The following is a 288358-nucleotide window of genomic DNA, read 5'->3' as shown; positions in this document are numbered from 1 at the left end:
CATGTTGCATGTGAACATGCGTTTATATGTGTTTGCACAAAATGGAACTCTCTGTGAGGACCAGCAAAGAAAATACACAGATGTGATGGCACTCCTCATAGGCACCCATAATTTTAAAACAAGACAGTGATTATCCATCTCTCAGTCAAGGTTACAACTCTGGACGAATGCAAGATGGAAAGCAATGAATTGGCATTGACTATTGACTATTAAAATGTTGAGCAGCTGGGCTGACTGGGCAATTTGGATGCACATATTTCAAAAAATAATTAGTGTCAAAGTCCAAATGGTATTTTACATTTGAAATGAATTAAAGGAAACCTGATGGAGCTGATAACATTAATATCCAGCAAGTATTATGTTATCTATAATTTGCAGGGGCTATGCTTAAAGTCTATTCATCCAGCGCTGGATTTTACTTAACCTAAAGACAAGTCTACAAGAGGTTTCCATTCAGGCTTATTACATAGACAGACTGTTAAATAAGGGAGGATTGTAGTAAGAACGCTGGGGTGTCAGGTGTAAATGTGCAGCAATGGCAAATTGTTTACATGGCTCACGAGTAAGGTAGGAGGTCCCCATAGCAGAATTTGAGTTGAGTTTGCAGACGCTTTGCTGCTTGCTCTTGCCTTCTTCTTTTTCTGATATTCTATTTTTTTCCTGCTAGAAATTAGGAGCAGTGGGACTGTAATTTATTCAGATAAAGTAAGCTATTTTCATATTTTTAACACTTTTATGATCTCAATACTACATAAGTACAGCCTACCAACAACATACTGCAGTGACTGGAAACGTTGTAGCCAACGCTAATTAGCAGCAAGATGCCCCCCTTCTCCACGAATGTCTTCCACAAACATCTACAGAAGATTGTAGAGCTGGAAACCGAAATCCACCATTTAGTAGTAGTGAATGTGGAATTGAACGGACTATGTGGGTACAACACTACTTTACCATGGACCCAAAAAAACAGGCCACAGTGAAAACTAATGTCTGGGCCTCAAACTCTGACTGTGGGTGACCTTGTTGTAAAAGATGTAAGAAGCATGTGCATTATATTGATCTGTTGAACACAATCAGCTCTCTGAATGCTGAGGTGTTATCAGAGGCCCTCTACCACCAGTCAGAAGAGTTGAGAGATTCAGCAGATTGTTGTCACTGAACACATGGCTCAACTGCATGTTTGTCCATTCAGTCCACTTTATTGACAACTTCAACTTTGTCTTGTACAACAGACATCTTTCTAAGGCAGATGGACTTAACAAGTCAGGAGTAAATATTTTTTAGCTCAAACTCCTATGTTACTCATCTGTTCCCCATGCCAAGGACAAGAGACAAGAGGAAACAAAACAACACCTTGAAGGAGAACCACCTCAGCCCCCACCTGAAGAGAGTTTAGATCATGTGAGACATCAGAGCCAAGAGGAAGAGTCTCCACCACCCTCACTAACAACTACCTGTGCGGATTCACCGGGTCTATTTACCTGGTCTGTACTTCTGATCCACATCTCCTACAGTCATACCGATTTATACTTTTCTGATCACTGTTGGTTTAAGTAACTGCATCTCTAGACAGGACACCACGGTTGAATTTCAGCATTATGTAATGTAACAAGAAGTCGTTAATTTAAATAGTTTACCTGTCACCTACTCTGATCCACTCAGTGTATACACACACACACACACACACACACACACACACACACACACACACACACACATAAAGAGCACTACGTTGCTGTCATTTTCTAGATGCTGTTTAAAGTTATAATGTTTGATCACTATTTCTATTCTATTTTTCCATTTTTATGGGCTATTTAGGATCTTGGGGTAATGCATTTATAATAATTTTAATAATACTTTTTAAAAAGTGTAAGCAAGTTCAATAAAAATATGTCAAAAATAAGTCAACGAGTAATCGTGTTAAATAAATAATGGTGATCTCAATATTAATCAAACTAATCGCAGCTTTCTAAATTGCAGTCTTTAAAGGTAACAGAAAAAGAATGGTGGTTCTGCTAAGAAACAGGAAGCACTCAACATATTTAGCAAATTTCAATTCAATTCCTCGTCAGACACAGCCTGTTGCAGGCCGATAATGCTTTTCACACTCTAAGTATAGCTTTATTAAACATCAGGTCTTTGGAAGGAAAATCATTTTTCATCACTGATTTTCTCATCCAGCACAATCTTAATTTTATGTTTTTAACTGAAACTCGGTTAGACCAAGATAACAGTGCAGCTGTTCTTATCGAATCTAACCCTCCCAATTTTAGTTTTATGAGCGAAGCAAGAAGATGTCTTATGGAAATATTTTCTTTTGAATATATGGCTCTTCAGTTGAATTCCTCTTATCAAGCTATATTTGTAAATATCTGCATGCCAACTAAATACTGTGCAACCTTTTTTGATGACTTTGCTAAACTGCTGTCTTTAATCTGTATTGTTTTTGACTGTAACATGCATGCTGACAACCCCCAGAACAGAAGGATTAAAGAACTGTGTAGTATTCTGCATGTGACGGAGCCCACACACAATAAGGGGCACACTCTTGATCTAATTATCTCCAAGGGACTTAACATTTTAAAGGCTGTGGTGACTGATGTTGCTCTTTCTGATTATTCCTGTGTTTTCTTTAAGAGCGCTATCTCAATACACACAAATGTTAAAACAAAGGTAATCACAAAATGGAATTTTACTGAAAACACCAGTGAAATATTTTTTCAGGCATTCTCTTCCTCAACCACCCTCTAATGGGTCTCAGTCATTGAGCTTGTAGATAATTAAAATTTAAAAATGATATTTATTCCATTGCACCCACTAAGTTGAAAGTGGTCTTTGAAATTTGCCTCCTTCTTCAACTACAATTTTCAAGAAATTAGACGAGCAATCAGTGCCTCCATATGAGGTACAGGATATGTGTTGTCCACTTCAATTAAATCAATTCAACTAGCATGACACAATTTGATCCTAACACACATAAAAACCTGGAGGCCACAAAACATCAGAAATCTGTCAAAAGCTTTTTGCATGGCCTCAGATCTTTTAAGAATTGTCAGAGAGAGAGAGAGAGAGAGAGAGAGAGAGAGAGAGAGAGAGAGAGAGAGAGAGAGAGAGAGAGAGAGAATTCACACTGGCAAATTACCTGAGCACAATAAAATGTCCTGAACTAAGAAAAATGTTGACAACATGCAGACTGAGTGAACACAGCCTGACCATAGAAAAGGGTCGCCACAGACAGAGCTGGCTACCACAAGAGGAGAGACTCTGCTCCCAGTGTGACACAGGACAGGTAGAAACAGAGCTGCACTTTCTAACCTCATGCCCTAAATATAAAAAACTAAGACCAAAACACAAACATTTCCCAAATATACCCTGAATTCAAATTTCTATCAGACACACAGAAACTCCCCTATATACTGGGAGAAATGCCCAAATGTCAAATAACTGCTGCAAAATATGTCTCCTCATGCCATGAAGTGGGGACAACCTGTTTTATTTATTTATTTTATTTTATTTTAATTTTTAATATTTTAATTTTTTTAACACACACACACACACACACACACTGTTTTATTTATTTATTTTATTTTTATATATATATATATATTTTTTTTTAACACACATACACTTTAATTACTTGTTTAATGAAATGTATGGGGTTGATTGTTCTTATGTAGTTTGTATGATGCTTTGGCAACATTGTTGTTACACATTCATGCCAATAAAGCTAATTTGAATTGAAATTGAATAGAGAGAGAGAGAGAGAGAGAGAGAGTCTCTGTCAATCATATTTTCTATACATGTGTATCAGACTTTAGACACTGTTTTGCAAATGTTAGGGATGATTTGAGAAATCTACCAAAGCGACTAAGAAAAACTGTAAACTGTTTTGAATCCTACTTTAAGGACAGGGAGTACTTTGTGTCTATATGTAATTACACATCTGAGCTTACAAAAATGACCTGTGGAGTTCCCCAAGGCTCCATTCTGGGGCCTGTTCTGTTTAACATGTACATGCTTCCACTGGATCAGATTTACATAACTACATCACTAGGGGACTATGATCCATACAAGCAATGAGTAAGTCCACTGAGAAAATCAATACTTGGATGTGCCAACATTTTGTTGAATTAAACAAAGCTGAAGTAATTGTTTTTGGAGCCAAGGAACAACAATTAAAATTCAGCGCTCTGCTTCAATCTGCAATGTTAAAAACCACAGATCAAGCCACAAATATTCGTGTACTCATGGACTCACGCCTGAATTTCAACAGCTACATTAAGACAATTACAAAGTCAGCCTACTATCACCTGAAGAAAATATCAAGAATTAAAGGACTTATGTCTCAGCAGGACCTGGAAAAACTTGCCCACACATTTACAAGTATAAATGGATCACATCATTCCTGTTCTGAGGTCATCACACTGGCTTCCTGTCTGTCAAAGAATTGATTTTAAAATACTGTTGTTGGTTTATAAATCACTGAATGGAACAAACTCCCAGAAAACTGCAGGTCTGCTGAAACTCTTAGTTCTTTTAACTAAAGGCTGAAGACTTTTCTTTTTGCCACTGCCTTTGATTAAATCAAATGTATCTTACACTGCACTGTAACTTTTACTGTCCTGATTTATCTCGTTATTTTTTGTTTATTTTCAATGATGGTGCACTTCTAAACCGCCATCATTGAGTCCATCCTCACCTCCTCCATCACCATCTGGTACACTGCTGCCACTGCCAGGGACAGACTGCAGCGTATCAATCGCTCTGCAGAGAAGGTGATTGGCTGCAATCTTCCATCACTTCAGGACCTGTACGTCTCCAGAATTCTGAGGCTAGCAGGAAAGAGCTGACCCCTCCCACCCTGGACACAAACTGTTTCAGACTCTCCCCTCTGGCAAGAGGCTGCAGTCCATCAGGACCAAAACCACAAAACCAGCTTCTTCCGGTCTGCAGCTAGCCTCATTAACAAGACCCGGGTCCCCCACTGACACGCCCCCCTTTCAAATAATACGTCTCTGCACATGTAAATACAATTTCATTTCATATCATGGAAAAACCTGGCACATTGCACATACTTGTTGTTAATTGTTAATCTTTGTTGTTGTATATTTTTATATTGTCAATTTATATATTTTGTTGCAATACGTGTGCAATGTCTGTGTAAAACACTTGACAATAAAGCTCCTTCTGATTCTGATTTATTTTGTATTTACCTTTTCATTAAATTTAAATTACTTTTTATATTTTCCTATGAGCTTTGCTTTTATATTTTATGTAAAGAACTTTGAATGTTCTTGTTGTTGAAATGTGTTATACAAATAAACTTGCCTCGGCTAGTGATAGATGCATCATAGTAGAAGAGAATTGTGTCTGCTAAAAGTACTGTTATCTCATTCCTAATACAGTGTCCTTTAACAGTTGAAGAGTCTTTGCATACAACATGCAAAATACCAAAGACTTTGTCCTACCTTTCCTGTGGACTTTACTCCTCTCCACACACAAAAGTAACAGATGATCCAGGACAACAGAAGACACAGAGCCAACTCCCATCGTATGCTGCCTAACTCGTGGACACTTCCTGTGACATTCAAAATTCTTCTCCTGCAAATCACATTTCAAGTTATAATTCATAACTGTCAACTAATTTTCAGAGCTTATTGTCATGCGTGAATTACTCCATACTCACTCCCAAAACTCTCTCACTGGTGAAGTTGAATTTGTGGCTACAGTCCAATTCAAATGATCAGCCCTCCGATCAAACTCCACACAGGTCTCTGTTGTGGAGGAACACAGGATGTTTTAAACAAGACAATCAAGGATGTATACACACATTATCAAAGTCCTCCTTTGTAAAAAACCTTCAACCTTTAGCATAATTCTCATGTTGAATAAAAATGTAATATCTTGGACCCCTAGCATATCCACATCTCTTTTTATTCCTGCGGGTAAATTGTGATCGTATTTTATTTAATGTATTTAATTAGGGCCTGAGCATGAAGTGTGCCAGGGGGGCTAAACATACTTGAAAACTCACCAAACTTTGCACATAATTCATGCGGGTGCGAGCGAGCGCCCCCTACAGAGCAGCACCTGGACAAAGTTTGACCTACGTGTACAACATTTCTGTGGTATGTGTATCATGTCCAGACTTACAAAAAAGTCTCTTGGGGTGATGCCCGACACCCAACAGGAAGTTAGCCATTTTGGATTAATTTTTGGCGATTTACACGCTTTGCACTTTGTACAAACTCCTCCTGGGGATTTAGTCCAATCAACTTCAAATCTTTGCTTTGCAGTCTAAACCCAGTGACAATTAAAAGTTGTACAAACGGTGAGTTTTCATTCATGAGCATGCCCATGGCGTGGCCTTGAAAATCGACGATTCGCCAAGAAACAGGAAGTTATAATAACTTCAGTATACATGCTCACATCTGCACCAAATTTGATGTAGATAATAAGAGTCCCGACCAGAACACAGGAATTGACTATGTTTATGCTGTGAAAAACCACTTTTTGCAAGTTGGCTATATCTACTTAAAAACTATCTCCCACATCTATCTATCTCACATTGATGATGTCATGATGTAAAGCGCATGACTTTTTCTTCAACGGCATATCCTTGGCAGGGTGGCGAAGTTCCATGCTTTACCATGAAAGGAGAAGTCATCGTATCTTAATTGTACATGCTCAAATCTGTACCAAACTTTGCATGCTTGATAACTGCCCCCCCCCCCCCCAACACATCTACACTCCAATTTTTATTTGTAGTCGTAGTGCCAAGGGCTCTACAGCGCACCGAACAGGAAACTGAACGTGACGTATAACATCTGCGTGCAACATCCGAAGTGTGTAGCAAATTCACAGCGGCACCGGTAGAGCTCCAGAATCTGCAAAACGCCCGACTCACACCTCAGTGCACTACAAGTGCGAGGGCCCGTCCAACGCTGTTTGGAGCTTTAATTTAATGTTTATTTTTACTTATAAAGTGTATGGCCATTTCCTTATAGCCTATATTAAAGTAATGACAATAATACATGGATTCAAATAACATTTTATACTAATTTGTGGTATCTGAAGGAGGAAAGTTTCTCTGTGTTCATCTAAAATATCAGTTTAAGATTAAATTGATTATTAAACTGATCTTTAAGTACATTAAGTAACATGAAGTTAAACACCATGCCAGGCAGGGCAAACCTGGCACCTCAGGACTTTGCACTCCAGATCCCAAACCAGACCCTCAAATGTGTCCTAAATCTGATTAATACCTAAATCTCAAATGATACCTAACACAATAACAAAAGAAATATTGTAAATGCAATAAATCATTATTGCAGTAAAGATTAATATTAATCTAGTTATTTGTTTGTTTCCATGTGTGTTTATTCAGTCAGATCACATACTGGGACCTACCTGTGTTCCAGCTGTTTCTGCAACTTGCCCAGGGAAGTTCAGAGGTGAAAGAGAAGAAGAGATACAGGAAAGCCCAGGCCAATATAATGATGTAATAGATACTGGAGTATAAGACAACCACCTGACTACCATAACCCATCCCTGATAACAAAAAACAAAACAAAATAAGTATTTAAATAACATGCATAACACAACATCTAATTAAGGCTGTTATATAGTTTTAGAATTAAGTAACAAACTGAATCCAGAATGTCACTGCGATGTATTGTAAACCATCAAATTAAAAAGTGATTAAACAAAGAATAGGATAACATGAAATAATACTGATTATATAAAAATATCTCCATAAGATGTAATAACTAAAGGAAAAACAAACACAACAACCAACAAATTAGCTCAAATAAATACAATACAATCTAAAACAAATAAAATAATACTCATAAAACATTTGAAACAATATGAAATAATCGATATTAAATTATAAATATAAAAGTATATTAAGTTGTAAAGAAAATGTATGAAAAAAGCAATAAATGTTGCTTAACTTAGCCAATAATACAGTATTTACTGTAGTTTGGCACACAGGGAATGCAGTTCCTTGAAGACTTTATACACTAAATTAAACTGTATAAAATATTTTAATTATTTCAATTAAAGGCCATCCACATGAAACAATTTGATTTTGATGCTTTTGCAAAATACAGACCAGCAGATAAGTGAAGGATCCTGCTCAAGAACAGATTGTCATTGTTATTTCTACTGTTGTAGATTTACCAAGGTACAGTATGTGTGTTTCAATGTATGTGTAGGAAGATAAACATCAGTTTTTGTAACTTATTCAGCCACATGCGATAGCCCACAGGAGGCAATGTTTAACCAATGCGAACCATCTGTTAAACACGAATAACCTGTTAATTATAGGTGTAAAGGTTCACCACACCTGACACAGTTTGTTGGGTTTCTTAGAACAGATGGTGTAAAATGGAGTGAAAACTCTGTCTCTACATAAAAGAAGGCTGGTGTATAGATGTCACAGTGATATTTTTCATAAACTGTAAACCGTTTTATTCACTGTGGGAGTTTTCCTACAGCTATGCTGGAAAGCTAGAAACCTGCTTTGCAGCCAGCGACCCTGCGTCAGTGTGGAAAAGCCTACAGACACACACTAACCACAGGAGACCATCCCCAACACTGCTGGTAATCAACGACTGGCTGACAAGCTGAATGGCTTCTACTGTGGGTTTGAAAAGCCCACAGTCACACCCATAAGCGGAGGTAGCGTGGATGCTTGAGGGCGGCCAACCCAGGGCTACGGCTGGGTAAGGGCCCCGTTACGTGGGCCGCAAATGTTTTGTCAGTTGCTTGCAGACCCGACCAAACAAGAGAATTATATACAGGGTACAATCAACATGAACAACACCCAGTGCTGCCATCCTTGAAATGGTCTCATGGTTTCAATAGCAACCACCTCATGAAAGAAAATTACCGACCAAAAACACAATATTCTAAGGAGACACGTATAAAAAAACATAAATCACAAAGTAACTTTTGTATTTCAAAGAAACAGGAGACTTATTAGAAAATTTTAACAAAACTCCCTTCAGGAGTTTTATCACCGTGGACTCACACAGGCAGCGTGCGCGCTGCGGTTTGGTTCCGTCTTTAACTTACCCCTCTCTGACCCCTCACCATCACTCATGATCTGTGCAGATGATGTGCGCCAGCCTTTCCAGAGGCAGAAGATCAGGAAGGCCCCTGCCCCAGTGTGTCTCCATCCTGCCTGAAAATCTGTGCAGACCCCCATCTTCATACAGATCTTCAACAGATCATTGGAGCAATGTGAAGTTCCCTCCTGCTTCAAACGCTCCACAATCATCCCGTTCCCCAAAAAACCCTCCATCTCTGGACTAAATGAGTACAGGCCTGTCGCCCTGACATCTGTAGTCATGAAGTCCTTTGAAAGACTGGTGTTGGCCCACCTGAAGGACATTACAGGCCCCTTGCTGGACCACGTGCAGTTTGTCTACAGGGCTTACAGGTCCGTGGATGATGGAGTCAACTTGGGACTGCATTACATCCTGCAACACCTCGACCCTCCAGGGACATATGCAAGGATCCTGTTCGTGGACTTCAGCTCGGCATTCAACGTCATCATCCCGGATATCCTCAGCACCAAACTCACCCAGCTCACTGTGCCAGCCTCCACCTGTCAGAGGATCACAAACTTCCTGACTGACAGGAGTCAGCAGGTGAGGCTGGGGAACATCACATCCAGCACCCGGACTATCAGCACTGGTGCGCCCCAGGGGTGTGTGCTCTCCCCACTGCTCTTCTCCCTCTACACCAACGACTGCACCTCAGGAGACCCATCTGTCAAACTCCTGAAGTTTGCTGACGACGCAGCTGTCATCGGCCGCATTCGGGACGGTGATGAGTCGGCCTACAGAAGTGAGGTTGATCAGCTGGCTCTCTGGTGCGGTCAGAACAACCTGGAGCTTAACATGCTCAAAACTGTTGAGATGACCATGGACTTCAGGAGGAGCCCCCCTCACTCTGCACCCCCATCACCATACTCAACAGCCCTGTGTCTGCTGTGAATCCTTCAGGTTTGTGGGATCCACTATACCCCAGGACCTAAAGTGGGAGCCCAACACTGACTCTATCATCAAGAAGGCCCAGCAGTGGATGTACTTCCTGCACCAGCTCAGGAAGCTCAACCTGCCTAAGGAGCTGCTGATCCACTTTTACAAAGCCATCATCCAGTCTGTTCTCTGCACGTCCATCACTGTCTGGTTTGGCTCTGCCACCAAAAAGGACAAGGACAGACTACAACGGACAGTCAGGACTGCAGAAAAAAATCATCGGTGCCAACCTGCCCTCCATCCCAGGACAGGAAACGGGCAGGAAACATCACTGCAGATCCATTGCACCCCAGACACAATCTGTTCCAGCTTCTCCCCTCTTGTAGGTGCTACAGAGCACTGTACACCAAAACCAACAGACTCAGGAACAGTTTCTTCCCACAAACCATCACTCTGATGAACAGCTGATCTCTGACTCACAGTATCAGAACAATTCCTGTGCACCCACCTACCTCAAGTTCATAACACTTGCAAAAAATAGTTTATTCCATTACTTAATTTATTCCAGCATCCTTGCACTATGCTCCATCGCACTGTGTACATGTGTACATGTATGCATGCATGTGTATGTGTACCTGCAATGCACATCCACCTCCGAAATGTCCATAATTAATGATAATAATTTTACTCTTGCATCCTTTGCACTCTGCTCACTGCACTATTTGTCAATATGTCTATATTGTCATGCTCAGGCGTCACATATACAGACTTTGGAAAAACTGTGACTATTGTACGCAATGTGTATGATACCCATGGTTCTGTCACACTCTGCATGTCTGTCTCTGTTTTCCCCTACTCTCTCTCTCTCTCCCTACCTTTGCCTCGTTAGCCTCATGTCTTTCACCTGTGTTGCTCCCGCCCTGCTCATTAGTCCCTGTGTGTATGTACCTTGTGTTTCTGTCTTGTCTTTGTTGGGTCATTGTATGTTGTCACCCTGTGTTGCAGTTTGTTCTCGTGTCTTCAGCCTTACTCGCCGTGTCTCCCTGTTACCCTGCTCATTTTTGGATTCTGGTTTTCACCCTTTTGGATTTCTGTTGGAAAGCCTTTGTTTTTGGACTCAGTCAATCAGCCACTCTGTTGTAAGTGTGCTCGTCTTTTGTTTGCTTATTAAAACCCCTCTGTACTGTTCCTGCTGGCTTTCGTGTCCTGCATTTGGGTCCTCCAACCTACTGCCTGCTTCACCCATACCAAACCCTGACAGAATGACCCGACCAAACATGGACCCAGCGGACATAGTTAAGTTGCCCAGCACTTGGGAGGCATTAGGGGTGTCTAAAGAGGAGCTAGTAGAGGAGGAATCTCAGTTTTTTGAACTACTGTCAAAAATGTGGAGAACGGACCCAGAAATGGCCCTGCTCGTTGCCTCCTCCCGGTGGAGAAAGACTTTTGATTTAGAGACCGTGTCAAGGTTCTGTTCCACAACCCTCCAGCGGGTGAATGCTAGCACTGCTAGCCCTCGGCCTGTCCAGCCTGTTTCCTGGCCCGCTAGGGCTACTAGCTGCCAGCCTGAGCCGCAAGTCTTCAGCTCGGCTAGCGCTGCTAGCCCTCCTCCGGATCTGCCAGTCTCCAGCTTGGCTGCTAGCCCTCTGCCTGTCTTGCCTGAAACCAGTTCTGCTAGTGCTGCTAGCTCCAGGCTGTCTGTTCCCCAGCCTGCTAACCCCAAAAGGACTTGTTCCCGGCCTGCTAGCTGCAGGGTGGGAGGCTTCTTCCTCTCCCGGCCTGCTAGCACCCAGCCTGTTAGCCGCCCGCCTGATTCCCTGCCGGCTAGCGCTGTTAGCCGCCCGCCTGGTCATCTCCCTCCTGTGTTGGCTCCAGCATCCAGACTGGTGGGGGACTCTTGGACATCTAGCTCTCTGGTTTCTTTTTTGATGGACTTGACTTAGAGCCAGAGAACCCAAGGACTGTTTGTCCCCAACCAGTCAGCCAACCAGCTAGCTGTCAGCCAGCTAACCCCCTGCCTGCTCCGCCTGATTACCGGCCAGCTAGCGCAGCTAGCCTATGGCCTTATAGCCTGGAGGCTAGGCTTCCCCCGGATTTCTCCTTTGAAGGGAGTCGCCTGGCCATCTTTTCAGGTTCCCGTGGTGGTCAACGGAGGCGACCAGGTTACCAGCAGCGACCCGTCAGCAACCAGCCTGATCACCAGCTGACTCCCGTTGCTCGTGCTCCGTCCGACCGGCACCTGCTTCGCTGGTGGCCCAGCCGACTCCTGTTCCCTCGTCGGTGGTCCAACCGGCACCTGCTTCGCTGGTGGCCCAGCCGACCCCTGTTCCCTTGTCGGTGGTCCAACCAACACCAGCTTTGTTGGTGGCCCAGCCGACTCCTGTTCCCTTGTCGGTGGTCCGACCTACACCAGCTTCGTTGGTGGTCCGGCCGACTCCTGGTCCCTCGTCGGTGGTCCGGCCGACTCCTGGTCCCTCGTCGGTGGTCCGGCCGACTCCTGGTCCCTCGTCGGTGGTCCGGCCGACTCCTGGTCCCTCGTCGGTGGTCCGGCCGACTCCTGGTCCCTCGTCGGTGGTCCGGCCGACTCCTGGTCCCTCGTCGGTGGTCCGGCCGACTCCTGGTCCCTCGTCGGTGGTCCGACCAACACCAGCTTCGTCGGTGGCCCAGTCGACTCCTGTTCCTCATGCTCCGTCGGTGGTCCGACCGACTCCAGCACCTCGTGTCCGGTCCATGGTCCCCAGCCCAGCTGCTCAGTCGGTGTTCAGACCGACTCCAGCTCCTCGTGTCCGGTCTATGGTCCTCAGCCCAGCTGTCCAGTCGGTGGACCTCAGCCCAGCTGTCCAGTCGGTGGTCAGACCGACTCCAGCTCCTCGTGTCCGGTCCACGGTCCTCAGCCTAGCTCCTCAGTCCATGGACCTCAGCCCTGCTGCAGCTCCAGAGCACCAGAGCTTTGGGTGCCGACCTCCGGAGAGGTCTTTCCGTCGGCCTCCAGTGGGTTTTCAGCCTCTTTGTTGGCCTTCCTGCCGTCCCCCTGAACAGTACTCCGGGACGGCCACCTGAACTATGTGGCCCCCCTCTTCTGCCCAGCCTGTTGGGTCGTCCTCCGGGACGGCCTCCCGAACTCTGTTCTCCCCCTGATTTGCCCGGCCTCATGGGTCATCCTCCAGGACGACCCCCTGAACTTTTGTCCCCCACTGGATGCCTCGGTCAGCCTCCTGAACTGCCTTGCCCTGCCTGTTTGACCTCCCCCCTGTACTCTGGTCCCCTTCTGTCTGCTCCTTGGACTGTGGGTTTTTTGTTTTTTCTGGCCCTCCTCCTGTCCTCCCTCCGCCCACCCTGGTTTGGCTCTTGCCCTCCTGGTCTGCTGTGTCGACCTCCGGGTCTGCCCCCTGAACTTTTGTTCACCTCTGGCCGCCTTGGTTGGCCTCCTGAACTGCCTTGCCCTGCCGGTAGTTGGTCCTTTGGGACTTTTGGTTTTGTTTTTCTGGCCCTCCACCTGGCCTCCCTCCGCCCACCCTGGGCCGGCTTGACCTGTTTGTGTTTTTTTTGTTTGTGATATTTCGTTTTAGGACGTCAGGGGCCGTCCTTTTGAGGGAGGGGTACTGTCACACTCTGCATGTCTGTCTCTTTTTTCCCCTACTCTCTCTCTCTCTCCCTACCTTTGCCTCGTTGGCCTCATGTCTTTCACCTGTGTTGCTCCCGCCCTGCTCGTTAGTCCCTGTGTGTGTATATACCTTGTGTTTCTGTCTTGTCTTTGTCGGGTCATTGTATGTTGTCACCCTGTGTTGCAGTTTGTTCTCGTGTCTTCAGCCTTACTCGCCGTGTCTCCCTGTTACCCTGCTCATTTTTGGATTCTGGTTTTCACCCTTTTGGATTTCTGTTGGACAGCCTTTGTTTTTGGACTCAGTCAATCAGCCTCTCTGTTGTAAGTGTGCTCGTCTTTTGTTTGCTTATTAAAACCCCTCTGTACTGTTCCTGCTGGCTTTCGTGTCCTGCATTTGGGTCCTCCAACCTACTACCTGCTTCACCCATACCAAACCCTGACAGGTTCGTGTGTATATGACGCCCTGGGGTGATCGGAAATGCTAGTAGTGCTTCTGGTCGCTAAGTAGCTAGCTAGCTAGCTAGCGATGTTTGTGTTTAAGGAGTTGACAGGCCCCGAGACAATTTACCGAGTGGAGCAAAATCAAAAGAGCGTGAGGGCGGTCAGAGGAAGTTGCGTCACGAGAGACACGGCAGAGTTCGCGTGCTGAGAAGAGCCTGATAACTTACGGGATTGAATTGTTTGACACGCGGTGTTACCAAAGTAACTGCGAAACATCAGTCAGTATAATAAATTATACATTGCTCCTGCAGTGCAGTACATGGATGAGGGTGGGGGCGGGTGGGAAACAAGTAAGGGAAAGAACAGGAAAAATAAAACCAGTGATTTGCAAGAGGCAGATGGAGGGAGAGATCAGCAGGTAAAGGTAAAGAGAAGAAGCAGTAGCCAGTCTGACGAGTACAAAGTGATATTTAAGCTGAAGGAAGGGCAGTCAGGGTTTAGATCTCTCAATCCAATTAGGCTAGCTGGGGAATTGAAGGAAGAGTTGGGCGACATCCTGAGTGCAAGAATTTTGGCTGATGGGAAGCTGCTTGTATTTTGCAAGTCTGCGGCTCAGTTGAACAGGACTCTCTCACTGGAAGCGATATGAAAGAGGCGAATGGAAGGATTTGTTCCAGGGAGCAAGGCTGGTTTGAAAAGGGTGATTTATGGGGTTTCTCTGTAGATCTCCATGGCAGAGTTGGTAAGGGGCATAGAGGGGGCGAGGATTGATGAGGCCACACGAATTAAAGTCTTTCGCGATGGAGCTAAGCGGGATTCATCGATTGTGGTGTTAAACTTCCAGGAAAGAGTCCTCCCAGAATGAGTGTCATTGTCATTAAAAGTGCATCCTCACAGAAGGCCACCTTTGAGATGCTTTAAATGGTAGAGGTATGGACATATCGCAGCTGCTCATAGAGGAATAAGAAGATGTGGGAAATATGGAGGTAAACACAAAATCTCTGTGTGTAAGGAAAAGGTGGTAAAGTGTGGTTCATGCGGTGGAGGGCACATTGCTGTAAATCGCGAATGTGAGCAATATAAACAGGCTATGTGGTGCAGCAGTTTAGGGATATAAACAAAGGGGTGTTTTATGCTGAGGCTGTTAAAGAGGTTGCAACATGTGGTAAGGTGGGTGACATAAGGAGAGAAGGGGAAAGCCCCCCGCTGGTAGCCTTTGTAACAGAAGATTCAGTGGTGGTGAGCAAGATGAAATTCCTGGTTTTCATTATGGAAGTGTTGTGTGACATGAAGCAGAATAAGAATAACTCAGATGTGGTAAGAAGTGTGGCAAAGGCTGCTGAGAGGAGTCTTGGGGTTGTAGAGATTGAGCCAGCTACTCTCTATAGATATGTGTTCTCAAGAGATAGAAGGGAAAATAATAATGGAGAACAAATGGAAGATGATGATGAGATTGATAGTTAATCTATTAATGGTTTTTATCCTCCAGTGAAATGCCAGGAGTTTGATAGCAAATGGGCAAGAGTTAAAGAGATTTGTGGATGCTTTTAAAGAAAAAACAGAGTTTATATGTATACAAGAGACATGGCTAAAGCCAACTCTGAGTTTTGTGATACCAGGGTATGTTTGTTTAAGAAAAGCTCAAAATACTTCAGGAGGTGGCTGTGCAGGGTTTATAAGAAAATAAATCCAGGAGAGTAAATGTAGAAACTGATCTTGAGTGTGTCGTGGTAGAGGTATGGAGTAAAACAAGGAGATTTTCGATGATTAATTTTTACAACCCTTCTATTCAGTTGGAAATGGACAAATTAGAAGCGATAATGAAACAGGTACGGTATCCGGTGGTGTGGGTAGGAGATTTTAATGCACATAATCCTTTATAGGGCAGTAAAAACAGGGATTAAAATGGGGCATTAATAGAAGACTTCCTGGACAAATACTCACTTGTGATGCTGAATGATGGAAGGTCAACAAGATTTCAGGTTGGAAATGGAAAACTGTCTTGTATAGATTTAACTTTTGCATCAGCAGATTTAGCTAGATGTGGGAATTGGGATCTTATAGATCGATACACTATGGGGAGTAATCATTTCCCTTTACTAAGTAGGTTTGGAAAAGTCTTGCAGGTAGAGAAGGAGAACATTGGAAGACAATTTAATTTTCAGAAAGCAAATTGGGATAAATTTAGGCAACAGATGTCAGCAGGTTTAGGAGAAGTTTTAAATGAGGCCAGTGTTGACGAGTGGAGTGAGTCTTTCTGTAGTATTGTGAGAAGAGCAGTTGAAAAGTCAGTTCCTGTAAAGGGATATAGGGAAAGGAAGAAAATAGTACCTTGGTGGGATCAGGCTTGTAATGATGCAGTGAGGGCCCGTAAAAAGAGCATATAGGCAGCTTAGGAACAGTCCAATTGAGAGTCATGTCAACCAGTACAAGAAATTGCGAGCAGAGGCAAGGAAGTTATAAAAGGGGCTAAGAAAGAAAGTTGGTGCAGGTTCTGTGGGACAATAAGGACGGAAACAACTGTTAAGCGGGTGTGGGGCATGATACATTATGCCTGGGAATAACAGGAGGCCGAATATTCCGGTTTTGATGAGTGGAGATAAAGAAGCAGTGAGTAATAGGGAGAAGGCTGACCTTCTAGTTGAGACTTTTCAGGGAGTACACAGCAGTAGCAATGTGAGCAACGAGGGGTTGCTGAGGAGAGCAAAAAATATTAAGAATGAAGGTCACAAACTTGAGATGAATTTGGATAACAGTGATGGCGTTAACGTATTTTTTTACTATGCAGGAACTAAAGCGGGCAATAAGACTAGGGCATAACACCACACCTGGGAGAGATGGTCTGGGGTACGAGGTATTTAAGCATATGGAGGACATGGCATTAGAGGAAATTTAGGCGCTGATTAATACAGTATGGGAGGAAAGGCTAATCCCGGCTGAGTGGAAGCATACAGTGGTTATCCCCATTTTAAAACCTGGGAAGGAAGCTGAGAGTCCGGGATCTTATAGACCAATAGCCCTTACAGCAGTTATATGCAAAATAATGGAAAGAATGGTTATAGATAGACTGGTGCATAGGCTAGAGCAGAGAAAGTACTTTTCGGCCTTTCAAAACGGGTTTAGGCTAGGTAGGGCAACGATGGATTCAGTTTTATTATTAAACAAAGAAGTGGTGATTGGTGTGTTCTTGAATATAGAGAAAGCATAAGACATGCTGTGGAAAGATGGGCTAGTAATCAAGTTATATGAAGCAGGGATTCGAGGGAGGATGTTAAACTGGATCAAAGACTTTTTGAGATCCTGGACCATAAAGGTAAAAGTCGAGGGGAGTCTTTCGGGCACGGTTAGTGTTGACAATGGGACCCCACAGGGTAATGTTATTAGCCCCATTTTGTTTAACATAATGGTGAATGATATGTTTAATAAAGTGGATGATGGATTTGGTAGATCTCTTTTTGCAGATGACGGTGCAATGTGGAAGAGAGGCCGTAACATAGGGTATTAGATGAGGCAGATGCAGAGTGCCTTGGATAAGGTGCAGGGTTGGGCTGATAAGTGGGGATTTGGGTTGTCTATGTCAAAGACAAAATATGTGATTTTTGGAAGGAAAAAGAAAGCGGGTACCCAGGGCTATCAATGTATGGGCAACCTCTAGAAAGAGGTAAGGTTTTTAAGTTTTTAGGAGTTTGGTTGGATGAAAAACTGACATACAGAGTGCACATAGGGAAAATGATAAGTAAGTGTGAGAAGGTTATAAATATCATGAGGTGCTTATCTGGGTGTTCTTGGGGGGCAGATAGGAACTCGTTAATGATAATTTATAAGGCCATGATACGGGCAATCTTTGATTATGGGTGTTAGGCATTTGGCTCTGCAGCTTAGTCTGTACTGGCTAAGCTGGATGTTGTTCAGGCCAGGGCTCTGAGGATATGCACTGGGGCATTCCGGACAACGCCGATTCCAGCGTTGCTAATTGAGGCAGGTGAGGCTCCACTGAGACTGCGACGGACAAAATTAGCATTAAATTATTGAGCAAAATTAAAAGCATTTGGAACAGCTCTTCCATCATTTTCCCTGCTAGAGCAGTGCTGAGAGTTTGAAAAGGGGGGGAATAGGATCAATAGGGACACTTATATACAAATAGTAAATCTTCATTTAGAGAAGATGGGCTTAAGTGGGATAGAGGTAGGACCGTCAGTATGCTGGCTAGCTGTCCCTCGATGGTTATGGCCAGAAGCTGACATCGATTTGTCTATTAAAGAGGCCATACAGCCCCGGCTCCCCGGCCTCTGGAGAGGTTGCCACGCCCGGCTCCCCGGTCGCCACGCCGCCCGGCTCCACGCCCGGCTCCCCGGTTGCCACGCCCGGCTCCCTGCCCGGCTCCCCGGCCTCTGGAGAGGTCGTCTCGCCGCCTAGCCCGTCCCTCGGGCCGCCCGCCCGAACTCTCTGGCTTGTCTCGCCTTGCTCCCCGGTCTCTGGAGAGGTCGTCTCGTCCCTTAGCCCAGCCCTCGGGCCGCCCGCCGGACCCTCCTGGCTCCCCTGGTCCGCCCTCGGGCCGCCCGCCGGACCAACCTGGCTCCCCCTGCTCCGTCCTCAGCCTGCCCCCCCTGAACTTCCTGGCTCCCCCTGGTCCGCCTTCTGGCTTCCCTTGTCCGCCCTCGGGCCGCCCGCCAGACCCTCCGAACTTCCTGGCTCCCCCTGTCCGCCCTCGGGTGGCACAGCTCTGTCCTCAGTCAGCCCCCCCGAACTTCCTGGCTCCCCCTGTCCGCCCTCGGGCGGCACAGCTCTGTCCTCAGTCAGCCCCCCTGAACTCCATGGCTCCCCTGCTCCTCCCCGGGATGTCCGCCCGAACCCCTTGGTCCCTCTGCTCCTCCCTCGGGACGTCCGCCCGAACCCCTTGGTCCCTCTGCTCCTCCAGCTCTTCCCTCAGGCACCCCGTCCGTACTCTCTGCTCCCCCAGCTCTTCCCTCAGGCACCCCGTCTGAACTCTCTGGTCCCCCAGCTCTACCCTCAGGCACCCTGTCTAGCCCTGTGTTTTTAGTTCAGCCCTGCCCGTTCCCCTAACCCTTCCCTGTCCTGAAGCCCTCCCTGAATTCCCTGTTTGGTTTTGGACCCTGGACCCCCATCAGCTGGACCCCAATGCGACTTCCTCCTCTCTGTGTTCGTCTGCCAAGCCCCTTGTCCAATTGGAAGGCCTCCGGGAGGCATCCATTGAGGAGGGGGCCCTGTTGTGGTGGCAGCCCGGCTGACGGTGAGTGTCCTGGTTTTTTCTCCTTTTTTATCAGTTTTTCTGCTTTTTTCCTTGGTTTCCTGTTCTCTGCCTGCCTCCCTGTGTTTTCTCCCCTGTGTACTCTCTCTCTCCCTCTGCTCCTGAGCCCAGCCAACTACCTGCACCTGCATCTCCACACCATCCTCGCTTGATCGTTGCTCCATACCCGGTGCCACCCCCACGTTCAGGCTTTCATGTTTCTTGTTTTTTCACACTTACCCTGTGCCTTGTCGCTGTCTTCCCTAACCTTGTCTCTCTGTCTGTTTCCCTCCCAGGTACACTCACTCTCGTCCTCCGTTTGGCTGGGCTCATCCACTGGCCCACTCCTCCTCGGACTTCCCTCACGGCGTCCTCCCGGTTCCCCTGCCTCTCCTCGCTTCCTCGGCCCCTGTGTCCCCCGGCTCCCTGGCCCCCTGTCTCCTTGGTTCCCCGTGCCTGTGCTTCCCCGACGTCCTCCTCTCCCTCCCCTCCAGTCCCTCTCTCCCTTTTTCCCCTCAAACCTCCTTCCCTCAGAGTGCTGCATTTGGGTCCTCTCTGTCCACACACCACGCAATCCCATAACACACATGCTCACATGCTGAAAGTCATTGAGGTTAGACTTGAACTGAGGACCTGGAACTGTTTTATTGCTGACTACAATCATTACTCATATACGTATAAACAAAACTTCTGTAGGGGTGTGTGCTTCTATGCAGGCCTACAAGCTGGCCTTGCTCTTGAACGCACCTCTGTAGCATCAAATTAGGCACTCTCCCTGTTGGGTATGCTTGTATTTTAGATATAACCAACTGGTCTAGTGTATTTTATTTAACTTGTTGTTCAAATACATGTATTTTTTTATTTAATGTGGATACTCTGATAATAAATGTAGATCTTTACCTTCAAAAAGGGGACAGATTTTCCTCCAGCAGGTGATACTTCCCTGTTTAGTGTACTGGCCGAGAGATGTCTCCAGGAGAAACAAGGGGATGCCGCAGGTAAAGAGGAAGAGTACATAAGGGATGAAGAACACTCCTTGTGGAAAATGGAAAATTACATCACATAAGAAGTTTTTAGGTTGAACATGTGTGACATGTCTGTGTGCAAGTGTTTTCTGTATTTGCAGTGTTTCTTTATGACAACTGTGTTGTCAACTTGGTAAAACTTTCTTAATTTGTGTTTAGCTACTGCAGCAACTTCGTCTAAATGCAAAATATGTCTTAACATGGTAAACATGTTTTCTTGATTCACTTGGGTTTGGTGTATTTGCTTGTGGTTTACTAAATTGCATTGCTCGGAACTCTCTTGGCAACTGAACATCAACATCAGTTAGGTGTGAAGCTGTTGCACAGTGGCGAGGTGTGATTTGTTTAACTTAACCACACCCAACAATGTAATGTGGCACAACAGTGCATTGTGAATCGGTGAAAGTGAAATGCTTCCAGAAAAGAAAATTGAGATAACCCTTGTCATAATTACAAATCTTTTCTTTTAATTATGAGAGATGGAAGTCATGCTTATGAGATAAGGCCTAAAATGTTTTTTTCCTTTGTTGAATGTAATATGCTTCCATACAAATTAATGTTGACAGAGAAACAAGCAACTGCTAGATTACAGTACAAGCAGGATTAGTTTGGGTGTAGACTTTAGAAAAGATTTACAGTTTTTGGCAAATCTTGGGTTCCTCAAATGAAGGTAACATTTGCATGGTAGTCTGATTAATACATAAACTTAAAGCTTGCTGTTGGGGCTTTCAATCTTAACTCAATATTTATTTCTTGTTGCCATAAAGTGCTATCACAACTTGAGTTTTTTATACATTCTGGTGCACTTTTGAAGAAAGTAGTTACTTTTCCCAGTGGTGTTCCTGATTTATTTGAAAATAAAACTCACCACCTCCATTTTTGTAGCACAGGTAAGGGAACCTCCACACATTTCCTAGGCCTATGATTTGTCCTGCGACAGCCAAGAGGAACTCAATTTTGCTAGACCATTGTCCTCTGGTCAAGGGGCCGGGTGCAGGATGGTTTTTGCCCATGTCCAGCCTTAACTTGACCTCTGGATTATAAGGTTTATCCATCACACTGTAACGAGAGAAGGGTTAATAGAATTATCTTATTTTTAGATAAAAGACTTAATAGATCAGAGTAGATTATTTCAGAGGCAAAGACAATAATCCTGTGTCTCCAAAACCAAATAATTTTTTGTGGATTTTGAAGTAGCAAATGGTGAGTAAAGGGCACATTCTTAGCATTTACACTTTTCAGTACCAAGTATATGATGCATCAACATAATCACAAACTACAGCAGGAATATTTACATGATTTAATCACAACTTATTCACTTTCAAAATCCACACAATGCCAGCTGTCTTACTGCATTAGGTCAGCAGAGGGTCAGTGTTGCTTGGCATGAGAGTAATTCTTCCATCAATGTTGCTTTTGTGTTTCTGCGTTGGATTTAATGTGGGAGTGAAGCAAATAGACTGGAAAATATGTGTGCTACTACATTACTTTTAAAAAGCTTCAAATCCTGCGATGCACAACACAAGAAGAATTAGATAGTGTTCAAGGCTTCTGCACAGCAAGCTTGACTGGCTAGATTGACTCAATATTTAACATACGCATAACATGCACAAACAATCTTTACATTGATCCCTTAGATTTTTATTTTATTTTTTATTTTATTGTGACCAAGAGACACACTGACAGGACAATACGTGCTCTCTGAATTAGCTCAAACTTAGTTTGGCTTTCTATACTGAAATTTCTTGTTACTTATTGGCCATAACATATCCAATATATCTACAATAAGCTAATATCAGCGGATATTAACAGCCTGGTCGATTTATTTGTCTAGCTCTAGTGTATGCATTGTACAATTTGAGATCATCTGTATTACAGTTTTTCTTGATTGCTTAAACACAATTCTTTATACTATGCCTTGAAACTCTAAACACTACCTCCATAACTTCTCACCCAATTCCCCAAACATCTGCTTATTTTCAGATCAAAATGAAGCTCTCTGCCCAAAACCATTCAATCTTGCTGGAGAACCAAACTTTGCACTCAGATATGACACACAAGCCCTCAAAGACATACACATTGCTACACAGTCTTACACACTGGTAAAATAAATTCAAAACAATACTACAAAACTGGTTGTAAGTAATGTTGCTTGTTGTTCTCCCCTTAAGAAACCTTTTGACACGATGAACACAAAAAAAGAAATAAATGTACATTTGTACATTTTTTAGTCCTTAGTGTACTGTACAGTACAGCACACCAAACAACAAATTATTCTGCCCCAGCATCTTGTATTTGGTCTGGGACAGGCCAGAGATTCTTGTCCTCCACCTCCTACTGTTCCTCTTCCTCCACCTCTTCCTACTCTCCCTACTGCTCTTTCTCCTCCTCCTCCTCTCTGGTGTCCTCTACCTCTACCCTATTTCCTGATCCACTGTTCCAAAACTGAATGAACTGACTCAGGCCTTTTATGTATCTATTGAAGGTTCTGATAGGTGTGTTATAATTCTTTGTGTTTTCACCTGGGTAGTTGTGTACTAAGCTGTCGTGACTTGAGTGAACATTTTTGTGGTGAAGGCAGTGAGAAATTAAGGGATTTGTGTGTAGAGTTTAGGGAAATGGGTGTGCTTTTTGAAAAATTGACTTTGAAATTTTAGTTTCAAAGTCTGGTTATAGTGTTTAAGCAATTGAGAAAAACTGGGATGGCCATTTCATTAACAACCCTATCAAAGGTGGAATAGATTAGAAAAGCAGTAAATATTTATTGTTATGTTTGGAGTGCTAAGAATATATAAGGTCTGAATTTTTTTAATGCATAATTTGTAATTACTTTGTACAGAAAGTAAGTCGCCACATGGTCAGCTTTGATGAACAAAGCTGTGCCAATTAGTGCACTGAGCTTACTAGAATGTGAGAGACAGGCTTGGTTAATGGTTCATACCTACGAGAGTCTGGTACAAGTACATTTGCCCATCCCAACAGTATTAAAAGTAAACATAACTAGAAACTGGTACTAGAAAGTGTTTTGTGATGTTGATTGCTGTTGATTCCAGTAGTATTCCCTTGTTTATTCAAAACTTAACGCTAAACTTAGCAAACGTTATTGCTGATGTAGACTTTTATTAGATTTTGTTAGACTTCATTTTCTCCTGGTTTGTCTGTCTGAAAAATGTTCGGCAGGTGAAAAATTGGTCATATATTTACTTCAGTGACTATGGAATGAACAAGTCATAATCTGTGCTCACGTTCACTTCTCTGCAGACATGATTTTAATGAAGTGTAAAAAGCAGAATGGATGAGATTGAGGAAAGTTTGTACTGTGCTAGTTTAGATGATAATACAAAAGAAAGAAAGTCACACCGTATATTGTTTGTAATTTTTATGTTATGAAGAGGAGCGATTTTTTTAAATTGAAAGACGTGCCTGTCATGGAGGCAGTAGGTATAACACTACAGGGATAGTTCAGGATTTCTGAAGTGGGGCTGTATGAGGAACTTTTCCATAGTTACCTACAGTAGATGGCACAGATGAACTGTCCAAAATAGAATTTTCCATTTGTGATAAATAATTCTCTTCTATTCTATTCTTTTCACAGATTGTCAGAATCCTGTTGCCATGTAGGGGCAGTTATTTCCACTGAAACTGATATTAAGATGCGAGATACATCCTCCTGCACAACAGAAAAATGCAAGTGAATGATTGATTACATATAAAATGTTGTTTGAATGTACATATCATTATTGCTTTTGTTTTGTACCCTAGTCTGCTTAGGGAAATGACAGTAACTGTCCATTTCTAAAACACACTTATGCAGATAACTTAGTGAAAGCAAGATCAAACACAATAGTACAATTTGTGGTTGCAGTCATATCTAAAATTTCCATCTTATGGACCACAGAAGTATGTTAGAAATGGTCAGTTATTGTAGTTTCAGGCAGTACTTTATAATCTCTATGCTTTTTACATTTTTCAGATTTCTAGCACTTCTGTAGCTCTTATAGACTTCTCCTCTGCAAAATCAAGTTAACTGAACAACCTTAGGTTGTGAAACCAGTTCAAGGTCCTGGAGTGACGAGAGGGTCAGAAATGTATTTTAGGTGTAAAAGCAGAAACTGTCCAAAGATTGCTAAGCTGATGGCTACACACAAGGAATGTGTCTCCAAATCTTGTGTGCTGCCTAAAACTGTTTTTGAATATAAAACACCAGAAACTCTTCAGCTACCCCCAAAGAGCAAGGAGAGCTACCCCAGGATTTCCAGCTAGAAAAGCCAACCCCTTTTCAGGTCAAAGCTTGACAAAGCGCTGTATGAATAACTAGCCCCAAGCTTAAACATATTATTTAGACTAACCCTCTAAGATCATCTGAGAGCTTGGTTAAGGCCATATGTTATCATATGTTAACAAGTTCACCACAGTTGTACAAGGTATTTAGGGTTTGAATTAGGAGAAGACAAAGGTGAGGGTAGCGCAAGGGTCAACATCAGGTTTAGGCTTATAAGGCAATGGTTAGGCAGGGGTAGGGTATAGGTGGTAAGTATAGTATAGTGTATTAGTATAGGGGTTAGGGGTTATGATAATTGTCAGTACCTAAAACATTGAACTGTAATAATGTTGCCTACAATACCCACTCCAAAATTTCTAAATCCAGCACAAAATATTGATTACCATTTACATTTGCTCATTGTTTCTGTGTACTGTTTACAGCTACGGATGCAAACATGAGGCACAAACCAGAAGAGAGTATGAGAAGCTGAAGGGTTTAGAGGAGGAGGGTCTCTCCTGTATGGAAAGTGGTCATACATAGGAGGCTCACCTGATGGGATTGTCAATTGACATGGAACTGGGATTTGCAAAATAAAGGTAATATTAAGTTTGAAATAAATTCATAATTTCACTTTACTCTAAAGAAAAAAGCATTTAAACTGTGTAAAGATATTATAGGGCTTTTCCCTATCATTATTCAAGAGCGTGGTCTCAATTTGAGAGCATGAGTCACGTTCAGATTTTGTTTTTGTTTCTGCTCTTGCACTCAAATACCTCCTGCTTGCTTGTTGATTTAATACTTGCACACAGATAACTGTAATTAAACCGCTTCTGAAAAAGCCCAAACTTGATCTGGATGTTTTAGCCAACTATAGACCTATATCTAACCTTCCATTTCTCTCTAAGGTTCTGGAGAAAGCAGTTGCTAAACAGCTGTGTGACTTTCTACAGAGCAATAGTTTATTTGAAGATTTTCAGTCAGGATTTAGAGCTCATCATAGCACAGAGACAGCACTGGTGAAAATTACAAATGACCTCCTTATTGCATCAGACAAAGGACTTGTCTCTGTACTGGTTTTATTAGATCTTAGTGCTGCATTTGATACCATTGACCATCAGATCCTATTGCAGAAACTGGAACATTTCATTGGCATTAAAGGAACCGCTCTAAGCTGGTTTAAGTCCTATTTATCAGATCGATTTCAGTTTGTACATGTTAACGATGAGTCCTCCATGCACGCCAAAGTTAGTCATGGAGTTCCACAAGGATCTGTCCTCGGACCAATCCTCTTCACTTTATATATGCTTCCTTTAGGCAATATTATCAGGAATTATTCCATAAACTTTCATTGTTATGCAGATGATACTCAGTTATATCTATCGATCAAGCCAGATGAAACTCATCAGTTAGCTAAACTTCAAATGGGCCTTCAGGATGTTAAAACCTGGATGACCTGTAATTTTCTAATGTTAAACTCAGATAAAACTGAAGTTATTGTTCTGGGGCCTAAGCACCTCCGTGACGCATTATCTAAAGATATAGTTTCCCTTGATGGCATTGCCCTGGCCTCCAGCACCACTGTGAGGAATCTTGGCGTTATCTTTGATCAGGACATGTCGTTTAAGTCTCACATTAAGCAAATTTCAAGGACCGCCTTTTTTCACCTACGTAATATTACGAAAATCTAAAAATGATGCAGAAAAACTAGTCCATGCATTTGTTACTTCTAGGCTGGATTACTGCAATTCCTTATTATCAGGCTGCTCGAAAAAGTCCATTAAGACTCTTCAGCTGATCCAGAATGCTGCAGCACGTGTTCTGACAAGAACCAGGAAAAGAGATCATGTTTCTACTGTTTTAGCTTCTCTGCATTGGCTTCCAGTAAAATCCAGAATAGAATTTAAAATCATTCTTCTCACCTACAAAGCTCTTAATGGTCAGGCACCATCTTATCTTAAAGAGCTCATAGTACCTTACTACCCCACCAGAGCACTGCGCTCCCAGAATGCAGGGTTTCTTGTTGTTCCTAGAGTCTCCAAAAGTAGACTAGGAGCCAGAGCGTTCAGCTATCAAGCTCCTCTCCTGTGGAACCAGGTTCCAGTTTGGGTTCAGGAGGCAGACACCATCTCCACATTTAAGAGTAGGCTTAAGACTTTCCTCTTTGATAAAGCTTATAGTTAGGGCTGGCTCAGGTTAGTCCTGAACCATCCCTTAGTTATGCTGCTATAGGCCTAGACTGATTTCCTATGATGCACTGAGCTCCTCTCTCCTCTACTTTTTTCTCCCTCTGTATGCAACCTCATCCCATTATTGCATGTTACTAACACAACTTCTCCCCTTTCTGGTAGTCTTGTGCTTTCTCGTCCCTCTCCTCTCTCCTCCTATCACTTCCTGCAGGTTTTCTGGCTCTGGAGCTGTGGAGTCTGGATCTGTGGCTGCGGGTCACCTGCTGCCCCCGTGTTCCTGCTCGACACCTTCTGCTACAACAACTATTGTTACTAGTCCTATTATTATTATTGTTATTATAATCATTAACATTACGATTGTTATCATTAACACTACTATAAATATCTATACCATTTTTCATTTAGTCTATAGCAACATCACCTTTACTGTCTGTACCTCTGTGTGTGTATATTGTGTAGGCTGCCTCCCTCCACTCTCTCTCCTTCCATCCCTCTCTTTTTCTCTCTTTTCCTCTCTTGCCCTCTCCCTCTCTCTCTCTCTTACCTAGTCGCCTAGTGCTTGCTCTTGGTGGGAACTGTTGGGCTTCTGTAAATAGCATCATAGAATATGGTCTAGACCTGCTCTTTTATCAAAAGCCTGTGAGATAACTGTTTTTGTGATTTGGCGCTATATAAATAAAATTGAATTGAATATACTGATCCTTGCACAGATTTCCTGCACTCTAGCTTCAGCTCTTTTTCTGCCACTTAGGTTTTCTCTGTGCACTCCAGAGATGTCTAATCTCAGATTTTAGAAATAACCCAGTCAAAATTCCCCAACCAATAGAATGTATGGCATTTGTTGCAGGAGAAGTAGAATATATTTTGTCCAAGACTTCCATATGTCTTTCATAGGAAGCGACAGAAAACCTATTAAAAGAATAACACAATTGTTTGGAACTAAGTTGTGTCTTGTAGTCATAATAAGTCATAATCCCTTCCTGTGTAAAGCCTATGTATGGAGTATGGACTGCTGATTCCAATTTCTTAAATTTAGGGTCAATTGATATTTAAATGATGGTAACTTTACATACATTTTCTATGTGAGCTATACTAACTTAATAAATGACTTCCAGGGACTTCAATCTGCCCAATCTTTCACTTTCACTTTCTCTTCTCAGTTATAACAGTGTCAAATAAAAAGTTATGACAGACAAACTTAGACCTACTGTGAAAAGTAGATTCATTGTTATTGTCTATTGTCCATCTTCATGGAAAAGTTCTGCTTCAACTTCATTAACAATCAATAAGGCATACGCAATTTCTTCAGCCATAGCTATCAGAACATTGTCTGCAAACTACAGATAGCCTACAGTTGGATCTAACAGGATGTAAATATTTTTGTGAATGGTGTATATTTTTTGAAGGCTGCTGGAAACTGTACGACTTTACTGCAGCTTTTTGGCACCACCCCCTGTTGCTGCTGCACGATCCCGTCAACTTTCCAGGCGAAGCAATGACGCCACCGGATAGGTGACGGATAAAACTTAAATAAGTCAATGTTGACTTTTGGTTTCACATGGGACATGAACCCTGGTGTCTTGGGTGAAAGTCCTATGTTCCATCCATCCCAACACCTTCACAGGTAGACTTTCACCCTCTTTGCTGCTCTTTATACTATGTCACCTGACTTCCTAAAGGCTTTCTGGAAGCCCTGTGTGTTTCACACAGACACTAACTTGCGTCTGTATGAGGCCACATCCACACTAACGTAGTTTTTAGAACAAATACATTCTCTGTCCACACTAGCGTTTTAGCTGCGTATCAGAATTGATCTTTGTCTATATTAAAATGACTAAAAAAGGTACATCTAGTGGCCATTCACGTACACTGGGCATGTGTACGTGAATGGCCACGTATGGAAAGATTTGGCGAAAGACAAAAGTAATGCAGACAAAGTACAGTGGATATTTTTTTGCATGGACCAACAAAGAACTGGAATTGTTACTGAAAGGAACACGAGAGTCCAAAGTGACTGTGGCAGCGGAAAATAGACTGGGAGTCGTTGCAAAGTAAATTCGGCGACATGCACAGTAGAGGCTATCGACTAAGTGTTATTTGCAGGGTACAAGATATTTTAATAAAAATACCAAAACTAAAACACTGTCAGTAACGTTGTGTTTTTGCATTACATGACTGATAAGACCCAATCAGGAAGCCAAATGTGAGTGTCTGTTTTTGTCTGTCCGCACTAAAACACTAGTTTTAAAACTTTTCCATTTTAATGTCTTCATGTTCACTTTTCCATCTTCACACAATTACTTCTGTCACTTTTTGAATGTGCAAGGAAGTACAACACATTTAATGATATTCAAAAAGAAGCATTTTTTGAAGGTTTGCCCCATATTTAACAATAGTCGCGTATCGCTCCTCTCTATGCGGGGAGTCTTCCTTGCTCGAATGTGGCTTTTTGAAACAGCCTAAACACTGTTACCTTTAGGAGTGTTTGTATGACAAAAATTTGTTTGTTTCGACCATACCTCTACCTTCATTGTGTGGTGCTTCTGCGTCTCTCTGAAAATGTTCGTTCTACCAGTCCACTGCCATAGTAAGGTGAGACAAAAGACCAGCGCTAATAGAAGTTGTGGGAATACAATGTCTTTCTTGGATTTCAAACTGACTGTGCCTATCAATATTGGTGTCCCCACACATTAGATCCCTCCTGTTTCTGTTCACTAGAGAAATTCCACCCCTTGGTGTGAGGGTCAAACCAGGGAAAAGATGTTACCACTGCTCTAAATCTTATGGCTTATCATGAGGCAGCAAATCTGGTTATTTGACAAACCATTAACGTTACTTTAGCTCTAGCAACTTTATCATTGATTATAACAAGGTGATAATGCTTTAATGTCCAGTCCTTAACCCAAATATGAGCAAAAAAATCACAGAACTTGAGACAAAACGTTGCATTTGGCATTTTGTTGGCAGTTACCACGAAATCAGCAATGTCAGTGAGATTCCTCTACTGCACCAACCCTCAGGAGCATGGTGGAAACTTACCAGTTGAATATGCATGAACAATACTAACAAGTGGATAGATGTAAGGAGGCATGACTCAACAAGACTGATGAAGTTATGCTGCTGCTTTTTGTCAATAACTCAGATAATACTTTTGCTCTTCTTTACATGTGACCAAAACTTGGCAGAATAAGAAATAGTTGTCAGCCACTGCTTTTTTCTTTTTTTATCCCATTCAACCACCAAGAAGGCGTGGGTTAAGTGGTAAATTATTTTAAATTTTGATTTGACCATGCTTTTAAAACAGCTTAAGATAATATTCATTATCTACATTCTGTTGTTCTGCTGTAATAAAATCAATAGCTGATTTGCTTTTAGGATTTCAGATGCAAATAAATAATGAAAACTCTTTTAAGAATTTATGCATGCAGCATGTATTATTTGAAAACAGTCACAGCAAAAAAAAATAAATCTGTCAAAAATTGTCAAAGTAACTAACTAACTAACTAAATTTAGAGTTAAGATTTCGTTATTATGCATTTGTAAAAGAGAAATGTATTTGTTTACAACAATAAGAGCTCTTAGCAGCACTGATCATAACCTGAGGTTACATTAAACAAGGGAAATAGCTGATCTCACTGCAGCGTAGCTGGTAACCTTTGGCCTACATAACACAGCTACAAGCGCCAAGCATAAGTGCAACCACAAAAGCCCAGCTGTCACTGAACTGCAAGAATACAGTTTGTTTCCTGTTCAAGTAATTAAACCACAGTAGTATACATTCACAATTTCTACAAAGGACAAACATAAAGACATAAAAAACCTGCTTGTGACCATATGTGAAAGGAATTGATAAAGAGTACCTGAGAAAGGTTGTTTCACGTCAATAGTCTGTGTTTCTGTAGCCCAAGGTGGGATTCATTCGGTGCCTTTTGGGGAAAAAAGTCTAGATCCCCAAGCCTCCCCTGGACCAGTGTTCTTCTCAGCTCCGACCATGAGTGAGCCCATGAGTGAAAGTTTGAGAGAGCTGTGTTTGTGTGACAATGAGGGAGAGAGAAAGAGCAAGAGGGACAGAGTGAGAGGGGGGGGGGGGGGATGTTATGCATTTCTGAATGGGCAACTTAAGGCGGAGACTGTTGAACGAGGCCACATGGTCTCACAGTAAAGAGGAGGGGTTTTGTACTGTAGCAAGCCAGCAGCATGTGGGTGACAATAGGTTGTCAGTATGTTGTCCAGATCTGAACAACTATCATGATCCACAGAGAATGAAACTATTCATTACATCTAGCGCCACCAACAGGATGGATGTAGAATGTTTTTTTAGTGAAATGTCTCAACACTGAAATTAATAGATAGCCATGATTCCCAAATGGTGAATCCTAATAACTCGACCCCTTAACTTTTCATCAAGAGCGATCATCAGGTCATTTTTTTATTTTATTTGTCCAGTTCTGCAAAAACTGTGACATTCCCTTTAGGCCTGTCCCCGACTAAGGATTTACATAGTTGAATCAGAATCGTCAAGTCCTGCCTATTGTTGACTGATAGTCGAATCATGTGTGTTTTTGTGCGCGGCGACTGCGAGCAGGGGGGGGGTTACATGCGGTAGGGTTTAATCTTGACAAGCTGCAAAGCTGAAGTCTCTATTCATTCAACTTACACTGTAAATTTCCAGCTCAACTGAGGCTTTTTGAAGACCCTTTTCTCTCTCACTCTCTCGCCTGTCATTCACTGGTCTTGTGTGAGTTTTGCGTGCATGCCATTGTCGTAGCCGGCTATTTAAAAACGATATAATATTCTTTGTGTGGTTCATCAACAGTGATAAATTATCCGAAAGTCCCGCGAGGTGCTGACAACTCGGCACAACACCAGTGAAGTTGGGGCTTCGTCTCTTCAGCAAGTGTTCCTCTGCTCCCCTCCCACTACACACAAGCTACACCTACACATGCGGACTGGCCCAAAAGTCCTGCCTATAGTCGACTGATAGTCGAATCATGTGTGTTTTTGTGCACGGTGATTGCGAGCCGGGGGGAGGGGGGTGTTACACACGATAGCTCCGCTTTAATCTTGAGAAGCTGCAGAGCTGCAGTCTCTATTCATTCAACTTACACTGTAAATTTCCAGCTAAACTGAGGCTTTTTGAAGACCCTTTTCTCTCTCTCTCTCTCGCCTGCCATTCACCAGTCTTGTATGAGGCTTATTGTTGACCATTTTCTCTCTCTCTGTCTCTCTCTTGCTCGTCTGCCATTCACCGGTCTTGCGCAGAGTTTTACGTGCATGCCGTGCTGCCGACAACTGCATGCACGTCGCTGTTCCTCGCGGGTCTATTTCAAGTAGCCGGCTATTTAAAAACTATATAACAATCTTTGTGGGGTTCATCAACGGTAATACATTATCTGAAAGTCCGGCGAGGTGCGGACAACTCGGCACAACACCAGTGAAGCTAGAGCTTGGTCTCCTCAGCATGTTCCTCTGCTGCCACTGCACACATACACGCTACGCTTACACATGTGCACTGACGACCCAGGGTTAGGATTACAATTTTGGATTTACTCACGTACTTTAAAAACATTTGTTAACAGTTTTATTCTTTTTACATGTTTATTTATCATTAAACGTTGAAATGTATATTGTAATAGGCTGTATATTCATACAATATAATATCATCACAGAGTATGGTCTAGACCTGCTCTTTTATGAAAAGCGCTGTGAGATAACTGTTGTTGTGATTTGGCGCTATATAAATAAAATTGAATTGAATTGAATATTAACTTATTGGAAGAAAACTGGTACTTCTATGTAAAATCAGACATTGAGCACCCCCATATCGCCAAAATGGCATGATCCTTGTTTCACTGTGAAGCATAGACTGTGAGATTGACAGTCGAATCGGGCTCCACCCATCGAAGCATCAAATCTTATTATTGGGGGCCAGCCCTAATTCAAATTAGGATTGGGTGATGTACAAAATTGGCATTGGACGATGTCTACAATGAAACATCGGGATGAAAGATGCCGCGCACCTGCTGCTGTGAAAAAGACTCACGAGTGGAAAAATCCAGAAAAAAGACGACATCTTTTCGGCCACTTTATAAAACATAACCTACTGCTGATGGAGAAACTCAGGAGGAGCAGACAGGGAGAGAGAGACAGAGAGAAGGGATTAAAACCACCTCATACCTGGCACCTATTTCTAGGAAAAAACGCCTAACATATCCAAAATAAATCAGTAATCTCCTCAACCATTAGGCCTGGATGCATAATTCTGGTCTCCTTTGAAAGGTCAGAAGCTAAAAAATATAAATCCATTGTAGATTAACATATTTATTTTACCATTACAGACTACAAGGATATGAAATACAGAAAAGAAATATAATATTTTCATCCTCGCCTGGTAAAAAAGGTTTATTTTGATGCAATAAACCATCAAAACCATCCTAAGGTAGACTATAATGCACCTGAATATCTTCTAATACACCTACAATACAAATGTAACTGTAAATTTGATGAAAAGAAACTGATATACAGTTATTACACAATCTTTCAAAAATATACCAGGCGAATGTCCATGTTTTGGCCATATTTACTGTGGTCTCCATACAACCACGTTCCAAATAACATAAAGCTTCCAAAACATTGAAATATTGATAAAAACAGTCAATAAAAATGACCAGTCATACACTGAGCCTAAGTGCTCAAACAGAAACTAACATTCACACTCATTCATACACTGGCGGAACAGCCGCCAGGGGCAAATCGGGGTTCAGTATCTTGCCCAAGGACACTTTGACACACAACCAGGGGGAGCCTGGGATTGAATCGCCGACCTTCCGATTAACAGCCAACCCGCTCTATCTCCTGAGCCACAGCCGCCCCCGTACCGGGTCAATCCGTTCCCATTGCGTTAAAACATGGTATTTTTGTGGGGAATCCAATTAAGAAATATGAAATTCCACATAATTTCTGAACACTGTTATAACCACATTTGTGAATAATAAGTTGGAAAACCTGGAGCAGATTTTGAATAAACTGCACCAAAAAAGCTAAACTTGTTAAATAAGTCTACTGGGTTTGAATTATAACCATTAGATCTGGGAAAAGTCATTTGGTTAGTTTTGATGCTCTCCACAATGATTTTCCATTCATGGCGCAACACCAAGCTGTTTTGAGCCTCACCACCTTATAATGGCAGGAAAACACTGTTAATATGACCTCAGAACCATTACAGATAGGACTGTTCATGCCTTTTGTCTCTTAATTTACTGCTTTATACATTTTCAGAAATTAACAAATAATAGGTTATTTCTAACCTGTTCCACAGCGGCTGAAACATTTATTATTCCAAAAGGAGACTTAAGACTTCACTGTACTTTTACTCTTTACTAAAGTATTTTTTGGCCAGTAATCCACTTTTAACTTAGCTACATTTCCTATTCATACCTTTGTTACTGTAAAGGCAGCCAGGTTTTATTGTTTTTGAAATACTTACTTTTATTTTGACATGACAAAACCCGGAAGTAGGGCCTGTAGGTCAGTAAGCTTCATGAGAGAAAAAGACGTACCTGCAGTGGTGAGGTTACCTGCTAGTTTGTTTCTTTATTGTTACTCCATATGTTGTGGTGTTTGCTACAACTGTGTAAGTTGAAGAATCATATTCTTTGACTGTGAAGATTGCTTCTGGGAAATGACTCAGTTGTTGAGTTGGTTGAGAAGCAGGCTAAAGTGGTCAGTATTACTGTGTTCTTTATTAGCCCTGACTACAGTGCTAATGCTATTTATGCAATGATGTCAATATTGATGCTGTCTTTTATTTTGTTTACCTGAACTTTTAGTTCTACAGTGTTAATAAACATCTGTGAAGGAACCGGAGTCTCGCATTCAATCAATGGGCGGCACAACGGTCTGTTAGCTGCTATGCATTTTGCTACATTATAGGGGCCATGTATAATGTTTAGGGGCCTCTAGCTGTGAGGTTTCAGATTGCAACCACTTTGTTTCCACGTGTGTGCTTGAGCTAATGAACGACCACTTGGCATTGGCCAAAGCAGACATAACAAGACACAGCATCACACAAAATGCTGGAAACTCAGGTAAACTCTCACTGCAATATTACAGTAATATTTTTATCATCTTGACATTAAACTACTCCATGCTAGTTGCATGATAATGTTACTGGCGCCAGACCTAGGCAGCAAAGGTTACACAGGCTAGGAAGCACTGTGTAGCCACTGTGGATTAATAGAGAGATGACCAAAGTTAGCGTCTTGCTCAAGCCAGAGCTCGTTTATTTATGACTACAATCACATACTGTCTCAGTCACATTATCTTCAGCTTCCTTAAAGTGCATGTTACCAATACTAAACATTTCACAAATAAACAACAAAAGATGTAATCAAACTGACAATATACACTATATAAAGCATTCTACCTTACGGAAAATAACTACACATGACATCAAAATAATTTAACAGATATTCCACATAATCAAAATTGACTTAACTCAAAATACTAATATGTAACAAAATAATATATATCAAAACACACATTCACTTGTTAACACATTACATTATATTTCTGCTAACATTAATGGTAACACTAGCATGAAATACACATACATTTTTCTACACATTTCTTGAACGTCACACTCTTTCCTACACTTGGACTTAACTGCAGCGCGTAACAATATGGCGGTACCACGACACGCTCGTGTGTGAAAATCGAGGTGAACTTGTTTGAATATGGCATCTTTCCCCTGACCATTTACTCACTACTGGCTGGCTAAAACTCTTAACAACGTCCAGAACACATATTCATCTGTTACAGAATGTTAATGTTAGTTACTCACACTTACAAAACTACTGTGTGAGACTGAAGTTCATGAAAAAAACTACTTAACTGACAACGCTCGTTGAAGCAGTTAGCTACAAAACGAAGCTTACTACACTTTACACACATCTTGAAATCATCTTACAACCCTACAGAACATTTTATACAGCATTCACATTACATACTTATCCAAGCTAAACACAGAAAAACTAGTTTTACTGTACCTGTGGATTAATAGAAAGATGACCAAAGTTAGAGTCTTGCTCGAGCCAGAGCTCGTTTATTTCTGAGCTGCGCATGAGCGGGGCTTTTAGCCATAGACAGTAAATAACTGGATGAAGCCACCCTGCTGATTTCAATGGAGAGCAGTGAAGCCAGTTTTGGACCAATAAAATACTACTACAGGGTTACTTCCTGTTGGCCCCAGCATCTTCTAAGCATGATCGCGCAGCATAACCGTAGTTTAATGACGTAAAGCAACGGCAGAAACACCGTAATTCTGGTAGCTGCAGGGCTGCGCCAACAAAAACTTTCATGGCTCAGTGTGTTTGACTGACTGGGATTGTCACTGTTTATTCCGCCCACTTACGAGGCTCCCCTGACAAATACCAACATAGCGTCACTGATCGCCGAATAATAATAATAATAATAATAATAATCTTTATTTGTAGAGCACTTTTCAAAAACAAGTTACAAAGTGCTTTAACATGTGTAAAGAAAATAATACCCAAGAGACAATAATACAAAAACAATACAAGATAAAAGCATGAAAACATTGAAAGACTAAAATACAGATAAATATAAAATACAATAAAATAAAAGGGATAAAATAAAATCAAATAAGATCGGGAAAGGCTCTCCTATAAAAGTATGTTTTAAGAAGGGACTTAAGAGTTCACTGACTCAGCCGACCTGATTTCCTCGGGCAAGCTGTTCCAGAGCCTCCGGCCCTGACAGCAAACGCTCTGTCCCCTTTAGTTTTCAGTCGAGACTCTGGAACAGACAACAGACCTCTGCCCGAGGATCTCAAGGTACGTGCTGGTGTGTATGGGACTAAAAGTTCAGAAATATAACAAGGTGAGAGGCCATGAAGAGCTTTAAAAGTAATCAATAGAATTTTAAAGTCAATTCTAAAACATACTGGGAGCCAGTGTAATGAAGCTAAAATAGGAGTAATGTGGTCATATTTCTTTGTTCTGGTTAAAAGCCTGGCAGCTGAGTTCTGGACAGTCTGGAGTCGATCAATAGATTTTTGGGTTAAACAGGTGAAAAGGCGTGATGAGATGAAGGCGTGTAAAATGGTCTCGGTGTCCTTAAAAGTTAACATAGATCGAGTTTTTGCTATATTTCTAAGTTGATAAAAACATGATTGAACAAGCTTTGTGGTTTGCTGCTCGAAATTTAAATTAAAACCAAACACCAAGGTTCTTTGCCACAGGCTTAATGTGATTTACTAGGGAACCAGCAGATGGCAGTATTTGTTTACTAAATACTAAATACTGCCATCTGCTGGGACCCGATGACCAGGATTTCTGTTTTGTCTGAGTTCAGCTGGAGGAAATTATTTGACATCCATTTTTTAACTTCACAAAGGCAGTTGTTAAGTGAACTCAGCATTCCAGGGTCTGTGGATCTGATGGGCAAGTATATTTGTGTGTCGTCAGCATAAATATGAAATGAAATGCCATGTTTATGGATAATATGTCCAAGGGGAAGCAGATACAAGGAAAACAAAATGGGTCCTAAGACCGACCCCTGAGGTACACCATATTTAACTGGACAGAACGAGGAGACATAGTTGTTTACAGACACGTAAAACTTCCTATTTGACAGGTAGGATGAAAACCATTCTAGGGCAGTACCAGAGATCCCCACCCAGTGCCTCAGTCTGTCTAACATGATGTTGTGATCAATGGTGTCAAAAGCAGCGCTAAGGTCCAGGAGTGCCAGGACTGAGCACATGCCTTCATCAGCAGACATTAGTTAGTCAGTGACTTTAAGCAGGGCAGTCTCAGTGCTGTGGTACTTCCTAAAACCAGACTGAAACTTTTAAAATATTTTGTTATTTTCCAGTACAGTGAGCAGCTTTTTGGACACAATTCTTTCTAGAATCTTTGCAATAAAAGGCAGTTTTGAAATTGGTCTAAAATTATGTGGGAGGGAGGGATCTAAACCAGGTTTCTTTAAAAGTGGGTTCACGCAAGCCGTTTTAAAATAATCAGGGACACAACCAGTAGATAGGGAGCTGTTGAAAACAGAGATCAAATGGGGCCCAACAGAATCTATTACTTTCAGTAAAAACTTTGTAGGTATTACATCAAGTGGGCTGGAGGACACTCTCATTTGTGATACTGTTTTTAAAAGCTCAGACAAGTCGATGGGATAAAACTGGTTAAAACTCTCTTGTTGCTGGTGAGGAACCTCTGAGTAAGAGGCCGCAGGGTTAATAGAGGCTCTGATTGACACCACCTTATTGGTAAAATAAGATAAAAACAATTCACAGTCATCATTACTTCCAGCTGAGGCACAAGGAGGGGTTGGGTTTACCAGCTGATCCACAGTCTTAAACAGAAACCTGGGATTGTGTTTATGTGTAGTAATGAGTTCAGAAAAATAGTGTGTTCTCGCATCCTTAACCATGTTATTGTAGTTAATTAATAAATCCTTCAGACTGAGGTAATGGTCTTGGAGACTGGATTTTTTCCATCTGCGCTCTGCTTTCCTGCATTCCCTTTTTAGGCTGCGAATGCTGTCATTTATCCAGGGTTGCTTACTAGCTTTAGACGTAGGCCTAACCTTTAGAGGAGCAGTAATATTTAGTGACGACAAGCAGATATGATTGAAGTGATCGACCAGATTGTTGGTGTTGGAATCAGACAGGTGTTGGCTTTGGCTCTGAAAGAATGCGCAAAACTTTGAAACACTTTGTTCATTAAAGAAGCGAGAACACACGGAGCTTGGTGAGGCGGCATGAGTAACAGGCGAATCGCAGCTAGAAACAATACATCTGTGGTCAGATATGGTCATGTCCACTAATTCCACAGAGGAAATGCAGGATAAAAACCAAGTCCAGTGTATGACCACGGTTATGTGTTTGCCCTTTGACATGTTATTTGAAGTTAAAAGAAGTGGTTATATTTAAAAAGTCAGTTGCATTAACATTCTTGGGGTCATCAACATGAATATTAAAATCGCCACAAAGAACAATTCTGTCATAATTTAAAACCAGAGTAGATAAAAATTCAGGAAGTTCTGATAAAAATCCTCCAGGCGGTTTTGGGGGGCGATAAATTATAACAAATATGATAGGTTGCAGCCCTCTAACTTTAAGAGTGAGAACTTCAAAGGAGTTAAATTCATCACAGCGTATTTGATGTCATTTTAAATTTTTCCTATACACGCTCACTAGCCCACCACCTCGACCACTGACCCTCGGTTGACTAAAACAATCATATTGAGGTGGACACAGTTCAGATAGCTGGCTATAGTCATTCATTTGCAACCAGGATTCAGTTAAAAACATAAAATCTAGATTTGCAGACAAGATAAAATCATTTAAGATAAAAGTTTTACATGAAAGTGATCTCACATTGAAGAGAGCCATTTTAAATGAGTTTATTCTGGGTGCTGGAGTTGGTGCAGTTGTCCTAATCCTTAAGAGATTACTATTATTTCTGTGTGGGATGTGCACATTTCGGTTTACTGGTCTATGCGTGATGATGACAGGAATAGAAGTCTTTGGAACAGCGCTGGTAGCAGACGGCTTTACATGCCAGCAGGTGGAGACAGTTGTTTGTGGCAGTGAGGCAGAGATCTGTTCAGTGAGCGGTGGTGTGTCCAGGTGTGCTGCATGAATGAAATGTCATTCATGTAAGTCATGTGTGGACCGCACCACATGCTGCATGTGAGCAGCTAACATTTCTGAGCCCCGTTTGTTTGGGTGAAGTCTGTCTGTCTTAAAAAGAGGCATTCTTTGCCAGAAAATATTAAAATTATCCACATAACACACATGATGAGCCCCGCAGGCGGACTGGAGCCAGTCGTGGCGGCCAAGGAGTCTACTGAAGCTGACAGCACCGCGACCAACTGTTTAAAAAGCTTTAAAAAGTTAAGAAGACGGTTAAAATCTGATTTTGTCAGCTCAGACTGCTGAAGAGCTGTGTCATTTGTTCCGACATAGACTATCACTCTTGTGATGGAGGACGGGAGCGACGGCATTAGGTCCTGGAGTTTTTTTAAAATGTCAGCTGTGGTGGCAGTGAGTGGTAGCGTTAAAGAAACGGATGTTTCTGGTTATGGAGTCACCAATTATTAGTGTGGTTGGGGAGAAAAAGGACGAGGAGATGCCGGTTGTGGGGTTCCAGAGCAGGACTGAGCAGAATCTGCTTCAACACTGTGTGCGGACTGAGGATGGAGTGTGGGAGCTGCCGAGTGTTGTGTTGGAGTAGCAGTAACAGACCTGAGAGAAGGGCTACCCGACGGTGCAGGGTAGAGACGGTCTCCGTAGCGTCTGAGCACAGCCTCCTTCAGGATCCTATGTCGGGAAGCGGAGGTTTTTGACCCAGTGCAGGAGATGTAGCCGGTGGAGGAGATGCAACAGTGTCGGCAGGCACTGTGCCCCGAAAGAGATCCATATCAGGGAGACTCAAAGCCGCAGGTGCATCCGCTGGATGGACCGGAGTGTCGATAGACAAGGCTGCATAGCGGTTGGAGAGGCCGATGGACAGAGGAGAGGCAGCCCCATCCGAGCCTCTCTTGCAGCCACGGACCACCACTGATGGTTGACTGATGATTCAGAGTCGAGCAGGATGAAAGCCTAGGAAGAGTAGAGGGGTCCCAAAACACGGTGTCCTGGATGTTAGCGGTTGCGCTAAGAGAAACAATCTGTTTGGCTTGTACTGAAGCCACATCCAGAAAGCCAGTCAGCAGGGAATCTTTCTCTTTGAGTTCCTCTGAAAGTCGTCGGATGTCTTCCATAAGGTCAGCAATCTTCTTGTTCGCTTTCTTAAGGAGTGTGCAGTCCTCTTGGGGCAGAGTTATCTCGGCTAGAATAGTCACCGGAGCTTTGTTGTGATCAGAAGCGTTGATCGCGTTTTTACGATCATCTAGCTTAAAATCCATGTCGGATGACTAAAATCCTTAACCCACATAAAGCTTAAGTTAAGTTAAATAAAAAGGATATAAGAAATGTAACGAAAAAGAGTGGATTAAAACTGGATAAGAGTCCGGTTTAAGACGGAGCTTCCAACAGGTGGCAACAGACGCCAACGCATGCGCAGAGTGCAGATTACGTCAGCAATTACCAATTGTATAATAACTGTTTTAGACTCACTGAAAGTTTATAATCTAAGCAATACGGTTACATCTCTCGTGTGCAGCGGGATGTCACAGGGTTTTGATGTAATTTTTGGGCCTACATGGAACTGTCCGTGCAGGCTTTGGTCGGCTTCACTGTTTCAACTGTGGCTTACCCCCTTGCTTATAGCTGCAGTCTCCCTACTTGATCCACAGCAATACCACAGCACCATCTACTGACAAGTAAGTGCATTACCTTTATGTTATGACAGGTATAACAAAAAAATGGGGGGTGTCTGTTTATGTAAAACATGTAGCATTTCCAACCTACTACAATAACACTACATTGACAGCATTTAGCCAACATGATACATAGGAGTTATGTATGTTTCACCAGAGAAGCTCAACAATGTCAGCACAGCCAAAATTTATTGGATGATAATGAAAATGGTTAGAGAGCTAGACTAGGGTGACAGTATTTTGGTTTTCAAATAAAAAGAACAGTGCCAATTTGTTAATGCTAAGTGCTATCTTATCAACGCACACAATAATTGCAGCTGTAAAAAAACTTTGGGCGATTTAAAAATCCCGACCGGACGCGTTTTTTAGCTCCCAAAAAGAGGACATGTCCCGCAAAAAGGTCACCGTAAGCTGTTGTTACACTTTAGTGTCGTTTAGACATTGTTGCTACACTTTAGTATAAAAGGAAGACAGTTGTAAGTAACGTTACTGTAACTTATCCCACTGCATGGGTCTTTCAATGTGGTGTTGTCCTGTACCGTTATGTGGCATTACTGTAGATTATGTGGGTTGCACTAGTTACTTTGACTGCGATTGGTAAAATAACAATAAATCTAAATTGCACGTTATGAAACAAATGAAGTGAGATCTGTGCTAATGTAGCTGGCTGCCCCTGCCTTGTATCACTAAAGGCTAGTATAAAGAAAACGCTCCACATTTGCATTGTACTGTTACATAATTTCTTGCAGGCTAAAATCACACTTTGACATATACTGCTACCAGCATTATAAGTAATGTGGCAAGCCATAAATGGTACAACTATAACATCAGCATTTCGCAATGCATAACGTTAGTACCTGGTCGGTGTTAGATGAGTTGGTTTTGTTTTTGTTGGCCAACGTTATCTAACTTGAGCCAACTTAACCACGAAATCACATTCCTGTATATTGTTTAGTTATGTAGCTATGTGCAGTCGCAGGAAAAGTATGTCAAAAACAGAATGGCTTCCGCAAAATAAAATGTGCCTTCTGGAGTGGCCCAGTGAGAGTCCTGAGCTCAACCCATTTGAGATGCCGTGGCATGGCCTCAAGAGAGTGATTCACATCAGACATCCCAAGAATACTGCTGAACTGAAACAGTTTTGTAAAGAGAAATGGTCCCAGATTCCTCCAGACAGTTGTTAAAGTCTGATTTGAACTACAGGAAACGTTTGGTTGAGGTTATTGTTGCCAAAGGAGGGTCAACCAGTTATTCAAACAAAGGGTTCACATACTTTTTCTAATCTGCACTGTGAATGTTTACATGGTGCGTTTAATAAAAACATGATAACATATATTTGTTTGTGTAGTATTAGTTTAAGCAGTGAATTACATATAATTTATTTTATTTTATTAATTTCATCAGTGTGGTGCCTGTCACATCTGTGCAACTCGTATGTCAGATCTCTCCTCTGTGGCTGCATGCTGCCTGCAGCTACACTTCCAATGTCCATGCGACTGTGAGTTTCACTATCTTCATCTATACTAGAAAACAAAAAGAGGGAAAAGAGCATGCACACGTGCTACTTTGTGACTATAACAACGCTGTTGATAATATGTCCACCATACCCTGCAGTCCCTGCTGTAGCCAGGGAACACCACAACAATCAGTATTTCATGTTTTAAAACTCATGTTTAGTCTAATTTTCGGGACAAACATGACAAGCGTCTGGACAACTGCTCTGAATTCGGGACTGTCCGGAATTTTTCAGGCAGTCTGGTCACCCTATCAATCAAATGGTGCCGGTGAATCTGATCTTGGATTTCACTCAGTAGGCTAACCAGCTGTTATTTATTCAGGAAACAACCCTTTATGAGAAGCATAGGGACATAGTAAATATGGGTGGACATGCAGGTCTACGTTTATATAAAAGTTTACCCTACTTCATTCAACAATGGACTGCTCCCCTATTATTGCCACAATAATTATTTACATTGTAAAAATTATGTTCATACATGCTTTAGGAATAATCGTATTTTATCGGGTGCCTGGACTATTGGAGAAGACAAATCATATGCAGCGCCCTTCACATCAAAGCCAGTTTGGTTGGCTATATGCCATATCAAGATAGATGAAGGCAACAATAGTAGGCTTTAAGTATGATATTTTAATGTGATCTTATCTACACAATCATGCAAATTAAAAAAGAATAATAAGTAAAATAATTGTATTAAACCAAAATAACTAAATTATAGATAATCAACATTAAAAGTGAAGTGCATTCCCTAGAAATCACCATGTTGCACTGTGGTTATTTCTAACCTGTTCCACAGCGGCTGAAACTTTTATTATTCCAAAAGGAGACTTAAGACTTCACTCAGACTCTTAACCAAAGACTTGACTAGGACTTGCACACTCAATATTATCAACAATATTAAAAAACAACTATTACTATTACTATGAGTAGTTTATTGACCAAGTTATTTCATACTTTTCCTTGAGTAGGTTTGTCAAATGCAAATTTTTACTTTAGTAGTTTTTACTGGTAGTAATTGTACTTTTACTTGAGTAAAGATTTTCAGTAATCTAACTACCATTGCAACAAACAAACTTAAGTTAAGTTAATCCTTTAGATTTTGAATGTGTGGCCAATTTATCAAAATAATTCCTACTTGAAAGGGAATGAAAGTTAAACTTACTCTCTTATTACTCGGCCTTCATAGACTTTGCACAGGGATGATGTCATACACAAAAACCGGAAAATTTTACATATGAACCTTCGTATCTTTAAAATTCATAATAAAAAGACTAATAAATTACCCTGTTTGCAGTTCAAGGTGTCCTGTCAACATTTTACGTATGTCTGATAATGGCGATGTTAGGAATGTGGTTTTGTGTTCATGTTTCCTGTTTAAATCTGTTTTTGGGTCTGTGTATTCTGTGTAGCCTTGTTCATTATTATTCATCTGCATCCTTAAGTTACTTAGTATCTGTCGTGTCTCGTGTCTTAGTTCTTAGTCCTGTACATTAGTTCAGGTCTTTAGTGTTTACTCCTGGTCTTGTGTTCTGTTTAGCCTTGTGTGTTCCTGTGAACCTTACTTCCCGTTTTATTTTGGTAACCCTCTGTACCTGGTGTCCTTGTCTAGCTTTGTTTGATTACCTGATGTATCTCACCTGTGTTGCTCCCGCCCTGCTCGTTAGTCCCTGTGTATATCTATGCCTGCTTGTGTCTTTAGTCTTTGTCACGTCCTTGTGTGTGCGTCTTGTTGAGTGTTCCGCCTTGTGCTCTGTTTTCCCTGTTCTGGATTACCTTTGTTTGGGCCTTTGCCCTGAGCTGCACGTAAGCCTGTTTCAGTTGAGTTTGAGTTAATAAAGTCTTTTTGTTTGAACTGCATCCTCCTCTCGCCTTGCCATTGTCTGTGTTTGGGTCCTCACCCCAGTCTGCACTCAGCACCCCCACCCGTGACAGGCGATCTTTGGAGAACATATTTTTTGCTTTTTCTCTGAGGGGGGATGGAGGAGGGTAGGGTCATGAATTTCTATCTGTCGCTCACAGCATTTTTGACTACCACTGTGAGTCCCCTAAAATAGAAATTTTCTAATCTTACAAATGGGGGCTTTAGTTAAAACACCAGCCGAGGACAGAGCAGGTTTATAAAAACTTAAACCTTATTTAGTCCTTAAAATTCTAATGCAGCAATTGATCTCTGTTTCATGATAATAAAAAGGGGGGACACTCCAGAGACCAAATCAGGAATCATTAACAAATAAAAATACAAATGTGGAGTATAGAGTATTTATAAAAAGACAGTACTGAAGAAGAAAAAATTACTAATTGAAGATAGATATATATATATATATATATAGATAGATAGATAGATAGTATGATAACTTTATATATTTATAATAAAACTAAAAGGTTTGAGAAACATGTATAAAACTGCTTGTCCTGAAGTCACTTAATACTAGAGACGGGAACCATTCCCACAGCAACAAAATTCTTTTTACTGACTCAAAGGCACAGCTGGTGACCCAAATGATCCTTTCTCTCCCTCCCTCTGTGTCAGTCTCTGTCCCACACAGACACCCTGAGGTCCAACATCCACAACACAGCGGAATGTTACATTCAACGTTGGCGATTTCAACATGTGTGTGAAATACCACACATTTATGCAGTCAAAGTCACAATATCATCTGGTGCTCTGATGAGTGTATTCAGTTTAGCATATTGTTTTTTCTCACTTATTGTACTGATAGTAAGTACATTATTATTTTGTTAGCATTTGCTGTATTGGATGTACTGTATATTTCCTTCTATAGCTATAATCATTTGTTTATGAACAATTGTTTTCCTTGTTGACAGTGGAAACAAGTTGTGAACAAGTTATTATTATTATCACATAACACACAGATATTAGTATTATCAAGATGTATTTAATCTTTCTTCAAGAGTGTTCAGATATAGTAACACTTTCCCTCAAAATGCTGCCCTCTCACAGAAACAGCCTGAGCACAAGGAGAAGGACTGAAGCTGGAGGCAGGAAATCTGTGCAAGCAACAATACATCTGAGGGCAAGCAAACAGTTTGAGCAGAAGTAGAAAAATCTAATCTATCTAATCTAAGCACAAGCAGGATTTTGTGGGAAATTTGGCTGCTGAAGCTGCAGTGGAGGACAGTAGTGCCATAGAGGTTAGAAGAAAACAGAAAATACAGCTGAAATCATTTTCACTCTACTTCTGCCAGTTGACCCCAGTGATTTTTGACAGTAGCCCATTGTAATAAACATTTGGAAGCTTAAACTAATTAGCATAGAAACCAATTGTAATTTGTAAAGTGTTATCTAGCCCTTTACTGAATCTCATGACTGAAATATCAGCAGGTAAGGTGGGATTTAGGGTAAACAGACTGCCGTAGGCTACTTGCAATATAGTCTAACACATCAAAAACCTATAACAATAGCCATCTATTACATTTGTAGTGAACACATTGGCTGTATTAAAATAAAACACTGAAAACATGAGCAGCATGTATTTAATCCTTTGATAGGGTAGAACATAGGCTTCATTTACAGGCACTTTCCGAATCAAGTCCAATCAGTATAATCAAACACAGCTGGACTCAAATGAAGGTGTAGAACCATCTCAAGGATGATCAGAAGAAATAGACAGCACCTGAGTTAAATATGAGTGTCACGGCAAAGGGTCTGAATACTTACATGTGATATTTCAGTTTTTCTTTTTTAATAAATTTGCAAAAATTTCTACATTTCTGTTTTTTTCTGTCAAGATGGGGTGCTGAGTGTACATTACTGAGAAATAAAATGAACTTTTTTGATTTTTGGAAAATGGCTGCAATGAAACAAAGAGTGAAAAATTTAAAGGGGTCTGAATACTTTCCGTACCCACTGTACTTGCCTGCCACAGTGGCAGGCAGTGAAAAAACATGGCAGAACCAAAAAGACTGAAAATAGCGAGTGAATCCTGGAAATTTCAGAATTTGGCGTGTGACTTCTTATGTTTTTCTGTATATGGCCCACATTCAAAAAAACGTTTGGCCACCCCTGCTGTAAACCATTTGTCTTTTTTCTCTGAAATTACAATCTACATTGTAAACTTTGTATAATCTGTTTTACAAAAAAATTAACTCAAGGTCCACTTACTAGCTTTTCAACCACATCTCACGGTCTTCATTAAAGGTTGGAATTTGCTCAATTGATCACATAACATGTGACAATGACAATGCTCTGGACACAGCTAGTAAATTTACATATGTAAGCCAAGTGAGGTTGTTAGTGGTTTGAAAAAACACTTCTGCAGTAAGATCTAACTGCTAAGGGTAATCAGATATGTACTCACCATTTGTTTTCCTCTGAAGTAGATTGAAAATCTTGTGGGTTGCTCTCTGACTTTGTATCAGCCCTTTTCATTTCAAAATACCTGTCTTAAGTTCAGTGCTAATATCTGACAGAGGAACTTCATGGGGCGTAGTAGGTACAAGATGTTAGAGAAATCATTACGCTGGTTGTTAATGAATCATCTTTGACAACCTCTTACACAGTGAGGCCGACCTTGTTGACTCATCAAACTGAGTTCCACATAGGCCTACTTGTAATTGTTAAATTTAACTTAAGGCTGATGTGGTGTAGGGCTGCTTGATTATGGCAAAAATCACTGTAATTTTGGTCAATATTGGGATCACGATTATTTAACACGATTATTAATTGAATTAGGAAACATCATGCACTTATTGAACTTTCAATTCAAAATTTGTCCGTCCACTCTCTGGACAAAGCATTTGTTGGGAGTTTTGGGTCTTCAGAGACCATTATTCCTGCATTCTGCATACTGGCACAAGTTTGCTGGAACCATTCTAGACACTTGGAATAAATCAATACTGCCTATACAAAAATTGACCACTAGAAGGAATAAAAAAAACAAAACAATACAAAAAAACACACTTAATGGGCTCTTAAAAAATAAAAAAAAATAAAAAGATATTTGAAAAGATATGAACAACCATTTCTGTCTGCCATCACAAAGCTTTTAGACCCAATCCCAATCTCCACCTTAAACCCCAAGCCCTGAACCCTCACATAGCCTACTTACTGTAGTCACCTGGTAAATGCTTGAGTATGAGAGGCTGCAAGGGCCCAAAATGGTATAATTGGGCAGCAACACACTTTACAACATCACATTACCACGATGATGCCTAAAAAAAGTGGGTTTGGGACTTTACACCACGTGGATATGTTACACATGGAGAGAGTAGCAGCCCTTCCTAAAGTCCTTAAGGCCTGAGCGTGTCAGGTTTTCAGACAGAGAAGACCCCAAAGCAGATCTGAGTCAAGACAGTTTATTCAACAGAGAATGAGCAGGGGAAGTCAGAGGTTCGGGGCAGAGGCTCCTTTCCAGATCCACGATTGGGGGGAAATCCGAGGTTGTAGATGGCGGACTGGGAGCGGGGAAGTGTCCAGACTGCGGGCATAACCGATAGCTTACAGGCTGGCGGTTTGCTGAGGCGGGAGAGGTCTTCTGAGACAGAGAGAGACAAAGTTTAGACTGATGCAAACGATATTCACGAGGCAAGACATAGTCTAAGGTTGGCTGGGGCTGCCGCAACATACGCGTGGAGATTCAACGATCCTGGATGTCTGAGCCTCCTATTTAGGCAGTGACTGATTGTGGACTACAGGTCTTCTTCTTCTTGTAAGATTCCGGCAGTGTAGACGCTTATGAGCGTATTACTACCCTCCACAGGTCAAAGTTTGAACTAAATTCTTACATACAGTTCTGTGTCATGCAAGAATTGAAGGACTGCCTTGGAGATCAGTTTATGCTCGTCACTGTGCCCAAACAAACAGAAAACAGAAAAAGCCTCAACTCCAAGTCCTGACAGTTTATTAACGAGTACATTTCTTTCTGCCCTATACTTTCTGCATTCCAGGAAAACATGCCCTATTGTCTCAAGACTCCCACATTCACACAAGCCTGAAACATGCTTCCCTACAATGCACAAAGAATAATTTAATCCACAGTGCCCCAACCTCAATCTGCACATTTTAACTGAGTCCCTGCGGGACAAAATGTTACATAAACATCTCTTCCTAACTTTGGGTTGTATAGAAAAGTAGTGTCTGCCTCTAATTTCGTTTTCCCACCCTCTCTGCCATTCTTTTATTAAGCCCTCTTTAATTCTTTCTCTCAGTTCCACTCTCCCCAATGATACATGGACAGTGGACTACAGGTCAGGTGCGCTGATTGAGGATGAGTCTCAGGTGAGTGCAGAGCTCGCAGCAGACACTCCCCCAGCTCCCAGACTGGAGAGAGACAATTAGAGACAAACAAAATCAACACGCTCACCACACGCACTCCAGACAAACATCCACAACACTCACAAGCTCACAGCCGGGGCCTCGTGACAGAGCGGCCACCGGTCACGTTTAGGAACTTCATGGAAACACAGCCTCTACGGAATTATCCCATCAGTCGTATTTTTTTTTGTTTTTACATTGTGTTTAAGGGTTACTGTAACCCAGAGGCCCTAAGATTATCTACTTGCCATACTTATCAATTGTGATAAGAAGCCACACACACAGAGCTATTTGTTGTGTTTCTCCAATTTCTCCATTTTTTCTTTTAGTGAGTACTGAAAATGGGTCTTATTGACTCAAACACACACTAAGGTTAAACATCACCTGTCAACTAAAAACATTTTTGTGGTGCGCTGGTACTACAAATGGATGAATGCTTAGATGTGGATGTGTAATCAAGTATCATTTTACTAGATCAGTTTTTGTTAAATGAAGACAACAGATGAAAATAAAAGAATGACATAGAATCAAATGATAAAACTACCTAATAATTAATATTTATGTGTGTGTTTGTTTTTGACTGGACAAGATGAACTTGTTTCAGAAAAATAGATCATCTGATCATTGGCTCCCTCTAGTGCCTACAGACATGCAGTATTAGACTTGTTTGTTTGGACATACATGTATAACTAACAATGAATTGGGAATTGCCACTGAGATTTATTATTCTACATACATTTTATGCTTCACAAGATCAATATTTGGTATAAGAAATAATTAACATTGTGTATCAAAACATCAAGCGCAACACTTTGTGATGTCATATTAAGTGAAGCTGAACCCTAACAGAGAAAAACGAGTGCACATTTTATTTCATACAACTTTTCACATGGTTTTATTCAGTATATACTATAATCAATAAATTCTGCAGTGGTGTCTAAAACTCCTAAACCTTTTTGTCATTGTAATGAAATGTATCAAAGATAAGTAATTTCTCAGAACAAAATAATCTATATTGCCCCTTCTCAGTTACTTATATTATATATATTAATGTAAAGATGTAGTGTTGGTGTGTTTTGGTTGTATGGTAGGGTGATGGTTCAAACACTCAACTTAAGAGAATATTTTCTGTGGTTAAGTCTAAATAGATAATACTGAACATGTCTTCCAGTATTGTTCTTGGTTTCCTTTCATTTATTAAAATTGATTATCACTTGTAACTCCTTTCCTCCATTACTGATTATATTGTGAATATGTTCCTTTACAATGATACTACTGTGCATGAGAAAGGTGAGAAATCTTATCCTCTCATTAGAAGCTTTTTTTCCTCTTGTTTTGCATTGTGACAGGAATGCGAAGAGAGGAAACACCCATTTAAGGTCACCTTCAAACTCAGTTGAAAGTATAGCTTTAAACAGACATTTGTAAAAATAAACATATCTGACTTTACCAACAAGCATTTGATCAATTTAGTTTTGTAGCAGTTAAGCCCAAGCAGAAAACAGATATTACTACTGATTCATGAAAAACTAACTACAGCTACAACGATGGCTTTATATGACTCAGCAAGTTCAAATGTATTTTTCAGAGGGGAAACAAATGCACTGCACGTAAGCCTGTAGACCCAAGATAAAGAAGACCCCCCCCCAAGTGTCTCTTTTTATCTTGGTGCAGTGACAAAACCAACGTTGACACTGTGTGTGCGTGTGTGTACCCTGTTCTATTGGGTTATAGTAGTAGAAACAGGTTATGTTAATCTCAGTGGCCACACCTTTCAGAAACCCCTTTCACTCAGCTTATTCTGGCAAAGGGGCTGGTGTTTGTGAGAAAACAACTGTCAACTCCAATTGCTCAAGGTAAAGTGTGCATCTTTCAGGTTTGACTTTGCATTTTATAGTATGTTATCTTAAAGTTTTGCTAATGTTTTGCCTTTCCTGAAGGTATTAATGGAAATTTGTATTCATAAACCTAGAGTTTTCCCCCTTACTGTAGTATATACATACTATACACAGAAATATTAAAATTGAGGTCCACATTCATTGATTCATTTTCCAAAGGAAATATACATGATCCTAAAATTTGCTTTAGTATATGATGTTTATGCCTCAACTGATGTTTTATAAACTCCATCAGATCATGTGCAGACTATCAGATTGATCTTTTATATTTGAAAAAATATCTGGGTCCTTACAGTGTTACAGTACAGAAGTAGATGTGCATTTGGCTTAGAAAAACAAATCCAGCAGACACACCTTGTTGTAAGTTGCAGTCTGAACTTGTCAGCTGCTGCGGCTTCGAATCCTTTTCTCACAGAATCATTGTCCACAAAATGTGGTTTTGACATGTCCAAATCCTTAAAAAAAAAAAAGACATTTTAAATCGTACTGACTTTGGTACTTCTTACCATAGGACCAAAATCGAAATGGACCAAAGACTAAACTCACAGGTGAAAATCAATCTTATGAATGTTGGGACCAGACCGGGACATACTCAGGCCAAACCTCGGGAGAGGGACCAGTGGGGAAGTAAGATTGAGTTCATTCTGGCAGTGGCTGGACACATTGTTGGTTTGGGAAACGTCTGGAGGTTTCCATACCTTTGCTACAAAAATGGAGGAGGTAAAGCTTTGTTGTCGCCAGGTGTACATCAGCACAAAAAACTGTGTTGTAATCTGCCTTGCCAGGGATTAAGATTCAGTTAATAAGCAAGTTGTAGAGCAACATTTTGCTAATGCCAGCTGTGAAAAAATAAAATAAAATTTAAAGTGACTATGATTTCTCAATGTTAAACTGACCTCTATATAATGTTTAAGAGCAAGCTGACTATTAATTACCAGATATTCTGATTGCCAAATTAATTGTTAAAAATCATTATTTGTATTGTCTGTATAATATCTGTCTGTATATATACAATTATATAAATATTTTAACAAGATATTTTCTTTTTATTTTAAAGGGGTTTTCTTCATACCTTATGTTTTGTTTTTGTTCACCTGTGGCATCCCTCTCTTCTTCCTGGAGACATCTTTGGGCCAGTACACCAGTCAGGGTGGAATAACATGTTGGAGAACAATCTGCCCTCTTTTTGAAGGTAAGTCCTCATAGTGTTCATATTTTTTAAAAACAATTCTATATGAGTTTAAAAAAGCCACCAAAAATAAATGCTAATGAATATATTATTATCAAAGTCGTAGAGACTGATATAGTTAATTAAAGCCTATTTTAAGTCTGCTGTTATAACTAACTACAATGCTACAATTAATCTCTGTTTTTATACTTAAAGCTGCTCTGATTAATATTTTAATATAAACTTTTGGTCACAATTACTATGTGTACGTTAAAGGGGTCACTCAAACCAGTAGAGAATGATCTCCGACTCAGTACCTGCCCTCAGTTCTCTGTGGTATTTAACATGTCCCGGAATTTTTTCCTCCTTTGGTAGGCCAAAACTTTAATTTTCCTGGTTTCCAGTTGCATCAGGCAGCTGTTTACAGTGAAAAGACTTATAAACCCACTGCACACAACCTTCCAAGCACCAACTGGCAGACGGACAAAGTTAGTGACTAGCTGGTGAACAAATAGCCGCTAAAGAGTCAGTGAAGACCAAAACAGAGCTAGAAGTGAATATTGGACTTTCATTGGTCAGGTCTGCTGACAGTGCAAACATTAATGCTAATGTTGATCTGTGTCCCACCAGATGTTTGATATCCAAACTCCTAATTTCCTTTTCTTGACTGCTGTTTCTTTCATTCTTGATCTCCTTGATCTGGTCCAATTAGACTTTTTAAACAGCAAACATTTCATGTCTTGGCAGGAAAAGCACAGGTGTATTTAATAACATTAATCATGGCTGTAACCTTATAAAGGTATTTTTGTGTCTTTTTAATGCAAGCAAAAAAAAATGTTATGAGAGCATATTTATCGCACTGCAATCAAAAATTAAGTTTGTAATTATAAATAAAGGCACAGTCACAAAAAGTTATAATTGCTAATTTGTCCTGATTGATTGCAAGTTAAAAGGTTTTCCTTGCAAGTCAGAAAGTTTTGCAGGTTAAACCGTTTTGCAAGTGAGAGAGTTTTGCAAGTTGAAAAGTTTTGCGAGTCAAAAACATAGACTGTATATAGGTCAAAAAAGGTCTAAATAAGAGATTCTATTGGTGGTTATACTAACCAATCATGGGTATGCATCAAATGCATGGCCACGCCCACAATCCCCTTGCTCCGACGGCTCCGTCCACTTTCTGGAGACGGAGCTCTAGCATGTACAGGCTAGATGGTAGTGATTTTAAGCTTTTATGAAATTAAGCTTTTGTGAAGCACTGAACCACCTGAGCCAATTGTTTCGAAAATGGGTTCATTACTCGAAGCTTCAGTTACAGTGACCTCTCCTGGTGAAGCTCAAGGCTAGTTAGACAGGCTAGTTGGTGGACAGGAGGCTTTTAATTACATACACGCACTCCCCTCGATGAGCAGTGCTGGAGAAACTACTTTACTTTTGTAGAAAATACCATTAGTTATAAAGCATCTTTGCTTGAATCACCCTTGGATTTAAAGTATATTTACTTAGAAAATTCTTTGATGCACATACATTAAGACTGAACATCATGTTCAAATAAAGATTGATGAATGCATGTATTTTGTTATTGAGGAGAGAGTGCTGGGAAATATGGCATATGCTTGTGTAACTATGACAGGGAGTGAATGTGTTAGATGGGGTGCACAACACTCACTTTCGAGATGATCAAGGCAGTGCCAGTGAATCACGTGACTGGACCGCGAACCAGTCGGTGATTCATTCAGTAAGTGAAGCAGTTGCTGCTTCGGATGTCACATGTCACGTGATTTTTTTCACACCAAAGCAAGCTTTGAAGCAGTGGTTCAATAGGATTGTAGTCCAGGGGTTTGAAGCATGTATCGAAGCTTCAGTGTCGCAATGCCATCACTACTAGATGGAGGTAAGTTGATGTTATGTCGCTCATTTAATGATTTAATGATTATTTATATTGACTGTTGGCCAGGTCATGGAGTCTATCGCCGTCTTCTTTTTTAGAATGACATGTATAACGGTTAGCTAACGTTAGCCGTCTTAGCATGAAGCTTGACTGGCAGTGCATTTGTGCACTCAGACATGACGAGCTAGGCTAAGGTTAGCTACTCATGTTTTAAAACACATTGTAGATGATATCCAGCTAAACTAGTTTTCTGTGACTGTGGTAACTGAAGTTTATGGACACACAGCTTAGAGAGCCTAAGTCCCTCCCCTTACGGTGGACCGCCATGGGACCTTATTTTGGAAAAATAGTGTACGGTAATGTTAGTCAATGGCAGGAGACAACAAATATTTTGATTCTGTTTGAATTGTGCCTTGAATTACACATATGATCTTTGTCGATTTAAAAGAAATATAGTAGTATATAGTAGTAGTTTGATGTAAAACTGTTGAGATATAAGACTGTGAAAATACGTAATTACAAACACCACAAACCCAAAAGTCGCGTATGTGACATCGTAACTTTCTCTGTCAATGACTGAAGCTAATGTTACTGAAGCTAACATCAAAACACTTGAGAGGATGATGTGATGAAAGAGCCAGGAGTCGTTGGATTAAACACATCAGGTGAGATATATTTCTGCGTGGAACATAGCTATATTATCTAGCTAATAGCAAGAAAGCAATGAACGTTAGCTAGCTTTACCGTGCTAACATGTTGGTGACGTATGTTGTGTGAGACGAGAGATGTAGTTTTCGAAAACGACATGTAACTTTACTGTTTTACAACAAAATGCGACTTTCTTTACTTGCAAAATTCTATTTTAAATTGACCAACATCATATGTGTAATTCAGGGTTCAATTCTAATGGGATTAAAAGATAAGTTGTCTCTCGCCATTGACTACATAATTTTTCCAAAATAAGGTCCCATGAGCCGGAAGGACAACCAACATGGAGGACGACCTGCACCGGCTTTACCTCCAGCACCCTGGCATGAAGATCCTGTTTTCGTCTGTGACCCAAAGTGTTGGTGGAAGGCTGATGCCAATCAGTGAACAGTGTTACGGCTGTATTTGTTTGTAGCTTAAATGATGCCATGATTGAGACCCTCGCATCAGACATGGCAGTCCTGGGCTATATTTGAAAAATGGATTTTATTTCACAACTAGGGCAGATTATGTTTACAGTAGTTAATTGCCTCAAAGACCACCTCCAAATGCAGTAAACTGCTTTCAGTTGGCAGTGTCACTGCTTTTGAATTTGGCTTTTAGGACCCATTTGCTTGCGCCTAAACATAGCTAACAGTCATGGTTAATGTTATTTATGTTCATAATAGTTGTTAAAAAAATAACATTCCCACCTTTATCCCCCTTTCTCCCTACCACCCCATGGACTCCTAAGTACTCTGGACCTATGCCGGACATACAGTAGCTGTTACCACTTGCACAGGCCCAGTCTGTTTATTTGAATAAATGTGTTTACTACATGTCCACATTTGTTAACATTTAAAAAAAAACAACACATGGTTTACATTTCAATAAATTTTACATTTACATTTACTCATTTGGCAGACGCTTTTATCCAAAGCGACTTACAATACATACTAGTAAGAGCAGCAATAAATACTAGTAAGAGCTCATGGTACATATCACATCAATGGGGTAAATACCTAGGGAAGGAAGTAAGAGTTAACAAAAAAGTGCAATCAATACAAGATATTTGTAAGGGGATAGAAGAAGAAGAGCACAGGAAGTGCATGTTAGAGGTTAGGAGTTAGAGGTGTTATAAGAGGAAGTGTTCGCGGAAGAGATGAGTTTTCAAGAGCTTCTTGAAGTTAGAGAGGGACACCCCTGCTCTGATGGCATGTGGTAGCTCGTTCCACCATCATGGTGTCACAGATGAGAACAGCCGGGACTGGGATTGCTTTGTGTAAAGGGATGGCAGAGCCAGGTGGCGTTTGTAGGAAGAGCGTAGTGGCCGAGAAGGAACGTAAGTTTGTATTATGGAGTTTAGATAGATGAGTGCAGACCCAGTAGTCACTCTGTATGCAAGCATTAGTGACTTAAATTTTATTATGGAAGCTACGGGGAGCCAGTGGAGGTCACCGAGTAATGGAGTGACACGAGTCCTTTTGGGCTGATCAAAAACCAGGCGCGCTGCTGCGTTCTGAACCATTTGTAAGGGTTTCACCGCACAAGCTGGAAGACTTGCTAGGAGGGCATTGCAATAGTCGAGGCGAAAGATAACCATGGTCTGTAACAGAAGCTGGGTGGCGTACTGAGGGAGGTAGGGCCTGATTTTCCTTATGTTGTATAGAGCAAAGCGGCATGACCAAGAGACAGCAGCAACATGGTCTGAAAAGGACACCTAGTCATCAATCATGAAACCTGTTTCTCACCACCCTGGTTGGAGTGATGTTTGAGGAGTCAATTTGTAGTTTGATGTTATGGTGGATAGATTGCTTGGCTGAAATGACCAAGAGTTCAGTCTTAGAGAGGTTTAGTTGAAGGTGGCAAGCCTTCATCCATGCAGATATGTCCGAGAGACAGTCCGTCATCCAGAGACAGTGGGATCGTCTGGCGGGAAGGATAGGTAGAGTTGTGTATCGCCTGTGTAGCAGTGGTAAGAGAAGCCGTGCGAGTGAATGATTGGCCCCAGTGAGGTGGTGTAACTTGAGAAGAGAAGGGGCCCTAGCACTGAGCCTTGGGGCACCCCTGTGGAGAGGCAGTGGGAGGAGGATAATTGTCCTTGCCACAAAACATTGTAGGAATGCCACAAGAGGTAGGATTCGAACCACAGGAGTGCTTTACTCGAGATGCCCATTGCTGAGAGAGCGGATAGCATCCTGTGGTTGACTGTGTCAAAGGCAGCTGATAGGTCAAGCAGGATAAGAACCGAGGATTGGGCTGCAGCTTTAGCTGACCTTAGGAAGAGCCGTTTCAGTAGAGTGGGCACTCTTAAAACCAGACTGATATGGATCTAGGAGGTCATTCCGTGAGAGGAATTCTGAGACCTGTTTGAATACTCCCCGTTCAATAGTTTTGGATAAAAATGGTAGAAGAGACACTGGTCGACACTTTTTGAGCAAGGGTGCAACCCGAGCCCTTTTGAAAGTGGTCGGGAAGGTTCCTGAAGCCAGAGAAGTATTTATCACATGATGATGAGTGATTGCTGGGACCACGGTAGGAGATATGGCTTGGAGGAGATTCGTAGCAACCAGGTCCAGTGGGCATGTAGTGGGACAGGTATGGGTCAGGAGTTCTGATACTTCACTCTCTGTGAGAGGAATAAACGAGGAGAGCAAAGAACCATTGACCTGGTAGCGCAGAGGAAAAGATGTAGTAGGACTGCTACAATGGTTGAGTTTGAGTCTTTTAGAGAATTGACCAATTATAGCCGCCACTTTGCCTGTGAAGAAGGCAGCAAAGGTATCAGCAGACAAGTTTGTGGGTGGTGGAGGAGGATTCAGTAGCGCTTTAAAAGTGGAAAATAATTTCCTTGAGTCAGTGGCACTGCTAATTCTGCTAATGTTGAGAAGGAGGATAGGAGCAGTTGGTAGCCCTTTAAGGTTGGCGGGGTCTATGGTTTTTTGCCATTTTCTTTCAGCGGCTCCGAGATCAGTACAGAGCCCGCGGTTGTTATCAGTTAGCCATGGGAGGGACTGGTTCGGGTGAGCAGGCTTGGTGGATAGAGGACACAGGCAATCCAGGCACGAGCTTAGAGTAGAGTACAGAGATTGTGTGGCATCATTGACCTCAAGTGAGGAAAATGTGTTGAGGCTACCACTGAGGCCAAGTGAGTGGGAGACAGGTTGCGGAGTTTTCAGCGGTGTGAGACAAATGGTGTTGGAACAATGGGCTGTTCCTGTAGGCATACCATGAACTGAATGAAATAGTGGTCTGACACATGTAGAGGTATGACTGTTAGGCACTCGGTGGCACAGTTTTGGACAAGAACGTATTTGCACCCCTTTTGTCTTTAATACTGACTGGAAATGTTAGATTTCACATTTTGATATACTGTAAGTCTAGTTCAAACACACGAAAACATGTGCACATCCAACAAACTATGCTCACATAGTGCTGAATAAAAGGGCTTAGAGTGAAAAAATAAGAATGACCTGCACACTAAGTAATTATGAATCCCACTAGGCAGTATAATTTATTGCAATGTTTCAAACTGTTTTCTCAGGGAAATACACTGGTATTGTGAAGGTTATACAGTGAGGTAAAAAGAAACAGCCAGCTGATGTTATGCACCTCTGATTAATAAGTGTTTTCTATCAGCTGATTTAGCTTTTTTCCATTGCCTCACCTAAGAGTAAAAGCCTCACAATACCTACAAGACTTCTCAGAGGTCGCAATAAATGACACCTCCTAGGGAGCTTCAAAACTATTCATTGTGCAAATAATTCTTTGAGTATAACTTCTCAGTGAATTTCACACTGGTCTCTTGCTTTCCATTTTTTTTACTTTCTGCAAAAAGAGATTCAACATGTTAACCTATAAATACCATCTCATTATTTTCATTTACAACTATTAACCATCATAATTTGTGAAAGGTTTAGATCACTACTATGTTTCAAATTAACATAGGGAACTGATGATTAGTCCCGCGACCCTGTATGCAGGATAAGCGGTTGACGATGGATGGATGGAACTGATGATTAGTCTTGCCTGATTTTATTTAACAAATGATTACACTACACAAGAAACAGTTAAACAAATTAAAATCATATCCTGCATTCATGAAAACAGCAATATAAAGGGTAAAATTGTTGTTTTGTATGACTTGAAATAATGTACAGTTATTACACTTAAATAAATGAAAATGTGTAAAAGTTGTAACAGTAATTATGATAATGGATCCTCTGGGTAGTAACAGTGGTAAATAAGTAGTGTTCATATACTGTGGGATTAGGTGTGGAGTAAAAATCAAAACAATGGTTCAGCAAAGCAGTAAGGTGCAGGTGCTGTCAGGGAAAGAGCCAGCCACAATAGAAGGTGGGACTTTTATATCCTGTAGCACACTGGGCCCAGGTGCTCCATATCAGGTAGAAGTAGACTAAGCAAGGGCCGTCACACGTCCTACATGAGAGACAGACGACAGGTTAGAAATACGTGCAGCCAGAGAGCGTAGACACAAAATAAGAAGCACCTGTCACACACATATTGCTGGCTAATCTAGCTTTACATATTTCGCCCTACAGCCCAGCTTCATAAGGTATAGCCACTGATTCTGATAGTGTCCACAAATCCTTCCTCTCCCTGACCACCCTGTTATAGTACCTTGCACAGTAAAGTCAATAACTTGTCAAAAGTATTTTCACTCTAAATTATAACACTTCTGTATTACGCCCTGACTGCTGTGAATGCTGATTTAAAAACTACGGCTAGCATACACTCACATTAAGTTAGCATCGTTAGCACAGCTTGGTATTGCTTAATGCTGGCTAATTTGCTAGTTAATGAGCTAACGTTACATGCTGCTGCCGCCACAGTGGATGATGAGGACATCCAGTGCTGCACTTCTTCACAGGGAGGGGAAAAGAAGGGGAGAAGCCAGCCAGACCAAGAGACTTCCAGCAGGGTGAAGATGCTTCCTAAGCTCTCTGCAGCTCCCTCTAGATCTCTGGCCACCATGCTGGACATAGCTGTCACCAATGAATGATGTCCCATCTAAAGGAGAAAACGTAACAAGGCAGCAACACCTCAAAATATCTAGATAACAGTCTATATTTTCAATATAATAAAAGTCTAACGTTATTACAGTGTATGCTGTATGACCATAAATGTCAGTTACCACAGTCACAGAAAACTAGTTTAGCTGGATATCTACAATGTGATAAACATGAGTAGCTAACCTTAGCCTAGCTCGTCATGTCTGAGTGCACAAATGCACTGCCAGTCAAGCGTCATGCCAAGACCGCTAACGTTAGCTAACTGTTATACATGTCATTCTAAAAAAGGAGACGGCAATAGACTCCGTGACCTTGCCTACAGTAAATATAAATAATCATTAAATCATGCCATACTACATTTAAAAAGCATTTCTATTGAAATGAGCGACATAACATCAACTTACCTCCATCTAGCCTGTACATGCTAGAGCTCAGTCTCAGAAAGTGGATGGAGCCGTCGGAGCGAGGGGATTGTGGGAGTGGCCATGCATTCGATGCAAACCCATGATTGGTCAGTCAAACCACCAATAGAATCTCTTATTTAGACCTTTTTTGACTCGCAAAACTTTTCAACTTGCAAAACTCTCTCACTTGCAAAAGGTTTAACCTGCAAAACTTTGACTTACAAGGAAAACCTTTTGACTTGCAATCAAGGACAAATTAGCTAATAAAACTTTTTGTGACACAAAAAAAGGCCTGTTTATTTTTAATTACTAACTTAATTTTTGATTGCAGTGCGATAAATATGCTCTCATAACATTTTTTTTTTGCTTACATTAAAAAGACAAAAAAATACCTTCATATAACCTTTAGTGATGCTAGATAGTATTCTGCATTTGTTATTTTGCCAGTTTTCATTTATATATATCAGAGTATGAGTATAATAATTATTTTTTAACTTGTAAAGAATTTGATTGTCATTGTCATCAGAAGTATTGCAGTAGACATACGACACTTGTCCCCAGCTAAATACTTGAGATATAATGTCAATCACAATGTAACTAACTGTTACTCCATTACAAGTCCTTCATTCAAATACTTACTTGAGAAAAAGTAAAGAAATATTATCAGCAAATGTACTTAAAGTATCAAAAGTAAAAGTACTTACTCTTGATAACCTGCCCCTGAGAGTGATATTTTTATATTATATATATTATTAGATTGTTGATACATAAAAAGTTACATTTTACTGATCGAGGTATCTACTTTTAAATACTTTATGTACATCTAGGCAGATTAGTCCAGTGTTTACCAATCTAGGGGTCGCGTTTTATATAAAAGTCTTATTTTGAAAAGTAACCAGTAACTAAAATAACAAAAATAAATGTAGTGGGGTAAAAAGTGCAATATTTCACTTAGTATAAAATGGAAATACTGAACTAAAGCTCAAGTACCTTAGAACTGTGAGTAAATCTACTCAATGACTTTCCAGCACTAGCCACAATATTTCAAATGTGTGTGTGATCAGTGCACCCAAGCACTGCTTCAATATATTTAATGTATTTTACAGTATATACAGTGTCACGATCCTGTGCTGAGGTTGTCTGTGTTATATTATTTTGGCCATGCCTTCTCTGTGTTTTGATTTTGGTTTCTCTGTTTCTGGGTTTTGGTTCTTGATTCTGAGGTTTGAGTTTTGTATCTACTTTTTAGGTCTGTCATCTGTTGAGTTTAGTTCACTGTCTGTTTGCTTATTGATCTGTTTGGTATCTGTTATTTCGTCTAGGTTATAACAGTTGGTCCATGTTTTCTGTTTCCAAGTTTTGTTTCTTGTCTTGTGTTCTCTGTTTAGCCTTGTTCTGTGCCTTAGTTATGTCCTTGTACTTACTCATAGTTATGTGTTTGCGTTATTTTGGTTTTGTCTGCCCTTGGTTCTATTTTATCTTAGCCTGTTTTCCTTGTTGGTGTTAGTTTATTTGTGATCTGTCTGCTTGTGTCTGGATTAGTTTGTTATTTTTATTATTCTGTTCTGTTACTTCTTATTTTGACACGAGCTATGTTTAGTGTTCAGTACTTGTGTTATGTCTGTTCCCCCTCAGTAATCTGCCTGCCTGCCAGTCTCTCTGTTTTCCCCTGCTGTCTCTCTGCCTGCCTGTGTTTCGTTAGTCATGTCTCTCACCTGTGTATTCCCTCCCAGCTCGTTAACCCTGGTGTATATATGTTTGGTTTTTCTGTTCAGTCCCTGTCTGGTCATTGTTGTATAGTGTGTGTTCTGCTAGTTGCCACATTACCTGTTCTGCTTTTTGGACATTGCCAGTTTCCACTGCCTACGAGTTTTGTTTTTCCTGTTGGCTTGGATTAAAAATACTGGAACTAAACCTCAGCAACCTGTGTTGTGCATTTGGGCTCTCTCCTACTTTGTGAACCCTCGATCCTGACATACAGTGCAAGTTAGTTTCTGTAGCTTTAAGTCTACAGACATTAGGAGTTTATTCATGGTTCACTTTCAACCATACAACATCTGTATTTCTCTACAGGCTTAGGTTATGGAAGCCAAGTGGTAGTTTTGTACACTGGGGTGTATTACATCATCATACTGGCCTGGACATTTCTCTACCTGTTTTCATCCTTCAGGTCTGAGCTTCCATGGGCAAGCTGTCACAACAGCTGGAACACAGGTACTAAGACTTTTGTTTCCAGCTAGTACATAAAACTATGCAATTTGTTCACCTTTTAAATTGTTGTTTTCAACTTGTCTTCTTTCATGAAAGATGCCTGTTTTGAGCATGGTCACAATCAAACATCCCCTCTGCACCTGAATGGCACATCTTCAGTTGTAGAGTTTTGGGAGTAAGTAGCATGAATTAAATCATCATACGCTAAGGGCAATTTTTTAAAATTTTTTTCCTTAATAAACTTTGTTACAGGAGGAGGATTTTGGGCCTGTCAAGTGGAATTGAGAATATTGGCAATGTTCGCTGGGATCTGGCCCTTTGTCTACTACTTGCTTGGATATTGTGTTACTTCTGTGTCTGGAATGGAGTTAAGTCCACAGGAAAGGTAGTACAGTACAATCTTAATGTTAATTGTCAGTGTTTTATTTTAAAAAGTGACACACAATTAGCTGTTTGTTCTGTCTTAGGTGGTCTACTTCACTGCCACATTTCCATATGTAATGCTGGTGGTGCTGCTCGTTCGTGGTCTTACATTACCGGGGGCCAAAGATGGAATCATGTTCTACCTCTACCCAGACCCATCTCGCCTCACCGATCCAGAGGTACAATCTTTCCCTAACCTCAAAGTGCTGTGAGTGCTTAAATAAGACTGAAGCCAGCCTACAGCTAGGCTAGTAGCTCTGTGGGGCTGTATTTAAGCATAGTGGTGCTTTGAGCTAAATATTAAACATCAGCATGCTAACATGCTCATAGTCACAATGCTAACATGTTGATTTTAAGAGACTTGAAAATATACAAACCTAAACTGAAGTTCCTCCAAATTCCTCAGGTATGGATGGATGCTGGCAGCCAAATCTTTTACTCCTATGGAGTTTGCACAGGTGTTTTGACATCTTTAGGAAGTTACAACAAGTACAACAACAACTCCTACAGGTTTGTATTTTTTTTCCATCTGCACTCACTGTACTGTACAGTTTTGTTCCAGACTACTTACTGTACTTTGGATTAGACCAGAGCTTTACTAATTTTCAGTGTTTCACCTACAGAGACTGTGTGTACCTGTGCATGTTAAACAGTTTAACCAGCTTTGTAGCTGGCTTCGCCATCTTTTCTGTGCTTGGTTTTATGGCAAAGGAGCAAGGTGTGGATATATCGATGGTGGCTGAATCAGGTATGGAAGGTTAATAATGTTTGACCGAAACCCAGAGTAATACTGTTTGAATTAAGAATGTGACATTTTTCCCCATGTACCTTTGCAGGTCCAGGGTTGGCATTCATTGCTTATCCTCGGGCGGTGGCTCTAATGCCACTTCCCCAGCTGTGGGCTATTTTCTTCTTCATCATGATCATCTTCTTAGGATTAGATAGTGAGGTAGGATTATGTATCAAGCCTGTTTAGAATTTAATAATCAGACACCATAATACAATCAGATTGTATAAATACCAAATAATCTCTTTCATCACCATAGTTTGTATATCAAGAGGCATTGGTCACAACCATCTCTGACATGTTTCCTGACTTCTTTCAAAACAACTGCCGCCGTAAACTCCTTCTTCTTGCCATTTCTATTGGAAGTTTCTTTGTTGGTCTTCTGATGGTCACCGAGGTGAGGGGTGAAAACGTTTTGATATTGTATTCTTTATTTACTGTGTATTGTTTATAAATGCAGCTACTGTAAGAGTGCTTTGTAATTATAAAAACAATTAAATACATAAAAGGCAGGAACCTAAAGGAAACCTTTAAAAATATAATCATTTATACCTAAACAGAAGTGATTTACATGAACAATACACTTTTGAGGAATATTTGTATGCTGTGTATGTGGTACATACTTTTACAACAACATATTGGACCAACAGAGTGTGGATGATGCAACCTTGTTTTTCTTCCTTGTAGGGAGGCCTTTATATTTTCCAGCTGTTTGACTATTATGCTTGCAGTGGGATGACACTCCTGTTTATTGCTATTCTTCAGTCTGTCTGTATTGGATGGGTCTATGGTAAGAAAAACGTTTACCTTGATCAAATTTGCCACTGTTGGATCCCTCTATAAATTCATGTACAGTTAAGTCTTTCGTTCCCCACCTGAGGGGCCATGAGTCAGTTGAAAAGAAAGGAGGAAAAAACAAAAGAGCAATCACTCGTTGGGTTAACCCCATCATGTAACCTGTGATTGATCACAAGTAGCTTTTAAAGGGTCACAAGCAAGAGGTCGGGAACCTCTCATTTAAACCCATATTCTTGTATTATAGTTATTCAATAACTTTATAGTGAATGCAAGATGAGATCTGAAAGTTTCCTCACATCCTATGTGAGGCTGAATTTTGAGGAGCTGTCAACAAAATGGTTTCTAACACTGGAAACATTTAAATGATCTTATAATGCAAATGGGTTTTCTAAACCCCACAGTGTAAACCATAATGCTGACGCAACTAACACTATTTTCTTCAGGTGCTGATCGTCATTATGATAATATAAAGGACATGATTGGCTATCGACCGAGGCCTTTCATGAAATATTGTTGGCGGTACTTCACACCAGCTATCTGCACTGTAAGTATTGGAAATGTAGGCATGCCTGCTATAACTTTCTTCCTACTGTACTAACAAGCAGGTGTGTTTGACAGCTGACAAAACAATCAGTGTCTAGTGAATAGATTTGGTACACAAACTGTTTAAGTTTTGAAAGATTGTGTCCTTCCTCCTCAAATGCCTCACAGTGGTCTATTTTCATTGTTCCCTCCAACAGTGACATGAAATATCTGCCCTTGGGTACTGTATTGCAACTCAAGGTTGTTCAATGTAATTTTAAATTTAAGGATTCAGTGAAGGTTATTAGTGCATCACTGGCTTTTTTTTCTTAAATGTTTAATTATACAATGAATTTATGTGGTCTTTAATCTGTAGCTGCCACCACAATTAAACATTTACAAAACAAAATTCAGGACACAAGGGATGGCAATGCATGTTGTGTTGGAATTATTAATTTTTTTAAGACATTATTTTTTACATATCATTCAAGGGCAAGTAAAAAATGTACCTTTACTGAATTATAAATGGTTATTACGTTAAATTTAGCTAAACACAGATGAACTCAAAGAGGGACTTACATACATAGCAAAGTCAACAATATCACAAGCTTTAACATATAAGAAAGATGAGCATTTGGAAATGATGCAGCAGGAAAGTGTTGGCTTGAGGCTGTCAGCAATAGTGGAAACAAGTGTTTTATTGTATGTTTTTAAAAATACACTAGCCAATTGTGAATTTGCTTCTGTGTGTAATGCACACGTGATCATTTTGAGTTTGTTTTCATGCCTCTCCTTGTGTTTCTTTAGTGCACATTTCTCTTCTCCTTGGTCAAATATACCCCGCTCAAATTCAACAACACTTATGAATATCCCTGGTGGGGCTACACCATTGGAGTCTTATTTACTCTCTCTTCAACACTCATGGTTCCTCTATGGATGCTGTATGCTGTGAGTGTCACTCCAGGAACACTGAGACAGGTATAGCCACATGTTACTGCTTTTTATATTACTATTTCTGAATACCTAATTTTTTAGGGTATCTGTAACTGGCATACACAATCTTATACTGGCATTGACAAAGAAAGTGTGTGTGTGTGTGTGTGTGATGAAAAAAATGTTTATACACCACATGTTACCTTCTGTCAATGTTTTACAGTGCTTGCTGAGTCAAAAATCATAAAAGCAGAATTTGTATCTGTACTTCCATCAAAATCATTAGTAAATTCTGCAAAAGGTCTAAAAGTTTGTGGTGTTTGCTTCTGTTTCTGTCCCAGATTTGACTCTTTTCATGTAGCGCTCAGGCATAAAACAACTTGTGTTGGTAGGAAACGGGAAACAAACAGCATTTAACTTGATTAAAGACCCACCCCCAAACTCCAACCTCCGTCCCTATGCTGACTTTGTGGCTCTATGACAAATTTACGCTATTTCCTCTCTTGCTTATGAAGAGTCCTACTTCCTACAGCCACTCACTTAAATGTAAACATGTTTTTAAGGGCTTGCTGAAACAACAGATACTGTAATTTTTCATTGCCTCTGAGAACGGTGTCAGCCGTGCATTTAAACGGGGGAGGCTGGGGACATGTCCCCACCACATTTTGAAATGGCTGATTTTGTTCCCATCACTTTTTGAAAGCATTTGTTAATGTTCTGAAAATGCTTTGAGAGATTTATTTGCACAATAACATAACATGCAATTTAAATATAGAAGAAACACTGTCCACTTAACCTTAAAAAAAACAAGCTACTGAATTCTGATATATTTTTATATTTGGGTTGTCACCTGCCAGCTGAAATCTTTATATAAATAAAGACATTTCCACCATGAATTGAAGCAGGAAATGTCTCAATAATCCAGGAAATTAAGTGTTTAATGCTCAAATTCTTCTGGAGAGGACCACCTACTCATATTTCATATTTCGTCAAGTCTCATGACACTTGTATCATCACGTCCCTAATCTGAGCCTTTGTCCCCACCACTTTTCAACACAGTGACACACTTGGCGTCAGCACAAGCTCCTCATTGACTGGTAAAGCAAAGCAGCCAGTGACTGATAAGGAAAGCATGGACTGCTCTGTTTTGTAGTTTTTCATTATTAGCCTTGACAGTTTGTGTATTATGGGAAAGCATGATAAAGTTCAGCAGATTTGTCTTTAAACCACAGTTAGCATACTGTAGACAAATCATCCTTCTCTTTCTCCACACAGAGGCTGAAAGTTCTGTGCACTCCAGCAAAGGACCTTCCTACTGCGACATTAAAGAAGGCATCAAATAAAAAAGCTTTTCAGACTTTCACAGACTTAATCACACTGCGCACGACAGAAATTCCTGTTGACAGAGCTCAGAGATCATCCATTACTTAAACTGCAAGAAAGAATTTTACTTTTTATATATGGGCAACACTGACAAATACTTATACCAACTGTTTACAATAAGGTAATCTGACCTTCCTGGTTGTAAAAACCTTTTTATTGTGTGTTTCAGCCGGCAGCATATTTATGATAACTTCTGCATGTTACAGCTTTTGGAAATCGCACTGTAAGATGTGGTTTTTAAAGAGTGCCTAATATTGTTACTGGGGAGAAAGAAATGATTTTCTTTTTAAGGAAGGAAAAATGTTTTCCTTTCATTAGAAAGTGTTATAGACAGTGTCTTTCGCACATTAAATATTGTATTCCCAGAAGGTGTTATATTATTAATTACTTAAAATGAAATTAAATAGTTAAAGGGTATCATCTTTACTGAGTAACAAATGAGGTTTGATGTTGAGGTTTAGAGAAAACAAGGTTTTTAGGCAAGTACAGCACTTTACAATGCATCCAGTTTCACAAATATAACAGACCACACCTTTTGTGCCTTCAACACCTGAAACGGAGGGAATACTTTGTATGCAGGATGTAATTCAACACACTGCATGAGCTTAGCTAAATGCTTTTTTTTTCAATTTAATTACAGAGTAATATGAAGCGGCAGTGTAAAACCATTTCACACTTTATACCCAAGAATATAGGGCCTGCAATGTCAAACTTATTGTGTATTTCTATGTATGTGGATCGCTGTAATCAAGTACAAGCTTTCATCACAAAACATCTGTTACAGATAGGGTAACATGGGGTAATTCTAACAAAAAACACAAAATGTCAATTTTTTTGCCTTAACATTTGCTTTTATGGGGAGAATTAAAATAAGTTTTGCAATTGTTTACAGAGAAATATTTTATAGTTTTTTTGTTAAAGTAGTAAAATGCTAAATTATTATGTTTTGGGTTAGATGCCCCCCCTCCAGTGGGGTAAATTTTTATTTCAAAATATTGTGTTTTATTATGTAATTTTGTGCATATATGTTTTTTTTCCCACAGTTCAATTAATGTATGTTTGGTTTCTGTAAAGCGCTGGTAATTTTGACAAGTGCTCTAAAAAAACTTTATAAAATTTCATTATCTTATTATTTTGTGGAGTAAAACATGTGTATTGACTCCATTATTGTTTATGAATTATCTGTTGTGACAATCAGATGGATTATTTCTCAGAACTCCATTATTATACCCCAGTATTTTTAGTAAGTTGCCATCATTTTCTGCAGACTTCTTGTTCTTTCCGCCTATACCACAGGCACTCTTACCTAAATGTACCCTGCCGGTTTTTAAAAAGCATATTGTAATATTCAAATAAATTATATCACAACTACTTTGAGTTTTTGAGCATTTTTCTACAATTCCTTTGTCTTTTCTTTCTTTCTTTCTTTTTTTTTTTTACTGTACCTTGCAAGTAAGACAAGAAACACACATCTGACCCCTTGATAAGCACCTATTCCAAAGTTTGGCCTCTTGGAGACGCTGCATGTCTCTGTTCAAAAAGGCCTTCTTCAAAAACAATTTATTTCTTGCTGCATGTTGCATCTTGCTGTATGGTCTCTACCCATTAGTTGCAGGAAATATATCCATGCACCTACACAATGTGCCACATTTTCTTCATGTCTGTGAAAACATGCAGATATTACAAACAGCTGTGGGCTCAAAATATGCTTCTAAAAGCATAATTTACTGGTCATTCGATAGTATGGTTTGCAGGTGAATCAGGAGTAACACCAATAACAGAACGTATTAATGATATTCCTATTATCGGCAGCAATGTTGTGACCCCAACATCCACACAGCATTAAACAACCAGCAGCATTTATGTGCTGAGCAGTATATAATAGTACACCAGAGGGCGCTTCAGCTGCAAATGCAAACAATCTGTCATGGTCAGCTCATAACTACCAGATTGTATGTAGCCCTGTGATTTCACGTTTTTATAGTCGGGGATCAGTGTCTGATAGTAATGATTCTCAGAAACTGAGATGAAAGCAAGAAGATGAACGAGATGATGTTACTTACTGTTTAGTAACCGTAAAACTTATCCTCACCTTTATAGATATGTGTCCTTTTCTTCTTCTTCTTCTTCTTCTGTCTATATCTGTTAACCATTATATAAATTTTAAAAGATTTTAAAATTTTAAAAAGGGCCCTCTTAAAAAAGTCTGACAGCTATAGGCTAAATTTTGTATTCTTAGAAATGATAACCATGATCAAGTTGATTGCCCTATGAATGTTACAGATATGCCCATAACATAGTCAGGAGATCTGTATAATCAACACACAGTAATAAATATGATCTAACTGATGTGGATGCTAATGTGCTAAAGTTGGAGATAAAGGAAGTAGGAGTTCTGCTTCTTCAGTCCAGTGAAAGGTGACATCTGCTGGCTAAACTGTCACATTACACACTAATACAGAAGGTTGTGAAGCTTGTGCATTGGTTTAAAATGTTGTCCACAAATATTGATATAAATTGGATGGACAAAATATTAGAAAAACCTCTAATTGTGCAATAAAGTTGAATCAACACCCCTTGAAACAGTTTTAAGAAAAACTGAATTATAATTAGTAGGATTGATTGTAAAGCTGTTGAAATAGATTGCATTAATTTTAACTAGGTGTACACTCCACCAAGTGGGTATTTACCACTATTTGCTGAGATTTCACTGTACTGAGCAGCTTAAAATAGATCTCCAGAGGACCCCTCACACAAGCAAATGTGGTGTTGTTCATGCACTTGATCCACCTGTAACGTCCCACTTGATACTTGGTAACATGGTAACTACATGGTTATGAAACTATAAAAATTTATTATAATTAGATACACAATGTCTTTATGTAAAAATGCAAATATTTGGCCTTAAAATATTTATTTATAATAAAACATAATAATCATTTTTCATCATAAAATATATATTACTGCATGTGTGTTGTCATCACGTAAATGAATTGTTCTATGAATGTTGGAAACTTTTCTTGTAACTTATTATAGAATATAATTAGAACTTTGGTATGTGGGACATGTTATGAGATGTTATGTGAGTGATTTTAAATAATTTTGAATAATTATTATAATGTATTGGATGCAGTATCAATGGTGTGCATAGTTAACTGGGTGAGGAGAGGAGAGCATTACATCTTAATCCTCTGGTGTAAATGACTATCTGTGTGTCTGGGCCACTCTGGAAACAGAGCTTAGAAATAGTACAGATCTCGTCGGGCATCACAGGGAGTCTGTGACAGCTAGGCCTGAGAAAAAGAGTTCACCTATTTAATATTAAACCCACAGCAATACAGTGACCTAATAGGATACGTTAAGGGGAAGTTCATCATAATTTTAATATTCAAACATAGTTTTCAACAAGAACTCTATAGCACATCTTCATCTTGTAATGAATGACGCACTTGTAAGGATCACTTCACAACCAACCAATCCAGCCATGTTTAGCTTAAAAAGATATTAGAAAAAATATTAAAATAGCTGCCTATTAGTTTTCTATCAGCTAAGTTACAGCTCTACTCTGGACATTAACATGTGGCATATATATTATTGTTCAGATCAGTATTTTGACTATATTTTTAGAGGACTTAATAGTTTGTTATCATGGTGCCTACCCTCCAGGAGAGTTTTCATATTTAGCTGTATTAGCCTGCTATTGGACGTCCTTTGAACCCACTGTGCAAATACACAGTAAAATATAGTAAAATTACAACTCTGTCTCCTAGAAATGTATGTGCAGGCCTATATAAATGTTACAGACAATTGAGACAGGGTTTGGATTTTTGTATTCTGCACCTCGCTTCTTAACATCACTTATTGCTTGATTCCCCGTAAGGTCAATTACAAAACTGTGATGTGATGACACTTTTCACGATTTTCTTATTCAAATAAGCTGGACTTCAGAATTTGAATCTCCCTATGTGAGAACAAGTAAGGTGCAGGAGGCTGTTATTTAGAAGCTCTACAGTTAATGTTGCAGTATACTGAATATCATGCATATGCAATAGAGATACCGATGTATCAGTAGTAGTTTATTAAAGTGTTTGTTCCATGTTGTACAAAACCATAGTCAGTGTCCTCTGTGACATTTGTGTATTTTTGTTGTTGACACTGTCAACAACATTGTTGACACAATGTGTGTGTATGTCCTAGATCAATTGTATAATGTGTCTTTTCTGACCTGCTCACAGATTAGCTACAGTTCCTGTTTGTCTCAGGTACAGCACTTCCTGTTACACTAGACACCACAGGAATGTGTTAAGTACTCGCATAGCTGTAAAGCTAAGCTAATCCAAATGGACTGTTTACGTGTGACTTAAGACACTAAGCAGGCAACCTTTGGATCAAAAATTTTTCAGACCTGTCACCTGTATCACCAAGCTTCTATATCATCTCATTTAGAGGTCAGCTCTCACAGCCTTGTTGTATAAGATGCCCCACTAAGCAAATCACCATTCTGACCTTTTGACCACACTGAAACAGGATTTAATCTATCCATCGAGCGATCTATCTACATAATTAGTGTGGTGTATAGCATATGTGCATTTGACCATTACAGTTTCAAATAATACTCTGCAGCTGGAGAGAGGCACAGTGAACTCTTAAGGGGGAGTAATGATTGATGGGTGTGCAAAGAGTGAACCCTCCTATGGAATTTGACCTCTGACCCAGTGTTAGGGGGAGTAGAGATTAGTGTGTATGAAGGGACTGTGCCCTTATATGGTATTTAGCAGATACCTAAACATGTCCTATATAAGCTGTGTTCAATGTACAGAGAGACAGAGTGGTTATCGGGCTGGGTCACTCTCCAAGCTGCTGCAGAGCTTGTAATTGATGCTGAATTCTTTGATGTAATAAACTTTTATAATCAAGAACAGTGTCAAGCGGATTTCTTCTCAACACATCATCGCAGCATTATTGTTCGGACACCACATTAGACAAACATGTTTTAAATCACAAAGACAGAGCAGCTGTTTTAATTCTATAGTGTTATGAAATATCAGGTGTTAAATTGGCCAAGTATAGTCCCTCCTAAACAGAAAAAATTAGTGAGGAAGAAGATGATAAAATATGTTTTACCATCATTTTCTGCATTCAGAGACAACCTGGGGTCTTTGACCTCTATGTGTGGCTGCTGTAATCACTTTTAAGGACGACGTGCCGATGGTGACAGGTGTGACCTCTAATGTGCGCCCTGGTTTACAGACAGCTTGCTCAACACCTCTGAATTGAGTATTAGGTGTGAATCCAATTTGTGAGGATTAAAGATTAGAAAGAGCCATACAGCTCCCGTTTGTTAGTGACAAACAGCTTGCTGGTGACAATTTTTGGATGCTAAGCAGATGAACACAAGCTTCTTGGTCTGGAAATCCCACTTGAGGGAATTGGCATACTTGTGTGACAGATGGATTCCTGTTTGTACATCCAGGGCATTACCATTCATGACAATGCAGATCCAGCGGTGGACAGTAATTATGTACATTAACTCAAGTACTTAAAACTGAGGTACTTGTTTTATTTCATGCCACATTCTACTTTTACTCCACTACATCTTGTACTTGTATACTGCATTACGTTTATCTGACCGCTTCATTTACTTGTTACTTTACTGATTATGATTTTTATACACAAAACATGTGAAGTGTTTATAAAATGTGTTTTGTGTATAAACTAAACTACCCAACAGTTTATACAAGTACAGCTGAAACGATTAGTTGATTACAATAATGAAAATATCTGTTGTGATATGGGTAAGAATCTTTTCTGTAACACACTGACATGAGCTGTCAACAAATTACAATACAAACAGTAAATGCATAACTGAAGCCTGCCCAGTCTTAGCCATAGTTTACATCAGAAAATACTTACAGAGCACACTGTCATATTGACGACATGGCTAAACATTTTGACTATTTTGTTTAACAATGACACAATAACTTGTCAATCTGGTGGCACTGACATGTTCACTGACATAAATATTTAATTTTGAGATATAGACTAAGAACTTTGGGCAACTTATCGGCTTTTGCAGGTAATCCACTGTGTGATGCTGTTTGGACAACCTGTTTTGAGAAATGCACTTACTGCAAATGTTAAGAATGATTCAAGAAAAGTAACAATGGGACTGAGAAAAACTAGAATCAATGAGTCACTTGACAAGAATGAATTGGCAACTATTTTGATCATAAAGTTACTCTAGCCATCGTCAATCGCTTATCCTGCGTACAGGGTCGTGGGGGGCTGGAGCCAATCCCAGCTTATATCGGGCAAAAGGTGTAGCACACCCTGGACAGATGGCCAGTCCATCGCAGGGCCACACATAGACAAACAACCACTCACACTCACATCCACAACTAAGGACAATTTTGGAGACACCAATTAACCTAGCCCTCATGTCTTTGGATGGTGGGAGGAAGCCAGAGCACCCGGAGAGAACCTACGCAGACACGGGGAGAACAGGCAAACTCCACACAGAAAGGCCGGGGCAACCGGGGTTTGAACCCACGACCTTCTTGCTGTGAGGCAAGGCACCGTGCCATGAAAAAAATGTCATGGTTCCAGCAAATGTGAAGATTTGCTGCTTTTCCTTTTGATTGTTTAAATTATTGAAGTGTATTGTTAATAATGTTGAGGTTTCATCTGTTGGTTGGACAAAGCAAATCATTTTGAGGGTGCCACTTAGGGTTCTGGGTAATTTTGACGGCAGTTCTCACTGTTCAATCAATCAATTAATGGTCTACATATTAATCCATAATGAAAACACTCTGCAGTCTGACACATAGTTAAAAGAGTTCTACCTCAACCAGTTACAACAGTAAAATCCTGCTTTTACATTACATTACATGCATGAATAATAATAATAATAATAATCTAGTAGTAGCTGATAGTAGCTGCCAGTCAACAGTGCTTTTACTTTTAACGCTTTAAGTAAATCTTTCTGATTACACTTGAACTTACATTACATTTACTTAAGTAACAACTAGTTGCAATTTGCTTGTAAATTAGAATATGACACTGTATATTTCAATTAGTTAATCTGCCTGTTCATTGTGCTTATGTGTGTGGAGCCATCTTTGACTTATTGAAACTAAACAGAAACCATTGGCTTCCTCACACAGCAGGCTAATTCCAATTTAAATAACTAGATTACTGGTGGAGCATTCTGGTTTATGAATTACAAGGTTTTGGCAGTACGAATTAGGAAGGTGATCTTATTTCATTAGTGATTCAAATTATATCCGTTTTACGGAAACGTCATTATCTGATTAAACTGAGGATAAAGCCCTAATGCTGATTGAACCACTTTGCTTTCCCTTAAATCTATTACCTTAGTTTGGGCCCCTGGTATGCAGCAGCAACTAGTGGCCTATTTGTTAATGAAACCATTGTACTATTCAAATTTCTTCAGAAGCAGAAATGTATACATACATGCAGTGTTATAATGTGAGATAATTTAATAAAATATTTTATATGTATTTATATTTTGTCTATCGGTTTACCATGATTAAATATTTGAGTAAGCGGATTACTTACAGAACAGTTGTGTTTTTGGAGGATGAAAGGAGACTCAATTTTGAAAATTTATGAAGCTGTACATTTGTTTATTTGTTTGTTTAAATAAATATAGAGTGTTTTGAACTGTCCTAACTATTCGACAACATTGACATTTGTGTTATTATGGGTTGAAAAAGTGCCACGTGTTAGGGACTTCCTCGGGTGTAATAATTAAGTTATTATATCACTGTTCAGTATAACATACTGGGTATTTTGAGATTTGAATGGTGTTTGTGCCTTTGTCTCAAGAATTATAGAATATTACAGATTTCTCAGTCGCTTTGGTACATTTCTTAGATCAGAATTGAAATTCTCAAAAATACTTGTTCAACCTCCACATCATCAAGTCACTTGTGTACATCATAAAAGCAATTTCTCATTCTTTTGAACAAATTGCAAATGCTTTGACACATTGATCCAAATGATTATGTAAAATTGTCAGCTGTTTCCTAATAATCACTTGCTTATGCCATGTTGATCACAATGTATTGGCAAGTTACAGGCTTTTGCAGGTAATCCACTGTGTAGTGCTGTTTGTATGATATTATTAGAGATATACACTTACTGTTTTCAAATGTTAAGGATGATTCATTCATTATATTTAAATCTGATTAAAACTTAATACTTTTTTTTGTAGTTTTGTTTGGTTTAAACCTGGGATTAAAAATAACTGGAAAGCCTTTTTGTTGTGATTCTGAAAACGTTCCTGCCTCATTTTGAGATTTTCTTTTGTGGACAATGTCAGATATTATAGAGGGCTCTTTGTGGGAATGATATTGAGGAACAATAATTTAGCTAGGGCCTTGTTGCTGCAAACTAACTACCTCTCTCAGTATGATTACAATCCTCCTGTAAGTGAAAAGAAGAGAAAACACAGCAAACAAGTACTGTCTCCTGCATGCTTTCTCGCTTCTCTGCCTTTGTTTTATTTTTCTGAACATCGTGAGCTCCTGTCCCTATACTGTCACATGCTGTCTATCAATGTTTACAACTTTGATGAGAGGATGAAGCTGATGGAGCTGATCACATTAATATCTATTAAGTATTGTTATCTATAGTTTCATTTCTGGGGATATGTTGAAGTTTTGTAGAGTAGATGCTAGATCATCAGCCAGTAAGCCTCAGCCAGTTCTAGCACAGACCCCATACAGACATCTTTAGCAAGTCGCACAGACGGATGAAGCATCAGCCAGTACGAGCACAGCCAGAGATGTGCAGCCAGCATCAGATACAAACAGCTCATGGAACAGTTGCTGCAAATGATCCAGCAGATTGGCCCCCTGTCTTTAGAGACTTTATGAGGACTGAGTTAGTGCACAAAGGTCCACTCAAATCAGCATTGGATTTTTCTAGAAGAGGTTTCCATTGTGGCTTCCTACAGGGACAGACTGTTTTAAAAGAGATAGAATTGCAATGAGAGCACTGTGGCGTCTGTATGCCCATAGCAGAATTTTGCTTAGGTCGCCAGGGAGGACAGGACCAGCTCTAGTCATCATAACACACTTTCATGTGCCACTTTATATGAGGCTTGCAACACTCTTGCGTTTTTATCTCTGCTCTTCTTTGTGTTAACTGCATTAAAATGATTTAGCTTTACCACACTCCTTTTTGCCTAGGCACCATCATAATCAGGTAACCCTATAGACATGATCATAAGGTGTCTCCTGTGGGTGCCACAGGCTGCATGCAGAGGCAGGTATTAGGCCAGGCTAGGGAACATTTGGTCAGCCATTCTAGTGCTGAACAACATCAACAGCAGAAACACAAGCTTCAATGAATGTCTCATGAATAAACACCTTTTTAAGTCCCAACTGTGACATATTATGGCCTGTTGTTTGAAATGAAGTCAATTTGACAACACATTTTCATGCATGTATTTATTTATCTATGATGTTTTTTTAATATATATAATGTTTACAATTCATGATGACCAACTCAGTAAGTGACAAAAATGGTTTTACATTGTATATAGTTGCTCATTTTGAAAAAACAAAACAAAATGTGTTCCCACTGAAAGATTTCAGTGACAACTGGGCCTCTGACAGCAAGGAAAGTCAAAGTGAGCATCCACATACACATCAACACTTTTCTACATTCTTCAAATAAAAGAGGAGAAAATGCAGTTCATGAGTTTGTTCCAAGAGCCGTTCATCATTGGTAAAGTAGTTCAGACGTCCCTGAACTTTACTCATGGATGGAGGATTATTCCAGATTAAAGAGAGTAATAATAATAATAATATAATAATCTTTATTTGTAGAGCACTTTTCAAAAACAAGTTACAAAGTGCTTTAACAAGTGTAAAGACAATAATACCCAAAAGACAATAATACAAAAACAATACAAGATAAAAGCATGAAAACATTGAAAAGACTAAAATACACGTTTAAGATAAATATAAAATTAGTAAAATAGAATAAAATAAAAGGGATAAAATAAAGTCAAATAAGATCGGGAAAGGCTCTCCTATAAAAGTATGTTTTAAGAAGGGACTTAAAAGAGTTCACTGACTCAGCTGACCTGATTTCCTCAGGCAGGCTGTTCCAGAGCCTCGGGGCCCTGACAGCAAACGCTCTGTCCCCTTTAGTTTTCAGTCGAGACTCTGGAACAGACAACAGACCTCTGCCTGAGGATCTCAAGGTACGTGCTGGTGTGTATGGGACTAAAAGGTCAGAAATATAATAAGGCGAGGGGCCATGAAGAGCTTTAAAAGTGATCAATAGAATTTTAAAGTCAATTCTAAAACATACTGGGAGCCAGTGTAATGAAGCTAAAATAGGAGTAATGTGGTCATATTTCTTTGTTCTGGTTAAAAGCCTGGCAGCTGAGTTCTGGACAGTCTGGAGTCGATCAATAGATTTTTGGGTTAAACAGGTGAAAAGGCTGTTGCAGTAATCCAGGCGTGATGAAATAAAGGCGTGTAAGATGGTCTCGGTGTCCTTAAAAGTTAACATAGATAGAATTTTTGCTATATTTCTAAGTTGATAAAAACATAATAATAATACATTTTATTTATAATGCACTTTAAATTTCAATGAAATCTCAAAGTGCTACAGTAGCAGGGGGTTAAAAACAGTTCCCAGAATATAACAAAATCAAATAGCAATAAAACATGAGTGTTGAAAGTTCTTTTGAAATAGGAATGTCTTTAGGCCCTTCTTAAAAACCTCCACAGTTTGTGGGGCCCTTAGGGTCTCTGGGAGGGAATTCCAGAGCCGTGGGGCGACTGCCTGGAAGGCCCTGTCTCCCATTGTGGAGAGTTTAGTCCTTGGTTGGTGCAGGCAGTAGATAGTGGTGGAGGAGCGGAGGTTTCGTGAGGCGGTGTGTGGGGTGAGGAGTTCACTGAGGTAGGCAGGGGCAGTTCCATGTATGCACTGATGGGTGAGGATACAGATTTTGTACTGGATTCTGTGTTGAATGGGCAGCCAGTGGAGGGATTTCAGAACCGGAGTGATATGATCGTATTTGCGCCTCCTTGTCAGGACCCGGGCAGCGCAGTTCTGAATATGCTGGAGCTTTTGCAGGCTCCTGCCAGGGATCCCGACGAGGAGAGCATTACAGTTGTCCAACCTGGAGGAGATAAAGGCATGGATCAACTTCTCAGCATCCGGTTGGGAGAGGGAGGAGCAGAGACATGAACAAGCTTTGTGGTGTGCTGCTCGAAATTTAAATTACTATCAAACCAAACACCAAGGTACTTTGCCACAGGCTTAATGTGATTTACTAGGGAACCAGCAGATGGCAGTATTTGTTTTGCCATCTGCTGGGACCCAATGACCAGGATTTCTGTTTTGTCTGAGTTCAGCTGGAGGAAATTATTTGACATCCATTTTTTAACTTCACAAAGGCAGTTGTTACGTGAACTCAGCATTCCAGGGTCTGTGGATCTGACAGGCAAGTATATTTGTGTGTCATCAGCATAAATATGAAAAGAAATGCCATGTTTATGGATAATATGTCCAAGGGGAAGCAGATACAAGGAAAACAAAATGGGTCCTAAGACCGACCCCTGAGACACACCATATTTAACTGGACAGAACGAAGAGACATAGTTGTTTACACACACGCAAAACTTCCTATTTGACAGTGTAGCAGACCTAAATTTCATAGTTATGCATTTTAATAAATTTATGAGAATTGATACCCAATTATGAATTCATAATTGAAGATTCATAAAATAAAAATTTCCCTCGTTTCAGGGCACCACCGGAGTTGTTATAATCCTAGAGTCTCCGGACCTGTAGGTAGTTTTGAATAATTATACAATTATTACTAGTGATCAGTTAGTTAATAATCGCTCAATTATCTTAAATCAGTCAGTCTCATATCTAAAGGGTCAATTCTCTTGGCAGGAATTAGAAATAGACAACACACACAGCTCTTGATTATATTACAGTGAATTTATTCTCTAACTAAGGTGATAAAAAGATGGTTGGATACAGGGAACATAAACAATGAGCCTGGAGGTTCGATTGTGGGAAGCATTTGACTCATAAGGCATAGAAGAGCTAATGAAAATAAACTAATGCTGTGATTTTAGGAGTTAAGAGGGAAATATCTGATCACAGAACGTGTGTTAAGTCTTACTGCTTGTCGACAGCCTGCTTTTGGCCTGTTGCACGGGTCCCACGCTAGCTGCCTGATCCTGGCTTTTTGCTAGGGATTCTCCAGGGTTTTCCGTGTCTGATTGAAAACGCCTCCTCCGTCTGGCAATTCGGCTGTTTTCAGGATTCCTTGGAACTTGGTCGTTCCTGAATTAGTCCAGTGTAACTTAACGGACTGATAACTTTAACAAACAAAAGAAATAAAGAAAATAAAACAAACTGAAGGCAGATCGATGTCGCGGCACTTTAGGTGTGTAGCTTCAGGCGAACAAAAGGCCTGTTTCGCTGGGGCGAGTCTGGGCGTTGCCTGGCGAGGTACGCCACGCGCGTGCCGAAGCGTCCGGCGAGCAGAGCAGAGTGGAAGAGAGCCAACAGCGAAGAGAAGAGCGCGAGAGGTCGCGTGTCGCTCTTTTGTTGCCTGGGGCGTGGTTCCCCAGGGGGCGTCTCAGGTTTCCCAATGCCTTTCTAAACTTAGTGTTTAAAAAGAAATCTATTTGCACGTATTATAATCAAATATTTTCCACAATCGAACCTCAATGGTTGAACGGTTGTACTGTTCTAAGCATTTGGTAAAAGGAAACAATTGTCACATTATTGGTCAGGATATTTATACATTTAACGGCATTTCCGACGAGTAACTTTGTTTTCAGCACTAATAACAACAGATAGCAACAACAGTTGACATAACTACTCAAATAGAGGCAAACGTAATCAGGTAACTAAAGATTTAATCAAACTTAATTAAATGCTTTGAGTCTTTGGAGACTGCAGTCCTTTGTCATCCAAAATTCGGCTGTCCTGGATTGTGTCACACCTAGGTGAGACAAGGAGTATCCCTTTGATGTGGTAATAAAACAAAGAATAAGGTCAGTTGCCACGGAAACATGTGTGGGGGGGCCAGTTTTGATAGGCTGTTCAGGGAGAGGCCAATGGCTGGTTCGTGTCCCTTTGTCAGTTTAACAGTCAGGCCCCGCGTTATCAGCTTCGGAATCAAAAAGGTGCCAGTTTTATGGTCGGGCTAGCACTTAGAGAAAGCAACTCTGACACCTCCCCTTCTTCTCTGGGGAGGAGAAAGGAATTTAGAGTAGCTCCAAATTTATTCAATATAAAATGCACAAATCCACACCGTTGTTCACTACAACAGGTAGGATGAAAACCATTCTAGGGCAGTACCAAAGATCCCCACCCAGTGCCTCAGTCTGTCTAACATGATGTTGTGATCAATGGTGTCAAAAGCAGCGCTAAGGTCCAGGAATGCCAGGACTGAGCACATACCTTCATAAGCAGACATTAAAAGGTCATTGGTGACTTTAAGCAGGGCAGTCTCAGTGCTGTGGTACTTCCTAAAACCAGACTGAAACTTTTCAAATATTTTGTTATTTTCCAGTACAGTGAGCAGCTGTTTGGACACAATTCTTTCTAGAATCTTTGCAATAAAAAAGGCAGTTTTGAAATTGGTCTAAAATGACGTGGGAGGGAGGGATCTAAACCAGGTTTCTTTAAAAGTGGGTTCACGCAAGCCGTTTTAAAATAATCAGGGACACAACCAGTAGATAGGGAGCTGTTTGTTTCAGTAAAAACTTTGTAGGTATAACATCAAGTGGGCTGGAGGACACTCTCATTTGTGATACTGTTTTCAAAAGCTCAGACAAGTCGATGGGATAAAACTGGTTAAAACTCTCTTGTTGCTGGTGAGGAACCTCTGAGTAAGAGGCCGCGGGGGTAATAGAGGCTCTGATTGACACCACCTTATTGGTAAAATAAGATAAAAACAATTCACAGTCATCATTACTTCCAGCTGAGGCACAAGGAGGGGTTGGGTTTACCAGCTGATCCACAGTCTTAAACAGAAACCTGGGATTGTGTTTATGTGTAGTAATGAGTTCAGAAAAATAGTGTGTTCTCGCATCCTTAACCATGTTATTGTAGTTAATTAATAAATCCTTCAGACTGAGGTAATGGTCTTGGAGACTGGATTTTTTCCATCTGCGCTCAGCTTTCCTGCATTCCCTTTTTAGGCTGCGAATGCTGTCATTTATCCAGGGTTGCTTACTAGCTTTAGACGTAGGCCTAACACAGTAGAACACAGTAGAAAGGAAAATGTCCAGGTATATGAAAAGGTATCTATATTTAAGAGACAGAGGACACTTCTGTCTTGCTGGAAGAAACTGAAGTCTCATCCTCCACCATGCCGCCCATTCCAATAGTGCTCAGCATGCAGTTACGGAACTGAAAAAGAGCACAAAGAATGTTGAAATAGCAAGCATGTAATGTGCAGTGTGGTTGATTAAAGCCTGAAAAATAAAAGTAAGATAATTTTCATATAAACCAACCTGTTTGTTCATCAATACGTAGATAACAGGATTATACAGAGCTGAGCTCTTTGCAAAGAAAGCAGGGATAGCTGCTGTTAGGGCGGTGAAGGCAGCTCCTTTGTTCAAGAAGATCCAACCAGCGAAAGTGGCATATGGCGTCCAAGCTACCAGGAAGCCAAGGACCATCAAGAAGCACATACGTGTTACTTCCTTCTCGGCTTTCTGGGTGGAGACTGAGTCCTGCTGCTGGGCTGCAGCCTAAAGAGATTGTGACCATAATACCATGATCAGAATTCACAGCACACACAGTTTTGCAAAGCTTTAAATGAAAATAAACTATGGAATAATTCTACTTTTATTTAGGTTTCATGAACTTCACTTACAGATTTGACAGTCAGCACAAGGCTTCCGTAAGCGAAGAAGATGATGAAGACGGGAACGAAGAAGTGGACAACAAACATGTAGATGACGTATGATTCATTGTTGTAGCCTGGGGCCAGAGTGTAGTAGTCGGGTCCACAGGAGCACTGCATGCCCTCAGGAAGGTACCTGTGTGAAGTTTAAGAAAAAAATAATCAGTAAGACTTTATCCATACAACAAGCTCTGCATTTACAGTATGTACCATGACTATGCCCTGCCATTTTCTTTAGCCTGGATGATTGGTTTGAGCAGTTCTCAATTAATTTTAATAAATGCTGTCAGGGTGTAAAGATTTAAACTAATATTTATTGCAAATCAAATGACTAATACATATGAGAAATACCTGGACCAGCCAAAAAGTGGGGGTCCAGCGCATGCAAAGGCCATGATCCAGGTGAAAGCGACTCCTGCTCCCGCATGGGTTCCAGAGAACTTGAAGCTTCCCATGGGTTTGCAGACAACGATGTATCTTTCAATAGCCAGGACTACCAGTGACCAGAGGGCAACTTCACCTGCAGAGAGGAAAGGCATAGACAAGGGATGTTTTTAAGTAAGCTGAATGCCCAATTTATGTTCAGTATACGTCAGTAATTGTCATCTTTAACATATGGTGTTTCATGCTAACTGCTCTGTGGTAAATGTCAAAGTACTGAGGAAACTTTACAATTTTAAGAAGCTGTTCAAGTAGCATGAAAGAATAAAGTTTACTTAAACCTCCAAGTGTGGCCATGAATCCTTCAACAGCGCAGGCAGTGGGTCCGAGAATGAAGTAGCCATTAAGGGCAGATGTGATGGTAATGGTGAATCCGAAGCTGCACATGATCAGTCCTGCCACAGCCAGGTTGACCAGGATGTAGTTGAGAGGTTGCCGGAGCTTCTTGTTCTGAGCCGTTACAAACAATGTTAGACCGTTGATGGGAGTTCCGGTGCAGATCAGGAAGAACATGTAGAAAGCTAAAAGCTTGTACACGATGGGATCTACCAAATAATACTGTTGGTATTCAAAAGGACTTCTAACAATCCCAGTCCTGTTGGACATGGGGATGTAGAAGTTCTTGCCCTCTGTACCATTGGGCTCGTATCCTCCGTCCCAAGCCATCTTCACTAGTCTGATGATCTGTTGAGCTTCTTCGCCTGGAGAACCCAAAAGCACTGATGGACATGAGAGCCAGAGATGTGCAGTGTGATTTTTATACCTCACCACTAACACTGCTGTTACATTGCCAAAATTGGATTACAGGACTGTGAAGTGGTACAGGAGTTAAAGGTCAGTAATTAAACTTGCTGGCTAGAAAGATTAGAGCAAAGTAAACTGATCCAATTTCCAGGTCTGCGGGATTCTCTTAATCCTGATTAAAGAGTAGGAATTAAGTTTAGCCAATAGCCTTTAGGCAGTAAACGAATTGTAAACAAGAAAATCAAACCTGAAATCGTAAGGACTATATGTGATATGTCTTTAATTAAGTTTAAAACAAATATATTATTAGCCTCTTTGAGTACATGTGTGTATGTACTGATCTTTTTGTTGTAAATATGGACCTGCGAGAAAAGGTAATACATACAAAACATAATCAGTTTCAGAGTTGTTGTTCAAAGAGAGGTAAGAACACCAGCACATGTGCGTTCTTGTGTGACTTAAGCATATCTTGAGAGAAAGTGAAAATCCTCATCCATCCTGCTTCTTGTACTTTGTGAATGTTTAAGGTAGTTTTTTGCTTTTTTAATGTAGATTGTTGGCTTGCTCAATGTAGATTTTATGCCTAGTGATAGTCCATTTCAGCTTTTTATTTTCGTCACAATACAGTCTATAATTAAATTTACCTTATTGTAAATTTTGTGTAATTTTATACTACAACCACAGGTGGATAGGCAGGTATGTATAAAACTATCCTGCATTTACAATATAGTAACTTTAGCTATAGATTGAATTCTGACAAAGAGAAAATCCTGCGAGAAATGGGTGCAAATATGCAACATGCATCCATCCATCATTAACATGATTACATAGAAGAAATCTGTTTGCTTCTTTAATTTCTGTTTTATTTTTATCTATAAAGGCACATTTGTATCTGTATTTGTCAGTGGTACATGAATAAATCTGTGATTCAAATTAAATCAACTGAAATGTTTGATAATTGCAGATGACCTTACCACACCAAAGGTAGCCTCATTAACTGTCTTAACACCCAACACATTAAGCGGAGTACTTAGTACACTATCCGGTGAAAAGGTTTCAGTTTCTTCTCTAAAATAAGAAACTGTAATGAAGTTGATTTCAGCTGCGAGTGATTCCAGACATCGACAAACAAGCTTATTGTGTCTATCCACTTGCTGAAGATGACAGTGGCGAGGGACAGAACTTCTGCATTTCAGTTCAGTTCAGTTCAGTGTGCTTTATTGGCATGAATGTTTCATTAAACAATGTTACCTAAGCAGATTCAAAATCAAACGTTTACAATTGGACATTCTCATTTCCTATAGGACTGGGAGCCTGAGAAGTCTTTTTGAGTAACCACAGTTTTATCTGGTCGATTCACGGTAGATTTCTACACATCTGTCCTGATCTAAACCCAAACTGGCCTTCCATTGTGCCTAGACCACGAAGCTCCAACAACCTCTCACCTACATTCTGGTCAACTCAGTTGGTTGGACTACAGATGAGCAAAATTAAATGCTCTGACATCCACACACACACACACACACACACACACACACACACACACACACACACACAAAATAGCCCATCCACAATCTGTTGCTGTGAGGGATGAATGTAATCATTGGCTGGTCTACCTGCCTGCCTGTGTACACTCACTGTGCATGAAAATATGTTCAGTTGTATTTATATAATTGTATTCAGTTATCAGGTTTTTATTCATGTATATGTCAACATATGGCCGCATGTTTTTACATGAAAAATATACACACTACATGGTTTTACTTACATGAAAAATATACACAGCAACAAACACTAATACTATACTTCCACAATTTCTATTACTTCTACTACTGCTGCCACTATGATTAATAATTGTTAGGTAGTGTTTAAAAAAAAAGATGTTGTACTGGAAAAGAGATTTTACTGATTTTACTAGGGGTTAGTTCCTCACTCTAAATCTAGATTTTGGACCAAGACAAAGAGAAGCATCTTGAGGATTTTCGGAGAGATCACCGGCAGTCTGAGTTTCTAAACAGATATGTGCTTATATCTCCCCTTTTATCCAAGATGAAAATAATTGTTAGATTCACTGGAGATCATTGTTAATTGAAGTTCATTTAAAGGATCATTTATTGTGCTCATTTATTACGAGCATGTTTCAAGAGAATTTACACACAGTGTCTACCTAGATCAGTTTCAATAGTCAATCATACATTTTTGCAACAGTATAAAACATAAACACAGCTGTGAGAAGTGCAGGACAGCAAATGTGTGTTTAAGGACTTTATAATCATGACAAAACAAAAATCATAATAGTCATGTCTTTCCCTATAAATAAGATCTGGCAGAGGCATGAAAGGTGAAACTGGAAACAATAGCAAGGGACACTGATCAACAATGTTAATTTTTGAATTAAATATATTCAATGTTTATAAACATAAAAATATTTGTATTATTTTCTACTGTGTCAAAAGACAAAATGTTAGCCAACATGTAATTGATTTATTAATAAGGTAGAGAAAACTGTCATTGGGCATTTAAAAAATATTTAAAAAATAAATTACATTATTGTAATTTATTAATTTGATTTTTTAAAATAAATATCATTATTTGTACAGGTTTACAGCAATGTTCATCACATTTCTTTAACTGTACATCCTGTACTGTCCTAAGAATTAAAGGCATATATCTAGCTCTGGAGTTTCTTTTGTATGTGATTTTATAATGTGTGGGCTGATTTAAACTCTTTTACTCACTAACTTATTTCACTCACTGCATTCAATATGTAGATACTTTGAATAACCAAAGAGGTTCATGATTTTAAGCAGATGCATTTTTTTATTGCACCTGAGAACGTTTGAGTGTCATGTTTCGCATTTAGGGGTTCTCAAAAAATATTTATTTATGTATTTGTTTGTTAAAGTGTTGAAGTGATAATTGTTGGGGAATGAATGGTTAATGTTTCACAATTTAATATTGGTCTCTCTCTGCTCCACACTGAAAGTGTCTACATTTTATGCTGGTTTCCAATAACTGTTGGTGATGAAATTAAATCTCAAATTCTAAGGTTCTACTAAACAGTTCTTTCAGCCTGCTTGACATACTTTTATGTTGTTTTAATGTATTGTGCTTATTGTTGTTAAAAAGCAATCTTTGTTAGCTTAAATTAATATTGTCCATCACATTGCAAGCGAAAACTGTAAAATTGATTACAGCACGCTCTAATCCCTTGTTGTAATCCTTTGTAAATCCTCTAAAGAGCTCATGGAGCAGAGATTATTATAGCAAATGCAGTTAAACCAATTGGCCTTGTTTTACAGTTCATTTTTTGTCACTTGGGGTGACTATAAGATGGGAAAATGACAGAGACAGATAAACACTTTATTAGACACAAACCCAATAGTTATCATTGTGGTAGTCATAGTAAAGCAGATTATAGTTTATTTATAAATACTAGCACTAAAAACACAAATATGTTTCTTACATATTTCTTACATCTTTAACGGCCACAAATTAATCTCACAAGACTTAATTATCTGTGTGAATGAAATACATCTTCTCAAGTACAGTATTTTACTTAGGGGTTATACCTACACACATACGTAATTTTGCATATCCTTGGTAAAGGTATGATTTTACATTTCTTTCAGAATACAGCACCGATGGAAAAAGACATATTTAGATGTACAGAACTTCTAGATGTCCTGTGTCCTGGGTGACATACAGACAACATTTGTGGTTTACATCATAGATCACACGAGTCTGAGAGAGTAAGAGCATTTCCTCATACCTGCAAATGAATAACAGCATCTGAAGTCCTCTACAATGTAAATTCTACACGTCAAAATGATTTTCAATTTCATACAGCTTGATAGACAAACTCGTGTCTGCTGTATTTCGGTTGTGATGCTATACCTCTCTCTTGAGGCCTATTCCTGGCACTGCAGCATGTCATACCATATAATTTGTATAGAGCATACATACATTTTGAAAGTACAACATCATTTCTGATATAGTGGAATAAACTACAGCAGTTGTGTAAAGTAAATAGAACAAAATATTAGTGAATTAGAATTTTAAAAATCATATAAAACAAGCTTGAACCTCTGTTGGAGAGTTTTCAGATGATAAAACAGGGCAGATGATGCCCCCTGCAGGTGTCTACAATAAAGTGAAAATGTCTTTGCACCATTACACTGTAGAATGCTCCATACTGTGCTCTATTTGTAAAGTCATGGCTGCTTCATGTTCTGCTGGTGGGAAATACAGACATAACCAACCGTAAACGTTACACACCACTAACATGTCACAGTGGATTAATTATGTATAAATACACCCTTCTCCCATACCCTACAGGCTGTCTATCCCATGATGTAGCCCTTTATTTCCTGCTGATAACCTGACCCTAATTGTCATTCTGTGGGCACATACGCTGTAATTTTCTTCAAAGAGCCTGCTCTGGACACCTGCATGTGTTTAGTGTCTCTGTCAGGGGCCAGGCAGAGGCGAGCGTCGCCTCTCTTTGTTCTAATTGCTCAGATCAGATGCATACAGAGGTCTTAATAACCAACTTGGGGGATGCACCGGATTTATTTCCAGGCTCATGTTCACTGTGAGGAGGACTGGAAGAAGACTCTTAGCAGCTGGGGCAAGCAAAGGATGAACTTCCATGATATCATTTTTATCATTATGCTTGTCTTGGTTGTTGGGGACACAATAACTTTAAAAAAAGAAAGTCAGATTATTGCTTTTAGGAAATTTGCAAGTGTAATCTACTTTACATACTATTTAAAAAAACATCAAGGTCCACAAAAGAAATAAGGAAATAAACTTTATTGTGTTATCCTAGACTTTTTCTTAGATGTGTGCAATTTGATATCTTCCTTAACAACACTATGACACTATGTATTCAAAATGAAAACAAGTTTACACAACTGCCTGATATCAGAAATTCAGGTCAAGTTTTTAAGTGGCAGGTCAAGTTAAGAATAAAAGAAATTTGGCACATACTGTCATTTTTTTAAAGTCAAGTAAATGTTACTTATAAAGCCCAAATCACAAATGTGCCTCCCTCAGTAGGTTTTACATCTTCAGACCCTTGACAAGGAAAAAGAAGAGAAAAAAAATCGGTGGTGGAGAGGAACCTCAGAAGGAGCAAAAGAGGAGGGATACATCTTGCTACTGAGATACCAAAGCAAAATAGTAAAGCTTTGGCCTTTTTATAGAATGATAACTACTTGTCAAACATCTTGCAGGGAAGTGACACATAAAAACAAACACTTCCCTGCCACACTCAGATGACAACACACTGAGGACATCAGGGTTATTTTTTTTAAACATTGGGAAGCTCCTCCAGATTCACAGAAGACGATTATATAACTGTTTTCACAGCACTCTCCATGACGTGTGAACTGAACCTAATGTGTAAAGTTGGTGCCCCTTTATATCAATGACTAAAAGAAGGTTTATGGAATTAGAAATATTTACGTTGCCTGTTGGAACCTGCTGACTTTTAACTAAATACTTAAATAAAGCAACGACTTTTGTATGTGTAAACAGCCAGAATTTATTATTTATATACCTTTGAAACTCAACAGTTTGTAGGATGGTTGGAGTGGGAAGAGATTTAGGTAGTATTTTGTTAACTGTCTTAGTCAGGATGAAACAGACACCCTGAGGGATTATCCTCTTGGCCTTTGTAGTAGAGACACTCCTGGAACACAGTGTGAAACATGCTTTAATGTGTACACTGGTGTCTCCATCAGAGTCACTATTCATTATAAATTCCTTTTATTGGTTTCCATTTCTTTGTCAGTATTTTCTCACTTTCTGTCTCCTCTCCTCTGTTCCCTTTTCGATGGAAATGAAGAGGCCGACAGCTCTCACTAAACAAGAAAACCCATGGTAACAACTCCACAGTGGATAGGCTTGCTTTGATGTCAGTTACTGAAAACCACTGAAGAAGTCTGCAGAGCAGCACCTCAGACACACTTCAAGTTAAACAACTAAATTTAATGCCTGACTTGAACGCACAATCTTCATCAGCCCATAAAGCATTTCAAGTAGCTGTACTCATTTTATTTTATACATTTTATACAGACATTATCTTCCTTTGATAAATGTTTAATGATCAGTATAGTGCAAGAGGATTGTGACAATAGGTATAAGAGTGAGATGGTTTATATGCAACATGAGCACTTCAATTCTTCAGTTTTGACACATATATAACATATAATAAAACGTGAATATACACACTAATACACACAAAATAAGTGCCAATGAAACAACATTCATTATCCATTTAAAAATCAATATTCCATTAAAAAAATAAAGGACAAAGAAAGACACTGGAGTGTCACATTGATTATAATATCAGAAAATCCATCAGTAATGACAAAGGGAACAAATGATACCATCAAATATTAAATATTTATAGAGAGAACTCTAGCACATTGGTTAGATGTATATTTGAACTGATACTGCACATCTTTTCCATCCAACATACTGTATAGTATAGGGCAAAATGTGTACTGTAATTAATAACGCTTCTTTAAATAAATCTTTTGACAAAAAAAAGTAATAATAGTTTTACATGTACAGGTAAAAAATAAAAACATGTATGATATATCAAGTTCAATATCAACAGCATCTAAGTCCAACTCCTAACATCAAAACAACTTGTCATCTTGTCGTTATTAATTTTAATCACATTGGCCACCCAGTCTGTCAGCATAAAAACCCACAGCAGTGTCTGCTTATTGCCAAAGGTCAGTTTCCAAAATAAATACGAATAAACAAACAAACAAAACATTTGCAGATTAAATAATGACTTCAAACTCCTTCGTTTAAAGGTACAGCTTGTGTCATCTGGGAATTTCAAAACTCGAAGTACAATTTATCCAGAGGAAAATGAACAAAAATTAAATTATCTTACATTATGACCACCACATGTCAAATAGATCCATCAGTGTATTCTTTTTTATCTTAAGTTAATTATCATGTTTTGACCAATTGACTGTGTTTATGCCAATAACACATGTTCCCATCTAGTCCACCACGAACAGCATTAAACTGAGGGCAGAATCACATCTCATTGACAAATATCTTTGGCCCTTCAGAACCCACCATATTCTCCCTGTCATAAATTACCGGTTTGCCAAGATATGCATGCGGTAAGCTCAGGTTTACTTGTGACTGGTTGAAGCTAACCTGTCTGTGGACCTGCTGACCAAACCCCCCCTTTGACTGATTGAAACTGTCTTGTCGGGAGAGTTGTGGACCAAAGCTCTCCTCTGGCTGGTCGAAGCTGCTCTCATTGTAGAGCCGCTGTCGCATTTCACTGGCACGTTTCCCAGAAGCACTCCTGGTTGGATATCTCTGACCTGTCTTGTACCAACCTGTCTCTTTAAAGACAAACCAGATATTTCCAACCCAGAGGATGACATTTACAAAACCAAAAACCTGGAGATAGAAGAAGGGACAGGTGTAAATTGCTTGCTTTATCCAGTTTTGTGCGTCAGTGCTTCATTCCTCAGCTGAGTACCTACCACAGATGTGTTAAGACGTGACCAGAGAGGCTCCTGGGTAGCTGTACATTTGTTCTCCTGAGCTCTGCAAGCTGTGATCAGCAGAAGCACCTGTGTTGGGTTTGTAGCCTTCTTGATATCAGAAAGAGTTTTAGCCCAATAACAGCTGCTCACCAACCACATGAAGGAGAAGATGATTGTAACAACAAAATCCTGCGCGGGACAAAAGAATGGAAAGAGGACATGAAGAGAAGTCACACACACGGAAATAAAACAAATACAAACACTATCACACTGTACTGAATCTAATTCTTTCCAGGAATGTTTGTTAAAAGTATAAACTCACTGACCACAAGTGGGCCTCTGTTGTTCTTCAGGTACTTGTTCTGGTAGAAGACGTAGACAATGGTTGCCAGCAGAGAGTACAGGAAAGCAAAAACACCCACAGTCAGGAAAAACTGGGCGGCTGAGGAAAAGTCACCATCCAGGAAAAGAATCTCTTCTCTCTTAGTCTCACATGAGGGAGCCTTGAAATGCACTTCTTGTAATCTACAAGACAGAAACAGGAGGTTGACAGTGAATGGGGGGATAAAAGGTTGTCATAAAACTGACATGTGAGGAGATTCAGTCTGCAGGAAACATTAAGCCACCGGCACTTTGAGAGCACTTTCATTAGCACAACTTGTGGCTAAAAAAGGAAGGTGCAAGCTCAATAAGCGTAGATATACAGCTGAGAAACCTTGTGGTACTTTACTGAAAATAAGTCTGTGTGTTTCTGGGGGACATAGGGAAGCTATACTGTATCATCTGAAGTGTGAAACAGTTCCCAATCTCACTTTCAGACAGTAACAAAGGGACAAATGGGCGCTATTGAGTTTAACACACAATGATGATTAATGATGACATTCAATGGCAGGATTTTCCAGACAATTTATTTTGTTTTAAATATAAATCATAAACTCATTGGGCAGATGGTGGGTGGAATCTTATAATCTTATAAATATTTAGTTTCAGTCTTAGATCATTTCCAACTTGCTGTATCATGTAAGTGAGTACTGTGTCACTGTGGCAATATTTACTTAATTGTAGGTTTGCAGAGGGTTTGGTCAATGTGGGTTGAAGTGGGGCACAGTTTATATCTGCTTGTTATAAATGCAAACAATAAAAAATGACAATATAGTACTGGGGCAGTTTTGCTATTTGCTTGCTTGGCAGCTAATTCAGTGGTCGATGGCTGGTTGCACTTTGGAAATCAACTTTCTTCTGATGAAAATTAAGCAAAAATTGGACTATGCTGCTTTCATCATTGATATGAACTATGGAAAACTATATTTAGATGCAAATAGTTTTTATATACATCTAAAAATACACACACACACACACACACACACACACACACACACACACACACACACGTCTTTCTTGTATTGTCTTGGAAGTAATTACATTTCTTAAAACATGAAAGCTCCATTTAACATTTATACTTTATTACATTAGAGTATTACTTTAGAGTTAACATAACGTTTCAAAATAACTGAAAAATACTAACATTTTGTAGGAAGCCATTTGGGTAAATGTGCCATTTATCCATGACTACAGTGGGCACCAGTGACCTAACACACAGACACCAGCGTCAAGTCAGCTGAACTGTTAATTAGACACTTGGCCATCATTGACACAGACTAAAGGACAGCGTATGGCTAGTGGTTGACCACACTGCTGCACCACAATACCAGAGAGTTCACAACCAGACATTATTTAGACAAGTGAAAGTAATTCCGAACAAGGACGTTATTTACTTTTTCAACATCTGTAGAATTGAAAGGCAAATACCATACAGTCTATTATAATCTAATCTCAACATCCAAAGAAATGGAATATTAAGATAAATAGTAAAACTGCTGCACTCCTTGTTCATGTGTCTTTATATATTGATGGTCCTGAGTACATTCAGGTCTGCAGGAGTCAAAATGAAATAGGGACGAGACAGATACCATTTTTTGATACTCATCAGCTCATTAGTTACATCGAGTTGCAGGTACATGCTGCAAAGAAAGATGTGGTGCTGTAAGGAACCACCTGAGGTTAAGTCTCGACTGATTGGACTCCAGGTACAGTTTATCTGATGATGCAGTCAAACATTTTAGACTTGGAGATCTTAAATTTGGCTGGCTTCCTGCTCAGCTGTCTAGCTTCCTGTTCTTAAATTGGGCAAGCTTTAAGGGAGAACAGCTCCTCTCCGCTGAGCCTGACAAGATGATGAAGTAAAGCTGTGCAGCTTTTAAATCCTTTTTTTTCCACATGTGGGTGACCAGTTTCCTGAAATATGTAGTGAAGATCACTCTGGACACCTTTAGTAAGTGTGAAAGCATTGTTTTGGGTGTCCAGTCAAATCTTTCCTCTTCGTCAATTAGCCTGTTAATTCATGTTTAAAATTGGTATAAAATGATCTAAATCAAAACATGTAAATAGATTATGTGCTTATTAATTGTCACAGATTAAATGATTACATTAAATTAGATAAATTGAAAATGAATTGTGAATAAGAGAAATAAATATGTATCATGGGAGTTTTCGGTGAAATTGCTCTGTCTTAGATGTTTGGGCATTTGAAACAAGAGCCACTAAGTGGAAGAAAGCACAAACAACCACCTTACCTGAAAGGATAGCCAAAATCAATGTTGATGCTGAGGTTGCTCTGCCTCCTGTCTGCACAGTCCACTTTAACCTGGAGGTGTCCATAGTATCCTCCACATGTTGCGAAAGCACAGATGGCAAAAATCTGTATAAAAACAAGAAATAATCATAAAAGAATCAGCAGCTATTAATAATTCATACATTTGCTTCATCCAGTATCAGTTCCGTGTGTGCAACTTACTGCATGTAAACACATCAATAAATTACTGGACAGATTATTGAGATTTATAATTAGTTTGAAAACAAAACCTGAATAATTTAAAGGTCGGAAGACAACTAACAGAGCTGCTTACTGTGTGCTGGAGGGTGGCCGCAGCAGCACAGCAAGACTCAGTTTGAAGATGTAACACACAAGTCACAACTAATTTTATCTTCATAGTTCTTATGCAAAATATTCATATAAAGAATGAAAGATTTACTCTGTGTCATTTACTTTAAATAGATTTTTCTTTATTTCTAAATATGTGGTACACATTACATTAACTCCACTGCACTGATGTAAAACCAAACAGGCATTTCATCAAGTCATTGTTCAATCAGCAAATCATGAAATGGATCAAAAAGATCAAGATCATACTTGGTATTATAATTCATACAATGTAGCAGGCATTGTCAGTGAGCAGGTGCAGACATCGTTAGAACTAAAATGAATAAATAAAAGAAGAAATCACAAGACTAGATACATGAAACTTACCGGAGCAAATATAACCATACACATTTAAAAATCACAGCTCTCAAGTCAGACTCCACGCAGTATCGAACAGCTTTTGTCATCAGGATGAAGTGCCGCTGATGTAGATAGGAAGACGAGAGTGTTTTTTTCCAGCGGAGGGGAGGACTGACAGGAGATATCGTCCTCAGGGAGGAGTCTGAGATTTTCTGTATCTCTAAACATTTGTTCACAAACGTTGCAACAAACTGTAAATACTGTGAGTGAATGAGATTGTGCAAATAGATTGTTTGTTGTTTACTGTTATTGGACATGATATATTTTTTTTACCTAACTATGGTTTCATCAAAACAAATGGAAATATTGAAAAATTTGTTAAGAGTTATTTGGATAAACCGGAGGTTTCATTAAGTGTTCCTTTGGGGGATGAGAATATTTTCAAAATCTCTCACTTCTTAAGTTAAACCGACTGTTTAAAGACCCATTGGATTATCAAAAAGAAAGTCCAATCGAAACATTAAAAATAGACCTGTTTGTATAATGATTTGGAGAAACAGGGTTTCACTGGACAGCAATGACATCAGCATAGTAATTATTTTCCTGGACTTAAACTTCAGTGTAGGTGGCCTAATAGATCTTAATTCGTAAACCTTTCAATTTGAGTCAGATTACACAATATAAAAATGATGGGATTTTTACATTTTGATTTTTCACAGGGGCACTTCCCATCCCTATGCCAGTTATAATTGAAATACCTGATGGGTGTTTTTTGACTGCCATTGATCAGCTTTGTTGGGCTGTTTGTTTGTTGAAGGCTGGAAATGTCAGAAGTCAGGGAGAAAGTAATTTGGCACAAAATAAATTCCTCACCAAAATCCACGTTGTCATGGTAACTAAAGCATGACTTTCTTCACCATTGTAGTAACCTTCCCCATGCAGCACCCTTAAATGAATGTGTTTCTAAAAACATTGGTTCATTTAACATGATTTAACACACAAGGCCATATGATGACACCAAGAAAATTAGAGGAATACTGTTAACTCATTACTGGCTGCTCTCTAATTCAACTGTGCCTCACATGTTCATCAGCTCCATCTCCAAGAACAGACACAAAAAACATGCTGGAGAAATATTCATCACACCATGGTCTGAAGAATAATAGCACCAACCGTGTGTTAGTGTTTTGAACTTTGCACATCTTGTCTGAATAAGGTAATCAAGGACATGGTTTTGGGATCAGGGTCTATTACATCCTAGGGTTAGCCCAGCAGCAAGTATGTTCAGATGATTTCAAATAATATGGCTAATGTCTCTTTTACAAAGCAACATTTAATATTAGTGACTGAAATGGTGATTAACCAAAGTACATGTACTGAAGATTATGGGCGTCTGCATTGTTATTACCGCAGATGCTTCAGTTGCGTTTTAATTGCTAATGATCACTGATGATTAGGCCAATCGCATTGTTATGAAAAGGATTCTGCTGACCTCTTTTGGTGACAAATGTGTATTACAGATTTATTTTTAGGCAAGGATGAATGAGAGTTTTTCACAGGCTGAGTGAAATTAATAATGCACTGCACTGCAACCTGGATTTTAGCTGTGTTATGAAGTGATCATTTATCTTCACTGTGTTCAGTGATAGATATTCAGATTGGCCTTTTTGGATAGAGGGACACTCAGACACACTGATTTCTTACTTACAAAACAGCATCATTATCAAATCTGTTGGCATTTCCTAAAATGACACACACACCTTGACAACGCAGAGTAATGAATAATCGAGTGAGGACCTGATGGTTTGCTCTGGTGATAAGGTGCTATACACGTAGACAAACATGCAGTTGACATAAATAAATCTAGAAATATATAAATAGGGAATAAACAATGCAAGTTATAATACAACTATTTGCACAGAAAGAACAATGTTGCAGATATTTATATGTGGATTACTCTGGGTTTGTGTTGTTCAGACGTATTCCAACGGAAGAGACCATTAACAACCATTAACAATTAACAACAAATATGTGCAATGTGCCAGGTTTATGCATGGTATGAAATGAAATGAAATAAGATTTACATGTGCAGGGACATTTGTATTATTTGAAAGGAGGGAGTGTCAGCGGGGGACCCGGGTCTTGTTAATGAGGCTAGCTGCAGATGGGAAGAAGCTGCTTTTGTGGCGAGAGGTTTTGGTCCTGATGGGCCGTAGCCTCTTGCCAGAGGGGAGAGTCTGAAACAGTTTGTCTCCAGGGTGGGAGGGGTCAGCTGCGATCTTTCCTGCTCGCCTCAGAGTCTTGGAGGCGTACAGTACCTTAAGTGATGGAATATTGTAGCCAATCACCTTCTCTGCAGAGCGGATTATACGCTGCAGCCTGCCTTTATCCCTGGCAGTGGCAGCAGCGTACCAGATGGTGATGGAGGAGGTGAGGATGGACTCAATGATGGCAGTGTAGAAGTGCACCATCATTGTCTTTGGCAGGATGAACTTCTTCAGCTGCTGCAGGAAGTACATCCTCTGCTGGGCCTTCTTGGTGAGGGAGGTGATGTTCAGCTCCCACTTAGGGTCCTGGGAGATGATGGTGCCCAGGAAGCGGAAGGAGTCCACAGTGGCGATGGAGGAGTCACACAGGATGATGGGTGAAGGTGGGGCTGTGCTCTTTCTAAAATCCACGACCATCTAAACTGGCTTCAGAGCGTTGAGCTCCATATTGGTCTGGCTGCATCTCCCACCTCTAGGCGGACTCATCCCTACCAGAGATCAGCCCAATGAGTGGTGTCATCCGCAAACTTCAGGAGCTTGACGTACTGGTGACTGGAGGTGCAGCTGTTGGTGTACAGGGAGAAGAGCAGAGGGGAAAGAACACAGCCTTGAGGTGAACCGGTGCTGATGGTCCTGGAATCAGAGACATATTTTCCAAGCTTCACGTTGTCATGTAATGCCAACTTCTTTTTTGTCATCGTCAATGGATTTTTCACTGGGGTTTTGTTTCCTGTTTCTTTATAGAAAGGTGCTTGTTTTGTTCACACTATTCTAAAGTACTGCAATTACCATATTCACAGTTTTCACCAAACCTGTGAATCACACATAATGGCATTTTAAAATAATAAATATTTTTATAGAGTACAAAGTGCTTTAAGGGATAAAATAAAGCACATGCTCAAATATATAATGGATGTAGTAAAATAGGATACAAGAATGAATTAAAATAACAGAATAAATAGTAAAAAAGTAGGATGTAAACTAAAACAAATCCAGGATAAAATTATTATCACATAAATGCTAACCTGCAGTATGAAACACGGGTATTGAACTCATATGGCTAACAATTTGACAGCTGCTTTGGATGTCAACTTGTAATTGCGGTGTGTCATATGCTCTATATTTTACATGTGTTATGCTTCCCTGACTGCTAATCACCAGAAAACTACATGTGTAAAAACAAGTCTGCACTAAAGTATTATTTATCCATGTGGCTAAGACAGAGTTTAAGCTTGACAAGTATGCATGTTAGAAATACCTTAATATAATTTACAAATTACTGGGATATATATGTATATGTGAGTGAATGGGCGAGTGGAAACCTGAAAGTAATACAACTACAGCAGCCAACTTGAGATTTAAAACATGAATAACAATGACCAAAAATAAGTTGTTGGAAGTGTGTCTTGCAAAGTTATTTAAAAAAAAAAAACTAAAGTGATTTTGATTGATTAATTCCCTCAGGCTGCTTTTGATGCTAATGGCAAAATGACTCTGTGCCAAAGGATCACTGTCTACGATTTGGTTCATGTAAGGTGAAAGGATTTGAAAGGCAGCAAGATGCCAGACTTCACACAGCATTTAGTAATCTCTTGAAATCAACTCTGAAAGTGATGGATACCCAACGGTGGGAAGCAAAGACAGAAGTCATGAGGAGTATTTTAAAACCCATTTTGAACAAGCTGGAGGCTGACAGGAACATTAAACTGGGGTAAAAATAGAGGTTGATGCAGCGATCTAGATGAGAACAGACAGACACATGAAAACCCCTCTGTCCAATTTGGTCGAAGATAAGAATAGTTTGATTTGAAACGTTCTGTAATTTTCAGCTGAAAGAAACAAGACTGCCTCAGATCCATTTGCACCTATAATCAAACCGAAAGTTATTTTTGAAATAGCAAATTTCTTTTTTCTTTTTGAATGAGGCTAGTGGAGCTGTGGAGATGCAAGCATATAGACTCATTTTCAAATATTCAATAACCTTCTTTTTATTGTGAATAACTCAAAATTCAAAAAGAAGGGCAGAGATCTAATCACCGCGTTTATTCCTGAAACATGTTTTAAATTTCCATGAACCAAAAAAGTCTGTTTGAATCTTTCTATGTTCTTTTATGCTATATTATAGTCCACTTTATTATGTATACTCAGTGTCAGCTCATTCAGTATGTAAGTTGGTCATTTTAAATTTGGTGGAAATCTGCATCACTAATATCAAACATGAACCGAGGCTGGTCCTGCATTATTAGATAAGTTTGTGGCCATGACTTGAAGAGACTCAGTGCCAAAATCTAGTTTCAGGAGCTTTATTAATTTTGCTTTCAAAGTATTTCAGCAAAGGAGCACTAGTTGCACTGGCCTTGAGGGAACTTGGAGGTGACAGGAGCGGACAAAGCCCGCAACAGGTTAATGTTGTGTTTCTGTAACTAAATTAATCACTGAAAGAACTATGTAAAGTCGACAAAGGAAGTTCTTCATATTGACCTTACAATGATACTGTTTCTTTCTGGAACGAGAGAAGTTGTAACTAAATTGAAAGTTTATACCTTTGTGAATCAACTTTTAGTTTTACAGTACATCTGGTGGGCGGCACAGTGGTCCAGTGGATAGCACTGTGGCCTCACAACAAGTTCTCCCCATGTCTTTCCACCCACTGTCCAAAGACATGCGGACTAGGTTGACTGGTGACTCTAAATTGTCATTTGGTGTGAGTGTGGTTGTTTGTCTATGTGTGGCCCTGATTAGCAACCTGTCCAGGGTGTACCCTGCCTTTTGCCCGATGCAGGGGGTTGGCTGGGGTTGACTCCAGCCCCCCGTGTATGCAGGATAAGCAATTGACGATGGATAGATGGAATACATCTGGTGTTACTCCTATTTGTGGTATCTCATCTATTTCAGGTTTTTAATCACTAGCATTAAAATAAAAGCATCCAATAAAAGCATCCAATAAAACTTTACCTGTCCAATATCTCGGATTAATAAATAAGATAATGGAGATAAATGACACTGCAGCTTCCATACCTGCTTCCGGTAATGTAATGTGTATTCAGTATTACGGATGACTCTAAAACAGTGATTGACAATTGTTTCTGTGTTGTTTCTCTCTTCTGCTTCCAATTGAGAGTATAATCTTATTAGTAATGTAGTCAAACATTGACTTTGTTTGCAACCTTGGTTGTTTCAAAACAAAAAAACAAATGACTTTCCCTGCTCTTTGATTGTTCAGCCAACAGAGGGCAGTACTTACCTATGCTGACTGAGAGGAAAATCTGAAGCTGCAGTGATGAGCTCTTCTTACTTTCACACTGTATTTGATCTTTCTTCTCTCTCCAAAATCCAGTTGATGGTTGTGTCTCCTGTATGTACAACAAGTTAAACGCATCTCACCTAATCTACAGTTGTGTTCACTGATTGGATGAATTGCATGTTCTAGTTGAAGAGAAGATTGTGCTGGTCCAACAACAGTATATATATTTTTTTTCGTCATGTTAAAGTGGTGAGGCTCCAGCCTCACGCTGCATTATTAATGAATCTTTTTCTGGCATGATCTCCCCTCTCTGCCCTGAAAACTGTGGGAGGAATAGACAAGCATAAATCTAGTGGTTGAGGCCTCCACCTATATACTGAGAAAAACACACTAAAGAAACGTAGTTGATATCCTCTTTTATTTCTCTTTTCCTGCAGAGGGCCACCTTTGTGTCTGGGGCTAATCTAGAACATGCAAAGATACAAGCCCACATGAAATCATAATTAAAGCTGAGCGTATGTTTGTTTAAAAAAGAAAAGGAACTCTAAACTGTGCAAATAATCTGTAAAGGTGAACTGATATAGTTTATTGTATACTGTATGTCCATCTGCATTTCTTTTGTTATTAAATAAAAAACAGGGGCCGGCACAACATGAAATGTATGATTTCTACATAAATGTGAAACAGGTGAAACAAAAGACTAAATGTGTTCTTCTGGATCTGCTGTAATGCCACAGTATTAATGTCAAAGAGGGAACATGGAAATATCAGAATTCAGTTTTCTGTTTTTGGGAAAAAAGCACATGGGAAACTGTGTTATGTAAAAGGATTTGGACAGATTGGTAATTTCTTTAAATCTGGCTTTTCTTTACTCCTAAAAGCCAATTAGTACCCATCTCCATTTTAAACTGTGAAGTTTTTCACTCCTCTGCAATCTACATATCCAGTCAGCTTGACATAACCCCCCCTCCCCTAACGTCTGTTACAATGCATATCTTAAAAATGCCAGCTACCCAAGGATGTAAACATATTCTTGGAAAAAAAGTTGACCGTCATCATATAGTATTTGCTGGGCGTCGGCTATTGTAGCTGCAATGCTGACACTGACCCTATTCCATCAATCTCATATTAAAAACCCTCCCAGCATTTAAATATTTCAAAGAGCTCCTCAGCTAACTCCAGAGAAGCTCTGAGCCTCTGTCTCTGTGTGTGTGTGTGTGTGTGTGTGCGTCACTTTCACTCTGACAAACCCTTTTTTTAAATGCAGCTGAACCTCCAGCTTATGACTGGTGACTAAACACTAAGCTAATGTCTAAACTGATCTGAATGATACAAACTGCACAAGATAAATCTTTCACACACACATATGACTCTGTCACTCTTAAAGAACATATACTGAATAAAATAAACATGTACTGTATATACAAGTAATTTGCAGGAAGGACTTATAAATGACGAGAACCAAGGCAGGGAAATGATGAATATATTATCATGCCATTCTGCGAAGTCTGGTGCGTCACTGTGTGCTGTCTGTGTCACCTCTCCAAAGGCACCCACATGACAATGTGCAAAAAGACACATGCAGAAAAGACACACACATTAAAGCACAAAACAGGACCTCTGTGTGCTGTTATTGGTCCTATTCTTGTGTTTTTTTATGGTTCACATTTTTCTCTGACCTGGTTCTTGTAGTCAAGGTACAAGGTTGATTTATTTATCATTTTACAACACACGGTTGCATAACGAGATGGAGTTGTAGTTCCCTTTTTGCTACTCACAAAAAGTAAATGTTATACACAAAAATGATGTATGCTAGGTGGGTGTTTTTAATTGCTTTGAGTCAGAATGAATGTAAAAAAGGCATCAGGTGTGATGATAAAGTCAAGCAGTTCCCCATAGAGTATGACTACTATTAATAATGTACTTCTAGGATAGGGTCAAATGAAGTTCAAATGATTCATCTCATCTCTGTTGAGCCTTGTCGAATATCTAGAATAATATATCTCAACAAGCAGTCACTTTATTTTCTGCAAGTTTAACCTATTCAACAGGGAATTTATACCATAGCTTCTTTTTTCCTCCATTAACATCTATTTGAAAGATGTGTTGATATTTGTGAATATGCCTATAGTGAATAGGCTGTGTCTAAGTGGTCGTGACTAAATAACGACTAAATGTTGGAAACAGGTTTTGAGAAAAAAAATCTCACCACAAGGTCCATTTAGTAGCTGATCTGTGGGTGTCAATCATACTGTATCACGTACTCTCCATCAGCAGATGTAGTTAGATGTTAGAAGGACTTTAAATATAACGACTGAACACATGGCTACTTGAATATGAAAGGGGTCGCGTGTCGTGACAAACCCAGAAAGAATTATCACCAGACTCTCTCAGCTGTATGAAGTGTTTTAGTGTTTACTGTTCAGTTCACTCTCACCGCTCTAGTCTCTGCCCAGCACCAGACAGCAGACAGACAACGTAGTGGAGCATTTAGCAGCTAAAGAGCCAGATATTTCCCTCAGAAGTTGGAGGAGACCAAAACAGAGCTACAAGTAAAGCTAAGGTACGAAATTCATTCTAGGCCTTGGAAACTATCTCCCGAAAAGGTCTATTTGGCAGCTGTTCTGGAGCCTTCAAACATACATAATCTTCATCTTCATCTTCAGGATTGAACCTCAACTGGGGAGGAAGATTGTGTGATATGATCAAAAGCTCTCAAACAGATATGTTGTGGTTAGATTATTTAATACATTTCATGAACTGACAATGGAAATTCGCCATAAAATGAAGGCTTAAACTTTCATCTTAAAACAAAATAGAAAAAACTAAATTCCAGCTGTTGTTTTGTGACAAAATTTATAATGTAATTTTTTCCACTCTGGCCTTTGTGTTGCACCACACTGAAAACATCAACATTTAATGTGTACACACTCTAGCTGGAGTAGAGGAGCGGGGCAGAGAACATCAGTCAATTATTAATGTTTAAAAGGTTTGGAGAGTTCTGTTGCTGAGGTTGGTACGAAGGATCTCTGGAGAAGACTGAGGGGTGTCGCTCTTCTAGCTGGCTCACCCATTAGAAATTGGCAGTAGGCTGTTGAGAGCCTAACAAGCTAAGAACCACAGGGAACAAAGGCAAACCTCATGCTGAGAATCTGCAAGGCCAAGCTGTGTGAGGAAAAACTACAGAAGGGCTATTAAATGCCAAATCGGTGCAACAGGAAATCCACTAAAGCGAAACTGGAGATGAGGAGTCCTTGAAAGCATGGTTATCTGCGGGGAATTTGCTGGCCAGACAAGTACGGCACATCTGTAGTAGCAGCTAGTCAGTCCAGCTGTCAGATTCAATTTAATCTCAGAGGTGTAGTATAGGCAAGCCCGCTCATCCTCTTGGCATGCTGAGTTCACAGTATTAAGGCTTTCATGGGTGTGCAGGTACTGTAAGTACTATGATGGGGGGGCTGAACACAATGCAGGGTCAGACAGGTGACATGAGCAGCAGGGGAAGGGAAAATTACCCTACCCTTGCCGCAAAACCTGAAATAGAAAATCTGAAATTTTTTCCACCAGGATAACTGACCCTTCTTTAAGCCCCCCCCCCCCCCCCCCCCCCCCCAATATACAGCTGGCCAATCACAGCGCAGTATAGAACTCGCTCTAACTGAGGTCTGACACTTTCATGGCTGCGCTCCATTGACTCTAATGCAAAAAAAGTCGTTTTCTAGATTTTTTGGCTGTATTTTTCTAAGATGTGATCAAACGCTGTTCTAGAGGCACTTGCAATAATTACAGCAGCTACCCAGAGAGGTTGAAATGAGAAGTACGATTTATTCTCTTTCCAAACCCTAAAATAAATCCAGATAAATGTCAGCTGTGGATTGTTCCTAATGTAATGTTAATTAGCTAACGCTAGCTAACTTCCTACTGAATGTAACGTAATAAAGCTCTACTGTTCTGCTTTTTAATGATTGTAATAATGAAGAGAGGCCTATCCAGCTGTACATCCTGTGATCCTTCATATCGTTGTCTTTTTTCTCAATCGTCGGGGATGTGGAGGTTCACTTGTAACAGTACTGTGTGATTGGTAGGCTTTAGCTTCTATCTTTAATTTTTTTTCACGTCTGTTTGACAGCCTGAATACAACCTTCAAATGTATAGTGTAACTGCAAAACTGGCTGAGTGCAGTAATAGACAGTGGCAGCAAGGACAGTTTGTCGGACTTAGCAACACTAACTAAGGGGGGCAGGGCTTAGCAAAGGGTCAATTACGAAGGACAGCATTTTTAAAAGTTTGATCCAATCACTGATGGGCACTGTGTCAAAATCAACTTTTAAGATATGAGGTCAATAAGGGCCCAAAAACACATTTTTGCCCTGGGGCCCCCTAACAGGTTAATCCAGCCATGCAGTAAACCATGACATTGAGGGTTAGCCAGCAAACACAATACCATAAACCTGAAACCAAAGCAGCAAAATGGATTTAAATCATCATTCATTTTATTATTTACGCCTCTGCTTTTCTAACTCACAATGGATTTTGTTACCAAGTTGAGAAACCATTGCCAGTCAGTAGCAAATTGTTCTCCCCTGTATGTATAATTGCAGGCAGTTCAGTATGTAAAATGATAATAGAGCAAATGTCCCCAACCTGCAGGGACTCAAGATAAATCAATAATTAAAACTATAGAAAATAATTTAAAGAGCCTGTCTCTGTTACACAAATTATGTTAATTTCTTAATTACTGGATGTTTTTTATTTTAATTTTTTTTTACCTCTAGAACTTATTCAAATATAACAATATGAAAAGAGAACAGCACCTTTTGGTAGAACAGCTCCCAGCTCAAAGACATATGCAACCTGTGACAAAGAGTCACATGCAGACATTGCTAAATTCTGACAGGTCACAAGGGTTGAGAACCACAATAGAAGTAAATGGAAGGAGATACCAGTTAAGATAAATCAAGTCAGGGGACTAAGTGGTCAGACAAGCTCACACTCTCATCAGCAGGGGGAGATATAATGTGTGGTTTAGTTTTATTATGAGCAATGGATTACTAGGTGTAACAGTGGGGCATTATTAGATAGAGATGTTCTAAAATGTATCTCTGCCTACACAACAACAACAACAACAACAACAACAACAACAATAATAATAATAATAATAAGAAGAAGAAGAAGAAGAAGAAGAACATGTCCTCCTGATTCATGTGCTCCACATCAGTGAAAGTCTGTGGCACTGTCTCTCTTAATTCAAATAGTAATTAATTAGGTCAGTGTGGCCCCTGATTAAAAGTCAGAAAGTAGCTTTCACAGTCAAAAAGAGCTGCTGTCTTTGAATCAACAAATCAGAATCAAAGTAGTCTTTTCTTGCATTTCATGTTGTGTTATAGGCTACCATTTTAATCTGCCACCTCAATGTTTTTAGTCAGCAAATTTAGTATAATTCCATAACAAGACATCAGGACCTATAGCTTCATTTTAGATCTTGTTATTTATTGTGTTTTACATTTTGAAGATTTCAGGTTTGAGAGTGACAGTTATTGTCCTCACAAACAGATATCCAAACTGAGTACTGCAAACCACACATCCTGTAAATGAGGTTTTGCACTTTGTAGTATTGTAGCGTTTGGTTTTGAGGTACTTTCTTTTATATGCAGGCTGCACTTGAAGAATATAAAAGGTTGTGTGGGCATGTTATTACACGGTGGATAGCAAATCACACTTTGATATCATAAAGTATTACAACACTGTTATCCATCCATCCATCCATCGTCAACCGCTTATCCTGCATACAGGGTCGCGGGGCAACACTGTTATATAATCCATATTTTAATATACCATATCACATAGTCCAACCAAGTCACAGGCTTTGCTTTAAAATGGTATATCATATTAAAGATCAACACTGTATGTTGGACATTTGTATTTGGCAAGTAAGTTGCAGATTTCTATTAGGATGGAATAAAACATATCCATTTAGGAGATAAAAAGCTCGTGTGACTGCAGCATTATGCAGTTTCCTGACAAGAGAGATACCAGCACATGCTGCAACAATCAATTTCTCGACCAGGAGCCAACAGACAGAGAGCGAGCAGTAGGGTGTTTATGGCTACCCCACCCTTCAGCAACACACAGCTCAGGAGCCGTTCTCAACATTTTACACCACCTAATCTGCATCCCGCGCACAGCCCATAAACTGAATAATGTTCCCCATTTCAGTGACAATATCAGAGAAGTCCCGTGGCAGCCATCTTAGGTGTACCACTGCAGAACGTTGTGATGAGATAAAGGACGAGTAAAGGCGCATCCTTCACTCTGCTCTGATTCTCGGTTCAGGACCACGGCCAGCTCCCCACGCCTGCCGCCCCGCCTGGCAGGCAGGGAGAGGCCATCGCCCGCTTTCACCGAAAAAAAAGGAGCTCTCCTTCCCCTCATCCGTGCACTATACCCTCCCCCTGCCCCTCCCCTCCGCTCCCTTCTCACCTCCCCCTCTCACATCCGCAGCAGTGACTGGCCAATAAAACACAGAAAATACGTAAGCATCGACGAGTTCTCGGCGCAGGCGGAGAAAGCTCAGTGTGGGGCAGACTAAACCTCCTCCAGCACCACTCGTACTGCTGACATCTCTCAGCGAGCGAGTACAACCAGGGCCTATCCCTGTCTTGACTTCGGGCATATTCTACATGAAATCTAGGCACGGATAAGACAACGGCACAACCATCACCGGGGGATATAACCAAAAACCCCGTCCTTGAGTAGGTTAGGATATCTGTAGGGACGCATCACCTCTAGAGCAAGATGTTAGATCCGTCGTCCAGCGAGGAGGAATCTGATGGGATAGTGGAGGAGGAAAGCAAAGAGGCGATGGCACCTCAGGCCGGATCCCGTATCTCTCCAAGCAGGACCAGCGAGAGCTCGGGTGGACTAGCGCCCAGCAGCAGCCGCAGCAGTGCCCGTCCGACCAGCCCGAGTCCGTCAGCCGCCAGCGAGGAGAAAGAGGATCTAGAGAAGCTGCAGAGGGACGAGGAAGAGCGTAAAAAGAAGCTGCAGTTGTATGTTTTTGTGATGCGATGCGTCGCTTACCCATTCAACGCAAAACAGCCCACAGATATGGCAAGGCGACAGCAGAAGGTAAGGGGTGCTCGGTGCAAAGGCATAATTAATAACCACATGCTGACGAAATGCCTCCTTTCACATCGCAGATGTTGTCATTGATGACCTACATAAGGTGGAGCACAGAGGGGTTTTGGCCACTAGGCCTATCAGATAGCGCACGGATACAACACACTCCCAGTGAGACCCCTGTTTGTTTGTTTTTGACGCAAAATGTTGAAATCCTCGGAGCATGACAGGAGCACAAAAAAGCGCTTCGAGCTCCAGATAGTGAAAGGACACATGGCACTGCAGAGCTGCAGACAGAGTGCAGTCCATGTTCCTCCATACACACGCTCACAAGTGAGATCAGTCCCAGCAAGCCCATTAACTGAAAGGGCGTTCAAGAGATAGTAGATGGCAATTTAAAACAGACATTGTCCTTGGTGGCCTACATCATACCGAAGTCCTGCTTTTCCACTAGACATGCAGCTATATGTGGCTCTATGTGCTGACTTCCTGGCGGATACCCAATTCCAACCCGTTTGCGCCATCACTTATCCCATCAATTTGCCCCCCCAAGGTGACTTTTAGGCACAGACCTCTTGAGGAGGATTGCTTAATAGCCTTTCTCCTCTGCAGACGAGCTTGGCTCCTCTGGAGGGGTTACAGTAAATTAATTGCATTACATTTTTTTCTATGTCCACACATTTTCCACATGTTTTCCAATATTTTCTACAGGAGGTCGATTTAATGAGATTTATATAAGTTAGGCTATACTGTAAGGAATAAGGCCCTCATCCTGGTCTAATGTTGCTGCTGTGATGCTCCATTGATGTTGAAGCCAGTTTTGGGTCATGGTGTCCTTACTGTCAAAGTCACAGTGCACAGGCCCTGCTGTACTAAAGGAAGGTTGAATTGATTGTTAAGTCAGGCCAATAGCCCCAGTTTATTGCCCCTGATTTGTGCATGTATCTGTCCCACCAGAAATAGACCATCTGCCATTTGTACTCCAACGCTGTAACAATAATCATTTGTAAATGAAGGGGCAAATTATAGATGATACAGCGTGATCTGCACGTTTTGTGCAGGGCTACTTATATACTGTGAAAACATTGCTCATCACATGGTACAATGAGACTGTAGTAGCAGTTTCTTGTAGAGCAGAAGGTTCATTCAGTGTGGTCTGTGTACCTGCTGAAGATTCATTCAGCTCAGTTAATCTACGGCTGATCATGTATCACTCATGTGAGGAAACACTGTAAACAACACTATGGAAATTGCTCATGTGAGTTGTTTTTGTTTAACCTGCAGACAATTCGTCTTCCTTTTGGACACAGTTTGAGCCATATGGTCTGATTTTTTTTTTTATGCTGACTCATGTGCAAGTTCATGTGGGAGGCATTAAGCACAGTGTTTCCATGTATTTGTTTGTTTCAGAGTACAGATTGTCTAATGCATGCTTTGTGATGCACTTTCATATCTGGTAGCTTAGGCAGCCACAATCGTCTACTGTGGGTGAATATCTTGACAATCCAATGCCTGCTGTCAGACCAATGAAGTGTGTCTGTCTGCCCACAGTCTGCCTCTAGACTTTGATTTGGTCCAAATTTGCATCCTTTGGCTTAAACCAATCCCTTCAGAGAAATTATATACCCTGTGACAACATTATAGTCTTTTTTAAACACATGTAATTGGTTTGATTTGAATGACACTGACAGAAGATAATTAATTACGCAAACATTTAACAACACAGAGCACTGGAATGTTAAGTTTATTACTTTCTGGCTGTTATGTGCATTTATGGTGTCATGGCAGTGTACAGTAGTCATCATTTAACTATATGTCTTGTGTGTACACTTGATTGAAGAAAGAATATTCAGCATTGGCCCAATATGTCCTCGGAAGATGTCCTCTCCTCCATGAACCTCCCTTGAATGTTGGGCTCATCAGATGTCCACAAATTATCATTTGTTAAGGAAATTCCTAACAGTGTTGGCTAAAGAATCTAATATGTAGCACAATGTTGGCTATTATAGATTAGTCACAGAAATATGATGTAACAAATTTCTGTAATAAAAAAAGGCAAAACATGTGGAGCAGCTCCATGATAATCCGTTGTTAGAAGCTCTGGCACACAAACAGCAGTGATGGACTATCGCAGAGAAACAGGCCAGGCTGCAGAGCATGCAAGCTCCACTGCTGCTTCTTGAACTGTATTGCTGTAACCTTGTGAAAGGGTAACACAATACGGCAGTAGTTTCCCTTTGAGGGACGAGGGAAATATTTTCTAATTCAGTCTAAAAGATGTCTTCACATGGAGGCTGCTGCTGTTCAAATGTTGGTTGAGTGTATATGCATTTTTAGCTGGTGGTGTGTGTTTGCATGCAAGCCCAATTGTCTTGATACATACACTATTGATCAGCTCCCTAAATATGTTGTAATTAAATGAGTGAGGTTATTTACAGATACAAATTGTATTAGTGTAATTTATGGAATGATGGCATTATTGTCCCGGAGTAATTTTATGTTTCCTGGAATTTTTTAATTTAGATAGACATTATGTGACATTTTTCATCAGATCACAACATTAGTCCTGACTGAAATATATCAAAAACCTATTTGATGGATTTTCATTCAATTTTGTACAGATATTCGTGGTCCCCAGAGGATGAAGCCTACTGACTTTAGTGAATCCCTGACTTCTGTTGCGCCAGCAGCAGTTTAAAGTTTTCACTTACTCAGTGAAACATCTCGACATATAGCGGATGGATTGGCACAACATTTTGCACACATTCACTGTTTCCAGATGAATCCTAATGACTTTAGGGATCCTCTGATTTTTCCTCTAGTGCCATTATGAAGTTCACATTTGTGGTTTTGAATTAAATACAAATACAGTACAGACATTTATGTCAGGATGAATTGTAATCACTTTTGTGATCTCTGACTGGTCCAAAAAAGGTCCAATGGTTTAGCTTATGACCTGCAAAACTAATCAGCCTCAGCTGGACTTTTTGTTTAGAGCTAATTAGTAAATATTAGAATGCTAAACTAAGATTGTGTAGACACCTGCTAAACATCAGCATGTTAGCACTGTCACTCAGAGCACGCTGTCATAAACCATTAGCTCTCAAAGTCATTAGTGTGGCTGTAGACTTTTGGTCTTGTTATGTAAAGAACACAACTGAGAAAAAAATCTAAAAAAGATCAGAAATCTTTGAATGCAGATTTCAATCTTAAATGGGAGCTTTCATGCAGTCAAACAGAATCAAACATTAGCAGCCAACCTGCAAAAAAATTCAATCCGATTAATCAAACCCAAATGCTTTTTAAAGATCCCAATGAATGTGTATTTCAGGTCTTAATAATCCCCTGGGTTTAGGATTTTTTCAATTGGAAAGTGTGATGCCCCGGAGATAATCTGACCCAATCAACTCATCCGCCAGAAGTCTAACTTAATAGAGTGCCTCTTGGCTCAGCTTTTTAATACTAGACAGTATGCCGTTGATAGGCTGTGGGAGAGGAGCTGTGAATTGTGCAGAAGGGTTTGTGATATGAATGTGAATAGACTGAAATGCAAATCAGTGAAGTTTGGTGTTTAGTGCTGAGCCTGGCAAAGAATTTTTGGTGTCCCATTGTGAATTGGATTTAGGTGGACTAGGTTTTCTGTAATGTTCTTACTTTTGAACCATAATAATTGCCTTGTAATGAATGCAAAACAAGTCTGTATTTTGAACACACTTGTCTATACCTAATAAGGATAGCGTTTATGGGGATGTACGCATCAACTCCTCCAATTTGCCATTTCTGTAGGTAAAGGCAAGAAGAACTAGTAACAGTGTTTCGCCAAGAAAATGGTATAAGAGTAGCATATAAATACAATATACATTTATTAAATAAAACTTACTGTTTAAGTTATCATTAGGCCACTGGAGTGTTATTGTGCATCAATTTAGGGAAACATTTAAAAAGATCTTTGGCATAGCTGAAAAAGATGTTTACATACTGGGGCTGAATGATAGGCAAGAAAAACAGTATGGCACAATACTCATACATGAACATAATTATTTAATCTTTCATGACCTGATGACTCTCTATACATTTGTTTGTTCAGTAGATGACAATATATTATATGACAATAATTTCAGTAGCTATTGCATTTGAACTTATCGATATAGGACAGATAATGCTAGCCCCTTACCTAATTGGAGAGCAGATTTTGGGTTGCCCCTTCTAACAATCGTGGGAATGTTCAAATTTCGAGGATGGTCTGAAAAGATTATCTCCCCAAATAATCCTGTAGTGTGAGGGGTTTACAGACAGATAATCTAAAGATAATCTTAATGATATTGACTGGATCGGAGTATCCCCAATTTCAAATATCAAATATCAAAGGAACAGCGATGGAATACTGAGCAGAAACCCGCAATAGCAAATGAGAGCAAGCTGACTGGAAGGGTCACCAACTGGATGTTGTGGTGCTGACTCTGTCTTCTCAGCTACAACTTTGTCCACAGTCTTTATTTTAGTTTTTCAGTGCAAAACATAGCACACACAAGTGCGACGACAGTCACATTTGATCACTCAAGTTTCTGTGAGATTTCAAGTTCCTGGAATTGCCACTCTGAAATGATTCAGTAAACAGCAAGTGTGTGGTCCTGCGTCTTGACAGGTGTGTGTTCTAACAATTAAAATATTAGACATAGGCTATAGCTGTCGTTATGTCTGTGGTAACCCATGTCAGGATTTAAAAATCCTAGTGTGCACCAGACTTTACACAGTGATATGGAGGATGTAAGCCAGAAGAAGGAGCTGAGGAGGAGAGGCAGATTAAATTGACATCATTGGAAGAGACATGAGTAAAATTAGTAACATAAAAAATGTATTAAGAATACATTAACTGCTGTATGTGCAGCAAGGATTTTCATCAATTGTAAACATTTTTGTGCACTTTAGGGTTTTGAAAATTGTAATGTGTATAGACTATGTCTTATATCATTGCCCCCCATTTATCTTCCTTGGACAAAATTGGAAGTCATTTTGCAAGATTATAGTGAGCAATGGACATGTAGATGATAACTGAGATGAAACTGACTGAGCTCATTATGTGTCATGAGACACACGGTCATGTGCACAAAAGAGAACGGCAGTAAATGGAGAGTTCATGTATGAAATTGAAATCATTTGCATTATTATGTAAGATCTTTAAATGGTGTTATGCCTGAAAAAAGGCATCCTTCGACTATAAAGGAAGCTTTGCAGTCAGCGTCAAAGTCAGGCTTTGAGTTAACAATAAAGCATGTCAATCAGCATTTGAATGCTGATGCTGAAGAGCGTTAGTCTCTCCCAGCAGACATTTAAGCATGTTTTAGCAACACTAGTACTGAAAAATAAAGGTGTTCACCAATGGTAAAGATATGAAAGTGGATTCCAAAGGAGTGACAGCTGAAAAGCAGCAGGCTAAATACCCCCTCACCTACAATCTGTGCAGCCGCGTGTAACAAATCACAGCTTCAAAAATTAAACATCTCCTCTGCCTGCATACAAGGAGGGAAGACTAAGACCCTATTCTCTAGAAAACTAACATGGTCTTTACTGAAAGATTTGACTACTTTGAAGGCAGCAATCACAGTCAGGATCAAATTGACTCGTATTTGCCTTTTGCATTCAAGTAACCCAGTCATGTGACCAGCTATTTGTACACACTGCAGTCATGTACTCACAAACATATGCAAATGTTACCTGCTTGCATGTGAATGTACAGTATTTTATGTTTCAAGGTGGCATCCTATAAGGTGCTATTGCTCATAAAAGACAAAGATGTATCTGTGTTGATTGAAAGCAACATGTCACATAGGGATGTTTCTCCAACTGCTTACTCTCTCAGAATACAGTACTTGTTTATTAACATACAACCTATGCGTAACGACAGAGTCTAATCCTGCCGTCCGTCCAAAGCCACATCTTAATCTGGGTCGACCTCAACTATAATCGTGGTGGCACAACAAAAAAAATCCCTGTTTTCTCAAGGACATGGTCAACCACTGCACATAAGTCATAATCAGAAAAAAGTGGAACGGGACATTAGACGTCAGCAGCCCTGGTTGGCAATGCAACTGGAAGACACACCAGATTATTTGTTTACAGCACACATTGAGTCTTTCTTTAATGAGTTGAATTTATGACCCAACCTTAAAGCAACAATGTAAGGACTTACATTACATGTATTATCACTTTTATTATGATTATACAATTTTCACTTACATTACCAACAATCAAACTAGGGCTGCATTATTTTCATTTGCAATTAATCTGCGGATAATTTTCACAATTAATCATTTTTTTCTACAAAATGTCAAAACATGGGGAAAATATCCCCATCACATAGTCCAAGGTTATGTATTAAAGAAGCTTGTTTTGTCAGACCAACTGTCCAAATCACTTAAATGATCAATCAGTTGTCAAAATAGTTTTAATAACTAAATAACTAACTAATAACTTTTTTTAACTCTCTGTTAATCCACCAGTTGATTCATTTGCTAATAGTTTCAGCAACAAATGCTGCTGTTGATTTCATAATAAGATAGGTGGGGTCCAAGTGCTTTTTGTGTGTTTGTGCTTGAACAATTCCACTGACTAAAGGTGCCTGTGTGCAGTCTTGACATATTAGTCATAATGTCATTTACATTACTCAGTAACATCAATACCTCTACGTGCGTCAAACCAAGCAGTTAAGATCAAAATTAAATCAGGAATTATCATCATGTTTCTGTCTTCTCAAACTGTTATAATCACATACTTTTTTTCTTACACTGTAATTGTGAACGTTTTTCCTCATAATTACGTGATTCATAATTCATAATTATCCAGTATGGGTGTTATAATCACTGTAGAAAAACTTTTTTCACGATGAACACAAAGTACATGATCACACTTTTAGACATCTTTTTTTGAGTCTTGCAAGTGAAATGAATGCAGGCAGCTGTGTTGTGCAAATGTGTTTGATCAAATGTGTGAGGTTATATTAAACCATATGAAACATTGCTTCACAGGGAAAATTACAAGGGCATGACTGGAATAAGCCAAAGAGGAGAGGGACAGAGAGAGAGATTAGTAGTGGTGATTGATTTTCCACATTAAAGAAAGAAGACAGAGGTAAGAGCTATAGAAGGATCATTACTGCAGTCCTCTGTTAAACCTCTTTCCCTGATGACCCTCACTGAGGGTTTAAAAACACAAACAGCAGCCTGAAGCAGCCATGAGGCTGTATTTCAGGTAGATGCTCATTCTTTAGATTCCTTCTTCTGTTAATACAGGTGTCACATGTTCCTGTGCCACCTCCTTAAAACATACAACACAGTGCACTATTCCCTTCCTGACAAACACCAAACCGCTATCTGTTTCACAGGCATGTTTCAAAATCATTGCTTTGACTACTATCATTGATGTAAAATGACAGAAGAAGCATCATCATCTATACACCAATGCATACATCCATGTTAATAGCATTGGACAAAAATGGGCAATGACCTTCGTACAGCACAAGAAAATATTTAAAGAAGCTATGCAATAACATAGCCAAACTGCAACTTATAATCTCTCGTTAATCTTTTAATGAATTAATCACGTAGCTTTAAGGTTAGAAAATTCTGAGAGTCCAAGTTGAAGTCATAACATAGAAAAAACAGCAACTCAGCAGTTAGTTGATTTACCAAATTTTTGCATATTAATTTTTTATTGATCAAGAATACAATTAATTGATTAATTGTTGCAGAGCTACTACAAAGATATCACCCAAAGGAACCTACCAAAATCTATGCATCTTATTCTACACTACACACCAGCTGCAAATCTTTTTAGAGATTTACACAGTATAACATTAGTATGTAGGTTTGCTGGACGCGGGTAGAAGAAGGACACATCATCATTTTTAATAAAAGCATAATAATAATAATATTTAATAATAATAAAATAGGCTTAACTTGCCAAGTGTTATGGTAAACATGAATTAATTAATTTTAAGTCATCAAATGAATGTAATCAAAATCTAGCAGAACAAATTCCTATCACTTCAGATTTTCAGTAAGTGAACCATATTATTTTTGCAATGCAAGGAATAGACATCATTGATTTCACTGATTAACCAAATCTATGCAAATTATCTCATTGATTTTACCCTCTGGATGTCTACATGTCCGTACCATTGATGTTAATAATATCTTAAGACAAAGGTAAGATATACTTAGGTAAGATAGATATACTAACATTGTTTGACTTGGCAAAATGACACACACAGTTGCAATAAACTTAAGTACAATACATAGCCAACCAAACAGCAGCGTGGTCCACTAAAGACACAAAATTAATTACATACAACAACATTTTCATTTATGTTATATTAGGATACGGCAGTGGCAACTTTTACTTTCACGCCCCCCTTTAGAAGACGAAAAAGGTTCAAGCCTCCCAACTCCAGCAAAAGTAGATTTCATTTTTATCAATCATTAACAACACGGGCAAATGAAATAAAACAAAAGATTCAGGTTAGCAAAATAGCCTTGCTTGGATCAGAGGCATTTTTTATGGCACCACATGAATCACATTCTTGCAACTTTAGGTCTGCTCAGAGCATGAACATAATGTGGAACCAGCTGAGCTGTATGGCTGCTGCCAGTGAGTTGGAGGTGTTATAATGGATGACTGTTACAAGAAGGAGCATAGCTGGTTGTGAACACAGTGATCCTGTATGTATCAGCAGGGCCACAGCTCCTGAATATGACAACAGTGTGGAGACTGGTTATACAGAGCTGTTTCATCCCTGTTTGCCGTGTGTCAGGCCTGTCTGCAGAGTATACACCTGGCTGTTTACTAATCCAGCGGAGTGGTATTTACTCACACAGTGCTGTGTGTGCGTGTGTCTTCAGAGCAAATCTATGCGTCTGGTTGAGGATAACAGCTTGTGCATCTGTCTTTGTATAATTGTAGTTTTGTGACCACAGTCACTACATGATGCTGGTGTTTGGTGTTTGATGAGGCCTGTTGCCGGTAGATTTTGTGCAGCTGTCATGCAGCACTTGCTCCCATCCCCGTGTTTGCTGTTTACTCAGATGTGGGCCGGTGGTGTCATCTGCAACATGACTAAAATATGCTTTGTCTGGCGAGAGGATTAAACGATGAAAACTAACAGCAGCATTGGTAGGCAGCCCTTTCCTGAGCAAACAGATTTATACACAATATGAACATTTACTTTGATATCGTTGCTCTGCATATTTGATCTCATTAAGTAAAGTTTACCCTCTTTTTAAATTTGAAATTAATCTTCACAGTATAACATAACTACGTTGATGTTTAGTATCTTCATTATATATAAAATTGCATGTTTTAGTGTCATTTTTAGATTTAGCTGTTGCCTCAGTCCTTAGACTAACATGTATACTTTTGCTCTATTTGTTTTATGAATCATTTACCAGTGCATTTACCCCTGCATGCCGTTACAAAAGGCAAACAGTATTTTGCAGCCATTTGATTTTGGAAAGCCCCTTAATTTAACGTTCCTTTTCAACATTATGTAACTTCTAGAGGAAGATAAAGTGTGAGTCAGCACAGGCTGTATTGCGCTGAACTACGCTAGCAACAATATATACTGCATTCAATTAGCTAATTACTCCACTCATCACAGCACTGCAAGGACAGTTGATACACTGTATACCTCACAAGCCATGTTGATTAAACACTTTAAAGCGATACTATGACAAATAGAATTTTGAGAATGTTTGAATAGGACCTCATCTCTCTCGGTCATTGGAAAGGGAGGGAGAAAGATGAATGACTAAAGATAAAAGACATTTGGGCATTCTAACATGTTTGATATTTTATAGTTAGTAAGTAATCAGCACATTTTAGGTCTAAGAACCCAAACGTATAAAATCAGAACAAATATGCAGCACTCTATTGTTCTTTGTTCGCTATAAGACAACTTTGTAATAATTGTTAGGCCTAATGCATTTTAAATGCCTTTAATTTTAGGCCAACCAATGAATAAATAATTAATGGAATCAATGTTTACCCACCAGTTTTGTTCCTGGCAATGTGGTCAAGGCTTTGAAACAACATTCAGGTCTTCATGTTGGACCTCAATATTATTAAAATCAAAGCTATGACCCTCAATCGTCTCTACAGTTTAGAGGTCCCATAATGATCCCCCTATTACATTGTAGGAATTGATCATTGGAACATCCTTTAAATTCATAAGTACACTGCCCTTTTATTGATGCCTTAGTTTCCATTTGCACAGATCATTGTTTTTCTTGTCTGTTCAAAATTAGCTTTATAATTGTTTCATCCCAATTTTATAGAATTTCTCCTGCGCTCCACTGAAATAAAAACATGGTGGCAGAAAGGACCAAACACATATTGTCAAAGCAGTATGTAGGGATATCCATTTTCAGTTCATTGAAAATTCACTGAATGCAGTGGGGCTTTAACTTATTACCTTGTGTTAGGGTCTCAATACGCTTTAAGATGCATTTGAAATTATGTATAAATGAAGCTGACAAACCTTTCCTTTATGTTACACCATCTGTTTATCAAGCAAATATATCGATACATAAACCTCAAGGGACCTAAACTACAAAAAAATTAATTAAAGATTCTTAGGTCGTTAAATGTTTCACTTTGACTCAAATATTGTATCAGCCACATGGTCGAAGTATAAACTGAAATCCATAGTCAACTGTAATGAAGTTACTGTACATCAAGTCGATGCAATGTGCATACCCCACTCTATTGATATGTGAAGGGTGATTAATGTCACTGCCCACTTCATTGCAAGCCAATGAATCACAATCTTGATAAGAGCCACAGAGAGAGAATCAATAAGAGCAAAACTGGAAAGTGTATCTTGGGAGTCTGGCAATACTGATGAAAATGGAGGCCTTTTCTCTCATCCATCAACCTGTTTACTAATCAGCACAGTTCTCCAATTAGCAATGAAATGAAGAGCATGCAGAACTGAAAGTTATAAATGTTTATACAGCTGAACTATTCTTTGGCGAAGGAGTGGACATGCATCTCACCTGGTTTACTGCTGTGTACTTCAGTGTCAGCTCTCCAAATTGACACACACACACACGCGCACACACACACACACAGACACACAGTTAGCAGCTTGCTGTGTTGTCACATAAAGTCAGATCAGCCGAGAGAAACTGTCAGCAGAAGCAAAAGTATTATTAGCTTTGACCTTTCATCGCAAAATCGTGAAACAGAAATGTGTTCTGCCAGCGTTTGGGTGACGGCCACAACCTAATCTCCTAGAGTTTATTGTAATATTTCTTCTACAGCTATATGTGAAAAGGGAATTTGAAGTTTATGTCTAAGACTAATAGAGGCCACTCTGTCCTTGGCCACTTGGATTACACCCAGGGATGCAACTAACGACTAAATAAACTGTCGATTAATGCTCCAATTATTTTCTTGATTGTTTTGTCTAAATATGTCAGAAAATAGTGAAAAATTCCAATGATCATTTTCCAGACTTCACAACGATGTCTTTAGATTGTTTGTTTTATTCATCAAAACCCAAATATATTTAGTTTAATCCATCAAATCCTCACATTTTAGAGGCTGAAGGCGTTTGCTTAAAAAATGACTGAAACAGTTGATCAGTTGTCAGTTAAGTTGATTATTAATATTCTGTCTATCAACTAATCAATTATTTTTTTCACTATGTCTCATCAACAGAATTCAATGAAACTTATCATAGATCTATTTTGTTTACAGTTGCTTTTGGACACTTTAACTTGGACACAGTGAAGGTGTTGCTATGTACCAGGGTTGTATTCAAGAAAGCTACAGTAGAGTGACCTCAGGTCTAGTGGCTGAAGTGCTCTGAAACGTTTCAGTCTGCTTGGTTCAAGTCTGTTTTTGTACCTTTTCTCAAAAGACCAGCAGCCCTTCAACAGAAACCATCTCAGTCCATCTCCTACCTAAGTGTCTCACACAGTATTCATGCTACAGTCATGCTCATTGCTTTCCCTGTCGTTGAACTGATTGTAGCTCATCACTCAGCATGCCCACACTTTAGCATTTTTCATTCATCCCTTTTAATTAAAATGTCTACCCTACATAAAATTCCTGCATAGAAAACAGTATTTCTGAATTCAATAAGAAACGTGTTCCCATGAGAAAAAGGAATGAAGGAGTCTCATAAATTAATGCTAGTATTATGTACGATATTACAATGTACATTATGAGGAAAGACAATAGAAAGTGAAAACTGTTTGATGTATTCATCCTCACCCTCTCACTTCCAGAAATGGATGAGTATGTCCACTTCAACCTCAGAGAGTCTCCATAGAACATACTGATTTGCATTCTGGTGTTAACATTAAAATCTTGCCTCAGGATGTTCCTTGAACACCGTGGTCTATTAAAACATAGCAGCGATAGTCCACACTTTCTCTTTAATCGCACATCTAGCTGTGGCAAAAATAAATAAACCTGAAACCTTGAAGCAGAAGCACAAGTTGAAGCCGGTGTTGTTGATGTGTCGTTCTGTGTTGTAAGTGGATGTTTTACGTTTGGACATTAAGTGGTATATCATCCTGAGATTGTGAGATGGTGAACTGGATGAAGTAGGAGCGGCCTTTTTGATGATATGATTTGTTCGGCTTTGAGTTTGTATTATTCTTATTGGCAGTGATGGAGAGGTCATCTTTCGGGAGATTTTATGTGTTTGTATTCGTATGCACATTTGTAAATCTTTCTTATTAGACCAAACTGGCACTTTCACATTGGCTCTGACAGAGTAATTTAATGTTACATATAATTTCCTGAACATTACTGAAGAGGGGTTGGAGTAGTACGATGGACACGCAGATGGCGTTGAGATTGCACATGATATGTGGTACTTTTCCATCTCACTCCTACACCACAGTCTGTCACTTGCAATGTGCGACTGAACGCATGCAGACACACACACACACACACACACACACACACACACACACACGTTACCAGCAGGTCTTTGTGCTTGTTTGATATACACAACAGCTTGAACTGTAGATGAAAAGCAGTTGTCAGAGGAAGATTGTCCAGTCCATTGATGATTAGGTCACTGACTCAGTTACCATGTGTGAAATTAATCCAAGGACATCTAGACCTGAGTGAGGATGGAAAGTGAAAACAAAGGGAGAGAGATGGAGAAAACATCACACGTGCAACACAACTTCTAGCTTAATATTTTCATAAAAGGTACATTGTTGCATGCTAATAGAAAATATAGTGAAAAATGTTCAATCCACCCAAATGTTGTTGAGACATTTTACTCAAAAACACAAATGTGGACATCATTGATTAGATGTTGAGAGGCCAGCCGTGAGACCAACATAACCTCTCTGGAGCCTCGTGACTAAAAATAAATGTGGTTTAAAACCCTCCAGTCTTTTCTATTTTATTACAGTTGTTATAAATGATTTCTTCACTGTACACTCAAAGCATTACATTAGAAACGTTTATTGTTTTGACAAGGGTGTGTCTTGTCACCTCTCCTGTTAGTTATATTCATGGACATGATATCAAAATGCAGTTGAGGCCTGGAGTATGCCCAGTTGGGTGATATTAGGGTGGTGTCTCTTCTATTTGCGGATGATGTTGTCCTTTTGGCTTCACTGGACTGTGACCTACAATGCACACTGGAGCAGTTTGCAACTGAGTGTGTTGCAGGGTTGGTGGATTGCTCGGTTCAGGCTAGGAGGGGGAGTATCCAAGTGGAAGAATTCAGGTAGGGGTTTTATTCATGAGCGACTGTAATAAGAACTGTAGGATTGACTGCCGTTCAGGGGCACTGGCTGCAATAATGCAGGTTCTGTATCACTATGTAAGCAGTAAAGACACAGTTGAGTTGAAAAGCAAATCTCTCAATTTAGCAGTTAGAAATCTTGGTTCTCACTCTCACCTGCAGTCATAATCTGTGGGTAGTAACTGAAACAATGAGACTGTGGATACACTAGGTTCCTGGTTTCACTCCATGTGATGGCATAAGGAGCTCAGAGATTTAGGAGGGCCTTGTTTTTGAGCTGCTGCTCCATCACATTGACATGAGTCAGTTAATGTGGTTTAGGCACTTACTGAGAAAGCTTCCTGGATGCCTTCCTTTAAAGGTGTTTCGAACATGACATGAAACAATACGGGGATTACATCTCCGAGCTGGCCTGGGAGTGCATAGTGTTCCCCCAGGAGGAGCTTGAGGAGGTCCCTGGGGGCAAGAATTTTTGGGCTTTAAGTTAAGACCAAAAAATTGTTGGATATTATTGTTGTTTAAAGTAATTTTGTCTGCTTGTTTTGACACATTTTCATGTCCTGCATTTTACATTGACGTGCCCTTTGTGTGCCCTTGCTTCAACAGATCACCAAGCAGCAGCTTCAGCAGACCAAGGATCGTTTCCAGGCCTTCCTCAATGGAGACACACAAATTGTGGCTGATGAGGCATTCATCAATGCTGTGCAGAGCTACAATGAGGTACCAGCACTACATAACCATAGCAGCACAATCACAGTCTGAGCATTTTGTTATCCAAACTCAGGCACCAGATGCTTTCAAATGTGTGTACTTTTGGAGACTTAAGAAATGTAAAAATGCTGCTGAATATTCAATGTCTGTTTATATATGTAACAACTTTGTGGCATATGTGGTGTACGGTATTTGTTACTGTATATGCATTATATCCTATGGCAGTAATGACCAGCTTTCAGTCTAAAAAGTCAAAAAGGTGCTACACAGTTTTCTTGCTATTCCATTTCAAAATGCCTGTATTGAGGAGTGGTAAAATGGTGGCTGAAGCTTTTTACTGCACAGATTATGAGTCAGAGCATGTGGCTGACACAGCCATCTTTTCCAACCTCACTATTCAATCAGAAGATGAAAAAAGTTATTATTACGCTGCATACAGTACAAAAGGCATTGCAGATGTCAGAATATGTTAAATGCCAAATCCATGATAGAAACACAAGCATGGCCATTATGAAAAAGTACGAGGTTGGAACCCTCAGGAAACACATAACATAGCCTGCCATGGAAGTTAATTATAGGATGACCTATCCAGTATGTGACAATTGACCAGGAATTTAGTTTACTATGTGATATTTAATGTTAATGTGAACAACAACAATTTAAAAATGGGAGGGTGATGAAAATTTACACAATGTATCCAGTCTTGTATAGTGCTTACTCGCATACTGCAAAGACAATCGTCTTATCTAACCAACATCAGCGTCTCACCAAACTATAAGTGAAACACATTTTTATAAAATGAGGAGCAGGTTGACGGCTTCAAACATGTTAACGTGACATAAATTACAGATTTTTAGAATAATAATTATATCTAATGTTTTTGGTTGTCCCATATGACATTTAGGTGGGGAAGCAATACTTATACCTGGCAATAGATAAGAGTCTGCGCTTCTTCTGAATACATTTAGACATATTTTTCAACAAGACCTGTGATTGTGGCTGTCGAGATATGTCTATGTCTTAGTGTGGCTGAGAGTGGGACACGAGAACACCACGACATCCTGGGAAATGTTCTGAAACACTTATTGTGGTTCCCCCCTAGATGTAAGAAGTGTGTTTGGTGAGACTGATGATTGTGAAATGATTGGCAAAAATGTTCATAAATGCTGGGTTCTGCAGTTGTAAAGATGGAAAACTAAAGACTGACTGACTAATTTCAGCCTGCAAACCTTTGTTATCCTCTGATACATACACCAAATGATGAGGGTACCATGTACCATCGTACTGTAGTGTTTCAGCAGTAGCTGCTATGTTTTAGCCATAATGAATGCTAAGAACAAAATGTGATTGTCAGAGTGACAAAGCAGTAAGCTCTGATGGTTACTTTGCTTGATGCTGTGACAATATAGCCTCGCCTTTCTTTGTCCCTGTTATTCTGTCATTAGCAGGAGACAGAATGCAGCCTTGGCCGTGTTGAGTCACAACCTTACATATATGCCACTGAATTTTCAACTCAGAATGAACAAAAACACTTTCCATTTGCTGACGAAGGCAGACATTTACTGTTTGAGACAGAAAAGCTTTTCACAATTCCTGTGCTATGTACTCTACTATGAATATGAGTCTGTTTATAAGTCTTGAGCTACTGAATCATTACTAATCATTTAATATATATAACAAAGTACTTGTTTCTTATGGATCTTTTTCTTTTACATAACTGCAATTAGTGACATTGGTCTTTCATGATGTAGGTGTTCCTAAAGAGTGACCGTGTGGCTAAAATGGTCCAGAGCGGCGGCTTCTCGGCCAACGATTTCAGGGAAGTGTTCAAGAGGCACATCGAGAAGCGCGTGCGGAGCCTTCCGGAGATCGACGGTCTAAGCAAGGAGACTGTGCTCAGCTCCTGGATGGCCAAGTTTGACACCATCTACCGAGGTGACGAGGATCCACGCAAGGCGCAGCAACGCATGACTGCCAGCGCGGCCTCTGAGCTGATCCTCAGCAAGGACCAGCTGTACGAGATGTTCCAGAACATCCTCGGCATCAAGAAGTTTGAGCACCAGCTGCTTTATCAAGCCTGTCAGGTGAGATCTCAAGCCTACAGGTGTTATGTCTCAGAAGTCTTTCACGCCTGGACCAAATATGTGCCACCCGGCACAGTATTGTTTCAGTTTTCATAATGTTTGGGTCGAAAGAGGCATCGTTTTAAGCGTATTCAAAACTTGTAATAAGCTTGAATGGAATGAACTTATGCAACCCTGGAGTTAGTCTAAAATCCCAGACAAACCCCAAATGTGGACCTGAAATCTCTTTTCTGATCACTTTAGCACTTACAGCACCTTTCACAATTCACCAAATGTACCAGATTCTTGTGAAAAACTGGAAATGGTCTGAAGAGCCTCTTTGGCTTCAGTGTGAAAACACAGTATTCTAGTCTATCTGAATAAAATTGTATTATATAACTGTGTGACATAATGGACATAAAATCACCAGATTGACAACATATGCCAAAATAATCCATGAAATGTGACGTTTAATCAGACAAATGCTAAAAAATGATCACACATGTGTCATTTAATCTAGTTTTTAGACTAGATTAATTACTCTAGGTGTATGTTTATTTATTAATATTTGCAACCACATGTCATTGTTGTCTATGGCTAGAATAGAAATATTTTAAAAGTAAATAAGTCTTCTCAATATATATCTCCTGATACCAGGCCAGCAATACTTAATTGTAGGGGACATATGTTGAGATTGCCGGTGGATAATAGTGGACACTGGGGTGCTTGTGCCAGACTCTCCTTCCCTTGCTGTCTTTACTGCTTTACTGCTCTCTATAGAAAGGCCGAACTAATGTATTCCTTCTTCAGGAGCTTGATTAAAAGTCTTATCACGACAGGATTTGGAGTAGGGCACAGAGTTCGACATATATACTTGAAAAAGAACATACCTCTTCATTTCATTTAGATCTAATGGACCCTCCCTCTTGGAAGCCAGTATGTTTGAAAATGCTGATTTTCTTTGGCCCCCGGTGTCATCCTTCTTTCACTAAGGCATAAATCTGTGCAGATGGCATAAGGTGCTGTTAAACAAATTAGATTGTTCAATATTGTTCAAATGTCTCAGTTGGCAAAGATCAATATAAGGTTTGTTCTGCAGAGTGTTCATTTGTTAGATGCTCCTAATGCTGAGGTGCAATACATCACCATAGCCTCTAAATCCAGTGTGCATTTTTCCTCCCAAGCCTTTGAAGATGCTTAACCTAGTTTTTGTTCATGTGCAGGCAGCAAAGCTGTTAGTATAGGGTCAGAAATCTGCACGCAGAACATAATACCATTTCCCTGAGCAGATCCCACTCTGAGTAATACAGAGATACTGAAGAACCTTCAACAACACACCTTTATATAGGCATGTATATTATGCTGCAGAAATGTGTGTGTGCTTCAGCTTCATGTGTAATACAGTTTTTTTGGACAATTACAAGGAGGTAAAAGGAAATGTGGATTCAGGTGATTGTTGTGAAAAGGGATATTATTTTTTAAATTGATAATTCTTACGTGAGAACAAAGGAATAGTACAAAATTTAACTTCACCCACTTTTCCAGCTGTTCTTAAGAGCACTTCTCTCTCATTTCATTTGCTGGTATAATGAATATGTCAGACTGTACTTATGTGTCGTCTCCTCAGTAAGCAACCAACATCCATATATTGCCCTCTACTAAATGATAAAATCCTCACTTAAGAAGAGATGCAACAATCCAGTCAGCATGGCTCAGGGCTGCTGGGATTTGATGAAATGTTTTCATGGATTGGCTGGGATTCCGAGGTCATCATTTTTTAGCTGTTATCGCTAGGGATTTACATATTTTGCAGTTACATCCAAATGGTAGAAAGGAAGCACTGGTCTATTTCTGTCTCATGCTGAAGTAAGAGTCAGCCCCTGGAAATGACTAACAGACTGATTAGGCTGGTATGGCCAGCGGCTGCGCCAGCCAGACTCGGTGCATGTTCCACTCCCTGATGGCTACACAGTTATTTAGCTGCGGTGACACCAAGCATGACCAAACAAGTGTCAGAAAATGTGGTGGGTGTCTACATTGCAAAGCAGTGTTGCAATGTAGCCATTGGTAACATTTTCTAAAATAAAAAGAGTTGTGTGTTTGAAAACACGAGCTGGCTGCATAGTTCAGCTGTGGCAGAAATCAGTCATATAACTACAGAGAGTAAAAGCAGACAACAAGCAAATGAACAGATATTCTGCGTCTCTCAAATCCTGTAACCAAAATGCCTTTGCTATACACACATTTTGCTGAAAGTACAGCACATTCTGAACAGCGCACAACAGACACTGCATGACATTAACAGGTTCTTATGCATTTCTGTCAATAGATCCTACTAGATATTACACAGTGAACCTTTAACAATACTATTAGTAGCCTACTATACCCTTAATGCTGCATTAATCACTGTTTGGCCACTAGGGGACAGAATAACTCCAAAAAAGCTAACAGATTTAAAGTAATTTCCATATTACCCGCTTGTTAGGACTGGTATCAGCAAATAGCTGTCTGCTTTAACATCCAGCAGAAAAGGAACAACATTGACAGTTATTTAGAGTCTGGATTTCTGACGAACAAAAGTCTAATATTCACCCTTCATTTATCTCTGTTGTTGTCTATCTGGGTGAAACGTTAGCGTCATTTGTGACATCAGCACTACGTGAGACGTCAGACAGCGTGCTCTCGTCTTCTTCGCTGGAAATGTTGGCCTCAATGTTGGCCTCAATGTTGGCGTCAACCTGGAAAAATTTCTTTATCATACCTGTCAAACTGTGGCCATTTTTGAGATCACAAAACTAATGGTTTCCCCCTAATATGTGCATTTGAAACAGTATGTAACCAAATAACTGAGTAATGTCTGTAGAGATGAGGTTATAAATGGGACCAATGTAGTTCCTTCCTTGCTCCAGGTCCACATTGTTCACAAGCTAGCTAGTTGCTAACTATCCCTGCCGTTTGGTGGATCTATCAGCTTGTGTGCTGTTAAAGACTGTCTTCAGGAGGTTACTGAGAGCAGCTCAGTCACAACTAACTTTATAAAAGTAAAACCAAAACAATTATTTTAATGTAGGCTAAAAGTAGCTCAAAAAGCTGCATAGAACTGCATTATGACTGCATTCTGCTCATTTTGTACATGAAAAAGTAATGCAGCAAATACTTACAAACCAGTGAATTATCATGCTAATCACTGATATTTATTAGCACCAGTGGCCTCCTTACTAAATAAAATTATTCTTTAATTTCAAGTGTCAAATTACCTAAATCTGGCACTCAAAGTAAGACATGAACACTTTTGGAGACTTTCCCCCCACAGAGTTGTAAACCATGGCCTGTGGGCTCCCCCAGACTGACAGACCATACTCAAATCAGCTTTCCCTCTAACCCTGCTTTTCCTTTTTAATTTGTCTTGTCAGCAAATGTTAGTTGGGAAATGAGGCCTGGGCTCTTCCTGGTTTTAGCCTTTAGCAGATGTAATTGCGTAATGGAGCCTCTTCACTGCACACAGGATTGGGACAGTTGGGGGATGAGCAACAAGCTGTAAACACTACATATGATCACCTTACAAAGTTAATGAGGTAAGTGTGATACTGAACAATTGCCTGTTTTAACAGATACAGACATGGAGCAACATTAACTTTTATCAGGAATCTTGTTTCAGGTGAACAAACGAATGAATTTTCAATCTGCTTTTATCCCTGTTTTGGTGTCTCCCAACTCCTGAGGGAAATACCTCGCTCTTCTGCAGCTAAATTCTCCACTAGGTTCAACAGTATGCAGTTGGTTTATCAGCTGTAGTGTTTGGAAATGAAGCTGGTGAGAGTAAACAAAAACGGTAAGGTAGTGGCTATAAAACCAGAAAAATTTGCTGAAATACACTTAAACGAGTCCTTTCACATACACATACAAAACATCAATTAATAGCTGAGTCTAAAATAGCTGCAGACCCCGTTTACTGGACTATTGTGGGAACGCATTCTGACAAATAAACTCAAATCTCCATGAAACGCCTGGTCTGGTTTTTATATAAGTTATGTGGATGATAAAACCTATAAAACCTATAAAACCTCTTAAACCCCGCTGGGTTGCCTACTTTAGCAGCTTCTAAGCTGCTTAGATCGTTAAATGTATGATCAATATGTCAATATAAACATGCTACACATCGTTAGATCGGTTAGATTCTCCACAGTTCAATTGTTCAGTTCATTTAACGGGCCCCAAAGTCTAATTCATATAGATTTACCAGTGTTACCAGAATGGTACAAGAGATGAAAAAGAAAAAAAAGTGCCCACTCACGTTACCTTTGAAGTGCTCCTTAAGTGCGCTTGTTAAGTCCAAATGTGTTATTATTTATAGTCCTTTAGTCTGTTAGGGTCCACCGATCAAAAGAATCAAAACAGCTTTTCATAAAAAGTTATACAAGTTATGAATCCTGTCCATAAGCTGTCGGTTGGAGCAAGATCAAATGAATGATGTGTATTTGATTTTATTGGATAATTTTTATACAAGTAATAATCTGTTTGAAATAAAGAAACTGTTTCATAGTAGCCTATTTCAGTTTTGTGCAAGAGGAATTAAAGGCCCGTCCCATATGGACGCCTGTCCCAAATATAGGCAGGGTCAATTCAGGGATTTTACCAAATTAAAGCACGGGCTATTAATCAAAGTTTTACGGTAGTAATATAATATTAGATATTAGATAACCGATTAGCGAAGCTTTAACCTCTTGGAAACAGAGATTATTTCCAGAAACAAAACGCCTAAAATAACAAACCGAAAATGAATCAATAATAACTCCTCAACCATTAGGCCTAGATGCATAATTCTGATATCCTTTGATAGGTCAGAAGCTAAGGAATACGAATCAACTGTAACTGTGTCCATTCAAGTTCCAAATAACATAAAACTTCCAAAATATTGAAATACTGATAAAAACAGTGAATATTGATCAACAAACCTGTGACCAAAAGCACTCCCATGCTTTACAGGCCCACAACTTGAGAACAGAACATCCTACCTCGCTGTAAGTGAGGTTTCTCTTCGTATTGAACAGACGAATCGTTTAATATATTGGATGTCTGTGTAGGCAGTAGACCACGATAAAGACCGTCTGTTCCAAAGCAACACTTCTTCTCTCCTTCATTTTGAGGAGAGAAAGGAAACCTAATAGCTCAAGGACTGCGCAATACCAAGGGAGATATTTTCACACACAGAAAAGAGCGGAAACTGCAAAAGTAAGTCAGTGGTTGCATTTGTTGTTATTATTATCCGGCCAATAGGTCTGTGAGTTTAGTGATTTGAGTGATATGAGTTACACAGCTGATCAGAGCTGGAGCTGAGCTTTCCTTAGAGTGGTCAGACTGCGGTGTAGGATGAGATGAGAGATATCTTGATGGCAATAACTGCAGCCATGTACAGTGATTACAGAGCGATTTATGTTGTGATATAAGTTCATTTAGATACTTGGTGTTTGATGTGTGTTTGGTATGGATAAAAATTGTTGATTTGATGTTCTGGCCTCCTAGCTTCACGGAGATGTGTGGTATGGATAGGGTGACAAAATACTAGGATCAGACATGGATTTCTCATTTGCATTTTGAGCGAAAATCGATCGTCCTACCCGTTACCGGGCAAGTCCGTGCTTAACAAGACAAAGTCAACCAAATCTCCACACTAGACTGAAGAAACACTTGCTTATACTGTAAATTGATAAAGATGTTAGAAGTGAGATGGAGCGATAGAGATTTTTTTCTTACCACCTACATTCCTAATTTGCATGCCTTGCGTGTTGCTACAGTCGCACAAGAGAAGTTTTTTTCTCACCCTGCACACTTTTTGAACACACACATACAGACACACATATTCACACAGCAAAGCTAAATATAGACCAGCTGCTTCGACTCCTCCAGCTCCCTTCAAGCTCCAATCTAACCCTGCCCGCCCAGTCTTTGTTCTCTACAAGAAACCGCGAGACCGAGTGTGCTGTCTGCTGCTAATGTCCCAGCATCCACCTGGGAATCTGTCATCAGCTGTGCTGTTAACTACCCGCCTGCTTCTGCTCCATCACCTTTAACCTGCTGTCAGCTTGGCTAACACTGACACAGTGTCACCTCCATTTAGCTGCAGTGCTGCCCTCAGCTTCAGTAACGTAGATGGCAACTTCCTTTTAGCCAGTCTTATTTTATATGGGATTACTTGTCCACCTATATTGTGCCTGTGGGCCATTGGCAGCAGTGACCTTTCAGTGGTTGTAGGCCTGATAAGATCGGGATGCTGTGTGGGGCTCAGTAAGGGGTGGTTGTTAGTTCACACTGGCACTGACCTCCGACTCGACTCCCTCCCACAGCCTATGTGCTTTTCACTACTGTCAAGAGAGATGGGAGTAATAGAAGAAACTGACGCCATTCCCCTTTACATTATGCGCTTCGGAGTCAACCCTCTCATGTTAGCCATTTTGCAGACGAGCTGCAATCTGCACATAGTCACAACGACCCATAATATCTGCTGCTGATGTATTCAGTTTCTGTTATGAAGTATTGTGGAGGATTTTGCAGTCTTGAGTATTTGCCTGCACATATGTATTTAGGTATGTTGTATTTTGTGGGAGGGGGAGGCACACCGATGAGACAGTAGAAATGCAGTGTCAGACGCTGACGGGCCAAGCTGTTGGATTTCCAGGCTCAGCAGTGACAGCTCTTTTGGGACTGCACGAGTCAGATGTCGCTGGCACCGCTCTCCAATAGCACCCAGAGCTCTGAGTGTTTTGACAGGCAGCACAGGATCGCCAGCAGCATGGGGAAAGGGTCTGATCAAGCACAGCTCAGGCAGGAATGCAATCACTATCAGTCACAATTGTGGATGAATCTGGTTTACCGCTGAAAAAAACCCCTCCTCCTTGTGACTTCCTATCACAGGATGCTCGCCACTGTTTAAGTATCACTCTGTGGCAGAACAGTACTGAGCACTACTGTGCTGCAAGTGTAGACATTCTGCTGCAGCTGGTGGCAAAGTCTGATTATGTGCTCTACTAAACAGGAACTCTGGGTTATGTAGCAGGGTGGCTGTTTAGTGGCCAGCACTGGTAACACACAGGACCTCCTCCTTTTAAGATGCCATCTGGCTGACATAATTTCATAACATGCATATCAGTGAACAGAATCTACTGCAGAAATATGTAATGCAGGAACATCATAGATTAATCTAGATTTAAGAAAGAACAGTACTGTTTCTGTGTCACAATCCCCTCATCCACAATCCACATCCTGTATGTGTTACTTGATCTCAGCTGAGCTGTACAGCTGAGCTGTACAGCGCCTGTTATTTGCCCCCCCACCCCCCATGCCGTAAACGGTTGTGCTGTGACATCGGTCTATTCTCTCTTAAAAAGGATTGCTGGAAGGGGCAAGGAATCAATATGGTAAAGCCTGGAAGACAAGGCCTGTTAATGTAATAGAAGTGGGTGAAATACCATAAGGCAAAGAGAGGTCAGCTCTGGCACGCATCCCAGAAGCAAGAGATGAGAGGAGTTTAGAGCACTGACTCACAAATATATCGGAGAGACCATGCAGCTGTTTAGAGTAGGGACTGGCATTTGAAGCAGAAATACTATTTGATAGTCACTGGGAACTATTCGACCATTCTTCGAAGACCACTCTGTTGATGAAAGATGTTCTGTTGGTGTTCATACTCTAAACAGGAACTTAATTTTGAACACAATACACAACCTTAACACTAATAGGCTGCAGATGAGTATTTAGCCCATCTCGCAGTGGTGTAGCCGAACTGAACTGCCACACACACATTTTACACTACCTGACCATATGGCTACCAGGCAGCGGTTGAAACAAAGGATAATATATTTTTTAAGAAAAGAAGATAGTCGCATTAACTATTTTTTTTATTATTATTTAACGATTATTCAAAAATTCTTTACCTACCCCTAGTGGAGAGATGATTCTCTTATTAGTGATAAAATCCAAAGTTTAACATGTTGTACACCTCTTCCCCAGTACTATATACTTTATTCGCAAACATTTTTCAGTTGATCAGTTGTGTGATAAACAAATCAATGTACAAAACAACATTAACATGATTTAAAAAAAAATAGCTTTCATTAAATACCATGTTTACTCTTACTGGATACAGACATTTACAAGAGAAATATAAATGATCATAAAAACAACACGTACACTAGCCAACCTTTTTCTGCTGCCTTGTATTGAAAAATGAAGATTCAGCCTTTTTATACCTGTTGCACCGACTAATTGAGATGAACGATTGTATTGGCTTGCACTGAAACTCACACTGAAACCTCACAGTGTGTGCATCCTCAAAGTTAGGGAGGGACAAAATCAAAACTCATAAATTATAAAGAGTGGGTGGCTTTCTGAAACAAAGTTGTTGTTTTTTTTAACAGCCGGTCAGTTGCTGACTAATTGGAAGTTTCGCTTAAAATATGCTCCTTTGACAGTCTGACAAATTTTTATTCCAAATGTCCACTTTGTCATGCTCCCACTATAAAAAAGATAAACTGAAATGTGCTCCCTGAAACCTTCTTTCCCCTTGTCACTTTCCCAATTTTTAAAATACAGCAAGTGACTGTAAATCTCAAGGATTTTGCAATATAACAATCCCCGGGTAAGACGAGGTAGATTTTATTTTTCACTCAAGACTTGTACGACACCACTGCGTGGAAATGTTTGTGACTCCCAGGTATAACTGTGCTGCAGCTATGTCTCAATTAGGCTATTGTCGTCCTCATAGAGGAAATGGTGGTAACTGGTGAGTCACAACATCACATTTGACAAGAATGAGCCATTTTGACTGAGAGAATACCCAAAGAACTGAGGCATACAGAAACAGAGAGCAAGGGAGACATCAGCCCTCGCTTCTATTTCCTTGTGTCAGCTAATATAAAACTCTCATTCATTATTGATGTGAGAGAGCCATGAATTTCTCTGCTTTTTGTTACTCCAGGGCAAAAACTAGGCTAACAGACGTCAGGCAACTTTGCCTGGAGCTGATATTGTCCAATGCAGGCAGTGTTCAAACCTTTTAAAGACATCATGTTACAACTGGTTTTGTCTCAATGTGCCAAAACATTTTGTAACAACTCCTTCAAGTCCAGGCTTTTCCTTATCGCTGTGAATGTATTTGACTCTTAATTTACAGATATAATCTTTACTTTTACTGCCCTCTCTCAGCTCGACAGAGAGTTGAATTTTCAGTCTGCTGATTGAAATCAACAAGAAAGGGGAAAATTGCAGGAAGACCTCTCCACAAACAGTGGTCCATTCACGGTCTCTATGGTGATGGCAGCACGGTTCCTAGGGTGTGATGAATTTCTTTTTGATTTTGATCCATTCATGTGTGCTGCCACACCATGCTGCTATGATTGCAGCCCATGAGGACAAACTGGAGCTCTAATCAGCTTTTTTATGCCCTGCTACGCTATTCGTCATCATTCCCAATCTGCATGAGCACCTTTCGGATTGCGTGGTCACATTTGATTCAACATGCTTGTGAGGTATAGCCGGATTTAAATGACTGATATCTAAGGGGGGCCAAATGAACACATTTTTTACATTAAAGGGGAATTCCACTGATTTCTCACGTCGAAGTCTATTTACTGGTCCTGGGGAAACAGAATACAGTATATGTGGGCGCCAGGCTTTGACAAGAATGATGATTGCATGGAATAAAAAAAGATGATATCTCTGGTTCTGCTTCATCGATTTTGACCATTTTCTTACTCTCTGTGTGTCCTTGAGGTCTACCAAATGTGTCACATGCATTTTCTTCTCCATAAATCATCTGCCAAGCCTATTTTTCTAATATTTTAAATAATTCAATGTTACATCCATATTTGTGAGTTTGCATTCTTACTCTTCTCTGCCTTAGAAAGCGCATTGCTGCGCTTCTTTCCGTGTCACCACCACCGACAGTTGACCAGTAGAATAGCATGAAGCTGACGGCAGCATGTTTATGGTGTTAACTGCATGCCCGCAAGCATGCATGTATATTGTTGTGTACGTGAAACAAAATGGGTACCCACTCTTAAAAACCCTGCTCTGTAGCACTTCTAGCGGTCAAAAACTTCACTGGGTGCCATTAATTTCATGAATGAAGATGACAACAACAATGTTCATGACAACAACGACATCACAGATTTTCCTTTACTTAGTAATTTATCTGCACTGTTTTAAAACCATTGAGGTGACTAGTCAGGAGGACAGGATGTCCATCCATTCGTCATTTATACCTGCTCTTCTCTGTGCAGGTCACAAGGAGGTTTGCCCTGGGTAAATGGTCAGGAAATATATTTATTTAACATGTAATTTTCAATACTAAAAAAACCCCAAATGTATCATTACACATTATCAACAATAAATGTAAATGTGTGCCACATTAAAGGATATCTTGGATTTCTCATCTTTCATGGTAAGATAAATGATGCATGGAGATGTAGGAGATCTTTGACCCTGACCACTGGCTTATTTAAAAGGTATTTGTGGACTTCACTGGCCTGCTCCTCTCCTTTTATGTCAACAGTTGGACAACCTGGACGAGCAGGCTGCACAGATCAGAAGAGAGCTGGATGGTCGTCTTCAGATGGCGGACCAGATTGCCAGGGTGAGTCAGACTCAGCGGGGGATTGTTTTTAATGTGCTTTGTTATGTAGGTCACATGTCACTAATGGTGTAACTTGTGTAAACATCATAGTGGGAGCTTCCTCCCACAGTTATAAATATTGTACTATTTCAAAGGATGTATTTTTACACATTTTACTATATTTTATTTACGCTAAATTAGGCATTGATCATCTGAAAAAGAGACAGTCAGACAAATCTTGCTTCTAGCATGCTTTTAGCATATTGGAAAATCATTTATTTACCTCTTTGTCAACCTTCATCAAGATTTTGATTGTTTACTGGGTCTGTCTCGTCAACAGGGTGGTAAGTTCCCCAAATTTGTGTCTAAAGAGATGGAGGCCATGTACATCGAGGAGCTCAAGTCCTCGGTGAATCAGCTGATGGCCAATCTGGAGAGCATGCCCGTGTCCAAGGGAGGGGAGTTCAAACTCCAAAAGTTGAAACGGGGACACAACACCTCCATCATCGACATGGGCCAAGAGGACGAGAACACGCTGTCCAAGTCCGATGTGGTTCTGTCCTTCACTTTGGAGGTATAGTGCATTGGGAAGGAGGCTAGATGTGAATGTTTAATCAAATGTGAGTGAAATCCACCTTGCGTTACAAAGTGATCAATTTGATATACATTTCTCAGGATTTCTAACTATAGCTGGAAGTGGCAAACATTATCTCATTAAAATATCTAAACTCAAAACTACATCTACCTAAACCAGAACTCATAAATCAGAGCTGTCGTCGACTACTTGTCTGCTTGAAACTAAGTATAGAAAGCAGCAGACTTGTGGGGGTTGAACAGAAGCTATGTGAAGAACACACACACACACGCACAAACCCTTTTACCTGCTCTTTAAAGGGGAATGTGACTCATATTTTTATCATCTTGTCTGAGTTAAGCTATCACCACCGAACAGGGAGAAGTCGCACCTCTTTCCTTATAATGCAGTGCCATTTCAGAATCAGGAAGTACATAATGTGCAAAGAATATGACCCTGTTTTTCTTATCCTTCGCACAGAAGTGGGCACGACTCTGAATGCAGAAGTTATTAGCACAACAGCAGCAATTAGCTATTTGTGTGAGGTAATTCCACAGTGCTTTGGTAAAGGCTCATTTTTCAAGTCTGTTTACTTTCCAAGTGGTTGGCTGCAGCAGCTGCCAGAAATCCCTCAGCAACAAACTGGGAGACTCTACTTGGAATCAGCCTTAATAAAGAACAAATCCTTCAGCATTTTTTTTTTTTATCCCTGTAGGGTAAAAACATGGAAATATTAGTATGGCGATCACGTTCAGAGATACTTCATGTTTATTGTAGTAATTTTTAAAGTACTTTTGGAGAGTGAAAAAATCTTTCTATTTCAATCATGTTATAAATGCAGCACTTTATTTTAGATCAGCTATAAATGAACATTGCCTATATTCTCATTTAACTAGTTCTTATAGTTTTTTGGTAGACTTCCATTTGCATCAAAATTCATGTCATGATTTTTTAATGTGTGCCAACATGCTCTTGGTGTGAGAGACCTGGGTTTGATTCCAACCGTGACATCCACCAATGTGTCCCTGAGTAAGACACTTAACCCCTAGTCGCTCCAGAGGAGTGCGACCCCTGACATATATAGCAATTGTAAGTCGCTTTGGATAAAAGCGCCAGCTAAATTACTCTCTTCCAACATGAAAAATTTAGTGGATCTGGTGGATGCTTTCATTCAAAGTAGATGTATTATTCTGACACCACATATTTCTGTCTTTGGTTGTCCCACTAGGAATTTACAGCTACAATATAAGAGATACCCCTGGCAGTGTTTGTACTATATTGTATTCACTGAGCGATTAAAGACTACGTATAAGATTTGATGTGGTAGATTATGCCTGCAAGCAGTTTCGATGATAGAGAGTTGTACTTAACAGGAAGGGTGGTTGTAATCTTTATGTGCTGTGGTAGAAAATCCACCTAAATCTACATTTTAGTAATATGTGGGCACCGGCTACAAGTGTAAATAGTGATTGTAGCTGGCAAAGCAATTTTAAAATATCTATCACACTGGAAGGATTTGCTGCCTGCTCATGTGACTTTTTGCTCTATGACTTCTTCCAAGAGATGAATCACTCACTCCGTCTGTAACCTTCACTGTGGTGTCTGTGCTTCCTAGGTGGTGATCATGGAAGTGCAGGGGCTGAAGTCTCTGGCTCCGAACAGGATTGTCTACTGCACCATGGAGGTAGAGGGAGGCGAGAAGCTCCAGACTGATCAAGCAGAAGCATCCAAGCCAACGTAAGGGCCTGAATGTATGCCATGCATGTGCACATCATCTGAGTGTAAATTATTTTCCACACCACACAGTTGAGGTGGTTTGGGCATCTGCTAAAGATGCCTCCTGGAAGCCTCCCTAGGGAGGTGTTCCAGGCAGGTCCAGCTGCGAGGAGGCCTCGGGGAAGACCCAAGACTAGGTGGAGAGACTATATCTCCACACTGGCCTGGGAACGCCCCGGGATCCCCCAGTCAGAGCTGGTTAATGTGGCTCGGGAAAGATAAGTTTGGGGTCCCCTGCTGGAGCTGCTGCCGCCGCGACCCGACCCCGGATAAGCGGATGAAGATGGATGGAAGGATGGACCACATTGTTGGTAGAATTCACAAGCTTCAGCTTCCAGATGTTTCTTATGACTATAAAAAAACAACCTCTGGTGATCCTTACAAAGAAGATAAACATGAATGTGTATGCAAAGCAGCAGTTTACACTACATAATTAATCATTTTAGTTATCTGTACATAAAATGTCAAAATCAAATGCATCAGCTGGCTAAGTTTAGAGTCATATTGAATCATATTTTCAAAAAGTCCCCCAAATTTTTCTATGTTTATGTTTCATGGTGGTCCATTTATGTTTGGGTTTGGTAGCCATAGTTAAATAAAAATCGGACCTTTAAAACACGAAAAGGAAATTATTAACAGGTATTGCCAGCAGTCCCACTTCAATCAAGAGTAACAGGCACAAATATTTCAGCTGATGCCTTCCTCCGTGAACAGGCAGGGCAAATTTTTTAGAACATATGTGAGACCATTCCTTACATACCTACATAATGTCATTTTATCCACAGTCTGTGACTGTGTATAAATTACTACTGGCAGTAACTTACAGGCTCTAGACAAAGAAGGCTTTTTAATTATTTATTTCAACCAAAGTGAAAATGTAATTTCAATCTTTTTAACTATCTTTTCAATAATTTAACAATGTTCATTTTAAACTTGTACTATTGAGATCCTGTCCCATTATTTTTTTTGATCTTTGGTGCCTCCTGTGGATTTGCTTAAGACGCCCTGACTAAACCTTACTTGCAAGAAAAAGCAGTAAGCTTACATTGCCAAATTCTCCTGAATGTCAGTGTATTCTTGGATGTAGGAAGGCATATCCAGTGCTCTTGCTTGTGTGCTATGATGCATCATTCCCTCTCAAAGGCACTTTGCATGCGAGACACCGTATTTTAAAAGAAATGGGACTGTGCAGTTAAGCAAAACCTCAATTTGCTTCTTTTTTCCTCTTGAAAAGTATCAATTATTTGGTCCAGATCAGCAGAATATCAGAATAGTGAACATGCACTTAATTAATTATTGGTTTTCGGTATATATATTTTGGTGTAGTATTGGGATGAGCCTTGACAGCAGACCCCCTAAACAAAAGCAACTTTAGTCATTCATGATTCACAGCTGAACAAAAAACCCTTTTTGACTAGATTTCTGACTGAACCGATGAAGGTGTGAAAAGTAATTGTGTAATCCCACAGTTTCTCAAATATGAAATGAAATGGCATAGTTTGTAAATTGCCATCTATCCTTTGAAAGTCTGAACAGTTTGCACGTATCCTAAAATATTTTATTACCTCACATCTTGACCAGATTCATAACAATACTGGTGTCCTGCTGAAGGCAAATATATCTTCTACTAAATATATCTACCTTTTTTCTCATCTATTGAACCAGTATTGCACAGCACAGGATACAAGAGAAAATGACCATGAAACATTCATGCAAATGCGAGCTATTTTAGGGCCCAAATGTCTTCCTCTGATCTCCCTAATTCAAGAGCCATTTTATGAAGAGAGTGTGAGAGAGATGGAGGGACATGAATGAGAGAAGGGATTAGAGGAGAACAAGGCGAGGGTTATGCATGTGTATGTGTGTGTCTGCGTGTGTGTGCACCGGTACCCACATGTGTACACGGAAAAAACATGCAGAAACACACATGAGATTGATGTATTAGTGTATATAAACTACTGCAGGTTATTTGCATACAGTAATTGCTTGTATTTGGTAACTGTGTGCTCAGGCTTACTATTGTGATTTTACACTTTACTTTGATAAATTGATTAAGGGGTTGAAATTGCTAACGTTGCAAAGACAATTATTTCTATTGTCTAGTAATTCTGCTCTTTATTTCCCATTTGACCCACTTGAGCAGACACAGTTATATATGATATATTTTGGAGAAATAGCTGTAGGACCACAGCACTGTCACATCCGTTAATAGACCTTAGATTGATCCACAAGGTCACCTTCATGCCAGTACAATGCTTCCATCTGAAATCAACACAGCTCAGCACTAGCTCGTCACCGACCATCACAGTCCGTCATGAGCGCTTTGTGCACATTAGAACTGCAGCATCTTTGTGTACATTAAATTGCAATTAATTACGAATGTTAGAAATGGTTACAAGAAAAACAGCTTTCCAAGGCTGGAAATTGACACCATGTCCACCATGTACCACACTAAAGAGAGAGAATTCAGGCATTTCTATTATGTTGCTAGGGCTGCACAAGGCAGCATAACATGTTGGCAGCCCCACATGGCAGCAAGAAGTAACAAAAGCCCGTATATACGTTGTGTAACAGGATTACAATGAACTGCATTTTCCATGTGGGTTTTGTTTGGTTTAATCCTTTGGGCTCGTGGAGGTGTAGCTGGTGGTGAGGTTTAGTCATTATTAGTTTGCTCTTACAGGATAGGTACATTAGGTAGATAGGTATATTTTACTTGAGTCTATTGTAAAACAATGTTCGCATATGTACATTGAACTGTGGACAGTGGATATTGTCCCCCATTGGCGGCATGTAAGTCAAAGCAGACTTTCACTGCCGGCTTCCTCTGGTAACCTCCGTGTTTCACGCCACAATGCTATGAAATGTAGGTTTAAAAAAGGTCGAAATGTCAAAGATCAAAGCTCAAAATGCCCACGAGAGAGTGGCAGCCCTAAGCCCTCACAGACTGTGAGTCTGTTAGTGTGGACATTGGGATTGGGCCGTACGAGCTGAAACTACAGGGGGAGGCCTGAGAAATACTATCGGACTATCGCCTCAGTTCGGGTCTCAACCATGTTTCCTCCAGGTGCTTTGGTTTCTTCCCCAAGTATAAAAATATGCAGGTCAGGTGCACTGGAGACCTTTAACTGCCTCTCCGTGTGAATATGAGCTTGAATGTCTTCCATCTAGCATGCTGTCTGCTTAAAATATGAATTTTTAAATTTATTTATTTGTGTTTTTGTCTTCAATCTGTTTTTGTATGTTATTACATTTGATTGTACATTCATTTATTTTATTTTCTCACTTTCTTTTTTATGCTAAAACAACTTTGACTTATCTTTGTGTTTAAAAGATGCTATATAAGTAAATTATCTTGTTTTTGAGATATGCCAGCAAGAAATACAATACACTTGACAACAGAAGTTAATTTTAGCCAGTCTGTAGCATCTCTCTGCCACTCTCTGTAGCAGACCCACAAAATTGGCTTGGCTGATAAGATAGGTGTTTTGTTATATAAAAATCTTGCCAAGTGCAGCTTTAAAGACGTCTGGTGTATAAATAGCAGGAATGCATTTAGGAAAATAACAGTGCGACAAAATAAAGTGTGTGTGTTTATCTTCTGTGGTTTTATCCTGACTTGGACATATTGTAGATCTGTGACTCTGTAGATCTGTGACTCTGCAGTATTTCTTCTTTTATAAAAGACAGTTCCCCATGATCTGTGTTTCTGTGGTAAAAACGATATACTGTGCTGTCTGTGTGTGTGTGAGCGTCTCTCCTAACGTAAAGGATCTCAAAACAGGAATTTTATTCCTTTGATATCTGTATAATTTGCTTTACACAGCAATCAATCCCAGTAATTTTATTTGATGTTGTTTACTGACTTTTTCTGTGATTTCAGTTGAAAAATGAAAGGAAGGAAGTGAAATCGCTCTTCCAGGTGTTAGCTTTTATTGACAAAAAAGCAATTCAATGATTGCTGGAGTTGAAGTCATTGTGTGGGAAGACTATCGTGCTGCCATGGAAGCTAACCTCTAGAGTGTCTTTTGTTGTGTCTTACAGTTGGGGGACCCAAGGGGACTTCACCACCACACACCCTCTGCCTGCTGTCAAGGTGAAACTGTTTACAGAGAGCACAGGTGTGCTGGCACTGGAGGACAAAGAACTGGGCAGGGTAACAATTCTGTTTGTTTTATTTTTACCAACACATAAATACTCTGATTTCAACACAGCCATGAGAACACTGCAATCAGGACTCACATGTCACGTAAATGAACACCAAACCTAGAAATACAGACAGAGCCAGTCTCACAAGAATTTTCTAAAATTCTCTCTACTCTGTCACTGTGTGGTTTTATTAAGTCTCCAGTGTACCGTAACTTGAATGTGATTCAGACATAACCTTTTGAATTTTTTTGCAAGTTAAACATGAGAAAGAGGTTGTTGAGATTACAAAATCTTTTGCACTTACGAAAAAAACTCAGCTCTAGTCTCACTGAATTTTTATTTGAGCATTTTCGCAAGTACTGGAAGAGGGAACAACACATTATGTGTGTGCTTGTGCAAACACTTCTCATTTTGATACTTTCACATTATGCTTGTGTTTGACCAGTACCCAATTGAATTGTTCTGCTGTACTTCTCTCAGAAGATAAAAGCGGGCTGACTTTTCCCATTTTTAACACCAGATTTCCAATCTTTCAACATTATTTCAAATGCAGAGAGAGCCGAAACATTCATCAGTTCTCCACCCTGCACTTTCCTGAGGCGTAAATGTGTATAGTTACTGTGATGGATGGTTAATGAAGGTGGCGTTGCTGGTTTGCAGTCAAGCAGTGCCGCCTCAGACGTCCCTGTAGCGGCAGTGACCTTGGCTGTGACAAGGCTCTTTGAACTCTCACTGCAGTTGCGTTGGCAGGAAGGCAGGCTTCCTCAAAGCTCTTTAACTCAGTAAAGAGAGATTAGGCCTCCTCTTTGGGGAGGCAGAGCAAAGCACTGTTCTACTTCTCTACCCTGACTCTCTTGATTCTTTCCCGTTCAAAAAATGTGAAACACAAACACACATAATCACCAGCCCTTGCAAACACACCGATTGGTGTTGCTGTATGTTGCACAGGATGAGATCAATCGCTGATAATTATGAATAAGTTCTGGCTGTCTTTTTCATTTGAGCACAGGTTGTCCTCCACCCAACTCCTAACAGCCCCAAGCAGTCCGAACTCCATAAGATGACTGTGACTAAGGCATGCCCTGACCAAGATCTGAAGATCAAACTGGCCATACGTATGGACAAACCACAAAACATGAAACACTGTGGGTAAGAGATACGTTGCCAAATAGCCATGGTTTTTCCTGTATGCCTTTCATTTTTCCTTGTTTTTCCTCCAGCCCTCTCAGCTCCTTGGCCTCATTTCTAGTCACCTACCATGGAAAAACAGTTGGAGGTATACTACTCCCCCTGGTGGATACCAGTGTGTAGTTTGCCAAAAAACTCAAAATATTGAAGACAACCTGAATCATGTTTCATTTATATAACCATTATGCTATTCATCTAAAGAATGTTGTTCAACTATTCTCAGTTCTATAGCAAACCACATCTTTTATATCAAATCTAATGAACTGTTTGTGTGCACTAGGTATGTGCACCAATCAGTTTTTGTTGTGACATGTGGACTGGGTTTTGTTTCCTTGTGTGTGGACAATGTTTTGACAGATACCTGTGGGCTTTTGGGAAGAATGTTTGGAAGCGCTGGAAGAAGCGGTTCTTTGTTCTTGTGCAGGTGGGTCATTGTAAAAATAAAAACGTTTCCCTTTAAACTACTGAGTCATAATATCAACATCTCCAGAATGAAAGGTTGCACATATTGGTATTGTTTATATGCAGATATGCAGGAAAAGAGGAAATGTGTCGACTCTTAATTTGGTCATTGAAATTTCCCAAGATCATAACAGCATCCTTTGTGTTGTAGGTGAGTCAGTATACATTCGCCATGTGCAGCTACAGAGAGAAAAAGTCAGAACCGCAGGAGCTTCTCCAGCTGGATGGGTATACTGTGGACTACAGTGACCCCCAGCCAGGTGAGAAGGCACACCTTTACATGGTATAACTACTGTAAAGCACTTACCACATGTTCTTTTTTTTAAATTTGGTTTATTTTTATTAGGGACCAATACATCTAACATAGATAAACTGAAAAGAGCAATCCAATGTGTGTACCATAGTGTTTTTAGCAATTTCCAGCACCTGGCCCTAGAAGGGCTTTTAAAGAAATAAAACATTAAAACAGTAATGAAAGAAAAAAAAAATACAATATGATGATGACATTACAATATAACACAAGATAAAAGGAGCTTTAACATCCTGTTGTCTCAGGCTTGGATGGTGGCAGGGCCTTCTTCAATGCAGTGAAGGAAGGCGACACTGTGATGTTTGCCAGCGATGATGAGCAGGACCGCATCTTGTGGGTCCAGGCCATGTATCGCGCCACTGGCCAGTCCCACAAGCCTGTCCCGCCCACTCAGGTCCAGAAGCTTAACTCCAAAGGGGGTGCCTCAGCCCAAATGGATGCTCCCATTTCTCAGTTCTGTAAGTAGCCCGAAACACAACACTGTCACTTATGCAGAAAGCAGTTTTCATCCACAAAGCAGTGAAAGCTCTAACCCATAATGTTTCACGCCATGCGCTCCCCACTGCAGTCACAAAATGTGCTGGTAGAACTAACACACAAGCACGCACACACGCCTTGATCTCACAGATCCCTTCAGCATCTGATGGACTTCCACTCATTTTCACCACTCCCACAGTGTTTAAAGGTGCAATTCCATGCTATTCCATCAGTCTGTTCACAAGGAACAACCAACTCTGAAAAATAATTTATCATACAGCAGCAGGACATGGCGTGCGCACTTTCTTTCAAAAAATAAATAGGTCACCACACATAACATTCGAACATTCAAGCCTGCTGGGGTTGAATTTAGACTGACAGTGCAGGGTGTGCTGCTCCTGTCCTAACCGTAGGCCTCTTTTAATCCAGTCGTAGCTTTAGAGGGCAGCTGTAAAGGCAGCCAGGGTTCTGAGACAGTTTCTCAGATGGTTCGCTTGTCACTGAATGGGTTAAGCCAGACAACATGTCTTAAGTTTTAATCAATCTGTCACTGTACTTGCACCTCTAAGCAGCCCACAGGTCAGGTAGCAAAGTGAAGGTAAGAGTGTCTACAGTAGTGTGGCATCTGTACCAACTTCTGTTGTAACCGTCTCTTGTGTCTCCCCTCATTAAAGAAGGGAAAATTATATGATATATTATATTTTTTATTTATTTTTCACCATAAATTCTGCCAGCAACATTTTTCTTCACATGATCTTTATATACTCAAGTTGGGTTTGACCTATGCTGTCAGTCGCTTACTTACTTTAGAGAAATTAGAGTATATTTGCCCATAACAACACTAACATAGACCTTTCTGAGCTACTGAACTTCACATACTTTTTTACAAATCCACAATAATAGATCCTGCTATTCAGAAAAACATGACTTTTTGTGTGCATCTTTTGACTCCATAGTTTAAGAATGATTGATTTTCTCAACTCAAACAATGAACAATGTCTTTATTTCTTTCCTAGATGAAATGTAAAAAAATAATTGGCATTATTTACTAAGACTAAAAAATAGGCCCCCAGTGTTATAGTAATAATAATAGTATAGTAATAATTTTAAAAAGCCCCAGGTTTATTTCACTATCTGTTAATCAAACTGTTGGAGTAAAACTATAAAGACATGAATTGGATCAGTTACTCAGAATCCTATCACATAAATTCTATGTTGTTTCTCCATTGGTTTCTTTGTCCAGTATGTGATCGTTCTTGTGGTTAGTTGACTCCTCTGATGCCAGCTGTTGCCATTCAAAGCCTCCTCACAGTGGCACAGACCTCCTCCCCCCTCCCTGAAACATTGTGGCACACCACGCGTACATGTTTCACCCCCTGGTGGTCTTGAATGGCACTGGGACCATAACATAATACAGCCTCCTGACTCTGCTGCAGTGGACTGATCAAAAACAAGTCCTATGAAGGTTCTGAGTGATCGCCACAAGTTTTGTTCACAAGAATCTGTATTTCTTCCCCAGTCAGACAGTTTCATACTAGAATGTGACTTAATACAGATCACATCTGGAAGTTTTCTATTAAATGTCGAAAAGCTTATTGTGGTGGAATTTATAATATAATTTGCATAATAGGCTGTACAGACAATTATACAAATTATAATACGTTTATCCAAAGAAGGCTTAAAGGGTTACTCCATTTTGTGTTTCACTTTCGTAATGTTTAGGAACTTGTGAGAGATAGCTTTAAAAAAAAAGGGGTCAATAATAAAGAGGGAAATAGCTGACTCAGTCTCTAGTGTGGGCCAAACCAAAAAAACACTCCTCCTTCCCATGATGCAACTCGATAGCGTTTTTCTCTAGCATTTCGTTAGACCCCCAATGCCTGGAGTTAGTTAATACTATACACACTCTACTATACTACCACACAGACATAAAACACATATTGATATTATTCAGTTTGACTTCCAGAGGAGATGATTAGCTTCGATGTACATTGCAAAGAAATGTCCATAAAGCCGTTTAGAAAAAAGCCACTTCAGAACTTGCGGAAGAAGAATAACAATTTTAAGTTTTCCGCAGTATCAAGGTAATCCAGTTATAGTTGTTTGTACATACATGGGTACATTGCAACAGTACGGCTATTAGCTAATTTGGCATATTTTTAAAGGTGCCAATTTTCCAAAACATAAATAAAAGCAAAAAAACCCTCAAAAGATAAAACCTGTAACTACCTGGAGCCGACCAGATAGCACATTTTATGAGTTTTGTCATCATATTGGTTCCCAAATGTGTTGATGTGTTCATTATTGACTTCCAATTGACTTAATTTCATTCTGAGCTGATAAACAAAAATTTTAAATAAAGTAGAAGGACAAGCAGCTCTGCACGCTTAAAAAAACTCAGAGATCCACACTAAAATAAAAGTCGCTCTTGACGGACTTTAAATTACAGAAGGACCAGTCAATTCCCTGAAAAACAGTAGTTCATTCTCGTTGTAATTACTGCTGGGATTGTGGGTGAAAAATTACCCATGTACTGTGTTCTCCAGACGGGATTAAAATCACTGACCAGTGCAGGTAATTTTAAAATCACCCTACCTCCTCTAGAGAAATAAAGCCAATCCGAATGGGACTTGACAAACTTTGTCTGAAATCAGTGGAGTACTCCTTTAAAGCATCTTTAAATTTCATCAACAGTGTCGCCACTTGATTTATTTCAACCTTTCCAGGACCTTCATAGTCTCTGTCCTTTTAAAAAAGACACAGGCATCTTTTGCACATAAAACTGACTTGGGGTTTACTTTATCGGGGAAGTGTATGTGTTTGCCAATGTCCCTTTTAAAAGTAAGCCTTCTGTTTGATCTGCGGTTATACAGAGTGACAGTACTTAACGTGTAGCTCTTGACTCCTTAAGTACTTGTCCGGAATCCAGAATAAATAAACTGCAGTGGAGTGATGAGGATCGTAAATTCTCTCTTCCTCCCTCTGTCTCTCTCTGTCTCCCTCTGTCTCTCTCTGTCTCTCTCTCTCTCTCTCTCTCTCTCTCTCTCTCTCTCTCTCTGTCTTTCTGTTACTCTCTCTTTTATATGCCTCAACATGTGTTGTCAAGTTCACATATCCTCACATGTACTCTCACACACCACCGCCCACAAACTCTCATGTTGGTATAGGTTGTTGTTTTTGAGTTGTGTTTTCTTCTTCATGCTTTGCCTGTACCCTTCTTGAGTAATGCAGCTGCTAGGTCAGGGTCTCTCGTGATTGCTCTCCTCCAGCCTTGTTGCTAGTCTTTATGTTATTCTGATTTGTCCCTTCTTACCCTGCTGTCTTCTAGCTGGACTCAAGGGTAAGTGCTTCCCTGTAGCCGGCACAGCTCAGATAATCCCCGCTGATTATCTGACAAATGCAACGTTCTTTCTCTCTTCTTTCCCTGTTCTCCTTTTTCACGTCTCGCCTCATGTCTTAGATATTAGTTGATAACTTTTTGTTTTTGACAACCTCAATTTGAGGATCAAAGTATAAGCATCCATTCGTGCCAGTATAGGATGCATGTATTTTATTCTAAGAACTTATTATTTGACTCAGTAATGGTAAAAGTTGATATTATAGTTGTTACTGCATAATTGCCTTCTCTCTTAATTCATATTGGTGACTGGATCCCTCAGAGTAAAGCAATATGATGATAAAACGCGACATAAGTTATGAGAAAGATAATGTCTACAATAATTTTTATATAAATATAAAAAGACCTGGTTCAAACTGGTGGTTATTTTATAGCAGTTAAATGAAACCTAGAACATATCAGATGCTTATATAAATGTGTTCAAAGATAGAAGTGTAGATAAAGTGTGAATGATGATGGCAGTCTGTGATGCAGTTATTTTTAAAAATATATTTCATGCATGAGTGAAATTTGTTTTGACACTTCCTAAGTGTTGATCATGCTTTACCTCAGAGGGCTCAAATGCTTTTAGTTCTTTTTCTTTGAACTTTTCTTGATGAGAGTTGGCAAATATGTATGCGGAGTATTCTGAATGCCAAAGACAAGGAGTAGCTAATGCCGCCTCTTCTTACGATAAAATACTCCGGACTCCCCTCATTCCTCCTACGGTAGACAGGCCTGTAGAAAGAGGCTAGACCCGGTGTTACACCTCCAGCAAGGAGAGATCTCATTTTGATTTCTTTTGACTGCCCTTTGTTTGCCTGAATAGGAGAACACCTGTGTCATGTGTCCATACTTTTGTACAAATACAGGAGTTTTCATTCATTTCCCCCATCTCCCAGAGAATGATACAGTTTTGCCTCTGTCGGCTTCATGCTATTTACCCATGTACTTGCACCAAATTGTATTGCTACCCTATTAGAGATCTCCGGTAGTGGTATGCCTGTTAGTGTGCTCTGTAGAGATCATGAATACACTGCAACATATTCAAGTATTGTCAACTTGCAAATGCGTAGAGAAAAAAAAAAGGAATGCCAAAAAAAGAGAGAAAAAAATGCAAATTTGAAAATGGGTCAGCAGATGTGCATGACATTTAAAAGCTCAATGAAAAGTCACACTGTTCTCCAGCATGTGATAATTTATATATGTATGCAAAAGTACTCGCCTATTCACTTTGGGAATTTGGTCATTTTATTTATGGTTGAAGTCATTATAATTATTGTAATGTTACTGTAATATTGAGTGTATTCTGGACTTAAACTCCATTTCCTCATTTAATCCAACCAAAGGAGATGTAGCCCACTCACTATGTGTCATAGCCCAACCCCAGGCACCTTGTGTTCACTCTGCGGATGTTTTCTCACTATCTCAACACTGATCCACCACATCACTTCCTGTCTAACTTGGTGCTGAGTGAATCTTCTTCTGGCAGTCATCTCTTTTGTCCAGTAGTTGTTTGACCACTGTCTTATTGTCCCATTAAAAGGTAGTCTTACCCATCAACTCCTCCTCCATTCAGTCACTGTCTTCTCATCCAGCACTGGGTTCACATCTATTGCCATTGACTGTCTTCTCTCAGTGTTTCTAGCCCTCACATGTTAACTGTCCTCCTCTTTTACATACTTATTGTGCCTGTCTTGTCCCTCTTCCTCGAACAATCTGTTATTTTGATGGTCCACATTTTACTTTTTGTCTCACAGGTTTTCCTTTTCAGAATAGAGTAAAAATAAGAACATTTCCCAAAGTATACCTTATTATTTTTCTTTTTCTTTAATAAAGCAAAGCAAATTTCAGTGAATGTTTAGCACTCGCATTACACTCGTTTCCTTTCCCTCTCACTGACCTGGAGGTTGACAGATGTCACTTTTGCTCTGTTCGGTACCCCGGCCCTGCCCAGCCAAGATCAGGCCACTTCCCATCCCCACCCCCGAATCATCATCACTCATGTCAGTGTATCATAGACATGACACCTGTCACTCACACCGAGGACATGACTGCATCTCTCATCTATTTTGAATCATCCTTGTCCCCATCATTTTGTCTCTGACAGCTGTATTATTTACCCAGCTCAAGAAATTATGGGCAGTTTAGTTAGTAGATGTTATCTATGAGTAAAAAACGGATTATTCCATCAATGTTTTGCTCATCCATATTTACTGAGTTTCATTATAGTTTCTTTATGTGTTTTTTTTTTTATTTTTTTTTTTTACACAAGTTGATGTTACTAATGTTCTTTCTTCATTGAATTTCACAAAGCAGGTTTTTATTAAAGTCTAAAAAAATGTTCTCTTGATACAGAGAAGGTTAATGGCAAAATTTATGAAGTAAGACAAACAAAAGAAAATCTGAAAGAGTATGACTTTCGAGGATCCATAACTGGAGAAAAATATGCAAATCTCCAGACTAGCTTTTTTCTTGAATAAGCACTTTATACTGTATCATTAGAGTGTGTTCAGATTAATTATTCTTTTGCCGTATTTCTGTCTTTTTTATTAGCACACGTCCCAATATTTGTCAGGACCTGAGTGACATTAAACAATCGCGAATGGCAGAATCTATTGAATACATTAAGAAGAATGCATCCAATTCTATCTAACCAGCACTTTTTCAAACATGTTTTGGATATTTAAAGATTTATTTCCCCTGCAAAACATCAGGGAATGTGACATACCAAGACGCATGCATGCACATACAATAGATCGATAGAATCTCATCCACCAATACTTCAAATCTCTTTACGCTGTCTGACAGAATGCAAGTTGACAATGTAAGCTGTAAGTGTTTATAATTTGCCCTTAGAAGTAGCACAATAAAAAAATCCTTGGTGTTTCTGTGTCGTGACGAAGACTTGCTGTTTGCCTGTGCCTCACTGATGCCCTCTCCTCTGAACCGTGTTCTTTTCCCTGTGCCGTTGGCTGGATAGATGCTGACAGAGCTCAGAAACATGGCATGGATGAGTTTATCTCCGCTAACCCCTGTAGCTTTGACCACGCCTCCCTTTTTGAGATGGTGCAGCGACTTACGTTGGACCACAGGCTCAGTGACACCTTCTGCTGCTTGGTGAGTCCGTTATATCATTACCACATGAGACATTTATGGCGGTGGGGTGTTTTTGATAGCTGATATGCAGTAATGCAATCCCTGTCTGTGTTCACATTGTGCAGGGGTGGTTTAGCCCAGGCCAGGTGTTTGTCTTGGATGAGTACTGTGCCAGGAACGGAGTTCGAGGTTGTCACAGACATCTGTGTTACCTGCGTGACCTACTGGAAAGAGCAGAAAGTGGGGCTATTATTGACCCCACTCTTCTTCACTACAGCTTCGCTTTTTGTGCCTCCCATGTCCATGGGAACAGGTGTGCCCTAATCCCTTCTTGTTTGTGCTTTGTAAGTGACATTGATGAACAGAATTTGAAAACACATCTCATCTGAAACAAATATGAAATGTATTCCTTTAGGCAAACTGAACCAGCTGTACAGAGTAGGTGGGCACACTATATTTCCATAAACAGTGGACAAGAACAGAATAGAAAAGTCAGCCTGTTTGGAAGCATCCTTTTTTTGTCTTCCATTTATGTAAATGTGCCATATTTATGTTTGTTTGTTTTTATGTTATTTTTAAGATTAAGTTTTGCAGCTTTTTGTGTTACATGTTCTGTTGTTAACCAAGTGCATATCTCTACATATTTCTTTGTTTTCTACCATTTTTGTTTTATTTTCTCTCTGTCCTTTGTTGCCATAGTCTCTTACTGTCCATATTATTCATCCTCCCATGCGTCCGTTAAAGTCAGAGAGGGCAGCAATTACTGGGGTCCGCTAGGCTATGAGGCCCTAATGTCCCCAAAGAGCTGCCAAAGCCCAGATCCAGGCACTGCCTCTAAACGAACAGGCGTATTCAAGTTTAGAAAGAGAAAGGATTCCAAAATGCCACTCTTTCAAGGGCAAAAAAGGTGAGACACTGTCATTTACTTTTATGCGTAAAACAAAGGGAACTCAAGAAACAAATCTCACACAATTTGCAGTCAGTTCCCTGGGAGCTGGAAGCTTTCAGCCAGTGTTTTGTTTTTGGTTCTGTTGGACTCAGATGAGCGGTTGCATAACTTGAACCTCTGCAGGGTTTCAGCTGGGTTAAAGTGTGTGGGTGTGATCCTCATAGGCCAGATGGGCTGAGCACAGTGAAGGTGGACGAGAAGGAGCGCTTTGAGGAAATCAAGGAGCGGTTGCGCGTGATATTGGAAAACCATATTGTAAATTTCAGGTGACTGCCAACTCACCAGCAGCACATTTCCTCAAGTCACAAAATAATATGCATAATGGTATTTTCCCACTGTTATTATATTTTCTGTCCACATCATCTCTTGTAGATATTGTTTCCCCTTCGGTCGCCCAGAGGGAGCTCTGAAGGCCACTTTATCTTTGCTGGAGAGGGTTTGTGAAAATTTTTTAAAAAGCATTTTATACCCCATGAAACAACAACTGTGATCTAACCAAAACAGGTTACATAATTTCTCTATAATGTGGCCTGTAGGTCCTGATGAAGGACATTGTGACCCCAGTTCCACAAGAAGAAGTTAAAGGAGTGATCCGTAAATGTTTGGAGCAGGCCGCTCAGCTCAACTACCAGCGGATTCAAGAATATGCTAAAATTGAAGGTAACCAGAAACACACAACATCACGTAATGACTGCTGGAGTGAATCATACTGGTCATTAAAATGTCAGCGTATGCAATGTACTCATTTTGTATTGTTTTATAGTGAAATGTGTGTGAAATAAAACAGAAAAACAGACACTGTTATTTCTTTACTTTCTCACGGTGAATTCATTTGGTATATGGTATATTTGTGTCCATATCCCAAATGATTTGTGGCAGTTTTGTCAGTCACTTTCTGTCTCTCAGTCCAATAACTCTCTCCTTTGTTTCAGGCCTGCTTTAGCTCTGTGCTGTTCTGTAGGTCAAGTTGGCTTATGTGTAGAGGTGTGTGAGTAAAAATGCATTCAAATCCAAAGCCCTGAAATCTATTGATGTGCTGATCTCTCTCATTTTGCCTTGACTATTCAAGCTGTGTAGTATCCCAGCCTCTGACATTTGATGATTGGACTGTGAGTTCAGCTTAACTGAATGTTGATGCACACTCCCCCTCTCCCACTATCTTACTGTAGCTCTTACCTCTCTGATTTCTCCAGCTGACTCTGCCCCCCCCCCCCCCCCCCCCCCCCCCTTTACACCCCTGCCTTGAAATACCAGCAGCTCTCCTGTCACTTCTGTCTTATGTTCTCACTGTCTGCTCTGCTTTTTGACCCCTCCTCTCTCACAGTTGTGGGCTTTGCCACAGTTATCATTTTACTTAACCTCTGTGACTATGTGATAAGTAGCTTTTAACCGAAGGAATGCTGGGATTGAATGCCTACAAACCAGCATCAGCCACCTGCATGTGCTTTGAGACATAACAACATGGCCTTTCTTTATTGGCATGGATTACATTTTGAAAATTACATCAATGACAAGACATTTTATAATGTCTTGTTCTCTCTTGCTGTGTCTTTTCTTCCAGTATACCCATTAAATGCATAGATAGATAATATACATATTTACATATAAAACTCTGATGTTGTTTATGCCTTGAAAGAAATCCCGCAGGGTGCTAAAGATACTAAGGATTCACACCTTACTATCTTGCCATGCTATGGGAATTTACTTCCCACTGTCCTTGTGAGGCTCCTCTTTCAAAATAACAACATAACATTTGGCTTTGTTACCGGGCCTCCTGCCCACCAGAATGTCATTTTCACCTGGACAGCCCTCTTCCCATCAGCCTCTGACCTCTAGCCTTCCCACCTCTGACCCCAGCCTCTTGCATGCACCAATCCTTTTTTATAGGGAAAAGGAGGGAAATGTTTGAGCACCCTGTCTTCTGCTTGGCGTCTCAAGTGATGGATTTAACCATCCGTGAGTACCTTCATCATCCTGTCCCCCAGTCTCTCTCCTTCTCCTCCTCCTTTTAAGCGCTCTGTCACCTCATCCCCCTCCTGCCACTTCTCTTTCTTCAGAGATGTTGCTCCTGCCATGCTTGTTTTTTTCCCCGTGCCTTTTGTCTGTGAGAGTGAGATCTGAGCAGTGCCACTGAATCAGTCGGGGTCCTTGTTTTTTTTTAGTACCATCTGTTTGTGATGGACATGAATGAGCAGTCTGATCTGTAAGCTTCTTTCTTTTGGTTCCTTTGATTTGAATGCATTTTTACATTGCTTACATTGTTATCTCCTCCAGTCATTTGGTCTGACCCTGTATGTCAGTGGTGTGCTGTGCCGAACAGGTAGGCCTTTTTTCCCATCGTGACACCACAGATAGTGAAGGAGCATCTGTCGACTGAGCTATTTTATGGGGAGGACAGGACAGGGTAGGATGTATGGATTTAACAGCTCCTGTGTGTGTATTAAGTCACTCAGTGTGTCCTGTCTATGATCCTGGCAGCTGTTTGTGTGTCTTACCTGTTTACGACAGTCTAAGCGTTGTCTGTTTGTTAACCAACATCTTATCACTATTTTAATTTCCAATTTTCCACAGGCTAATATTTCAGCGTTTCTGTTTTTTAATTGTATGTTTGTGACGTTTGTCTGTTGCCAAGAAACCTCACTCCCTGGAGCAGAAATCGTCCCAGCAGATTCTTTGAAAGGGTCATCTCTGAGCCCCCCCCCCCTCCTGGAACATGACAATAACCCTAGAACCGTGCTAATTCTAAACATCTCCTCTTTATCTTTTCTCTCCCTTTTTTCTCGCTGAAGTTGAGAAAGGTCAAAAGGATCAAAAGGATCCAGGTGAACCCATGTTTAGCCTGTGGTTTAGCCACAGTGCACACAAACACGTACATGCACACAGACCCAACCCCTCTCCTCTTCACACTCACATGTATTTTGTGATATCAAACATATGCATGCACAGAATTTACTTATAGCACATCTTCCATACAGTGTATTATGCAACTTGTAATATAAACACTCATTCAAGTTCTCAAATGTCTTGGCATGTGTTAAGCATATCTTTTTATAAATTAGACAGGAGATTGTATTGCTCTATATCTTTCCAGATATGGTTCAAGACTATTTAGATTGTTGTGGAAGTTGTATTTCCATTTAATATAGCTTTAGTCCACTGTTCTGCTCACAGAACAATTATGTGGTTAAGTGGTTGAATGTGGCTGAAGAATATATTTAAGCAACATTTTTGCAGAAAAAATAGAGTAATACAATCTCTTACAAAATGAACAAGTCACATATTTGCCTACATGTTGAAGTTAAAAAGGAAAAAGAGTGACATAAGCAACGTTTTAATGTAACCGTCATCATCAAATGGAACACACATCAGCATACATGTCAACAAAAGATCATACTTTTGATAATGGGATTGTATATGTACATGCGTTTTATTAATATCATATATTACTGTATATGGTCATACATTTAAATCAAAAGTCATTTTAGATACTTAAAGGGTCTATCTAACCATATTCCAAAGAAAGTAAACAAACAAACCCCCCAACTTTTCCTACCTTTGTGGTGTGTAGTCATGCAGATTGTTATGGTTTTATTGCACCTTACACTTCAACTACAGCTTAACTGTATTGTCCCCAAGGGGAAATTTGGCTCACAGTCAGTTGAAACATAGAACACACATTGATGTAAGCATATAATGCCAAACATAATAAAATGCATAATAAACAATATTTGCATGACTAAATACCTCAGAATTTTTTTAGCTTGTTTGTCTGTTTCTTTTATGGTGCTGAACTGGCCCTTTAAGAGTCCACAGTAGTCACATTGGATATTGGTGTTCTGTATTTGAACAATGCAATCTAAAAAGAAAGTGCGCGTTAATAGATATATTATATAGTGTATAGCTTCTGATGCTTATAAAGACACAAAGGCCCGCTATGATTTTCCTCCAGACCATTTTTTCAGATCTGCTCACAGTGCTCCCCTTCACATGGCATTATGACCACAGAATATATATTTACTGTAATAAAAGTCCATGTGTCAATGAAATGTCCCCGTAGACAATGACTCAAGGATGATATCCACTCTTTACTGTAGATATCTCAGATTTCCCCTGATGATAAACTCTACATGAGGATTTAAAGTATAACCTAAATTCCTTTAATCTATTTTACAACCTGGACCCCAAAATAGATACCTGTTTTACATTTGGCTTGAATAGAAATACCTGAGGAATATTTGAGAAAATGCTGCTACTTAGTAAGATAATAGCAGAAGCAACAAAAGACCCCCAGTCAGAACTGCAGTCGAAAGATTACTACTGTTTCATGTAGAGTTACGTATATATGTGCTTTTGATTTCAGATTTATGTAGCCATTCAGCTCCATGTTCAAAGGACACGCTTGTCATTCCACATAGTCGTGCTGTTTGAATAATCCCATTTCATGACATGTCTTATCAGATCATTCTGTCAGCAAAGGCACAAGCAAGTGATTTGGAGCTTTTGCAAATTATAGACCAACGTTGATCAAATAGAAAGAGGGCCAAAGCAGTTTTTAGCACACAAAACTTTAGTTGATGGCAAATCCAACATCATCACACTGTAAAAATATTTACTAAAACACATCTGATGTCATTATTCAAATGACTGGTAACTCGCTTCTTAACTTTTAAGATAATATCTGATTTAAAAGGAATAACACCCTTAAAGCAACTAATGGTCCAAACACATGATGCCTTTTGCATCAAAATGGATTTGAGTGCTTTTACAACCTAAAATAAAATATACAACCTGCTTCAAGTAATTTTATGTAGTATTGTCTAGAAATTATATAAATAGATGCAATTCATTATAATTTGATAATGCACGGCTGAAAGATGACACAATGGCTATAAATGCCATTTGGGTAAATATATTTTGTTTTTAGAAAAATATGTGCACAGATATGGATTAAATTATTGTCTTTTTTTTTTTAACTAATTCCAGCAACATAAGTAGAGTGTAAAAAGAAGTACAAAGTTTTAGTCTATTAGTATTAGATCTATATTTGGATATTATTTGAAAATATGTATAAGATGGAAAACTTTAAACAGAAGTAATGAATTATTTTTACAGTGTGTGTTCGTTGAGTGTTTTTCTTTAGCATGCCATGCGACAGATGGCTTATTCAGTACCGCTTCACAATATGCATGTTTTTGATACCACATTGCACCTCCATCTCAACACCACTATTCTTGTTCCTGATACTCTTCCAACATAAGTCTGATTATCCTACAAACACATCAGTTCTGTTGCTTTATGTCATGCAACCCAAAATGCATATAAGTGGGAACACACTTTACTTGTTATGGGGGTATGGTAGGTAAACATCACAGTGTAAACGCTGTGTTTATACTTTTATTAAGCGGTCGAAAATATAGACAGGAAAAATCTGAATAGTCATAAAAATCCCCCTGGAATCCTTCTCTGTGCTTGACTAACCACTCATCCCTCACCCTCATCCTTTTGTCTCAGAGAACGTAGGCCGCTTAGTCACGCCTGCCAAAAAGCTGGAGGAAACAATTCGCCTGGCGGAGTTAGTCATAGAGGTCCTCCAGCAGAACCAGGAACACCATGCGGAGGTGAGTGAGAACCCTCTCCTCCTCTCCTCCTCAAAACACTTTCCCTCTATACTCTCCCTCTTATCTCACTCCGCCCTACAACAGGGAGTTAGTCTTATTATCAGCCTTCTATAAATAAAGCTGCTTTCATCTATGATAACTGAAAAAAATAAAAACCCTTTCAAAGATGAATTTAATTTAGGAAAGCTCTAATTGGTGTTCGACAGACCATGGCTGCATGGAATCAGAGCACTATGTTTGAGCAGAGACTGTAAATTAGACAGAGAATGATATAATGTGTGCAGTTCTTCCCCCTAATCACAGTTCACAGCTCAGTGTTGCTACGTTACATAAGCCGTTGAAAGCGTTGGAAAATTGTAATATTTAATTCATGGTAGTCCAGAATAAACAGAAGGCAGGAAGGCAAACAGAATGTAAAACAGTAATTCAGGCTAATACACTTCACTCGCAGCTGCTGTGCGCTCTTAATATTGTAAAGTTTCCCTTTTGGCAGAATTAGAAGACAAAATAGCTGGTGGTGGATGAAGTACTCAGATCTTTTACTTGAGTACCAATACAACAATGTACTGAATCACCATTAGAAGTCCTACCTAAGTAGAACTACAAAAGTAGAAAATGTCCATTGTGAATGATATATGAATATATATTGCATTAGGAGATTGTTGAAGGTGGGTTAAGTGATTCTAATCCAATATGTCTTTTTCTCAAATTCAGCGAATATCTCTTCACTTTAGCTGTCCGTTCTGTGCGGCTGGGCTGTAAATGGGAAACAGTGACTCTGGCCGATCCACACAACACTATTCCGGAAACATTAAATGACTTAATTCAGACATTCTGCTTACTTTCTAGTTCTTCAAGACAGACTGTTGTTGTGATGTTAGCTATAGTAGCAGGAGAGTTGGATTTCTCTAGAATCGCTTACCCCACCTGTTAATATTGATGCATCAATGAGAGACAATAACGTGAGAAGATTAATGGGGCCTGCTTCACCTTTTTGTATGTTATTACTAGATTTAATTTAATCTAGTTTTTGTTATTATTTATATTTGAAATTATGAATAACTCCACCTCTTCACCACTCCAAACAGTTATTCAAATGAAACCTGAGAACTTTAGAGAGTATTCACATCCACAACATGCTTTTTGTGAGGGTTTACAAGCAAAAAATATTAGAACGCACTGGTTTAATTTATAATTATTTTTGTATTTTATGATTTTATAAGTGTTTTTTGTATGTAAAATGTAACTAGCTGTCAGATAAACTAACTGTAGCTGTTAATGTAGTAAAAAGTACATTCCCCTCTGAAATGTAGTAGATAAAATATAAAATAGCATAAAATGTAATTTCTCAAGTTAAGTACCGCATATTTATACTTGAGTAAATGTACTTTCTTTCTTTCCACCACTGAAAATAGTGTCCTCATTACATCCTGTTTGCTGCTTTAAACATTGAGCTGATAGGAAAGCATGATGAGTATGTGTAGTTGTGTAGAACTGAAGGTGATCCAGTATGATCTCAGAATATCCAGATAAAGCAGATTTATTGTATCTCTCTGAATATGCTTGACAGGCGGCAGTCACAAGTTCTGGAGATCAATCGGTACAGTATTTTTATTTCTTTTTCCTCTTCAGTCCCCATCACGACCCCCCTTGTTTGGCATGTGCGCCACTATGGCAAGAGGCACCTTTCTAGGCAGAGAATCATAGACACTGTAGCAATGGGTGGGTTTGTAGGCACAGATGTGAGAGCAAACTTGTTTAAAAATGAAAAGGCACAGTAGCTTGCGCAACATAAATGTGATCATAAAGCATGTTCATCGGGCCATAAAGAGGTTTCCTTTCTCTCCAAGCATGCTGAACCAGTAAATTTCCCAAAGTATGCACCATGTGAACCGTTGAAGTTTGATCCACCATAAACATTTGTTTCCCCTCCATCCAACAATTAATTTCACAGTCCACACTTGTTCAAGCATTACTTCCCCAGCTTCTCCTCTTCCATCCCTCTCTGCTGTCTATTCTTAGTTAAAAACCCTTTAAGAAGAAGAAAATGCCTCAAAAATACATTATTGTTCTGTACATCTTCCTGTGTTCTCACTGTCATATGATTGGTGACTGTTCAAGCAGGGAAAAGAGGTATGTAGTAAAGTTGAATGGGAAACTCCCATAATGCTCTGTGCATGTCCAGTAGATGATGCCAAGTCTACTCCCCCCTCAGCATCAGTACACTCCCTCAGGAATTGTCCCTTGACACGCCTGCTTTGAAAAAGCACAATAGTCTGTCTGATTGAACACCCGGTCGTCCTTAGAGCTCTCAGGGTCCTGTATGCGTCCCTTAACTCCTGTCAAAGGTTGGAGGCCACTCTGCCTGCCGACCTTTGAGCGTTTCCCCCCTCCCTCACCTGTTGGAAGCTTTTAAAGTCCTCCCCTTTAACCTCCCCCATCCACCAAAAGAGATATCTCTCCTTGAATGTGATGGAGAAGAGCTTTGTTTGCTGCCTGTTTCTTTAACACTAGAACTGTCAAGCTTTTTAAATGTTTGATAGTGGGCAGGTAAGTAGACAGGTAAGTAAGGTGTTGACTGCCACTGTGGTGGTTGAGCCAAAATGAGAATATAACTGAAAAACTGTAAAATAAAGCATGCAGCATAACTTGGAAAGATCAAGCTTCACTTATTGAACTTGGCAACATATTAGTCTGAATGATAAGCAAATAAGCCAAGCCAAGACTGCCAGCAAAGCAACTATTGTACTTCTGCTGTCAAAGGGCGCGGAAGTCCTGACTGTGCTAGAAAACGGTCGGCTGAATCTCAGACTTACTTAACTAATTGGAGCAAACGCACCCCAACACTAGATATGCTGCGTGCTGCAGTCTTTGGTCTGCCTAGTTGAAGATGTGCATGAGTCACATTCACATCTAGTGGGCTATGGGTTTGTCAGTGATGTGAATGGTGGACCCGCTAATCTCTTAGCTTGAGAGAAAAAGCATGCAGAGAGCTCCACATTTGCATGAGAAAAGCACCTTTCCCTTAAAACTATAGATACTATCATGACTATAACAATGCACGGACATGCAACCCTATTGTGTGATTCTTTCACCACATATAAACTTAATTTACATTAAGTCCCACCTGAAGGTCCAAATCAATAAGAGCAATGGATAATATCTCAAGAGTATGCGATAGGAAACACGCACATATGCCGCACAATATACACAAATAATACAGACAGGTGTGATGATATGTCCTTTTCTTTCTGTGAAAACAGTTTGAAAGGAAATACCCACCAATTTCGGCAAAGTCCACATACAGCAGGAGACAGTCCCTCCTTAAACACAAGAGCAGAGGTCATTTAATGCATACTTAAAAGAATAGTTTGACATTTTAGGGGATTGCACACTTTCACTTTCTTGCCAAGAGTTAGATGAGAACATCAATACCACTTTGATATCTGTCAGTCAAGTATGAAGCTATAGCCAGCACCCGCTTAGTTTAGCTTGCCATAAAGACTGGTAGCAAGGGGACTCAGCTACCCGAGCTCCGTCCAAATAAATAAAAAATCCACCTACTCAGCTCACAAAGTTATATCTCGTTTGTTTAATGTTATGTATGATTACATGTTTGACTATTTCTTGGCTGGGCGCAGCGACTTCCTGGACGTAACTCCCCGTAAAAGTGTTGTAGTGTTATTTCAAAAAAATGTCTTGGGTTTTATGCAGATTAAACAAACTAGATATAATGTGTTAATTAGTGAGCTGTTGGTAAGTGGACTTTTTTTAACCTTTGGATAGAGCCAGGCCAGCTGTTTCCCTGTTTCCAGTATTTATGCTTTAAGCTAATCGGCTGCTGGTTCTTGCTTCATATTTAATGGACACACATGAGAGAGGTATTAAGCTTATCATCTGACTCTCTGCAAGAAAGCAAATAAGCGTATTTCCCAATATGTTGAACTATTCCATTAACATACACACGACGCCAGTAGTATTTCCTTTGAAGACCCGGTGAGCTCCAGTTGCGTGTATTATTCCCTCCTTCCTTGTCTTTCTTCCTTATGTCATCTCATCTCTTAACTGGAACCCTTGTTCACCTGTTTGCTTTCCCCCCTGCTGTGTCTCTAGGCGTTTGCATGGTGGACAGACCTCATGGTGGAGCATGCAGAAAACTTCCTGGCCCTCTATGCCATCGACATGGATGCCGCTCTGGAGATCCAGTCCCCTGAGAGCTGGGACAGCTTCCCCCTCTTCCAGCTGCTCAACGACTTCCTCCGCACAGACTGTAAGCTCCTACACTTGCCCCGCATTGATTTTGTAGCCCCTTTTTTCATGCTTCAACAAAGACACTAATATTTTCCTGTTGCTACCTCTTTTTTTTCCGCACAGATCATCTGTGCAATGGAAAGTTCCACAAACACCTTCAGGATCTGTATGCTCCTCTGGTGGTTAGATATGTGGATCTGATGGAGTCCTCCATCGCACAGTCAATTCACAAGGGCTTTGAGCGAGAGTCCTGGGAGCCTGTAAAGTAAGGAGCCTTTGTCTTTATAGCTAGGCTGTAGGATGGTTGGAGATGCAAGACTTTCATATTCAGATGACAGAGTGACTGCATGGAGGCTGAGAAGTCTGCGAGAGCAGCTGTAATGTTCGCCAAGGCTTCCTGTAGGTTCCCTTTTAAAGAATGAGCCAAGAGTGGGCTGAATAACCTATTTTTTCTGTGAAAGAAATAGGTTATTTATTCTGAAAATAGTCTTTGACTAATGTATGTGTCTTACCAATTTCTTTCCGACACTTTGGGGTCAGGGCAACACCTAATATGTCTGTTGTTTGGTTTTGTGAACTAACCTTCATAATGTGTGCTTTGACATGTTGCCAGAAACAAAAGGCCTCCAGTCGGTTATGTTGCTGTTATAATTCATTTGTTGTGGCTTTCACATGTTTTGCTTTTGCCTTTTTTATTGCAAAGATTATATTTAAATTTTAAGGTAAAAGGTTTTTTTTCTTAGTCTGTATTTATGTTTATTCTTTTCAGTATTTTGTTGCTTCTCCCTCTCAACTGCATTTAATACAGTATATGTGTGCATCCTGAGTCCAGCCCTCTTTACACTGTAGGTCTTCGTCTTTGACAATTACTGTCTGTCTTGTTTATGTGTGCTACTGTACATTCCTGTCTTCACCTAATTTCAGATTTTGCGTTACTTTTATGATGAGTGTTACATGGCTTTCTGCAACTCCCACACCACTGTTATGGATTCTTTTTTTCTTTTTGTCTGTCTTTTCTGCAGGAGTTTAACAAGTAATCTGCCCAATGTGAATCTACCAAATGTGAACCTCCAAATTCCCAAAGTACCAAATCTGCCAGTGCCAGTAGCAGGACTATCAGTTAACCTTCCACAAATGCCTAGCTTTTCTACCCCGTCATGGATGGCTGCTATATATGACTCTGAGTGTGTATTCAACTAGTTTACTTTAGAAATATTAAGCAAGCAGAGACTGCCTTGGTATGAAGATGCCCTCAGCCAAAGATCATTCAAAAATGAAACAATGAAATAAAAAAAAAGTATAGCAACATTTTTTTCTGTATGTCTCCAACTTGAAATTAAATGTTACACAAAATCAAATTTTACAAAGATCCATTACAGTATGTTTTATCTTATGTGAATACGTTGTGATGTCCATGTTCATGCCAAGAGCACTCTGAGAGGTGTTAGAGCAGATGGGGTTCTGCTTTCTAAAATGAGAGGCTGAAACGCTCTCATTTGTCTCAACATGCATGCTGTTGAGCTGAGGTGTGGAGATACAGGCCAAAACCAAAAACCAAAAACAACACATCTACATATATTGATATAATACATTGCTTTGAAGCTGTTTGGGGATTTACTGTGCAAGAATATGTCCCGGAATTTGAAAACATTTGCAAATCAATATCTCCGTTCTACGAAATATGTATCTCCCCAGAGTTGTCGTCCACTGACATTTGCTTTATATCACTGTATATCGTACGTGGCCTTAGGTTCATCTCTGACCTTGACCACCTGCTAGTAGTCTGATTCGGAGAGTTGTGTTGGATTGGAGGCGATAGCGTGGAGAGGCTGGGTAGATGGTGTCCAGACCTCTTTCCGTTTTTTCACCTCCTCTCCTGACTCCACATCTCTCCTGCGGGCATTTTCCCAATGAGCTCTACTCAGGGTGCCCCAAAAGGTCTGCATGGTTTGTAGTTCTTCCAGGGGCCCCAGTAGCCTGGGGACATGCACGTTGAGAGAGGGCCTGTGATGATGAATTTGGAGGGGTTTTTTTGTGGAAAGAGACAATAAATGCTATTTTTACAAGCCCTCCCTCACGTCGCCATTCCCTACTCCTTTGTCTTGACACAGTGTGATTAGCTGCTGTATCTGCAGTGACTTTACCTGCATGTGGCCACTTCACATCCCAGTCAATAATCATACCCTGCAGCATGGTTATTGATTTGTAACAGTAAACCCTGCTCGCTCCTCTTTACCCATACACTGACTGTCCAGAAACACCTGAGCAAACAGGAACTGAGACAGACATTTGGACGGACCAGTCAGTATATGGTCGGAATGAGTACTGACTATGTTTAGTTGTGGAGGAGCAGCATCATCCCCCGCACCTGCCACAACACCTCCCTCCCCTCCTCTCCCACCCCCTCTCTACAGCAGGGTGACCTTTGTTTTCTGACCTGTGTGTGTGTGTGTTTGGATCAATGGCAGTAACGGCTCCGGGACGTCAGAGGACCTCTTCTGGAAGCTGGACGCCCTCCAGACTTTCATCAGGGACCTGCACTGGCCTGAGGACGAGTTTGCCAAACACCTCGAGAGTCGCATCCAGCTCATGTCGAGCAACATGATCGAGAACTGCGTCAAGCGGTGTGTTAGTGTGCATGAGAAGACAGACTGACAGAAATACTTAGATGCTCCAAAGGTTGAGAATGAACACTTTAACTTTTATATTATTATATAAATATTTCACTTGTATTACAGCACCAGGATGGCATTTGAGTCCAAGCTGACAAAAAGCAGTAAGTCCACAGATTTCCGCATTTCTCCAACATTATGCACCATGTTCAACGTGATGGTGGATGCCAAGGACCAATCAGCTAAGTTGTGCGCAATGGAGATGGGCCAAGAGGTAAAAACTTCACCTGGAGCCGAGACTGCATGTTAAAAAAAGACAATTTATTAAATGTATATATGCAAAAATGTTCTGCTGAATTGATGTTTTCTTAACACTTTCCCCCTTTCTTGCAGAAACAGTACCACACCCAAATAGATGAGCTGATTGAGGAAAGTGTGAAAGACATGATCCAGCTTCTGGTTGCAAAGGTGCGACTGTATATCAGCTGTGACAATCAATGTATTACTTTGTCAGCCAATCACAAGAAAAAACAGAACTACTTTTTACTAATACTAAACTACTAATAATACTAATTAATAAGTTGTGATCTTTAGCCATACTAGCAGCAATGTTGGTGCGTCTGCGGGCTGGTTCCTCCACTTTCTTTCAGACTGAAATATCTCAACAACTATACGATGGATTGCCATATAATTCTGTACAAATATTCATTCAGTTTCTCCAATACATTGTTTTATGACTCAAATATCTGCAAAATCAATGACATTCCATTAAGCCTCAGTTATACTTTATTGTTAATTAGCAAATACTAATCCAAATATGGTGAACGTGGTATAAACATTATATCTGCTTAAAATCAGCATGTTAGCATTGTCATCATGTTAGCATACTGACGTTAGCAGTGCCACTAGTATGGCTGTAGACTCTGTAGACTATAGTTTTGTTAAATTGTCGATGACTCCTTGTTCTTTCCCTTGTTTTTCAGTTTGTTGCCATTCTGGAGGGTGTTTTGGCTAAGATTTCCAGATATGATGAAGGCACTCTCTTCTCCTCATTCCTCTCATTCACGGTAAGAGGACGCTTCTCTTTATTCAGTCTTACATATTGACTTTAATGGGCGGATTCTTATTTATTTATTATTCTAGAATTATTAGTAATATTTAGGGGTGCTCATCGAACCTTAAATAGTTTTTCGATACTGACCAACATTTGTCCATAGAGTATTGCAGTACCTTAAGCTGGCATTAAATGCTTCCTCATAATTATATTTTTATCTTTACTAATTCTATGGACAGCCAGTTGTAACATTTGAATGAAGTTTGTCTTTTAGTTAAATAGAAAAAGGGGTTTGTACAAAAACATGTTTATATTTGTATTATAAAAATTTTTATTGAAACTGGCAATAGTAACATAATGTAGTGATGTAAGGATACCCAGCCCTAATGATATTAAAATGTTCTTAAGTAAATTCTCAATTTTGTTTCAATTTCAGGTGAAAGCTGCCTCTAAATATGTGGATGTACCTGTAAGTGCAGTAACACTCTAACTCTCTGTGCTTGTGTGTGTTTACCGGATTCAATTGCACAACATACTTTTTGTTTTAATCATCAAGAGTGTTTTTTTCCCCCTGACTTTTTTGCTGAGAGTAATTTCCCAGTGTTTGCCTGAGCCCTGATCCTGTTCTTTTTCCGTTTTACAGAAACCTGGAATGGACGTGGCCGATGGCTATGTGACCTTTGTGCGCCACTCTCAGGATATGCTTCGTGATAAGGTCAATGAGGAGGTGTATATAGAAAGGTTATTTGATGTAAGTAAGATGCCGTCTCCTCCTCACAAGAAGGGAGGGGCCTTCCAAAATGTGGCAAAACAACAGGGCAGAGAGGGATAAGTCCCATTTTGAGACCAGGAAATGTATTTCAACCTGGCAGAAGAGGCTTTTCTGTACCTCTCCCCTCTTGCATTTCTCTCTCTTTCTGTCTCTCTTCTCTCTGAACCTTAGCTGCTGCCCTCTGCATTCTGGTGTGCATTGCCACAGTGCTTTTGGGCCTTTGTTTATTAAAAAAAAGGAAACTTTTATTTACAAAGAGTCCATAAAAGCATCCTGAAAAAAAGGATTATCTGAAGCAGTGCTCTCTGGAAAGAACGGAACTATCCATAGTCACATACCAGCACACCAACTTATATTTTGTAGCTCACCTCTGTACTCTATGCTTTCAGATACTTTCCACATAAAACATGTCAGCCTCCTGAATAAATGGCATTCAGCCTTACTGGCCTCAGTCCACAGTGGATGCACAGTTGGATGGGCCAGGGTGACATAATGATGTCAAACTCTGAGGCTGACATGTTGTATACCCTTGGTCTGTTAGAGCAGTGGTTCCCAACCTGAGGTTCAAGACCCCTCAAAGGGGTCGCAAGATAAATCTGAGGGTCACAAGATGATTTAAGAAGAAAAACATCACTGCAACACAAATGTTGTTCCTAGTAATGTACAAAACTTTTTTCAAACTTTCTGAAATTGTTTCAGCAGCCTGTTGCGCCAGTTCGAGTATAAAGTCAATGCTGCTACGTTGTAATTAGATTCATACAAAACTCAGTACTTTGTATTATTGCACCATCCATCTGAACTTATACTACAACTAAGTCAACTGTATAGAAAACAATGCAGCAGAGAGTGATTTACCCAGTGAGTCATTCTGATGAAAGAGAAAGCCACTACGACTAGTGACAGAAATTAAACCAACCCACAATAGACTGTTTAATTAAAAAGGAGAAAGTAATGTGTGCTATCTGTACCTCGTTAACTTAACTCTTCTGTTGAGTTTTGATGTTTTTCCACTCACGTGAGGATGCCTGTTTCACACATAAATGGCAAATGGTCATAAATAATAACATCAACAAAAATCTCTTCCAAGACAAAAGACACAAACTTTTCCTCTGGTTTTTCTTCTATCCATTAATAATGAGTGACTTACACCTGCTCGGGAAAGGTGCAGTTTTTCTCAGCTGAAACAATTTGTGAATTGAGAAAATACATTTTCTGATCCTTCCATTTTAATTTTAGTATGTAATCTTGTGAAAATTTCAGTTTTTAAGCAAAAAGCTTGAGCGAGTTTGAGCTTTTCCTTGTCTTATCTGATAGCATACTGAATATCTTCGGGTTCTCTTTTAATTCTCATTCAATTGTTTGGCGATCAGTTAAAGCTGCTCTACAGTGAAGAGCAGGCTAAGTGACTGACAAACACAGTTGGTGCTAGGGAAACTATCTCCATACACATGAACATTTTAGCACCGTCTGAGAAATAATCTCCATCCATACTAACATGCCTGAAAAGACATTATCACATCACCATTCACATATACTGAGCACATGTGCTGGTGAAAACAGGAAGCAGATTTTCTTCTCTGCCACCAGGCACTGGTTCTTCCTGGCCTTACCTGAAACCGTCTCCGTGTAGCTGGACAAGGGAATTGTCGCAAATTTCTCGAAAAATAAATTGCATTCTATGCATGTAGACAGTAGTATGGAATGTAAAATGTGTGTGTCTGTCTCATCGTTTTCAAAAGTCTCAGTTCCCCTTCGAGGGAACTCGAACTGCTTCGGTGACGACACTATGGGAACGCCTCTGGGCGTGGCAGGGCTGAACTATGAATGAAACTACTCCAATTCTATTGGTGTTGCTAGAACGGTAGTGTGTGACGGCGTAACCGGAGGGGTATATAAGCACGCCGGCACACAGGACACATTAGCTTCTTTCTATTCAGCAGGCACTCTGGCTATGTTTGGAAGCTCCATCATCTTACCTGAAGTCGAGACGAAGCAGCAGATCATGTCGGAAGCCATTCCGACAGTGTGTCTTCCCTTGTCAGCGCTTCATCACGGAAGGTGATACCCATGGAATGTGCGTCTCATGCCTGGGGATGTCGCATGCCCAGGCAGCTCTCGAGGGGGCTGCCTGCAACCATTGCGAGGCCCTGCCCCTGAGGGTGCTGAGGTCTCGAGCGGCTCTCTTCCTAGAGGATGGTCGGATGCGCTCCCCCCGTGGCTAAGCCCCCGCGGTCGCTGAGGCGTCGCGGCGGCTCCGATCCTGGGGATCACAACGCGAGATCGCCGAGGGTGCCGGGACGGCTGAGGCCTTTTTCCGGTCCTCATCTGCGGAATCCTCCTCCCCTTGTCCCCGATCGGGAGCCCGTTTCTCGGTTTCTCCCACTCGAGGTATGAGTCCGGAGAGGCTTGCATGATCTGGCTCTGAGGAGCTAGATGTGCTTAGCATCGTGGAGAATGACTTCGGGGAGACGGAACGTCATCAGCCCTCGCCAGGATACGAGGAGTTGTTGGAAGTGGTGACGCGGGCTGTGGCCAACCTGCATATTGATTGGCCACAGGCGGTGCAGCAGCCTTCGGCTGGCAGTAAACTAGACAAGCGGTTTCTGCAACACCGAGCGCCACCCCCGCGTTGGCCCTTACCATTTTTTCCGGACAAACAAACCATTCTCTGCACGGCTGTCTACGTACCCCCGACTGGACTAAGGCAACATGACGGATATCAGACAGCACAGCTGCGGAGCGATGCCACGGGTGGACGAAGCGCTGGCTAGCTACCTCTCTCCCAACCTCGCCTCATCCCTCCGGACGCTGGCGCTCCCCACCAAGCCATGACAGATGACGTCCGATTTGGTGGGCAAGGCCTACATGGCAGCGGGTCGAGCCGGTGCTAGCCTGCACACGATGGCTGTCTTGCAGGCATACTGATCTCCTTCGGGACTGTGACTTAGGGGGAGGTCCCTCTGAGGAGGACCTGACTGAGCTCCGTAGAGCGACGGACTTAGCTCTCTGTGTGACCAAGGAAACGGCCCATTCCATCGGCTGATCCATGGCGGCTTTGGTGGCTACGGAGCACCATCTATGGCTCAATCTCTTGGGCATCCAGGGGAAAGAGAAGGCTTTTCTCCAGGATGCGCCCCTCTCGCCTACTGGCCTGTTTGGCGAAGCAGTGTATGCTGTCGTCAACAGGTTCCAGCACGGCAAAACTCAGGGAGAGGCGTTTGAGCGATATCTACCCCGCCGGTCAGGCTCCAGGACTCAGGAAAGGTGGACGCAGCCTTCGTCGATTCAGGTTCAGGATGCTCACCATCCCGGCCATCATCATTCACATCCAATCTGAAGATTGGTTTGTCACGATAGATCTACAAGATGCTTATTTCCACATCTCCATCCGTCCCTCTCACAGGAAGTTCCTGAGGTTCGCCTTCGGGGGCACGGCTTACCAGTATCAGGTTCTTCCGTTCGGCCTAGCACTCTCTCCCCGCACGTTCACCAAATGCATGGATGCAGCTCTGGCCCCGTTGAGGCTCCAGGGCATTCGCATACTGAACTACATCGACGACTGGCTCGTACTGGCCCAGTCTCGATAGTTAGTGGTTCGGCATCGAGATGTTGTCCTCGCCCACCTCCTCGCGTTTGGGGCTGCGTCTCAACACGAAGAAGAGCGTGCTGACGCCCGCCCAACGGACTACATTCGTAGGGGTGATATGGGACTTAACGACGATGCGGGCCCACTTGTCTCCCGCATGTGTCGAGTCCATTTTATCCTCAGTGACCAGAGTGCAGTTAGGCCGCGCCATCACTGTAAAACACTTTCAGAGGGTGTTGGGTCTCCTGGAAGCAGCGTCCAGTATAATACCTTCCGGACTACTGCACATGAGAGCCCTGCAGTGGTGGCTAAAATCCAAGGGATTCTCCCTGAGGGGAAATCCGCTCCGTCTGATATGGGTTACGAGCAGGTGCCTTCCTTCGCTGTCTGTATGGAGGAAATCTTGGTTCCTGTCCCAAGGTCCCGTGTTGGGAGCGATCTGTCGCCGAACAATTATTTCAAGCAGACCTGCTGTCGAGACAGGGGCTGATGGAGACTCCCCCCCGAGGTGGTGGAGTTATTATGCGAAGAGTTCAGCCCCATAGACGTGGACTTGTTTGCGTCCCAAGAGACGGCGCACTGTCCCCTGTGGTTCTCCCTCTCGCCCCCAGCCCCGCTAGGGCTGGATGCCATGGTGCAGAAGTGGCCGAGGCTGCGTCTGTATGCTTTTCCTGGTTCTGGAGCGGGTCCGTCAGGACGGCATCAGTCTACTACTAGTAGCCCCATTTTGGCCGGCACGAGTGTGGTTCTCGGATTTAATATTGCTCCTCGAGGGCCCGCCCTGGCAGGTCCCTCTGAGGAGAGACCTGCTGTCCCAGGCGGAGGACCGGATCTTTCACCCGCACCCTGCCCTGTGGTAGCTATGGGTCTGGCCCCTGAGGGGGCGCAGTTACTAGAGGCGGGCCTGACGACAGGAGCAGTCAAGACGCTGCTCAGCTCCAGAGCCCCGTCCACGAGAAGGATGTACGGCCTAAAGTGGAATTTGTTCACCACCTGGTTCAGAGAACGGGCGGTGGATCCAGTTACCTGCTCGATAATTGATGATCCAGTGATACTGAACAAAGCAAGCAACTGGGCCTTTGAAAATTGTGATCAAAATGTTTCACAATTCTTTAAAGAGACCAAATGCACAACAATTAATGAATAAAATAAATGGCAGATTACAAAGAAATGAAGAAACCATAATGAAAGATATTCAGTGGCAGTCCTCTATCTCAACTCTGCGTTACATAACTAACCTGTATAGTGCAACCATTTTTTTTCTTTAACACAACTTCACTTCACTTCACCACATTCAAACTAAGCTACATTTGAACTTATACACAGCTGATGCAACAGCCTGCAGGACTCTAAAATTAAGCAATTTGAAAAGGAAACATTACATCACTGCTTAAAGTCTCACAGTAGAAATACACATACGTGTTGACAACTAATGAATGCAAAGGTCACAAGCCAAAAAGGTTGGGAACCAGTGTGTAAGAGGGGGAAGAGAGCACTGTCTTACAAATACATAATCCTAAACAGGATACATTGACAGTAATGTGTCCTCCATGTGTGATTTGAACGACACATAATGCAGTGATGTGTGTGCTTCATGTCATTCAGAAACGATTTGTACAGACCTGTGTCTCTACAGGCGTGCGGCGGCTTTGTGTGTATGACAGATTCTCAGTTCTGTGAGGCAGTGGTGTGAAGTTTTTATGTCTGAGAGAGAGGTCTCCCTATCGTGTGATATTTTTGTGTTGGCTGTAGAAGCGGGAGTCTTGTGCCAGACAAACATGATTTTGTTGTGAAGTGGGTCTGCTTTTGTCTTTGAGGTCCACACCGGCTCCCTGTCTCCTCCTGTGTTGTCAGTTTTTCTAGTGTGGACTTTTCCCCCTTGTGTCCTCTGTGTGGCCCTGGGTTTGCATCGAAATCCTCTGTCATGTTAAATTCTTCTGAAGATTTTCTCAAAATGTGAATGTTTCAGTTGTAGCATTTTAAACTAAACTTTAGCTCAAGGATGTCAATGTTTTTCTCTTTCATTTGAACGCACATCCATCCATTTGCATGCATGTGAAAAACGTTACTAGATGTTGCATAGGCTCTACTTTATCTCTCTTTCTTTCACTGATTTATTTCAATCCTTTTTATCTCCTCTTTTCTGATTAACACCATTCTTGCTGCCTCCTCTATTCAAAAAAGTGGCACTTATCTCTAGTGTTGCGTTGCGTTGTTTTATCACATTATGTTGGTTGGCATGGTTTTAGAGTCAAATAATCTTCCTGTGTACATCTTCTAGCATGACCCTCCTCAGAGTTCTGCCTCATTTGCACATACAGCAGTCTTCCTTAGCACGCACTCTGCCACCCACCCACCCACCTGCGAGGTCTGCATGCACTGCACGCTCAACTCGACTGTGAAGTGGACAGGCATCTGCATATCCGGCCTCAAGTTCAAACCTTTCAACCATTCACCTAATCTTGATCTAAATAAACCTTGACTACAAAAAACAAACAAAACAAACCTCAACAACCAAACAAATTAAATCCTCACACCTCTAATTCGGGCCTAAGCAACCTTTTCCTGCGTTCCTGCCTACTCACATGTTTAAAGTTGACTTATTTTCATGAAATTGGAGGTATGACAACTGTTTCTATTAGACTTGGGTGCTGTTCTCTTGTAACTTTTACAGTCTGGGAAACTACCACCCAAAGCAAAGAAGAGAAAAGGTACAAGAAAATAGCACCACTGCTCCCTGCCTGCTAACCATTTGCTCACTTTCATTCTATTTTTCTTTTGCTAATGAACTCGTGTCAAAACTATAATTTCAATTCCCCATACAGTAGCAGTTCTCTATCTTCAGTGTAGCTCGGCATTTCTATTAGACTAAATTATAAAGGCTAAGTAATTGCGTTCGATAATTGATGGGCTTTTTACAAAATATTGATATTGAACATTTTTCAGTATTGCAGAGGGTAATTACAGTTTGAGACTGTTAAATCTGTCTGTGCTTTATGACTTCCCTTTGTTTTATTATTTTCTTCAAGTAGCAGTAGTATTGGTGCTCTAAGTGTTTCCTCTAAAATTGCTCTTTTCAGCTCTTCAGAGTGCAACAGTGCAACAGTATAAATGCAATTTGCGTGTGGGTTTCAAACTCGTGGTGTGCTTGTGTTTGTGTGTGTGTATGTTGGGAACATTTACTGAAACCAACAGTAAGGCCCAACAGTAAGGCCCAAATTTAATTCTAAATATAATTTAATTAGACAGCCATTATGATAAAATTGTAATTGGGCCACTGTCATGTTTAGTTCTGAAATATCTCAGTGTATACATAGGTTAGCCTCTGTGTTTAATCCATTTAAAGGCCCTGAAAACCTGTCAGCTTCTTACAGTGAGTGATACAGACGTCCATTAAAAACACTTACGCATTTTGGGAAATTTGCCCATTCGCTTACTTTAGAGAGTTAGATGAGAAGATCAATGCCGCTCACATGTCTATCTACTCTATATGAAGCATGAATCAGGAGACAGTTAGCTTAGCTTAGCATAAAGACTAGAAACAGGGGGAGAAAGCTTGTCTGACTCTGTCCAATGGTAACAAAATCAATCTACCAACAGCTCTAAAACTCACTAATTAACATGTTATATCTCATTTCATTCATTTGTACAAAAACGGAAGTTTAAAAACAAAATAAAATAATAATAATAAAATAAAATAATTTAATGTTTTGCGGGGGTTATGTGCTGGACTATTTCTTGGCTGGGTGCAGTATCTTCCTGGGGTTTCTTCTTTGAAGTTTATATTGATTAAACAAGTTCCAAACAACAAGTTCTGTGTTTATTTGTGAGATTGAGAGGTGCTGGCAGGAGAATTTTGTTACCTTTGGACAGCTCCAGGCAAGTTAAGCTAACCGGCTGCTGGGGGTAGCTTTATATTTAGGTAACAGACAGGGGAGTGGTATTGATCTCTTCATCTAACCCTCGGCAAGAAGGTGAATAAGCTTATTTCCTAAGACAACAAAGTATTCCTCTAACACACAATTTTCTGCCAAACAGTTTTGGTTATTTTCACATGAGATTTCTCTCTGTGATGTTGTATCTATGCTCTTCTCAGTTGGAAAAAGGTGACATCACATACTACTGTGTACCAATCAGATTTGTTGCTTCTGTCACCATCAATCAAGCCTGACCAAATTACACCCACACAGTCCTAATGAAGCAGCTTAGCTCTGTCTTTGAGTGTTAAATTCTTCATAAACATACCTATGTAAGGATGTGTTTTCCAAACTTTACTTTAAATTTTGGCTTATTTAATCATTTATTTTTTGAAGTTATAGAGAAATCTTTAAGATTTGAAACTAGATGCACTAAATGAAGAGCGAGGGCAATCAAAAGTAGAGAAAGTGAATTTTTTCTTGAAATGCATGGTAAAAAGAAACTGCTAAAACAAGCCCTCTATCCTGTAGCTTGTGTCTCTCTTGTAAAGTGGGATGGATACTCAACATTAATCCTCTCTAACTGGTGTGGGTATATATATATATATATATATACACACACACACACACACACACACTGGTAAAATGAGTCTCACATGTATTAAAGCAGCTTCGAGGTTTTATTGAAGTGATGTTTGAACACACACATGGGGGTGCTTGAAAGTTAATGTTATTTATGTTTAGTTGCAGTTCTTTATGTGTGTCTTTAAAGCTTAGTCTCATGTTATGATGTCTTGAGGATGTGTGAGAGTGTGTGTTTTGCTGGAGAGTGTTGTCTTTATGTGTTTCAGCAATGGTACACTGCCACCATGAACCTGCTGGGGACCTGGCTCACTGAACGCATGGATCAGCAGCTCCACGTCTACCAGCTAAAAATCCTCATCAGGATTACAAAGGTGAGATGGATAACACCTGTTAGGGTGATAAAACAGCCTAAATTCTTTGTGTCCACGCTGTGCTGATGTATCCCTGTTGTTCTGTAGAAAAAGTACCGGGACTTTCGCCTGCAAGGTGTCCTCGACTCCACCCTGAACAGTAAGATGTACGACACGGTGCGCAACAGGCTGACCTTGGAGGAGGCCACTGCTTCAGTGAGGGAAGGAGGCATGCAGGGCATCTCCATGAAGGACAGCGATGAGGAGGATGAAGAGGATGACTAGAGCCCATACACCACTCCAACCCTCACCCCGATCCCCATTCACACTTTTGACTTTAGCCTGGTTACCGATGCATGTACCAACTCAGATAGCCACTCTAGGACCTCTTTGTCAGCTCGAAATGCCTATGAAGGAACTATTAACTATAAAAATAGTACTTATACTGAGGAAAATCAAAATAAAAATGATAAAAAAATAATTGGCAGTTTAGCTGTGTCATGATAAAGATAGCACCTATCTTTGATTCATTCATTTCTAAATTCATTTCTATGTGTTACTAAGCAATATGGAGAACCATTTGTTTGACAATGTTGAGTGAGATTAATAGGTGTGTCCCTGTCCAATGCAAACCTATATGGCGCTTCTTTGTCGTATTCTACATTCATTAATGGTACATTGTCGTGATGATGAGTGTGTGGACCCTTTTCTTTGTCTTGTCTGTTTTTAAGTGAATGCCAACTGCTTCAAACTGAAAATAAACCTCTGTATTTGTTTACGGCTGTTACAGATACACTGTTGTCTACTCACTGTTATTAACATCAACAGTAAGTCCAGACCTGCATTTTTATCATGTGTCAATGCTATGTGATCTTATCTCAATTACTGATTAGACATGGTTCCACGGGAATCTTGAACTTCAACGAGTGGGTATTCTAGAGATGCAATATTCTCATAGCTCCATTTTGATAACTTGGGAGATTCTATTTTTATTTCAACATTAAAAGGCCTTGAAACAGGTTCTATTTTAATTGAGTTGCACTTTTACAGAGAAAAGAGCAAAAATAATTTTTTTTATTAAAAAAAAAGTTGGTCAGTCTTTGTTCAGTAATTGTGTAGAATGAGATGTCTGGCATTTGTTTGGGTCTCACTGTTGTTTTGTATATATTATATAAATATATATATAAATATAAAATGCTGTACATTGCATTCTGAGCCATCGCTGCATGCCTGTGGGTTCCCACCCTCCCCAAATGCTTTCTGTTTTCTGTGTGAATTAGCTGGTGGATTCATTCTTGCTTTTGCCTTATGAAAGCCAACAGTTGTAATATGCAAGAGCTGTGGCCTCTAAATAAAAATTACTGTACATGTGCATCCTCTGTCATGTTTACTAGCTGCATGTCCACCTGAGACACAATAATAGACACACTGAACTGTAGCTACATAAAGTGTTAGTTTTGAAGTGGTGGAAAGTAATCAAGTACCTTTACTCAAGTACTACTCAGTCAAATCTTAACACACTTACATGATATACATAGAGATATTAAGTGTGACTTCCTCTTAGACTTCAGAGACAATGATACTTCTTATAACTCCAGAACTCGCCTGAGAATGATCACATTTTTTTTGTTTTCTGCAGTATCACAGTAATCCAGATGTAGCTGCCTGTACATTCATGGCTACATTGCAAACCTGATCTGCTACTAGCTAATTCGGCATACTTTTAATGGTGGCAATCTGCATGAAATGTAAACAATATTCATTGCAAATTGCCACCATTAAAAGCAAAGTGAAACCCTATTGTTATAGGCTACATATATGGCGTATATGAGTATTCTCCACAACATCTCAGAGGGAAATATTAATGTAGTTTTTACTCTACATTTATTTAATAGCTTGTAGTTACTCTACAGATTATGATTTTACAGAACATGTGATCATAAAATGTAGAAATTATGATGCATTTTGACAGATTAAACTACTTACCAGAAAATAAAGTTTTTAAAACAAGCTCCACCTTGACAAGCAATATTAACATGCTGCCTACACGTTAATGCATTTCTAATAATAATGCAGCATGAGCCATTTTACATAATAAGCACTAATACTTTTGATGCTTCACTTAAGTAAACTTTTGCAGGCAGAACGTAATTGAGTATTACCACAGTGGCATTGCTACTTTTACTTGAGTAAAGGATCTGAATACATCTTCCACCACTGCTGTTTGGTGACAGACTGACAGCAGGGGGCGACAGGATGAAGAGGTTGCTTATTTGCTTTTCAGCAGCTTAACTAAACACTCCTTCATCAGTAGTTTCATGTGATACAAGGTTGCTGGGAACCCAAACCCAAACTTTATTTAATGTATAGAAATACAGTTTTACCTATTAAATAACACTAGTACACTATAATATGGTATATGACAGCATCATAGAAGTATATGGCTATGATACTATCATATAAACATGTTATATGATGATGGACAAAACCATTGTATTATTTTCTAAACAGACTTAACTACCAACCTGGCTGAAATGCACTGAGGCTAACATACTGGATCCTTGTCCGGAAAATCTAGTTTAAATATCAGCATGGACCTCAGAGGGGCAGATGTGACTGTGGGGATTTGGATAATACATTTCCCACGAAAGTACAATCTGTCACAGGGCCACTATACAAACCAAATATTTGTATGAAAATATAAACTTTTATGATCACAAAGACAAAGACATTTGTTTTTGAAGTAAATGTGCGCAGCCACAACATTCTTGTTTTCAATTAGTGTGGAAATATCAGACAGAATGGATGCCCGCTGGCATTCATTCAAAAGAAGAAAGAAGAGTTGCTGTAAGGAAAAGTTTTGTTGCAGCTAAGTGATCAGCAATCTGGACTTGTCTCCAAATGTTGGAGAGTTTTCACTGAATTGAACAAACTCCCCTTATGTCAGAGAAGTGGGCGTTCACAGAAAAAAGTAACAAGAAGAAAATAGTACATCATAGAATGTGAGGATACACATAAATCAAACAAGAGAGAGGGATGTTCAGGCTTTAAAAGGGCTTATAATTAATAGCCACAAAATAGTTCAGAGACAGAATATCAGCCCAAATAAAATACATTTTACAGTCTGAAATTTCAATCTTATTGTGAGGAAAACTTAATGAACTCGGATTATCTACTGTAATCCTGAGGCCCGAACAGAAACATGCTGAACTCTCGTTCAATTCGCACCTCTGAGACTGATAATCTGTACTGCAAGATTTAATTCTGATTTTAATTTTAAATTCTAGTTGATTAAATAGATCAAGATAAAACCACTTACATGTTGCAAACTGGAACCACATCTTTGGTTACAAATAAAGCATCACTTCCCAGAAAGAAACTACAGTGCCTATAGAAAGTATTCACCTCCTTTTTATTTATTTACAACTTTTAAAAAATCACAGTGGATGTAATTAGGATTTTTTTCAACACTGATCAAAAGAAAAAAACCCTCTTCATTGTAAAAGTGAAAACAAAAGCCTAAAAAAAAAAAATATCAAACAAGTGATTGCACGTTTTCATCCCTTTACTATGAGACTGAAATCATCACTGAAAAAACAAAAAAGAATAATCCAAACAAATCTGTGACAGGTTTACTGGTACTAATTAGGGGAAGCATATAAGAAACACTTTGAAGGCACAGGATATCCATAATACGATTACAGAAAATGAAAGAGGCACAGCTTTAAAATCTGCCTGGAGATGGTCATCCTTAAAAAACTGAGTGTGTTGAGAAGAAGGGCAAGAGGGCACTAGTGAGACCACAAAGAGGCCATGGGAGCTTTGAAGAATCAGCAGGGTGTCATGGCTGAGATAGGAGGCATTGCCCTGGAGTTTAATCAGTCACCGCTGTATGTAAAAGTGGCAAAGAACAAGCGTCTGGTGGTTTTATGAGTAAATGCTTTGTGGAGTGGAAGCCAAACACCCCACATCTGCCGGAACACACCCTTGATGCTTCCCTGTAAGGCTTGTGAGGATGGAGAGTAAAATGAATGCAGTAAAATATAAAGACATCCTGGAGGATGGGAGCGAACTGAAAGATGATTTCTTTTTCATCAGACCGATGACAAAATATAAAATATATAACCACAGCTATACATGAAGGTCTTTAGCAGAACAATTATTATTAAACTAGACGTTATCAATTGCAAACGTGTCCAGATGTACAAAGCCATCCACACAGACTCTCTGTAAATGCTGCCAAAGGTGTTTTTAATTAATATCAACCTGGAAAAATTTATTTGTAATTAATTTAGATGACTTTGTAGACATTTGTTTTCACTTTAACATTAAAAGTACTTTATTCTGTTGCTCAATGTCAAGAATCAGTCATTAGTACATCCACTGTGATTTAATGTTGTCAAACAATAAAACAAAGTTTGTGTAGGGGTGAATACTTTTTGTAGCCACTGTACTGTTTCAATACGGATACCCTTTACAAGTGTTAACAGCTTCGACGGTTGAGGTTAGAAAAGCTGGAAAGTATGATGAAAGAAAATTGAGCGTTGTAGATTATTCATGACAAGCTACAGAATACTTTAAAAAACAAACAAAATCTACACCAAGGCCAGTGGACAATGGGCAAAATACTTAAAAAAAGAAAACATTGGCTGGCTATTAAGGATATAATATATATATATATTACAAAACAATTATAACAATATAAATCCCTGTAAAAAGCAATAAATGTTCACATTAGATGTTGTAACACACTTCAACAAAACAAGCCACATTATACAAGACAGCAGTGAGATATTTGGACAATATATGAATAATAGGCAGGTAATAGTCTCTTAACATGTGATAAAGAGCTTCGCCCCTGTGGAGCCGAGCCTCAAAACAGTTTGATCAAGGTGACAAAAGTGACGTAATGCATGCTGGGCTACGTTGTGAAGTGACGTTTTGTTTTGAGACATTATCGGGTAGTGGATCGCCGTAACTCATCCTGGTTCTTCACGCTTCAGGTTCGTCTCAATGCGGTCCAAATATCCCAGTTGTGTCGTGATGCCAGGATTTAACTGGGAAACGTTTTTCACTCACTGGATTTAGGCAGTAACACTGATAGTATAGTGCAAACTGGACAGAGCTGCTTTTTCCTCACGTCAACTTAAACAGGTGCAAACGCTCAGCAGGATAACATTTAAGACAAGAAATAAAGGACAAAAACATAAATATCAAAAAACCTTTATCAGTATAAAAAGTAATAAGGTTATTCATTTAATCAATAGTCTGGCAAAAAAGGCCTCAGAAAAGTTCTTTACAAATTAAGTGCCTGGAAGAATGTCCTCAGACGAGCGACTCCATGCTCTCTGCAGGGTCCGACTCGTCTGCAACCACCATCACCCCATTAGTGTCCATGTGCATGGGGCTCAGACCACACTCTCTGTTACTGACCAGGCTGAGCATGGCTTTGTAAAGGTACTGGTACTGCTCCTGCGCACATGAACACAAACACACGACATTACAGATCACATCCTTTCGTATGCTACAAAACTATGGAAAATCACGACATTACATTAAAAGCTGCAATAATCAGTGTTTTTGATATAAACATTGAATCAAATGACTGAAGGGGTTGCTTGTAGTGATGATCCTAACATAATTAACACCCAACTCTGCAGCTCTCTGGAGCTTTTTAGACTATTTTAGCTCATTGGCTCCACATAATTACTGTATGGTTATGGCTGAACAAGTCTCATTGACCTCCATTAGACAACTGTTTCCAGCTAAAAAGCTTGGACAAACCTCTACCTGTTTGTCTGCCTGGCAGGTAGTGTACGGGACATCTCTGAGAACAAAGCTGCCTGTTGCTGCTGGAAACCATAAAGATGCAGGCCAGAAAACCTGAACACAAATTAGCTGAAAGATGCTAAAACACCATACAGCTGAGGGGAAGTGGTTGATAATAGTCTATACTAAATAAATAAAAACATTCATGAGCGCAGCTTTAATTTCATCTTTAATTGTTCCCAGTTGTTAAAATGCTAATCTTGAATCCCTCCTGTTTTTATTTTACATTAAAGTGAACTTACAATATCAGTGAAGACTCCCGGCCTCATGAGATTGATCATCTTGGCCACCTGATAGATGTCGACGACTCCCTCATTCTCCAGCTGCTGGGACAGTGTGGTGAGGGCACAGAGCATGCCTGCTGACACTGCCCCATACCTGTGTGGAAATGTTCAGAATCAGCTCTGCGGGACGACTATCTGTCTAAACTGTCTTCCTGTTTTAAGTGTTCATAAAAAACAACATCCACTAAGTGCTTCAAAAATTACAATATGTAGGGCTGTTTCTAGTTTTGGAGTTTGGATCTCATTATGACCTTAACAAATTGCAGACTGTGAAGTTATCAAGTTATATACATGCAAGCAACCACTTCCATACAGATCCTTGTTGTTTGCAATTAGCATCTCATCATATTAGCATCTAGTGTAAATGGGTAGGGAGACAGAGTGGCCTCTTATTAAGTCTGTGACAACTTCAGACACCAGCTTTAAGTAAATGAGGGATGAAGTGTGATTGATCGTCTGGACCTTCAGTGGTTCAGACTATCCAATTAGCGGATGTTTTCGCTAAAGGCAGCTGAGGTGCAAAGGTCTGTAGGAAAGACGTCAGCTGGGAACGACCATGGAAGTTACTATGGTTGCCTGGTTACTAAGGGACTTTGGAGAGTTGTTTCTGTTTATCTTAGTAGCTGCCTGTAGATTCTCAGTGCTGGCATACAACGAAGGACTTTCAAACCCCATGCCATGGAGAGCTCTCCACTTTTACAGTAGTGGCTTATTTTCCATCCTACTAGTGCAAACACTACAGTTTAACAAGAACAAATCAAAGGTAGTTAAACATCTCAGGATTATTTTGCCACTTCTCAACCTTTTAAATACCGATCCAGATACAACCAATAAGCAGGACCAACAACATGCAATAAAAATGTTAATTATCATATTTATCTACTGAGTCCTGGACTGGTTTATGATCTCCAATTTGAAACCCCTGGATAAAACCTCCTGTACACAGGATAAGCGGTTGACGATGGATGGATGGATGGATGGATAAAACCTGTTGGTGTGTGTTTGCCCTTACAAGTAGGTTTTCTCTGTGTTGACAACATACAGTGGAGGTAAACACAAACGTACTCATCGTGCACGATGGTGGGGCCATCTCGAGTCATGGCCTCCTCCTTGATGACACTGATAAGCTCAAAGGCGCTGCTGAGAGGAGCATCAGGGTTGGGCCATTTAGGGCACTGAAAATGTCTCACTTCCAGAACATAGTCATCCTGTCACAAACACACACACACACACACACACGAGAGGAGTGTCACTCCAGGCAATGAACGTACACATCGTAGCAATCAACACTATATAGTATGTGTAACGAAGCAGAGCTCCAGGTACCTGCGTAGCCTCAAGGATGAAGTCGTGGATGATTATCTGCTCCTCATTGGAGAGGCACAGTCTGTCTTTACTGATGAGCGTGACGGTGAAGGCTATACAGTTCATGGCCTCTTCCCGACTCGGCCAGTAAACAAATTCATCCTCAGCCTGCAGAGAAACAACGACGGGTCAAACAAACAAGTCAGACAAGGTATACTGCAGGTGTCTTTATTTATCTTTATTTACCACTATCTCTTTGTTTAATAGATTAAGCTGTCATTATGCTTTCTGTCTCTATGTAGAGTAGATTACAGATTTGCCCTAAATTAGATCAAAAAACTGACAAACTGACAAATCTGAAAGGACAAACAGTGAAAAATGACCAGAAAAAAAAGACTTTCTGAGTTACTTACCAGGCCCTGGTTGTCTGGCAACATGACAATAATTTGAGCGTTATGGTCCCAAATCATCCTCCAGAAGTCTGTAGTTGTGTGGGGTAAAGGATGCTGAGTAATGATGAACTCATTACTCCTGAAGTAACCCTGAGGTGACAAGAGGTGAGCTAGTTAGGCTCTCTAAAGCCCAGACCGTTCACACTGATGGATGATTGTGAAAGCTGACAGACTACTGATCATTTTCTAAGGAACTGTCATCAGGAACTGTCAGACGTGTCAATAACATTGTTCAAAAAACACAGTGGCTATCACAGCCAGACTTTCACACTGTACCATTATGTAGGATGCATTAATGTAATCTGTTCCCTTCATTCCAGGCAGAGTGGTGAGTCCGACCCTTGCTCGCTCCGCTGTGGAGAGGCAGAGAGATGGAAAAAAAAAAAAAAAACTTTAATACAAAAGGCCTCTATAATATCACACTGGCGGATAATGCACACATTCATTACCAGTCCTTGCTGTTGCCATAGCAACATGTACCTCCTTCTCCCGTCAGGGAGCAGAGAACGCATAGAAAGATTAACTTATAGGATTATGGAAATATATTCTAATTTTGGAATACGAATCGTCTTTAATAATTTACTGAATGAAAAATAGGAAAATGTAGAATATTACATTAGGACTCTAATTTCCATCTATTTCAAAAAGGAAGGACACAGAACAGGTTTTATTTGTAGGAAATACTTTTAATAGTATACAAATATAATTTTATCCTTTAAATTTAAACATTTACACAGACATCCACCCTTATAACTTCCTACGCAAACCCACTATTAACCAGCCCTCTAACGGCATCACATGTTCGACATGACCTTGGTTCTCCAAAACCTCAGTTCCATTGCAAGTGTGCTGTGGTAAAACAGATAAGATACTCACAGGGAACCACTGAGGAATTGCGGTTCTTCTCCTTGTTGCTGTCTTTGTGGGCACTGAAGCACTCCACAAAGCGCGCGTTGCACTGAGTCAGAAGCTGGTGAGAGAGGGGGGCAAAGACCAGAAGATCAGAAAATCTTTTTTAGTCACTGAGAGAGTCACTGTAAATTAAAATCAAACATGAAAAATAAGATATAACGTTGTTTAACACCCAAGATTAACAGCAAGTCTTTCACATTAATGATGTGATGGTGAAGCTCAAGAGGAAGTGACATTATGTGCAAGCAATTAGTTTCTCTCTCCTGATGTTGAAAGAGGAGCTCGATGAAACATTCATCAAGCTTTGCATAAGGCAGCAGGGGTGACAGACACGACTTTATTACAGCCAACATCAGAGACGCTCTCTATCTATTCCCGTCTGGAACTGAAAAGCCACAGAGCACATTGCTAACAAGCTTCTGATCCAAAGACCGCCTTCAGGTTGTGGTACCACTGCAGACGGCTGACAGCTCGTCTAACCGAAAGGTTTACTCACCCTGAACTGCTTCTCCAGCTGTGTGCGGCCTGTCGAGTTGGGCGTGAGGATGCTGTTGACATAACTGTGCAGCTGCCAGGCGGGCACCTCTGTCTCTCTGCTCAGGATGTCCTCCATCAGAGCGTCGTGGATGAAAACATACTGCTCCTGAGGGGAGAAAGAGGGTTTTGAGACCCAAATGGTTCCACAGTATATATAGAAAAATGATTATGAAATAAATAATGTCATTAAACATAAAAATAAACAATATAACCCTGTGAAATACCTACACGCAAATCTACTTAGATACTTTCCAACCTGCCTGCAATACACACTGTTACTGTGAGTAGAAGCCTGATAAAATTTGTTTAATAATGTTATTAGTAGGATTATTATTATTATTATTATTTTGTCTTTATTTGTATAATTTGGAACACTCTGGGCCTCCATATGAGGGACCCAGGAAAGGAGACAGTAAAGTGAGATTAGTAGCAAGACACCCAGAGCATCAGGCTAAACATTTACATTGTTTTTATTGATGCAGCTACTCCAATTAGCAATACAGATGCAATCAAAGTACTTTACACCATTTTTATATGATTTATTGGAATGCAAGAATAAACAAGCAATTGGGAAATTAAGTCGGAAGGCTTTCTGAAACGTAATAAGAGGCAAAACCTAAACAGAGCCAGAAAACACAGTTACTGGAGGTTGTCTAGACAGACCTGATAGTGAGGGTAGAGGGAATTTAAATGCACATGAGGTTAGAAGGACACGGAAAAGGACCACAGACTCAAATACATGACTGCGGTCAGGTCTTATATACATTCATCTGTGTTGTGGTCAGTGAATAACAGTTTGTACTGTGTGTTGAAAAGTGTGACCTTTACCGTACCTGAGCTTAGAGTATCAAACTGAATAGCTTTCATAACTCCCTATCAACTTTAATCATAGATGACCTTTTTAATTTAAGAGAAGGAATCCAATTTTCACAACATAAGGGTGTCTTACCTCAGTCTGAACTAGGTAGTTGCGTTGTGTGCGGATATGCTTGAGAAAATCCAGGACGCTGACTGTGCTTTTGTCCTTGATCTGTTGAAGCATGCTGTCAATGACAATGTACGTTCCTGTGCGCCCAACCCCTGCACTGTGGAGTACAACACAAAGCAATATGAGCATGATGGCAGGCCCATAGAGGGAGCTGTTAACCAAGTCAGCACATGTTAGAAGCTCAAAAGTAACATTCATTTAGCCCAGGAGCTCGCTAATGAGTACTGTACCTGCAGTGCACCAGGACAGGGCCCATGTCGGCAGTGCGAGCCGCTGATGAGCGGTTGATGAAGGTGAGGACAGGGAGGGTGTACTCTGGCACTCCCATGTCAGGCCACTGAGTGTAGTGATACTGGACCACGACGCGCTCATTTAGCTTCCCTTTTGGGTTCCCCTTCTGACCCTAGAACATGAGAGCAGACGGGTGACCCTGGTGAGAACACAATGTAAACTTTTCATTTATCATCCACAGAGGAAATTATCACGGGCCGGCTGCGTCATCAGCTGCTTCAAGTAGGGAATAAGTTCCAACAGAAGTGTTAACGAAGTAGAGATTTGATGCAACAATGAATTAAATGGGGCCGCACCATTCAAACTTATTCTAACATGTGTAACAGTAAATATGTCGCTACAGCTGAACAGCTGAAAAAAAAACTAGCTTGTAAATATGCGACTTGTTTACATTTAAGAGTAAAAGCAATGATATGGAATATGGTCAACACAGCTGACCTGACACTTGCTCAAAATACTGGCTCATAACAATGTACAGTGGCAAAATTTTTATTATAATTATTTATTTACTTTTAATTACAAAATGTCATACCTCTAACTCTGAACAATATGTTTCTCCATGTATGCATATATAAATAAAACAAAGCCATACCTGCAAAGAATTAGCAGCTAGGTTTAACATAACGCTTGGCCCATAAAACTGTTATTTTTGGGTTAAATTATGCTACAGCGTGTGATGCTACAGGAACTTCCTGTTTACTTAGTTGATTGCTTTTGATTGGTATTACTGATGATTCCTAGCAATTCATTTACCAAGTACTAAAGTTTTTACTAGCTAAGACATTCCTTAAATTCTAATGGTGCAACCCAATTTAGAAAATCGCTAGTTAAGTCTGACTCTTAATTACCCGTTTAACTTTAGTGTTCCTTATAAGGAAACGCCGCAGTGTGTAGCAGGCGTGCACTTTGGTGCTTTTCAGCGTCACCACAATGTTCCCATACTGCTCGCTGTTCTCTGTCGGCCAGTACTGGTCACATTTCCTCTGAAGGACACAAACAGACAGAATGCTGTGAATGAATGCTGTGCCATGTCTGAAAAACGGTCATCATAAGCGATATTGGATGATATTTTCATGTCTTGTGAATGATTAAAGTGAACCTACCCTTCCTTTCTCCACCAGGTTGGTGATCATGACGATGATTCCAGTGTTCTGCTCCCAAACCATCCTCCAAAAGTCCTCAAATGTAGACTTGAGAGGACCCTGAGCAGCTATATAAGCTCTGGGACGGTTGTAGCCCTGAAACAGGAGAGCGGTGGAATATTTTTACTACTAAGAGGCAATTGATATTGTATAAATGACCCCACAACCCCCTGATATAGCTTACTAGTTTTATTGACAGAAGACATAGATAGGTCATGAAATCCACTCCTTCAGCTCACAGAAATTATAAATATGTATACATTAATCAATATCTCATAAAACAAATACAAATTTTTTATTTTATTGTTGTTTGTCTGTTTTACAATTTTGATAATTCAATTTATGTTTCAAATAAAGATGTCATCGTGCCATTTAGCAGTGTGAACACTTCTTTTAAGTAATTGTTTCATTCAAGACAGGACCATGCAGCACACACAAACCTCCCACACCCAAAAAACAAACGGGACCTGCGTAAAAATGTCAAGTGGTTGGTAAAAACTCACATCCACATAGTTGGCATTGATGTAATCCGAATGTTTGGCATCCTTCCCCGCCAGAGCTCGTAATTTCACCCTGCTGTGGTCATCTAGGGAAAGCATTGACATATTTGCGTGAATTATTAAAAGGATGAAAACATGTTATAAAAACATTATTGGATTTCGTAGCGGCAGACATCATAATCAGATTTTACAGCTGACTCACAGGCCACAATGTTGATGTATCTGTTTTTGTGCTTGTTGTCAGGATGATTGGAATGTTCTGCTGTGATTTTCAGATCTGCTGTGGAGCGCTGGACCTCCTGAAGAGAGACAAAATAGACAAAGATTGATTTTATTAAACAAGAAGAGAAGATATAAAGGAACTACCTCCTCTAAGGAAGTTATATTTACTTAAACTGTTACAGTGATTTTATATAAATTTTTTTATATAAAATAAAGAGCTCAGGATAAACTGCAAAGCAGAACCTCCAGCAGTGATTCAGTGTCTTGGTCAAGGACACTTCAGCAGAGCAGATGCTTTACTGCCACTGGGGCTTGAACTCGGGCCTCCAGCAGGACAGCCTTTGTCTCTTATTCTTCGCTACACCACACCACACCGCAGTGAACCTGCCCCCGCCCCTAAAACACAACAACGATTTCTAACACAGCTTCATTGTGGCACATTTGAAAATTATGCGCACAAGCTTCACATCAAATGACCCCAATTAGAAGGAATCCTCTAGGGGTGAAACTTTTGCCTCGTTTCCTAACCTGGTTACATAGAGAATGTGTTCCCATCCACTCAACCAGCAGACAGACCTTCTCTAATTAACCTCCGTCTCTCTTGATCTTTCTCTCCATCTTTCTCCCAACCATCTGCTCAAAATTAGCAACCCTGCACACAAACGCACACATAGAATCATCTCTAACCACGGTTCAGACCCAGGCCCATTTGCAGACATCATGCGCACAATAGAGGGATAGATGAACTTTGCTGAGTAGACCATCAGTACTTGACTCCGGAAAAAAAAGACAAATGTACTTATGTATTCTCCAGTCTTGGGGTGCTTTCACACCTAACCTGTTTGTGCAGCTCAAACTCTTGTGCATTTGCCTGTCTGGATGTTTGTTTAGGCTGGTGTGAAAGCTTTAATTGGATTTTAGATTATTCAAAAGCTCAACTACTAATGATAAATCCATCTGCTGGTGGGGAACTGAGATCCATATATGTAGTCAAACTATGTATTTTCAAACTTAGCCTATAAAAAGTGAGCGAAATGCATGAAATGTAGCAACCACACAGTAACTGATCCCCTTGTAGTACGGCAGTAAAAAGCATCTCTTTGTCCTGTTTCTACCCGTTCATTACTATTTATGACAATGCTCATTATCAATTATTTATTTATGAGCTCAGCATAAATCAATACATGAGGCTGCAAGACTTGCTGTCTGTGACCGAACTTTGATTTTCCCGCTTGAGTCCATGTAGTGCTAATGATGCACGACAACAGTCGCCAAAACTGTAATCAATGAGTCACCTGTCAGTCCACAAGACTCCATGTTTCCTCCTCTTGATCAGTGTGTAAAAAGTCATTGTGAACATGAAGGAAAGCAACAATGGATCTTTTTTTCCCCACTATGTACTGACCAACTCAACTCAACGCCAATGTAAAAACAGAATTTATTATATGTATATGCTGCCAAGTTATATATAAAGTTAACAATGCTTCAAAACAAATCCTCACTTTAGTGATGTTAAATGTTTACCTCAAACTCCTCAGAGAAACCCTGCAGGTTGTTCTTGTAGAGCTCCATGATGTGTTTAACAAAGTGCTTGACGGGGATGGCCTCCATATCATCTGCAGGAGAAACACAGAACAGTTAGCCAAATGCCCATTATTCTGTGTGTGTGTGGTCCATAATGCGTTATTAGGGTTTGTTTCTCATCACCATGTATTCTGAGAATTTGTGCACATGTGAGTGTGTTGTCAGTGCACACAAGGAAACAAATGCAATGCTGTTTTAGCAAACAAACCTCTATCACAAATGTCTACATTTGGTATATTGAGCGTTTATACGTGGGGGAGCATCTGTCTCATCTGAGCCAAATCAGCTCCAAATCACACAAGAGGGATCTTGGATAAGGGCTGGTCACCATCACACTGGGACAATAGTGCAGGGGACCCAGCTGCCATTGCTGCTGATAGTGGCCAATGTCTTAACTAATGCAACCTTGCAGCTGAGGCCGCTCAGGCTCTTACTTGCCTCAGTGGTTAGAGCGTAAAGGAGAAGTCTGGTTTGTTAATCTGTTCATTTATCAAAATGTCTCCCCCTCCCCTGTATTAATGTCAAGAGACTTCTTATCAGTCTAATCAGTTCATCAGAGTGGTTCTGGGTGAAATGTGGCTTTAGGAGCTAGATATTTAAATGAAGTAGGGCTGATTGGGCCAATTTATTTCTAACCCTAACCCTCTTGACAGGTAATAAAACTGTACAGAGGTATGTTCACATGTTTAATTGCATGTCCCACAGTACTATCTGCTATATAAATACATGGGAATATCTCATTCTGTCATTTTCCAGACATGATCATCAAGTAATAATAAGTATTAGGTAATGCAAATTCTGAGCCCATAAAGTCAACGTTTTATGAATTTCATTGTGTAGCACATATTCAACTCAAATCCATGGTCAGTCAGTCAGAATATATGTGCTGTGAGAACATTGCCACAGTTGCTAAGAGAGTAAAAGAAAGAAAGAAAGAAAGAAAGAAAGAAAGAAAGAAAAAGGACAAGCAATAAAGGCTTAATGAATGTGGAGTCAATAACGGCATCAACTGTGCTCTTTAACTACAATATCACAGCCTTGAAATGTCCCTGAGCTTAAAGCGACTGTAAGTAAAGTCTGATATCGACTAGCTGCCACTGCGCTGCCACTGTCTGGGACATTAAAGGCTACAAAAAGACATTCTGACAACTCCTACAGAGGTGCTCTCAGAGTCATTTCACATGTAAATGAACAGAAACTGTGCAAATGCAGAGATCACTTAATAGAGAAACCCATTTGAGAACAATTAATGGTAGCTTATAGCTGTTGATATACATTATTTAAAGTCAGTCAATATTGCTTTGTCATTTCTGTGATTTTTTTGGTACTTACCGGTAGTTTCCATCTTAAAACCATACTTTTCTTTAGGTTAAATTATATATTTTTGTCCACCCACAGTCCTGTCAAATGAACTCAAGTACCCCTTCCTCCACAAAACCATTTCATTTATTTCACCATTTATCCATTACTTTAAGTTAACTATTCAAACTGTTTATCCATTACTTAAAACTTACCTTGAATACTAATTAGCTTTCACACACTCTGTTCTGGTGTTACAGCTGACTTAATATGAGGATTTATTTTTATTCCATTTGTAATTTCTATTTTTTTCCCTTGAGCTACTCCACAATCTCTCCACATATGTCAAACTAACTGCATACTCCCTGTGTACCACATAACACAAGAACCCGTGGTTGGGGATCACTCATCTCAACAACCAAAGCAACAAAGTGAATCCTGATTATACATTATCTAATATAATTAGGAAATATGTGTTACCTGGTATAGGGATGACTGGTATACTCTCATTGGCCACCACCCGTGGAGAGCTGCTCTCCTCCACATAGAAGTGAGCTGTCTGGAAAAATCTCCTACAGGGACACAGAGAAAAGTACAGTGGGATGCCACAGTAAAGTCTATTAGGGAGTCGTTATCTCATTGTTCTCAGATCCGGTCTGTCAACATCAGCATCTAAAAGCTGAATAGAATGACACAAGGATGGCAGAAACTGCTAATGAAAACCCCCGAGTAGCTGAGACACAGCTGATCACGCACAGATAGAGTCGCTGGCGGTGAGCGGCTCCTGAAAAGGCAGTCTGAGCTGACTACAGGGAACAGCTAAACAACTCATAGTGACACACTGCGCATCACCAAATTTAGCTCTTTACACAAACCGAAGACAACTAATCCAAACACAGACTCCCTCTCCAGGGCAATACACACACAACATTCAAGAGGTCCCACTCCACTTTGAGGACAACAAAAGCAACTTAAAGGTGCATTTTTCTGGGGAAAATGTTTGTGACTGCTGCCACAGCTGCTGCCCGGTGCACAGATGTTCATATGAAAACTTGTATTGACAAAGTTGTGATATTCATTACTTATCCATAAGTAATTCCTGTTGTTTATAAAAAGACAACATTGTTGTGCCCAGTGTTATACAATCCTGCTCAAAATTTACACAGGTCCAAACTTCATGGACTGAAAAACTGAAAATCTTGCCAATAGGCTGAAGGCAGCAGTGATCTTTAGAGAAAATCTCAATGATTTCCAGGGATATTACAGCTTTGTAAAAAAAGATGAATTGTACAGTTTTTCAAGACATCCTTCCCTGCAGTGAGAAATCAATTTTTTTTACATGATAAATAGTAAGTTATTTAAATAAAAGAAATAATAAAAAATAATAATATATAATAATAAAGTTCCTTACTTTTTAGAAAGCTCCTGAAGAACAGAGAGACTGTCTCTAAGTGAGGAATCTCTAAGGTCCTAAACACCTTGCACATCCTCTGCAGCCTCCACTCCCTCCTTGCACACACAATGTATACTAATGAATGCATATAAAAGACCTATGTTTCATCCCAGTACCACCATTTCCCAGGTTTAATCCTACCTGTACTTGATGCAGAGGAGGGAGCAGAGGCTTGTCATGCTTTGAGAGAGATGGAACAAAAATAAAAAGGCTGCACTAGATTTAAAAGATATAGAAAGAGAGAGAGCGAGAGAGAAAGCGAGAAAGAGAGAGAGAGAGAGGAGGTTGAAAAACAAAAAGGGAGGAGAACTCCCCCCTGGCTTGCATCACAGCCTCCCAATCTAATGGCTCCCTGTGGGTGCAGCTGTGGTGCGGTTAACTAGCCAACATAGTCGACACCTCCTACCTGATTCTCTCCCATGGTCTCAGAAGAATAGTTTGCTTTGGGGGAATGGATACTGGGATGAAATAGGCTTTCTGAATGGATGTCAGTTGTAAAGAAAAAACAGATGGAGGTATCCCATTTCACACCGGAATCAGCAGCACAGAGTCACTAACATGAAATGAGAATTTTTTCCCTGAACATCTGTGAGCTTCCAACAAGCACCTCCAGCCTCAGAGGCTTCCAGATGTGTACTGTAACGCCAGCAATTAATTGCATTGTAGACAGACTCATAACATAAGATTAACTACCAAAAAAAAAATTTAAAAATACAAAAAATAAGAAAAGTGTATTAAACTTCAAAAGATGGTCCGTTGGGGCCATCACATCACATATTTTTAAATAAACATTTATAAATCACATGAATTGTTTTGCTAATGACCAAAACATCTGTGAGCACTGGTTTTAATAGCTGCACTGTCACCAAGAGAGACTACGCAGAGCATGAAGATTAAGAGAGTGTGAATGGGTTGATTTCATCTTTCGTCATGGTCCATTCCCCAGGGGAAGCAGGCATTGTCTGTGAACTGTCAGAGTTGTCACAACAACAGCTGTGATGGCCATTTCTAATCTCAAAGCTGCCCCAGCTCTTCTCCTCAAATACCTCAACTCCCAGTTATTCATCAACTGACTGAATCTGCTACAGTCATATTGTTTTCAGATGTCTGCTTTTTGAACACCTCTATGGAGCTGATAACCAGGATGTTATTTATACCGCGCGCTCCTATATTATCTGACACCACAGAATGCCACAGTAAGGTGTTGTTGGCCGATAAACATTTGCTGTAGCGATCTCACACTTAAAAAATGTCTTCTAGAAAAAAAAAATCAATAATAATGCATCTAACACATTTCAAAGAAAACTCAACAAATAAACAAAAATGCTACCCAACTAGAAACAGACTGTAAATATGCATGGGACCAGCTGAGGAAATGGCCCATAGTGCTATTTGTAACTCATTAACCATCCCACATGTGCCAGTGGCCTGGCCAGTGTAATTACTGGGGCTCCAATAGCATGCCTGGAAAATGGCCCAGCAGATGAAGACACAGCTGGGACCCCTACTGGCACTGCAGGGCCTTCAGGTCTCCTGCCCCTCACCCAGGTGGGAGATGGGCCTGATGTACGACATGGCAGGCAAGAGAGCAGTCTTATTACCAGGCTGTTTGGAATTGCATATATGCGCTTAACACACAACGGGTCTGAATGTGAAGCAGACTGACTGGAAAATCCAGACATGCATGCATGCAGGTCTGGATTTAACCCAAAATGTGAATGTGAAAAAATGTTTGGATGGGGTCAGTGTGGGTGAGGGGCAGGTTGGTTTCATACACCCTTATCAAGATGAGGAATTTCGGTATGTGCCAGCACTTGACGTAATGTAATTTTCCTGTTTATGAGCAGTAAAATGTCCCGCCTGGAATGAGGTTAGGTATACTGAACTCACCTCCAGTAGACCATCACAATCAGCAGCATTATGAGGCAGAGTAGAGTGAGAGCAGACACCACCACCAAGGGGACAATCCACACCATCCTGCCCATCCCCAGGTGGGGGTTTCGGGTCATGTTGGGCAAGATGGTCCTGTCTGGAACATAAAACATGCACATGAATACATGCCTAAAAATATTCGACACCATCTCATTTGCCAACTTTAAAGTGAGTTTTATGAAATTATCGCACGCTTCAAATGACTCTGATGGCCAAAGTGTTTGTGGATAAAATGAGACAATCTTGGAGAAAATTGGTGCACTCTGTGTGGCTTTCAACCTTTTATTCTGTGCCTCAAGGTCAGATCCAAGACGGGTGTATTAGCATCCGGTGCTGTCTTTTGATGCTACCACTAGGAGTCGCCAAAGTCAGAAATTTTCCACTTCTACAGAGGGGCATTAAACCTTCACCATTTCACACGAATCTAATGAAAAATCTTTCATCAATTTATTCTGTTCTGTTCACAAAACAGAATTCCAAACCAGCTTTGGTTGGGCCAAACGTATTGCATGAAAACTGCCTGGTAGCTTTCAATCACTGTTCAAGACACTTATTCTATTTCTAACATTGTGAAAGTAAAAAATATGGCCCACAAAAAAAATGAAACAAATCTTCAAAAACGCTCTCCCTTCAAGTAAACTCAAAGGAATTCCTCCAGGCAGAACCCCTCTGGCAGACGGCTTACTTCTGCCTCCAGGCCTCTGTGTTGTAGTGACACAAAAGCCTGGAGCTTTGTCTTTGACTGAGATGATAACCAGTGCTGTTACACTCTTAAATCAAGTTATTTGTTATGCTAAATTGGGCTCTATAACTGTTACAGAATTCTGCTTCGGAGAGAAGTCTTGCCTTGTATGATAGCGGGCAACAAAAGAACAAGCTGAGACTGAGAATTCAAAAGGGATGTTTCTGCTTGGGAAGGATGTTGAGAGACACAAAACAATATTGTGTCATATCTGTGCGGAATAGAGTGTTCTGCTCACCGGTGTGGACAGAGAAAGGCCAGAGACTCTTTCCATCACTACTAATCTTTGGAGACAGCGTGGAGCTCTCGGGAATCTGCATCTCTGCGCTGTCATTACGAGGCTCTTGAGTGGCCACTGCATTTACATCTGTGGGTTTCTGCACGTTGACCAACTGGTCATCACCAGTGCTCGCAGGTACTGTGCTGCCTTTGTCTGTAGGCCTTCCATCTCCTTTCTCTTTGGCTGTGGATGCGGGGGTGGGGATTAAAGGCTCTTTGGCCACAGTGCCGTTCGCTATCTTTTCCTCATTATCAGGTGCAGTCTTGCTCTTTCTCTTCTTCTCTTCCTCTCCCTCCTCCTGCTCTCCTTCTCTTTCCCCCTCCTCCTCCTCGTCCTCCTCGCCGTCACGTGCAGCCTGGCCCTCCTCAGACGGGGCGTCTGCGTCGGAGCCCTGGGGCGCTCCCTGCTCCGTGCTGGACTTCGCAGGCGGGACGGATGGACGGGTGGGGTTCCGCGTGGCTTGGGGTGCCTGCGTGGGCCAAATAGAGCTGGGCAAAGAAGAGATGACCCCTCCGCCTACACCCAAGCCTGCCAGCAAGGTGCTCGTCACCACTGATGCCACTGTGGCCTGGTTGCCACTGGAGGAGGGGCCCATGCCTGTTGCCATGGAGACAATGGAGAAGTGGATGCCAGAGGATGTCCAAGTGGAGGAACCCGAGCTGATTGGAGCCATGTCGGCCGAGGACGCTGGAGATATTGTCGGCTGAGGGAGACAGTCAGAGAAAAAGTGCTTATCCAACAGAACCACGTGAATGGCACTAACACACAAAAAGAAATGTGCACTGCCATCTTCTGGTCAACTCACCATCCCAGTCTTCACTATACGGGACCCTTCAAATATTCTTGTTGTATTCGCTGAAAAGTAAAGAGCAAGCAAGCATTTAAAAATCCATTTCATGTGTCTGACATGCCAGGAAACTGTTCTTTAAAAATACATAGTGACTCATAGGCTGGAGGGTTTTGACCCGGTACCTCTGAACAGCAGTGTTTGACTGAAATCACTGCGCAGGTCATGCTGACATACTGCCTGCACTCTGAACAGGTACAGGACATCAGGGGACACATTAGTGATGACTGCTTTCTGCAAGAGAAAAAAAAAATGCACATACGGACACACTGAGAACAACATGCAAAAGCATTTTAAGTAATGCTTCAATATGTAGCTCAAAATACATTTAAAACTGTAAATGCTGTTCATTCATGTTGCCTAAAATGAAAACATTCTATGCTAAGGCGCTGTTCTATCAACAGTCTATGACTCACAAGTTCTATGCCATTTAAAACCTTGTGTCTGGGCTCAGTTAATTGTGTTGTGCAGCTTGCAGATGGCTTTACTTATATTAAAATGGCCTTCTGAACGGATGGGTGTTTGCCTCTGGTGCTGGAGAGCTAGTATTTCTCTAAAATAATTCAGATAAAGGTGTCCTGAGATAGAAAGTGAAAATTGAAATGGAAATGAAGTGGGCAAAATAAGACCGGCTGAGAGCAGACAGAGAGGTGCAGAGAATACTGTCAGCAAAAGCGACTGATCGACTGCATTAATGGAGTGCACAGAGCAGCTCACTGACACAGTCAGCCATTTGCAGTAGATGACTAATCTTAACAGAACAGAGATATCACATGAAAACAAAAACAAAGCGTTAATTCATATTAATCCATTGTTTGTAAAACAGTCAGTCTAATATTTGTTTAGACAGCAAGTCTCCCCACAAACAAGTCTCACCAGTCCACTTCGTCGTTCAGCTTGAAAGGCAACAAAGTTCAAATATAGATTTTAAGAAATGACTCTACTTCATATTTGACATCTAAGCTTTTCAATCAAGTTATACCACAGCATATAGAGAATGCTCTACCCTCTTGTGTCTCGTGTCAAGACCAGAGAATACAAAAAAAAATGAGGACTAGACTGTAGACATATGACGGCTCAGCCAGAGGACCTCAGAGAGCAGTTTGGCTGATTGGAAGTTAAAAGGTCAGTAAATGTAGCTGGATGATGCTGAAGGCAGCTGGTAACCAGCACAGAGAGACTGAAATAGAGGTGAGATGGTTTCTATGTTTAATATCAGACAGAACTGTTGTGGCAGCTTTCTGAACAAGCTGCCAGAGAGACATGGACTTCTGAGGGGCGCGGGAGTTAAATGAGCTACAGTAATCTAAAGGAGAGGAAATAGATGCTCATTTATCTTCAGCTGAGGACAGCTTTAGTTTATTTAATTTGTGAGGCAGTTCCTGACTGCAGGAAGCCTGATTGCATATTTCAACTTGCTTGTCCATTGTCTCTAAGCTTCAGTAACTCGTTTGTAAGTTAAAGATTCCCCTCCAGGCAGGTTTTAAGACACAAAGATAAACTGCATGGAAAAATAATTTGCATCTGATATGTTTTTTTCCACAAAACAGTTGAACTACCTAGGTAAACAATTCTTAAAATTACATCTCCTCCTCCTCCTCCTCCTCCTCCTTCTCTCTCTCTCTCTCTCTCTCTCTCTCTCTCTCAGAATGAGTGAGTATTGTTTCTTTCAAAAGGCCCACTCTCAGTGTTTGTGCCCTGGAGAAGCCCGCCAAAACTGGTTACAATGTCACAAAATCTTCTTGAAGAATATGAATATATGAATTAAAAAAAACTCTGCACATACATCCGTACGCAAAACACATTCTTGGGTGGAGGAGATGAGCAAAGGTTTACACCATTCTCCTCGGATCCCACTCCCTCTGTGCAGTTGCTCAAATCAACCAGTAGAAATTGCTGGTGCAGCAACAATGCATGATCCCTCACCAGCTTCCCACTCACGACAATGACAACTGTGTTTACTGGAACGTATGGCCAAGCTGGAGGTAGAACGGCCACCAACTGATCCTAGGTCTCTGAACTGGTGGGTGACTGTTTTGCCCCTGAACTGTGCATCTCTTTAAAGCCCACTGGCCCCCTCTACTGTTATATCTAAAGAGGCCGTCACGCAGACTGTAAAGGCAGCTGGGGGCCAGTGGGCTTTAAAGAGATGCACATCTGGGTGTTGGGATCCCACAACTGGAAGGATTTTTTTTACCAGGGAAAAGAATATATAGCGTGAAGGAGAAGAGCCCTGTAGGTGTAACCTCCTGCAGGAGGAGGATATATTTCTGTAGAGACAGTGAGTGTTCTGTTGGAGAGACAGTGAGAACTGAAGTGGTAACTTAATGCTTAAAGCACACAAGCAGAACTGTATGATCACTGGTGTCAAAAACTTCACTGAGATCTAAAGGACTACATTTGCACAGTTGCCTGCATTGGTTACTCAAAGAAGACAGTTTGTGTTCAAAGAGCTGCCTCCACTAACTGAAAACAGACAGTTGGGAACCGAAAGCCAGTTCCAAATAACAACCACATCCAAAAAGCCAAGAACCGGGTACCTGTTAAAAATGTTTTAATTTCGGTTCTGCTTATCGGTTCCTAAACATGATAACCCTTAGCACTGCAAAAAAAAGGCAAGATATCTGCAAGGACGTGACTATCAGGCTTTGAAATGGCAAATGACAAAGCAAAGTGCAATGCATGCGGAAAGCTAATTAGCTGTAAGTCAGGCTGCACATCAAATCTGACCAAAAATGTAAGGCAGCATGCCGTCACCCTGAAAGAGTGTTCAGTGTTTGATGTCTCACGGATACTAAGCTGCGACACACCGTTCTCTTTGGCAAAGAGGAAGATGAGTAAAGAGAAAAAAGGGCAGTGTCAAATACCACAGCATCCACAAGAAAATGTATGTACTGCCTGTGGATCATACATTTTTATTGTATGTATTTATTTTGTGAATGTTCAGTTCAAAAGACTGTGGATGTAATTATTTTGATGAAACAATAAAGGTCAAAGTAAACACTTAAGAGTAAAGCTAGTTTTGCCATCTAAACATTTGACCTGTTTTTTTTTTAACCATATTGGAATTGAAACTGTGAATAATCATTGAGAACTGGAATCTATAAAATTCAAATGATACAAACAGGTTGGATTTTTTCAAATTGTTAAAAAAAGCATTTTATAAACCATATGTTGGTTTATAATGCTTTTATCTGAATTACGTTTTGCTGCATGAGTCTGAATATAGTGACCTGCATCATAGAGTAAAAAAAAAGGAAAATAGAAGATGATGGAAAATGCTTGCATTTGTCAACACATCACATATATATATATCTGTTAGACTTGTCAGTGTGTGTGACAGTCCTACGTGTCTCAGACAGGTGAGTGTCTGGGCCCTCATATCAACCAACATCGTTCATCAAAACCTGTCACCTCCTGTACACACTGTCACTGATGCAGTCACCCTCTGATCCTGCCAGAGACATCTCAGGCTCTGCAAACCAATCAGAGCTGTTCAAAACACATCCATCTTGAAAAATAGAAAGACATTTAGACAAAAATGTAGGCGGTTCTGGCAAACTGCTTTGGTCTGGTGTGAGCAGTTGTGATAATGACGCTCACCATGCTTTGGTCCCCAGTCTTAGCGAAGGTCTTTTCATCAGCCACATCACGTTTCACCCAGCTGTAGGAGACCATGTAGCTGGTGATTGGCGGGTGGTAGACGGTCAGAGGGCGTTCCCAGCTCACCATCAATGCAGTCTGGTTCAGCGGCCAGATCTTCATGCTCACTGGGGCACTGCTGCACACTGAAAGAGCAGCAAGAAAAGTGGAGTAAGATAAAGAAGCAGTAGTTATTTTGCTTTTCACGCTAAGGAAAATAAAATAAAATTGTGTCACACCATCTGAATGTAGCTGGGTGAACATGAAAGGCTATGGCTGGGAGGACTGCTTGACCACATGTATTTGTGTCCATTTATGTGTATGGGCAGAATGCAGGCTGCCTTTTAACAAGCCTATTATTACTGTCTGCTGCTGAGTTGACTGAAAGCCATTTCCGCTTGAGAAACCTCAAAGGTGCAAGATAATACAGTAACTCAATAACAAAAACACTCCCGGTGGGTGGACTGGAGTCAGGCATAACCTCGAGGTGTCAGTGTACATTGTCAATCCGGACACTTGTGTCTTTTTCATGCCACAACACTGCAGGTGATTCCATGAAGAATACAGGCTGGGTGTAGTGATAAATGTGTGGTGAACAATTAATACTGCAACTTCCTGCCCATACGTAATTTGCAAGTTCCTGTCTGTGCAGCATTAAACAGGATGTATGAGGAGGAGGATGAAACAAAACCCTGTAGGTCTGCCTCAAGGTGGCAGTGTAGGCTGCAGCATGGATATTTCCACATGAATCTGTCAGTATGAGTAAGGGACAAGCTGGACATGCTTCTCAGCACATGAGGGCAACAGCAATCAGGAACCAGTGTAGACTGATTATATGCACAGAGGGTTTCTGTCAAATTGAAATAGTCACCACAGTTTTTTCCATTTACACAGTGAAGCTGTGGTGCAAATTATGCACCATGATATGTGAAAGGGAGACAGGGTGAGAGGAAATCAGTCAGAGGGGAAAAGGGGGAGAAAAAAAAAACAATACCGAGAATATGCTGGGGTGTTGATGAGGTGTGACAGGTGCGAAATGCATTATAACCCGTCAGATGTTCTTTGTCAACTTCAGTAGCTCAACAACAGCCGTTTAATAACAGCTGAAGACATCATCGTGATTTTACTGCCTGCATCATTACCATCATGACAGTCATCATCCTTTTGATCACCAATGCTGGCTAGAAATGCACAGTAGTACTACTAAAATCAACAGCGGGTGAAGATCAACAAGATACATGTCTTATCAACACCTCTAGTGCACCTTGCAATAAAATAAGAGTTGGGATTCTTACTTGTATTTTTGCTAATTCATGCTATTTCATCAATTTTGGGGCAATTTTTCTTACATGTGGTGCACTGAGCAAACATGACGTCAAATGTAATTGATCTAAGGCCCAAATCCTTAAATATAAAGGCAGATTGGCAGCAAAATGATTTAGTGTTCCAGGTTAGGTTAATTGAAAAACAAAATATTCCCTAAGAGAGAGAATACTCCCTAATGTCTCATCACTGGCTATATTGCTTAACATGTTATTGACTAACATGCTATTGATGTATTGACCCCCCAAATAAGCCTGATATAGGTTTCACCTCAGTCTGCAATACCACTCAGAGTAAACCATGAATCTTTCTCCTGGCAGCTTCTACCATAAAGCGGATGAATTGACTGTTGTCAACAAACAGCAGTTCGACTGCCTTTCTCCTCTCAAGGCTGTACAATACGTCAATAAGAGGCTGCGTGTAGATGACCGACATTCACTGAAAACACAAAGAAAGAAATATAGCCAACTTTAACATAAATAATTGGTATTTTCTGAACTTTGAAGGAAAGTTAAGTTCTGCATGTCATCTGGCTAAATACCAACACGGTCACTACACTGCGTATTTCTTTGATACAGTCTATATGCATGACTCTTGCTACAGGTACCACCACAGTCTTCACACTGACTACCATTATAATATTAGATTATGTTGTTGTTTTGATTAATCGATTAGTTGACTGAAAGAAAATGAATTGGTTAGTAGTTCAATGCCTGATATACATATAAAATAAAATTGTACATTATGCAATTTTTTAATACAATGAAAAAAAAAATTAAAGTTAGTTGCAACCTTATGGACAATATCAACATTAACAAACCAAATTCAAAATAGAGGTACACTAAATCTCATCTCCATGTGAGAAAAAGGTTTGCATGCACAGGGTGCCGGAGCTTGTTTTCGCACAGAATATAATATAATATTGTATATCTGCATGTATGCAGATATACAATATTAGAGCAAACACAATAATTACTGCCCTCTGTATCTTGTCATTATTACTACACTAACAATAAATCTGGGCCAAACAAACTAATCTGCAACCTGCACTTTGCATCAGAAAGGTTAGCTCTTCATCACTAATGGCCAGACAACATTCGTGGCTGTAAAAGTCACAGTGATGGAACAGTCAGTCAAGGTGTGGCCTTGGCTCGCACAACATTTTATAAGCAAAAGTCATCATTTACTGTGTGCAGATAACACACACACACACACACCCTTGACAGATGTCACCCCTGAAGAGATGACTGACACTTTATACTTCCTGCAACTCTCATTAAGTATGGATTCTTACATTTTAACACAGTGAAATAGAAATGAGAAAGAGACACAAAGATAAAAAAGGGAGAAAAAAGGAAGCTGGAAAAAAAAGGAGACACTGGTCCACATTCATTCTGCCCACTGACATGCCACAAAAGCAATTTCACAACTTAATTTGTATGGGTCTATTTTAGCTGTGCCACATATTAATGATGATTGCTGATCGGCCCTGTTAGAGTGCTCCAACTTCATCACAAGCATTCCCAATCAATTCTCCCCGCCAGACACCAACAACACCACTTTATGACGCAGCAGCCTTTCTCATTAGTCTCCATAGTTCCTGTACTGTTCTGTTAAAGCAAGCACTGCAAGATGCACACATGAAAGACGAAGACGAATAAAAATACTCTAATCAAGCCCTGCATGAGGTCTGCACTTTGTGTTAATATGTTCTTTGATATAAGAGTGAGTTGTAACAATGAGAGAATGACATGCACTATTCTGACAGGACAAGCTTTGTCCAAAATCTCCTGAAATTCCTATTATTACCTATTAATAGCCCCTATGAATGGTACTCAATTCTTAGTAGCTAGGGGAGCTTCCTGAATTTGGATCAAAAATACTATCAAAAATCTCATTAATAATTTTCACTGTAGACCAGAAAGAAAATAGTGCTGAAAAACTGAGCAGTCTTTGTGAAAAAAATAAATAAATATAGGATCCATGAGGACCCCTGGTAATACAAGCCCCATACAATTATGACTTGTAGCATATTTTAGGACTCACAGGTCCTGTGATAATACATATTACAAAGAACATGTTGTTTTTGACACATTCTACATTAGTTTGGAGGCATCATTAGACACTATTTGCTATAACAGTCTGGCCACCTCAGCATGAGGGTCAATTGCCGATTGCCCATACGCTAACCACCTTGTGCAATCATAGTTCGGCATGGCCGGCCCATCAAACTTACTCCACACGATATAGCGAGGAGTATTGGACTCTATTAAGAGTGACTCTAGGAATTTAAAGGTCTCTTCTTTTCAGTCTTTCCAAAACAAAAAACACAAAGTTTAAGGAATGGACAAAAGAAAATGTGTTTATCTGGTCTAACGTAAGCTGCAATCTTTAACATTGCTGTGCAAGAAATGAACATTTGACATGCATAGCAACAGTAACTAAGGGCTAGGGGCTTAAAGTCAATTAGGACATATTTTGAAGGTTGTAGACTAGCAAAAATTGCAAGATGTTGGGCTGCTTTTGGATGGGATGGGATTTTGCTGATCTCTGGCGTAACCCTGGCCTACACACAGTGTGCATAATGTAATACTAATCCACACTTAACTGTAATATCAGACCTTGAGTTTACAGCAGTCTCTGTCTACGCTGAGTAATTCAGGCAGCAGTTTGCAATAACTAATAAAATATTAAGTAATGATTGTAATTACATGATTATAATTATAGGACATGCTCAGATTAAACCAGTAGTGCTACAATGCAAACGACAGGGAGAATGTGATTCAGACCTGAAAAAAAGTTTACCTCTTGAAGCCTCAGGGCTATGAGGGCTTCCCAGGATCTCAGTCAAGTCTTTTTGCCATGCGTCTTTTACAGCCGACTTAAAGAGCTTCCTATTGTCCAGGTCCTGCAGGGGCCGAAAGTTGTTCCACAGGTACTCGACAGACTTCACATGATCCTGTTGCTCTGTTGTAAAGATGGAGTAAAAGGCCTCCAGCTAGATGGAAAGAAACAGAGAATAGAAACTGAAGTAAATTTAAGTGCTTTTGTTACTCTGTGTGAGTGTGTGTTGAATATAATATATCATGCAGGACTGCATTTGAAGGCACTTGCCAGCAGCTGACTCTTCACAACTGGAGCACAGTATTTGCAAGAAACATTCACACCACAGGCACCAGCAGGCACAGACCTCAATCATCATCCTGGCTACCTACTGGGCTGTAACTTCTCAATGGGGCAAATTTGTAGCCATTGATTGCTACGAATGATCTCCTGCCGCGTGCTGTAATGACTACACATTACAGATACTGTGGAATCAATGTGTCCTATGCGTGCTTGAAGAAATGAATTACAGGTTCATAAAAGACTATCTGTGAGCGTCACAAACATTGTAGCGGTGGTCAATATTCCTGCAGCAGAAGTCATTTCTGAACAAAAGATTTGTCCTCCTGCAAGTTGATAGAAATTCCACTGAGCCTTGCAAATTTCTACAGCATACAACGCTCTAGAGGATATGCAGCTGGGTAACCCAAGAACTGTATGTATAAAAGATGCAGCAAAGGACTCTGTATGGGATCAGCAAAAAGCTCGGGGCATGATTTGGCATACATTATCTCTCAAAATCACAAACGGCATAAACAGTTGCAGGTAAGCCGTTGTAAAGCACATAGGAGTGCCGTAAAATGCAACATTTTCCATTACACATATTCATTAAACCTTTACTGCAATATTTTAGATCAATGAACGTTTAAATTAATGATGAACATGTCTGCACTTAAACAACTTTAACAGTATGATAACCAGCCTCCATGTGCAGCAGTATTCTATTTAAGACCCTATAGTCGCTCTCTCAGACCAACAGCATGATATAAGAGCCCTCTCCCGCGATCTTTCAAATGCCAGTAATTAGCTTCCCCTTCCTGCTTAATCACCCACTATGTAGGCAGTTATGGTTTCACATGTAGAGGAGTTGGGGAGGAATGAGGAGAAAGGGAAGAGAGATAGATAAGAGGAAAAATGGCTTATGTGTCGACACTGTGGGACAGCAAGTGATCCACTGTGTGTATGCAAATAGGATCAGACTGTGACTTGAGAATGTAGTAGCCTGGGTGTGTGTGTGTGTGTCTGTGTATGTGTGTGGACTAAACGCACCTGTGAGTGGGACAAATACACGGGCCTGGAGAAGATGATCCACTCCACTACCTTGCTGCAGGGCGGCGTGGTCAAAGAGCCGGTGTATCGGTAATAACTGTCCACTGACGATGGCAGCAGATCCCTCAGGATAAACGACCTGAGGTGGGTTTCCTTTTCTGGGTAGAGAATGGGATCAATACTTGTCAGTACACAAAAATGAAGAGCACAGTTTGCTGTACGGGTACAGAAAATGTCATATCTTTCACTCTCGCTTTGCTAACGACCCTGCATATCTTGAGTTACATTTACGCCAACATTTACAAGGTTGTTTCATTTCACTTGCGCTGTGGCATTTTAACTGCTTTTGCTGAACCTCCACTGGTGCAATGATGGTGACTGCAGTTAAAAGCCTCACCAGTTGTTATCACTCGGGCCAGATCTTTGTGCTCAGATGGGCTGAGAGAGGAGCAAAGGGAGAGGAGTCAGATAAAATGGCCTGCTCTGACAGCTGATCTGTGGCTAGGTGGGAGCCGGCTCTGCTCAGTGTAACAACTGTGGCATGGGCCATGGGGATTAAGACAGATCCAAATGATTACATCTGCTCTATCCTCCGTGATCAGAACAAGGCAATGCTGTGTAAAAAAACAGGAAAAAAGAAAACAAGCAGGAAATGTTTGTGATCCAGAGGAAGATCCTTTTATCTCTTGCAAATACCCTGTGTGGGCTATGCAAGTGGGCTTCTCGATTCCTTGAATTATGAAACGAAAAACCCAAATAAAACTGAATTTATGTCAAATCCAATCTCGCACAGCTCATGACCTTATCTAAAAGAAGGTTTGGGGTGATAGGACTGATTCTACTGAGGCAATGGATGCCTCGCCCCCATGCCTCATCTGTACTCAGAGTCAAATTCAGTATTCACAGCGTTTCTTCTCCTGTCTTCAGACAGCGTACGTGCCCTATCGCTCATGGGCCGCCAAGATGCTGATGGATGGATGACTGTGGGATAACGAGCTAGTGGAAAACCAACCACCCTGGCGAGGGAGGAGGCGAGGAGCATTTAGCAGCCAGCAGGAAGAGAGTCCAAAAAACCACCACACCCACATCAAGCTCTCTTTCAGCTGTGAGATGAGAGATACTGTGCACGAACATCTGCGTAGCTACACAGCACGCAGCTCAGGCACATTTGGAGACTGGTGGAGATTCAGAAAATAATCTAGTATAACAAGCGTTTTTTTGGCACCACGCCTTTATCAAAATTATATAAGGAAAGAAAAGTGGAGCGTAAATACCTTTGTGAAATGAAAATCACAAGTGAAATGGCCTCCAAGCTGAAAACAGACCAATCAGAAAAAAAGGCTACTTTCTTTATTGCAATTACTTCAATGAAATTGAAAAAAGCATAGAGATTTCAATGAACAAAGTGACCCATTTTCTGATTCAGAGGCCAATTCACATGTATTTTTAAGAATCTCTATGGGTCTGTAAGTGATCTTTTTCCCCTTACTTGTTTTTTCAGCTCTTTTCCTGCTTATTTAGAAAGTTGAAAATGTTTTTTTTTCTTTTTCTCTCCCAATGCTCAACACAACAGGCCACAACCTCACCAGCACACATTGCACAATATCAAACATCCATCTCCAGAAAGAACAGGGAGTGAAATTATAATTAGAAACGACTCAATGAAGCCCAGCACTGGGTCTTGTGGAACCAGCATGGGTACAGAGTAATTACTCCATGCTTCTATAGATCCTCATCCATTTAGATGTCCTTGTCAGTGTATGCTTATGCTCACATAAAGACTGTCAGCGGCATGTTGTAAAACAAGTCATACGTGTCCGTGTAAACAGAGCGGCTGTGTCCCCAGATGCAGTAAAGGATTACACAGTCAAGCTAAAGCATCTGCTTATGGTCTGCATAAGTCATGCATGCAGATGAACCAGCAAAGCAGCATTCATTTAAGACGATATGCAATGAATAATTGTGCCTCGGCATACAAAACAAGACATGAACAGTTTATATGTGAATATGAGCCTTTGCAGGAGCCACGGCCCACAAGAGCCTATACATGTATGTCTGAGTCAGTGTTGTCTAATTGAGGCTCGGATGTAATTAATAGTTCTTCCTCTATGAGTGAAGCTCCTTGGGAGGTCTCCCTACTGTGGCGCTACACTAGCAAGGGAGAGGCGGTATCTTGCAAATGTTGCCTCCTTTTGAAGTTAAACTATGCTCATATCTTGTGTTTAGACTCTAATTTGGGATCTAAAAAAAAAGAAAAATAAGAAGAAGAAGCCAAATGTTTGCGCAGCTCGAGCATCAATCTGTGTTCTATGGAGGTAGGGAGGAGCACAATGTCTGCACTGTCACAAGGAATTTACTCCTAGGATCAACCAAAACATCAACAACAGCAATGCCAAAGTGATTTTGTAAGGGATAATTGCTTTTTGAATATCCCACATGAACTTAATTCAGTCAGTATTGTTTCATGTGGAGGGGATTTTGGTAAAACAATATCAGTGGACAATAAATCAATAAACAAACAAAAAACAAACAGAGAAACAAAGAATAACTATTATATGTTGTTATATTTATTGACATATTTAAATGCATTCACCACATACAGTACATAAGATTGTTCTATATAAAGCAGAGTTTGGAAGTGGGGGTTACATCCCTATTACTTACCATGATGCACTACTCCTTTCAATCCCTGGATGATAGGGTCCACAGCTGGATTGTCTTTTTGGCCCAGCTGTAGGAAATGGCCAGAGTCAAAGGATCACAAAAGGGATTACAAAACCAGAATAATAAAACTAGAATAATAATCTAACATAATAACTAAAGACGATCAATATGAACAAAATGCAAGGGGTGGACACAATAAGGGCAGCATCTCTACAATACAATTTAATCTAGCAGCATCAAGTACCATCTGTTACTATTGTGGAGTTTGTGATGTTCCATTTTTGGTGAGATTTTGTAGGCTGACTACACAGTAGGCAAGACTTTTGTTTCTGGTGTTGTGCTAGATGACTGTATTGTATTATGACTTTTTTGTCCCAACTAATTATGCAAACTCAAAAAATAGCAGTTATTCTACCAAATACTTAGATTAGCATGTTTATTTGAAAAATTGTGATTACAAAATCAACTGATAGTTTTTAGATTTGGTTCCCATGTAAAAGACCACAAATAAACATTGGACTCTGATAATTTTATGAGCTTTTTATGCTCCTGTAGCTGATGCTATCCAGCCACTCTCTGAGGCCATTTGGCTGTTAGCTCTACTGTCTCCAGAGGACAGTTGATTCCCTCTTTATCTATTAGGCCCACCGTTAATTCTTTGCAATGACTGAAAAATATTGTAAATTATTTTGTTCAGCCCCACATTCTACGATATTCCCAATGTCCTAGTTAAGTGACAAGACTGGACAAAACAGCGCTGGGACACGGGGAACAATCTTTTCTTGCTCAACATTAATTCGGGTCAGTCAGAGGAGAATAATTGTGTGTAACTGAATGCTGAATGTGGATAATATGCACACCTTAGAGGCCATTAATAGGTCTTTGGGGAGCACATGAAGAACTCCCCTCATTGATTAGAAATAGTAAATCTGAGCCAATGTGTGTGTGCCCGCTTAAAAAACCTCACACTGTAAACTGCTGTTCAGCGGATTGTGTATGGTGGTGCTAATTGCAGTAAGCAATAGGGCTGTCAGGACCCAGCGGAGGCATTTAGGTTCTGGTACACACACGGTTTTATCACTGTCTGAGAGTAGACCTACATTAGAAACACCTGTGTCCCCATTCCAGCCTCCCTCTTCCCGAGAGCTGACCCTTGCCTATATACTATTAAGCTCAATGTTGGCCCGCATTGATCATCTGCCACCAATCACGAAGATCCTGCTAATAGAAATTAGGAGCGTAACATGGAGAGGGATCCCCGAAGTCGTCAGTGCTGCTGGTGCAAGCTTTTTTTATGCTTCATAAATCTCTGAGGTGTTTTTACAGTTAACAGAAATTAGGACCATTCTTGTCTATTAAGAGCTTATGTGCGCAGACCTGCAGGGGACAATTTGTAGTATCTCAGTAAGCAATCTGCAATGTGCCACAGAACAGAAAAATAATCAGCTGCTCTCCTATCACAACAACAGTGCCAAAGATCATTTCCAATACATATCTATCATTTTCTGAACCTCAAAAAGTAATTCACATCTTCATCCTTTTCATAATTGGACTAATACAATTCCATCTGTCCCCCTTAAGTCATGATTGCCTCACTGCTGTTTTTTTCCATCCTGTTTGACTCTTATTGTTATTTTCTTAGTATAATTTACATATTTTCTGCTAATAATTTGTCAATTTTTCTTTATCCATTCTTTCTCTTATTTGAATTCATTCATCTCCTTGTATACACTATTTCTTACAGTAGGTGGTAATCACTACGTACATGTCCTGTCCATGAAGTCATTTTATAAACTTATGCAATACTACCAACAACTAAATGAAGAGCCATTATAAGGGTGGGTTTCCTCAAGAGCAGTATAACTCTTCTGAGAAGACTAAATGGTTATGAAGGATGCATCTCCAAAAGTCTGCATGCTAGCAGCTCTGTGAGGCGCCGCTGTGCATGGACTTGCTCACACTTGCATGCTCACAATGACAATGCTAATGTGTTAATGTTAAGAAGGTATGATGTTTATCATGTTTACTATCTTAATTTAGCATGACAGCATGCTAACATTTGCTAGTATATAGCTGAGCATGCTAACATTAGCAAGTATAGCTGAGGCTGATGGGAATCTCATTTTGCAGGTTTGTGGTCATAAACCAAAGAATTGAACAGATAGAAAAAAAGCTACATGAAAAGGGGCTCAACAAAGTGATTACAATTCATCCTGAGGGGGGACTTGAATGTACCAAATGTCAGCGTAATCCATCCAATAGTTGTTGGGTTATTTCAGTCTGGACCAAAGTAGTGGACTGACAGACCAACCTTGTCCTCCCTGAGAGCCAGCTGCCGGCATGGATAAAAATGTCTGTGTGTGTGTCTAAGTGCACCCGTGTTGTCTTGGTTTTCTTCAATTACATTTATCTTGACCTTCAGATACTTTACCTCAAAGAAGACGGCCATGGCAGCAATGATGCGTCTTTCCTTGATGGCAGCGCTGAGGCTGTCAAAGTCATCTGAATTGTAAAGGTAGATCTGCATCTGGGATGGGAAACAGAGCATAAACAGCTTGAGGAGTGGACAAGAGGAATGAACAGTTCTGTCATCAATCACATGGACACAGTGCTGAGGAGCTGATGAAAAGCTGTTTTGAGGGGCATAAAAGAGGGTGTATTTATCACTCCCATAAATCTACAATAATCTGTGTCATCCCTTTGTGTTCTGCCACTCCGAGATGGTGCTAGAGAAATACAGCATCCCATTCCTGAGGGTGACTGTCCTCATAGACAAGTCACGAGCAGAGAGTGAGAACTGCAGGAATGTGCTCTTTTCCTGTTGAGATCTAACAGAATGGTATGCTTTTAATCATTGCACCCAATTACCTTAAATCATCCGCAACACCACTTCTGATTTCACAACAAAGCTTAGCATGTGCAAATTTAATGTGAAACCATCGTACACAGAATAGATCATATACCTGTCACGGCTCTAGTTTCCTATAAAAAAAGATTTCCATTCCTTTCATTTCAAAGAGACATATAATGGTAGTGCTGATCAAACTCGGCAAATGATTCTAAAAGTAGCAATTGGGGCTGTCCATCATCTCACTGTCTCGAGCCTCTTCCAAATGAAAAAAGCCTTTCATGTTGCTGAACAGAGTTAATTGGCAATAAGAAAAAGGTCCTAGATGTTGATTTAATTAAAAAGGCTATGCTTGCCTTTTTTCTTTTCCTGACGAAAATTACAAGAAACCCCTAGCCAAAATTGGCGGTGCTGACAATAGATGCAAAAAGTAAATATAAATAAGCATATAAATAATGATAAAAACATTAATACGTACCGCAGGCCTAACACCAGGAACAAAATAACTCAATCCAGATAATTTAAGTGAATTAAAGTGATCAGTTTCCTTTAGAGTTCCTTTAACTGCAACCTTTAATGGAACTAATTTGTTGTCTGAGAACCCAGCAAGAAAGAGTTCTGACTATTCATCACCCTTCAGATGTTATTAACTACATTACCCAATTATGCCGGCCCCCTTAGGCTTCATTTACTCACTGACATTGGCTCACGTGACCTGGTCCTGTTAACGGCGCACTGGAAAACGGGATATTCAATTATCAGACATTTTCATAGCAGCCAATAAAAATAAATGTTGCCGAAAGTGATTTGAATCACTTGATTGCACGCTTCGTTTCACTGTATGTTTGCGAGCTCAGACACAGAACCCCTCATTGTAATGCAAGCTTCATTTCACATGCATGGATATCAATGGAAGCTGTTGATTTTAAGCAGGACAGACGGGTGGTCTGACCAATCTTTAAGCTCTCTTAAGACAGTCAGACACATACATGTTTGTTTCAGTCAGTACAAATTTTACGATACTGTTGTACAGAGAAATATGTAAAGCCAAATTCTAAAGGCAGCTTGCAAAAGACCAGAGGTAACAAAACATTATTTCAGTTTTATAAAATGCCTCTAGTTTTCTCTGTAGAGTAGACAGCCCATGCTGTCCACATCTTCTGAGCCCTTCTTCAGTCTGAAATCATTTTATATTTTTTCTGTTCGTTTTCCGGCACAAAGTGAGAGCAAACAGAAGTGCTGGGAGCCGCTCTGCATTCCCAAGTCCCATTTAAGCACAAACAGGTGAAAAACAAAGTCATGTTTGGCATGATTTCCCAAGACAGCGAGACATAGAGGCAAGACAAGAAAACTAGAAGAAATGCGTTTATGCGCGGAGAGACCTTCAAATTTATCACAGCAGCACATATTTATTCTTCTTTCCTTACTTTATTCTTTTCAACTGTGCTACTGCAGCATTTTGCTGTTATAAGGTAAATGTGTCTTATTTAACACAGTATGATTCTCTCATTCCAATCAGACATAACCATCTATGTTTTTCTTTCATCTGAGCACCCACAAAGTGCTAGAGCACTCATTTTCAAGAATAAAGTGTCATAAAATATGTACAGTGCTGCTGAACAAATATGAAACTTGGTGTTTCATATTACAGTTTCCTGATAAAGGACGATAAACAATGAAAAGGGACAGCACAAGACAACAGGATGACAGTCAACAAACAACAGATGTAATGTATAACGTGTCCATGTACCGTTACAGCCTAATGTTTGCTACAGTAAGAATGATTCACTACAAGATCTCTGTTTAATGGACTTTGCCCATTTCCATGTGGACCTAATACGGTTGAGGGAAACTAAACAAATACCTGGTAAATACACATAACTAGTGTTTAACAGCAATGCAGTTACTGTTGCTATGATTTGAGTGTCAGACACTATAAAACACAAACACATCCAGTGTTTCCCACAGGATTTTAAGAGACTATGGTGGGTGGGCCTTGAACCCTCTCACTGGGGGATCCGGGGGCATACCCCCTGTAAGAAAGTTTTGTACATTTTAAAGTTGCATTAATTTGGTGCTAAATTAAGAGGCTATCTATGAAGAACTTGGTACGCTTGTAAACAATGTTGTGCTCTAATAAAGTATTTGATCATAAACCCATTGTATAGCTATAAATGGTGATGACACAGCAACAAAAGTCAACAAATTTATTTAATGTTTCCCAAAAACCCTGAATCAAAGAATATGCCAATAAAGCTAATTTGATTTTGAATAAGTAATTTCCCTAACATTTTATTGTTGTTTTTTTTACTTTTATTGGACACATGTTTTATACTTTCTGTGAATATAATCCAATTAATCTTATTTCCACGCTGTATAGACACCTTATTTTGAAAACCGGGCATTGTGTGTATCCTCACGCTAAATTCATTAAGTCCAACTACAATCTGAACTTGATAAATAATGTTGTATTTGGTTCTCGTATCGCGTAAAATGAAAACTTCACAGTCTCTCTGCAGGTAGGACTCTCATACTGCAACACTTGTCTCTGTAAAGAGCGAAACTGTCAGGATAAAGTTGCTAACCTGCCTGCCAGCTCACACTGGTCATGACCATGAAGGCTTTAATACGTGTGCACTCCAAATGTAGGCGCAGCTAGCTTAATCGCCTTCTTACAAACTAGTGACAGAAACAGGCCGGTAAGAAAAGTTGTTGTCTTGAGTCGGAGGCCAAAGTGTCTGAGCGTGCGAGCTTACACAAGCGTGGAACAGTGCTCACAAAACACAACGTTAGAGGTCTGTAATATATTATGAGATTACAGGCCCCCATGGTCTCGTTAATTAATGGGAAACACTGACATCATACTTTTGTTTCTACGGTGGCCCTCAGACCTCACTGCACCGCATATTGACACGTGCAAATACAAAAAACACAAGCACAACCAAATATGATGGCATGATCTCAGATATTATTGTAGCTAATTGCTATACACCTAGCGTTAGCCTTTCTACCACCACCCAATTTGTCATTGACTCATTTTCCAACTCTACTGATGGGTTGTTGGCTTCCATGCGCCACAAATCGAGGCAATTATTTGCTCGTTCAGGCATATTTATCAGTTTTTTAGTTCCATCTCATTGATGTGTTTGTAGTATTATCTGCATTCATGTTTTCTGTATATTTACTTGTGTTTTTTTTCTGTATTTATAGTACATCTCTGTATTTGGTTGTATTTTCCATATTTCCAGTGCAACTTCAAACATGTAAGTACCCAAGTAGCCATTTTTGGTGAATGTGTTTCTCAACTTGCTGCATGTCTTTGCAGTCTTCTAAATGCTGCTTGTATTGCTGATAAATCTGTTGACTTAATTTGTTATTTGCGCCATGATGTGCCTCAAGGGTCAATTCTTGGACCAATTTTGTTGCTCCCTCTGCATGCTTTTTGGGTGATGTGATCCGTAAACATAATATTTCTGTCCATGGTTATGCAGATGACGAACGGTTGTACTTCCCTGTGGAGCCCACTGACCTCAGTATATAGAGTTCTCTACAGGACTGCCTGGCTTAAAAAAATTGGATGTCAAAAAATGTTCTTCAGCTAAATTCAAACACAACACTTGTTTTTAAACCCCAACATATCACAAAACAAATACTGCCATCTACTGGCTACCTGTCACAATATATCAAGCCTGTTGCAAGAAATCTTGGTGTCTTATTTGATAGAAATTGATGTTTTGAGTAACACATTACTGAGCTTGTCCAGTCATGTTTGTCACCTCAGAAATATTGCTAAAGTAAGATCTATTTTAAATTTTAGAGATGCAGAAACTGTTCTGTGTGTATTTCCTCACACCGTGATTACTACAACAGCCTCTTCTCTAGTCTTAATCAAAAAACCTTGAAACGACAGACTGTACAGAAATCAGCTACTAGGCTCTTAACCAAGCGGGAAGTTTCCAGTCAGCAATATGATGCAAATGCAGAAGCCAGCAGGGGGCGACTTCAGGTTGCAAAAAGAAGTACGGTTCCATTAGAAATAATGGCAAAATTACCCTACTTCTCACCTGAATAACTACCTCAGTAAACACTTTCCTAATGAGTTTATGGTCTCAGTCGCTAGTTCCATGCCTTCTTCAATACAAAATGATGTTCATTTAGTAAATAATGGTCCCATTTATTTTAACATAGAGCATAAAGCAGAGTATGTCTCATCTATGATTGACAAGTCGTTAACATGGCGACCTGTCAATCAGGCTAGATTGACTCGTACTCACGGCAATACGTAAATTTAACCAGGCTGTTCACTTTCTCTGGTGAGTACATTTAGTTTAAAGACTGTTGTTCGCTAGACAAAATTGTCAGCCCTGTTAAAACGACAGTTAACATGAATTACAGATGCACCTAGCTAAGCAAGCTAGCTAGCTCCGCAAACGGCTGTTAGCTCAACCATCTTGTCCAAATATGGTCACGGTGGCACTGGTTGCAAAAACTCAACATGGTGGCGCCCTGTCGGCCAAACTGGAAGCTTCAAAATGGCAGTCCACAAACCAACGGGTGACGTCACGATGACTACGTCCACTTCTTATATACAGTCTGTGCCTAGACCTCCAGAACCTAGAGGTATGATCGCATCACACGTGTTTTAGCCTCTTTACATTGGCTCCCTGTCCGTTTTAGGATTGATTTAAAGTTCTTATCAATTACTTTTAAGGCTCTCCATGACCTGGCTCCAGATTATATTTTTGATCTTTTAACTCCTAATAAGCCTTTGCATAGTTTGAGATCTTTGGGCAGGGGTCTCCTGTCTCTTCCTGAGTCCAGGCTGAAAACTAAAGGGGACAGAGCTGTTACCATGAGGACCCCGAGGCTCTGGAATGACCTGCCAGAGGAAATTAGGCTACCAGAGTCAGTGTCTTCTTTAAAGTCTCTTCTTAAAACTCACTTTTAAAGGAAAGTATATCCTGGATTTATCTGAGCTCCCTGTTTGTTTTATTGTTTTTACTCTCATTTTATTTCTTCTTTTATCCTGCGTATTTTATTATTTCTTATTTTGTTTTTATTTTATTTTTCTCCTCATGTATTTTATGTTTCACTGTGGTATTGTATTTCATCTTTCTCTCTGTCTCTCCGTGAGGCACTTTGTACTTTGTTTTGATAAGTGCTGTATAAATACAGTTTCTTATTTCTTATTTGTTTTTTTTCCAGTTGTAGTGTGCAAGCTCTCAGGGTCGCAATGTCAATCCCTATTAGTCTTGACCTATCTGAGACTCTTACTGTATATTCTCTATCAAGTTTCTGTTGAAGACTTACATTCAGTGCAACTGGAGCTTTCCTCTTAGCGAAATGTATGGTACTGTACAGCCGCACTTCATACATCCGCAGTACTCTGTGCAACCATGTACTCTTCCCAAGGTGTGATTTGTAATCCATGTATAATTAATCTAACCTTGGTGACACTGTAATATATTATCACAAAAGATCTCTCTATGGTACCCTGAGGCAGAAAAAAAAAATCCACTGTTTCATTTTTCATTGTGCTGTTTGAGCGAACAGGTGGTCTATCTATCGATTTCCCCACTTCACTCCCACGAAAAAGACCGTGGTTAGATTAATGTCAAGCTCAGGAGCCACAGGCCGAGCAGTTTTTAAAAAAAAAACATAACCACGTTACAAAGGCAGAGCAGCTCCATAATACAGCTCATTGGATTTGTCTTTCCACCCTCTGTACCTATGTGTGAACTATATTTGTGTGTGTTTTCATGCTTCTGGGCAGGTGGGATAAACACTTTAGAGCCCCCCCACCACGACCACCACTGTAAGAGTAAATGCTTTATGCAGTGTGTTAGAAGCAACTCAGGGCTGAATGTGACTCATTTGGAGTGGAAAGATAATTAGACAGCAGATTGGGAAACAGTCTCTGTTTAGCAGAGACAAACAAGCCCCGGAGCTCAACCTCCAAGGTCATGCTGCTCAGCTCTCGAAGAACAAAACAAAAGCCAACCTCTACTATAAAAGATCGCTGGGTATATCAAACAAAAATATTTATAAAGGCAGAGTTTTGCTGCACATGTGGAGTCAGATGTAATACACTCGCAAATACATCAAATTCTGTCAAGGCATAAATATGAAATATGAAAATTCCACATCTTAGAGGATGAAGCAGTTAAATGGCTAAAGGCAAGATCCTGCATAACCATATTCCCCTTCAACCATCCATCATTTGAGTCTACTCCTTCACCTTCTGGTTCAGAGTGTGAAATAATACATTATGTTTGATACATCTAGGCTGACTTATTGATAAAGAGAATAATATTTTAAAAGCAGACCTCCCACTGTTTTTTTTTCTGCGCATACGGTACACCATATACGGTACATATATACAGTTGTATAGTTAACAGGAAAGATCTTTGTGGATATGTGGGTGGAATATTTCTTTTTGCATGTCCTGTAGGAAAGGTCAGCACTACTGCATTTCCCATGATGACTGTTAACGTTTCCATGAGTGGCTGTCTTTTGTCGGCTCTCTTTTTTTCTAATGTGGTAATTTTTCCATGCTGTCACTAACGAGACCACAGTCCCCCATCATACTTTATGTCAAGTCAACCCTATCTGGGCTACATGTTCCTGACATAGGTGTTAACAGAATAAAAATGGTACAAGAAGAGGGTCACCCATCCTTAGAGATTATTTTTTCCCCCATACAGTACAGGAGTCTGTAATCCTGTAATTATCAATGTTTAGGCTTGCCAACTTTCTCTGTTGTTTAAGCAGGTTTGATAAAGGTTTGCATTTGTACTGTATCATTTATCCATTACTTTCAGCTATTTATTTAAACTTTTCTATTTGCTTGCAAACTAGTTTTTAATACACCCTCATTTGTAGCAGACCAGCAACAATTAGTTGTCTGCTTTTAATTAATCGGCAGCTATTTTGATAATCGATTAATCGTTTTGAGTAATTTGTTAAGGAAAAAGGTAAAAATTCTCTGATTTCAGCTTCTTTAATAATTGAATATTTCTTTAGTCCTCTATCAAAGTAAACTCAATATATTTGGGTTGTGGACAAAACAAGACATTTGAGAAGATCATCTTGAGCTTTGGGAAACACTGATTGACATTTTTTCACCATTTTCTGACAATTTATAGACCAAATAATCAATCGAATAATTGACAAAATAATTGTCAGATTAATCGACAATGAAAATACTCGTTAGTTGCAGTACTAACTTGCAGCACATGGTGTTCAGGTGTTACAGCTGATCAGCTATTTCACAATCTTTCCAAGTACTCCCGGTAGGTTTGTATCATGTTCCTGTTTTCTTATTTTATATAAAAAGAGCACCATCCTTTTAAATTTCAAGCACATGAGCTTTGGAATCTGTGTCCTTTGACAAAGAGGTTGATTGCAAAAACCTTAGCCTACACACAAAGACATGCTATGCTACAAATCTATATTTCACATGTATAATTGATATAAATGTATCTGGAGGGCACTGTTTTCTCGTCTATGCTCAGCGTTTTTCTAACAGCTGCCCAAAGTGGTCATTAAAGTGAATTCCATCATCTAATTTAGAAGCACACGATCAAAGGAGCCATATGCAACAGCTTTATAATAGTTGTATATAATCTGGTGCCCTTTAACACTACGCTGAACACAAAATGATGTGGCAAAAATAAATCTAATTACTCAGCCATTCAGCATCAAAAGCCATGCCTGCTGAGAGGGCTCCACAGAACAGGGCCAAGAAACAAACATATGAGGACTCTAGCTGTGTGTTTGGAGATGGGAGGCACACCAACAGCCATTTCCTGTTTTCATACACTGTTATATTTACACTAATTATTACCCATTTGACAATAGAGGAGGTGAAAAAAAAACAACATTTTATATAACCCCACAAAATGTAAGAGTATGACACACGCAAATTCATTTTAGATAATGAATAGGAATTGCATTATAAATCATACAGTTTTGAAAGGCAGTAATAACTCGCTCTCCACACCACATGAAAAGAATGGGATTTCTGCTTTAATCCAGGAACTAGAATAAATAATACCAAAAGGTTTCAGACTTAATACCCTTTATATCTGAGCTATAAGAGTTTTTTTCTGCATCCCTTTATTACTTGAAGTCTGTTCTCTCTTTGCTCCTTTTGTCTGCTCTTTGTCTTTTGGCATTGAGAAAACTGTTGTGACCTTCTGAAAAAATATTTTAACAGCAAGAAAAGTTTGAACTTCTGCTTTAGTGCTAATTTCATTTAAACTTTACAACAAAACATTATTTTTCCCTTTTGCCTTTTCACTCTGCTGGTTAGTCTACCTGGTTAGTTATTAAAGATGGTATTACTTACTTATTTCGAAGGCTGTGGTGGAAAGTTTTTTTGTAAAATAAAGGTAATTTGTTTATTGTTATGAATTTTAAGTCACTGATGACTTTCAGTAATTTTATTAATTTTTAAAAAAACGAGTTTTAAGGTGTTAAAGGTTGTAGTGCTGTCATTGATAGGGAACTCACGAGAAACATAAAAAAGAATCGAAGCGGCAGAATGTGAGGGTTCCTAACTATTAGTCCCTAGCATGTGTTAAGCTCCAAAAATGCTGGATCCTACACTTCCCATAATACAACTCGTAAGCCTCTTTTTGTTAATAAATCAACACATCTTTCAAACTCCACACCCCGTTTGTAATGCAGACTTTCTGTTATAAATTTGTGGTCTCCCAGCACAAACTGACATAACCTCTGATGACATTATCAGGATTATTTTCTCACAAATTTTTGTTTGATTGTCAATTTCTAGTAAACCGACTTATGTGTAAAATCTGTGGCATTCTTCTTTATAACAGTGAGCTAAGCTCTTCAGGAATCTGTTGGTTGGATTGGTTTAAAAATCTCTCATGCAACTAGAAGCCTGTTGGAGAAAACATATATATATTTATATTTTAGGCACCGTTTTACTTGGGGAGATACTTAATTTAGGAAGCTGCTATTTTATTTTGATTGACTTCTTAGTGCCATTTAAGCATCCTTTGAAAGTCTGAGTTTCTCTAAAAATCTCTTCTGACCACGATGAATTAAGTTTTACTTACTACTACTTACTGGTCTAAATAATCCTCAGCCCTCAACCCAGCGGTGCCTCTTGGCGATGAGGCAGAACAGTTAAGAAGGAGTTTCTTGGTCTTTATGAAAATCTCATATTTCTAAACACCAGTGACTTGCCAGGCTCCAACATTCAGCGTTCCCCCAAGGCCCCATATTGCACATTTGTCAAAGTGTAGTGTAGTGACAGGATGCTTTACCTCTACAGGGAACCTTCTGCCATTTATGCTGTGTTCTGAGCCTGCTGATCCATTATTGTGGCCCCAGTGAAACTCCATCCTCTCAGCCTTAAAACGCCCCGGCAGTCCAGCACCTCTTACAAAGTAGTCATCCTTAAGGAGAACAGCAACTGGAGAGAAAGAGGGGTTAAAAAATGGAATCAAACAAAGAAGGGAAATTAAGTACACTGGTGCAAAGGCAGTGAAGAGGAGATCTGTAGTCAAAGAACTAATTCTACAGAAGCTCAGAGTGGTGGTGGCTGCTCATCTTTTTTTTTTACGCCAATTAACTCAAGATTGCAACTTTATTCTCATTATCTGAATTCTCATCTGTTTTTTTTGTAATGACAACTCAATTATGTCATGGTTTCAAACTAACATTTAAATTATGTAGTGTTCATATTTATTCTGAGCTTCCGATCCTGAGAGATTTTGTTATCTCAGAACATCAAACGTAATCTGTTTTCTATTATTAAATGACACAATGCAATTTCTACCTGCTTCAGACACTGATTCATTTATTTATCATTCATTGATTTTCCTTGTGTGAACTAAAAGCTTGGATAGACTCTTAAGGAACACAAATTGGGCAATCAAAATTCAAATCGCCAAAGACGATGTACTGGCTTAGAGTTGTTTTAAAGGTTATGCATATGTGAACTGTACAACTTTTCCTTTCTCTACATCAACTTTTATTGATGAAACCGAATCTAAATCTAAGTCTTGAACACAGACTTTTATTCCGAAAAAAGATATTTTCATTATGACTGATCAATGTACTTTTATCCTTTCATTAGAGGCTATTTAGAGGGCTAAGAAGCTGTAAAATCCCCACAGATCTGGACTCAGGGGGCAGCAAGAGGGACATTTTGCTACCTGGCAACCCACTGGCTGACATGGTTTGTTTCTTTAAGACCCTCTACGTGGGGAATCATTTAATCGCTAGATACAATGTCAGTGGTGGGCACATTCACAATGATGCCACTGATATGCCCTTCAGACGGAGCACACACCAGACTCTTCCAGTGGCCTTGACGTTTCATTGGTTAACTGTGGGAAGCGTAGCGAACAGCTTCAGACAAAGCCACTCTCTCTTTAAGTTGTTACATGGTTCGCTAAGAAGACAAAATGGCCTTCACTTGCTTTGTGATCTTCTTGCACCTGCTAGCTTTTAGCAAAGCTGTAATTTTGTTGCTTTTGCCTAGCAAGCATTTCGAAAACTTTCTCTTATGCAAGGTCATTAGCGGTTTCTGCATTGCTTAAAGTTTCTTCACAGACAGCTCGGTTTGGAAGATCTAGGTGGGTTTCTTTGTGGCATTTTTTCATGTGGCGCCACAATTATTTATGGAAATAAGTAACTGAGTTTAATTAACATAACACAAGAATATGAATTTAAAAGCATGACTATGAAGAGTTTCTTTTTTGCAAATGTACTTACAATATTTTATTTACAGTATCAGTCTACAAAGACTATAACGTGATCATAACATTATTTTGTGCAATTTCGTAGATTTTAATGTTAGATGTGTCTTCTGACAAGAACTTGCTTACAAAGCCTGAGGTCATCAAATCCAAACTTAACCAAACAGTAAAACCTAAAAACAATCAATGATTTTTATTGTTCTGGAATGGACATTTTCATTATGAGCTTGCTATTTCTATTGTGTTGCTATAGTTAGGCTCCCAGGGGTAGTCAATCTAGGTTTTTTTGTAACCATTATACTAACTGCCTATCTGAAGGCTGAGATTTAGGAGGTGATGCAGTATAAAAAAAATCTTTGCACTGTGTGAGCAATGTTTTTGTAAAATTAAACTCTGCAGACATAAGCCAGCAATTAACCTCAATAACCTCAAAAAGATATTGGTTTTTGCTTACATTATCACAGAAGGGATGAAACCTCAACTTTGCATGTTGTCGCTGTCTGCCAAAAGAGGTCCAGAATCTCCAAAATGTCAAATTGTAGTGGAGAAAAATAATAATTGTTACTAGTTGATCACCAAGCACCTTTAAGACCCCGCAGTGGCTTCTGAGATGGTTTTTTAAAGGTCATAAAATGCTCATATTTTACAGTGGACCGTGTAATCCTCCTCCTGAAGTCAAAATACAGACATTATTGCTGTTATGAGGTTTTTACATGACAACACCAATTTGGATTCACCTTAGAAGTTCAGCCTGTCTGCTTTAGAGGAAGCCAACATTTGTAGATGTACTCAGCAGTGTCATGTAAGGCTGAGTTTAAGCTGTGTTAGTTCTCTAGTTTTCAATGGCATCTTCACCACCATCATGACAAGGCAGATTATCATCCTTCTGCTGTCCTGGCTGAGGTTACATGTTAATTTATCTATAACCCTTTACCACGTCTACATTTGACATCATTAGCCAGATTAGAGCCGATGCTCTGTCGGCTGATCCCCACCCTGTTACAGGGGGATTTAGTCAGCCTCTCTGGGAGGACAGCCCACTTGTAATCATATCACAAAGAAAACCAAGAGGATGAGCATGTGTACCATCAAACACAGGCTGTCAGTAAACACAGAAGACATGATGAACAAGCTGTACAGAGAGAATGGATGAAATTAAGGTAAGTGAAACAGATCGCCGTGCAATCATTACTAGCAGGATGAGTATGAGATCCAGAGAAGATGAGTGAAGAGACTAGGAGATCTGAAGAGAGGAGAACCTAGTGTGATGAGGGATGAGCTGAGCCCCTGACGTGAGGCAAGAAAGACTCTGCCAGAAGTATTAACAAGTCAGTGCTGCTTAAGCTGATGGCCCACAGTATGAAGAATAAGGTCTTAGATGCTGGAGATTTCCAAGACTCAAAGCATCAGGTCAAAGTGAAAATCAGTCTGCATAGAAAAGAACTACCCATCCCATGATTACATTTGTGCAACATATTTGCAAACATAGATATTTACAGGGATGGTGATAAACCCTTTATCCTGCTGTTGTTGAAGTAGTGTAATCCTGTCTGTAACACAAGGAAAGTCAAGGAAAGGGGATGTTGGCTGGCCCTGGGAGTTTCATTAGAAATGCGGTCCTCGGTGTGTTTGAACCCTCCAACAGTAGAGCAGGAATTAGAAGCTAAGCCAAAAAGACCTTGAATCACAGCCAGTGAAAGAAGGGGAGTGTGTGTGAAAGTAAATCCTTGATCAATGCAAATGTCTCTGGGGCCTTCCGATTTCTCATGAATTTGGTTGAGAGTTGTTTGAAATTTCACTGAGAGATGTTTTGTTGAGGAACGCTGCTTGAATTGCGGCCAATCAGCTCGATCTCAAAACGGATCAGGGCACAAGGGAACGTGCAATCAATCTCAATGAACTTTTATGATCTATTCACTCAGTTCTTAATTACAACATTGACTTTTAAATAGTATGAAGGAAGTTAAAGCCCCTCTGTGCAGGAGTTGAACATTTTGACTTCAGCGTCCCCTAGTGGCAGCTTCAATAGGACACTTTGGGTGACTGCATTGCATGCCAATGAATACAGGCAATGATTATTATTATCCAATATGTCAAAAGTCTTCAATAATAATAACGTCAAATATATTGTACTTTAAAGCAGCTACAATCAAAACTTTTACAATGAATGACAAAAGAGAATGGGAAAACTTGGCTTTACGGAGCGTCATAATGAGTTTCAGCTTACTGTTTAGGCGTCCCACCTGTGACCTGTTTTTTGGTTCTCAAGGCAGCGGTTTTCAGCGAAAAAGCTCTAAAAGCCTTCTGTACACTACCTGCTCAGCACCAAACGGCAGACGGACACAGTTAGCAACTAGTTGGTGATCATAGAGGAGCATTTAGCAGCTAAAGAACCAACTATTTTCTTCAGGAGATGTTAGAGACCAAAAACAGAGCTAAAAGAGAGTGAATTTGGAAACACGGCTCCAAATGAATGCTAATGTTGCTCCCTAACTGCTGGGTGGGAAAATATATCAAAATCGTTGATAAAGCCAGCTATATTGCAATATACAGACGTTAGCATTAGGCTTGCTAGCATTGTATGCACTGACCATATGTGGGTGGTTTTGTGCCTGTGTTTGCTCCGCACTGGGCAAATTTTACTCACATATAGGCTACATGTAAAATGGTCATACTCTGGTGCACTTCTGACTGAAGGTTTTACGTTTGAGACTAAACACTTGAGACTAGAAGCGTTCCCCTACATCGCTCTTTTGTAGCAGTGCATGGAAACAAATGGGAAAAAAAGGAGGATATTCTCATGACAACACACTGTAACTGGCAAAGAGGTATATGATGTTTGAAACATTGCAGCTACGATGAGAGGAGATACTGCATGGTTGAATTACCATAATACAAAATGCTTAAAACCATGATCATAGTTGACAGCCTTGCGGTATTAGATGACTGAGTGAAGTGTCACTAACAGACCTCTTCTCAGCTCCTGAGGACCACGGCATTGTGACAACCACACAAAGGCAACAATGAGCTTGGACACATTCAGTACATTCAGTCATGTTTGATGTCATCTTTAACAACGTAAGTAGAATCCAAATACAAAATTGTCAAGGAGGGTGCAGGAAAACAATTGCGGACTTGGCAAACACAAAATATCAAGGATGCAACTAGTCGTGATGTGGAAAACAAAAGACAACTCTGAAGGCCAAAGATTCATTTGGAGAACAATGTGTAATATTCAAAACTTTGAAACGGAAAAACAAGGAGGACAAATTCCTGTTAGGATCAATAACTAACAATGTCTTAAAAAATTTAGTCCATGAAGGCATTCATCCACATTTCAAGTGATAAAGTCGATCAAATGCAGCCCTGAAAATACAGAGGAAAGTTTGCTTTATTTTCAACTTTGGTTTTCAGGCTTTGGTGGCAGTGAGCATCAGCTAACCAATTAAAGGACGAGAGAGCAGGGAAACTGTAATATGATTGATCTATCTGTCCATCCATCCATCCATCCATCCATCCCTGAATTTTCCAGATATTTATTATTTTTAAATGTAATTTCAAGTTGTTCAATATTTAAAAACACATGTTATATTCTGTAGTACATTTCATCTTGTTAATGTAATATCTAATCTACTATTCAATCAAAAATGTAATGTTCATGTCATGGTAATTTCGAAAGGGTAGAATTAATGACAAATTACAGTTTCCTCATTTATTAAATCAATTTCACAATACTGTGAGGTGAATTTGCTAAATATTAAGTTGGCCTCTTTTAAATAGAGCTTGCATGATAATATTTTGTGGTAACATTGTTGAATTTTCCTAATTTTCACAGTGCTTAACAATCGAAAATTCCCTCTGTACTGTTTATGCCCAAAATTACAACCAGCCGTGTTATTTCCATCTTTGTAAATAAGCAGCCCGCAGCATTGCTCGCCTGTCCCAGTGGCCTTGGTTGTCATGGAGGCTAACAACTTTCATTAGGATCAAACGCAAAATATGAAACCGCTCTCTGAGAGAAACGGTGCCAAAAGCAGACTAGATCAATTAAGGTCAGGGTTTTCACACCAATGGTCCACGGATTAGCTGATTGAAAAAGAAAGTGTGTCAATGGTTTGAAGTAGCAGTTAATCAACTAAGCTGCAAAATGTTTCTGTAAACACGCCATGCAGGCCGATACAAAGAGGATGGTGCGAGATAAATGAGAGCAGTGGGCAGTACAGGGAATAATAAATCAGTGATAGATTTACAAGAATCATGACCGAGTGATAGTATGTGTGACTGATATGTGCTTCACTAAAACATGAGAGCTCAGTTGTGAAATTTGCTATTGAAAGTCTGTGAGGTAAACCTGTTTTACTACATACATTTAGATTGATTTAAAGATTCATATGTTAATATCTTATCTCTAAATGCAATACTCAACACTAGGAGTGGGTGAGATGGATATTTTATCACGTCTATATATTTTTATATCACATTGTCAGTTATTGTGCAATGGTAAATTATCTGGAAAATCATTCTGCCATAAGGCCATCCTCCTGAATCATTTGCTACATTGTCTGCAATGATCAAATACAACCAGAAGTAAAATGTATAAAAGGGATCAGCTAAGTTAAATGCATGGCAAAAATCTAATAAACTGATAGATTTTTATCCCATAGTATATCATTAGAAATTCACAAAACCAAAAAATCATTACAGTTCAGAGAAATGTGAATTTTGTATTTTGGTATTATTATGTTAGTGTGTTTAATGTGATTAAGGGCATAAATGAGCCCCAACATTGCTTTGACCCAGACCTGTCTTTCCAGTGTTTTTCATGGTGGTCTGGTTGGAGGACTCAGTGTTGAACTTGTCAAGCTCCAGCTCCTGGTACTCCTCTGAAACCAAAGCTTCTTCGTCTGCAATGTCCACAGGTGATTGGTTCTTCGCAGCACACTCTGGGTATGAGGCTACCCAGCCTCGAGGTCCATGGCTTCCTGCAAAAACAGAAGAAACAACAGCTTATAAAAAATGTAGACTAGTCCCCAGAAAGCTCCTTTGTCTACAGATTCTGGATACAACACACACAAAATTAGAACCCCTGTGAAAATATTACTGCCACAGCGGCATCCAGGTTTCAATATGCCCTTAACGGAAATTGAGAGAAAGAGGACAATGATTCTTTCATATTCATTTAGCTGCAGCACCGTCTAAACACCCCTCCCCCCAACAGCTGGGAAAATAACACAAACACAATGAAAATTCATCATCTGGCTACAGGCAATTCCAGCGTTAATTGTCCATATATGATGAGGAATATTCCTACAGTCCTGAAACTTAGACTAGAATGGCTACAGAGTTAATGTGGGTTCATGCCTCTGATATGCTTAAAAAAAACATCACACCAAATAGGATATTCAATAGAACATACTCCACTTTAACAATTCATGTGCAGTGTGTGCTGCAAACGAACTTCCTGTAGAATCCCACTCCACTGTCTGCTCTTTTAATCCTCTATCCCCTACAGTGGCGCTTCTACAAAGAAATAATCCACAACCGACAGGGGTCCCCTTGATCTCTTCTCGGGTACAATGGGGCAATGCAACAACAAAAGCTGAGGGATCAGGGGAACAAGGAAGCATGCATGGATTTTAACTTTTCTGGGTTAACACAATATCCATGATCCCATTCCCTACAGATATGGGGCAACTTTGCTACTGGCTCATGAAAAAGATATGAGAACTCCTCTTTACCAAAACACCCATGGATCAAGGGTGGCTTTATGTCTTGCTATGTATAAACACTTTGCAGCCAAAGACACTGTGCTTGCGTCCCTCAAAAAGACAGCGTGATTCAGGATTAATTTGAAATATCCAGTGTTTTACCACGACAGCCAGAGAACAACCATAAACTTGCACTGTGGGGTGTATAGACAGATAAACAGGAATCATTCCATTCATCCCTCTAATGAAAATGTCACTAGGTTAGGAAAATAGCGCACTGAACACTGTTGAGCCCTTGTAAGTTTTTTCTGATTTGTCCAGTTAAATTAAGATCAATTGTCTTCTGAACACCACCTGCAAGATTATGGACTGGTGAGGTCCAGATTGCATGTAAATGTTAGAATGGATTTGAGCTGCATTTCTAACTAATGCATTAGCAAGCAGGATTAAGTTTGTCAGTCATGACTTTAGACTGACTTATGTGCATGTACCAGTACAACTCCAATCGTGGAATAGCACCCATTATGATTGCAATACTATTACAAGAGAAAGCTGCTTGCCAATCAAATACACAGCAGGGATTTATTATTTATTACCATCCTTCATTCCATTTGATGTGTGGTTGCTGACAAGTTAGCCTTAACATTGCCGTCAACATGTAACTTGTATGAGGTTCAATCCAACTGGCTACATTAAACAATACTTTGATTAAAGGTTAAAGCTCTATGAAACAATGTTTTTTTATCAACACCATAGCAAATGACTCCCAGTAATATAAAAAGCCTTGCTACTAAAGCCACTCTTTCACTAAGAGTCAACAATACAATCAATATAGGAGAGATGAAGAAAAAAGATGGACATCTAGCAAGCTAAACTGAGGAAGATAGACCAAACCAGGACAAAATCCCACGCCAGAGGCCAGAAAGTGGACTGCAGTGGGATTCCCATGTTGTTCTGTATCTGTTAAATGTGAAACATTCAATACTAACCCACAATTATTTGGCAATTAGGTTAAAGTCATAACAAAATTGAACTGTTTTGCTTTTGGTGCTAAATTTTATGCCATATTTTACCAGAATAGGAATATCTGATCATTATTTATGGAACAATTTTATTTGTCAAGGGCTTGCACTGGAATAAATGTCCAAGTCTGGACCACTATATGGGCCGATATTAGCTTATTGCAGATATATCTATATATATATATATATATATATATCTATATATATCTATATCGTGGTATATTTCGGTCATTTAGTATTAACAAATTGCAGGACAGAAATGCTGAAGTAGGTTTGAGGTAATTCTGAAACATTGTCACCATCACATGGTTTGTCCACCAGAGCGTACTGACAGGATGTAGATTTTTCCCACTGTTTATGTTAGAAAAACATTACCAAATATCAATATCAGTATTTGCCTCACAGCTGCTATATCTGTCGGGCTAGAATATGTGACCAACCTGATGCCACTTGAGAGATGAGCTATATTAGTTCACACGTACCCACACAGTTGTATTAATTTTCAGTGTATGTATCTGACTGTTTCTATGACAAACATTGGAGCTCGGACTGAAACTGTGTAGGGTTAGCTGTATATTTATACAATTTTGGGAAATATTGTTGATAAAGTAGTACACACTTGAGGCAGTTGTACAAATGGTTATGACATACTCCCATCCCATTAGTGTTTGCAGAAAATATATATTCTGTTTTGCAGAGCTGTCTGAAGTACAATGCCTTCAGTTGCTTTGAACACCATTCCCCTAACAAAGAGTGCTATGTGGGCTCTCCACTATAAAAATACTGAGAACTATTCTGGTTCTCCAGTGGGCAATTTCAACCCTCACTTACTGGCTTTTCTTCTTTCCCTTCTTAAGTGAATTGTGGCAAACTACAAAAACCTTTTCAGATGTTATGGAGATATATAGGGCCTCACAAAATGTGACTGCCATATCTCACAACAGCAACAAATTCCATAGGTCAGCTGTGCAGAGACAGATTAGATGGTGACTAGGAACATGAAAGGAAGTTACAAAACAAACAGGTCTAGATGTATTGTTGGTTGGTGTATGAAAACATAAAGCTAGAATATAAATAAATTTCATAAAAGAATATAAGCAAACATAGGCAAAGTGTACTGAACCCACTGAAATGTTTCACAGGCCACTTTTATTCAAAGTGTAATTTGAGAAAAGTGTAATCTTTCGCTAATTTTCCATTAAAACACATATTACATCCCATTTACTGCTGGAGAGATAATTCTGCCTTTCAAGAACAGAAAGGGAGGAGCAGCGCTAAAATCAGATAAGTGAGGGTTGCACGGCAGTCGATTAATGTGTCTCATTGCCATCCATCAGAATGACTATAATCCTAGTGGTTAAGCCTTTCCCACTGCAGCCTTGCCACTCTATAAGGCTGAGGTGAACACATTTAAAAACAAATACATGTTTTAAAATGACATAGAATGATTTATCTAAAACAACACACGCCACATTTGCAAATACGTTCATCATATGGCTCAGAGAATAGCTCCCACACACATTGAGCTGCATAACACACACATTCTAATGAAAATCTTTATAGGTGCCATCAGGTAATTTGTGCAGTATAGTAATAGTTTTATATACTTGTGATGGACAAAGATGAGTGAGTTACACCGTTGTTACAGCTCACATTCCAGGAATATAAAAATATTCAGCAGAGCTTTTCTTAACCCTCATTGCAGGGGAAACTCAGGTCCTCCACAGGATTTACCTAGCCTTGTTCAAGATCTCTGAATGCCCGTTCACATCTCTGATTTATTCAGCGAGTGAATGAAGTGAAACAAAATGGCTTTCACTCAAGTGAGTGTATCAGGCTGGTAGCTACAGTAGCTGTATTCTTGTTTCAATTTAGAGACCAGTTGTAGGATGAAAAAATAAAAATGACCTTTTCCAATTCCTCAATAACCCTAACTCTAACATTAAGCAAGTCACTTGATGACCAGCTGGGTCACTATTGAATGCCCAGAGCTAGCACACTGTAATTGTACACAGCCGCTTGCAGATGTGATTTTGTTGGTATAGTGTGTTAACAGAGTGTTAGCATAAAATAAAACATATTCACAATTATAAATAACCAATTACAGCTAAACGTTTGTCACAATCCTGATGTAGAAGGGGGGGGGGATAATAAGCTGGCCAATGATCACATCATCTCTATTTTTTCTAATCTGTGTAAAGACATTGTTACGTTAATTGAAATTACTCCATGATGGGAATCAGAAGTGAATTTGTACACTCATGGAAAAACAGTAAGACTGATGGACAAAAGGGCATAAATACGCAGTTTAAACTGAAGTGACAATTTTTAATTGCAATAATTGAATGCGTGGCTGAATTTTGTAGTGAAGGAGGATTCATACAATGTTGCATTTGCAGTGTCCCTGTTTACTGTACATATTAATACTGTATGCGTTAGGTCACATCTCTTAAAACATATCAGTACAAAACATGTGCAAAGCTCCTCACCATGATGGATTTTAGCAGGTGTAATGCTAAAACATCCATAAGCCTCCATTCACCCCCTGCTTTTACACAATTCATTATTCTCATAAGACTGCTTTTATCAGATTCAGTATCACTCTGCACATTTAAGATGTTCTGATCAATGGCAGCACAGGCTCAATGTCAAAACATCACATCTACATCAAGATTTTGAGCAATTCAATAATGTCTCAATTTAGTAATTTATGATCTATGCTAGAAGATGAGTGAGGTTTATAATGTCCACAATGTTTGTTAATCCGGCCTGTTCTGGGCTCACTTCTGCGTGATGTGACAACTCTCTCTGCCATCTACTTGTTTTAAGTAAAACAGGCAGATGTTTCTCTCAATCTGGCACTTTCAGTTCCAGGCGTCATCCCATTAACCTTGGGATAAACAGCCGTGCCTGTGCTACCATGGCAATGCTGACAGAACGGCGATTGCCTTGTCATTTCCGTTTTGTCCCTCTGAGAGAAAGCATCCACGCTGTATGCTGCCTGGCAGACCTCCCAGAATTGGCACTCTGGCACTTCTACGCTCATCAGTCCATATGTATGAGTAGCACTGACAACAAAACGTGGCCAGCAGATATACAGTAAGGCATAGTGACAGCGGCATTGAGTGAGAAGGGTCACACCATTGTCTAGACTGAAAAGAGGTACATGAGACCTAAGCCTTGCGAATGCTTCTTGAATCCCTTCAGTGATTGCAGGAGCATCAGATGACATTTTGAACAACATTCCAGCTGTCAGTTTCAATATGCTGATAACAATCCAGATGGTAGAGACACAGGCATTGCAGGACTGGGGAGGATCAAATGTCCAGGTTAGACATCTGATGGGCTCATGGCTTGTACAAGGTGGGCACAGGTCTGAATATTTAATGGTCTGTAATCAGTCAACTGATGACGAGTTAATGACAGATCTGCTGTCAGCCAGTAACACAATTAGGACGACATTTTTAAAATCACAGACTAAAGGAAAATGGCTGAGATGAAAGAAACACATCTCTAAAAATGGGGCAACAAGTAGTTTTACGAGTATTAAGACGGTCACTGGTTAAAAATAAACCCCCAGGTTAGTCAAATTTAATTGAAAACAAAGGCGACCGATAAAATGATTACCCAAACTGTCTGAAACTATTAGCAGTATTATTGGCATGCTCAATGTTGGTTAAATTTCAACAGTACCTTATTTGGTTAAACTATTCTTTACAACCTGCATGATCATCTCATCTCTAGTGTTTGTAGTGTCCTGTAATTTTAGCGATTTCGAGGCCTCAGCAATTAATTAGTTGACTATTTTGTCATAACTGATGGCCACAGGTAGCAAAACTGTACTACTACTACTACTGTAATAACTTTGGTTCACCTTTAAAAAGGTAACCACAACTATTATAAATCGGATATTTGATATTTGAATTTATATGAAATTTTTACACGTTTTATTTAATCGGAATTTGACTAACACTCCCGTTAACAATTGTGCACACTCTTAGAATAAGAGCCCGATTGATGACCATAATGATTTTGATATGAGGATTTTAAAATCCGATATTCCAAAATGTCAGTTAATACTGTTTTTCCCCCCATTCTTTTCAGAAACACACAACATAAACAAAGACTAACATTTGTTATGTGTAGTTATGAGACCTCACCAAGATAACATGACATAATGCAGTTTTAAAAATAAACTTTACAAGTACAGCTGATTGCTGTGTTTTGCAGTGTTCCAAACAACTGTGTTGCCAACAGAGGAGTTGCAGAGTGCCCTCTGCTGGAATAATTATGCAACAACAACACTCATAACGTGATTGAAGGATCCATCTTCTGTCTCTCCGTTTCTTTTTTAATTGTCATTTATCGGCTTTTATAAACACCAATTCCAATTTCTATCAGCAACTGGCTCATATTGGTTGATTTACAATTACTAATAATAAATAATAATAATAATTTTATTTATTTATTTTTACACACACAAACACACACGCTTACTGTTTTATTTATTTATTTAATTTTTTAATATTTCTTCCTTTTTTTTTAACACAAACACACATACGCTTTGATTACTTTACGCTTTAATTACTTGTTTAATGAACTGTATGGGGTTGATTGTTCTTACGTTGTATGTATGATGCTTTGGCAATATTGTTGTTACACATTCATGCCAATAAAGCTAATTTGAATTGAATTGAATTACAGTAGACAGTAACTTTACCCTCTAAAAGAGAACAAACATACAATAGTGCAGTAAAAAGTCATGTGTGTTAAAAGCATGTTCATCCTATTTCACAACAAGTTGACAAAGTCATCTTTAGGCGGCGCTTTGAACTAACAAACATGCTCACCAATGCAATTACAAGTCATACTGAGGGGACCATGGATGTCTGAACCAAATGTCATGGCAATCCATCTAATAGTTGTTATGATGTTTCAGTCTGGATCAAATTGATGAACTGATGAGGCAACAGACAGACAGAAATTGCCATCCATAGAGACATGTATTTCTTTGTCATTTTTTCTAAGATTAGCAAGAAATTCATAAGCATCGTGCTTCAAACATACCTTTCAGCCTTTTTAATTAGTGAGATACTCCAGTGAGATACATATTCTTATAACTATTCACAGCTGTAATTTAATATGGATTTTGCTAATTATATGGAGCCCTTGCTGCATATGTGGAGAGCATTCCTGTCTTCTACATTCTGAATGAGCTCCAAGTCATGGCAATTTCATGGTACTGCTTCGTCACAACATGAGCATATTTCAGTCCCATCTACTGTAAACTGCAATACCAGAGCTTTTTTTGTACAAAACAAACCGGCAGACTTTGTCCCATCCTCTAGCATCACTTCGTTCCACTGTCTGTGTTCAACAGATCTCGTTGCATGCTTCCTGGCAGCTCTGTGACCTAATGGCTTGGATGTGATGAAGGAAAAGGGAGAGAACTCAGTGCAGAACTGAATCAACTGGGAGAAGAGAGCAGACGCAGTCTACTGAGCGATGCCATTTGTAAGCGTTTAACAATAAAGATCCAGACTTCCAACTGCACCAGGTGTAACAAACAACCAGGGATGGATATGGTTTAAAAATTCAGTCACTAACACATAGTTTCATAATTTCTTGGATTTACAAATACCTAGAGTGGGGCTTAGTCTGACACTCATTTCTCTATGCCATGTGGGATCCTGGCTTTCCTTTTAAGAAATACAACAACAAGGGACTGCATGCAACTACAATCAAAGTGAGGGAAATCATCCTGGCAAAATTGGGGCAGCCAATTTTGGTGACTGACTGTTCCCGAGTCTAAATGAGGTCATGCTGCCAAAACTACAAAATGTTACACCAGAGTGAAATGTGCAACAACTAGTTCAACCGAGGACAGGGTCTTTTTTGCTGCCATTACTGTATTGTTCAACAGGTGAAATATATTTTTTTTATTAATGCAAATTGTTATTCTGAGAAGTTTCAACATACCCACAGAAGTCTCACAGAGACAAACAGTGGAAACTTTTAGGTACATGAAAGGATATTTATGAAAGTCAACCATAAACTCCAACAATTAGCCTTCTATCTCTTGGTTTGTATTCATAGGGAACTATACTTTCAAAGAAGTTTCTTGTCAGATCTTCTATTACTGGCCAGTCTGCATAAGACGACTCAATTATCAGTGAACCATGAAGGTAAAAACCATAATGCCCTCAGTGGGCGTCAGCAGGCTTCAAAGACAAGTGAGGGAATGTATGATGAAGAACAGAGAATAATTTTTACCCAGGAATTATTATAAAATGAGAAAATAATTGCAGTCTGCTTCAGCGCTTTTGAAAGCTTTTTCTCAATATTGTCTAACATCCACTCGTCAGAGGAGATCTAAAGGAGCAGGTACCCAATATATCAGCGCAGTTTATAAGACTGAAAAAAAAAATGGCATCTGGGGTCACTGCGGGAGACACAGAGGGTGATGCTTGAGTGAGTCTTCAGTTACACTTCACCAAATTAAAGGTGCATTTATTTGACCTTGTCAGTTCTGTCGTAAGCAAAGGTGCAGAGACAAGTAGGCACACCAAAAATAATCTCTTTGTGTTCCTTTACTTTATTGTTGAGATAGTGGCACTACAATGAGAATTACATCTGAGAAAGATCATAAAAATGACAACATTTGGTCAGCTGAGAACGGGTGTAGAAAATTCAGCCCCAACAAGTAGGACAGCCACGTTTCCTGGGGACAGCTTACAATGAAATGTTATTAGAACAATCCATTTAACTTTCCCCAAAGCATAATTAGCAACAAGGTAACGTTTTCATTGAATATGTAGCGAATGTAATACAGTGTGGGCTTTGTATGAAAGCATGTATCACCAGTCCTCAAGGGTGGCCCATTATCAAAATACAGCACTAATGAGTCTCATTACAATAATAAAACAACAGCAAATAATAGTTATTAAGGGCATTATTTGTAACAGCAAATAATGCACTCAGCACAAAATTCACATCTGCGATGAAAAAGGGTGTCAAAGAGTAGGGCTGGGCTATGTTTGGATTAAATCTTTAACTGACAATCATTATTAATGTGTATGTCATTGTGATATGAGAAGTGACTGTTTTTAGAACGTAGCAAACAATAAATATCTACTATATTCAATGGCGGAGAATCAAGGGGTGTTAAAGGTGCCACCTGACTCAGTCAAAGTATGAAAGTACCAAAAAAGTATATATATATTATAAAGTAATTGAGAAAATAAAACAAACTCATATGATGTCAGAATTAAATTAGGTTGCAAATGTGTTGCATTTCATTCATCACAGCCTTCCATCATAAGGTCACACTATGATCATTTCAGAAAGTCGGTGACAACACAGGCAACATAGGTCAGGTTTTAGGCTACATGTTGGAAACAGATCAGTGGGCTTGATGGTTTCAAGTTCTCAAATGTGTGACTTTATGATGAATGACATAGTAAATTAAATATTTTTGGGGTTTTGGACAGTAGGTAGACAAAACAGGACATGTTTGCTGATGTTTTGTAGACAAAACAATTATTGAGAAAATAATCAGAGAGATACACCATCAGACAGATAAATTTCACCCTCTAATCCATCTAAAATTAGTCATTATTTTTAATACATTTTCCATAATAAATTCAATGTGAGCATATTTAAATTCACCAGTTTTGAAAAACAACACTACAATAATAACTATTATAACAAAACAACTTCAAGAACAGCATTACAGAACATTATAAAGGAATCAAAATGTGTTGTGCCTGAGGAGAAAATGTTTCCTATAGCACATAAATCTTTGAATCAGTCAGGGGGGAATGTAAAAAAGCTGTGGGACAGAACAGCATTAGCTGCGTGTGCTCCCATCTGGACCACGCGTTATTCATTAAGTAGCAGAATCTAGATGCACATTGGTTAATGACTAAAAATGGTACCAGATATCAAATGGAGCCATTAAGTTAACTAAGTGCACTTCCTCTACTTTTTTTTGCTAAAAATCATCATGCTTTACTGGTAACTGAAGAATTTTTCCCAGAAAGTATATTATATTTATATTTATATATATATATATATATATATATATATATATATATATACATATACATATATATACACACAGAAGTAATTGAAACATAATGAATGCTGATGCTTCCACACAGAAAAGTGTTTCATCCCTCCAGTTGCACAGTGGAAATCTCTGGCAATTCCCATTGAAGCTATTCTGGTGGCTTTTATTCGCTCAGTGCCTTAATGCTGTTTATTTTCCTTTAATTTGTCACTCACCTGTACATTATAGGCCATATTCATTTATTATTTATGTGCTATTGCTTTTCAGATCAGATCTTATCCTCTTATCTAACAACTTCCTCAACCTCTCTCCATTGTAGACCTTTCGCAACATTATAACGTTTAATAAATATGACTTGCCCCATAATTATAACGTTCCATCATCCTATCCAGAACCACTACAGCTTCCTTGGAGTTACTACAGACACCAACGGTGAGAGGTGATTAAAGGTCTAGCTGTTCTGGGAGATAGCTGGCAGGAGATTCAGATAAGATAACTACTTTCACCCCATGTGTAATGTCAAAGCAGAAGTGACAGAAAAAGCAGACAAGATCCGATGAATCATCAAATCCAATGGATCATCAATAATCCTCTGCTATCTCAACCATCAAAATGAAACTCCACAGGAGTCATTTTGAAGTTGCACTCCCTTTCCCTGATGGTGCGGGTCATTTACTGACCCATGTTACATAAGTTCAAATTGGTTTTTATATAACGAAGAGCCAGTTCCTTTGGAATTTGGTGATGACTGATATGATAAGACACACGTTTTGTTAACTGATTCTGCCCTTTCAGTTTAAATTATGAGCCAGATTTCCGGGCCTCAGAGTGCTTCCTGGGGTGGTCCGAAGTGCTAGATATTAATCTGCTTTATTTGTCTGGAAGAGCCGCATTCATCTATCATCTCCTACAACTATAGCTCAAGCCACCACTATGCCTCTAGCAGACCCAACTGAAAGCTGTGCCGCTGTCTGCCTGCCATGGAGGTTGTAAGCCAAATTAATGCATTGTACAGTAACAATCCTCAAGCACAAACACACTTTCTGCCACTACTTTGGACACACAGAGTACTCCAACTCAACTTTTCTCAAAAGCATTGCTCTCTACAAAACAGTCTGCCTTTTGGAAATTGGTACAAGCTCCCATGACTCAACCAAAAAGGATCAGACAGAGTGGTCACCTCAATAGAGCTAATAAAGCAAACCAGTGTCAAGAGAAATCTTTTTCTTCCTCTAGTAGTTTCTCTCAAGCGTTTCACAGCGATCTAATGACCAATTAGCAGGACTGAAGCCAAACGTGGACAGAAGTGGAGGTTAAATGTCTCATCTCCAGAGAAGTTAATAATCACAACCTAGAATGTGATGAGGCCATAACATGGAGTTATGGTGGGAAGAGGCTCACGGAAAGCCTGTTCACAAGTTAAGCCAATCTGTTTGTGGACTTTTAATGCCAAACCCTTTAAAATTATGTAGTCTTTATGACAATGTGATGATTACTACAAGAGAACAAAAGATGAGAAAAGGTCTAGATACGACCCAGCTGGATAGGTACTTTGTATTCTGCTTTCTTGTAGAGTACTATTATCTCCTTCTGATATGTTAGATGAACTGACACTAACTGACAGGTACCAGCGGGCACACAACCACTGCCAGACACTGGGATCTCTTTTTACCTTCAAGTGAGCAGCTTTTGGGTTGCCAGTTTGCAGTGAAAGTATAGCGGGGTGCTAAACAATATAATCTGGAGACTTTTATGTCAAACAAAAAGAGAAGTTAATGTTGACTTCATTTTGTTCCTTTGAGGTTTGGGGAAATTATAGATGTTTCCCAAAGGAGAAAACTAAATTGAAGCATGCCGGCAAAGGGCCTTCACATATGGTAGACACCTGAGAAAAAGTGCAGAATTTGCTGGCATAGTAAATAATTCCTACTACTTGAAAAAAAGACCCCCACTGAGCAACCAAGTTACTGAGAGGATGCTCGAAAGTGAGATTTTTGTCTAAAGAAAGTAGCAGCAAGTTAGTTAGTAAACATATTCTATACTCCAGCCCAACGGACATGAAATGAAACAGCTGAGAGGTGTTTCAGTTTTAATTTGATGGTGTTATAATAACATCAGATGAAATGAAGAATTATAGGCATTTTTGAACAGAATCTCCTAAATCTAAGGGGACAGAAAGTAACTGGACATATGGAAAATATAAACTTAAATATGGCCTAATTTAAGATTTAGTTGCAAATCCTTCTGCATTCAATCAATGCCTGAAATTGTCAACCTGGAGACATCAGCAGACACTTGGAATCCTCCCTGGTGATGCTGTGCCAGACCCGTACTACAGCCATCTTCCCTTCTTACTTGTTTCAGTGGCTTTTTGCCTTCAGTCTGGTCATCAGCAAGTGAAATATATGCTCAATTGGACTGAAGTCAAATGACTTGGCCAGTCAAGAGCACTCCACTGTTTGATCATAAAAAAACTGGTTGTGGGTCTGTTTATTTAGGACCACTGTCCTACTACACTGTCCTTGAAATTGGTGTATTATTTACACAAAACACAGAAGGGCTACCCCTTCCTACACACCCTTAAACATCCTTCAAGCAAAGAGTAGCTGTAGCCAAAACACTAAAACATTTTGCTGTCCTAATACTTTCTGACTGGACAGTAAATTTGAATCAAATTTAAGTCAGTTCCGATTTTAGGTTGCACAACGGTTTCCTTGAGGCGTTATCTTTACCCAGACATGTTTCATTATGCAATTAACAATGTGACCTCATACCCCTCACTCCACCCAGCCATTCAAGATCCGGGCTTCACTTCCAGCCCATGTCTACAGGAAAAAGGGTGGAGGAAAAGACAAACAATCCATCAGTCTCTCTGCATATACAATGTGTCTCCATACAGGCTTTAAAGACAAAGAGCCCTTAACATTTAGCCACTGAATTCAAATCCTTAAATATACTGTATGTTTCAAAGTTAATTATTTATATACCTTAGAATTTAATGTGTTGACTGCCCTTTACAAATAAGCAACAACATTATGCTTTATGCATGGCAAAGAGATAAATACGGAGTACTTGATGGCCTATGTAATATGGAGGACTGATCCTGACAAATTCAGAAATAATAACAGAAACAAATAAATGCTCAATAAATAAATAAGCATCTGATTAAATGCACAAAATATAAAGTAGATAAATAAATGTAGGCAGTAAATAAATTATACAAGGAGACATAAATGTATATATCTCTTAATTAGCTTCTTTATTTAGTCACCTTTGTAATAATTACCTTAATTATTTATTGTCCGTTATAATCAACTTTATTTTTTAATTACTTTATTTTTTTATGTATTTATTCATGTGTGTTTTAATATTTTTTGTCTGCTTTATTCTTCCTTTGCATTTCTTCCATATTTATTTCCACAGTGGTTATATATTTCTGCCTTCTCTTTTAACATTTCTCTATGCATTTCTGCCTCATTATGCAAATGAGGAGGGGCTGTGTCACAAGAGGTGAATTTCTACCCTATTGGTGAATCAGTGAGACAACAGAGGTGGACTCAAACTCACACATCAACAAGCCTTGCTCCCCACACAGTCACAAGAGATGGCTTCCTTTAATGAAATGAAGTGATTAGCAACTCTATCTGAGGACAATTCTACCAGCCATGTCTTCCTTCCCTTTTCGCGTGGATGCTCTGACAGTGTTTTCAGTTTGCTGCATGCATGGACACAGAACTGTGATATAGGGAGAAGCACACGGTCAGCTAGCGGCAGCTAAATCTGGAGGGCACTCATATTCAACTCTGTACGGTAAATTCAGTTTTAACGTGGCAGAGCGAGCTGACAGGCAGAGTTAGAGACTTTTTTCTGTCTGTTTCTCTCTTTGCAAGACACATGTTGCAGTCTTATCTGAAGAGGGGCAATGAAGTCTTAATAGTACTCAATAGTAGTAACACAATTTATCAAATTACACAACGGATATACAGTATGAAAATAAGATTAATTGGATTATATTCACTGGAAGTATAAAACTGGTTACATGTGTCTATTAAAAGTAAAATGACATAAAAATGTCAGGGAAATAACTTTACTTAGATTGAAGTTCTGCAGTTGTACATTCAAGTACCTTCCTACCTTTCTGATAGGAAGTCTTTTTGAGATGGTATAAAAAAAATTCTCCTTAAATTCTGATTTGAGTTGTGGACAACTAGTACCACATGAGTTAAAAAAATGAAACATTTCACTGCCCAAGTCAGCTATAACACAAGGATTGTTCATTAGACTACATGCTGTACAGTATTTGTGGACAGACATTTCTTCTTCTTCATTGCATGATTTAGAATAATAAGTTGAGAAATGGGTCTGTTCTTAGTTCATCCTGCACTGCAGCAGCTAATAAAGACCATTTAATCCCAAAAATGCTTTTCTTTTAGGCAGGCTGGAGCGGAAAACAACTTACCTTTCTCAAGTTGTACAGTAATGTCACATTTGTGTACGAAGGTGGATCAAACAGACCTAATCTTAAATGTCAAAGTAGAGAGGAGCCTTGTAGGTCTATTTATTTTCATTCATTACACAAGATGAATTAACTATGCAGACAGTTGTAAAAAATCTTGAATGTTCTCCACTTGTTATCCTGTAGTTACACAGCAATATTAGGGATGTGGGCTGCATTAAAAGTATCCACTGTTCTCCCATGCCCTATAATCACACAGTAACGATGAGATGTGTGCTGTGTCCCATTCCTCTCACGCTTTGGATCCGCGTGGAATAAACTTGCTTGGCTTTGTTGGGCCATACATTGCATTGCTGCTAGTGGATTCTTCCTCCTTCGTGAAGTTGATTACATCATCACTGGCTACTTTGGGAGACGCAAAGTAGCGCATCATTCCAGAATGGCGTTTTTAACAGCAGCCTTTCTCCTGCTGATCGCGGTGAATTACACAGGGAATGAAAAGACATCGGTGGTTCACTCTCAAAAGGTATGGACATACTTCTACATCTCATCTGAAGGAACCTCCTCCGACATTGGTCTTACTGTGAAACTGTACCAATCATCCCTTGTGACTACTGACTCTGTTCTACGGGGGTTATAAGGACTGCTTTGTTGTCCTAAATCACATTTTAGTTACCAATGCCTATAATGACTCTCAATGTACACCTCGAAAAAGGCAGTGCCTTGTTCTTATTTTACTGTTAATCAAACGGAATATACATTCTAATCCTGGCCCTAACATTAACAGTCTTAGTACTCCTGAAGATTTTAAATCCAGGAGGGGTTTTATTCACTTACATGTTTGTGGTTTATTACCAAAAATCGACTTGGTCAGGACATGGGCTATTCAAACAGATGCAGATGTCCTAGTAATTTCTGAAACCTGGCTTAAAAAATCTACCTTAGATAAGGACATTGTGATCAGTGGTTATAGAGTTTTCTGTTGTGATCGTCTAAAGAAGGGGGGTGGTGTTGCCATTTATGTTAAGACTAAATTTAACAACAGGATGTTATTTTCTCAATCTACTGTTAAACAATTTGAGATCTTAGCATTAGACCTTGAAATAGCCAAAGGTCAGCATATTACTGTTATTGGCTCTTACAGACCCCCTTCTGCTGTTGCTGATGCATTACCAAATATGATGGCATTTTTAAATGAACTTAACGGCAGTGAAATTGTTTTAGTTGGAGATTTAAATTGGGATTGTGATTTTAAAAATCACTGTAATGGTTTAAATCTTATACAGATAATAAATAGTCCCACTAGATCTAATACCATAAATCTACTCTTCAGTAAACTCCCTAAGATTAAACCTAGAATAACCTTTAAACAAAATTTGAAGCTCTTCTGTGAGCAAACATTTTTGCATGATTTGTCTTACTTTGACTGGGACAGAATTGCACTTATTGACAAAGTGTTGACAAAGTTGACAAGCATGCTCCCTTCCAGAGGTTAAGGGTAAAGGGACGTGAAAGCATGGTTTACCCCAGAGTTGGCTAATTTTCTTCGGCAGAGAAACCAAGTCTTGGTTAAAGCCAGGCAATCTGGGACAGATTCAGACTGGCTCAGGTTTAGACAGCTGCGCAATCGCTGTACCTTTTTTATTAAAAAGGCTAGCAGCTACCACAGAAAACCTAAACAATCCATGGAATTTCTGGAAAGCACTGAAATCAGGTGGCACTTTAAATTCTCATAATGAATTACCTCCATGTATTATCAATGACAAAGTTGTCATATCAGAAATGTCTGCAATGTTGGTGTGTTTTAATAAGCACTTTGTGGAAGCTGGTTCCTTGTTTGAGCGTCAGCTCTTTGCAAGCAATGCAACCGTGACAAACTGCTTAAATTCTTCAGGTCCGAAATCTGTGGTGAGTAAAGAGGCCTTTTGCCTAACGCCTTTCTCTGTTGCAGATGTGCAAACAGCTCTCATTGCCTTGGACCCAAGTAAATCTCCTGGTCATGATAATCTGATTTTATTGCTAAACCAATTTCAATCTTTAACCCTACCCTGGTCAACAATGAGATTCCAATAATTTGGAAACTGGACTATGTACTCCCTCTTTTAAAGGGAGGTGATTCCTCGCTTTTGGATAATTACAGACCGATTTCCAAGTTACCAGGTTTAGCTCAAGTTTTAGAATCATTGGTTGGTGATCAGTTATAGGACTATTTGGTTTCCAACCATATTTTGTCTGACTCACAGTCTGGGTTTCGAACTACTGCTAAAATGAAGGTCATTAATGACATTATTGAAGCAATGGACTGCAAGAACACCTGTGTAGCTCTTTTTATAGCTTTATCGAAACCATTTGATACCATTTGATATTGATTGCATTTTACTGGAAAAGCTACGCAATATTGGTTTTTCCGACCATACTGTTGACTGGTTCACCAACTATTTGGCAGACAGATTTCAGTGTGTTTATTTTGACTATCTCAAATCTACAACACTGAATGTATCTAGTGGTGTACCGCAAGGGTCTGTCTTGGGTCCAATTTTATTTACTATTTATCTTAATAACTTGGGTCAAGACATCCCACAGTCTCATTTCAATTTTTATGCTGATGAAACCATTATTTATTGTAAGGCTGCTACTTTACATCAAGCTTTTTTTATTTAAAATCTGCTTTTAACCTTGTTCAGGTTCAACTGTATCAGGTAAAGCTAGTTTTGAATGTTGAGAAAAGATTATGCTTTTTTCAAAATCTAAGAAGTCTCTGGACAGTCTTTCAAGTATTTTTACTATACATGGTGAGCAGATCGAACAAATCCAATTGTACAAATATTTGGGTATATTAATGATGATTAGCTCTCTTTTAAGTCGTACATTGATAAACTGGTACAAAAGCTCAAACTAAAAATAGGATTTTATTTTAGAAACAAATCTTGCTTTTCTTGGAAAACCAGGAAGAGATTAGTTGCTGCAACCTTTCTCACTGCACTCAATTACGGTGACCTGCTCTATAGAAATGCGCCTGGCCGATGTTTTTCTTTGTTAGATACTGTCCACCATAGTGCTTTGAGGTTTGTGACTGGATGTAAAGCATCAAAACATCATTGTACCTTGTACAAAATGACAAACTGGCCCTCATTATCAGTGAGGAGGCACATACATTGGCTCACTTTTATTTACAAGTCTATGTTGCATTATGCTCCACTCTTATCTTTGCACTTATGTATCATGCAACATCAGTTCCTACAATTTGCGCTCCGGTAACTTGTATTTATTATCTGTTCCTATGGTCCGTACAGAGCTTGGTAAAAAGGCCTTTAGTTATGCTGCCCCATCCACCTGGAACACACTGCAGACTGATTTGCAGTTGCGAAATGTATCGTATGGGTCTTGTTAATTGTTCTCTGTTGTTGTGCGTGTGCGTGTGTTTCATATTTGTAACTGTGCTTTGTCAATATGCTGTTATTTTGGCCAGGTCTCTCTTGGAAAAGAGGTTTAAAATCTCAATGAGATCATCTGGTTAAATAAATAAATAAAAAAAAATCTTCCTCTATATCTACACAAACAACAAGGCATGTAAGGGGGAATATAAAAGGAATTTATTTTATTATTTTCTTTGTTGCTCTCCTTCTTCTTCTTCTTTTCCTCTGACGAATATGGTTATGTTCTCCGCATGCCTCCTCCTCTGTCTTCTGTGCAAGACATAGAAGTACAGTAACTAGCCTACATTAAATCATTTCGACTGGTTAAGTGCAGTAAAGTTAACTTTAAATTGGACTCCATTACCACACATAAAACACGGCTTCATAGCAATCACATTTAACAGAAGCATAAAATTCTTCTTAATGGTAACTTCCAAGATTAGTTTATTTGTTAGTCACCACCACTAGCTTAACAGCTTTAGCCTATATGATATTAACACTACATAAATTAGCCTAGCGGCTAGCGGACTTTTCCTCTCCTCATTGCTTAACAAATTACATGTATTATTCATAATATTTCTTACTCACCGCTAGTTAAGTCACTGCATCTCCTGACACAAAACCACGGTTGAATTTTCACCCTGAATGGTGTTATTATTGAAACAGCAGGTGCTAACAGCAGAGCAAGGAGCTGCTCCGTGTGGAAGCATTTACCGTAAATACTTGAATAGGAATGCACTCCAGATTTAGCTGCGGCTAACTGAGCATGTGGTTCTCAGAAACAACAGCTCACTTTCCAGCAGTTCTGTGTCCATATAAGTCGCTAAATGAAAACTTTGTAGGTCAGAGTGTCCACATAAAAAAGAAGGAAGACATGGCTGGCAGTACTGTCTTCAAATAGAGTTGCTAAACACCTCAGTGCACTGAAGGAAGCCATCTGACTGTGTGAGGAGCAAGCTTGTTGATGTGTGGAGGTAGGGTAGGCCTAGAGTTCTCCCGTCTGACTGGTCCACCAATAGGGGAGAAGTTCACCCCTTGAGACACAACCCCTCCTCATTTGCATAATGAGGCAGAAAAGCATAGAGAAATGTAAAAAGGACAGGCAGAAATAAATACCATTGGGGAAATAAATAGGGTAGAAAATGCAAAGGAAGAACAAAACAGACAAAAATATTAAAAACACACACATAAATAAATACATTTAAAAAATAAGTTATTAATAAATAAAGTTGAAGATTATAACAGACAATGAATAAATAAGGTAATTATTATGAAGGTGAATAAGTAAAGAAGCTAATTAAAATAGATATATACATTTATGTGTCATAGTATAATTTAATTACTGCCTACATTTATTTACTTTATTTTTTGTGCATTTAATCAGATGCTTATTTATTTATTGAGCATTTATTTATGAATTTGTCAGGATCAGTCCTCCATTATGTAAGACCATTGGGGAACAGTGCATGAAAAGTAAAAGTCGCACCAGAATCATTGGTATAAAAATGAATTGCTTTTTCACAAAACTGCCAATATTTAAAATAAAGTCTAAATATCCTCACTGTCTCTCAGTATAGTCAGTGTGGCAGACCATACAACCACTGATTTCAGCTGGTTGTGCTCAGTTCTGAGAAGAAGGCATCTGATAAGAATGGCGCCACGGCCGTCTCAGAGCCTGAGCTCAATCTTTAATCAGAGGTCATTGTGTTCCACACAGCAGCCCCAAACACATAAAAGCAGGTAGGGGAAGTGGTAAATCATACAGACATTGAGGTCTAATTGGCCACCAGAATGAGCTTCAGCCAAAATATTGTTTTCCCTTGGCGCTATCTGCTTCCATCTCGTGGACTTTCATAGAAACTGTGGCTTCCTGTTCTTGGGTGTTGGCTGCTGCAGAAGTACAACATCCCCTAGTCTGTAAAAATAATCTCCAGGACCTTGTGTGAAGAAAGAGAGGGACAGAAATACATTCTGTCCCATGAGGAAGAGCTTCCCCTACAATTCAAAAACTTTTAACAGTTTCCCCTTCAATGTGGCAAGGGGCCATGCCTACAAATGATCCTGTGCTTCTGAAGGGAACTCTGGATGGTCAGCAAATACATTTGACAGAATTCCAACAAGGTTACATTTATACTCATTAAGGCCCATTACCCAAGAAATTACTGTGCTACCTAAAGATTCATCAACACCTTGTTGTTAACTTAACTGCAAACACATTGCAAAAAGATCTGATGAGGATGGAGCAAGACTATGACAAAATCAGTTTACATTCCAACAATGCCTCATTGCAAAATTATATTTGATAGCTAAACCTGACTTGAGCCCTCAGTGCTCAATTTAGTTGTATTTATAGAGTGCCAATTCATTACAGAAGTTATCTCAGAAGTTATTTCAGATAGAGCAGGTCTAGGCTGTACTTTTTGTAATATTATAAACAGAGACCAAACAATTTCCACCGTATGCAAGCACTTGGCAACAGTGGCAAGGAAAAACTCCCTTTTAATAGGCAGACACCTTGAGCGATGGGGGCTAGAAGCAGGTAGGGGGAAGGAACACGGGGGCAGTGGGTAGCTTGCAATCACAGATCCAGTATGTATTGAAATAGGCCCACACACAGCCAGAATAAACAAATACCCGCAGGCCCAGTTAGACTTCGATTTTGAGTTCCACACCTTTATTCTTGAATATGATGGGTGTTACACAGCTAACTTATATGCAGCCTGCCGAAGAAAGACGAGATGGACATGGTTTGTGGGCCATCACTCTCTGTGTGTCCCTGTTTGTCTGTTCTGCCTCACTGCACAGCTGCTGTTCTGCGACAGGCAAGGCAGGTGACTGGAAACAAAGCAGCAGGTGGACAGCTCGGTCTGTCAGATCAAACAGCTGTAGACTGTAGTATCTTTCTGCACTTACGTCCACAAAATAATTAGCTTAAACCAATATCAAGTTTTCAAAGCAAAGAGAAGTGGGTGTGACTTGAGTGATAAGAGCACTCTGCGAGTCTCTTCGCTCAATGTGGGAGCGTTAACAGCCCCCTGAAAACACGTTTATTTAGTTAACCACACTTTTAACCTCATTCCAGTTTGTAAAGCTAAAAACACTGTATGTGATATCTCTGCTTAGCAGTGAGAGCACCCACTCAAATTTAACACCAAGTAAAAGTTAAGGCTGAATTCTAAATACTGAATGTCTGTCTTACTGCACGCCAAGCTTTACATGGCGATGGCAAGAAAATCAATAGCAGTACTAAGGGAGTGAGTGAGTGTCCGCACCTCTTCCTTAAAAGGCAAAATACATTTTTATAAACTATAAATGTAGCAAATACCTATGCATTCTCATCTCCTAGCAAATAATTACATGTGTTCTCTATGATAAGATGGTCTTGTGCCACTGTTGGCTTGAATATGGCTCAGTGAACCTCACCAGTTTACTGTGGCTGTTCCCCATTCCCTCCCAGTCCACGGTTATCCTTTGCAAAATTGATCTGCCAAATTTGGATCAACAGGGAGTTAGAGTGAACAGTCAGCTCCTACAGCTCCTACATTTTCTTACATAAAAACCAGTAAGACCAAGGTCTGTTGTCAGCAGCCCACTTTATTTTTCTGCATGATAGTGAGCAATTTTAATCTAGAGCCCTTTTTGTTGACCCAAGAATGAGTTAGGCTTTAAGTGCTGCACAGAGATGACAATATTTCATTTATGATTCAAATAATTCACTTGTGCATGTTTAACTTGTGAATTAAATTATGTTTCATTGTGTTGTAAACAGCCAATGTAAACAGTTAAATACAACTTTAATCAAAAGTGAGACAAACTGATCAGTCAGCCTCTGTTGGTGCATCAGGGTTGTGGATGAAATCTGATCCATGTTTGAACTGAGAGTGCGAGACAATTTTCTTTGTTATGAGAATTGTAGTGTTTTAAGTAGACAAATTTGTTCATTATCTTTGTGCATTCACCATGTCAAAAAGATGACCTCCACTCAAACAAGCTCAACATCTCCAAAGGGAAACAAAGCTTAAAAGAAAGATTCATGTCATCACATTATCAAACTCTAGTAAAGAAAAGCTGACCGGTAATTGCATTTGGCCAAAAAAAAATAAGCTGCCTAAATGCTGTGTGGCTTCTGGAGAACTACACTGGAAGGGGTGATTACATTTTATATTTAAACATCTAGTTATGCAATTTAAATGTGTATGAAGGCATTGTTATGATGCTGTCATGTAATGGTATCCAGGTATATATCCATGGTATATTATATAGGTAATACAATGACCCCGTGGACAATTACATGAAAACAAATAAGTCTTTAGAAGACAATGATAGTAACTTTAATGAGCCCAAAAACTGACATAAATATAGAGGAGTCTGTCGTGTTTCTAGATATGCTGGTTGGTTGACTAAACTGCGTAACGTGTTATCATGTGCAGTGGACGAATAGACTCTGCCGACAAACGACGCACACAGCAACAGAACAATGTGTAGCGTTTTTACAAGAGCAGCAACACTGAGAGCTTCAGTTTACATGCTGTTAGCAAGTCAGAGAGACAAACCAAAGCTAAAAGTTAACTCACCCTGCGTTCACTATAAGGTTATTTTGTTCAATCAAGTTTCCCTCAGCGCTCTCATAAAAACTAAAATATGACTGGACTTCAGAGTGACTGAAAAATCTCTGCAGCGTTGTCTTCCACCATGTTGTCATTGACCCAAACAAACCCACGCTGCACTCTGCGCATGCACGCCTGCTTCTGGGAGACGCTGGACAGTGTTTGCCGTGAGATTATAACAGTACGGTTAACCGTACCCAGTTATCACGGTAATTAAAATGTGTACGGTAATAATAACCGTCGGGAATTTTACCATGGTTTACTGTTAAACCAGTAATCGTTTCATCCCTAATGCGGTTATAAAAAAATAATCCCTAATAAAACCCTATGGTTTCAAAAGCAGGTGTTATTGTAATATGTACCAATGTTCGTTGCTCATGTTTGGTACCTTCCTTTTCAATAACACAGCTCTGTGGGAAAACATATCTTTGTCTAACCAATTGTCTCTTCTTTTTTTTTTTAGATCCAGCTCAAATGAGTTTGGTCCCTGGTGCTCATAAGTGCTGTATTTGGTGAAGATGTTACATAACACACTTCCCTCTACTTTAGCTCATTTAGTTTAGGATACAAACCTTATGTTTGTCTGGCTATAATGACTAAGTCTGCGGAGAGAGGGTTTTGCATAACTAAAGTAATTAAAGCAAGTAAATTGAAGCTCGTTTCTTTAAAGTTCATAGTTGCTTTTCCACACATTTAAGAAGTTGTTTTTCCACACAGTATGAAACAGTAAATGTTTTCTCTTGGGTTTTGCCCTCTCTGTGTATCAGTGCTCATTGACACCAATCCAATGCTGCATTGGTGTAAGGAAACCTCTTGCTAATTGTAAACAGGAGAGAGAGGTGAGCACTCTGTCGAGCAGAACACCGATCTCCTCTGTAGAGCCGCAAAGTGAAACACTGATTAGTGACGCTACATTACTCTGCTTTGTCCAAGGGCAACTGCTTCATATCAGCTAACTGTCGGAAGCACAGACGCTAACCTCGGCACTCATAAATGTCCTGCAGCTGGTCGCCTGATGGACGTTTTAATATCAGAAACAGCGATTGTATTCAACAGTCAATATTATATTAAGGAATAATTAGTGAGAATTTCAGTAGTTATGAAATTCAGAGGACCCTTAAAATGGAGATGATGCACTGAAGCTGAAGTAGATAAGATGCATGCAATGTGTGAGGACATCTGCATAATATGTATTTATGCAAGTCCTCAGATGAAACAGCAAATTATCTGTTTCTCTAAACTGAACCTATCAGGGTCCTGCATATTTGGACTGTGCACCAACACACACACGCACGCACACACACACACAGCAAAAATATAACGGAATCCATCTCCAATTTGTCACATCACCCTTTCCATCTACTCCCATTGTTACGCTTCTTTTCAGAGAGCACCTTATCTCTCTCTAAGCCATCACCTCTTTTTGAACTCTCATACCCTCATATTCCATTTATGCAGCTTCAACCATTAGTTTAATTATCTCTTCTTTGGCTCTAGGAACTTCCCCTAATCTATAGGACTTCGGCACCTCACTATTATTGCGGCCACTTCCTCAACTGACTAACGAGAGTGCTGAACTTTAAATATGATAATGCTGGATTGTAAATCAGTTAGAAACGCTCTCTAGATTATGGCTTTGTTGTCTTGTATCAGTTTTAAATATGCATTTTGTTATGGCGGAGTGAAAAACACCAATCGTGTTCATGATATTATGATGGGAAACACGATTAAGAGTCTGCAGGCATGCTAGCAGCTGTATTTAGGCACAGCGGGGCTTTAGGCTAAATGCTAACATCTGCATGCTAACATGCTGATGTTAACCAGGAAGTGTTTACTATTTTCACCATCAGAGTTTAGCGTGTTAGCATGCTAACATTTTCTACTTAGCTGTAAACACAAAGCACAGCTGAGGCAGATGGGTATGATTTGGGATGATTATTTTTGTCAGACAAAAGGATTACAGAACCAGTTGTGTCACAGTTTCCTGTATAAAGCAGCTGGCCATCAGATAGGGGGGGAGGGTAGAGAGCGCAGGTAGATGCCTGCCAGAGGGCCCTCGTCTCCTTGACTGAGGTACGCAATGGCAGCAGGATGAGTGTGGGTCACTGCAGAGCGATAAACCAGGACAGGCATAAGAAGACAGGCAGGCTGCTGTCTCCCAGAGGACAGGCTTCTGTGCGTCTCACAAGCTCTCTCACTTACCTGCCTGTCGCGGCGTCGGGACGACCCCGCAGCATGAGGTCACCACTAAGCAGACCATTAGTCACAGTCAGCAGGTGGAGGTTAAAGATCTCCACCTACGCAGTGAACCCTAAGATGACATGTTATCGGTTATATATTTTTTTTTCGCCTGCTTGTACATTTTATTTTTTTCGAGAGCTGCTACTTTAAGTGTTCGGTCCTACAATGGCAATTTTATTCTGTGAAAAACGGCAAATGTGTCTCAATAAATCCTCCCTAAATTGCCCATTATATAAAAGCTTATCTCTTCTCAAGATGTCTAAAGTGTGACACGGTGGTTACACATACAGTACGTCTTCTTTACAATATGTGTGGAGGACACAACCTGTCTCTAATATTGGCCATTTTATTTTTCAATATCAGATACAGATTGAAATCAGGGAGAAAAGTCTGATTTTCATCTTTTATCACAAAGTGGAGATATCTGCAAATCACATGTACGCCAGCTGTCTGGGACAGAGATGCAGGCACTGTCCTGACACTGTAATTATCTTCCAAAGGTTTTTGAGCTTTTATTTTTCTATTCGTCGAAAACAGAAATACAAAAATGTGCACAAATAGGCAGTTAATTGGACAGATATTCACTGACAAAGGTAAGATAAAAAAAACTAACAATAAAATGACAGTGAGACAACAGTGAAATGCTACAACTTCTCCTATACGCACTACTAGAAGTAATTGCTAGTTACTATGTGCTAGTTACTAGTAGCACAGTAGTCGTAGTAATGTGTAATATTTTCACTCACTGAAAAGTTTAGGTTGACTGATCAGCAAGAAGCATATGGAAGGCAAAGCAAAAACAGGTAACCAAAAACCTCGACCATGTCCTAATAACCTCCAGAGCTAACCATTACGTTCATAATCAACAGTGTCTTGGGCAGATAACACAGTAGAACTGTATATAGCCACACTGCGGATGATGGTGATTGTGTAGGAAAGGTCACAGACTAGAGTCTCCACGTCTAATAGGTGCTGTCCTGTTTGTTGCATTAACTCTCTAAAGAGATCACAGGTGAACATAATAAAATCCAAGTGAATCCAGCCATTAGTGTGAGATATGTTGGTAACAGACTGAAACAGACAGCCAGAGGCCATCTTAACATAACCTTTTTGGAGGAGGAGGTAAAAATCAACTTTAGCCAAATGATCTTTCCGTTTTGCACCTGTGCACTTTGACCTGAACTAAACAGACATGTATTTATTTACTCCGGCAGACGATGACAAATTGGCTGTATAGAGAAGCTTCCTTCTACACAGCGAAACCCTCAATTCTACTGCCTTCACACAGTCCACAACCTTTGCTTGTATTTTTACAGCTTGAGAATGGGTGAGTGTGTGCATATGCGGGTTACATGTGTCCGTCAAGAGACACAGAGAGGGAAGAGAGCGGAAGAAATTAAAACTGAGTGTAGCCCAGGGAGAAACTGTGCAGGTTCTATTATTTTAAAGCCTCGGGTACCCCGAAACTGCTAATTTGGCCTCAAATCACAAGACAGCACATGACCACATCCCCAGATGAGTGGTGAGCTAAGCACGGCAAGCAGCCATTTTAAATCCAGGCTTAATCCAGTCCGTGTCTCTCACCCTCCTCACTACCTGCCATAGCACCCTCATGCAAACCCCTGCTCACAACTGAGATGCGGCCAGCATTAGGAAAGATAGATGAGGAGGGAAATTATGGGATAGGAGGAGGTTGGGAGCTCATAACAGAAAACTGATCGGAGAGGATGGGTAAGTGCCGGTGAGGATCGGTTAAATTAATTTCATAATTAATGTATGGTATGGGTAGGTCTCCACTAGGTATGGAATTAAAAATAAAGTTATCTGAAAAAGTAACAATTCCTCTAAATTCCCCTCCACTGACTCCTTCTGTTGTACCTTTACCACGCCTTCTTCCTACAGACACATGCACTGAGTCCAGCTTACTGTAAATGATGACTAAAGAAATGAAATATGAGCTCGGTGATGTTACCAAAGCAGCTATTGACTGAAGAAGCAGAGGCAGTGGTGTGCACGTGGATGACTGACAAAGTGGACCTTTCCCCTCTGGCTTGAAAGTTTCCCCTCTGCTGCATGATGTTAAAAATATTATTTAAAAAAAAGAAAAGAACAGGGAAATTGGTCTATTTATGTTCCTGAAAACTGGACACATTCGCACACTCATGTTTCCCAACATGGGGATTATTTTTTGCTCCAGTTAAAAAGATCCATTTATGCTGCTGTCACTAAATGAAAAGTCATATTTTTCAGCTTTCAGCTTTAAAAAACAGAAAATATGACAAGAAACAAAGGTGTTTGCATTCTAAAATGTGTGACAGTCAAAACCTTTTGAGCAATATGCAAAGAACAGCTTCTACCCCAATAATTCCATGATACATCTACATTATTTATTACACCTTGCAGGTATATGAGCTCCCACTTAAATGAGTCATGAGGCTCTACAAGACAAAGAATGACAGGCCTGAGTGATCTTCCTTCTGCCTGCCACTGTGTGAATATGAAGCTGGATCACCTTAAATTAACATAAAGGTCTTTGCAGAAAGATAATGGTGCGGGTTGTCAGATTTCACTGTGGAATTGTGTGGGCAGGTTTTTAACATACTTAACCAACAATAAGTGTGACTGATAAACCAAATTATAGACTATATTTACGCAATTACAAAAATCAAATCCGTAAATTTTGAACGTTTTTTTTTTTTTTTTTAAACAAACCATATCACCAGACAAGGCACCATTAGCCCACAGAAAAATAAAGCCTGAACCACTCTGAGCTACTGCCCTCTCTAAGCCCAGCTCACCCCCTCAGCAGCCATTACTCTTCTATGTTGCAGTTGTTCTGCAAGCTAAGCAGGGACAACAATGGCTACATGTTTACACAGCAAGTGTCCCTATAATTTAGAATCCAGACAGAAATCAATAGTTAGTGGTGTAATTCAGTAAACTAGAGATAGTAGCACAGAATAAATGATCTAACAAGCCTGGGAACGTCAGTGATCTATTAGTGATGTAGTACTAAATGGAATCAACTGCTTCTATACAGTTACTACTCAGTGCCACGCAGTCACATGTGCAATTTCATACCAACCATACAGCATTTGAACACAAGATTGTCAATCAAACACCGTTTTATAATTCAAAAAAGCATTGCACATCTTCCAGCACTGTGCCATTATGCCATTATTATGGCTTTGTCCCCTACGATTAACTCCTCACCTCGTGGGTGGGGGTGGGGTGGGGGGTAAGTACTCATTACAAAGTAAGTCATCATGATTATGAGTTTAAAAATGTGCTGAGCTGCTAGCTAGCTCATTTCATCTCATCAGCATAACCACATTAGAGAAGAAACCTGTGTGCTGGCAATCTCACACTTCCTCAATATTGCAATCCCAGCAGGCCAAGCATGTCCACATCCATTATGGTGGATCTTAGCCACCAACAAGGCCTAATATGCTGCCACAAGGCACACCGAAACCACATGACACCTGAAATTCAATTAGTTAGGTTTGCACAACAAATCTGTCGGTCCAATTCATCATTTTGCCCTAAACAGGGAAAACCAGTAAAAATTTGGCTGTATTTATCATAGTTGAATTGTTCTCTGGATGGCTAATGTGACAATCCAAACAATCAACTCAAACATAAAGTCACTGATACAGTATAAGCTGAGGGCACAGGAATCCCTAATTTATTTCCATCCTTAACATATTTACCTCATCTAGAGAAAGGAAACAGATTGTCAGAAGCAGTGGGAAGTAAGATGATTTGGAGCTCAATTCTGCTAAATTGGTTGCTGCCAGTGTGATACATCATGGAGAATTAAGATGCCTCTCCCCCAGCGCAGAACTTCGGCAGCCATATTGGCACATCTGTCAAGGGCCCACCCCTGACAGAGACAAATGGACCAATTCTGGCAGACGAAGGCTGATCCAAACTGTTAGCAATAACCAAGATGAATAATGAGTCAGCTTAAGCCCCAGCAAAATTCATTTTTAATAATTAGTGTACCTGCACTTCTCATTTTCTCAGAAAATGAGTGCAGGCACAACTACAGGTTGATACAACACATCAGCAAGATTGGAGGAATATAGATGATGTTGTGTTTAGCTTCCATCATCACAGAGAATGGCTGTGACTATAAATGCAGGGGTGTGAGACAGATGAATCTCGCTCTGTTCTCCGAGGAGGAGGAAATTAATCAAGTCTAGAAAGCATGGGGGCTACAGGAGGCAATGGAGGAACTGTGCAGGATGAGCACAACAAAGTTCACAAGATCCTAAGGTTTCCACACCACTGTAAATGAACACAGTTCTTTTTCTCGAAATAAAGGGAAAAGGGGAGGCTTTTATGCAACACAAACCAGCCCCATCACGTAACGTTGCTTCGACTGAAACCTGTAGCACACATTAATGCACCATACAGACAGAAACATTAGCCAACACTAAACATATGGGCTTCCAAAACGACGGCTCTGGCAACACTACACCATTTTCGAGCCGCTAAAATATATAATAATAATTTCTTTGATAAACATTCACTATTGATGTTGTTAGGAGTGACACACCAGAAACAACACAATCTACAGTCCCTTTGGGGAATTAATTACTCGAATAGAGCAGGAAATCACTTTAAAGGCTTAACTGGATTTTAGCGGGTGGAGGTTGGTGGGCAGAGGCAAAGCTTTACCAACCAGCCGACTGGGTGCCAGCAGGAATCAATGCAAGGTTCGGTCATCTGAATAGAGGGAAATCTTGTGTGAATGCATAGTGGTCGGTGTGCATGGAGATAAAATGGTAGGTATAAGAGAAGAGCGAATCCTCCCTGAACTAAAATGAAGATGCTGTTGACAATAGCATATATTCACCTGTGGACCGACTAATGCTATCACTTACAGTCACTTTGTTTGGCAAATCACAGGGCATATTGTCTAGCTGATGGTCACTGGACTGCATGATAATTGGAAATTCAATTCAACTGTGATTTTTCCGCTACCATTGAAAGTACTTCATTCTGGCAGAAATCTGATTTAACAATTGCACTGTTGTGTTCATTTGGACAACAAAAATTGCGCATCATGATTCATGGTACAATACAAATCCCACAATAGCTTTAATATCCATTATTTGATTGTCTCAAAACAATCAGGAGGGAAAACATCATTATTTAGAATAAATCAGATTTCATCAAATGGGAGTGGGGCAGGCTCCCTGGAGCTCTTGTAAAAATTACCTCCATATTTTTCATCAGGAAAAACTCAGATGAAAACATACGTTGGGATACACTGGTATTTTTATCTTCATCCCTGAAGAGTATGTCCCTCAAACCCTGTATAGAACTCGCATTACTTTATCCTTCATTCATATACCCCCCGTAAGGCCGAATAGTCAGGGAGCTTTGCTTTAAAGCAAAGTGCCTCTCATACATGAAGGTCTACCGGGACCAATCCTCCCCTTGTTTCATTACCTCCAGGAGGCAGAGCTCTTTCTGTCAGGCACCATGACAACATGGCATCGCTCTTTTCCCTCCAGCCTTTGTAGGGAGGGTGTCGGGCCACAAGAGACAAAGTGCACTGCCTTCACAAGCACCCAGCCAATTTAAGGTTATGCGAATCAGAGGGTTTAACATGTCAAAAACCAACTAATCAATCTGAGAGGCGTAGTCACATTTTGAAGTCAACCCCAAAAACTCTGCTCTGACATCCCGTGGTGTATTTGTTCAAACAACTGTGGTTCACTGTAAAGATTTCTATTAATGAGTTCAATTGTACATCTGCAGAATAATGTTTGATTGACATGTTTACTCTAAAAGCTGGGGATACCTAATTACTGCATTTTTTAGCTACATATTTTTACCAAAGAATTAAGGGAATAATTAGATAGAGCTAAAGTAGTGAAGAAATACGACGCAAAGCCACAGAAAGAACATGCAGCGGGAGAATTGAGGGTTAATTCAAAGCCAAAACAAACAGCCCTGGCAATCACCGTGACTTACCTAATCTTGTTTTGTATCCTCTAAGTACTAATTAAGTTGGATCAACATAGCAATTGATTGAAAATGACACTTCATTCACTTCATTATGTGAGACATGAGTGGAAATATTGCTAATGATCACAGGCAACCTCGGTGAAGTGGAATAAAACAGTCAGGCTGAGGGGAAATACAATCCACACGTATCAGACAATCGCAGGCTCTTTCAGTGGCCACAACAGCTTGTCAGGGTGGCTCCCATCCAAACATCCATGACTGCTGGATGAAAATAGACAGTAGGAGGTCTGTCTGTACAAAGCACAGAGCTCAGAGTAAGTTATAAATGTGAAAAATCACTGAGATGTAGTGCTGTAATAGCTATTATTCATTTGTGGAGGCACACTACCATATCATCTAAACGATTTGGGCTGCAGTAGCATGTGCTCTTTAATGCATTTCCCCCCCCCCCAACTATGCACAGGGGAGAACAGCAAGAACATCAATCCTTTATTAGGCATAATTGCTTCATATCAGTCTGGAATGACATGCGAGTTAATTCAGGGACTTGATGAAATCTCATAACACAGTGAAAATCAAAAATCGAGTGTAGAGTACACGGTTATCTCCAGGGCGTTAATCTATATTTTCTTACATCTAATTCCATTATTTCTGTGCTTGGTTTTTCTTTTTTGTTTTTCATTCTACACACTGTTAGAGGGGATCAAGCTTAATGCTTCTGCAAATGCACATTAAGGTAGTCCAACTGTTGTGCTGTAATTAAACTAGAACAATAAATCAAACTAGAGTGCAATCAAAAGCAAACTACTGCACATACTGGCCAAAAACATAAAACTCCCGATAAAGGAAGCCAGAGAAACTAACAGAGAAGATGTGAAAACCTGCAGGGATATAAAAAGGGGAAAATGATGCATAGCCCTGTTCCTGTGGGAGTGTTATGGTGAGTATGATATCATCCCTCTTATGAAAAATGCCTCCATGCGCGCACACACGCACACACACACACAGAGACAGACATATACACACACAACAGCATGCCTTAAATAACTTTTAATCAAATTTCAGGGTGCGGGTTTCGAGGCTACCGCATTGAGGTTCATAACCAAAGCACACAGGAAGGTGACACATCATGGGATGATAAGAGCTCTCATTGCACTGTGTGCCTCATGTCTCAACGCATTGGACTGCAAGTCTGTGAGACCGTGTAAAATATAAGGGCTTAGCAATCTCCCTGATCATGAGAGCAGGATATATTTGGATGCTGATGAGATTAATATCATTAAGTAATGTAAAAACCTCAAACCATTATGGCATGTATTACCAAACATTTAAAGCACTGTATAAACTTGTTTCTGTTCCCACCGTCATTACAACATGTGCTGTACATTTTAACGTTCACAACTGAAACAAACAACAGAAAAAAATTTAAGTATTTACTTCATAAAATTGCTACTGAATTTTATTTGCTACTGCTCCAGTTTCTGAGACTCATATTGTTCCACATTCTTCAGACAGCTCTGTAGACTGGGATACACAGTGAAGGGTGTGGAAAGTATGTGTGAAACAATGGGTGATATACTCCACTATACATTATGTACTCTATGTGTGTCTCGCTCATAGAGCTTAAGTCTGCCTTGCACTAGTTAGTTACTACTAGCTTCAGGCTAACCCTACTGTGTGCATTTCTTTTACACTCACTTGCTCAGAGCAAATGCCCTTAATAACCATTTAGCTGCTAAGGCACGCTTGTCTGTCCCCCATTCACAGCCTTAGCCACTAATTACCTTTCCAAAGCAATGGACATTTCTGTGTTCCCTCAATGCTTCCCTTTTTCTCAGTACAATCAGCCAGCTGCCTTCACTGGTTGGAATTAGTGCTCTGCACAGGCCTGAAATGAATGTCCAAAAGTCAACCCATGTCAGCCGGTTCCCTAACCCAGTGATTGTTAATTTTTTATCCACCCTCGCTGTACAGACATTTAAAAAAAGAGGGAGAATGATGCATAGCCCTCGAGATCCTATCTTCTCTCTAATGACCAGTCTGCTTCTTGCTAAGCACATGCATGCAGCTCTGCACACACGCTGCACACATAACAATCTGTCAAATAAAAGACATACGGCCCTAAAATTTAATTGTCCAGATCAAGCCTGATGTGTAAATGCGCGCACACATACATACATACATACATGTTTTTGCAGTGTCAAAAGACAAAATATTCCATCAGTATAATTATTTTCAGAGCTGTGCAGAGGGGCCAAGTTAGTTATTTGCTAGGTGATGTTTTTGGACCTTGGAACCTGTAAATATAAATTCTACTGACTGCTCTCCCCTTCCTGAGCTCTTCCAATGAGGTGCCCTCGATCAAAGCATATAACCCCTATTTCCCACCAGAGCTGCTCAATGGCCAACAGAGGGCTGTTTTTGCAGTAAGGTGTGAATGTGTATGACTGAATGTGAAGCCGTGCTCTGAAAGAACATTAATGTGTGCCTATCAGAACTATTCACCAAAAAAAAAAAACCACACCTTCAAGTCTGCATTCACATGCCTAAAAATGTAAAATGAAAAATAAATAAATAAATAAATAACAGCATCATACTATTAAACATAAATAGGAATAAATAACACAGAAGTTGCATCTTTCTCTCCAATTTAATTTTTTCATGAGAAACCTTTATGGTAACTAAAATATTTAATTTTATAAGTGGTTGGATACGGAACTAGTCTACTGTATAAATACTGCAAAATACTCCATGTCGCATCAATTTGCCACTTTGGCTGGGAAAACACACCCCAGCTTTAGCGCCCAAATACACATATGCAAACACATAATACTCTGATAATATTTACCAGCACAAAAATGACATAATGAATCATCCATTAGAGAGTACATCTGATTGTTCACTCTGGGCTGCAATATCCGTCCATTTTTAGATTAGAGGAGGAGGAAAGCCTAAATTCCGAGAAGCATTTAAAGCATACATTATCAATTATAGAGGCAGGAATTAAAAAAACAACTGAGCTTGATTTTCACAGTTAGGCCTATTGTATTTCTGACACAATATACAAATGGAGGTCTGCTGAAAACAGCTGCCAACTGCATGACTAAATGTGGCATATTAAAGGTTGTAATCGTCCTTTATGCCATGTGTTTGACTTTCGCATTTGCTTGTTGAAGCGGAGTAGGGTTCACTAACTAATTTGTTTTCATTAAATTACACACACACACACACACACACACACACACACACACAAACTGATCCTCATGCATTTCAATCCACACAATTTAAATGCCTGAACAAAACCTGACAATAAATAAATACAATTTAATCGAGCCGACTCTTCATATGCAGTTAATCACAGTTGGCTACAACATAATCTGAACATCAACTCACTTTGCCATATGTCAGTGTTTTCTTCTCTCCGGTGCATTAGTTTAATTAGAATTATTAAGAGCAATAAAAACATACAGTACAGGTATGAACTATATGAATCCTAACTGCCTAATTCAGCCCTTCTGGCTACGGCAGTGAAGAGAGAAAAGGGGTTAATGGTAGACAAAAAAAGGGAAAATGATAGGCAAGATAGAGCACCGCTGGGCAAGTAAATGCATTTCCCTTTCTACCCAGGGCTTCGGTCGGCACACTAATGAGAGCTCACCTGAATAGGACCAGTAGGGGTCACCAGCTGCCCTCCTCTCCCTCATTACGACTGTGCTCCCATGGTACCCGTCTCCAGCGTGGAGGTGAGGGTGGCCACCCGATGCAACTGCGGGAGGTCAGAGTCAGAGGTAAGAAAATACACGGGGGAAGAAAAGTGTCATTCACAACCTGAAAAAAAAATTGTGCGGAAACTTATTCAGCAATCTATTAAAAGTATGAGAAAATGTCTATGGCTGATGTCAAAAGTTGTCAACATAGCGAGAGATTTCTAAAGAAAAATAAATAATATAAATAAATTCTTGAATGTAAAGTCCAGTCTCCCTTCGAATTCAGTTTTTGTCAGTTCAGTTTTGTATTTTGCCAGTGCAGAGAGAAGTGTGGCCTTAATGCAGCTTAGCGAAATGTGGGGTGATGGATGGGTGTGCAGCCTGGTGGTGGGCAATAACTCAGAATTATCTTTAATCAACCAGCAGCAGTATCATGATGATGTGAACTTAATGTTATCAGTTTACACATTTTTGTGGCCAAAGTGAAAAATTTAATTATAATATACATATATTATTTATTAAATTTAAAGTTTATCATAAAACTACCTAATTGAGTTCCTTAAGGTCCTAAAGGTGTTTTACATGTTTTTGGTGTAATGCACAACAGTGATCATCATTTGCATGTTTCTTTTACAATTTAGCAAGTTAATTTGCCTTGTTGTAATATATATTTATTATGGAAAAATACTCATATTTTGATACTGATTTGAACCATATCACCTGTTACCATATCATCCCAGAGCTTTCCCTTAGCTCTTAACCATACTGTAATTGTCATGTGAAAAACACAGAATAAAAAAAAAAAAAAAAACATACTGCCATGGAAATCATCCGAGATCAATGTTCTGTTTTGCAAATGGGTTGTAAATACTTACACAAATATAATTTAAAAATGCTCAAAATTGTAATTTACATTGTAATTACAGCTAAAAGTACCTTTATACTTCAGTTTAATAACAACATTCAGTCAAAGTGCCTCAAATCGTCTCCCAAATTGCAGCTATTACACGAGGGACTGTAGCTCCCCCCCCACCCCCACCCCCCCGATGACAGCAACTGAAACGCACTTTAACAAGGAGAACCTCTACCATTTATCTTCAGGTCTGTCTACCTATTCTGAAAAATTTCGGCTTCCTGAACTCCCTAGCCTTACAAGCTGCACCAGTGAAAACAGAAGCAGCAGCAACTGTGGTGACTACTGCATGTGTGTTTTAGGCCCAGGCACCATCATTTGACACAATGCCTTAATGGGTAGTAATGATCAGCACCATCAGGGATCTCCTCCTATGATGCTTTTTGCTCTCTTACAGCTCCAATCAATCATATTCTTCACAGCAGCAGCTGGGCTGGGAAGGAAAAATAAATAAGTAGGCTGGATTTAATAATATATATAAATGGATATAATAATGCCACAACAGCTTCCCTGCTGTGGAAACTTCATTTAGTAAAATACAGACAGCCTATGGGCACAGTCTCTTTAGCTTCTTGGGGCAAATGGCCTGAAAGAAATCAAACATTGTCAACAGAATTAGAGCGAAGGCTAGAGGCACAAATTGTCCTTAAGCATACACACTCCCCAGAGCACGTATAGTCCCAGACTTGCAATAATCAAACTCATTGGGGAGAATGTGCTCCACAACGGATGCAGCCTGTGCCAGTGGAAAATGTCTAGCTGAAGCCATTGTCAGTGTTTTGTGTTGCTTTAAGCAGTCAAAACCCACTGTGGCATTCAAAACCTGGGGATGTATTGGCTAATACTGGTTCCCGGTTGCTTGAAGGATTGTTAGCATCCTTCTAACAATTGGGTACCCAGATTGTTTGTATAAAAAGGGAATGGCAGGAAAAACAAAGATGACAATCTGCCGTACTCAAAATGGAGGCCGAAATCACGGTTTCCTTGCAGAGGTACTGTTTCTCAATGCATTTAGATAATCCATGTTTTATCAGTTTTGTTGTACAAGTGGTTACACATTGTATGTACTCAATACTGTGCGCGTCGTTCTAAAACTCTTCACACAGTTGCCACGCACCTTCACACATCGGTTAATACCGCATCCAAAAAGCACTAAAGTCTAGTCTATTCAGGAGGGTCTCAGCATAAGTTCATTCTAACACTAGCAAAAAGAGCTCTACCAGCAACACGCCGACCTAAAAACACTAACAACACGTTGAAGTACATAAACCTACAAGAATGTCATAATAAAAATATTTATATACTACACATAAGATTCAATCGATACAGAATATGCTTGTTTTATAGATTTTCCTACAACATTAATACCAGTTTTAAAATCCCTATTTACAGTGTACATGTGACACGTTTCCTTTTTTAGATTGTATAAGCACTACATTATGCTACATCATGACAATGTAACCATGACAACTACTGTACATCACACTTGTTAAGAGTCTCATGAAGTTGAAGGTAACTTTAGAACAACAGCAGGGCTCACTGAAGCTACATTTTAGAGAGATGGAGTTGGTGTGATCAGCATCTGCACACACGCACACACACACACACACACACACACACCTCCAGCCACTTAAGACAAGCTCAGCTCTTACTAATAGTTGCATCATTACCGGGGATTAATTAAACTAAGCACTACATCAAGCCAAGTCGCTCCTTTCACTTAAAGTCAGTGCATAGCTGTCTCCAAAAATGGGCTCTGCTATGGTAAGAGCCACTTACACGCCGTTTTCTTAAGTCAAACTCGTTGCTTGGAGGGAAGCCACAGAGGCTAAATGGGTGAAGTCATAAATGGCTGCTTTGTTATTATCAGATGTACTGTATCAATTCACCAAGGGGAAACACAGGTTAACATAAAGTGTGAAATGGCGAGCAAGGGAGCCTCTGTGGCAGAGACTTGGAGCATATTTGAAGGCAGGTTGGGCTACACCGTCTTTGATCAGAGAGCATAGGAGACAGCACCATGTCAACAGTTTACACTCATCCATGTCAGCCGTCCCCTGTGGGCAAAGGATTAAAGCCACAGCATCTATGATAGAGCAGAGCAGACAACACAGTCAGTGTTGGGCCTGAAGGAGACTGAGGCTGAGCCGCGCTGCACCCAAACGACGCTCATAAATCCTAAATTAAAACACAAGTGAATAGCAATTATGTAGGTTAACCGGTAATTTGAATGACATGTTCTATACAGAGAGTTTGGCCTAAAAGGTATTTTTACTTTGTCATACATAGTGAAACTTTGCCTTATTTTTTACATCCAAGTATGTTTTTAGGAAGTGCAGAGAAAATAAAAAGGCTTCAAAAACACCTACAGAACAACACCTTGTACGATGCCTAGGCATAAAAAAAATCATTTTCCTTTTTTCATTGCCCAGAGGGCAGTTAAATCATCTACACCTGCTATTTGTTCCATAATATCACACTCAACAACAAGCCAAGAACCCCTGAGAGCCATTGAAAAACAGCAGCCTAACAACATCCACGGGACCGTTCAACTTGCACTCGTCATTGGGGGCTGGAGTTGAAATATCAATCTCATCTACAATGTCAGCATCAGGTACGTGAGGGACAGCCAGGCTGACACGTCCATGTCACCGGAAGGATTATTAGGGGACGGATTAAGGTATCAAAATGCATCCCGAGTAACAATGTCCATGTAATGTGGGTGAACAAAGAGTGGCAAAGCAATGCCACATGTGCGTGAGGAGGTGAATTATACTACAAGTACAACTCTAAATTATACATTATGCGCTGCTGTTAAAGTACTTAAAGCAATCAACTTTCTCGAGCCTCATGACGTTCTAAGCTCGCAAGTTCTAGGGATGGTAGATTTATCCTTTCTCATTTTTTTTCCTACAGATTGTCTAATATAGTTGACTCCAGATTCATTAACCCACATACAAAAACTGTGAGAACTGCTGTCCTAATTGTGTGGCGCCACTTTTAAAGAAAATGCATGCCAGCATTTCAGTGCAAAATAAACACTTTCCACTAAAATAGTGTGAGTGCTTAGCATATTATCAATACACAGAAACAGCGTCAGATGTGATAAAAATATTATTCCGCTCACAAATGTGATTCATTGCGGCAATAGGTGGCTAATGGCTAATATACACTGTGAAAATAGAACACTAGAAATAAAACATTAGGCCTGTTTTACAGACCAGCTGGGAACTGTAGTTTTTAAGCAAGCCTTACTCTACAACAGGATTAAATGGTGTATTTGTTGAGGACTATTTTTCAGCCGTGAGCGTTACTGAGTAATTAATGAAACAGGATAGTGTATGTGGGATTGACTCAATACAAACTACAGTTACCATGGTAATGGTAATAAAGGAACATGTCACAAAGGAACAATAGTGTGATGTGATGACTGATGTGTTTTTGGACAGTTTTGGACATAAATTGAGATCTATGGCACAGAGGAGGCTTTGGCAACGCAAGACATTACTTGTTAGTAGGATCAATTCATTGTTGGTTTTGATGTGTCCATGGGATTTGTTGACCCCAAGAAAAAGGGCAATGGAATAGTCTTGGTATTCTGCTGTGTTTTATACACAGCGAAACCTCTTCAACCTTTAACCGGGTGTCACACTTAGCAGTGGAACAGCTGAAATCCCTTGTGGCCACACAGCACTGGTGTTACTTTGTGTTGTTAAAAAGCCATTATCAGCGAGAGAAGTTCCGTTTATTTTAACTTAACTATCAGGGGAAAGTCAGCCTCAGCTCACTTGCACTCTTTCCGCAATATATTATGTGTCCTGACACTACTTCGCCAGTCAACCAGGTGCTCAAAAAAAAAGAAGAAAAATCAGTGAAAAATGACTAACTTCCTCAAATAATATTATATCCTTTAATAAATAACGTGTTTCACCACATCACCTTCACATGCCTAATGAGCGTGATGTGCCAAAAGGTAAAGGCTAAAATGAATACTTTTCCAACACGTCAGTCAGTGTTATCTTTCACATTCTCCTCCAGCATCGGCCCGCTTTACAGTCATACAGTTACGTACACAGACACTTTGACAGGAGTTATTGAGGGAGAGGGAAGCATTCATTTTACCTATCCCCACTTACTTAGTTTGTCCTTTAATTATAGAGAGAAGGCATATAGGCATATCATTAAATGTAATTAGACAAACAGTCTAAACGACTTTTACACTATTCTGTCTGAATTTGTACTGAACAAAAGGGAGCTGTAATTTTCACAGGCATCATGAGTGCATAAAGGGCAGACTCCTGATGCAAAATTCCTATGTATATAAGAAACAAGTGTGCACACTGACGGAGACAGCTGCTGTCTGTACAATCTCATCTGCAAGGCATGGAGTCAACTGTCAAACGTAAGGACATCTGCTTAGCTCTCTGTTTTGGTGAATTACTATTTATGACAAACACACACAAATGTGCTCATGTTATTTCAAATGCCAAATATACGAGCTTTACATGGTTACCATTACAAGTAACTGTGGTAAAACGAGGTTGGGAGTCCCTCCGTGAAGCAGAGGAGCATAGAAAAGGGGTGAGTGGAGCTTGATCTTGAGAGTGCATGTTGTTTCTCATTCCTTGGGAAGTGGGCGACGTGGCTAGATATCCCCGGAAGTGTTCGAGTCACACCAAGGGCCTCGCGAACATGAGAACTGCTAAGATCAGCCAAAGACACGGCACAGAGGCAGCCGAGGCTAAAACATCAAGCTCAGATATGATAAAATCCCAATGCAGATATTTAGGCGTACACAGCTAAAAGCAAACAAGCTGTTTCAGCAAAGAGGGCAACAGCACCCCTGGGCCAAAAAAATATAGCCATATTACAGCAAAATTAAGCCCATTAGTCTAGAGTTAACATTATTCCTTGACTGAAAAATAAACTAAAATAAAAAATTCCCCCTGACATCTTGTCTTAATCTTCTTTTTTCCCCTCCTTTTGCATGTATGAGCATGTCTGCGTGCATGTCAAGACCTGTCTGGCTGTTTGTTCATCATGGTAATTGACAGGATGTGCTCCTGCACATTCAACAGAGCTCAGATGAGATGTTTTTGTCAATGCCTTGCAGGGTGCTGAAAGCCCAAAGTAGGCTACATCTTCATAGTGAGATACAGAGACAAGTAGAAACAGTGAAGTGACAGAAACTCAAAACCAACTTTTAAATAAGTCCAAAATAATGCCAACACACACACATACACACTTGTATTGTGTGCATTACGGCCTTGGATTCCCTCCGAAACAGAAAACATTTTTTTGTTTGTGTTTCATTAAATAACTTGAAGAACAACAAAGACGGCAGAATAGGAGGAAGGGCAAAGGAGATATCCTCAACATTCTCATTATGCAAAAACCTTCTCTGCAGTCTTTTCTCGAAACGAATCTGATGAAAAGTGGATAAGGCCATCTCATTATAATCAAATCCAAATGTGTCACCGACTCTCAACCCACTCTCAGTCCAGACACCTGCATTCCCTGCAGTTTTTCTCCTCTTTAAAAGGTATATTTGAAGATTCATTTTATCTGTGCTATAATATTACAGGAGTCAGAGGTGATGAAGCCTGAGCAGCGCAATGTGTCGCGTGTTACACTGTTCTTCAACCTTTTACTACAAGGAATAAGTGAGAAACACAGTACATCAAATGTCACACTTTGATGGAGCATGTGGGCGAAAAGGTCTTGATGAAAGTCTCCAGTGTATTCAGTCTTCCTTGAATAGAAAAAAAGACAGAAAAGAAAGAAAAAAAACACATCCTGGCATTTATTCTCTATTCATAAGGAGCTGGTAAAGAACTATTGTTCTATTGTCTGACCAAAACTGGCTCATTTATGAATTAAAACTGCATGACTTCCTGGGGAGAAGTCAATGTTTAACAAAACCACTCACATACAGGCTGTATCTACAGTAGCAGCTACTTCTGAAAAATTATACAGTAAATCTGAATTGTGTCAATCTGCTGTTGAGTGTGCTTCGATGGGTAACGCTGGTACAGTGAATTAAGTGCAATAAATAGCTGGAGCGCTCACTGATTGAGTGCATCAGGGGCTCTGATGAAAACCATTAACAAGATTAAACAAATTCAGGGCTAGTGACCTCTTTACCAGACCAGCTATAGCTTGTTCCCCCCGCAGACTACAATAAACAATCCTCAAAACTGTCTCCACACACCTAACAGCTCTGACAGTGTCAGGAAAATTTACTGTTTAAAGTGAGGTTTTCAATTTTCAATATGTGGCAATTGGATCACTTAAGTGCCAAGAGCTTATGAGGTCACTCCTCAGGACACGGTGTGCAGGCTCGCATGAATTGTCTAGTTATTGATTCTGAAATAAATTCAGCTGCCTCTGCCTCATACATTACACTCCTCACACATTACTGGTACTCATGAATGGTGATGGTTGATTACTGGCGATGTAAATGGGTCCATGTAACGCAACGGGTAGAGCGTGGCACTGAAAACGCCAGGCCAGTGATTTGATCACAGCTCGGGACACCCAGCCAGACTGAAAATGTATGTTGTCACGGCTACAGTTTGGTGATTTAAGTAAAAGCGTCTACAAAACGGCAGTCATAAAATACCATTATAATAAAGCTGCAAATTCAAGTGGAATCAAATACCTGGGGAAATGTGCTTGAGAAGAAAACATCTGCCTAGTACGGATGAAAAACACCTAACCTGCAGCTCACCGGCCAAATGACTCAATGTTATCCATAAATAATACCACTGCACTAGGACTTAGCATGCATCACTTCCAACTAGGCTTTTCACACCTGCCCAGGGCCATACAAGCAGTCAGACCTCCTCCCTTCCTTTTTAAATGCTTTTTGATGTTGGACTCTAATCAATACTCGAAGGCAGAATTTAGAAACGATAAATAAAACCACGAAGAGAGATGCACTTGATGTCTTGGCAACAGCCTTATAAGCAGCCTCATTAGTATGTAAGGTTTACTGTACTCATTTCATTATTTATTTCTTAGGAACTTTGCAAGTAATGAGAGGCGTACGCATTGTAAAACTCTATACCGCATAGACCTGCCAGGCCAGAAGGTTCCAACATACATTTTACCCAAGCGTCATTTGAGCTTCTTATGATTTAATACAATGTTTCATGTGACTACTACTGTATTAATTGGATTTTATCAGTGTATTTACTGCATGCTGGGTCCATGCTTCCCTTGGATAACATCTCAAATTACAGATGATTATTTTTTTACTTTTACTTTATAATTTAAATTAAATGTAAATGTATTCTGCACAGTAAATTCAATTTTTTCATGCACACCAAAGCTGCAAGTACTCCTAGTAATCTTGATGTATTCATTACCTACTGTCAGGTTTTAGTATCATTACAATACCCCAAAAATAGCATGCTAAAATGTAATTATGAGTTCAAGAAAGGAAAATATTTCTTTTTCACACCATGATACTGTCAGTCTCCTGTAGTTACCCTCATCCCCACTGTTACCTTTCTGCCAACTCAAATTACAGTATTTGTTTCCAACTGTTCAAACTGATTAATTTTGCTGACATTTTCTAAAACGAAAGGGGGGAAAGAAACACCATTATAATTACTAATAGTAGTAAATTTTGTCAAGTTTGACGGTCTCATATTCAGTTTCCTAAAAAACTAATAAAATCTGAGTCCGTATATAAAGTTGTTGAGAGGGAAAGAAATGTCACACTTAAAATCTTGGATAGGGACAGAGTTTTATAGCCACGATCAACAACAAGATGTTCCCGCTGTTTAAGTTAAGAGGTATTGCGATGCATGAAATCTTTTGGCATGTCACAATAAGATGGTGGCTAATTAGCCAAAAGGGATTACAAGACTATTACAGTACCCATCAGCTATGCCAACATATAACTCATGACAAATGAGGACATCTGCTCAGACCACGGCTCCTCCACACTCGCACACTTGTTTGGCCTTGCTCATATTCATGGCTGCCCGGCGGTTGTCTGTTGATATGAAAGTGTATCCCATTCCGGTCAATCAACAGCAGACCAAACAATTTCACATCAAACTTACTGAAGCCACCTTGGCACAGATTTCATCTCCTAAATGTAGTAAAACTTGTAGCAAAACAAATCCAAGGCTAATAAACATGAGATATAATGCACACAAGACCAGGAGCAAACAAAGGCTGGAAAACAGCATTCAATTGAGCCGTACTTGGCCGTGACTCAAGGTAATGATTCTAATCAAGCAGCAACACAACAGCTGAGTGGTGGAGCATGTGCATTTAGCTGCACTGCTGGCCAGATACATGCTGGTCCAGGAAAATGCCGGACTGCATTTGTACCAAATTCAAAGAAAAAATGAAGTAATTCGTCAAGCACAAATGCCAAACATTCTCTGATGCTAGATTCTCAAATGTGAGATTTTCAGTTTTATATCATTGTAAAAGGAATATCACCATGTTTTAGATAAAACAAGCAATTTGAAGATGTCACCTTGGGCTCTGGGGTAATATTGACAGACATTTTTCACAATTTGTTCAAAAAGAAATAGTATTTGATTCATTTAGTGAATAATGTTGGTTGCAGCCCAACAGTAAACCCAAATCAAGGTTTTAAAACATCCCTTTAAGCTGATGATACTAGGGGCAACTTTTTGAGCAATGTTGCTGGGCAATCTGGCTGGTGGCAAGTCCGACTATGTTTTCAACAGATAGCGGTGGTGCGGGGAGGGTGGCAGAGTGATGGGGAAAGGGGATTACAGTAGTAATCTTTACTCATTACCTTTGACGGCAACATTGCCCAGAACCATTGCTCTAAAAGTTGCTCGGTGTATCATCAGAACAGAAACATATGGATGATGTCACAAATGCTATGGACATGTTTTCTGTTGTCTATGATTATAGCGCAGGGCTCGTTTTTAAATATCAACTATATTCAAGTCCTATTCAGTTTCCTTTAGGATTCCGGGGCTGTCTTGTTTATCTTACAACAGCCCATCTTTCCACCTCGGGGATGAAAAAAAGATTAGCAACAGCAGTATATATCAGGTATTATAATATCAGAGACTTCCGCACTGCCCTCTCAAACATGAGTTGCTGATACTTAGTCAACTTGTTACGTTCTACATTTAATGATTTTAACTGAATGTAAAAAATGTATGTGCTGGAAAACATATTCTGTGCCATTCGTCATCTGCAGTAATCTGTTGATCTACATAATTTCTACTTTGGGAATGAAAATAAACCAACTATCGAACACTTGTGACTCATTTACGGAAACGCTTGCATCCCACGTATAGCCCAACCATTATGGGATTTTTAAGAGTGATGCCAATTATGATATTTTATAATTTTAAAATCCAATCTTCCAATATAACAGCCAATATTCTTTTTTTCCCCCCTGCTTTTCTGAAACACATAACATAAAGTAGAACCTTTGCAGTTGCAGAGTGCCCTCTGGAGGACAAACTATTAAACGGCAACACTCGTAACATGATTAAAGGACCTGCCTCTTCGTTTCATTTTTAATTGTCATTTATCTGCGGTTATAAACACAGATACTGATTTATCTGCATTTTGCTCATATTGGCTTATTGGTTCTAAACCCAAGCACCTAAACTGCTTCACGTCATGAGCAAGAGCCATGTGCCCTTTTATCATTTTATACTGCAGTTCTTGTGGGCCTGACCTGACTACAGGTCAGAGGTAATTGATCATAACACAGTAAGGACACACACTGGAATACGCTTTGAATCCTGACCTTTAAAAAATAGGACAAAATTTACAGTACATTCCTGAGTTCTGGGGCTGCAACTAACAATTACTGTCATCATCAATCAATCTCAATCATCAATTATTTGCCTTGTCTATAAAATATCAGGGGAAAAAAAGTGAAAAATGCCTGTTACAATTTCCCACAGTTCAAGCTGATGTCTTCAAATGTCTTGTTTTGTTCAACCAATTTTACAAAACCCAAAAATACTCAGTTTACTACCATGTATGACAAAGAGCAACTATCAAATCCTGACATTTGAGAAGCTGGAACTAGGCAATGCTTGCCATTTAAAAAAAATGACTAAAGTGATTTTTTGATTATCAAAATAGTTTACAATTCATTTTTTGTCAGTCAACTAAATGACTAATTGTTCCTGCTCTACACAAATCAGTCACATCTACGGTTATCTTCAGACATGGGAACAACTGCTCACCACAAAATGGTGAGTCCTGTCAGTGCAATGCTGAATGGCCTCAATACTGCCCTCTGAATCCTCCTCACCAAATAAAAAAATATGTTCATCTATCTGCAATGGGGCAATTACAATATTCATAGGCTTTTATCTAAACGCAACAATTTCCATTTTATAAAGATGGCACTCAGTAATGTCACTTGAAAGCATTAAATTCTACACATTACAGAGACACAGATGATTGTCGTGAAAACTGTGAGGCTGGTGAGGCAGAGTGGTTGTTAGCTCCCACCTGCCTCACGGTGACTGTTAAATGCAGGGACAGATGATCTCAGGAATCCCTGAGTGATTAGCGCCTACCTGGGGATGGGTCTCCTCTGCTGTGATAAACACTTGTGTTGTGAGGTTTAGATTAGCAGTGACAATAACATACAGCAGCTGTCACACCTTCAGCTCACACCAGAGGATGACAGATAAGCAGGGAGGCAGAATTTGTATGGCAGCGGGGCTAAAGTGACCCGAGATTCACCTGGGAGGTGTTTTAGTTTCTGTGTTTTTCAATGCTCAACTAATTCAACTGTTGACCGTGTTGCCGTACAAGTTCTTTTCACAGTCTAATAAATGTGAGAGTTGTCTTTTTTGAGGAAGCGTGGAACAGTGGTCTTTCTGAAATATTAAAATGTCAAATGAAAAGGCCACGGTATTCAAATCCCTAGTTAATTAGGGTTCCACTACCAGGAGGGTTTGAATGTTTGTGTTGAAGAACCGAAACATTTGCATTCCCCAAAGGGGGAGCATGTCAACAGGATCGATAGGGTACTCTCTAAACCAGTGTTCTGCCTCCTAAATCTAACTTAGCACATCTTCTCCACAAATTTTTTTCTCTGTCAGTTTCGCAATACCACAGATTCGAAAGGTAAGCTTTCAGATGGAATAGTATAGTATATATATGTGAGTCACCTAGTAAGGGCCTAACCGCCACCTGGAATGCTTTGCCGTCTTTTTACTAACATGGTTAAATACTACTGACCCCCTTCCATTGTTGTTTTAAGGACTTTCTTTCAAAATGGAGAAAGCTCCCAGAGAGACCGTCAAAGTGTGTGAGAGAAACAAACAGAACATCAATCTCATTTTAAACCCAAAGGAAAGAGCCTGGGGACTGATCTCTCAGGGTGTTAACTTAGGGAGGGAAAAAAAATGCCTTCGACAAGGAATTAATGAAATGGGTTTAGCACTGGAGTGGAAAAGTGGATATCAACTCAGCGTTACGGTCATAGCCTGCCAAACTGTATTTGATTACAACCATTCTTCTTTATTTACCACTTATGTCATATGCCCATGATGAATGACCTCTAAATAATTATTCTATTATCAAGTCTGATATGTGGTGAGCTTTAGTAAAATTCTGTGTAAACGGCAGTACAATGTTTAGTTTATATCCCAAACTAAACACTATATCTTTAAACTATGATGCGATATGTCGAAGCTACTTCCTTATCATGGTTCCAACACATTTAAATTCCAGGAGCACAAATTTGTAAACGCTTCAGTCTGCTGATTCTGGTGATTGGAAGCTGCTTAATCATCGCTAAGTCTAATACCCGAAATCTTTTGAGTATTAGGCTGTTGGGTAGCAACAGCTGTTTTCCTCCCTTAGCAAAAGCCCTTTTCAGACTTCCTACAGTCAACACTTTCAAAAGGTAGAGGCTGATTACAGAGCAACAGGGTGCAATAGTTTGTCTTCTTTCTGTAACAGTGACTTAAATTAGTTCCATAAAGTGATCAAAAACAGCCAAACTGGAAATTACAGAGCCAACAGCAATTGTATATAAATGTAAAGATTATGTTCTAACATTGAAGGTAAAATTGCTATATTTTGGTATATTAATTTCATACCAATTTATATGTAAAGAGTCAAAACTGATATATCATCTGGCCCAAAGCTTATCACAGATATATCGGTGCTGGCACATGTCGGCTTATGTAACCAAGATATGTTTGCAGTCATTTAGAAACAGAGTTGTCATTACATAGTGAGCTCTTTCAAGTTTATTTTTCTGTAAACTGTAAAATGCCCCACTCAGTACATATCCTGGTCACAACTCTCTCTCAACAAGGAATCATAAAATTTCTGTTAATGTGTTGCATTTATGTCAGAAAATCTGTCAGTACATTGTCTTTAGCTCTCAAATATTGACATTGGCCTTGACAGTAACACTAAATAATAAAAAGGCATTTAAAACTATAGTCTTTTACACAATTAAAAAAAAATATATATATATCAATACATTTAAAAGCAGCTCACTGAAAAGGAATGACACAGTTAAAGCTTTCTGTTGCATAAAACAATACCCCTGGGTGTTGTTTTGCAGATTTTGCTGAAAAAGCAGCCAATGCCAAAGATCTAAGGGACTGTCAGGTTTGCATGGCATCGTTTCAATGTCATTTAAGCATTCTGCTGCTGCTCCTTTCGAACAAAACACTTGTCTGTCCTGACAGTGATGACTACTATACACAGTGACTACCACTGTAGAGTTTCAAGAGCTGGGAAATGACTATATATTTAAATATAAATACTGTAGTGAGTGCGTTTTGAACTAAAAGTGACCTGAATGCCTAGCAACAAATGTACAATATCACTTAAGCACAGATATATTTTAGTCTTTTTGTACAGCCGCTCAAAATGACAATATAATTTATGCGACGGTTAAAATTCAATTCATCAAATGCAAGTTGACTCTTATTGAACAAGCGCATTTTGCATTCTGTAGAGCACCTTGAGCTTGATAAAACATGCACAGCCCAGTCCTACATCTTCAGTGATTGTCTCCATAATTCACAACGGGGGAAATGAGCCTCATGGATGGATGGGATAGCCTACTTTTGAATTTGTTTTTCCTCGCCAACAATCTTGAATGTTGCCCACAAAAAAATTTTTTTTTAAAACAATGAGCACAAAGCAAACACATGCTCTGTTGACCCACAATAACACAATGCAGGAAAAAGGAGCCTGAAGGTTTCCATTGTCTCCTCTCTCCACAGGGCAGCGTTGACTGACAGTTCAGCTGTAAGTAAAGCTGACACAGTATCACATCACGGCAAGATTGTTTAAGGGGAAAGAGGACGTGGCAACTGAAGGACATGGGACATTTATTGATATGGCCAAGTCCTTGAGTGCAGCAGTATATGTCCTTCGGTGGCAGTGCCTTATTGCCTGGACATTAATCACTATTGTCATGAAGCACAGGAAATAAGCACAATAGTTTCCCCAACAGCATTTTTCTTCCCTTGTTTCAACCAGCCTGGTCGAATCTAGTTTGTGTTCTGTGTGTGCGTGTGTGCTTGTGTGCGTGTTTTGGGTTGGCTGTTGCTAGGACGGATGAAATGATTCGGAGTGAAGTGGCTGTGAGTCATTCTAAATGATTAAAATGCTACTGTGACCAGCTTGGAGTATCTTGGCTGAAAGAGCGAGTGAACTCAACCATACACACCGAGTAATGAAGTGATGACTGATTGCCTTGATTAACATAAAGTTAAACAAATAAACAGTTTAATCACAATTAATGTCAATTTACTATAATTATCACATAAAATAAAGCATTGTTCCCATAATATTCAGCTCACATAAACTGAAACATTCCACTTCATTAATAATGCCTGCATCTCCAGACAGGACGACCTCACCCGTAATGTCCACTGGTCGTTCCGGTTCAGTTGCACCTCCTGGAAATGGTACACTGCCAGTGTGCCCATGTGCACCAGATGTGTGAACGGACCATCTCAAACCAACCATCCCTGCTTAGCTATTTTAATGCACCGGGTCTATTTTTGCCGGAGCAGATCACTTCTCTGAAGCGTGAAATTCACTTGTGAAAACGTATAAAAAGTATTGACGATTTGTTTGTTACCGACTTGGTCTTTATCGATGTCTTGTTTCTTTATGTCTCCTGTAACTGGGAAGCAGGACAATGCCTGCAATGGTTTTTCCTGCTAATTCATGATATTCAGGATAAACAGACAAAAAAATTATAACTAAAAAGATAAACAAACATTTGGAAATTGGAAATGTGATTGCGGAAGAAAAGACAGCTCAAGGATACTGTACTTCTGAAACGCTATTTCAAATCACGACGTGACAGAGCTGGGGCACAACTGGAAATCGATGTAGTCGTACCCAGTGGACATGAGTGGGTCAACCTTGGCACTGATCTAACTTCTTAATGTTCCACAAAATAATAGGTATCGATTCCCTTGTAATTGAATTATAACAACATACAACTGAAGAGCAGGGAGAGACAGGATATAGGCGGTAGAGTGTATGTATACTGTTAGAGTTTATTACTTCTACATGCATGTTTCGCCCTGCTGGTGATCAGTCTTTGGTCAGTCTTAACTACTTCGATCCAGCAGGTGTTAAAAGGCACCATGTTGAGTGTCTGACCACTAGTAGCACTTTGAATCTGAATGATAAGAAGTGTTGTCATGATACTGGAATTTCCAACTTTGATAAAATATCAATTTTGGATATCACGGGGGAAAATTGACACAATCTTAATTACATTACTGAATTTAATTACAAAATTATCTGATCAACTTATCTTAACTTATCTCAACTTATATTAAGTTTAGAAAATTACAAATATCTGTTTGGCTAGACAACTAGCTTCTCAACAACAGTTTACTGGGCCATCTTGTTTAGGGCTGAAACGATTCAATCGATAAAATCAATTAATAAAATGCATCGACACAAATTCTTTGCATCGTTTAATCCATATAACTTTACAATCAGTGTTTCGCAGGGACATTTATTACTATGGCACATCGCGCTTACGCTGTGAGCACGACGTGATTATAGTGGAGCTGTTTGCAAAGTGGAAGAAGAGAGAGTAAATAGCGTGAGTTGTAACCTCACAGTCATGAGTTAACTGGGTGTCGGGGAGCTGCACCTTTTAACTCACCTCCAGCTCTCTCTGTAGCTCAGACAATCCCTGCTACCAGCGTGTACTAATCCATCCTTTCACCCAGATTCTTTGTCTTTATAATTGCCATCTTTATAATAACAACCAGCTGTTTCGTGTGCAGGATCCCTCATTTCCCGTTTCACATTTCACGTGTTTTCTTGACGTGTTTTCTGGTTTAAACCAGCGTCGGGTGACACAGTTGCTGTCAGCTCCTGTAGTGTGTGTGCGTCCCATAGTGACACGTAGTGTGAATGCCACATCATCTTCATGACTGCCATCATATGGTCAAGTACTTTTGCTTGGCGGCGGAGGCGCTCCCCAACAGCCAGTTAACTCATTACTGTGAGGTTACAACTCACGGGCCAAAAAGGAGAACAACAAACGCACATGTGTACATTTTCAGCTGAGGTCTGCGGCTTACTTTGGTTAACCTTCAACTCAACAATCAATCAGGATTTCAGTTAATTGCTAAAGTTGCTGTTACCTTGTCTGTGGTCCGCTGGCAGAAAACCGGGGCTTTTTGTTCAGCTGCCGTTGTCGCCGAGGTGACATAAGTTTCGTTTTACGGTGGATGGACTGTGACATTACAGAGTTGTTTTCTTTAGCTTGAAAAAATCCCATACTTTGGAAACTTTCTTCTTTGTCCCTCGCTATTTTCTCTCTATTACTCGACTTTGCAAACAGCTCCATTGAAATTACGTCGTGTTCACAGCGTAAGCGCGATGTGCGACAGTAATAAATGTCCGTGCGAAACACTGTGCTGTATAGTTACATGGATTAAACAAAGCATCGATGCAAAGAAGGACACCCGCGTGAGCATGCAGGTGACATGATATATCCTGCTGCTTATTTCACACAATTCTGCTGATCAACAGTCATGTTAACAAAGCTGGGAAGAAGAAGAACGATTTATTATTATTTATTTAAATTAGGGGTGCAACAGATCACAAAACCAACGGTTCGGACCATACCAAGATTTTGAGTCACATTTTTCTGAAAAGCACAAAACATAAAGTTAGGGTTAAATTATTTAAAAATGCGTTACTTTGGATCTGACATAGCTGCCTTTCTCTGTCAGTAGTCGCCACTAGTGTAGTGTCACTCCGTGTCCCGCCCACAGCCCTATCTGATTGGTCAAACGTCACAAGTAATAGCCTATCAACACATGAATGCTGCTGTGCCACAGACAGGCAAACAGACCAGCAGCTCCAGTGAGCGAGCGGAGCGGTGTGTCAAAGGCAAGGCGGCAGATATTACTGAAGCTGCAATAAACATCACAATCTTAAGATCTGTTTCTATGACGACTAGCATGCCCAGTGTCCCACTTACACCACTGAACATGCCCCAAGTCACAGCCTACGGGATTTCACTCAGTGGAGGCGAAAGCAACGGCTTTTAAATCAGTTGTGAGAGTTAAACAGAGCATGCATCCGTCTTTTCTCAGCAACTCTGCATCACGATGTACTTAATTATTACTTTAGAAAGTAACGGCGGCAATAAAACGATTTTCCCACTATGATGGTTAAACTTTGCAATGAATCTGAAGTTTGCCTGTGTTCCGAATTGTTGGGCGGGGGAGATCTATTTTTTAAATCTGCTTGGCAAATATTGTATGATGAAGAAAATACATTCAACATTAGACCTCAAGGACACAAAAAAAACTTCACACCACTCTACCTTTAAAAAGCAGCACAGCCATTAGGAGTCAGAAATGAATACATACAATAGTACTTAGCATGTTCAAAAAATAATTAATACACTACTGCAAGAAATCATTTCAAACCTTAAATGATTCCTCAAGCGTTCAGGCAAAAGCTGGTCTCATTTTCCAGACCTAAGAAAAAAAAACTGGTTCCATTTACCTTAGGGTACTTTAAATGTTTTAGCATAGCAATTTAGCGTAGGTCTAATTGTCCTAATTTGCCGGGTTGTAGCATAAACAAAACTAACTTTGTTATCAGTAACTATAATTTATGGAGGAAACTGTGGAATAATCAAATGTAGCTCATTTCACAGGCTATTTTCACAGCTGATCAGTTTGAAGAAAAACAAGCATTTCCCAAATCACAATGATGATCACTGCTTAACCACCATAACACTATGAACAACACACTCAGTCACAACTGTTCTCCAAAACCTCTGTCTCAAGGCGGCACCATCATAGTTCAAACGCTGTTATTAATAACTAAATTGCAATGTTGTTTTAAAGTTTATCCAGTCTAATTAAACAGATAGATAAGCTAGTCATTAAATTTGAAAGCAATAAGCAAAGGATGAGCATCACTAGCAAAAAGGATAAACAGCGAATTATCTGCACATGAATGAGAAGTGATTACAGTTGCGATGTTTTCCCATTGGACCATTTAGTGGGTGGCACAGGCAGCTGGTGGAGAGACAACAGATAACAGTGCGCTGAGCCCATCCATGATCGAGACTGAGCACATGTTACTGATGCTATTTTTAAAACTAGGAGAAAGTTAGTTTTGAGATGTTCTGTCAGTACAGCCCATATTGAACCAATTATCCAGAGAAGGCTGAGGAGGACGCTGATGATAATGATGCTGTTGCCAACATCAGTGATGTCCAGAGAGCCGGCATCCTGCTGGCACGGCGGTGCATCAGGACCTCATTAATAAAACTAATAACAGGTTTGCTCACTAATATTCTATTTGGTGGCCTAGTGGACCATGATGGTGTAATTTGAAAAGGACATCCCTACAATATGATATATGCTATATAAATCATTATAGAATACATTATGGTTGTGAAAAAGTAATAATTATTTTTAAACTTAAATTCTAGGGGTGTGAATCTCTGGGCACCTCACGATTTGATTACAATTCAGAGGGCTGCAATGCGATTATAAAAAGATTATCGATGCATCTTGATGCATCTTTTGTTTTAAATGTGATTTCTGGATAATTACTATGCATTTAATTTGCACAGTAATATCTAAAAGAAACTCCTTAGCTTAAAAGGACTAGCTTGCTTCCCTAATTTACTTTACTAACCACAGCTCCTCCTGGTCACCACCTTCTTCTCTTTGATAACCAGTTTTTTGACTCTTCTTAAAACTGATATATAATTTAACTAGTATCAGGATGTACAGTAGATGAACAGGACAGAGCTGTACACCAGTTTAACTAGTACCTGATGTTCTCAGCCCTGGACATGTAAGTAATAATGGCATACAGCTAACATTAACGTTTACTTTGTTACTGATTTAGCTGGTGTTACATCTTAGGGGCCAAAACACACATGCTGTACAAGGGAGATGTTAGCTCGCGCTAATCGCCTGCACTTTTCAGCTGTTGGGGAAACGATAGACTTTTATTAACTGACACACTTACGCTGCACGTTTACTAACAGACTGACACTTACTGTTAATATGTTCTTCTGCTCGCTCTCTATCTCACTCACTCGGCCTCACACACAGGATACGCAGTGAGCTAGCCAAGGGCTGAGTGTCACCATGCTCGCACAATGTGCGAGTTAAAATCAATTACTTGCGCGTTGATATAAATGATTGTGTGACATTTAAGTAGAGTGGTTATTCATTCTGCAGCGGTGGTGTGACGAATAAAGGGGGAACACTGGTCTCAGTTATGTGCGCGCCACAGACGGTCCGGGCGCTGCACTTCCGCCATTTGCGTTTCGTCTACATAATGTTATCAATAAACATTTAAATAATCAATTTTGTCGTCCCACATCGAGTAAGAATCTTCCACGTCCGCATCGCGATGCATCTAAGAATAAACGTATTTTCCCACCCCTATTAAAATCTTATTGTCTATGCCACAAATTATTCCCCAGCGGTATAGGCTTTACTCTTTTTTTGTACAGTTATATTCACATAAAACATGCAATAATTTCCTCATTACTTAAGTGATGCAATCAGAAGATTTTCTATAATTAATGACAAGCCATGCCTCTGACAAGGACTGTGGAGCTACAATTCCTACCACACAACTTTAAAACAAACGTGGTTGTGTACTTTTATCGGTTTTCAGCAACACTGTAACTCCTGGCATTCTTCTAACAGAATTTTTTATCTTCATATTATTGTAGGGAGTGACATTTTAGGGGGAAACCACCCAAGGACATTTGTGTTCATGAGAAAAGACATGCAAGACTGCTTTTCTAAATAGGTCTGAAAATGTTACATTATTGTCTATTGCCTCTACGTATATACAAAATTCTCTAAGATGTCATGAAAATCAGGCCAATTTTATCGACAGCTATGGCTTTAAATCTGTTATGCACTGATATAAGAAAGAAAATAATCCCTCTGCCTTTCAAATCTTTTCTTTTCATGTTAACTTAAGCACTGATTTAGTTGTACTATCTATGATGAGAAAGATTGAGGTCACCCAGCCTAAAGTGGTAGATGTGTACAGTTACGTGACAGTGTACAAGTAGTTAAATTGGATTTATCCCCCACCACCATCTAGCTGGTCTGCCAGTCAGCCTGTATTGCCTTTCTGCTGTGTGTCAGAGGTCTGGTGAAACACACCATATGAGAAATCTCAGCTGTGTTAGGGGCTTGGAAGGCTACTAGTCAATAAAACAGCAAACTAAGGACGTGGAAGCATGGAACTGGGGGATTTTGGGGCAGAAGTGGGGTGACTCAGAGAGGAACCATTCTCCTGTGTTACATCACTGCTTCTTCGCTATGGAGGATGATTGGTGCCACTGAGTTGAAAACATCTAATATACTTGGGATGCATGCAAAAAAAGCATTACAACACAGTCACTCCATTTGCCACAATGTTAAAATGAAATGTGTAACATATTATACAATGGAACTACTCTTCAAATGCTACTAATGGCACGATAATAGAATCATGCTGAGACTGGAGTGCAATTATCATCAGCCAATATTAGCCAATCACGTATGTTGTCTGATAATAAGAAATGCCACCAATGTTTATAGCAATACTGAAGCACTTGCGCCATTAGATAGCATAGTCTGTCCACAAGTGAGCACTAACAAGTCAGAAAATTTCTCACTCAGTACATTTTTCCACAATTCTTTCCTAACCAAATATAAGGGATGCTCAGAAGAAATGTTTATATTCATGTGTCATAACGTCAAGTCATGTCAGCCTATGTATGATCAGATTTTTTAACTCTCAAATGTCAATATGGGTATCTGCCTCAAAAATCCAGTATTGTTAAAAATAAAAAGTAGAGCTATGGGAAAAATCTGAGGACAGAAAATTGTATACACCACTCAAAATTTAATGCATTTGATACAGAGTAGAAGCTATATACAGCGTGCTTGACAACCCAGCTGTATTCCAACGTTAACTATCCTTATTAGCTAGGCTCCTTACATGCTTGCTTATAACTTATTTGAAGGTGGGTCTCTGACATTAACAGCATTGTGTTAAGTAAAATAGAATAACTTCTTAGAGTTAACTTGATTGCATTTATTTTTCTACATAAACACGGCTCTGTTGCAATGGGTTTGTGAGGGAGAGAGGGAGCAAGCAAGCAGAGTTGCTGAGCAAATCTATGCACTGTGTGCAGCTCCACAATGAATTATGATTTTACTCATTAAATGGTATATAGTATGTGGCAGTCAGCATTCATATTGTGGCATGTCGTGTCGCCACAAAAAAAAAAAAAAAAATCAATGAATGGGAAACGGCAGTGTGGTGCAGATTCAAGAGACTATCAGACTATCTTAGTTCTGACGGATTTAGTTAAAATTGCCTTAATATCGGCACATAAAAACCAAACAATGTCACAGATGTCATAATTTATTCCCAAATGAATATGTTAAATTATTTCAACTTCAAAGTGGGAAGAAAAAAAACTATCTTTAGTATCTGAACTCGTTAAAAAGGTGTTGGACTTCCATTGTCCTTTGTTGCAATCAGACCTCCTTTGGGTTACCGTAAAGATACACATTTTACTTACACTGATTTTTATACCAACCCATCTAGAACTGAATGCAATCTCAAACTTAATCCCCACCAGTCGCATTGTTCCATGCTTAACCTCAACCCAACCTTAGCCCTCCCTCCAACCAGTCATCTGTGTGACGCCCAACCATAAACTTACATCATGCTAACCTAAATCTATCCCAAACCCACAGAAAGCTGCAATTTGGGAAATACAATTTGAAAGAGAAAACAGACTTTGACACAAGACCAGTGTACCATGTTATGTGACTTGTTTGAAATTTTAGCTTTATATCTGTGGCAATGACTGCCATGGTTATATTGTATTGGCATCGCTGTTGTCAGGAGTGCAGATGGTTACACCTAAGAAAATATGACGTAATCTAAAAACTATAGAGAATCGCATTTTGGTGGCTGCGATTTAATTCCAGTAGCAGTGCCCAGTAGTGTTAAGCTCTGGCTGTGGCTTCACTTGTTAATATTCAATAAAAACCATCAATCTTCTTAATAGTTAAATCTGTGTAACAACATATAATCTGATGGGTCACAAATTGCAGTGGAACATCGATAATCCCAAACTGATAGCCGATTTTCCGGGACTACATTTGTGCTCCCGGTGGCATTAATCGCCCTTTATACATGCACATCCATCCACGAGCCAACAGCGCTAACTATCGCCCTCATCCTCGTTTCTACCTACGCACATGACAACAAGCAGACACATAGATTAAACGTCCACATAAACCGAGACCACAACTATAGTAAGCCTATAATACAACTTGGGACACCTCATAAACACCACAACTAAACTACAGGCTTAACGGACAGTGCAATCCTGGCAATTTCACAGGAGATCAAGTATACCAACTCAATGAATAACGTTACCAAACATCTTCTGAGTGCCTGCAGGAATGTTATAGTAGCTACATTTCCTGAGATATACGGATTCGTGTGATCGTGTCGTGTGAACAACCAGTGTCGTAGCTAACGTGTAACACGGCGGGGTCAAACGGGAGTTGAAGGACCAGAACCAGGACTACGTTTAGCTTTGACGTTACGGTAAAGCAGGAGGTTAGTTTGCGCCATAGTCTTGCTGCCTAATCAATAACGTGCGCACAAATCACGGAAGCTAAACGTCTCGGCGTGAACATATAACCGTTGGACGTTACACTCGGCCCTATAACCGTTAATGCAAGCCAGCATAAAGGTTGCCTCTGAAAAACCGTTTAACTCGACAACCAAAAGTCGCTTTTTGATTATAAAAGACCAATTCAACACAATAGTTGGGCTACACACATGACGACTATCCCGTGTTGCGAGTAACGTTACTTACCAGGGTGACAATCTTTGTGTTTGGGCAAGGTTAAAAACATTAAGGATAAAATCCACCAGTAACTCGGTTCCCGTATTCTCCACATGTTAGACTACTCATCGAGAGTAACAAGAAGGCAACGGATGACAAAGTTTTTCAGTCTTTTCTCTTCTTCAGGGGGAAAAAAAAAATCACATACACACACGTCCGACGCTGAAACGAAGTTGGCACAGCAGCCACGAAGGCAGAGCATCAAAGTAATGGTTAGCGGTTCGACGATATAGTCACTGTTTTGTCTTTTTAAAAAGACACATTTATTCGCCTCCGGTCCGAGCAAGGGCTGTTTTCAGCTTCGAGGAATAATGAAACGTTGCGTACACCACAGCCGTGCAAAAACAGCTCAAAATCTGCTGGACTCCACCGTGCCTGTAGCGGGCTTCCAGATAGCGACATTCCCGAAGTGTGGAGGGGTCAATCGACGATCAATCGCTGTCTTTAACTACAAGGGAAAAGTGGTCGAATAATATTGATTACGCATGGTCATTATGAACTGATTGTCCGCGGCGTCAGCGTGGCGAAGAGCAATGCACAATGCGAAGAAAAGTGGTGCTGGAAATGTCCCATTCTTCCATCCAGGAAGTAGACTAGCGGTCAGGCATGCATGGATATCTGGCTGCTGGTCCCATCCTACCGGACAGGCTGCGTGTGAGAGGGAGCCAGCACTGGGCGGGAGCAGCGGAGGGGAGGAGAGGGGAGGAGAGGGGAGGAGGGAGGGGGGAGGCGGTTCTCGGATTTGCTGAATGCAAAATGACTCGGAACGGACCGAGAGGCTGGTTTCTGTCTATGGTGCGATGATGAAGACTCCAGAAATCAATTGCTCATGTCATATTGTCAAGTCACCAAGTCCAGCGTGGATTCCACCGCTTCTTTTAAATGTTGCATCAAACATGTTGCATCAAACATGTTGCATCAATCATGATGAAATACTATTAGAATATCATCTAGCCGAGGCCGTTTCAGAAAATACAGTGGACTGAAGCCTTGTTCAAAAACAGAAAATAGTCTTCCTGCTAAAGATACTGTTTCCAACCCCCCATCCTGTCATTTAATCTTTTTGTTGCTTCCTCCCAGGCCCCGTTATTAAAATGACCCTCCTGTGGCCACACCGTGATGTCCCTTTGCCTCCTGCTGGCAGAACTGTGAATGGAATACTTTAGCAGTAATCATCACCTGAAATATCATCATGTATGAGTGTGTACTGATTGGAGAATTATGCATCCACCGGTGACACTCCCCTAGGTAAATGTGTAGTCAGTGGTGTTCTTGCAGAACTATCCAGCTGGACATTTAATTTGAGGAATATGATTAAATTTCTCATTTAATTACCTAGTTCTCTGCAGGGCCATTGAAGACAGTCACAAGGGCCCTTTGCTTTTAATGTGGGCCATCTGCTTCCTCTCCAAAATGCCTACCTTTTCAAAGCCCCCACAGCCTCGTGGGCATCCTCGCACGTTCCTCCAGGCTGCACTGCCTCCGTACACACTGCAAAACATTACCACAGTTGACAATACTCCAGAGCTGACTGTATTCTGACTGATCAAGTGCAATTAACCTGAACAGAACTTTTACTCTCAGTTTTGTTTTCTGTCTTGGTCTGTCAGGTGACACAACAGGATGGCCCTTTAAATGAATCATGCAGTAGACCCAGCACATATACGCGTATGTGTAGAGGTCACCCAACCAATAACACAAATCAAACATATGTGAATAACCAAACAACGTTAACTGTCGCTCATAGTTCATATTAGTACATGAACATAAATATATCCCATTGTAAATTATACATTTATCAGCATCATGTATTGTAAGAACACCACTTCATTTTGACTTAATAACTTTAACTCAAACTCCACATTTTCTTTTCAGATCTTTTAACCGCATCTTATTAGTGAGTGGCGTTTGCTCAGTTGAATATCTGTCACATGGAGATGACACAATTAATTGATTAGTCGATCGAAAGAAAATCATTCTGCAACATTTCACAAGTTAGAATGCCAAAACATGCCGTACTTCGCTTCTCAATAGTGAGTATTTGCTGCTTTTCTTTGTTTTACATGACATTAAGCTGAATATATTTTGGTTTGGGATGGTTGTTCGGACAAAACAAGCTATTTAAAGATGTCTGGATGGATATCTTGACTATTTTCTGCCATCTTAAAGATTCATTGTTAAAATAACAAATGAGTCAGTCACGAAAATAATTGGAAGATGCAGCCCTTATGTTATAGTTAAAACATTAACATGCAGTAGCCCCATGAGTGTCCTTTTTCACCGCTATTTCAGGAAATTACTTTTCATGTCGTAGAATGTGCAACCTTTAAGTCGGAAAATTTGCGCACAAAAAGCAATCAGTGTAAACTTAAGTAATCAACAGTATAAAATGAAAAGGCAAAGGTAACATTTCTGGACATATTTTAAGCCACAGTGCCAAGGCTGTGAGATACTTTGTGTCTTGTGCAAAACATTGCCTTGCAGCTGTTTTGAAATCAACCGTGACATTATCCAGGCTTATTAGCTTAAAAAAAGGGAACATAAGAGCTCCACAATGTTTCATATGGGTGACATGTTCTTCGTAGTAAATCTTAACTTGAGAATATTAAAAACAAAATGCAAATAAGGACTCTCTTGTCAGATGAGTGTTTGTACTTGTTGACTAATTTTAGTGGTTGCATCGCAGCCCCTGTTGTAACTCAATTTTCTCCTGAATAGTAACATTTATTACCCTCTCTGCATGAAGTGCACTGTTGTTTGAAACATGGGAAATAAAATAACAGTATAATTAATATTACAGCAATATGTTGCATTCATGGCACCCAACCTGGAAGTCTGACAAATGAACCCAGGTGACGCTGCATTCATTTGGTCAACGTCATGCCTTCTCATGCAGATAGCTGCAAACACATAAAAGCAATCACAGCCAATATAGTGTAAAATGAGTCATGACCATTATTTTTCTTCTGTCTTTAAAGCGCCATGCAGGGCTTCATGCCAAGACCTTGAAAACTCCCCAAACTACCCTTCACTCTCCACAGTATTTCTTTGCACTTTCTGGTAGTTTCATGAGGAATTTTTAACATGTCCTCTGACTTCCGACATTCTAATCTTTTTCACCCTTTGGGAGCTGAGGCCATAAAGGCACCCTAACACTTTCTCTGACAGTTCAATTGTGCTTCGGATTAAAAAAGGAAAAGAAAAGCTGAGATATACATGATTCATGCAAGTCCAGTCATGACACCAGCGATGTCCCATGGGCCTTTCCTTCCGCTTTGCCCTTAAGTGGTTTGAGGATCACACTTGTATTATTTTTTCAAACACATTTCACATGTTGACAGTTGGTACATAATGTACGACTGTGTGCATTAATTATGTAATGCAATTCAGGCTATGACCATATATAATTTATTTGATTCTCAATCTCATACATTATTTAATCAAAAGATATTTTTAACATTATTACTCTCCCCAAATAGTTTGATCTTTTGTTGGTCCATCCCTTAGTTCTCCACATTAATGTGTCATGTTTCTGCACTGAATCTACTCTGCATTAATGCTTCAGGATGGTGTTCACGAGTGTCTGTCAGCCGGGGTAGGATGTCCTTAAAAAGGGTAGCGCTCTAAAACTGTGAAGAGGGGTTCAAAAGTAAGCAGTGTACTGAAAATATTGTGAGCCAGGTTCAGGTGTGATGAAGAAGTTTTGGAGACTTATAAAGACTTACATAGCATGGTTTATTGAGCCCGGACAAGGAGATACAGAGTCTATTGGTTATTGGTTCAAATTGGTCAAGACAAAGTTTTATTTAATCCACATGCAACACTTTCTACATGGAGCCAGTCATTCTGTTTGTAATGAAACAAAATAAAGATATCTTGGTGGATAACAGTGCATCATTATTAAGGCAACTGCAGCAGTCAGTCAATAAGCAGAGAGAGTCTGACCTACAGTTTTGGAGAGTCCCTGGCAGTCACCTTTGGCTTACTTTAGCTTAATTGACCCTATCATGACTACGGCACCCCTAAATTCCTTCACAGGCAAGACATTACCAGTTTTTGGTTTTCTTTTCTTAAAAAATGCTTTAAAACCAAAATGTAAAAGAAGTGGGAAGCACTCCAGTTCATGTGCTTCCTTCCTGACAGTGTGTTTCTGTCTTCATCAGTGGCGTTCCAACTAATATGAAAAATGTAGGTTATGTTATACTTGCGTTAGAACTACATAACGCTAAGCCTTACGAGGCTGCGGTGTTTTTGAAGCCAAATTTAGGAGCCAATAATAGGCTCAGAGTCTGAAAAAAAGGCACTTTGGCTATGACAACATCAAATCTAAGACAACTGCTGAGTTTTGATTCAAAGATTAAAGGACTAACCCGGTGTTTCGCATGTTATAGCCAATTTACTGAAATCACAAGTATTCGGGATTGTTACACGGGTGAGCACAAGGCAGCAAGGGTTCAGTGATTTATTGTTAAAAATGAAAATACAAAAGCTTACAGGCATGTCCAAACATGTAGTAACTGTAGTATTGAATCCATAGGATAGCAGGGTTATGGTAGGTTACAGGGTGCAGGTTACAAGGTTCAGGATTAAGGTTTCAGAGGCTTGAAGGCCAAGGAATGTGAGCAGGTGGATGTAGGAGGAGGTGACTGAAAGAGGTGTAAATGTCTGAGGGCATCTGGTGGACAGGTAGAGAATGGCAATGAAGGGCCGTGGGAAAGTGGAAATGCGGCTGGAGGGAGGAGACAGAGAAGCAGAATGTGACAGGGATAGCTGCCACGGTTTTTAATGTGTTTTTGATGCCTCCTTGGCAATCACTGTTTGCATTTAATTTTTTTTCAGTATTTCTTAGGGTATGACAGACAACTCCATTACAAAGAACATTACGTCTGATTTTATAGTGCTGTAATGCATGGATTGATTTGAGAAGTCTGCCTGTGTGGTGCATTCATGCGCTGTGAGAAGCCAGGTGCCAAAACAGGATTGCATTCATCATGCTGATGGAAAGGTGCGAAGACAATCTATAAGCAAATAGGTAGATGTTGCAAAATCAAATGTGAATTTTTGTAGCAGCCAGCTAAGTCTTGGATATTGAATGTGCTCATAATTCCCCTCAGGGATTTAGGGATTTTTTTGTTTTGCAATCATGCATCAAGACAGTTTCCCTTGAGAAGAGCAGAAAGGAATCTCTGCAGTTCCTGTGGAAACAGGAGAATTCATCTACAGACGTGCAACCACTGTCCCCTATTTTGATTATCAATGATATTATATTGGTCATCTGTCTCCCTCGGTGTGAAGGCTTACACTGGCAGTCAGAGATGCTGCACTTCTTGCACTGAAAGTGTTAACTGAATGACCGTTTTCCCATTTTCACAGTTTTGAAATCATTTTAAGATCCTACAGTTGTTTCATATGTGCAAATTACTTCATTCTTCAAAGTAATACTGTACCGTCAAAATCAGATCGGCTTTGCCATGATGTAATGTCTTGGTGCAGTTGACCTAATTACAGAGGACGGAGAATCATTTTCTGTAATGAGGAGATAATGACAGAAACATGGAAGGTTTTAGATTTGGGTGGTCAGTATTGGATAAAGGAGATCTGAGAATTAAGATTAAAAAAAAGCGTTTGGCTGAGAGAGAAAAGAAGAGTTATGACTCAAATGATTTTAGGCGGTAGTAGTTCCTGTTTGAAGCCAGTAGAGGGTGTTTGCAAAATTCATGTTGCCATTAATCACTACAGTTGTTCAAACCACCCAGGACCATCAACGAAGCTCCTGAAGAATATAATAGATTCATTTGTCACAGTAGGGAAACGCATCCCAGCAAAGAACTTGGATGGATGACTTCATAGCCAAGAAATCAAGGATATAGAGCCAGAGTATCAACGTGTTAAATTGAAGCCACATTAATTGACTTGATATGGTGTATAGAGTCAGTGTTTGTGTAGTCGTTTGCACCGGTAATCACTTTTTAAAAGATGACGCCCACTATGTATTTAGTATCAAAAGAGTTAAAACAGAAGAAAAACATTATTTTCCGATTGTACCTTATTTATAATATCAAGCTGTGAGACACCAGTTTATTGCCTTTGTTTGTGTGCATTGTCATACAGAAAAAGATTCCATTTCTGTCTTTGTGAAGTAAAACAGCAATTTATTTATTTTCATTTACAGATAAGTTTGTACCAGGATCAGCAAAGCTCAGGGATCAATTTTCATTTCACTTCCAACAACTTGCGTTAATTTGCAAGTCACAGAGGACTGTTGAATGTTATCACCATTTATCAAATGATGCAAAACAACTGTAAAAAACTGAGAGAGAGAATAACAGAATCTTTCTTGAATTGCTCGAGGAATTAGCATACATGGATCATCCTCAACAGATTCAATGCTAATGCTTACTAGGATGGATACAAAATGGCTATACTGGATATTGAGATGCAGAGGGAAATAATACGGTTAGGGTTTAAAACTTCAAGCATTTTGTCTTTATACATGTGATGTAATTTCTCACCTTAGCTGTTTCTAAATAACGGCGGTAACAGTAATACATTCTGGCTGCTGCATCATGGTCGTCCACTACAATCTACACAGGTTTGTGTCTCATCATTAAGCCTGGTTCCACTTGCTGTGGGATCTCCACTGTTTCTAAAATAGATTAGAAGTTGGCTCCTTGTTAAATTAGAGGATGCTTTTGTGTCCTTGCTCTGACTGAAAAGAGCAATGACAATCCTCAAATTCCCCTCATGTCCAAAGTCATTAAAATTAAGATACCTCTGAATTTCATCAATAATTCAGAAGTCGCTGCATTTATCTCCCTCCTGGCAATAGCTGGCGTCTTTTTAGGCACAGAGTGACTGCTCGAGCTGGCAGATGTTTAGACACATGGGCACACAGAGCTGTACAAAATAAGCTGTCAGAGTAATGTG

At 39.9% G+C, this 288358-nt stretch overlaps 6 protein-coding genes across 18 annotated transcripts in view; 2 read left to right on the top strand and 4 right to left on the bottom strand.

The window, feature by feature from the left end:
* Window positions 1-30811, bottom strand: part of LOC119886649 (sodium- and chloride-dependent GABA transporter 2-like) — a 38913-nt gene extending 8102 nt beyond the window's left edge. The window contains exons 1-6 of the mRNA XM_038697530.1: window positions 30621-30811; window positions 21179-21369; window positions 20186-20320; window positions 7411-7551; window positions 5687-5774; window positions 5469-5601 (exon numbers count right to left, since the gene is read on the bottom strand). Coding sequence (XP_038553458.1) covers window positions 5469-5601; window positions 5687-5774; window positions 7411-7551; window positions 20186-20320; window positions 21179-21365 — 684 coding nt within the window. The 5' untranslated portion in view covers window positions 21366-21369; window positions 30621-30811. The remainder of the gene's footprint in view (window positions 1-5468; window positions 5602-5686; window positions 5775-7410; window positions 7552-20185; window positions 20321-21178; window positions 21370-30620) is intronic.
* Window positions 30812-50642: 19831 nt separating this feature from the next.
* Window positions 50643-68411, top strand: LOC119886737 (sodium- and chloride-dependent GABA transporter 2-like). The gene is made up of 15 exons (XM_038697658.1): window positions 50643-50764; window positions 51318-51526; window positions 51864-51998; window positions 62057-62197; window positions 62291-62369; window positions 62447-62579; window positions 62662-62796; window positions 63024-63127; window positions 63241-63365; window positions 63454-63566; window positions 63664-63801; window positions 64092-64194; window positions 64646-64746; window positions 65532-65702; window positions 66933-68411. Exons 1-15 carry the CDS (start codon window positions 50658-50660, stop codon window positions 67086-67088), a joined length of 1950 nt encoding a protein of 649 aa, XP_038553586.1. The 5' UTR covers window positions 50643-50657; the 3' UTR covers window positions 67089-68411.
* Window positions 68412-81371: 12960 nt separating this feature from the next.
* Window positions 81372-83076, bottom strand: LOC119886598 (green-sensitive opsin-like). The gene is made up of 5 exons (XM_038697441.1): window positions 82692-83076; window positions 82321-82489; window positions 81940-82105; window positions 81575-81814; window positions 81372-81470 (listed from the first exon to the last, which is right to left on the bottom strand). The coding sequence occupies exons 1-5, from the start codon at window positions 83074-83076 to the stop codon at window positions 81372-81374; spliced, it is 1059 nt and encodes a 352-aa protein (XP_038553369.1).
* Window positions 83077-88703: 5627 nt separating this feature from the next.
* On the bottom strand, window positions 88704-94172 carry LOC119886600 (synaptoporin). Its single transcript, XM_038697442.1, has 5 exons — window positions 94054-94172; window positions 93320-93444; window positions 91013-91211; window positions 90684-90875; window positions 88704-90597 (listed from the first exon to the last, which is right to left on the bottom strand). The coding sequence occupies exons 1-5, from the start codon at window positions 94075-94077 to the stop codon at window positions 90220-90222; spliced, it is 918 nt and encodes a 305-aa protein (XP_038553370.1). The 5' UTR covers window positions 94078-94172; the 3' UTR covers window positions 88704-90219.
* An 11929-nt stretch (window positions 94173-106101) lies between these two features.
* Window positions 106102-173399, top strand: cadpsb (Ca2+-dependent activator protein for secretion b). Of its 13 annotated transcripts, XM_038697814.1 has the most exons (32): window positions 106102-106665; window positions 121037-121150; window positions 122893-123225; window positions 133754-133834; window positions 134154-134387; window positions 136003-136124; window positions 140208-140319; window positions 141322-141461; window positions 141858-141924; window positions 142114-142222; window positions 142518-142730; window positions 146078-146089; window positions 149109-149245; window positions 149350-149537; window positions 150338-150439; window positions 150546-150609; window positions 150710-150833; window positions 152963-152995; window positions 155685-155791; window positions 157362-157391; window positions 157916-157924; window positions 159905-160061; window positions 160166-160307; window positions 161065-161226; window positions 162511-162666; window positions 162781-162928; window positions 163048-163122; window positions 163638-163721; window positions 164145-164177; window positions 164352-164459; window positions 172835-172939; window positions 173027-173399. In XM_038697814.1, the coding sequence occupies exons 1-32, from the start codon at window positions 106333-106335 to the stop codon at window positions 173201-173203; spliced, it is 4011 nt and encodes a 1336-aa protein (XP_038553742.1). In that variant the 5' UTR covers window positions 106102-106332; the 3' UTR covers window positions 173204-173399. The 13 variants fall into 13 exon arrangements, with proteins under 13 accessions (XP_038553742.1, XP_038553744.1, XP_038553745.1 ...); XM_038697816.1 differs by lacking the exon at window positions 146078-146089; XM_038697817.1 differs by lacking the exon at window positions 152963-152995.
* A 1850-nt stretch (window positions 173400-175249) lies between these two features.
* ca16b (carbonic anhydrase XVI b) lies at window positions 175250-282092 on the bottom strand. Its single transcript, XM_038695536.1, has 29 exons — window positions 281402-282092; window positions 258044-258151; window positions 223685-223864; window positions 217443-217591; window positions 207730-207825; window positions 205299-205365; window positions 202635-202792; window positions 201288-201480; window positions 197121-197305; window positions 193643-193751; window positions 193476-193525; window positions 192629-193373; window positions 191607-191745; window positions 188744-188835; window positions 186905-186996; window positions 185361-185457; window positions 185162-185244; window positions 184620-184754; window positions 184365-184499; window positions 183456-183628; window positions 183187-183322; window positions 182197-182343; window positions 181665-181758; window positions 181065-181141; window positions 180750-180878; window positions 180358-180504; window positions 180097-180239; window positions 178990-179125; window positions 175250-178390 (listed from the first exon to the last, which is right to left on the bottom strand). The coding sequence occupies exons 1-29, from the start codon at window positions 281484-281486 to the stop codon at window positions 178244-178246; spliced, it is 4227 nt and encodes a 1408-aa protein (XP_038551464.1). The 5' UTR covers window positions 281487-282092; the 3' UTR covers window positions 175250-178243.
* Window positions 282093-288358: the final 6266 nt, after the last annotated feature.

Source organism: Micropterus salmoides, unplaced genomic scaffold, assembly GCF_014851395.1.
Source record: "Micropterus salmoides isolate LMB-PRFRI ecotype aquatic unplaced genomic scaffold, ASM1485139v1 Ms_hic_scaffold_4, whole genome shotgun sequence".
Lineage (NCBI taxonomy): Eukaryota > Metazoa > Chordata > Actinopteri > Centrarchiformes > Centrarchidae > Micropterus > Micropterus salmoides.
Note: the sequence above shows the minus strand (reverse complement) of the source record. Positions and strands in the feature narration are given on the sequence as shown.

What these genes read in the sequence shown, in the direction of transcription:
- LOC119886737 (XM_038697658.1), top strand. Translation starts at nt 50,658, where the DNA reads ATGTTAATCTCAGTGGCCACACCTTTCAGAAACCCCTTTCACTCAGCT. An exon ending in TTGCTACAAAAATGGAGGAG is followed by an intron (nt 51,527 to 51,863) that starts GTAAAGCTTTGT and finishes TTTATTTTAAAG; the next exon opens with GGGTTTTCTTCATACCTTAT. An exon ending in TCACAACAGCTGGAACACAG is followed by an intron (nt 62,198 to 62,290) that starts GTACTAAGACTT and finishes CTTTCATGAAAG; the next exon opens with ATGCCTGTTTTGAGCATGGT.
- LOC119886598 (XM_038697441.1), bottom strand. Translation starts at nt 83,076, where the DNA reads ATGGCTTGGGACGGAGGATACGAGCCCAATGGTACAGAGGGCAAGAAC. An exon ending in ATTCATGGCCACACTTGGAG is followed by an intron (nt 82,490 to 82,691) that starts GTTTAAGTAAAC and finishes TCCTCTCTGCAG; the next exon opens with GTGAAGTTGCCCTCTGGTCA. An exon ending in CCACTTTTTGGCTGGTCCAG is followed by an intron (nt 82,106 to 82,320) that starts GTATTTCTCATA and finishes AACTTCACACAG; the next exon opens with GTACCTTCCTGAGGGCATGC.
- LOC119886600 (XM_038697442.1), bottom strand. Translation starts at nt 94,077, where the DNA reads ATGTGTATGGTTATATTTGCTCCG. An exon ending in ACAACAGAGGCCCACTTGTG is followed by an intron (nt 90,876 to 91,012) that starts GTCAGTGAGTTT and finishes TGTCCCGCGCAG; the next exon opens with GATTTTGTTGTTACAATCAT. An exon ending in CACGTCTTAACACATCTGTG is followed by an intron (nt 90,598 to 90,683) that starts GTAGGTACTCAG and finishes TTCTATCTCCAG; the next exon opens with GTTTTTGGTTTTGTAAATGT.
- cadpsb (XM_038697814.1), top strand. Translation starts at nt 106,333, where the DNA reads ATGTTAGATCCGTCGTCCAGCGAGGAGGAATCTGATGGGATAGTGGAG. An exon ending in GCAGAAGCATCCAAGCCAAC is followed by an intron (nt 136,125 to 140,207) that starts GTAAGGGCCTGA and finishes TGTGTCTTACAG; the next exon opens with TTGGGGGACCCAAGGGGACT. An exon ending in ACCAGGAACACCATGCGGAG is followed by an intron (nt 155,792 to 157,361) that starts GTGAGTGAGAAC and finishes TATGCTTGACAG; the next exon opens with GCGGCAGTCACAAGTTCTGG.
- ca16b (XM_038695536.1), bottom strand. Translation starts at nt 281,486, where the DNA reads ATGTGGAGAATACGGGAACCGAGTTACTGGTGGATTTTATCCTTAATG. An exon ending in GAAAGGAGTAGTGCATCATG is followed by an intron (nt 202,793 to 205,298) that starts GTAAGTAATAGG and finishes TTCTCTACCCAG; the next exon opens with AAAAGGAAACCCACCTCAGG. An exon ending in CCCACCATCGTGCACGATGA is followed by an intron (nt 179,126 to 180,096) that starts GTACGTTTGTGT and finishes ATTTCCACACAG; the next exon opens with GTATGGGGCAGTGTCAGCAG.